At 45.0% G+C, this 243,793-nt stretch overlaps 2 protein-coding genes, 1 long non-coding RNA gene and 1 pseudogene across 7 annotated transcripts; 1 reads left to right on the forward strand and 3 right to left on the reverse strand.

Moving 5' to 3' along the window:
- Positions 1-33,493: 33,493 nt before the first annotated feature.
- Positions 33,494-61,288, reverse strand: LOC106573789 (plasmanylethanolamine desaturase-like; annotated as a pseudogene).
- A 7,981-nt stretch (positions 61,289-69,269) lies between these two features.
- LOC106573705 (zinc finger protein 423) lies at positions 69,270-207,031 on the reverse strand. Of its 3 annotated transcripts, XM_014148998.2 has the most exons (9): positions 206,068-207,031; positions 182,739-182,801; positions 171,808-172,014; positions 134,934-138,382; positions 134,136-134,220; positions 124,638-124,658; positions 86,477-86,608; positions 83,406-83,521; positions 69,270-70,072 (listed from the first exon to the last, which is right to left on the reverse strand). In XM_014148998.2, the coding sequence occupies exons 1-9, from the start codon at positions 206,105-206,107 to the stop codon at positions 70,043-70,045; spliced, it is 4,143 nt and encodes a 1,380-aa protein (XP_014004473.1). In that variant the 5' UTR covers positions 206,108-207,031; the 3' UTR covers positions 69,270-70,042. The 3 variants fall into 3 exon arrangements, with proteins under 3 accessions (XP_014004473.1, XP_014004474.1, XP_045553133.1); XM_014148999.2 differs by lacking the exon at positions 124,638-124,658 and having other exon boundaries at positions 206,068-207,030; XM_045697177.1 differs by lacking the exons at positions 182,739-182,801; positions 206,068-207,031 and adding an exon at positions 174,844-175,019.
- Positions 207,032-219,118: 12,087 nt separating this feature from the next.
- Positions 219,119-222,163, forward strand: LOC106573704 (uncharacterized). Its single transcript, XR_006759737.1, has 2 exons — positions 219,119-219,697; positions 221,997-222,163. It is a non-coding gene; the product is annotated as an uncharacterized lncRNA (long non-coding RNA).
- Positions 222,164-224,633: 2,470 nt separating this feature from the next.
- LOC106573703 (nuclear receptor coactivator 5) lies at positions 224,634-242,673 on the reverse strand. 3 transcript variants are annotated; one of them, XM_014148995.2, is made up of 9 exons: positions 242,378-242,672; positions 237,929-238,015; positions 236,129-236,199; positions 235,918-236,038; positions 231,924-232,123; positions 228,716-228,994; positions 228,122-228,283; positions 227,703-227,981; positions 224,634-226,033 (listed from the first exon to the last, which is right to left on the reverse strand). In XM_014148995.2, the coding sequence occupies exons 1-9, from the start codon at positions 242,428-242,430 to the stop codon at positions 225,996-225,998; spliced, it is 1,290 nt and encodes a 429-aa protein (XP_014004470.2). In that variant the 5' UTR covers positions 242,431-242,672; the 3' UTR covers positions 224,634-225,995. The 3 variants fall into 3 exon arrangements, with proteins under 3 accessions (XP_014004470.2, XP_014004471.2, XP_014004472.2); XM_014148996.2 differs by having other exon boundaries at positions 237,929-238,012; positions 242,378-242,671; XM_014148997.2 differs by lacking the exon at positions 237,929-238,015 and having other exon boundaries at positions 242,378-242,673.
- Positions 242,674-243,793: the final 1,120 nt, after the last annotated feature.

Below are 243,793 nucleotides of genomic sequence, written 5' to 3' on the forward strand. Positions count from 1 at the left end.
TTTTAAGAATGTGAAATGTCAGAATAATCGTAGAGAGAATGATTTATTTCAGCTTTTATGTCTTTCATCACATTACCAGTGGGTCAGATGTGTACATACACTCAATTAGTATTTGGTAGCATTGCTTTTAAATTGTTTATCTTGGGTAAAATGTTTTGGGTAGCCTTCAACAACCTTCCCAAAATAAGTTGGGTGAATTTTGGCCCATTCCCCCTGACAGAGCTGGTGTAGCTGAGTCAGGTTTGTAGGCCTCCTTGCTCGCACACACTTTTTCAGTTCTCCCCACAAATGTTCTGTAGGATTGAGGTCAGGGCTTTGTGATGCCCACTCCAATACCTTGACTTTGTTGTCCTTACGCCATTTTGCCACAACTTTGGAAGTATGCTTGGGGTCATTGTCCATTTGGAAGACCCATTTGCGACCAAGCTTTAACTTCCTGAGTGATGTCTTGAGATGTTGCTTCAATACATCCTCATCATTTTCCTACCTCATGATGCGATCTATTTTGTGAAGTGCACCAGTCCCTCCTGCAGGAAAGCACCCCCACAACATGATGCTGCCACCCCCGTGCTTCACGGTTGGGGTGGTGTTCTTCGGCTTCCAAGCCTCACCCTTTTTCCTCCAAACATAACGATGGTCATTATGGCCAAACAGTTCTAGTTTTGTTTCATCAGACCAGAGGACATTTCTCCAAAAGTACGATCTTTGTTCCCATGTGCAGTTGCAAACCGTAGTCTGGCTTTTTTATGGCGGTTTTGGAGCAGTGGCTTCTTCCTTGCTGAGCGGCCTTTCTGGTTATGTTGATATAGGACTCGTTTTACTGTGGATATAGATACTTTTTTACCTGTTTCCTCCAGCATCTTCACAAGGTCCTTTGCTGTTGTTCTGGGATTGATTTGCACTTTTCGCACCAAAGTACGTTAATCTCTAGGAGACAGAATGCATCTCCTTCCTGAGCGGTATGACGGCTGCATGGTCCCATGGTGTTTATACTTGTGTACTATTGGTTGTACAGATGAACATGGTACCTTCAGGCATTTGGAAATTGCTCCCAAGGATAAACCAGACTTGTGGAGGTCTACAATTTTTTTTCTGAGGTCTTGGCTGATTTCTTTTGATTTTCCCATGATGTCAAGCAAAGGGGCACTGAGTTTGAAGGTAGGCCTTGAAATACATCCAACAGGTACACCTCCAATTGACTCAAAGGATGTCAATTAGCCTATCAGAAGCTTCTAAAGCCATGACATCATTTTCTGGAATATTCCAAGCTGTTTAAAGGCACAGTCAACTTAGTTTATGTAAACTTCTGACCCACTGGAATTGTGATACAGTGAGTTATCAGTGAAATAATCTGTCTGTAAACAATTGTTGTAAAAATTACTTGTGTCATGCACAAAGTAGATGCTGTAACCGACTTGACAAAACTATAGTTTGTTAACAAGAAATTTGTGGAGTGTTTGTAAAACGAGTTTTAATGACTCCAACCTAAGTGTATGTAAACTTCCGACTTCAACTGTATATCTCTTAAAGTTATGTATAACATCCCCAAGTGTAAAATAGTAAATAATGGTTACTTCTCAGAAATTATTGAACTGTCAAGAAGAGTAAAACAAGGCTGTCTGCTGTCTACATACCTTTTTATGGCCATCAAAATGATTGTTGTTAAAATCAGATCCAACAAGAACATCAATGGGTTATACATTTCAGGGATTAAATACAAAAGTATATATGGTACATACAACAATCTCAGCTCTGCAGGTTTTGCTGCAAAGACAAAATCATTTGATCATTTGTTCTGGTTTTGCCCCCATGTAGCCTGTTTATGGTCAGAGGTTCAGGAGTCTATATCGGAGATGTCTGAGTGCTATCTATCCAAAATGTAATGTGTATAAAGAAACAATATATTTGTTATGTGAACGCTGTGTATAAAAGTACCATGTATGTAAAATGTCTACAGTATGTAACATAAAAGCTGTAAAAACAAACATTTAAAACAAAGTTACTTTGTCCTCCGAAGAGGGGGGGTGGTGAATGGGCCAATAATAAAAAAAAAATATAATGAATCACAGGGCTCAACACTGGACTGCCCAAGGGCAAGCATTTGTTAGTTCGTCCATCACTCCAGTGAAAGGAAAGGGAAAGGGGGATGCCTAGTCAGTTGTACAACTGAATGCATACAACTGAAATGTGTCATTCGCATTTAACCCAACCCCTCTGAATCGGAGAGGTGTGGGGGGGGCTGCCATTATCAACATCCACGTCGTCGGCGTCCGGGGAAAAGTGGGTTAACTGCCTTGTTCAGGGGCTGAACAACAGATTTTTTTTATCCCACCTTTAATCCCGCCCCACCAGCCTACATCCAACTGAGAATTTTTTTTCACTGAAACCCAAAGGTGCCAAGACTTGAGAAAATGAGAGTGAAAATTTGACAAAGATGTGACTATTGTTGGTTGACAATTTGATGCTTTCAAATGTACTTTTTGAATGTTTATATTTTTTGATTCAGACATTTTTCTTTTTGATCTGCTGCAATGATGTTCTGCACGCCCAAAGTCACACTTGCAAGCTGTCAAGTTTTGCCTGTCCACCTGCTCTCTCGACTGGCCTGTCCGCATGCTCTCTTGACCACATTCTGCGCTCCCGACTGGTCTGTGCACTCTTGACACTCATCTGCTCGCAGGACCCATCCTCCTCTCTCTCAACTCAGTGTTTGTTTGCTGAATGATGTTTCATCTTGCTCGACAGCTCCATTTAACGTGCAATGGACTACAGAGCCTCATAAAGGTGCAGTGGGGGTGTCGCAGTGACAGACTAGCCAGTCATGAGCGTCAGGATTCCTGTGAAATTTGTCAGAGAGGAGTGAAGTGGAGTGAGGTGCTAAAGAGCTGCCACAGTTTCACACGCCACACCGGTTAAGCAAGATAAGGACACAAATTGACTGGAGACCAGGGCCCAGATTCCCAAAACCTTCTTAAGAAACAATTTCTCCTTAACTGCAATTTTTTCCTTAACTATAGACTTATGAAGAAACATATGTAAAGTTGCTATTCTTCAAAAAGTTCTTTAAGCAAAAAGTTAAGAAGGAATTAGTTATTGGATTTCTTCTTGGAAATGTTATTAATTCCAAGATAGCATAAACCTTGTATTGAACTCAGGGCAGTGAGAGAATAAGATAATGAAAGCAATTTAGCATGTTTAATTCACTCAAAAACTTCATCTTAAAGTTTCAGTATTGATTATTTTAAACCCAAGAACATGTTTTAGAACAGTAATCTCCGTAAGAAATATGCTAACATGATTGCTAGCTAGATACAGTATAGCTAGATTGGTTGTCTAGTAGCAATCATCTTAAGTAGATATTTAGGAAGTTAGTAGGAAGATATTTGAGAAGTTCTTAAGAAAATTATGAAATATTAATATATTGTTGAGAAATTGCATTAATCTTATGAATCTCTTCTTTTTTCTTAAGAAGCTTCTTAAGTTTTTGCATAAGAAGTGTTTTGTGAATCTGGGCCCTGTTCTGTCTGTGGATGAGAGAGGATCATGCATAAGCCTGTCTGTCTGTATCTCTGTGTGTAAAATGAGCCTGTCTACATTGACACACTAGATCTATTTACAGCACATGAAGACATTTAGGGTCATTATTCAAAAATCACCATAGGGACAAACTCATGCAGCAAATTAAATAGCAGTAGAAAATGCAAGAAATGGGTGGGCCCACTGACTCAGAATTCTAACACAGAAAAGGGTTCACGTCACATGGTGCCTTGCAGGCAAAATAATATACAGTAAATTGAATTATGTTGAGTTAGCTCTTGTCTTAATTAAAAATTTGCTCATTATTTATAGACAGGTTTTTGGAGAGGGCTGCGAGATTAACTTAATCAGCGTATCATCGTGTCCAGCAATTTGCAGGAAATAATCTAATCAGGTATATGTAAAGCACTACAAATGTAATTCAGCAAATCACATTAGATCATCATCACAGGCGAACTGACGGTGGTTTGTCAGGAATATAGTTTGTGTCCTGTAGGTGCTGTGATTATGTGATATAGCAGGGGTTGGCATATGGCTGGCTGATTGGGAACTTGAAGTACACAGCACAAGGGTAAGAGGAAAGGGGGGCAGGCAGGGCCAAGAAGGGTTACACAGGGTCACCCATCCACTAGTCTAGAAGAATACTCATCTTTATGCAGAAGCACCAGGATATCCCTTAATGCCACAAGGGTTCCACAGGTCTGAGAGAGAGAGAGAGAGAGAGAGAGAGAGGAGAACTCTCTAGGATTCAGTGGGCCTGCATCTTATTCAAATAGTTTTTCTAGGAAGTTTTTATTACATAGAATCTCTGTAACCAGGAGAGCCTTGGTCCCAGAGCGCAGCCGAGTCAACCGTTTTTGTCTAGGAAGTCTCAAATGGCCTTGAATGGTCTAATTGCTATGGGCTATACATATTTTTGGTGTAGGCCTATCACATACGTATTTTACTTCAGATATGAAATATGTTCGTAAAGGACCTGATTGCCCCTGGCCTCTTGTTCATGCTGGTGTTGAAGCACGCAGCCTGGTGAGCCTCTAAATCCCTACTCCCAGATACTATCAATATTGCATGCAGCGATACAGGACTTGCTTGTTGTCTCTTAAAGGGACAGGGACAAAATGTCTACTGTTGAACTACACACATACAGTAAGCAGGTAACATAATCAATTTACCGGAAATTATCCATGCTACTGTGTCGAATTATTTCAAAACATGTCAAAAGGGTACATTTAGAGAAACATTCTGCATATCTGTGTCCTTTCTTTAAGGAAATAGGTCACAATATCAGATTGATTATAATGGTCATATCTCTGGTATGTCTTGAATCATATGGGAATTGACCCCAATTTCATTAATATGATTGAAATACTACGGTGCCTTCGGAAAGTATTCAGACCCATTGACTTTTTCCACATTTTGTTACGTTACAGCCTTATTCTAAAATGTATTAAAACCTTTTTTCCCTCATCAATTTACACACAATACCCAATAATGCCAAAGCCAAAACAGGTTTTTTGAATGTTTGCAAATGTATTAAAAAAATTAAAAAAATAAAAGAATAAACATTTTTTATTTATTTTATAAATCACATTTACATACTTATTCAGATCCTTTACTCAGTACTTTCTTGAAGCACCATTGGCAGCGATTATAGCATCAAGTCTTCTGGGGTATCACGCTACAAGCTTGGCACACCTTTATTTGGGGAGTTTCTTCCATTCTTTTCTGCAGATCCTCTCATGCCCTGTCATGTTGGATGGGGACCGTTGCTGCACAGCTATTTTCAGATCTCTCCAGAGATGTTCGAACGGGTTCAAGTCCGGGCCCTGGCTGGGCCACTCAAGGACATTCAGAGACCTGTGTTGTCTTGGCTGTGTGATTAGAGTCGTTGTCCTGTTGGACGTTCAACCTTTGCCCCAGTCTGAGCGCTCTGGAGCAGGTCACCTCCCTGACCAAGGCCCTTCTCCCCCGATTGCTCAGTTTGGCTGTGTGGACAGCTCTAGGAAGAGTCTTGGTGGTTCCAAACTTCTTCTATTTAAGAATGATGGAGGCCACTGTGTTCTTGGGGACCTTCAATGCTGCAGACATTTTTTGGTACCCTTCCCCAGATATGTGCCTCGACACAATCCTGTCTCGGAGCTCAACGGACAATTCCTTCGACCTCATGGCTTGGTTTTTGCTCTGACATGAACTGTGTGGGACCTGTGGGACCTTATGTAGACAGGTGTGTGCCTTCATGTCCAATCAATTGAATTTACCGCAGGTGGACTCCAATCAAGTTGTAGAAACATCTCAAGGATGATCAATGGAAACAGGATACACCTGAGCTCAATTTCAAGGTATTTCTTGTTCATTTTTAATACAATTGCAAAAATATCTAAAAACCTGTTTTCGCTTTATTTGGCAAGGAAGCAATCCTGGATAAAATTAACAAACTTACAAGAGGTATAGATGTAGGAGGACTATCCGTACCAAACTTTAATTGTATTTCCAGGCACTAGCATTTTGCCCCATCCTAAATTGGTTGCGACATGATTCGTCCTCCCCAAGGCTGAGTATAGAGAGAAATATGGTGTCTCCTATTGCCTGTAAGAGGTGGTTTTTACTGATATATTCCTTAATTTAAAAAAAATCTAAACTATGCTTTGGTCCTATTATAGCTCGCACGATTTCTATTTGGTGCAAAATTACACGACTCCAGCCGACGCTTGGCATTGCGCATGGTGATCTTAGGCTTGTGTGCGTCTGCTCGGCCATGGAAATCCATTTCATGAAGCTCAGACGAACAGTTATTGTACTGACGTTGCTTCCCGAGAGCAGTCTTGAACTCGGTAGTGAGTGTTGCAACCGAGGACAGGTGGTCCTGTTCTGTGAGCTTGTGTGGCCTACCACTTCGCGACTGAGCCACTGCTGTTCATAGGCATTTCACTGAGCTCTTCAGTAAGGCCTTTCTACTGCCAATGTTTGTCTATGGAGATTGCATGGCTGTGTGCTTTATTTTCTGTAACTGTCAGCAACGGGTGTGGCTGAAATAGCCAAATCCACTAATTTGAAGGGGTGTCCACATACTTTTGTATATATAGTGTACTTTATGTTCGTATTCTTATCATTTTATTTCTTATTGTTGTTGCATTGTTGAGAAGGAACCTGCAAGCAAGCATTTCATTGGACAATGTACACCATGCGTATCCCGTACATATTGCTAATAAAACTTGACATTTTAAACTTTAACTAACCTTTCCCCTCATTGCTATACATCAAATTATAGTTTCACAGTCTACATGCTTTATCTCAGTAGACTATACACTAACCTCAATAATCCAAACATCACCTGTACAATCATTCTCTATTACACCCAAGTTTCAAATCATAATAAATCCCATAACCCAATCTTAATCATGTCGTAGAAGAGGAGCATATACCCTGGACCCTCTCCAAGTCTATAAGATTAGTTTCCCTTTCTCTGCCTCTCTCCAGTTAAGTAAAGAGGAGGTTGGGTAGTCCACTTAAATTAGAAGAGGGGGGTGATTCTGAAATAACAATTTAGAGCAGCAGAAGACTCTTCAGTGGGCTTTTCATTTCATGGTTTACTGTGTCTCCAGTGCAGCTATACTGCCTAGTGAACAATAAGCCTCTTCAACTAGCATTAAAACAGTCAAGTATTCACTTCACCAAAACCCTAGTTGCCTTTAGTATTGTGATGAGAGCTACCACATGGGCACACACAGACACAACTATACACACAAACAAACATATACACACACACACACACACATTGCTGAGTCTTGTGAAAGTGCTGTTCTGGTCTTTTGTTGCAGAGGCAGGCCCCTCCCTTCCCATCCCTGTGTAACGTGTGTAATAATGTTTTTTATTTAGTTACAGCAGCGGAAGGGCCACCCTGAGATGGCTAGATTAAATATTGTGTGTCAGAGGAGAGGAGGAAATAGCATTGTACTGTCAGGAGAGGGGAGGTGAAAAATAACCTGTCATCACTTTCTGCCTTTTTCAATGCTCTCTTTCCTCTCTTCATTTTTGAGGTTTCTGAGGACAGAGTGAGAGACTAAGACGTTCGGTAATGGAAAGAGACAGTGAGAAGCAGAGGGAGGGAGGGAGTAGAGGAACACAAGGGTTGGAAAGGTGAGGCGAATGAGAGTGGGAGTGAGTGTGGACATTTATAAGAAGATGTGTCAGAGACGCGAGAAACACAAAGATATCATTGGCAGTGTTTGATGGAATATATACTTTAAGACAACACGGATGGGTGTAACTAAATGCACGCACGCACACAAACCCCCACAAACACACAGACACACACTCCTGACAGCTTTGACAAGGAGTAGTGTGCAATGTTTAATAAATTCTCCATGTAAAATGCAGAATATTTTGATATCTGCCACAAGTGTCACAGCCAAATCAAGACTCCTCATGAGATAGTAATAGAATACATGTTAGTACTCTGCTCTGAGTGGCATCTGATCTGATGCTTTAAGACGCCATGTTGTCCGTTTCCCACACAGTGCAGCCATCAGTGTACTAGGGGGAAAACAAATGCCTCATAAATATACATGGTTGTTTCTCTAGTATGAACAAACAAGGAAGCATCCCTGCTAACAATTCTAGGGAGAGAGAACGTTTTTGTAATGTTACCCATAATGCTCCCCTGATGTTTGAGTGTCCAGTCTTCCATAAGTTAGGGGAACATTCTATCTACGTTAGTAAAAACCTTCTGAAAACCTTTTTAGAATGTTTTGGTGTTAAAGTTAGGAGAACATTCCCTTAATGTCAAGCAGAACTCATCTAGAACGTGGTTACAATGTTCTCAGAATATACAACATTAATGTTCTAGATGGTTTTATGGGATGTTGCAGGAACATTTGCGTCTGGTTTGTTAAGGGTTAGGAGAATATTCCATCAACGTTCCACCAAACATGCACAGAGCATTGTTGCCATGTTCTCAGAATATACAATATTAACGTTCTAGACACATTAAATGAGAACGTTACAAGAACATTCTTGTGTCCACTTTTCTGTGAGTTAGGAGAATATTCCATCAGCGTCCCACCAAACATACACAGAACATGACTGCCATGTTTTCAGAATATAAGATATTAATGGTGAACAACTGATCCATTCACAGCTCTTTTTGTCTGTTTGGAAGTTTAGAAATACTCGTTGCTTTCTATGTACATATTTGACACACTTGGACACAAATGATTACGTTGTGCATGTTCATTTATACAGTAATTATTATGCAACATGTCCTCACCTGGGATTTGAACTCACAACCTCCTGGTTCACAGTATTCAGATCTTCCTGCAATTTGACTATTCTCTCATCATTGATTTGATTGACTTATTTTAACAATTAAAGGGCTTTTCTGTATAGTTGTATAACGTTCGTGAGGCATATTAAGTTTTCCGACGACACGACAGTGGTAGGCCTGATCACCGATGATGATGAGACAGCCTATAGGGAGGAGGTCAGAGACTTGGCAGTGTGGTGCCAGGACAACAACCTCTCCCTCAACGTCAGCAAGACAAAGGAGTTGTTCGTGGACTACAGGAAACGGAGGGCCGTGCACGACCGCATTCACATCGACGGGGCTGTAATGGAGCGGGTCGAGAGCTTCAAGTTCCTCGGTGTCCACATAACTAAGGACCTATCATGGTCCACACACACCAACATAGTCATGAAGAAGGCACGACAAGGCATCTACCCCCTCAGGAGGCTGAAAAGATTTTGCATGGGTCCTCAGATCCTCAAAATGTTTTACAGCTGCACCATTAAGAGCACCTTGACTGACTGCATCACCGCTTGGTATGGCAACTGCTTGGCATCCTACTGCAAGGCGCTGCAGAGGGTAGTGCCTATGGCCCAGTACATAACTGGGGCTGAGCTCCCTGCCATCCAGGACCTCTATACCGGGTGGTGTCAGAGGAAAGCCCTAAAAATTGTCAAAGGCTCCTTACACCCAAGTCATTGACTGTTTTCTCTGCTACCACACGACAAGCGGTACCAATGAACCAAGTCTGGAACCAACAGGACCCAGAACAGCTTCTACACCCAAGCCATAAAAAGTTTGTTTCTTGCACTAACGTTTTTCACATACACTGCTGCTACTGTTAATTATATGTCACTTTAGTCCTATATAGTTATATGTACATACACTACATGACCAAAAGTACGTGGACACCTGCAGGAGCATTGGCAGAATTTTGAAAAAAAAACTACCGGGCCCCTAACATAGAAATCAGAATATTTCAGATTAAAATAACATACTGAACAATATGTGTTATTAAATGGACTAACTATAAGCTTCTGCTGCTTTATACTACAATTGTGCAGATTCTAGTTTCCACCTTCATCCTTTGCCTATATAAACAGTATTGCAAAGAATGTTGGTTCCTAATGTTAACAAAAGCTGTCTCTGTCATGAGATGTTTATGATGCTTTATTATAAATAACTACACAATTGGTGACATATTTTTTTATATATGGTATTGTAGTCAGTTTTAATGAAGAAATTACTAATGATTCATGTTTCAGATTAAATCATGTATTACCAATTCTTCTAAACAAGGCTAACCCTCTCTGCCCTATGCATCATTCCTAAATATATGCCTAAATAACATAACCAAAATAAAAAAATGTCCTGAACTATGTGGACTGCAGGCATAAATGTGGTACTTACAGAGAACAAGCATCTGTGAAACTGCAACTGTAGTGTCAAGACATTATGTGAGCATTCCTGAGTAAGTTCAATAGGAAATAAACCATAGCAGAAAATACAGAATTTTGCCCATCCCCGGGCAGGCTTGGGTAGAACAGGTTAAGGCATTTGTCCTTGTGTTTGTTCCCTGTAAACAAAACTCAAAGGTTACACTGCACCAAGAGCCCAGAGTCAAGCGTTCTTGTGAGCAAACTCATTTATAATGTGTTTAAAGTTACATTTTATAGCTAACTGGTTTTCAATTGAAAGGATGGCAAGGCTGTTCAACCTGTCTTGGCACATTGTAGATCTTAGATAGTTCTTTATAAGTTTCAGCTTACTGAAGGCACATTCACCTCTAGCAACTGTTACAGGCATGGTACAGAAGATTCGCAGTGCAATGCACACCTCTCAAAAAATGCTCTGTAGCTGCATCTTGTGGATGGCATTTAGGAGCTCTACAGGAGAAAGACCATCTGAAAAAGTGGCACCATATATCGTCTTTAGATGTCGCACTTCATTTTCCATCTGTGAGATCTTTGGAGTACTTGTTTCTCAATTTGTGGCAAGATACAGAAATGTGGTTTTCAGTCATTTTCCTAAATGAAAGTATTGTTGAAAACTCCTCGCATATAGCTGCAACCGTGTGGAACCCCATGTCCAAATGACTGATTATACTATCCAGAGCCACATCAAACACTGTGTTGTGAAATCCACTGTCTGACTTCTGTTCATCTGCTATGTCATCTTCAGTCTCATTAGGGAAACATTTATTTTTTTCTGGCGGCTCCTCTGTTCACTGTGAAACTGAGTAGTTACACCCATTTCGTTTGCAACCATGGAGGCTTCTGCCAGAAGAGCGTCCCATTTATTACAAAGAGCCTGTATTTCTTCCTGTAGTGTCTCAATGTGAGCTGCTTCAGTGTCCAGAGAAATATTTCCTGACTGAAGAATTAGGCTTCTATTCTCAATACACTGCTAAACTTTTACCCAGAAAGTGAGCAGGAAGATTGCCTTGAAAGACATGAAGTAGCTTTTCAGACCTTTTGCCTCAGATGTGGCTTTGTTTGTCAGGCTTCAGGTAGCAAGAAGCATGTCTAGGGCCTTGATGATAGATGGTAAATGAGTTGCTACTGGATGGACCGCAGCAATACGCGCACTCCATCGCGTGTCTGAAAGGCAGTTAAGACAGCAGCCAGTCTTTTCCTTGAGAATGGTCCATCGCTCTGGGCTGGCATTTAACAGATTGTAAAGACGATTCACACAGCCAAAAAAGGTTGATACTTCTAGGCATGACTGAGCTGCATGTACACCCACAAGATTAAGAGTATGGGAGGCACAAGGTGAATATGTGGCCAGTGGATTATTTTGCAGTATGTGTGCTTGATCTCCCTTCACTTTCCCTGACATATTTTCACCATTATCATAGCCTTGACCACAGCAATCTGCTATGTCAATACCATGCCCTTCCAATGCTCTCAAAATAATTTCAGAAATGTCACTGCCTGTCTTTCTAGCAAAGTCTTTAAGTTCAAGAACATTTTCAATTATTTCCCATTCACCTGTTCCCTGAACTTTATCTTTGTGTACATATCTCACCAATAATACATTTTGCTCAGTATGGGAAATGTCTGGATTTGCATCACATATAACCGAGTAATAGATTGCATCTTCTCTTTCATAAAGTATTGTTTTCAAAACCCTTTGACCACATATTCCTATGAACTTGGCTCACAGGGCTGAGGTAATGATTCAGTTGTGCTCCTTTCTTTTTGTTCCTGACTTTCTGTAAGTGCTCACGTAATAGCGGGTCATAATTTGACAACAGTTCAAGTAAGCCTAGGCAATGTCCATTATGCACATCCTCAAGATTGAGTGATTTCCCCCGGAATGGCAGATTCCTAGATGCTAAGTACAGTGTCACATCCACAATCCTTTCCAGAAGTGCTCTGTTTTTATACATTTCTGACTGGATTTGTTTGTCTGTCCATACCTGTAGCTGTTGTTACGGTATGCTGCAGATTATTCCATTTCCACTCACAGTTCTTGTGAGACACACCATCCTCATGCTCTGGTAGTTTGTCATACATTCTCCGCCATTTCACTGGGGATATCTTATAGCCATTCTTACTATTCAGAGACCTGGGTGATGGTTTACTTTGATCATTAGAAAAAATAACACATGGAATGTAATATACTGCTCAAAAAAATAAAGGGAACACTTAAACAACACATCCTAGCTCTGAATGAAAGAAATAATCTTATTAAATACTTTTTTCTTTACATAGTTGAATGTGCTGACAACAAAATCACACAAAAATAATAAATGGAAATCCAATTTATCAACCCATGGAGGTCTGGATTTGGAGTCACACTCAAAATTAAAGTGGAAAACCACACTACAGGCTGATCCAACTTTGATGTAATGTCCTTAAAACAAGTCAAAATGAGGCTCAGTTGTGTGTGTCGCCTCCACGTGCCTGTATGATCTCCCTACAATGCCTGGGCATGCTCCTGATGAGGTGGCGGATGGTCTCCTGAGGGATCTCCTCCCAGACCTGGACTAAAGCATCCGCCAACTCCTGGACAGTCTGTGGTGCAACGTGGCGTTGGTGGATGGAGCGAGACATGATGTCCCAGATGTGCTCAATTGGATTCAGGTCTGGGGAATGGGCGGGCCAGTCCATAGCATCAATGCCTTCCTCTTGCAGGAACTGCTGACACACTCCAGCCACATGAGGTCTAGCATTGTCTTGCATTAGGAGGAACCCAGGGCCAACCGCACCAGCATATGGTCTCACAAGGGGTCTGAGGATCTCATCTCGGTACCTAATGGCAGTCAGGCTACCTCTGGCGAGCACATGGAGGGCTGTGCTGCCCCCCAAAGAAATGCCACCCCACACCATGACTGACCCACTGCCAAACCGGTCATGCTGGAGGATGTTGAAGGCAGCAGAACGTTCTCCACGGCGTCTCCAGACTCTGTCACGTCTGTTATGTGCTCAGTGTGAACCTGCTTTCATCTGTGAAGAGCACAGGGCGCCAGTGGCGAATTTGCCAATCTTGGTGTTCTCTGGCAAATGCCAAACGTCCTGCACGGTGTTGGGCTGTAAGCACAACCCCCACCTGTGGACGTCGGGCCCTCATACCACCCTCATGGAGTCTGTTTCTGACCGTTTGAGCAGACACATGCACATTTGTGGCCTGCTGGAGGTCATTTTGCAGGGCTCTGGCAGTGCTTCTTCTGCTCCTCCTTGCACAAAGGCGGAGGTAGCGGTCCTGCTGCTGGGTTGTTGCCCTCCTACGGCCTCCTCCACGTCTCCTGATGTACTGGCCTGTCTCCTGGTAGCGCCTCCATGCTCTGGACACTACGCTGACAGACACAGCAAACCTTTTTGCCACAGCTCGCATTGATGTGCCATCCTGGATGAGCTGCACTATCTGAGCCACTTGTGTGGGTTGTAGACTCCGTCTCATGCTACCACTAGAGTGAAAGCACCGGCAGCATTCAAAAGTGACCAAAACATCAGGCAGGAAGCATAGGAACTGAGAAGTGGTCTGTGGTCCCCACCTGCAGAACCACTCCTTTATTGGGGGTGTCTTGCTAATTGCCTATAATTTCCACTTGTTGTCTATTCCATTTGCACAACAACATGTGAAATTTATTGTCAATCAGTGTTGTGTGATTGTGTGATTGACTTGGAGTTACATTGTGTTGTTTAAGTGTTCCCTTTATTTTTTTGAGCAGTGTATAATGCCTTCACACTTACTATAAATAAACCAGTCTCTCTGCACCTTTTCTCTTCTGTTTGTTGACTTACTGTACTGTAAATAGTTGGGCAATGGCTTGCCTTCTGAGTCTGTGGGCATGATTTTATACAGTTCTGTCTCATCATCACACCTGTTGGCGGGTCTGCGAACAATAGCTTCTCTTTCATGTTCTTGTACTTTCTCTGGCCACAGTGCTGGATCATCTAAAACCTTATCTTCCTCACTTCGAATCTGTCCATACTCTTCCTTTCCCTTATTACTTGCTTGTTCAATCTCTTCTATCAGTCCTTCACTGGCGCTGCTGTACTCTTTAAATCCTCTTCCTCCTTCCTGCTTTCCTCTGCATCAGAGTCTGTCTGACAGCTTTCTGCTGAGATTCTGCCTACCTGAGGCACTCTAGGCACTAGGAAGTGAGTAAAAAAAGGGAATTTTAGTGTTTTAATGTTCGCTCCTTCAAAGGTTACCGTACTATAAATATACTACAGAAAGAAAAAACGTTTTAATAGTATACATATCAAATAGAATACGTATTCAAGTGTGTCTAAGTCATCGTGTGCCTAACTTTACAATTTAAAAATGGTCTAGTTATTCTGCTGCTGCTACAAAACAGCTTCCTCACCTCCAATGTCCTCTGTTTCAACTTCTTGTAGTAGACACACGTTGGGATCTTTGTCTACAGCAGTAGTAGTAGTAGTAGTAGCATCTACAGTATGGATAGGTAGGCTACATGTTAGGTTTTTATTTAAGTCTAGCTAGCTAATAAATATCACGCAAATATTGGGGAATACAGTTATAATAATATCTAAATAATAGCTAATTAGCTAGCCATAGCTGGTAGTGGTAGCTCATCATCATCATGTTAATAATTACTGCTCTGACCGAGCCGAGTGAGTCCACGGTAGGCAACTACCTGTAACTAGCAAGCTATCAAGCTAGCTATATTGGCGAGCAAGGCTACTCAGTTCGGAAGGCCATCTACACTGACTTACCACTGAAATCCTTCTCCTCGTTTTTTTTTGTGGGAAAAAAACGTCTTGAGTAATTTTTTGCCCAGAATTTTGCTGTATCTGTCTCTGTTTCCATTCTTTCCTTTTCTGGAAACCCGATTTCAGTGGTATTTTTTTTCTCCAACTTGATGGTTGGGTAGAGATGCCTGATCTGATTATGGTTATACGTTTTAATTTTCATCACAGATTGTTTTGTCTGACATTTTTAAAATGATAAACAAGTGATTTTCTAAACATTTAGGGGCCCCTACCAGGTTAGGGCCCTATGAATCATTCATGTTTTCCCCCCTTAATGACGCCCTTGGGCACCTGCTCGTCGAACATCTCATTCCAAAATCATGGGCATTAATATGGAGTTGGTCCCCCCTTTGCTCCTATATCAGCCTCCACTTTCCAGGGAAGGCTTTCCACTAGATGTTGGAATATTGCTGCAGGGACTTGCTTCCATTCAGCCACAAGGGCATTAGTGAGGTTGGGCACTGATGTTGGGCGATTAGGCCTGTCTTGCAGTCGGCATTCCAATTCATCCCAAAGGTGTTCGATGGGGTTGAGGTCAGGGCTTTGTGTAGGCCAGTCAAGTTCTTCCACACCGATCTCGACAAACCATTTCTGTATGGAACTCACTTTGTGTCATGCTGAAACAGGACATTTTTATTTAACCTTTATTTAACTAGGCAAGTCAGTTAAGAACAAATTCTTATTTACAATGACGACCTAGCCCGCCCAAACCCTTCCCTAACCCGGACGACGCTGGGCCAATTGTGCGCCGCCCTATGAGACTCCCAATCACAGACGGTTGTGATACAGCCCAAGATCAAACCAGGGTCTGTAGTGATGCCTCTAGCACTGAGATGCAGTACCTTAGACCGCTGCGCCACTCGGGAGCCATAAAAAGGGCCTTCCCCAAACTTTTTTCACAAAGTTGAAAGCACAGAATCGTCTGGAATTACGATTTCCCTTCACTGGAACTAAGGGGCTTAGCCCGAACCATGAAAAACATCTCCAGACCATTATTCTTCCTCCACTAACTTTACTATGGATTCGGGCAGGTAGCGTTCTCCTGGCATCCGCCAAACACAGATTTGTCCGTTGGACTGCCAGATGGGGAAGCATGATTCATCACTCCAGAGAATGCGTTTCCACTTGGCAGCGAGCTTTACATCACTCCAGCCGACGCTTGGCACTACGCATGGTGATCCTAGCCTTGTGTGCGGCTTCTCCGCCATGGAAACCCATTTTATTAAGCTCCCTACGAATAGTTCTTGTGCTTACGTTGCTTCCAGAGGCAGTTTGGAACTCGGTAGTGAGTGCTGCAACCGAGGACAGGCGATCTTTACGTGCTACGAGCTTCAGCGATCCAGATCTGTGAGGTTGTGTGGCCTACCACTTCGCTGCTGAGCCGTTGTTGCTCCTAGACCTTTCCCCTTCACAATAACAGCACTTACAGTTGATCGGAGCAGCTCTAGCAGGGCAGAAATTTGACGGAACTGACTTGTTGGAAAGGTGGCATCCTATAATGGTGCCATGCTGAAAGTCACTGAGCTCTTCAAAGCATGTGGCACATTTATTTTTATTTGATAACCTTTTCTAATGATACTCCTGAATTACTACTATCAAGTTGTTTCAGATCTACACAAGTGCCTAGAGAGGAGGGTTTAGGGTTTCTTCTGGACAGGGCCTAACTATACTCACCCAATAAGCACATGCCTTAGAAATATCCTTTATTGGGACAGTGGTTAGGGAGTTCATCATTGGTACTGGTGGACTGGGTTTGAGACTAAGGGAGTTGCCCTACTCTCACATTAAAACAGGTTAATACTGTATGCCCCACCAACATTAGACAACTATAAAGAACGCCCTTCAATTGCTGAAATAAGGAAATAAAATCAATGATGAGAGTATAGTCTGATTAACTGATACCTGACACGTACATGGTGGAGTAGCAGGAAGATCGGAGTACTGAGAACCAATAGGTTGTGTGTTCAAATCCCAGGTGAGGACATGTTGAATAATAACTATTATGAAAATGTACAATGCAATCATTTATGTCAAATAAAACATTAATGTCTTATATTCTGAGAACATGGCAACCATGTTCTGTGTACGTTTGGTGGGACGTTGATGGAATATTCTCCTAACCCACAGAAAACTGGACACATTAATGTGTTTGGCACATTCCCATGAAACATGTTTAGAACATTAATATCTTACTGTATGTTCTGAGAACTTGGCAACCGTGTTCTGTGTATGTTTCGTGGGACGTTGATGGAATATTCACGTTACCCACAGAAAATTGGACACATGAATGTTCTTGTCACGTTCCCATGAAACGTGTCTAGAACGTTAATATCTTAAGTTCTGAGAAATTGGTAACCACATTCTGGGTAATTCTATTTGACATTAAAGGAATGGTCTCTTGGAAACATTCCTTGCACATCACGGGAACATTCCTATGAAAACGTTAGTTAATGACCTAATGAGACTCTTATTAAGGGAATGTTCTCTAAAGTTGTGAGAACTTTTTTTGTTACCTGGGATAACAGTGCCATATCCGATTATATATTGTTATAATTGAAATGACTAAATCCACAATGAAAATAAAAACACATATTCTAGCGGAAGCACGTTGAATGGTAGAGTAGCCTATATAACTTTAAGGGCACAAGGTGAGACCCAGATGCAGACACAGGAGGCAGATGGCTAGAGCCCAAGATGTTTATTAACAATCCAAAAGGGGTAGGCAAGAGAATGGTCATGGACAGGCAAAAGGTCAAAACCAGTTCAGAGTTCTAGAGGTACAGAATGGCCAGCAGGCTCGAGGTCAGGGCAGGCAGAATGGTCAGGCAGGCAGGAATGGAGTCCAGAAAAACAGGCAAAGGTCAAAACCGGGAGGACTAGTAAAAGAGAATAGAAAAGTAGGCGCATGGAAAAAACACGCTGGTTGACTTGAAGACATACAAGATCAACTGGCACAGAGAGACAGGAAACACAGGGATATATACACCGGGATAATAAGCGACACCTGGAGGGGGTGGAGACAATCACAAGGACAGGTGAAACAGATCAGGGCGTGACAATAATAGCATACTGTAAGTATTATGTGTGGAAGGGGTACATAGTAGGAGAGGAGTTCTTTACTCTGTAGTGGAGCATGATTTATCAGTGGAAAAGAGGCAGATTGTTGGCACTCCTTTGAAGTTACTGTAGATGTGAATTATTAACCACACAAACCCTCAAAGCACACGTCTGAGAGGGAAAACACAACCACAGTGTCTGGGGATAATTATCAAATCCAATGCGTGTGTGAGTGAGGGTGTGTTTGGATGCATTTTTCTGGGTGAATGTGCACTGCTGTGCTCTGTGCTGTGTGGTTTACTCTGCAGTTTACTCCACATGTGGTATCCTTAAAAACCTATCGTTTTTCTCGGATCTCTGGAGCAAAGTAAGAATAACTGCACCGTGCTCAGTAGTGACAAAACAGGATATTCTCACTTTACTCCAGAGATCCAAGAAAAACTATAGGTATTTAAGGATACCACATGTGGAGTGATGATGATTGTGTTTGCGTTAGCACATGTATTTGTCTGTGTGTGTGTGTGCGTGTGCGTGTGTGTGCGTGTGTGTGTGTGCGTGCTTGTGTGAGTGTGCAGAGGCGAGCTGGGTCTTGGACATCCTCAGTAAACAGAGGAGAAGTGAAGTGTTGACGTTGAGGATCAATAGCTGGAATCCCAGTGAGGGGAGGCAGGCCAATCCTCTCCTGTAATAACAGGCCCATAGTGAGTCACTGTCTCCTCACTCTCCTCCCTCACTATTACCTCCATGTCACTCACTCTGACGAGCAACTGTCATCTCCACTGTCACCTGAACAGGCCCTGCGGGCCAGGATACACAGGCACACATAAGTTAGACTCTATGGATGCATGCACAAGTGTACACATGAAAACGCACACATGCATACATTACATGCCAAATGCTCTGTTTTGTGCATGCACACATGCACTGACTGGCCAAAGCAATCTGAGGGACATTAGAAACCAAACTCTTGGTGTTCCTCTCTCTCTGTCCCCATCCAACTGTCCTCCTGTCCCTCTGACCTGAGGTTTCTGTGCTCTGATGGACCACTGGTCTAGGCCGGTGTCAGTGTGGACCACTGGTCTAGGCCGGTATCAGTGTGGACCACTGGTCTAGGCCGGTGTCAGTGTGGACCACTGGTCTAGGCCGGTATCAGTGTGGACCACTGGTCTAGGCCGGTGTCAGTGTGGACCACTGGTCTAGGCCGGTATCAGTGTGGACCACTGGTCTAGGCCGGTGTCAGTGTGGACCACTGGTCTAGGCCGGTGTCAGTGTGGACCACTGGTCTAGGCCGGTATCAGTGTGGACCACTGGTCTAGGCCGGTGTCAGTGTGGACCACTGGTCTAGGCCGGTGTCAGTGTGGACCACTGGTCTAGGCCGGTATCAGTGTGGACCACTGGTCTAGGCCGGTGTCAGTGTGGACCACTGGTCTAGGCCGGTGTCAGTGTGGACCACTGGTCTAGGCCGGTGTCAGTGTGGACCACTGATCTAGGCCGGTATCAGTGTGGACCACTGGTCTAGGCCGGTGTCAGTGTGGACCACTGGTCTAGGCCGGTATCAGTGTGGACCACTGGTCTAGGCCGGTATCAGTGTGGACCACTGGTCTAGGCTGGTATCAGTGTGGACCACTGGTCTAGGCCGGTGTCAGTGTGGACCACTGATCTAGGCCGGTATCAGTGTGGACCACTGGTCTAGGCCGGTATCAGTGTGGACCACTGGTCTAGGCCGGTGTCAGTGTGGACCACTGATCTAGGCTGGTATCAGTGTGAACCACTGGTCTAGGCCGGTGTCAGTGTGGACCACTGGTCTAGGCTGGTATCAGTGTGCTTGTCTTATTTCTGTAGCTCTAGTCATTGGGAATCAGCTCATGTTATCTGATGACGGTAGAAGGTTAAACTTTAGGGGTCATTAGGTCTCAATATTCCAGCACGATCACTGAGCCAAGTCAACCCAACACAGATAAAGCAATCAGGGCTGACCTGAAACAAACCATGAAATCACTTTTGGGGCAAATGAAAACATCACAGCTATTTAAAAGCACAACTGAGAGCTCCAACTCTATTAGCTTTCCAGTGCGGGTCACTACTCACCACTGGACAGATGGACAGATGACGGGGACAGGTCAGCAGAGAAACAGAGAGAGAGAGATATGTGGGACAGAGGGGAAGAGATGAGAGAGAGAGAAATGCCCATATTCTGACCTGACATTGATTGATTCTTCCCAACTACTTCTCTCTCAGTAGCTGTCCCCTCAAAAGGCTCAGCTATCGCCATTCCTTAGTTTTTTGTGTGACACATCAGCTGAAAGGAGAAGATAGGGAAGAAGTGAAACCTCCAGTCACATTAGGAAGTAGCATGTGTTTGAACCTTTACCTCCCTCTGTCATGACACATACAAAGCACAGCCAGCTCTCATCTGGACAGTGACATTTGCCCTGGTTACAATTTCTCTGTCTCAGTGAGGATGTGTATGGTCTGTGTGGTTGTATCGCACACACATGCATGCACGCACACACCCGTTCGCCCTCCCCCACACACAACACACATGACACATAGCACTCAGACACAACACCTGGGATTATGAACATACTGTATAATCCAGACCTGGAGGATCAGAGAAACAAACAACAGGGAAATGGGAGGTTTCTGGGGGCAAGGAAACATACAACAGGGAAATTAGAGGTTTCTGGGGGCAAGGAAACATACAACAGGGAAATTAGAGGTTTCTGCACACCTCTTCCAGAGCAGAGAAATCAATCTCCTCTCCCTCTCCCTCTCTCTGTCTTGGTGGCCCACTGTGCAGACAGTAAGAGGCAGTATGGTGCTACTGGAGAAAGGTCACTGATGACAGGTCTTCAGCATTGCTGTCAGAGCATCCAGCAGACAGGCAGAAAAACACAATGCCCTGAACACTGAGACAGAGACAGACAGACAGGCTACCTGCCTGGGCCTTAATGCATCACTGACTGCCTGACTGAATGACACTCACACACACAACACACACACAAGCACGCATGCATGCACACACACACACACATTTCCACAAACAATGTTGATAGACAGGCCAAAGTATCACAGTAGCAATCTGAGGGCAAGGAGTAAATCTATAGTCACTACCATAGAGAATGAGGACTCAAGTGCCCCAAAACCTGTTTTAGCATTGCCAGCCAGCCTGATTCCTAGAAATAAACTTCGAATTAGGTCCTGAGAACATTGATGTATGCCTTCTTCGGCACTCACCCCAAAAAATAGACATTCTGAAGAAAATGGTCATCGCAGTAATGCACCTGGGACGACAGGAGCAAGCCTTCAGGGGGCACTACGAGTCAGCAACAAGCCTAAACATTGCTATGTGGATGACTTTCAACTACTTTTCTCCTTCCCCCCTTCTGACACTCAGGTGGCGACACGCAACTCTGCATGCCTGGGAGCTTGGATGTCGGCCCACCACCAACCTAGACAAGACGGAGATTCTCTTCCTCCCGTGTAGGACCTGCCCCGCTCAAAGACCTCTCCATCACGGTTGACAACTACACAGTGTTGCCCTCCCAGAGTGTAAAGAACCTTTGTGTGACCCTGGACAACACCTTGTCATTCTCTGCAAACATCAAAGCACTGACTCGCTCCTGCAGGTTCATGCTTTACAACATCTGTAGAGTACGACCCTACCTCACACAGGAAGCTGCACAGGTCTTAATCCAGGCACTTGTTATCTCCTATCTATACGACTGCAACTCGCTGTTTGCTGGGCTTTCCGCTTGTGGCATCAAACCCCTGCAACTTATCCAGAACGCTGCAGCCAGCTTGGTTTTCCATCTTCCCAAGTTCTCCCCATGTCACCCCGCTCTTCTGCACAATCTACTGGCTTCCAGTCTGGCTTCCAGTTCAGGCTATGCTCAAACCCTACACCCCAACCCGAGCACTCTGTTCTGCCACCTCTGGTCTCTTGGCCCTCACGCTCAGCTCAGTCCAAGCTATTTTCTGTCCTGGCACCCAATGGTGGAACCAGCTTTCCCTTTAAGCTAGGACAGAGTCCCTGCCCATCTTCCGAAAGCACCTGAAACCTTACCTCTTCAAATAGTATCTTTTATAATCCCCCTCCTCACCCCCCCCGCCCCCCAAAAACCTTCCTGAACCAACACTTTAACTTGACCCCCCCCTTTCTAGCTTTGATGAGGAAGAGTGTACTTACTATGCCTGTGATATGTGGTTGTCCCACCTAGCTATCTTAAGATGAATGCACTAACTGCAAGTTGCTCTGGATAAGAGCGTCTGCTAAATGACTAAAATGCAAAATGTAAATGTAATTTTGTGGAACTTGTCAATGCATTTGTGGAATTCGATACTGCCATTGCTGAACGAACACCTTGGGACATGCACCGTATTTACTGGTATGTCAAACACCACAAAGAATGACATCATTCAGAGCATCTTCACTGGGAAAAAACTGGTTGAATCAACATTGTTTTCACATTATTTATATTAAAAAAGTAAATGTGATGATGTTGAATCAATGTGGAAATCTGATTGGATTTACAAAAATTCATCAACCAAAGGGAATTTCATATTTTTTTCACCCAACCTTTAACCTAAATCCAATGTCATGTTGATTTGTTTTTCTGATTTCACGTTGAATTCAAGTTAGTTGACAACTCAACCAAATGTAAATACAAATGTGACGGTGAACTGACGTCTGTGCCCAGTGGGTCGCAAAGTGAGATTGACAGTGAGATCAGTTCAGCCCCTTTCTTAGCAGTCCAGGTGGATGACACCACAGATACATATACTGCAAATGTCAGTTATCAATCATAACTCCCTATATCAACGATAAAGGTGTTGTGATAAACTTCTGGGGTTTTCTGATGTAAGCGCAGAGAGAAACGTAGAGGTGATCCCTGCTGTTGTAATGCAAACTATCGGGAAATACAACCCAGCAGCCAAACTCATCTGCCAGACTTACGATGGGGCAAGCTGCATGAGTGGGCAGCGAGGTGGGATTCAGACGCTCATGAAAACGCACTGTCAATATGCCCTGTTGATTGTTAAGCCAACAAACTAAACTTAGTTTTAGCACAGGGGACAAGCAAGATTCAAGACGCACAGTTTTTTTGCATCCATTTACAGTTTTCCATTTTTTTATCTGGTCATGCAAAAAGACAGCCATGCTTATTGAGATTGACAATGCCATTCAGGTGCTGGGAGGTTGTCCCACTCGTTGGAACTTCAAAAGTAGAGCAGGGCTCTGAAACAGAAACTGTTTATGTTCATTTATGGACACATTTTTGGCCCTAAAGAGGACATTTCGTGACTTAAGACATCCATGTGTACGGCTTGATAGTACACTGAATGCATTGAAAGCTTTCAGAAGTGACACTGTCCAGACTGTTGGAAGGGAAGATGACCGAAGGAAAAGATGGCTGGGATGGCTATGAGCGCTGACTCAATCACTGGGACAACGCTGACGTCCCAGGCCCCCTTGACAGATAACGATGACTGTATTACAAAATACATTGACTTTCTCATTTAACCTCTAAATGGCACACATACACAATCCATGTCCAAATTGTCTCAAGGCTTAAAAATAATTCTTAACCTGTCTCCTCCTTGTCATGATTGAAGTGGATTTAACAAGTGACGTCAATAAGGGATCATAGCCTTCACCTGGTTTCACCTGGTCAGTCTATGTCATGGAAGAGCAGGTGTTCCTAATGTTTTGTATAATCAGTCTATACTGCACAGGTCTATTCAAAGTTGCATATATTATTGTGATGAGTCAGTGTGAATGTGCTCGTTGAGATGTTGCCTCTGCCAGAGAGGCGCTGTCCAGCTGGTGGTGCTGGCAAATAGCGGAGGCGGGAGGCTGCTCTCTCCGTTAACTCTCCGTGGTCCTGAATCAATAGTTAGAGTGTGCTGTTTTAATGCACATCTTGGGGTTACCACAGGTTAACATCCGTAATCTGGGGGCTTCTCCCTATAGTTAGTCTGCAACATGTCAAAGTTGAAACATTTTTAGTAAGGATGTTATTACAACTTGAGCAAGCTGATGGAGAAATTAACTTTGCCAACTAACTTCACCTTGCATTTGACCATGCTGTGTAGGTCATGTAACTAACTGTTTGTTACATGCAATATTTTCTTTGTGGACTTAAACAGGACAGATGTTGCTCTCCGGTTTTATCAAATCAAATTCCATTTTATTGTGCCGAATACAACAGGTGTAGAGTTTACAGTGAAATGCTTACTTACGAGCCCTTTCCCAACAATATACAGTACAAGAAGTACCGGTACCGAGTCAATATGCAGGGGTACGAGTTAGCTGAGGTAATTTGGACATGGTAGGGGTAAAAGTGGCAGTTGGGATAGATAATAAACAGAGTAGCAGCAGTATATGTGAAAGTGTGTCTGTGTGTGAGTGTGTGTGTATATGTGGCGTCAATATGCATGTGTGTGTGTGTGTGTGTTTTGTGTGTGTGAGCGTGTGTAAGTTGGAGAGTCAGTGTAGTATACAGTACCAGTCAAAAGTTTGGAAGCACTTACTCATTCAAGGGTTTTTGTAAATCAGGGAGTTCTGTTCATGCCCCGTGGCATGCCCTGGGTGAAATGGGTTAGTGTTGATTGCATTAGTTTTGGCAAGCTGCCTCAGTTTTGGAACTGAGCCAGGTGCCACGTTTTGGCTGACTGCGATGTCAGGTGACATACAGTGAGGGAAAAGTATTTGATCCCCTGCTGATTTTGTACGTTTGCCCACTGACAGAGAAATGATCAGTCTATAATTTTAATGGTAGGTTTATTTGAACAGTGAGAGACAGAATAACAGCAAAAAAATCCAGAAAAACGCATGTCAAAAATGTTATAAAATGATTTGCATTTTAATGAGGGAAATAAGTATTTGACCACTCTGCAAAACATGACTTAGTACTTGGTGGCAAAACCCTTGTTGGCAATCACAGAGGTCAGACGTTTCTTGTAGTTGGCCACCAGGTTTGCACACATCTGGAGGGATTTTGTCCCACTCCTCTTTGCAGATCTTCTCCACGTCATTAAGGTTTCGAGGCTGACGTTTGGCAACTCGAACCTTCAGCTCCCTCCTCAGATTTTCTATGGGATTAATGTCTGGAGACTGGCTAGGCCACTCCAGGACCTTAATGTGCTTCTTCTTGAGCCACTCCTTTGTTGCCTTGGCCGTGTGTTTTGGGTCATTGTCATGCTGGAATACCCATCCATGACCCATTTTCAATGCCTGGCTGAGGGAAGGAGGTTCTCACCCAAGATTTCACGGTACATGGCCCCGTCCATCATCCCTTTGATGCGGTGAAGTTGTCCTGTCCCCTTAGCAGAAAAACACCGCCAAAGCATAATGTTTCCACCTCCATGTTTGACAGTGGAGATGGTGTTCTTGGGGTCATAGGCGGCATTTCTGCTCCTCCAAACACGGCGAGTTGAGTTGATGCCAAAGAGCTACATTTTGGTCTCATCTGACCACAACACTTTCACCCAGTTGTCTTCTGAATCATTCAGATGTTCATTGGCAAACTTCAGACGGTCATGTATGTGTGCTTTCTTGAGCAGGGGGACCTTGCGGGCGCTGCAGGATTTCAGTCCTTCACGGCGTAGTGTGTTATCAATTGTTTTCTTGGTGACTATGGTCCCAGCTGCCTTGAGATCATTGACAAGATCCTCCCGTGTAGTTCTAGGCTGATTCCTCACCATTCTCATGATCATTGCAACTCCACGAGGTGAGATCTTGTATGGAGCCCCAGGCCGAGGGAGATTGACAGTTCTTTTGTGTTTCTTCCATTTGCGAATAATTGCACCAACTGTTGTCACCTTCTCACCAAGCTGCTTGGCGATGGTCTTGTAGCCCATTCCAGCCTTGTGTAGGTCTACAATCTTGTACCTGACATCCTTGGAGAGCTCTTTGGTCTTGGCCATGGTGGAGAGTTTGGAATTTGATTGATTGCTTCTGTAGACAGGTATCTTTTATACAGGTAACAAACTGAGATTAGGAGCACTCCCTTTAAGAGTGTGCTCCTAATCTCAGCTCGTTACCTGTATAAAAGACACCTGGGAGCCAGAAATCTTTCTGATTGAGAGGGGGTCAAATACTTATTTCCCTCATTAAAATGCAAATCAATTTATAACATTTTTGACATGCGTTTTTCTGGATTTTTTTGTTGTTATTCTGTCTCTCACTGTTTAAATAAACCTACCATTAAAATTATAGACTGATCATTTCTTTGTCAGTGGGCAAACGTACAAAATCAGCAGGGGATCAAATACTTTTTTCCCTCACTGTAGGTTAAGCATGTGGAGTAATGAGTAATGAGCAAGATTCAGTGTTGTCCCATGCAAAAGTGATGGCTTTTGATAAAAAAAAGCTTAATCTGCCTTTCCAATGAAAACTAGTTTGAAAATTCGAACACATTTTTTATGGAAAAGAGATGTATGTATGTTTCTGAACGATGTATCTTGCTGCCTTGTTGACGTCGTGACTGGGTGGCGCAGATTACTGTTCCATTACTGCTCCTCCCTCACAGATTCTCCCGATCACATCACGGGCCGTAGTCCCATGCACTTGATAGAACTCAATGACCCTGGGAAAGCCAGTCTCGAGCGAGTCATGTATATACTGCCACCTTGTGGAAGTGGTGCACACTGATTGATATGAAACTGCCATGTCCACCTGTATAATAGAGGGACTGTAGCTTGCCGGTTGGGGCCCAAGATCTTTGTTGTGACTCAGCAGACTACATATGTACAGACTGTCAGTGTGACACTGTCTGTACTGTCTGTCTGTCACCACTCTACTGCAGCCCTCTAACTGCTAGGGAAAAGGGGATAAGGGACTCACTGACTGAAATCTACTCACCATAGCACTGGGCGGGTTATTGAGTTACCTCTAAATCAGGATTACATTTACATATCAACATAAAATCAATGACTATATCTTACAGTTCAAAGGTGGTAGGTAGCTAGGCCAAAACACATCTGCTTTGTAGTCTTCAAGCCCCCTGCATGCTCTCCATTTAAGTTAATTTGCTGGTCTACTGAAGTGTTGTGGCACTGCAGGGATGCAGACCAGGCACATCTCCCAAATAGCTCCCCAGAGAGATGCTGTGGAGCTGAAAGCAGCCTGTACCTCCAAATAAGAAAATATGGACATGAATAAATATGGATGTATGAACCGGACGAAACAAGGAAATATGAGCAGAAGAGGGAGGAATAGGAGAAAGGGGGGAGGGAGATGAAGATGAAGTATTGTAGAGGAGTACATGTGGCCTTGATGGCCCAGGTAGAGCGCATTGTTGTGTGTCTCCAGAGGTGCTGGGCTGATGAGAGGAGGAATGTGCTGTCACCTTACTCAGGGCCTGTCATCTGTCTTTCTCCTTTCTCACTGTTCCCTAGTGCTCAGCATGGAATACAGCAAGACACACACACACAGTTCAAACACAGATAAAGCAGAGAAAAAGAGAGAGAAATGATGTGAGCTCCCTTAAGACATTGGAGATGACAGAGGCCCCTGACCATGAGCTCATCAGAGCATGCCCATGACGACATCATCAACCTCAGACATTGCAGCTCTAGTTACAGCAGCTCCTCTCGCTCAGTTACGTGTGACGGCAGGCAGGCAGGCAGGCAGGCAGGCAGGCAGGCAGGCAGGCAGGCAGGCAGGCAGGCAGGCAGGCAGGCAGGCAGGCAGGCAGGCAGGCAGGCAGGCAGCTGAACACAAGACAAGACAGACAACATGCTGCCAGCGGTGGGCTAGCTGGATTAGTGTAGGCAGGGAGGGGACCTGCAGCTAGCTGCTGTCTGCTGTGTGTCTGTCCCTGGCTGTCCCTGTGTTGGAGCTGATAAGAGCCAGCGCCAGGGGGCACAGCCACCCAATCGGACTGAGATTTACCACATCCCTTAACACCACTGACAACAAACAGCAGCTCTATGACACATTATCAATTCCTGGCATCAATCTAAAAACATTCAATACCAACATTTATTTGGATTCAAAGCTTTGAAGCATGGAAACTTAATTTCAAAGGTTGGTGGCTTTTGGAAGTGAGTTTTAGGGAGTGAGGGTAGCTAAATTGACAAGCAAAGTGCTAAGTATGTGGTGTAAGTGTTTACAAAGGCTTTGCATGCTGAAACCAATATGCTGGTTGTCTGTCTGTCTGTCTGTCTGTCTGTCTGTCTGTCTGTCTGTCTGTCTGTCTGTCTGTCTGTCTGTCTGTCTGTCTGTCTGTCTGTCTGTCTGTCTGTCTGTCTGTCTGTCTGTCTGTCTGTCTGTCTGTCTCAAAAAGGTCAGCCTCCTGTGGCAGTCTAATGACACCGACACCTGTAGGGATGTGTGTGATCATGTGACTGTCACACTGTCACTGAGTGTTGAAGTTGATCAAAGGCCTCTAACAATGTTGGGAGAGGAGAACAGACATTGCTCTCTGATCTATGCCATACCCCCCTTCCCTCTTTTCCCGTTCTCCCCTCCCCCTGTCCACACCCGATACAGCAGTCCCCCTTCCCATCTGGAGTGATGTGTTTAGCATCCAGAGGCCTGCAGTTAAAGTCCATTGGATTGATATTCCTATTGTCTGCTAGCCGACCCTGCAGACCTGAATCTGCGTTATTGCCTCCAGATCAACTCCATTCCTCTCCAACTCCCCTGCTGCTGAGGACAGGCTGACCTTAGTTTGCAGATCAGGGATCAATACCAGGACAAACACGCTGGTTAAGACAAGGCAGCGCTAAGCCAACATACTCTGTGTCCCGACCCCTGACTAGCAAATTAAAACCAAATCACTTCGGAGCCCCAGAGACCTGTCAGCAGCACGGCAGTGCGGTCGCCCAGTGTCTCAGCTTGGCCGACTGGACCTCTGAATAGGAAACTTAATCATGCTTTGATTAGACACATAATCAGGCCTTGAGCTCAGGTGCAGCGGGTACACTGAGTTAATCAATCCCACACACTCACTCACTTTCTTACTCACTCACTACACTGTTAGAAAAAAGGGTTCCAAAAGGGTTCTTCGGCTGTCCCCATAGGAGAACCCTTTTTGGTTTTGAGGTAGAACCCTTTTTGGTTCCAGATAGAACTATTTTGGGTTCCATGTAGAACCCTCTGGGGAAAGGGCTCTACCTGGAACCAAAGAGGGTTCCTCAAAGGGTTCTCCCATGGGGACTGCCAAATAACCCTTTTAAGTTCTAGATGGCACCTTTTTTTCTAAGAGTGTACCTCACACTGTCAGAACACATCTACTGCCACATCTACCCAACCCACACCCAACCCACACCCACCCACCACATAGTTCTGTGGAAAACCAAATGTGTGTTCCACAGTGAATGACAGATAAGAGAGGCTGAGGCCCACACAGAGATGGATAAACACATAGAGACCCAGAGCACTGCTTCCACCCACCAGCCTGTCCTCTCTTGCTCTCTCTCTCTGTCTTTCTCTCTGTCTCTCTGTCTCTCTTTCTCTCTGTCTCTCTCTTTATCTCCGTCTCTCTCTCTCTCTCTCTCGCTCTCTGTACTGTGGATTCATATTCAGCCCCATCAGTAGCACAGACTGCCAGTGCAAAGAGCAAATAACAGCCACAGTGTATTCAAATGCACTGTCCAGTCTGGGCCAAAGTTAAGGTGCAACACTGCCATCTAATGGACTGGAGGGGAGTGTCAGGCCATTTTAGCATAACTCTGGCTTAATCCCAAATTCCGCCCTTCCCCTCGGTGCTCACCCCTTCATTTGCGCATTCACGTGCACCTTCACCACTTGCACAAGTGGGGTCTGATTAGCCCCTCCGGTAGGCACTTCGTCTTAGCCTGCAACATTGACGGCTTCATAGCGAAGTGAAATCCCATAAGGCACCGCATTATTTTGGAGTTTGTGCAGTTTCACACAAAATAATGGAAAGGCGTGCCTAATTATATGACACGTGTGTTTGTTTATGTCTGATGTCAAGACTTGACACATGTAAAAGATGAAATGAAATGTGGAACTGTTACTGAGGTTTTGTAAAATGACAGGGGGGATTTGTTCATTTGAATGTAATGCTTGTTTTATTATTTCAAAGTGGAACATGAATTGCCTCATTCAAGTCATTAGTGTGTCCTGAAGTCAACACTCTCTGGAAGTCACCCTCTGAGTTTTGTAAACTACATGTGACAACAGAGGGACCTCTGAGAAAGTTGGTAGGGGCGAGGCGGTGGTTTGGGATCCCCCTCCCCCCTGCTCCAAACACACACACTGACACCCCCCTCTGTGTGATTTGCATTCCCATAGTGTCCCTCCCTTTGTGTGAGTGATGTGACAGGTCCCCAAATCCCTATGTCAGCAATTCATCTCTGGGTCTCCCGATACCCCCTGCTCCCTGCCTCCACGCCTGGCTGCACCGGTATCTGTGTACCACTGACCCCCTTGCCCACACCAACATCAATATGCCAACGAGGAACACACAAACACCAACCATCACAGACTCCAGCAGTACTGTACTGTCTCTCTGAAACACTCAGTCTTTCTGCTGGTGTCTCCCTGTATGCCTTAATCATTTACTTTCTCTGTTTCCTTAATCACTTCAGCTGAGAAGCAGATATATATCACTGTAGATAGAGTGAGATAGACAGCGTGCTTCTGACAAGTGTGACCAAGTCCACTGGTTAATCAATATGTGTCAGAGGGAGGATATCTTACTTGTACAGTATGTGTCTCTGTCATTTGAAGAAGCTGAACCAGGCCCTCAGCAGCATGGAGAGTCTCCACAAGAGCTGCTGGCTACGGAAGGAGAGGAGGGTCAAACAGAACCTAAGGAGGCTAGCTAGTGTTTCTCCTACTTTCAGAAGCCAAACATTATTCCAGGTAATATGACGTGTGGTAATATACTGTGAGTAGTCAAGACTTAAATGTTCATGAGACTGAGTATGATGGTTTGGAGCATCTCCTCCAGAGGCCTAGTGATGACAGCAGGGTACTGCTCCCCGCCTACCCCCCATCCCATGCCAGCCAAGATGACTGCTCCTCCTGCTCCCTCAACAGCCCTCTGTTCAGGACTCCCCAGAGCACTTCTGCCCCCTCCCCATGACCCAGCCACAGAGGTTAGTACACTGAAGTACCTGTGTCTGTAGAACGAAACACTAAGCAGGAGAGACAGGACCAACGCAACCTCACACTACACCCCCTGGAGGCCCTGCGCTGCAGGTGTACACAAATCCTACACAAAATACTTTATACAGCAGCCTTCAGGCTATACCAAAATATTGAATTCAATCACTGATAAAGTGGTGGGAATATATATTTTAAGCTGTCTGGCACTGATTACAGTGCAACAGTTGCATTTTGTAATGACTGCTGCAGTACATCATGCTACGTGTGTGTGTGTGTGTGTGTGTGTGTGTGTGTGTGTGTGTGTGTGTGTGTGTGTGTCTGTCTGAGAGCAACATCCAGACTGCTCCAGCAGTGTACGGACACAGGTAATCAGTATTGACATCCACCCTCATATGAAAGACTCTGCTATTGACATCAGCAAGCTATTCAAGGACTCTCCCCCTCCATGCCCTTTCACTGAAATGACATGAGATACAGACACAGACAGACACAAAACACATATACATGATAAATACATTTAGCCTCATAACTGTGATCTGTACTTTATCTTCAAAAACAAAATACTAGAAACGACTTATTTTTTGTGTGTGCTTTGTGTCTAAAATAAAAGGTAGCAAAATTAATTAACAAAAACATTCAGTCATGTCATGTAAAAAAAAACGTCAAACCTAACTTGTGCATGGCAAAATGACATCCGAATGTGCAATGTTTTCATGAGGCCACTAGAGGGAGCTGGTGAAGCAGCAGAGTGGGTTTAGTACCACCTGACTGTCTGTAACCTACTTCATGAATTATCCTAACCTGCTGTATAAATGATCCTAACCTGCTACGAAAAGTACATTTTTACAAAAGCTGTATTGCATCTAGAAAGCCTGTCTGGATGGTTGATCTACTGAAATAATCACAACCTACAGAAGACAGAGAACGTGTTCGGAACCATGTATCACATAAGATGAAGCATATTCAAGGAATTACAACCTGTTTACTCAAGAGATTATGAATGATTACAACAACACTTTTGTCCCTCTGGCTTTAGGCTCTATCCTATCGTCCTGGAATTTTGATGTTTTATACATTTTGGCATGACCCAGCAACAATCAGCAGTTGAAACAACAAAACAGACTCCTTGCCACTGTTTCTGTAAAAAGCTGAGGGATGGCGCTAGAGAAATCTCAAATTCACAGACAGAACTATGGATGCAAGTACTGACCATCCATGACATCAAACTTATAGTTTGTACCATGTTTTGAGGCTATGTATTGTTTACATTTACTTTGTTTACAAACATTGGAGTAAACATAGTGGGTAAACACAGTGGGTAAGTAGGTAAAGTGCAGATATTGACCTTTTGACAGTAGAAAGTATTTCTTTATATTCTACTATATGAATAGACTGCAAATGTTTGATGATCCTCTACAGTGATTTCTTCTCCTATCTGAACATGTGAGTAGGGAAGAACAATGAACAATTAACAAATTCCATTAAATCAAACAAACAAAAGCCATCAATTAAAGGCCAAGACGTGAAGACGGTAAGCAATTTGGTTGTTTCGCCCCAAGTATAGAGCAATATAATGGCCTTCTTTCATCAAGCTGAACTTGGATCCAGATCTGACAGCCTCACTCTCTGTGTCATGTAAGACAATGCCTGAGAAGGCAACATGGTTTGTTCCTTGGAGAGCCCATCCTCCAGAAACCTCTTACACTGACACAATAAAACTAAAGCTCATTGGTTAAGAGACGTAAGAAGATGCAAGCCCATTGGATGGAATGGATGAGCAGTTGACAGTAATGGGTTCAGAAGTAGGACACAAAACCCAGTTTTCATCTCAAAAGCCAACCCCTAGTCTGCCACTGGACCTTTTATTGCAAATAGAATCTTTAAAACTGTTGACTGCTTCTCTTGCAACACAAAAAAAAGCAAATAGCACACAAAAGTAAAGAACGGATGGATCTTGCAAAGATATAGAAGGCCACATTACCAGTGTCATTGCTGAAGTGCTGTGCTCTGACGAAGAAGTATGTAGGCGTGTTATAGTATAAGGGGTAAAGGGAGAGAGATGGAGGAAGAGGGTGAAAAGCAGAAAAACACACCCCACCATCAGTCTGCCAGCCCCAAACCCCCACCCCACTGTCCTGCTGATACAGAGAGATGCTGTGTTGACGTGCTCGTCGGAACTCTGAAATGTCCCACTTGCTAACTGGTTGTAGTTATAGACATGCTGTATACAACCAGTTAGCAAGTCAGAATTTTCAGAGTTTCCTAGTTGCGACTAGCACGTGTACATGGCAAGAGTGCCAGAGCCCTTCAATCCATTTCCTTGGTCCATTCCATGTCATCACTCCGAGGCTTGTGACCCGTCATTCTCTCTATCAACCTCTCCATCCTCCGCCAGAAGCTCATCTTGTCCAGAGGGTAGTTTGACCACCCTGAGAGAGAGGGGGATGGAATAAAAATAAAAAGAGAGAGTGAGGGGAATGGGAATAGGAAGAAATACATGAGGCACGTTAACAGGAAGACATCAAATGAAACATGCACACATCCCACACACAGCACTGTTCTCCAGGTAGCAGCGGTAGTAGATACATCAGCTCTCAGAGGATCTCTGCTGCCAGGGGAGAGGAAAGAGATCTGGCTTTGGCACCAGAGTAGTGCACACACTTACAGTTATAAATATGTACTGTATCTCCACGCACCATACATCACACAAGGACTGCTGAACTCAAATACCTCCCCTTCACCATCCACCCTTATCCATGCTATAGAATCGGACACCCACTCCCAGGAGGGTTGTACATCAAAGATGTTTTAGTATTACACATACACAGGAAGTAAGGGAGCGAACGCAGGTGGTCGTACATGCACAAAAACACATGTACAGTGCATTCGTAAAGTATTCAGACCCCTTGACTTAAAAAAAATAATAATTACATAGCAGCATTATTCTAAAATGAATCAACGAAAAAAATCCTCATCAATCTACACACAATACCACATAACGACAAAGCAAAAACAGGTTTTTAGATTTTTTTGCACATTTTATTACAAATAACAAATGGAAATATCACATTTACCTAAGCATTCAGACTCTTTACTCAGTACTTATTTGAAGCACCTTTGGCAGCGATTACAGCCTCAAGTCTTCTTGGGTATGATGCTGCAAGCTTGACACACCTGTATTTGGGTAGTTTCTACCATTCTGCTCTGCAGATCCTCTCTACCTCTGTCAGGTTGGATGGGGAGCGTTTCTGCACAGCTATTTTCAGGTCTCTCCAGAGATGTTAGATCAGGTTCAAGTCCAGGCTTTGGCTGGGCCACTTGAGGTCATTCAGAGACTTGTCCCGATTCCACTCCTGCGTTGTCTTGGCTGTGTGCTTAGGGTCGTTGTCCTGTTGGAAGGTGAACCTTCGCCCCAGTCTGAACTCAAAGACACACACACACACACATTACTACTTTATTTCTATCCACAAAGATACTAGACATATTGGAGGAATTGCACATAACCATATCTATACAGTATTTATAAAGAAATACACATACACATTAAGGCATTCCGTATGTATAAGCACTGTGCATACTCACATTAAATATAGGTGTACAATACATACAGGTATCAGCCGAAATAAGTTAAACACTTGAGCAAATGACAGATACAAAGTATATTGAAAGCAGGTGCTTCCACACAGGTGAGTTTCCTGAGTTAATTATTTTGGCTATCATGGCTAGAAGATATCTCAGACCTTGAAAGAGGGGTCTGAAAGAAGCACAGAGGGTTTAACGTGTGTGTGTGTCTCAGCCACCAGATCTCAACCCAATTGAACACTAATGGGCAGAGATAGGCAGTATTTATGTTATGTGTTTCAATTACTTCTCTTATTTTGTCATTTGTATTACACTCCAATGTATTTTGTAACAAGATACCGAAAGCCCTATTAGGACACTACGTTGGTGTTTCCTTTATTTTGGCAGTTACCTGTACATCCACATGCTGCGAGTGCTTACAGTGTGTGCATGCATTTGTTTACGTAGGTCGGTACACCCACAGAGCAGAGTGTGTTGTGTTGTGGCTACAGTGTGTCTGCAGTCCCCCTGTCCCTCAGGTGACACCCTCTCTGCAGGAGGAGAGCAGCTCTGCTTGTTTGTTTGATTTCTGCTCTCTGTCCTGCTCCCTCTCTCTCCCCATGCAGGCCTATTTGTTAGCACTGACAGCAGGTTAGCATTAAATATACATGGATATTTCCAGCCACTGGCACACACAAAGGCAGGCGGCGGGCTCCGGGGACACAGGCAGGGAGGGTGGAGGACTGGGGACAGAGCTGTGGAGCTCCCCTGTGACCGCTTCCTTCTCCACTCTACTCATCACAGCCCCCCACTAAGGTTAGGGACCAGGAAAAGGAGGGAGGGTCAGAAACACAGTGCACACACACACACACACACACACACACACACACACACACACACACACACACACACACACACACACACACACACACACACACACACACCCCGTCTGCACACTCACGCACATCTGGTGCCCATAGGGGAACAGGGTGACACACAAGTAACCTCTCTCCAGTGCACCCTCTCAGACACACACTGAATACTCAATGTGATCTCTTACTGGGGCCTAATGCCAGCACACACACACACACACACACACACACACACACACACACACACGGATTCTCTTTCCAAGTTATTTATATTGTATCAGCCATCTTGGACGGACCTTTCAATGGAAGATACTATTTGAATTCTTTTTGATGTGATTTATTTTTCTATAATCATGGCTGTTAGCTCAGCTGTGGTTGGTACATTGTCATATACACCTGTATGTTTTTTTATAGCAGTAGGTCTCAGGGGGATAGCTTACCATCCTACATCCCACTGCTGGCTTGCTTCTGAAGCTAAGCAGGGTTGGTCTTGGTCAGTCCCTGGATGGGAGATCAGATGGTGCTGGAAGTGATGTTAGTGGGCCAGTAGGAGGCACTCTTTCCTCTGGTCTAGAAAGAAAACTACAGTGGGGGGAAAAAGTATTTGATCCCTTGCTGATTTTGTACGTTTGCCCACTTACAAAGAAATGATCAGTCTATAATTTGAATGGTAGGTTTATTTGAACAGTGAGAGAAAGAATAACAACAAAAGAATCCAGAAAAACGCATGTCAAAAATGTTATAAATTGATTTGCATTTTAATACAAAGAGTAGTGTATAGTACCTCTTAGGTAATATACAGGGTAGTGTATGGTACCTCTTAGGTAATATACAGGGTAGTGTATAGTACCTCTTAGGTAAAATACAGGGTAGTGTATGGTACCTCTTAGGTAATATACAGGGTAGTGTATGGTAACTCTTAGGTAATATACAGGGTAGTGTATGGTACCTCTTAGGTAATATACAGGGTAGTGCATGGTACCTCTTAGGTAATATACAGAGTAGTGTATAGTACCTCTTAGGATATACAGGGTAGTGTATGGTACCTCTTAGGTAATATACAGGGTAGTGTATGGTACCTCTTAGGTAATATACAGGGTAGTGTATGGTACCTCTTAGGTACTATACAGGGTAGTGTTGGTAACTCTTAGGTAATATACAGGGTAGTGTATGGTACCTCTTTGGTAATATACAGGGTAGTGCATGGTACCTCTTAGGTAATATACAAGTTGTTTATAGTACCTCTTTGGTAATATACAGGGTAGTGTATGGTACCTCTTAGGTAATATACAGGGTAGTGTATGGTACCTCTTAAGTAATATACAGGGTAGTGTATGGTACCTCTTAGGTAAAATACAGGGTAGTGTATGGTACCTCTTAGGTAAAATACAGGGTAGTGTATGGTACCTCTTAGGTAATATACAGAGTAGTGTATGGTACCTCTTAGGTAAAATACAGGGTAGTGTATGGTACCTCTTAGGTTATATACAGAGTAGTGTATAATGCCTCTTAGGTTATATACAGGGTAGTGTATAGTACCTCGTAGGTAATATACAGAGTAGTGTATAATACCTCTTAGGTTATATACAGAGTAGTGTATAATGCCTCTTAGGTTATATACAGGGTAGTGTATAATACCTCTTAGGTAATATACAGGGTAGTGTATAATACCTCTTAGATAATATATAGAGTAGTGTATAGTACCTGAAGTGATAGCAGTGGTATACATCAGCACAATAGCTTAAAGTACCTGTTGTGATGCAGTAGTAGGTCTCGTGATTGGACACATGGTGGATGCGGTGGTGTTTCCGGGGTAACACCAGGTGACAGTCCTGCAGCAGCATCACCCAGCGGGGAAGACCAAAGTAGGAGTGAGACCACTTATGGATCTGATTGGTCAATGTGACAGACTGCCAGCGCAAACACATAGCACTCCCAAGGGTAGGTCTCTGCTAGGGCATCTGAGAGACAGAGAGAGAGAGAGAGAGAGAGAGAGAGAGAGAGAGAGAGAGAGAAAGGGGGAGAGATAGAGATGAAGAGAGAACGCAAGGGAGCGAGCGAGAGAGAGAGAGAGAGAGAGAGCGAGAGAGACAGAGGGGAAGAGAGAAAGAGAGAGAGGGAGAGAAATAGAGGTGAGGAGAGAGAGATGAAGAGAGAACAAGGGAGCGAGATAGATAGAGAGAAAGAGAAAGAGGGAAGAGAGGCAGTTGTTATTCAGAGAGATAAATGTGACTTTCATTGTAAATGACAAGGTAGTTTCAATGTTTTCCAGTATATGTCTGAAGCATCTTTACTTCCCGTCAGTGAGTAAAAACCAACTTTACACTATTTAAGGTATTCACTTGCAAGTATGAAACAGTACAGCATTAAGAGCATACAGTATTTTGGAGAACCAGTGTTGGTGAGATGAGGAATTGACTAGACAACCTGTGGTCTGGTTTCTGTTTGGCTCCACTCTCACGCTAGTGTCACTTACGTGTTCCTCCATGTTCCCCTCTCCACTCTCACCCTGAACCCCTGACCCTCAGCGAGCAACAGACATGACAGGTGTGGATGTCACCGTCACCCCGCCAGGCTTCGCTGCCCTTCGCTCTCCGCCCTGTCTCCTCTTAATGTGACACAGCTCATGACAAGGTCAGTGATCTCTGGTTTGCTCCGAGCCACCCTGAAGCCCTGACATCATGTCTCTGGTAAAATGCATCCCCCTGTCATGGCCTGAGAGTGCCCGTGTCTCTCTGTCTACAGCTTCTCTCCATGTTATCACACACACATCATTTATGGATGAGACCTTGTTCAGATTGTAATGCACATGTGTATGTCTGTGTGTGTGTGTTTGTGTGTGTCTATCCCCTCTCTCACCTGGCTGGTATGTCAGGAACTTGTAGGCCATATGTGCCAGAGGCAGTATTGTGAGAGAGGGGATAGACACCATTGGTCTCTATGAAGTTGTGTCGCGTGATGGCTGTGGGGTCAATGTGGTGTTCCCGGAAAGGACGGATGAATGGCAGGGGAAAAGAAAACAATGTAGAAGAGGAGGCAGTTAGAGGAGGAATATCATTATGATAATTGAATGATAATGTCTCTCCACACAAGACTCTTGACCACCTTTACTCCACACACAGAAACGCATACAAGTACCTCCCTCTCCCTCCCTTTGGCAAATCAGACCATAACTCTATCCTCCTGATTCATGCTTACAAACAAAAACTCAAACAGGATGTACCAGTGACACACTCAATACGAAAGTGGTCTTACGAAGCGGATGCTAAACTACAGGACGGTTTTACTAGCACAGAATATGTTCCGGGATTCATCCAATAACATTGAGGAGTTTACCACATCAGTCATCGGCTTTATTTATGAAGTGCATTGACAAAGTCGTCCCCACTGTGACTGTAAGTACCCCAACCAGAAGCCATGGATTACAGACAACATCCGCACTGAGTTAAAGTGTAGAGCTGCCACTTTCAAGGATAGGGACATTAATCTGGACGCTTATGAAAACTCCCGCTACAACCTCTGACGTGCCATCAAATAAGGAATGCATCAATACAGGACTAAGATCGACTCCTACTACGCCGGCTCTGACACTCGACGATATGGAAGAGCTTGTAAACTATCACAGATTACAGAGGGAAACCCAGCCTGTGAGGGAAACCCAGTGTCGCTTCAAGGAAAGCAACACTGAACCATGCATGAGAGCACCAGCTGTTCCGGTGTGAGTAAGAACTTTAAACAGGTTAACATTCACAAGGCCGTGGGGACAGACAGAATACTAGGACGTGTGCCAGGGAATACCAGGTGCTGACCAGCTGGCAAGTGTCTTCACTTACATTTTCAACCTATCTTTGACCTGGTCTGTAGCTCAGGAACCTGGGACTGAACACCTACCTCTGCAACTGGATTCTGAACTTCCTGACGAACCGCCCCCAGGTGGTGAGGGTATGCAACAACACATCTGCTACGCAGACCATGTTTACCCACGACTGGGTGGCCGCACACGACTCCAACGCCATCATCAAGTTTGCTGACGACACGACGGTGATGATGATGAGGCAGCCTGTAGGTAGGAGGTCAGAGACCTGGCAGTGTGGTGCCAGGACAGCAACCTTTCCCTCATTGTCAGCAAAACAAAAGAGCTGACTGTGGACTACAGGAAACAGAGGGGTGAGCATGCCCCCATCCACATTGATGGGGCTATAGTGGAGTGAATCGAGAGCTTCAAGTTCCTCGGTGTCCACATCCCTAAGGAATTGTTCCACACACACACACACACACAGTTGTGAAGAGGGCACGTCAGCACCTCTTCCCCCTCAGGAACACACACACACATATATTATGTAAGTCGATCATGGGTGTGCTATAGTTGGGAATGGGATTTTCTACATAGGTCTCAACCCTGCAGCAAGACATGCATGATAACCTGTGTTCCACCTCCAAAAGGGTTAGAGGTTGGAGTTGGTCTCACAGTTTAACTCATGATCCATGGCCCTATAGAGGAGCGTACATGATAGCCAGAGGAGAAAGCTCTCCATCACACAACACATTAAAGAACAGATAGATAACCTGCTATAAAACCGCACAGCCCCACGCTCTGATCCAGCATCATAATAAACCTTCGAACAGCGGTGCTCGTCATTCACAACCCGCCCGCGCTGAGACAGACACCTGCCTGTGACGGCGCGGGTGTCACAAATGAAAGGGACTGAGCGAGAGAATCGCATAATCACAAAGAGAAAATACACAAGGAAGGTAATTTATTTGCCATATAAAAAGAGGAATCGTTTGACGCTACATTACCATCGCGTGTCACTGATGGTAAAAAGTCATTATCCTGTGTTTGTGGGCAGAACTCAATCACATGTATATCTGAGGACGCATGGAGATGCTCTGCTGGAGCAAGGGAAACTATCTGTTTATATTTGGACAATCATCTTCCTTTCAGTTCCTCTAGTTCCCTTCTCCCGGTCTGTCAGCTAGATTAAAGGAGCACTAAGCCCCAGACGGCACACAGAGCGGGTGTGTGGACTCCTCTGCACACTGCAGCCACCCCAAGCCACATCTACACTAATCCCACATCGTTTAACGGCCTGCCTTGTCCGCCTTTCTTTAATCAAGAGTCACATCTACCATCGTCCTGGCAAACCCGCCATCGAAAGGACATTTCCTCTCCCCTCACCCTCGACTACGGACTGAACAGGTTTAAGATGTTCAATTAGAGTTTTCTCCTCTAATTACTGTCAATAATAATTCTCCCTCAAGTGAACTTCTTCTGTTTGAACCTCGGTACAAAATGGCGTATCTATCTGCTAAGTGTATCCTTTAATCTGCTGGTTAAGGGTCTTAAAACACTCCTTTCAAGATGTCTGTCAGTTACCCCGCTCTTTTTGAAGCCTGATCGTCCCAAGGTGACAAATCCTAATTATCCTAGACAGCAATAGGATTGACAGCGAGTAGCAGCCATGTTGCAGAGTCAGATCAGTAACCGCTGCACAGCGGGGCGGCAGGCTGGGCTGCTCTGAAGCTCCGACCAGACAGGCTGCTGATGAAAGAAGAGCAGGCAGCAGGCCCCTTGACTGGAGCCACAGGGGGCAGGCACGCTGCTCTGGTACAGTAGAATGGCCCCCTCACCAGGGCACAAGTATGTATGAAGGATATACTACAGAGGAGAACACAAAGCATTTGTTGCAGTACAGTAACATACAGCAGCCAACATGTAGGCCGCTGTCCAACATTTTGGCTATTTCCCAATCCCTTTTTGTTTCAGTGAACCCTTTCAACACCCAGGATCCAGGTGTTCAGAATGTACAGTACCAGTCAAAATGTCACGAATCCCACCGAAGGTGGCTCCCCTGCCTGCTCGGGCGGTGCTCGGCGGTCGTCGTCGCCGGCCTACTAGCCGCCGCTGATCCCTTTTTCCTTTTCTGTTAGTAATGTCTTATTGGTTGCACCTGTTCCTTATTGAGTGTCTTGATTTGTGTTTATTTAAGCCTGCTTAGCCCACCCAGGTTTGTGCGGGATTATTTTCTGTCAGTGTGCTTTTTTTGGATGTGCTGGCTATTCGCCGTAATTTATCTTTCCGGACTGTGTGCCCGTTGTTTCTGGGTTCGTCATTTTGTTCACGCACCTGTTGTGTTTACATTTTACATATTAGTCATTTAGCAGACGCTCTTATCCAGCGCGACTTACAAATTGGTGCATTCACCTATAATATCCAGTGGAACAACCACTTTACAATAGTGCATCTAAATCTTTTAAGGGGGGGGTTAGAAGGATTACTTTATCCTATCCCAGGTATTCCTTGAAGAGGTGGGGTTTCAGGTGTCTCCGGAAGGTGGTGATTGACTCCGCTGTCCTGGCGTCGTGTTGGCGTTGACCGTTTTCTGTACCGGGAAAAAATTAATTCATTTTTCCTTACCTTTGCTCTCTGCGCCTGACTCCTACCACCACTCCTAGCAATTCGTGACACAAAAGTTTGGACACACCTACTCATTCAAGATTTTCTTATTTTTTTTTACTATTTTCTGCATTGTAGAATAACAGTGAAGACACGAAAACTGTGAAATAACACATATGGAATCATGTAGTAACCAAAAAAGTGTTAAACAAATTAAAATATATTTTATATTTGAGATTCTTCAAAGTAGCCACCCTTTGCCTTGATGACAGCTTTGCACACTCTTGGCATTCTCTCAACCAGCTTCACCTGGAATCCTTTTCCAACAGTCTTAAAGGAGTTCCCACATATGCTGAGCACTTGTTGGCTTCTTTTCCTTCACTCTGCGGTCCAACTCATCCCAAACCATCTCAACTGGGTTGAGGTCAGGTGATTGTGGAGGCCAGGTCATCTGATGCAGCACTCCATCATTCTCCTTCTTGGTGAAATAGCCCTTACACAGCCTGGAGGTATGTTGGGTCATTGTCCTGTTGAAAAGAAAATGTGTTATTTCACAGTTTTCATGTCTTCACTATTATTCTACAATGTAGAAAATTCAAAAAAATAAAGAAAAAGCCTTGAATAAGTAGGTGTGTCCAAACTTTTGACTGGTACTGTATATTATTTTACAATATTTTTGGATATTCCTAGTGACTATGATCCACGTGTAGTCTAATGTGGTACTGTCTCAGTACTACACCTGACGTCACCACACAACTGTGCATGGGTCATAGAAATTGTAAGTCTGAATGCAGTCCAAATACTGAGTCAGATACTGAGTCAGATACTGAGTTAGATACTGAGGAAAATACTGAGGCAAATACTGAGTCAGATACTGAGGCAAATACTGAGTCAGATACTGAGTCAAATACTGAGTCGGATACTGAGTCGGATACATACTGAGTCGGATACTGAGTCGGATACTGAGTCGGATACTGAGTCGGATACTGAGTCAGATACCGAGTCAAATACTGAGTCAGATACCATACTTCAGATGATGTATTATGCATAACAGAAGTCATTGTGAAGATCACTGATGTTATGACACATATTGATACACAATCCCACCTGACCCCCTCCCTTCCTCACCATCGACTCCCCCTGACCCCTAATCCCTGACAACAGAACAATACGCCTCATCATCAGCAGAAATACACACAGACCCAGCGATTCATCACCTCAAAGATTATCACATCCACCAGCTGCCCTTTTAATTGGACAGGATGAGAGTGGCCTTTTCTCTAATTGGATGAAGGTAGCATGACCAAGTTGTGCTTATGCATAAATATGGAGCCCAGATGCTGTAACCCAGGTCCCACAGAGGTGGGCAAAGTGTGGGGGGTGGCCTGGTGTGGCTGTGGTGCTGGCTGACGGTGTCCAGGCAGTGAGCGTATGTCCTGGGGGAGAGAATGACATTTTGCTTGGGGTAACCATGGGAGCATAAACCACTACAGACCAATAAAGCCCAGTGCTACTATATTAGTAATAACCCTGGATGGCTGTGCCCTTCACACGACTGGGATGTAGGTGGGACAGGACTGAGGGAGAGTGGCTGGATGTGGCCTGCTCAGCACAGGAGCAGGACAGTGGGTGTACTGGGTGTTCTGGGTGTACTGGGTGGTGGATTGCAAAACCACAGAGTAGCGCTGGCGCGGTTATGGATGAAGACCGTCGTGAAATAAAATAACCACCATAACCGTTTTAATTTATCTACTTTAAAAATGTTCAAGTAGACCTATTTTACCCAAAAGCAGCAAAGTTAAAGTAAGCCTGGTTTACATCTAACGGACAATATAAGGAGAGACAAGAGGACGCAAAACTCATTTAGTTTTTTTGGAACGAACAGCTGACTGACGACGGGAAGGCTGGGCATTCAAAAAAGATTACACATTATGTGTGGTTGAGTCCGTTTCCGCAGTAACATGGACTCTTTACAACGTGATGAAAGTTTGTTGCTCCTTGTTTCAGCAAGGTGATGTAGCAAACAAGATTTAAACAAAAAGTATGCTATTAGAACGATTATAACAGACAAATAACCGTCATCCAAAACGTCACAGTCCTAAGCAGAGGTATACAGACAGTGTGGGTGTGACTTCACTGATATAACTCGTTGGGGAATGGGATGATATTAGGTTTAGCCTCTGTTTTGCCTAACAATCTCTCATATGACTGATATGTAGTCATTTGGAATACTTCTCAAAGGAGTCAAAGGATGAGTCTGAGGTCTGGAAAGGACCTTGAACTCTGAACCCTGTCCCTTACCTTCCCAAAGACCGGGATGTCCACAGAGCTCTAGGTGTCTGCTCCCCAGTGCACCATACCAGAGGCAAAGTCTGCCATCCCTATCCCTATTACTGGAGTGGGGAGCATGGAGGAGAGGAGGAAACAGAAGACACAAATCTTTTACCATTATATCGGACAGATTTTTTTGGGGAGACATCCTGTAACTTCAGACTATTTCAAGGTCATTACAAACATTCAACTGAAAATGTTTGAGGATAATTTACGGATGGGAAATATGATTTTGTAGATGTGCACAGTGGTGAAGTTGAGGAGGAGGAAGGAGAGGTTGATGATGAAGAGAGAGACTCACAGAACCACACTGATCCACTCCTGCAGTCGCTTGCCTGAGGAAAACAGCAAATCACACAATATGAGTCACACAGTTACAAAGACACAGGTAAAGTAATAAAGCTACTGTACATTTGCACTTTCCTCTGTACTGTACAATAGTGCTGAGGACTACATTCTGAAGAGAGTGTAGAGTAACCCGTCCTGTGATCTTCTGTGTTAATGAGCAGAGTGAGGTCAGCCCTGGTACCAGGAGAACGTCCACTCTCAGCTCTGTAAGGCCATTGGGTCAAACGCTAGGGGCGTCGCCACATCTGTGGGTGTCCGTCACAGTGTGTGTGCGTCCCATCAACCACAATGTTAAGCGGTAATCGGTTCGATGAAGACAAGTGTATGCCGAGACTGGGGTCGTGACCCCTCATGTGCGGAGCACTGCTGACACAGCTCTAAACTCACAGGTCAGCTGTGACAGCGGAAAGAGAGACGGTGGGCCGGACATGGGCGGGCGGGAGGACCACCGTCTCGCCACTCTGCCCCAGCAGGCACAGAGCCGATTAGAGGGCTAGTGAATAATTCAGCAGGCTACGGAGCGGTGCGGAGCTGCTTAAGTTAGAGCCAGCCACTACTGTACTGTACTGTACTGTACCTCATCACCACATCCACTGAGACTAACCTGATCCCCTCTGCTTCCCCCTCTCCTACTCACTCTACCTCTCAATTCTGATTTCCCTTCTTTTCTTTCTTTTAACCTTTGTATCTCTCTGTCCATATCTCTTTCTCTCCTCCCAATTCAGCTCTTCTTCTTTTTTTCTTTCTATCTCCCTTTCTGCAGATGCAAGGCGTCATGTGCCACAGTGAAGTCAAGCCATCTGAAAGTTTAATGACATTAGATTTTTCCAACGGAGTAGATTGGAGGGCCAGGAGGTTATGGGGTATTGATGAAAGTTTTAATAGGGTCTCTCAGGCCCAACTAAAGCAAGTTAACCAACCATTCCAATACACCTCCCTCTCATAAGACATAGAACTGGTCCTCAATCATCACAGGAGAGTTCACACACAACCCTTCACCTGTGTACTGCCGCCCTCATCTCTCACACAGCACCTGTTTATGCTGTACTAGCCTAGCCATGTAGTGTTGATTGAGGAGACTGGAGTGATCTTAGCTGTTATGAGCTGCTTTAAATGAAACGGATTAATCAAGTGAGAAGCATCCAGGTGTGTATGCTCTGTTTGGCAGCGAGGCCAGGTGTGCTGTGGCCAGCTGTGGAGGACAGGTGTGGGGCAGCAGAGTCTCCTGCAGAGGAATGACCTCAGAGACTGACAGGCCTCTACCACTTAGTGACTGTCTGACTTCACTTCTTACTAGCCACTGATACAAACACACTCTGGAATGCTAACAAAAATCCTTTCAAAGGTCTGTAATTCTTGCAGAGTGTGATTCAAAATGTAAGAGATGCTACCTTTTATCAAGGGGGGGGGGGTGTAACCTAATAATACAGAACATAAATCACTGAGTACCTCTTTGATTGCAGTGACCCATGAAAACTCTACGTAACAGAAACTTTGGCCTCAGACTATGTTTAGACATAGCATTTACAGCAAGGTTAACTGTTACACCATCGTTTTGTTGTCTCCTCACTAAATATGACACCATTTCTACCACTCTGTCAAAACACAGGAGAGACAGACACCAGAGATTCACTACACAAAAATTCACTCTCAAGCACACTTTCATACCAACACAAGCAATCACACACCCCCTAACTACACACACACACAAACACACACACACACACACACACACACACAGGGTTGCGCAGTGGGGCCGCTGTCAGGTGATCTGCGTCAGTCCTTGGATCCTCCTGCTCCCTGGTGAGAGGAGAAACTAGGCCAGGCCTCGACAGAGCAACTGCGCGCAGCCAGAAACACAGTCCCCCTGTCCATAGGACCAGAGTGGTGTGCTCATTAATACAGTCCTGACAACAACACGCTCCCTGGCAACCCCTCTACCATCGCTCACACCAGCAGCCCCCGACTCTGCACGCTCGCATGGAATTAACCTGGGAGGGGCGGAAGATGAGGAAAGGGGGGGTGCTAATAGGCTGAAATTAATCAACGACGCCTGATTCGGCGCAGAGGGACGGCGCCAGCGCCAAACAACACCCTGTGAATGCTAATGGCCTTCTCCTCTCTCCCTCGCTCCATCTCACCCGTTTACCTCCCGCTCCGCTTTCCAGTGCAGCAGCAGAACGGGCCCCATCTCTCCTGCCATAGTGACGCATCACACAGACATAGGAAGTGATTTCTAAGCATCTCAACTCAAGGAATTTTGCACTATGAGTAGCTTGTGACATGGATCTCTGTGCAATGATGTTTTGGGAGATACATGAACCAGGAAACCAGGTTTGATATAATTCTTCCTGATACGTGGGTCTAATTGAGTGTGGTTGGGATCTGCCTCTTCCAGGAAAGGCCCTCCGATTACATGGCCTAGTCTGCTGTACAGATGCCTTCAGTTAATCTGCAAGCATGTACCATGCCATTGTGTGAATATTGTGCAGAGCCCGAATTACTTATCAAAGTAGTTAACATCTTGCTTGTCCTGTGTAAGTAATAGTCCTGTGTAAATAGATTCATGATTTGCATGCTTTATGTACAGCACTTCAAAGCTTGCCCAGTATTCCGCCTCTATCTGGTCTGGACAAAAGGATATTTTCTTCCCTCTCGCCTGACCGTGTTGTCCCAAATGCTGAAGCCTTGTGTTCTCAGAACAGAGTCCCTTTGAAAGACAGCCTCTCACCTCCTCCAGAGTCACAGACAAAAACTAACTGACACACCCAGAATGGCTGCCTTTCACAGCACAAAGACAGAATCTGTGGTGCCAACATATCATGACAGCATCATTCTCTCTCTCTCCCTATCTCTCCCCCACACACACACACACACACACACACACACACACACACACACACACACACACACACACACACACACACACACACACAAATGCACGCACACATGCACACACACACACACAGACACAAACGCAAACATGCACACACACGCACACACACACACAAACGCAAGTTCGCACATACACATTCACAATACAATTACAAACATTTATTCATAGTAATTACTAAAACATTACACATACAATAGTGTAGATAGATGCATAATTCTCTTTATGAATAGACACCTCTCTGCTATTCTTTCTTGCTCTCTGTCTCTCTGTCCCTTGGCCAGTTCTCTGTAGGCCTATCTTCAGATGGGACTTTGGGAGGGGTGGAGGGGGATGTAGTAAAAGTGGGTCACATGCTTAGAGTGGGAGAGACTGAGAGAAGCAGAGAAAGAGAAAAAGAGTGAGGTAGAATTCCCCTGATCAGGACCAACAGATCAGTCACAGGCCTCGTTCCTTTCATCTGTTCTCAGTGGACGTCTGATCCTGGGACACGAAACACACACACACACACACACACACACACACACACACACACACACACACACACACACACACACACACACACACACACACACACACACACACACACACACACACACATACACGAACACACAACACACCAGATACACACACACACACACACACACACACACACACACACACACACGAACACACACACACACAACATACACTCACACAAACACACACACACACACACACACACACACACACACACACACACACACATATACACACACACACATATACACACACACACACACACACACACACACACGAACACACAACATACACTCACACAAACACACACACACACACATATATACACACACACACACACACACACCACATACACACACTAAGCACCAAACACAGAGAATCCAATCCTGCCAGACAAACTTAATACATACATTACCCCATGGACAGAACTGCAACAAAGAAATGAATGGGACAAATGAGACAGATTCAATGACTGCACACCAACACAATGGAACGAAACCAATGAATGAAACAAACACCAATGAACGAACATACACGTGCACACGCACACACACATACACACGGCCGAAGTGAGCGGTATCTAGGCCTGGCTCCAGGCTCCATCCTCTTTCCCCCACGGACATGGAGAGAAAGGAGGATGGACAGATCCCGTTGTGTGTGGGGGATGTCGACAGATCCTGATGAGGGCTGCAGATGAGTAGGATGCCCAAGAGATACAATACCATGTAGCACACACACACACACACACACACACACACACACACACACACACACACACACAAACACACACACACACACACACACACACACACACACACACACACACACACACACACACACACACACACACACACACACACACACACACACACACACACACAGAAACAGAAACACAGACAGTACACACACACAGTACACACACACACACACACACAATACACACACACAGACACACACACACACACACACAGTACACACATAAACACAGACAGTACACACACACACACAGTACACACACACACACACACACACACACACACACACACACACACACACACACACACACACACACACACAGTGCACACACAGTACACATGCACATACATTCATATTGCTAAATGGAAAGTGTGCTCTATACTATTTTCAGATCGTTTGGCTCTGGATGAGAGGAATTTGAAAATAATTCTCTATTGCTCCTCACTTGAACGATGAGCTCTATAGAGAAGGTCTTTAAGACTGCATTTACATTAACTAAATTCTATGAGTTATCTGAGTAGACTGAGCTAAAGAATTCTAACATTCCCAACCCATTTCCAAGTTCAGCTGCATACTGATTGAGTTACTCCTGGGGAGGGAAATATTCTATTTAATAACAGTAATTAGACCAGTTTCCCACTGCCTCCATCCTTACTATAGCAAAGTCACCAGACGATACAGAGGACCGAAGGAGAGTTCTATCAAATATTAATAACAGGCTTTGCCCTAATGTATTTGGCAGAACCTGTGTGTGTGTGTGTGTGTGTGTGTGTGTGTGTGTGTGTGTGTGTGTGTGTGTGTGTGTGTGTGTGTGTGTGTGTGTGTGTGTGTGTGTGTTTGCGACTGTGCATTCAGCCTAATGTATTTAGCTGCCCTGGTGTGTGTATAATTGAGGAGCTCAGCAGGGGCAATGGCAGGTAGCCTATTTCTTATCCTCTTTGCTCTCTCTCTCTCTCTCTCTCTCTCTCTCTCTCTCTCTCTCTCTCTCTCTCTCTCTCTCTCTCTCTCTCTCTCTCTCTCTCTGCTTATATATTCCTGTCTCTCGGCCTCCCTCTATCTCTCCCACCACAAGTCCACTTGGCTTTTACAGCAGCCAGTGCACATGCAGGAAGGCGTGTGTAGTCAGGTTTACAGTAGCACACAGCCTCTAACAAATGGCCTGGTCTTGTTTAATGCATGTCTCCTGTCTTCTTCCGACTGCCTGAAACCGTTGGTCCACAGGCACAGAGTTCGGGTGAGTCACGGCCAGCGGACTGAAATCCGCTTTCATGACCTTGCGGTCAGGAGTCCAGAGTCATTCGACACCTGGGGTGGGGTCAGCCTGACAGAGTGTGTCTGGTGAGGGGCTTCAATAATTCAGCAGCTCTGCCAGAGTAAAGCAGGTTCATCTCTCTAATGGAGGTGATGGAGGTGGAGAGAGGAGCTCCAGGTAAGGATGAGCTCTGCTCACAGACAGGGGGCAGCACTGGGCTAGTGGGGTCTGCCTCATTCAGTCTGCGGTTCCACATGGCTGGGCTGGGTAAGGTTATGTGATGCTGGGCTGGGCTGAACTGGGCTGTGGTAGGACGGTGTTAAATTATGTGTTGCTATGGAGGTGTGCTACAGTAGGCCATTGTAAGATTCTGTGTCGCTGGGCTGAGCTAGATCAGTGTAAAGTTCTGTGTTTCTGGGCTGGGCCGGTGTTTGAGTGTAAGGTTCTGTATTGATGGGCTGGGTTGGGCTAGTGTAAGGTTCTGTGTTCCTGGGCTGGACAGGGTTGGGCTAGTGTAAGGTTCTGTATAGCTGGGCTTGACTGGGTTGGACTAGTGTAAGGTTCTGTGTTCCTGGGCTGGGTTGGGTTGGGCTAGTGTAAGGTTCTGTATTGCTGGGCTGGGTTGGGCTAGTGTAAGGTTCTGTGTTCCTGGGCTAGACAGGGTTGGACTAGTGTAAGGTTCTGTATTGCTGGGCTGGACTGGGTTGGGCTAGTGTAAGGTTCTGTATTGCTGGGCTGGGTTGGGCTAGTGTAAGGTTCTGTGTTCCTGGGCTGGACTGGGTTGGACTAGTGTAAGGTTCTGTGTTCCTGGGCTGGGTTGGGTTGGGCTAGTGTAAGGTTCTGTATTGCTGGGCTGGACTGGGTTGGGCTAGTGTAAGGTTCTGTATTGCTGGGCTGGACAGGGTTGGACTAGTGTAAGGTTCTGTATTGCTGGGCTGGGTTGGGCTAGTGTAAGGTTCTGTGTTCCTGGGCTGGACTGGGTTGGACTAGTGTAAGGTTCTGTATTGCTGGGCTGGACTGGGTTGGGCTAGTGTAAGGTTCTGTATTGCTGGGCTGGGCTGGGTTGGGCTAGTGTAAGGTTCTGTATTGCTGGGCTGGACTGGGTTGGGCTTGTGTAAGGTTCTGTGTGTCAGGTTGGCAGGGTGCTAGGTTCAGTCAGACTGACGTGGGAGGGCAGTGTCTGGTGTAATGCCGTAGAGCAGCCTGTGAGTTGTGACTCCTGAGCTGCAACACAAACCCATGGCCCTGTGCCAGCTATGGAGAGGCACTGGATAACAGACTCTCTGTCCTCACCCTCCACAGCTCTATACTACACTACCTCCCTTTTTCTGTCTCACAGCTGTCTGTAAGTTTTAAGTCCAAGTATTTTTTTTCTAAAGGTTTATAATAAGTGTGCATGTGCTTCTCTAATAGAGCTCTTCGCTACTGTAGAAAGAGCTCTTGTATTTTATCTTTTTGAAATCCAAGTCACCTCAGGTCACCTTCATAAATCCTTGATGAGAGACATTTCTGATGTTGTTTTGGTAACAAAGTCAAGACCAGACTTGTTACGAAAATGGTCTGTTGACCATAAGACTACTTTTCTTCACTGTCTCGGGCCGGCTGGACCTTCCTCCAATGTCCAGAGGTCAACTGCATGCTGACAAGCTGTCCTCCAGGACAGTAAGCTGATATGAGATTTACTCACCTTTACAGAAGGTCAGTTCAGAGATAGCTACGTGGTTACTGTACTTAATGTGTCCATCTAACAAACTGTTCTTCTAACTGTCTGTTACACTAAAACATGTGAGGGATAAGAATAGGCAGGTATACATAAAACAAGACTTTTGTCTCAATGTATTGAGTGTCTGTTTGACATAATTGAGCACTAAATATAGACAAGCTACATGAGTGGATGACTGAATAAAACCATGGTGATACCCACTCATGAGGTTGACTGTGTTAGTAATCCCAGAACGACCAACAGCTGTCCTAACCCCATCAGTCCCGAGACCCCAGTTAAAATCTGCTTTTCATTTATCTGGCTTTCGTTTATCCGCATGTCCATCCCTTATATTTAGCCTCACATTGAAGTGTTCGGATATTCCATTTTCTTTTCCGGACAACCAGGGATACAAGTAGAACACAAAACTAGTTGACATAAACAGTTGCGTTCATGAGTTTTATTGACAAACGTCAATAAGAAAAGACGGTCCGCCAAAGCACAAACGTGATCAAAATGAATGTATATGAATGCTGTAAGTACAGAAATGGTTCGCTCAGTGCGACAGGAATATCCAACGAGTCAGTGACAACTGTGGAGTTTGTGACAGCAACTATGTGAGCTTATTACAGTATTATGATATTTCCTATGATCTTCTATGTAGAACAACCCTTTACCTAACGAGTCTTGTGTAGCTTGTGAGGTCATACAGCAAAACATGCGTCTCAGCTTTATATAGATAGCTTTTAATAGTTTGTAGCTTTTTGTATAAAAAAACCTCACCCTTGTCTCACAAACACCACTCTAGCTCAGCCCCAGTCAATCACACAGACTAAGCTACAGATGCAGAAGGAATAGACGAATCCAATGGTACAACCCAGAAGTCTGTAGCTCAAACACATTATGTTTCAAAGGGGTTAGAAGTCCAAAACCCACCACTGTTACGGTGGGACTCATTGGGCTAATCATGTGAACCTGACTCAATCCATTGTGTAACTGCAGAGCATCCTTCTATCTAACCTCCTTTGTGTTTTTTTATTTTTTATTGAACCTTTATTTAACTAGGCAAGTCAGTTAAGAACAAATTCTTATTTTACAATGACAGCCTACCCCGGCTAAACACTCCCCTAACCCGGACAACGCTCAGCCAATTGTGCGCCGCCCTATGGGACTCCCGATCACAGCCGGTTGTGATACAGCCTGGGATCGAACCAGGGTCTGTAGTGACGCCTCTAGCACTGAAATGCAGTGCGTTAGACCGCTGCACCACTCGGGAGCCCGTGTGAAATATGTGCAGTGGCTAGTTGGTCAGTCTATCTGATGGTAACCACACCTTTAGTATCTATAAATGGAAGAAGTTGAATAAGTGAGCCACAGGAACAGGCCTGAGACGTGGACAAGGGAAAAGATTACTATCACAGTCTAGACCACTTACAGCCAGGGAAACTAGATCTTGAGGGGGAGAATTACATGCTAACGGCTCAGATTTTTCATTTAAAATGTATGCCAAACAAAAAACATTGATTTCAAAGTTTAACATACCATAAAACTCGATGTACAATTACTACTTTTAACAATTTACATGGACATTTGTTCAAAAACACATTTACTGGAAGAACTGTGCAGATGCAAGGCTTGGTAACAGAATTTCAGTAAAATCTCCCTCAGTTTTTTATGTCTAAGTTTTACAAAAACTCTTAAATATCTGCTCTGAATTAAGATTCAGTGATGTCTGCAGAAAGAATGGGATATCAGCGTCACGTTCGTCAAAATGAGTAGACCAAGGCGCAGCGTGCGTAGAGTTCCACATGTTTTAATAAATGAAAGACACCAAAAACAATACAGAACAAACAAAACGTGACGTAAATGCAGTATACACAGGCACTACACAAACGCAAGATCCCACAATCACAGGTGGGAAAAAGGGCTGCCTAAGTATGATCCCCAATCACAGACAACGATAAACAGCTGCCTCTGATTGGGAACCATACTAGGCCAACAAAGAAATAGAAACGTAGATATGCCCACCCAAGTCACACCATGACCTAACAAAATAGAGAATAAAAAAGGCTCTCTAAGGTCAGAGCGTGACAATCAGCTATGACGTGACACCTTGAGTATTAAAACGTCTATTTTGGTTATTGGATTTACACCCTGTAAGCCTGAATCTAATTAGAATAAAAATGTGTCTGTTTTTTTACAGTATCCAATTGGTAGTTACAGTCTTGTCTCATCGCAGCAACTCCAGTACAGACTCTGGCAAAGGTCGAGAGCCGTGCATCCTCCGAAACACAACCCAACCAAGCCGCACTGCTTCTTGACACAATGCCCACTTAACCCCGGAAGCCAGCCACACCAATGTGTCAGAGGAAACACTGTACATGGGGCACCCAACCCACCACAGAAGTCACTAGTGCACAATGGGACAGGGACATCCCTGCCAACCAAACCCTCCCCTAACCCAGACAATGCTGGGCCAATTGTGCACCACCCCATGTGTCTCCAATTGTGCACCACCCCATGTGTCTCCTGGTCACAGCCAGCTGCAACAGAGCCTGGACTTGAACCCAGAAACTCTAGTAGCACAGCTACAATAGCATCACATTGCAGTGCCTTAGACCACCGCACCACTCGGGAGGCCCTAAAATGCATCCGTTTAAGCTAGAGATATCTTTTTCTGCATTGGATGCGTCTCAATCCACCACATCCGACGATATCACATTTCCGCATATGTGGTGAAAGGTGACAGAACTAGAGCGATGTTTGTCAAAACATGAGACATCCCGAAAATCGGTCTTTTCACAAAACGTTCTGTAGTGTTTGAACGGTTTGGCTGACAAACTAATTTGAGATGTGACTCTCACGAACACGATGGTGTTCTCCGTTTTGCTCTACAACCCCCACAAGCATCTTGGGACTCTTCTGAATTCAGTACAGCCGATCTGCCAACTTCTGTTTGGGCTACCAGTTGAAAACATTTATGGAAGTATATGGAGACTGTTTAGTGCCAAAAATAAGAGGTTATATAGACTGAACAAAAATATAAACACAACATGTAAAGTGTTGGTCCCATGTTTCATGAGCTGAAATAAAATATCTCAGAAATGTTCCATAAACACAAGAAGCTTATTTCACTCAGATTTTTTGCACACATTTGTTTACATCCCTTTTAGTGAGCATTTCTCTATTGCCAAGATAATCTATCCCCCTGACAGCTGTGGCATATTAAGAATCTGATTAAACAGAATGATCATTACACAGGTGCACCTTGTACTGGGGATAATAAAAGGCCACTCTAAAATGTACAGTTTTGTCACACAACACAATGCCACAGATGTCTCAAGTTTTGAGGGAGTGTGTAATTGGCATGCTAACTGCTGGAATGTCCACCAGAGCTGTTGCCAGATAACAACCGCAGACCACGTGTATGGAGTCGTATGGGCGAGCGGTTTGCTGATGTCAACGTTGTGAACAGAGTGCCCCATGGTGGCGGTGGGGTTATGGTACGGGCAAGCATAAGCTACTAACAGCTAACACAGTTGAATTTTATCGATGGCAATTTGAATGCACAGAAATACCGTGACGAGATTCTGAGGCCCATTGTGAGGCCCATTTTTATTTAAGGTATCTGTGACCAACAGATGCATATCTGTATCCCCAGTCATGTGAAATCCATAGAATAGGGCCTAATGAGTTGATTTCAATTTATTGATTTCCATATATGAACTGCCTCACCAGAAGTATATGGACACCTGCTCATTGAACATCTCATTTCAAAATCATGGGTATTAACATGGAGTTGGTCTCCCCTTTACTGCTCTAACAGCCTCCACTCTTCTGGGAAGGCTTTCCACTAGATGTTGGAACATTGATGCGGGGACATGCTTCCATTCATCCACAAGAGCATTAGTGAGGTCGGGCACTGATGTTGGGTGATTAGGCCTGGCTTGCAGTCGTTATTCCAATTCATTCCAAAGGTGTTCGATGAGGTTGAGGTCAGGGCCCTGTGCTGGCCAGTCAAGGTCTTCCACACTGATCTCGACAAACCATTTCTGTATGGGCCTCATTTAGTGCATGTCATGCTGAAACAGGAAAGGGCCTTCCCCAAACTGGTGCCAGGAAGTTGGAAGCACAGAATCATCTAGAATGTCATTGTATGCTGTAGCGTTAAGATTTTCCTTCACTGGAACTAAAGGGCCTAGCCTGAACCATGAAAAACAGCCCCAGACCATTATTCCTCCTCCACCAAACTTTACATTTGGCACTATGCAATCAGGCAGGTAATGTTCTCCTGGCATCCACCAAACCCAGATTGGTCTGTTGGACTGCCAGATGGTGAAGCGTGATTCATCACTCCAGAGAACGCATTTCCACTGCTCAAGAGTCCACGTACTTGTGTAAATAAACTGCGTGCACAATTATTAGGCAAGTGAGTATTCTGATCTTATCATTGTTTCTATTCACATTTTCCAACTCCAAACCATATAAACTTGAATGCTTATTGGATTTACTCTTTTTCAGGTGATATGTATTTGTGTAATGAGGGAGGGTGTGGGGAAAGTGAATAACACTTTATATCAAGGTGTGCATAATTATTAGGCAGCCTCATTACCTCAGGTAAAATGGGCCAAAAAAGAAATGTAACTGACACTGAAAAGCCAAAAATGTAAAATGCCTTTCAGATGGATGCGACACTCTTTAAATAGCTAAACTATTGAGGTGTGACCACCGGACATTCAAACATTTTGTTGCGAATAGTCAACTGGGGCGCAAAAAACGCATGGGGAAGAAAAGGTGCAAATGAACTGCAAAAGACTTGAGAAGAATTCAACGTCAATCTACCAGGAACCCATTATCCTCCAGTGGCACCGTATTACAGAACTGCAACCTACCTGGAGTGTTCAGAAGTACAAGGTGTCAAGTGCTCAGAGACATGGCCAAGGTCAAGAAGACTGAAACAAGACCACCACTGAATAAGATTCACAAGTTGAAGCGTCAAGATTGGGCAAAGAAAAACCTGAAGACAGATTTTTCAAAGGTTTTATGGACAGCTGAAATGAAAGTGACTCTTGATGGACCAAATGGATGGGCCCGTGGCTGGATCAGTAATGGACACAGGACATCACTTTGAGTCAGGTGCCAGCAAGGTGAAGGAGGGGTACTGGTATGGGCTGCTATCATTGAGGATGAGGTAGTTGGACCTTTTCGGGTTGAAGATGGACTGAAACTAAACTCCCAAACCTACTGCCAGTTTCTGGAAGATTCTTTCGTCAAACAGTGTTACAGGAAGAAGTCCTCAGCATTCTAGAAGGCCATGATCTTTATGCAGGACAATGCTCCATCACATGCATCCAAGTAATCCACTGCTTGGCTAGCCAGCAAGGGCCTCAAAGATGCCTGAATAATGACCTGGCCCCCTTCCTCACCTGACTTAAATCCTATTGAGAACTTGTGGGCCCTTCTCAAACGTGAGATTTACAGTGATGGAAGACAATACACCTTTTTGAACAGCATTTGTGAGGCTGTGGTTGCTGCTTCAGCGAAAATTGATCGTGAACAGATCAAAAAACTGACAGACTCCATGGATGGAAGGCTCATGGCAGTTATTGAAAATAAGGGTGGCTATATTGGTCACTGAATATTTTTGAAAGGCCAAAAATGTTATATAATTCTCATTTTGTGTTACTTATCTGTTACACTTACTCAAAAAATTGAGAATAAACAAGTGAGTTGAGAGAAATTATTTTTGTAATTTAGTTGCCTAATAATTCTGCACACTAATAGTTGCCTAATAATTCTACACACTTATATATTTCCCTGAGAAAGACAAAACTCACTTTTCCTTTGTTAAACATTCAGGTTTGAGGTTCAATAACATTTTGGATTGACTGAGAGCATTGTGTTTGTTCAACAATAAAATTAATCCAGAGGAACACAATTTGCCTAATAATTGTGCACGCAGTGTATAGTGTAGGACAGACACTTCAGAACAAACTTCCTTTAGATTTTTTGGGGGGGACTATCTGTTGTTCTATGTAGTGCATCTGTTATTCAATGCATTTGTATGAGCTAATAGCAGTAAGGCCCAAAATATTTTTTAAATATATGTTTTCATACTTCAAGAGGTCTTAAAACTCAAAATCAAATAGCTAAATTATCCTTGGTATGACCTTGTTAAAACAATTCCATATAGCTTAGACAGGGCTTACACTGTTATGGGAGCTCTGCCCCCAAACAATACCAAATGTATTTGGTCCGGACCAAATCTGAACCAATCATAGACGTCTATGTTTCACAAGTTTGGGCATCAAATTACAGCCCAGTAGAGCTCAGTAGAGTAGAGCTCAGTACAGTACAGCAGAGTACAGTAATGTAGAGTACAGTACGGTAGAGTATAGTTCAGTACAGTAGTGTACAGTACAGTACATTTCAGTACAATCATCTTTATTTAATATTGATTCATTATTGAAATAATGAGACCGTCAGCCCACCAGTCTTGTCTGACTGTTACAGATGATGCACAGTTTTTATATAGCTGATACCAAGATTGCTTAGTCAGTAATTTCTAACCTTCCCATAAGCCACCTTGGTTATCTACACAGGATGGTTTTTACTTAGTTTTCCAGATGCCAGGAAGATGAGACAATGAGGCATTGTTCTCAACTCTTCCAGGCTCTCTATCTCGAGTCACACACACCACATCTTGTCTATAGAATGCTAGCTTTTAGGTTTTATCACCAACACAAATCAATTGTCAGCTTCAAGCTATCTCTAGTAGAACCCATGTCCTCAACACCCAGACTAGCTGCAGGGTGCTAGAGTGGAGACCATAAAACACAGCATTAGCAGGACAGAAATATCTTACTGTTCGTTAAGTAAATAATTGTTACATATCCAACAACAAAGGTTGAATACATAATGTTTCCCTCACAATAGTGCAGTACAGAGTAGAATATAGTACATTATAGTTGACTCAACTCTAGTGTGCTCTTCTGGGCCTCCCGAGTGGTGCAGCGGTCTAAGGCACTGATTGGTGCTAGAGGTGTCACTACAGATCCAGGTTTGATCCTGGGCTGTGTTACAGCCGGCCGTGACCAGCAGACTTATGAAGCGGCGCACAATTGGCCCAGTGTCATCTGGGTTAGAAGAGGGTTTGGCCAACTGGGATGTCCTTGTCCCATCATGCTCTAGCAACTCCTTGTGGTGGCCAGGCGCATGCACACTGGCTTTGGTCGCCAGCTGTACAGCGTTTCCTCTGACACAATGGTGTGGCTGGCTTCCTGGTTAAGCAAACAGTGTGTCAAGAAGCAGTGTGGCTTGGTGGGGTCGTGTTTTGGAGGATGCATGGCTCTCGACCTTCGCCTCTCCCGAATCCGGATGGGACAAGACTGTAACTACCAATTGAGGGAAAAAAGGAGTAATAAATAATAAACAAAAAACCTCTATTGTACTGAACTATACTCCTCTTTACTGTACTGTGTGAACCCAACTGTGGGCTATGACGGAATTTCGAGTTTTAACCACCTAATAATTAATCAATACATTTGATATCAGTAAAACCACTATAACTATTTGATAGGTCTATTTTTTAAGATTGAAAGTTGGTGAAAAATGCCCTAATTTCCATTCATATATAGACTCTTAGCTTTCATTTAACACCCAATTGAACATGTTCCTATGAATTTCACATGTTGGTGCTCATTGGTCCTTTTACATGGAAATGACCAGGAATAATGTGAGAACACACACACATACACTTGAAGGCAGTGCCCTTGTGTCCAGACCAAGACGGCTGGAGAAAGTAATCAGGAAAACAGAAATGATACGAAAATCCTGTTTACTTACTGGAGAATCCGTAAAGTGGGATAAAAAGCTCAAAGAGCAGTCAGCCGTGCATGACAAACAGACAAATGGCAGAGAGATACGTCCAGCTGTTTGCCTGTCCTGGAGTTGCTCTAATGAGCCTTAGCCTCCATTGAGCCGACCAAAGAATCATCAGTCCCTTCCTGTCGCTAAGCCTCAACATGTCCACAAACACAGCCCTCTCATTCCAACCACTTTTCGCCTATACCTCAACACATCTGCTAGGTCTACTGCCATGGACCACAAACCTCAGACATACCTCTCCTCCTACTGTCCCAGTCTCTCTCTAACTCTGTCTCTCTGGAACACTGTATATGGCTCACTCACCCACCCAACCATTGAGTGACTTGGATAATTGATGTATTATTTATTTTTATTTAACTAGGCAAGTCAGTTAAGAACAAATACTTATTTACAATGACGGCCTACCCCAGCCAAACCCAGACAACGCTGGGCCAATTGTGCGCTGCCCTATGGGACTCCCAATCACAGCTGGTTGTGATACCACTTGGAATTGAACCAGGGTCTGTAGTGACTCCTCTAGCACTGAGATGCAGTGCCTTAGAGCGCTGCGCCACTTGGGAGCCTGGAGCCCAAATCTCTGGATCCTAAATGCATGGACAATCCTCTGAATAATTATTCATAATCATGGACTCAAAGAGTCAAACATGCAACTCTGGTTTTACAAGATCATGTCCCTTTCATCACTGTGCTGTAACAGTAACAGCAGTCTACCCTGAGACCTGTCAGTCCATTAACGCTACAGATGGATACAGTATTAATGGGGGATTGGAGATGGCCTTGCATTTTCTTTAGGCCAGACGTGAAGCTGGTTCTCAGTTTATAACTCGTCTCTTACTCTGCTTAGTATAGAAATGTGAGACAGCATTACTGAGAGAGGGAAGTGGAAATCTATTAGTGTGTGATATTAGACCACACATTGGCCTGGGAGTAACAAACAACCACATCTCAGTACCCTACATCATTGCAGGTGTTCACAAGAACATTGATTCCATTCCATGATATCCTTTAGTTTAAAAATAACTTGCATTAATTACTACATTAACTTATTAACCATGCACTCATCACTCCATCCCTCTATACACACTTATACAGTACAGTAATGAATAATATTTGCCAGTAGCAGCAGCATATGTCTACAATACTTTGTGTATTGCTTGACAATAGACAAACACACTCAGGAAAATGGCTGGCTATTCCTTCTATGACAAAAAGGTATTACCCTTTTACCCAATACTTAAACATTGTTATGGCTAGGCTACTTCATCTGTACAATAACAGGTATTTATGTCATCCCTCACAGCCTATTACAGCTTTGGTGCATCATCAGTAGCTAGGTGCACGTGGTCAGTTGACAGTCCTAATCTTAGTGAGGTTTAGTGTCTACTCAGCTCATTGTCTTACCAGGAGAGTACAGTTTGGCAAGTTGTTGGGCCCCGGGGCGTGCTGCGGTCCCCAGAGAGACGCCATGCTGCGGGCAGCCGCGCCGCGCTCAATCCTGTTAGGATCCTCTTCTTCCATAGACCGATGTTGGATCTCTCTCTCTGACAGTAGTACTGCTGCTTCCAACTCAAACCTCCCTTCCATTCCCCCGGTTTCAACTAAAATGCTTAAATCATGTTTTTTTGTTGTTGTTGTTTTTGAACAAAGCCAGTTATTTGGTTGCTAGTGAATGTTTATGTCAGTGTGGTGGAGTGATGCTTTCGGCACTGGAGCTAACCAATAAAACCTGGAACTACGCCTCTGACACACAGACCTATACATTACATTTAAGTCATTTAGCAGATGCTCTTATCCAGAGCGACTTACAAATTGGTGCATTCACCTTATGATATCCAGTGGAACAACCACTTTACAATAGTGCATCTAAATCTTTTAAGGGGGGGGGGGTTAGAAGGATTACTTTATCCTATCCTAGGTATTCCTTAAAGAGGTGGGGTTTCAGGTGTCTCCGGAAGGTGGTGATTGACTCCGCTGTCCTGGCGTCGTGAGGGAGCTTGTTCCACCATTGGGGTGCCAGAGCAGCGAACAGTTTTGACTGGGCTGAGCGGGAACTGTGCTTCCTCAGAGGTAGGGGGCCAGCAGGCCAGAGGTGGATGAACGCAGTGCCCTTGTTTGGGTGTAGGGCCTGATCAGAGCCTGAAGGTATGGAGGTGCCGTTCCCTTCACAGCTCCGTAGGCAATCACCATGGTCTTGTAGCGGATGCGAGCTTCAACTGGAAGCCAGTGGAGAGAGCGGAGGAGCGGGGTGACGTGAGAGAACTTGGGAAGGTTGAACACCAGACGGGCTGCGGCGTTCTGGATGAGTTGTAGGGGTTTAATGGCACAGGCAGGGAGCCCAGCCAACAGCGAGTTGCAGTAATCCAGACGGGAGATGACAAGTGCCTGGATTAGGACCTGCGCCGCTTCCTGTGTGAGGCAGGGTCGTACTCTGCGAATGTTGTAGAGCATGAACCTACAGGATCGGGTCACCGCCTTGATGTTAGTGGAGAACGACAGGGTGTTGTCCAGGATCACGCCAAGGTTCTTAGCACTCTGGGAGGAGGACACAAGGGAGTTGTCAACCGTGATGGTTGACATACAACGATGATATACAACGGCAGCTACTGCTTTCGTTTCGTCAGATTGATCCAACTGTTTATTTCATTCTTCAAAGACAACAAACAGCATAGTGTTTCTATAAATATCATACAACTGGCGAGTTTTAGAGTGGCGCTTTCATGTTCTGCTAATTATTAAAACGAGTTTTTTAAAGCCGATTTATGCTTGATCTGGCCCGGAGGCTCTGCACAGAGGGTGTGACTCAACTGTGGAGCCTCTGGAGGCTTGCATAGGCCAAATCAAGCTCCATACCGCATCGCTTTGCACCTCTCAAATGTTGTAGCAATGTGGAGGGCTCCTTATAGAACTCGTTAGCTTGTGGACCTAAAACATGGAAAGGAGTTACCTCTGGTTCGTTAAACCATCCCTATGGGAAAAATGAATTGGGAATGAATAGGGTTTTGGAATAAACCCTGAAAATAAGGTCTGAGGTTAACGCAGGCTTAGGAGATCTTATATGTTTTGTTCTATGAGATAATATCAGTCAGTTAATATGTGTCACGGTTGTCGTAGGATGAAGCAGACCAAAGTGCAGTGATTATCGTTCCACATATTTTATTGAACTGTGAAACTATGCAATATATACAAAATAAACTGAATAAACAAAAAACAATGACGAAGAGTTAACACGTACTCAAACACTATCTCCCACAAACCCAGGTGGGAAAAACACCTACTTAAGTATGATCTCCAATTAGAGACAACGATGACCAGCTGCCTCTAATTGGAGATCATCCCAAACAAAACCCAACATAGAAATACAAAAACTAGAACATAACAACATAGAAAATCTAAACTAGAAAAAAAAACTGTCACGCCCTGACCTACAGTGAGGGGAAAAAGTATTTGATCCCCTGCTGATTTTGTTCGTTTGCCCACTGACAAAGAAATGACCAGTCTATAATTGTAACGGAAGGTTTATTTGAACAGTGAGAGACAGAATAACAACAAAAAAATCCAGAAAAAAGCATATCAAAAATGTTATAAATTGATTTGCATTTTAATGAGGGAAATAACTATTTGACCCCTCTGCAAAACATGACTTAGTACTTGGTGGCAAAACCCTTGTTGGCAATCACAGAGGTCAGACATTTCTTGTAGTTGGCCACCAGGTTTGCACACATCTCAGGAGGGATTTTGTCCCACTCCTCTTTGCAGATGTTCTCCAAGTTATTAAGGTTTTGAGGCTGACGTTTGGAAACTCGAACCTTCAGCTCCCTCCACAGATTTTCTACGGGATTAAGGTCTGGAGACTGTCTAGGCCACTCCAGGACCTTAATGTGCTTCTTCTTGAGCCACTCCTTTGTTTCCTTGGCCGTGTGTTTTGGGTTATTGTCATGCTGGAATACCCATCCACGACCCATTTTCAATGCCCTGGCTGAGGGAAGGAGGTTCTCACCCAAGGTTTGACGGTACATGGCCCCGTCCATCGTCCCTTTGATGCGGTGAAGTTGTCCTGTCCCCTTAGCAGAAAAACACCCCCAAAGCATAATGTTTCCACCTCCATGTTTGACGGTGGGGATGGTGTTCTTGGGGTCATAGGCAGCATTCCTCCTCCTCCAAACACGGCGAGTTGAGTTGATGCCAAAGAGCTCCATTTTGGTCTCATCTGACCACAACACTTTCACCCAGTTGTCCTCTGAATCATTCAGATGTTCATTGGCAAACTTCAGACGGGCATGTATATGTGCTTTCTTGAGCAGGGGGACCTTGCGGGTGCTGCAGGATTTCAGTCCTTCATGGCATAGTGTGTTACCAATTGTTTTCTTGGTGACTATGGTCCCAGCTGCTTTGAGATCATTGACAAGATCCTCCAGTGTAGTTCTGGTCTGATTCCTCACCGTTCTCATGATCATTGCAACTCCACGAGGTGAGATCTTGCATGGAGCCCCAGGCCGAGGGAGATTGACAGTTCTTTTGTGTTTCTTCCATTTGCGAATAATCACACCAACTGTTGTCACCTTCTCACCAAGCTGCTTGGCGATGGTCTTGTAGCCCATTCCAGCCTTGTGTAGGTCTACAATCTTGTCCCTGACATCCTTGGAGAGCTCATGGGTCTTGGCTATGGTGGAGAGTTTGGAATCTGATTGATTGATTGCGTCTGTGGACAAGTGTCTTTTATACAGGTAACAAGCTGAGATTAGGAGCACTCCCTTTAAGAGTGTGCTCCTAATCTCAGCTCGTTACCTGTATAAAAGACACCTGGGAGCCAGAAATCTTTCTGATTGAGAGGGGGTCAAATACTTATTTCCCTCATTAAAATGCAAATCAATTTATAACATTTTTGACATGCGTTTTTCTGGATTTTTTTGTTGTTATTCTGTCTCTCACTGTTCAACTAAACCTACCATTAAAATTATAGACCGATCATTTCTTTGTCAGTGGGCAAACGTACAAAATCAGCAGGGAATCAAATACTTTTTTCCCTGTCCTGAATAAACACAAACTCACTTCCTTGACAACTTCTTTCACAACAGCTCTGTTCTGCTCTGCAAAGTGCAAGAATGCCCTGACTTCTGCAGAGGTTGCGTCACAGTAAATTCTGTACGGCCAATACAGGACCGGACTGACCATAAATCGTCTTTTAGCCTCTGCCAAGTTCCCAACAACTAGATGTTCTGGTTTTCAGGGGAAATGGAACGATAGCCTGTGATGCGACTTCCGCTTTTGGACATTAACAAGGTGACACACCATCTTAACACTTCCTCCACATTTACTGGGTTGGTTGAACAGTGCAGAAGATAATCTCCCCCCAAAGTTTTTTTTCTTCTCGTCAAGGCCAATATGTAGGGGTTCTAGTTTCTAAGGTTTCTTTTACTCCTGCTATTTTAGGTTACTCCTTGCTTGACAGTTCGTAGGGAGAGTCAACAGTTCTTATATTAAAAAAGGTCTAAAACAAAACGATAGCTAATATTGTTTATGGAAACTACTTAAATAGGTAGAACAAATATAATGTCTTTCCTCTGAGAATGACAAAACCACTGCCATAAATACCTGGCATCAGAGCGAACGCCTCTGAGTGTCTAGATCTCACACTTTCCTGTCCTTTAACACTTTGAAAATGCTGCTGTAAAATATTGAGGATCCCTAACGTCCTGGCGCGACAGTGTGCCATGGTTTGAGCTGATACACGCTGTGGTGCGATGCCATTGACGCGCTCTCACCCGCTGGCACAGATCCAACAGTGCAGGACAAAAACAAGACCTGTTGCTATTTCAGAAACTTTAATGATTCAAATTTGACACTGTATAGTCTCTATTTCTTTACATAGCTTATTCAATTAAATTGTATGCCATGTTTTTAAAGCAAAGCTGGTTGGAATGGTTAGTAGACTATTCTTCTTTCCTGTAACCTTAATTACACTGATGATTCCTCTCCTCAGCATCTGGCTTTCTCATGCAGAATTGTTGAAATGCAATGTTACAAATTTTATATTGTTTCCTTAATTTCAATATCTCAATTTCTCACTTAGGTTTAATGAACAAAAAGGACAACATGATAGCGATAACTTTCTGTTGGCTAATTCTGACAAAGTGACAAAAAATTGCCTAAATCAGAGATGGGCAACTTGTGGCTCGCTACCCCCTTTTGTAGGCCCATGGATCAATCCCCCCCACCCACACCAAAACAAAAAAACTCAGTTGGGGTCTCAGTTTAATGTTGAGAGTTACAATAATAGAATACACAAGGTGAAGTTTTGAAATGTGGTTGTGCATCAGCGCTTTTTCTTTTGTCATGTCAGTCACTGACAGTCACTCAATTAGCCCATGTCAGCTACATGCTTTTCGATTGGTAAGTTAGTCTAGCGGCCAACAATATTTTCGCGTAGGGCCCCCAAAAGGCTAGGGGTATGGATGTGGGTACACAGACCCACAAGCCACTGCGGCCCTTCATGATGAGTTCCTATTTTTTGTGGCCCCCACCCCCATCAAAGTTGCCCATCCCTGGCCTAAATATTGTTTCCAATTGCACCGGTTGTGTGTGCTGGCAGGAGCCCCAATGTCTTCTGCTGACCTCTCAGGGCCCAATGAACCATACCATCACGCAGTCTATCAAATATTATTACGCATAGGCCGATTGTTTATAACCTGCTATAACCATTGCATTGTCTTTATGATACATATTTTCTAACATCTACCAAATATACATTCTGATTATAATTAATTTTGGGCTCAAAATATAGCCTTTTGAATTGTAAAACGAAAATAGTAAATTATTAAAACATTTCCCTTAATTTCTCAAGGAAAGTTGGACAATATTAAAAGATACACATGCATTTGTCAGTTGTAGCCTAGTTAAAATAAGTAATATGGCAAGTTGACTCCCTCCCATAAACGAAGAAGTTCAACTGCTCCCAGGGCACTGTGGTATGTCAATGCGTTCCGATGACTGATTTCTGGGAACGGTACCGACCTTCTGTCCAGAAGAACCATGAGATTCAACGGCTGAACCAGCTGCTTAAACACATGGATGCAATTAAAGCAGAAGGCCGTATGGTCGTCAAACCAATAGTCTATTATTGATAGAGAGGAGAGGTTTATATGGCTGTTTTTAGATGATGTGAAAGTATATTTCGCTCGGTTATATTTAGTATAATCCAGATGTCAATGTCATATATTGAAAATAAGTTTGTCTGATATGATAAACAATAAATGTTGTAGGATATAGGGAAATATGATATTACATGTATTATAGATAAGTCCATTCAATCATCAGTGAATGATTTGTGGAGTAAATATTTTTATCCTGCTATACTAGGCATTTCGTTTCCACTTTCAGATTAAATGTTTTATAAATAGTATATACATTGTTGCAGTTATATAAATTATATTAGGCCCTACATAATTATGTAAAAGTGGGGGGGAAAATCATAAACAAGATCCACAATCAGTTTATGATCATGTCCCCAAACATCTCTTTTCCCTAAATGTTCTGAGTAACAGAAGTCATGTCTTTGCATATTACATTTCATAGATGTATTATGATCAATTTTCAGATAGAAAAATATCTCCCTTGAAGAGTCACTGATGCAGCCTGATCTCATAGACTAGACGTAACATAGTAAATATAAATTCAAGACACTAAAATTAGGATGATATGTTATATGTTAATTCAGGCAAAACAAAAGTAGGGTGGTTGGTCGGGGTGGATGGGTAGGCATGTTAGCAACGCAAATGTTGCGTGTTTGAATCTCATCACGAACAACTTTTGTCACGTCCTGGCCAGTATAAGGGTTAATTGTTATTGTAGTTTGGTCAGGACGTGGCAGAGGGTATTTGGTTTATGTGGTTCGGGGTGATGGTTTTTCTAAAAAGGGCATTTGATTTATGTATTCCGGGGTTTTTGGGCACTGTTCCTTGTTTATGTAATTCTATGTTTAGTCTAGGTAATCTATTTCTATGTTGAGTTAATTGGGGTGGACTTCCAATTGAAGGCAGCTGTGTGGTGTTGCCTTTGATTGGAAGTCCTATATTAGTTGGGTGTGTTTGTCTGTGTATTTGTGGGAGATTGCGTCTTGTTTTGCTGAGTGAGCCTTTCAAGACTGTTTCGTAGTTCGTTTTGTTTTGGTGTGTTCATTCTGAGTTAATAAATGTCAAGATGAGCGTACACATACCTGCTGCGTTTTGGTCCTCCATTACCAACGACAACCGTGACAACTTTTGCATTTTAGCTAATTAGCAAATTTGAAACTACTTACTACTTTTGAGCTACTCTGCAACAACTTTGCATGTTAGCTAACCTTAACCCCTAGCTAACTTTAGCATTAGCCACCTAGCAAACATTAGCCACAACAAATTGGATTTTGTAACATATCATACATTTAGCAAATTCATAAAGTATTGTAGGAATTGCAATTCATAACATATCGTACAAATTGTAATTTGTGATATATCATACGTATTGGCTAGGCTACCTGGGGATGCAGGTAGCCTAGTGGTTAGAGCGTTGGGCCAGTAACCGAAAGGTTGCTAGATCAAATCCCTGAGCTGCCAAGGTAAAAATCAGTTGTTCTCCCCCTGAACAAAGTAGTTAACCCACTGTTCCTAGGAGGTCATTGTGAATTTGAATTTGTTCTTAACAGAATTGCCTAGTTAAATAAAGGTTACAAAAAAAAATCTAATTTGCAACATACATGAAATGGACAGATATCCACAAATGAATACATAACATATCTTACTAATTGGAGTGGTTTAGGTTTACTATGTTATGTCTGGACAAGTGAAGGGATGCAAAATGCTACTGACATTTTTCAGGTGGGGAGAGAGGGTGGAGGCGGCTTCTCTTGAAGCACTGGGCATCTTATGACATGCATTATCTGAATTAGGCCCAGAGAATTATACCTAAGGAGGAATGGCTTCTATGGAGGAACTTTAATTGTCTGAGCTTCTGAGAGTTGACTTAACATTGGACCAAAGAAGCACTAGAATTAAAAACACATCTTACCTTTTTGTAGTTAATAAAACCTATGTGAACTATAATATCCTTAGCTAGCATTTAAAAAGTTCATTCATTCTTCTCTAATAAAAACAAATATTAAAATTATAAATTGCTCCCAATGTCTGAATGATGCTTGAATTGTCTTCAGTAGGCTACAGTAACTTACGCTTCGGAGGGGGAGGGGCAGGTAGCCTACACACACACGCACACCCACTGGCAAAGATTTCCATCTGGCAGTCAGACGCTGGAATATATGTTTCTGAGTGACAGAGTGAGGGATTGCATAGCAGTCAGTTATTAACCGGTTCCCATGCTTTTAAAATAATGGAACAGTAAAGACCTCTTTCGTTCCCGGTTCTGATTCTGTTCCTCTAATATTTTCATTATTTTATGGTTTTCAGTTCTGTTCCCTGAAGCGGTTCCAACCCCTGGCTTACATTGAAAGCTGCTGTAGTGAAGGTATGTTATTCTCTCCTGGTTGCCACTGGTTTTCATTAGAAAAACAAGACTCACACCACACACACACACATTCCTTTTCTTCATGATTTATTAGCATTTTTTTGACTGTACTAGTTATTGCAATCTGGTTAATTCACATTTAAAAAGCAGACATCATCCAGTTGCACTGAAATTGATGATATTCATTTTTACAATAACCATTAGGTCCATAGACTGGAAAATCCAGTCAAACCATTATGTTTTTCTTAACTTTATTTTGTTTGTCTTTTTATTTTGTAATTACAAAAAAGAAAATATATAACAATAATCATAAAAAGGAGGAAAACTCAGAAATATTACGACAAACAATCACAACACAGCACGAGTACCTATTTACTGCAAGAAATAAAAAGGTACAATAACGAAAGAGTAAAAACATATGCAAAAAAATTTGAAAAGAATTGGCACCTATGAAGTTTGATACAAGAAGCAACAGAGGACAAGGTAAATGATGCATTTCTAGAGACTAAAATCAGAGACTAAGGGCATTTCTTTTTTTGTACAATTTTTTCTTTTGTTAAAAAAAAACGCACAACCGGGTAGCAGGGACAATAAAAAATACTGCACGTACAATACCTTTTCTCTCCATCTCCTTTTTTTTATATCCTTTTCTTTTTTAATAGCATATCCCATTAATATTCATTCCCCACTGCTCGTAATAGCTGTGCCTGGTGGCGGAATCGTTAGAGTTTTACATGTGAGTAGCAAATGACACTTTGATTGGCTGTGATGTTGAAATGGTCCTCCCCCACCGGGCCTGGGTCGGGGTTCTGGGCTGAGCCAGGAGTCCTGCCGGGCCTAGTCTCACTGCGCGTGCTGGCTCAGTGTGTGGTTCTGGAAGGGAAGAGAGGAGAACACATGAGGAGAGAAATAATAAGCTACGTGCCCACACCTCCAAGCCCCCACAGCCACCTACCCCACCATCCCTACACCTCTCTTTATACACAACAGTCATGTCTGTCTGTCCATCGGAGGACCCTAGCCTCCTGTAACACGGACTACCTGCTCTACCCACACACACCCATTATACATCATATATCGAGCTGCAGATAAACCCAAACGTCATATTATATTCATTGTGTCTTTGCTTTGCGGTCTTCATTATCCATGGCAACATGAAACAATGATTTGTTTATTCAGATTTATGAGGCTCGCATCCCTTTTGATATTCTTATAAATATTTGAAAACACCATATCAATACCTTATGAGGCCCACATTCCAACAGCACTTGAGCGCAACACATGAATTCCTAATAACGCACAAAACACCTTTATCAAAATTACATCCACGACACCACCATCAACAACTGCAGGAGCCTGGTTTCTCTGCACACCTCAACCAGAGGGTATATAACTTCAGACCAGATAGATGTGAAGAGTTAAACTATCAATCACAGCAGATATGGGGCTCCCAGAGGCCTGTGTGTTAGGGAGATTTCTGGTAGGCTGGCTGGTTCGTCTGCGCTCTCCCCGGGACCATAAACCCAATTCCCAGGGAAAGCTCAGCAATCATCCCCCTCTTCCCGCTAAAAGCTGCTTTCCAAGATTAATCTCTCACAGATAGGCCCATATTTCTGTGCACCACTATGAAAAAAGAAAAAGGGGAAAAATCGGAAGGATTAAACATGGTTTTCCGTTGATAAATACTTATTCTTTGGGCCTTATCTTGGTGCGCATATTTTGCACACGACTGTTGGCAGAGCCAGGCTGCACTAGTTCAGCAGAGAAGGCCAAGCGCCCGGGTCTTAAAGCCCTAGACTGGCTGATTGCAGCCATTCAGGGACAGTCTTTCTTTTCCTCTTTCTGTCTCTCGCTCATTCTCTCCATCTCCCTCTTTTCCTGCACCCCTCCCCCGCGTATGTGAGTGGGAACGAGCACAGAGGGCTCTTCAGCGAGGAGCCGTCTCTCACTGGGAGCCACTGACCCCATTATGAGAGCAAACCACTTCTCTCTCTCTCTGATCCACAACACCTGCAGTTCTACACCCCTCCAGCAGAGGTCAGGATTGGCTCACCATCTGCCTGTTTCTCCTGTTACTCAGGCCAAAGCAGACCAAAGCAGAGCTCCAGCCAGAACGGAGGCAGAACATTTTTACAGAAAACAGAATATTAGATCTTGATTTCATCATCATCATGTATAGGCACATGTCAGTTTCATGTGTGCTTGCTTTGAGTCAACTGTCTCCTTATGTGACAGAAAATAGCATTTTTGGGACGTAGCCTTGCCCCATCTTTGTGCATGAATGTGTTTGTGTGTGTCTGCGTGTATGTGTGTGTTAGAGAGGGAGAGAGAGAGGGAGTGTGTGTGCGTGCATGTTTTCCCCCAGGTTTCCAGGGTTTTGTTGGTGTGTATTGATTTGCAGAAAGAGGGGATTGAGAGGCAGTGGCTGCTCCCTGAGTCCCTGGGGTCCTGGGTTACACCAGCACTGCAGCGGCCTGATGGAAACAGCACAGACAGGGGGAGGAGAGGAGAGGAGGAGCCACACAAACACCCTCACCTACACTGCTGCACATTCCACAGGATGGATACACCGTTTCCCATACAACTCAAACTAGAAGAGAACCCACATACACACACACAAACACACACACACTAGAGCCTGCAATACTGGGTTGGTGTAATGGAAAAGTAGCTCTTGTTAAATGTGTTAATCAGTGTGAACACACACAGACAGTCATACACACTGTGATGCTAGTCTCAGCTCTCTTCATTTCAGAGCGTCGTCAGGGGCTGGGGTATTGATCAAGCCGTAGGCGATCGATGGTGCGAATGGTGTGTGTCTCTGAATCTGATAATGACTCTCAGTGTGACATCAGTCCTATGTAGCTGTAATTGATATATTCTCCAGGATGAGGAGATCGAGGGCTCTGCTCTCACTCTTTAAGCAGGAGGAGACTGGAGACTGAGACCACAAACACACCCTGTCATCGGCCAGAGAACACACACTTCACCCCAATACCTGACAAACACCATTACTATTACACCCCTACAACCTGAAGAACTAGCAAAGAGTTGATCCTGAAACAACCTCCTCCTCCCATCAGACTGCACAACATCAATGGCTAACAACTTCACATTACAAATATCTACATAGCAAACATCACATTTCAACTCCCTCACTGCCAAGACAAAGACATCAAGTCGACAAGATAACCACTGTACTAACAAAGGTAGAACATCACTGACAGTGTTAGTCCTTTGTATTGTACCATCAAACTAAACGGATAGAGCATGCTTGCATGTCACAGTGTAGCAGGGGGACACTGTGTGATGGATGGAACAGCGCCCCTCTACACAGGGAGGCTGTGCAATGGGCAGAACAGCCCCTCACTGCTCAGTCAATATCTAGGCTGTCATTGTTTTCCTAAACTGGTTATAAAAGAGAGGCTAAATCCTGCCGAGCTGTGGGCTCATGGGAAATATGGCCCAGTCGCATTACTAATGCAGAGACTGTGAGACTGCTGCACACACTGGGGGGAGGAAGAGGGAGGAGGGAAAGGGGAGAGCAGAGGGGGAGAGAGAGGGGAGGCAGGAGATAAAGATAAAGGAAAATGAAATCTACGTTTCCAACATACGCGCTTTATTAACTGCGTTACAACGCGCGAGGACCTAGACAGGGCTGCCATCATGTCACTTTCAATCAGGCGTCTGAGGCGCCGCCGCAGGGCCCCCTGGCCCCCCGGCACCTCACGGCTCCAGGCTCTGTGGCATCCTCTGGGGAGCAGGCAGGGGTGGTGAGACTTAAACATGTCAGTTCACCAGGAATCCTCTAACAAACACAGTCCTCTGGGGAGCAGGCAGGGGTGGTGAGACTCAAACATGTCAGTTCACCAGGAATCCTCTAACAAACACAGTCCTCTGGGGAGCAGGCAGGGGTGGTGAGACTTAAACATGTCAGTTCACCAGGAATCCTCTAACAAACACAGTCCTCTGGGGAGCAGGCAGGGGTGGTGAGACTCAAACATGTCAGTTCACCAGGAATCCTCTAACAAACACAGTCCTCTGGGGAGCAGGCAGGGGTGGTGAGACTTAAACATGTCAGTTCACCAGGAATCCTCTAACAAACACAGTCCTCTGGGGAGCAGGCAGGGGTGGTGAGACTCAAACATGTCAGTTCACCAGGAATCCTCTAACAAACACAGTCCTCTGGGGAGCAGGCAGGGGTGGTGAGACTTAAACATGTCAGTTCACCAGGAATCCTTTAACAAACACAGTCCTCTGGGGAGCAGGTAGGGGTGGTGAGACTTAAACATGTCAGTTCACCAGGAATCCTCTAACAAACACAGTCCTCTGGGGAGCAGGCAGGGGTGGTGAGACTTAAACATGTCAGTTCACCAGGAATCCTCTAACAAACACAGTCCTCTGCTCTGCACATCAATGTACTAGAACAACAACTTTCACACATTTCTTTTTGCTTTTGCAGAATAGCAGCAGCCATAACTGACGTGCCCACTATTTGGGAACACTTGAACAGCTAGGGCGTTAAATCTTGTCTGTGGTGATATAACATACCGACATGATCTACTGTAGTAGCATCGCTAAGCAAGTCTAGCATACTCTGATTAGCCTATATGGCCCGATCTCAAACAGCCACAGGAAGAGGAAATACTGCTTTCGGCGCTAGCCTGTCCCTCTCTGCTCTGCTCTGTTTTTAACACAAAATGAAAAATCACCTTTGCCGCCTGGTTCACTTTAGTGTGGCTTATTTTTAGACCGTTGACAGTCTTCCAAGGGCCGGAGACTAACAGATGGGCTGTCTTAAAGCTTCATATGTTCCCAGGTTTTCACCTCCGAGAGACAGGAAACTCACTGGGGAGTGAGCTACAAATAACAACCCCCCCCCCAACCCCACCACCCCACCAAATAAATGTGCCCGTTCTCCAGCCATGTCCTGTTTCGCCATGCTCCCGCCGGCCCCCACCCTATCACCCAAGAGGGACTTCCCCTCCCCTGTTGCTAACATCCAAAAGACTCACACACACACACAAATCCATAGAACTGGCTAGCCATAACACACAACCGCACAGAAACACACTAACCTGGTTAGACTTATTTAAACATAACACACACTCACTGAAATGGCTGTAGATATACAGTATTACAGGTCCTGTCCTGATACAGCTGGTGTAACTAATGAATCCCTCCTTGGGCTTACAGCTATGGGGTTCAGTCCCTCATCTTCCCTCAATAACACACCTACCAAGACATCCTGTTCGAACTATAGAATGGGACACAAGGGGGTGTAAGTATATCCTGTGGAATATAACATGGGGTTAGCAATATACAATATGATATAAAAAATGTGCACATACTACGCACGTGCACACCCAGAGAGAGAACAGAGAGGGGGCCTGTGGCACAGCAGTGAGATCCGTACAGACTCTATGGGGCGTAGAGGAGTGTTGAGTGCCAGATGAGCTCAGGGGCCCCAGACGGACTGTGCCATGGGTGACAGAGTACAGAGAGACATGCAGCGCTGCTCTCCCATTCGCTCTTCCGGGCCTGATCACCAGAGCACACTCCCATTCCCTTTCCGTGTCACTGTCATAACACACCCAATCCCCACAGGTCCCCGGGGACCCCGCTTATTTGATTACAATGCACCCTAAACAAAAAAACAAAAAAGCTAAGAGCAGCGAACAAAGCATATAGGTGAGGGGAGGGGTTTGATGTAGTCGGCTGCGTTTTGTTTTGTGGTGTCACAACAAAATGACCACCCAGAGGGAAGAGAGAGAGAGAGAGGGAAATGGAGAGAGAGACAGGAGTAGAGCGAAAGAGAAAGGGATGGGAATATTCAAGAGGAGGTTTGATGGTGTGACTGTGAGCTTCTCTCCCTAGTAGAGCTGTCAGTGGTGTGTGATTTATAGTGTGTTTGTGTCAGCCTCCAGCTGCTGAATGGAGAACATCAGGGTGTAAAAGACCCCATCCTGTGTGTTCTCTATGATGGAGAGAGAGACAGAGGAAAAGAGAGAGAATGAGAGACAGACAGAGACCCCACATACAGTATCACCTCCATGTCGTTACCACGCCCTCAGTGTGGTGAGTGATGTGATGTATGACGTTGATCTAGTGATCGAGCCACATCTCTACTGTGGTTAATCAGATCACAGTGCAACCACGTCTCTACACTGTTTAGTGCCAGGAGAACCCACTCAGGGACAATACCCCAGCTCATACGTCACTGTCAAAGCCATGACAGTTCCGGTCCTGTTTTGGCAACGAGTGGAAACACACCACGCAGCGCTTGTCCTGTACCGCAACAACACATCTCAGTTGTACATTATACCTCAATGACCTGGACTAACCTGTGTATATAGCCTCATTACTAACCTGTACCCCCGCACATTGACTCTGTACCACTACCACATGTATATAGCCTCATTACTAACCTGTACCCCCGCACATTGACTCTGTACCACTACCACATGTATATAGCCTCATTACTAACCTGTACCCCCGCACATTGACTCTGTACCACTACCACATGTATATAGCCTCATTACTAACCTGTACCCCCGCACATTGACTCTGTACCACTACCACATGTATATAGCCTCATTACTAACCTGTACCACCGCACATTGACTCTGTACCACTACCACATGTATATAGCCTCATTACTAACCTGTACCCCCGCACATTGCCTCTGTACCACTACCACATGTATATAGCCTCATTACTAACCTGTACCCCCGCACATTGATTCTGTACCACTACCACATGTATATAGCCTCATTACTAACCTGTACCCCCGCACATTGACTCTGTACCACTACCACATGTATATAGCCTCATTACTAACCTGTACCCCCGCACATTGACTCTGTACCACTACCACATGTATATAGCCTCATTACTAACCTGTATCCCCGCACATTGACTCTGTACCACTACCACATGTATATAGCCTCATTACTAACCTGTACCCCCGCACATTGACTCTGTACCACTACCACATGTATATAGCCTCATTACTAACCTGTACCCCCGCACATTGACTCTGTACCACTACCACATGTATATAGCCTCATTACTAACCTGTACCCCGCACATTGATTCTGTACCACTACCACATGTATATAGCCTCATTACTAACCTGTACCCCCGCACATTGACTCTGTACCACTACCACATGTATATAGCCTCATTACTAACCTGTACCCCCGCACATTGACTCTGTACCACTACCACATGTATATAGCCTCATTACTAACCTGTATCCCCGCACATTGACTCTGTACCACTACCACATGTATATAGCCTCATTACTAACCTGTACCCCGCACATTGACTCTGTACCACTACCATATGTATATAGCCTCATTACTAACCTGTACCCCCGCACATTGACTCTGTACCACTACCACATGTATATAGCCTCATTACTAACCTGTACCCCCGCACATTGACTCTGTACCACTACCACATGTATATAGCCTCATTACTAACCTGTACCCCCGCACATTGATTCTGTACCACTACCACATGTATATAGCCTCATTACTAACCTGTACCCCCGCACATTGACTCTGTACCACTACCACATGTATATAGCCTCATTACTAACCTGTACCCCCGCACATTGACTCTGTACCACTACCACATGTATATAGCCTCATTACTAACCTGTACCCCGCACATTGACTCTGTACCACTACCACATGTATATAGCCTCATTACTAACCTGTACCCCCGCACATTGACTCTGTACCACTACCACATGTATATAGCCTCATTACTAACCTGTACCCCCGCACATTGACTCTGTACCACTACCACATGTATATAGCCTCATTACTAACCTGTACCCCCGCACATTGACTCTGTACCACTACCACATGTATATAGCCTCATTACTAACCTGTACCCCCGCACATTGACTCTGTACCACTACCACATGTAAAATCCTCGTTATTGTTATTTTATTTTTGCTCTTTTATTTTTTATTTTAGTTTATTTAGTAAACATTTTTTTTAACTCTTATTTTTCTTCAAACTGCATTGTTGGTTAAGGGCTTGTAAGTAAGCATTTAATTGTAAGGTCTACACCTGTTGTATTCGGTGCATGTGACAAATTAAATTTGATTTGATTTTGAACTGTTATATCTGACTAGGGACGATGCTTTGCTCTGTGGAGGCAGACATACTGAAACAGAGAGGGTCCAGGAATAGAGAACTGCCCCCCTTCCCTTCCTCTCTCTCTCCATCTCTCTCTCTCTCTCTCTTTCTTTCCTTCCCCTCTCTCTCTTTCCTTCCCCTCTCCCTCCATCTCCCTCCATGTCTCTCTCCAGCTCTCTGTGTTTGATAGTATACATGTAATGGAATGCAACAGACAGGTAAAGGGAAAGGATGGAGAGTGAAGAACAGAGAAATAGAAGAGCTGACTCTATCCCTGTGGATCTTTCCTCCTCTTTCTCCCAGACACCTCATCTCTCTGAGAGTCAGGGCAGCCATGGCCTCCCTCCCTCTCTCTTCATTCCTCTTCATTCCACACTGTCACTTAAGGAGGGTTTTTTCCCGAGGGGAAGGTTTGTGACAGAATCTCAATGGGGAATGTGTGTGGGTATTATACAGGGTGTCATTGCCCCTTTCAGAGACTTGTAGGAAATAACATGCACACACACACAACATGGTAAGATGACAGGATGTGAATGTCTTGATTTTCTCAGAAGATTAGCTCACCCCATGTAGAGCGTTTTTCATTTGAATTCACCACACTCAAATTTGTCTGAGTTTCTTTCGCAGTGCAGGATGAGAATGAAAACAAAACACAGAAAAACAGGTAAACAACTTAAACATGTCCTGGGGCTGAGGTAGTGAGGGACGATAGTATGTTCTACGCTCCATCTCCTCAGAAGTTGATACATTTGCTATGCTATACACAAAGACTGAACCAACATCCTGGTTCTCATCTCAAGTGTTGTTTTTGTACAATATGTTTATCGAGCTGTGAAAGACTATACCATTGATACCGTGACCACAGCTTCACACCGCTGCCTGACAACTAGAGCCGTGTAGGCTACCACAGTGGACCATAGTGTTCTGTGGTGCAGCTCAGACAGACCCAGGTATGCCAAGTCAGACAGCTGTATGCATCCTGTATGTGGTGCATGCAGTCCCCAGACTGCAGCGCTCTGAGCTGGCCCATAATTTTGCAGGAGGTTTTGGGAAGGGGCGGGGGGCTGGGGTGGGGAGGTCTGCAGAGAGATCTCTTGGTCCCCATTCTAATAACATGGAGCGCCACTCTGCACAGCGGGGACACAACCAGAGACTGTCACTGGGACACCTAGATCAAATCCTGCCTCCACACTGTGGCACGCCATAATGAGCAAACTAAGAACTCCCCAGTAACACACACACACGCACACACACACGCACACACACACACACACACACACACACACACACACACAAATACATCCATAGTACAGACACACACTACAATATTCACACACCGTAGCATAGCTAGAGCAGAGAACATAGACAAGGACTAACTAAGGAAATACCTTTGCTAACGTGAATGTACATGAGGCGAACAAAGACACTGCTCAGTGCACTACTTGTCCAATCAGAAACAGCAGACACAGATCACACACTGTATGTTAGTGGTTTGCCTCCATGGCTGCGTTTACACAGGCAGCCCAATATGGATCTTTCTTAGTGCTTACGGCCCAGTACATCAATGGGGCTAAGCTGCCTGCCATCCAGGAACTATACACCAGGCCGTGTCAGAGGAAGGCCCTAAAAATTGTCAAAGACCCCAGCCACCCCAGTCATAGACTGTTCTCTTTACTACCGCATGGCAAGCGGTACCGGAGTGCCAAGTCTAGGACAAAAAGGCTTCTCAACAGTTTCTACCCCCAAGCCATAAGACTCCTGAACAGGTAATCAAATGGCTACCCGGACTATTTGCATTGTGTGCCCCCCCAACCCCTATTTTTACACTGCTGCTACTCTGTTTATCATATATGCATAGCCACTTTAACTATACATTCATGTACATACTACCTCAATTGGGCCGACCAACCAATGCTCCCGCACATTGGCTAACCAGGCTATCTGCATTGTGTCCCACCACCCGCCAACCCCTATTTTACACTACTGCTACTCTCTGTTCATCATATACGCATAGTCACTTTGACCATATCTACATGTACATACTACCTCAATCAGCCTGACTAACCGGTGTCTGTATGTAGCCTCGCTACTTTTATAGCCTCGCTACTGTATATAGCCCGTCTTTTTACTGTTGTTTTATTTCTTTACTTACCTATTGTTCACCTAACACTTTTTTTGCACTATTGGTAAGAGCCTGTAAGTAAGCATTTCACTGTAAGGTCTACCTACACCTGTTGTATTTGGCGCACGTGACAAATAAACTTTGATTTGATTTAATTGGTCTTTGACCAATCAGATCAGCTCTGAAAATGATCTGATGTGAAAAGATCCGAATTGGACTGCCTGTGTACACGCTGCAGCCCATGTTCCCGGCACTCTGTATCTCTGCTCTAAGACCCAAACCCCAGCTCCTACAGTACTGTCATAGCAGCATAGCTTTGGATGAGAATGCGCTGCCCTCAAATATTCAATACTTTCTGGATGTAGAGGGAGGGAGGAGGAGGAATCAAAAAACAAACATGCCGAAGGACAGAGACCCCTCCCCTCCTCTCATTCCAAACTGCTGACTGGAGTTAAATATTTACTAGTGCTAAAGGAAATAGTGTACACACATGCCAACAGAGGGGGAGCGCTGGGTGGAGCGCTGGGTGGGCCCCCCCCCACACTCCTCCCTCGAGGGTTAAATTAAATAGTGTAAAGATCAGCCATGCTGTCAGCGAATGACAGCAGACCATGGAGGGGTGAGGGTTGGTGAGTGTGTGGGGGGGGGGGCTCTGAGATACCTGGGGGAGACAAACAACAACACACAAAAAACAGCCAAGTCTCTGAAGTTTCCAGTAAAGGAATCCAGATCCGGCAGGCTGGGTCTAACAGCGCTGATCAGGGGCGAAGCATCACTTATTTACCAGCTTACGTCTGCACTATTTATGGGGCATTGGGGAGAGGCACAGATGAGAAGAGACGAGAGGAGCTGAGATGGGCTAAAATATGAATGGGGGCTAGTACATATGGGACAAGGAGAGAGAGAAAGCGAGAGAGAGAGGGGGCATGAGAGAGAGTTTTGAAAAGTGAGGAGCGTGGAGTAGGTGGCCATGAGGGAGAAGGGATGATGCAGTGACGTGTCCCCACACAGGCCCAAGGGACAGCTGGAAGATTAACGGAGGGTGGCCCTGCCTGGGCCCTCAGAGGGCTGGGGTAGGGAGCCCCGAGCAGGGCACAGCCCAGACAGGTCAGCCAGCCTCCTCCATCCTCCATCCATTCAGACCTCATTAACACAAACACCCAAACAACCAGTCCCACCACTAACCTCCACGACCAGCCCAGTTCATCTCCGCACTCAGACCACTGCATATCCCCAACTGTTCCTCCTGGGGCAAAGGACAGGGGTGGGCTGGGGAGCTTGTGGGAGGGAAGGGAGAGGCAATGTCCAAACATGGAACAGGGCCAGTAAAAGTGAAGGATACACACTCAAGCCCATCAGAGGATGCTGCTGTGGCCATGTGAGTGTGGCGTTCCTATATCTTGGTGATGAAGCGAGTGGTCCTACCTAGATGAGCTCAGAGAGGAACATCACCTCTTTTAGACAGCGTGACCCGGTCAGGAGGGAGAGGTGTGGCCATACAGGATGGAATGAATGGAGGAAAAATGGAGGAGTGTGGAAAGGTGGAGAGACGCGAGACGGGGCCATGCCACACTGTGCGATCAGTTGGTGTTTATCTCTCGGTCGCCCGGCATCGGAGTGAGGCAGACAGTGACCGACAGGGTTCAGCGCTCCTCCTGCTGCTAAATGGACTGACTGGCCATATGCCCACCCCCGTCAGCCCTACATCACTGTCACATCAGGGTGGGGGGGCCGGGTCCGGGGCTAGGGGGGAGAGGGCTCTGTGGGCTGGTCAGGAGATCTAGGTTACAGCCCCAAAATGGAGCCATGGATATTATTTGTCCATTATGCTCACAGGCAGCTCACTCCTAGGGCTAGCATACCCACCCACTCCTCTACCAACCACCAGAGTGGAGAGGGAGGGAGAAAACATGAGGAAAAGAGGGAGGGAGAAAACATGAGGAAAAGAGGGAGAGAGGGAGGGTTTGTCGTAGTAGTAGGCTGATAGCTCAGGATGATGGATCCAGCCAGGGGCAGGGCAGAATAACACTGACCCCAGCTGCCCACTGGACCCACTCTGGAGTGAGTTATACAGAGCTTGGCCCTCCACGATCTGTCTGGACCCTAATGACCCGACCCAGCCAGAACCCTGCCAGGATAGGGTGGGTGGAGAGAGGGAGGGAGGAGTGGACGGATGGAGGAAAGAAAACCTGATGGAGGGGAGGGGTGGCTAGATCCGCATGTCTTTGCGTCTGCTTGTACATGTACAGTGTGTCAGCATCTTTAGTGGTTAAACAGATAGTGTGTATAAGTATATGTAGGTGTGGTTGTACAACAGGTAGTACACAATATATACAAAAGTATGTGGACACCCCTTCAAATGAATGGATTCGGCTATTTCAGCCATACACTTTGCTGACAGGTGTATAAAATCGAGCACACAGCCATGCAATCTCCATAGGAACACATTGGCAGTAGAATTGCCCGTACTAAAGAGCTCAGAGACGTTCAACGTGGAACCATCATAGGATGACACCTTTCCAACAAGTCAGTTTGTCCAATTTCTGCCCCGGTCAACTGTTACTGTGAAGTGGAAACGTCTAGAAGCAACAATGGCTCAGCCGCGAAATGGTAGGCCACACAAGCTCACAGAACGGGACCGCCGAGTGCTGAAGCGCCTAGGTTGCAACAATCACTACCGAGTTCCAAACTGCCTCTAGAAGCAATGTCAGCACAATAACTGTTTGTCTGGAGATTCATGAAATGGGTTTCCATGGCCGAGCAGTCGCACACAAGCTTAAGTTCACCATGCGCAATGCCAAGTGTCAGCTGGAGGGGAGTAAAGGTCACCACCATTGAACTCTGGAGCAGTGGAAACGCGTTCTCTGGAGTGATGAATCACGCCACACCATCTGGCAGTCTGACGGACGAATCTGGGTTTGGCAGGTGCCAGGAGAATGCTGCCTGCCCAAATGCATAATGCCAAATGTAAAGTTTGGTGGAGGAATAATGGTCTGGGGCTGTTTTACATGGTTTGGGCTAGGCCCCTTAGTTCCAGGTAAGGGAAATCTTAACGCTACAGCATACAGTGACATTCTAGACTATTCTGTGCTTCCAACTTTGTGGCAACAGTTTGGGGAAGGCCCTTTCCTGTTTCATCATGACAATGTCCCCGTGCACAAAGCGAGGTCCATACAAAAATGATTTGTTGAGAAGAACTTGACTGGCCAGCACAGACCTCAACCGCATCCAACAACTTTGTGATGAATTGGAACGCCGACTGCGAGCCAGGCCTAAACGCCCAACATCAGTGCCCAACTTCACTAATGCTCTTGTGGCTGAATGGAAGCAAGTCCCCGCAGCAATGTTCCAGCATCCAGCGGAAAACCTTCCCAGAAGAGTGGAGGCTTTATAGCAGCAAAGGGGGGACCAACTCCATATTAATGGCCATGATTTTGGAATGAGATGTTCGACGAGCAGGTGTCCACATACTTTTGGTCGTGTATGTAGTAGCGGTAGCCCAGCTAAATGATGGCCTCTCACTATGCTAATCAAATGGATTCCTGTAAGAGTATGTGTGCACCAGAGAGCCCAGCAGGAGAGCTGATTGATTAGCAATAGACTGGACTCTAACCGTTACTGTCCATAAGAAAGCTGATGAGTTTCTTATTAATTATCAATCATACCACAGAACACATTTAACTATACCCTGTCATAACAGCCTGTTTAACACTGGAATTGAATCCTGGTAGTGAAGTCCATAAACTGAGGTGGACAAAAATATTGGTTTATCAAAAATTCTGCTAAGATACTCAGGAGTCCATTAGAAGCAATTAATATTGAAGTCATATCTTATGATTTAGATTATATTGGCCAGCAAAAGATGCTGTATGGTGCTTAGAGATGCCATCACTCTCTGTTGTTTTGAAATGAGTGTTAGTGTACTGACCTGGAGCTCAGTCTGGAAGAAGAACTTCTGTGGACACTGGGAGCAGTCGTAGATCTTGTCCTCCTGACCGTGGACGGCAAAGATGTGCTGCTGCAGCTTATTGGCCTGGACAAAGGCTGGGGGAGGGGAGAAGGAGGAGGATAGGTTAGATGATTTGTCAGACTGATGATAAGTTATGCTAACCAGAGAACTAGGTTATTGAATACAATTTTGCGAGGGAAAAGGGAAAGGTTTCAAGTCTCGCTCTCCCTGATAGCAAATACTGAGGCTAGAGACAAAGTCATACTAGTTCAACTAAAACAACAACCTCAACAGCGTCAATACAAATAAAGAGAAAAGGACCCCTCTCACATGAGCATTAGTGGACGAAGCGCCATCAGAGCCACTACGGGGATGAGAGGAGAGATGGAGAGATGGGGGAGACAGCATGCAGACCACACTATCCCCTACAAACCTTGTGATATTTATCAATAAATTATCCTCCATTCCTGTTTTTTAATTTTCGCTCCTGTGTTTTTTTTCTTCTGTTATGTTTCAGTAAACTTAAGTTTGCTGTGTGTGTGGAAAGACTGAATTATTAACCCTCCCCAAAGGAGCAGCACCCCCTAACTTATTCATAACCCGCACAGGAATAGAGTTAAACTTTAAAAGAGTGCTGTGTACCTGTGGGGGAATGGGGGGACACATCTACTGAGAGGAACAGAGAGAGAGAGAGAGAGAGAAGGGCGGCTGCTACATGGTCTGAGCTTACAGTAAGTCTTCTGATGCAGACAGACAAACAGAAACCAACAGACAAACAGACATAAACAGGTAGATTCTTAGACAGACAGCGAGGGATTGGGATGTCCAATTACTAGAGAAATACTACAAACAGACAAAAAAATACAGAAAGACAAACAGAAAGATGACAATGGATAAAGATGGAAACAAAATGGCATCTCAGCTGCAGTCAACCATATCTGTATTTAGTGGAAATAATGATTTCTGATTGTTAGAGGGGAGCCAGAGGTCCAATGTGACTTTCAGCCTGCTGCCTGTAGAGCCTGGCTGCTTAGCTCTGAGGACACGTACAGCCGGCCCCTAAACCGTCCGGACGGCCACAGAGGATTAGCCGCCCTCCTCTTTCAAACTGCTCTTTATTCTCTGACCTCTCAGGACCTTTCTGATCTGGGGCACAGCAGACACAGGGGACCACGGCCAAGCCTGAAGGACCTTGAGCCGTTCTGTTCGACCTGCTAGTCTCGGCTAGTCTCGGTGTTACACCTGTCCAGCCCTGTGACTGTGCATGTGCCATTATTAAGCTGATTGTGGCTTTGCTAGTCTCTGTGCTACGCCTGGCCGGCCCTGGCCCTGTGCATTACTCTGTGGCTGTGCCTGTGACTGAATAGAGCGGACTGTGTGAGTCTCAGCCACTCAGGGGGGACGTCTCACCAGGTTGCACCGTGGGTAAATCAGCTCTAATTAACGTTCCCATCAGCACGGCAGGACTCTTGAAGGACCGGAGTTCTCCTACTCAGAAGCACAGAGTTGACCTCTGTGGACTGGCTCTGCTCGGTCAGCGGCAGCTTGGGTATTTGTCATAATATTTTCACTATCTCGCACCCTGATTCTGATGTGTGGAGTGAGTTTTTTTCTATCTTGGCTAATTCTTTACTGTATGGATTTACAGTTGAAGTTTACATACACATTAGCCAGATACATTTAAACTCAGTTTTTCACAATTCCTGACATTTAATCCAAGTAAAAATTCCCCCTGTCTTAGGTCAGTTAGGATCACCACTTTATGTTAAGAATGTGAAATGTCAGAATAATAGTAGAGAGTGATTTATTTCAGATTTTATGTCTTTCATCACATTCCCAGTGGGTCAGACATTTACATACACTCAATTAGTATTTGGTAGCATTGCCTTTAAATTGTTTAACTTTGGTCAAACTTTTCGGGTAGACTTCCACAAGCTTCCCACAATAAGTTGGGTGAATTTTGGCCCATTCCTCCTGACAGAGCTGATGTAACTGAGTCACGTTTGTAGGCCTCCTTGCACGCACACGCTTTTTCAGTTCTGCCCACAAATTTTATATGGGATTGAAGTCAAGGCTTTGTGATGGCCACTCAAATACCTTGACTTTGTTGTCCTTAAGCCATTTTGCCACAACTTTGGAAGTATGCTTGGGGTCATTGTCCATTTGGAAGACCCATTTGCGACCAAGCTTTAACTTTTCAGGTTATGTCGATCTAGGACTCGTTTTACTGTGGATATAGATACTTTTGTACCTGTTTCCTCCAGCATCTTCACAAGGTCCTTTGCTGTTGTTCTGGGATTGATTTGCACTTTTCGCACCAAAGTAAGTTATTCTCTAGGAGAAAGAACACATCTCCTTCCTGAGCGGTATGACGGCTGCGTGGTCCCATGGTGTTTATACTTGCGTACTATTGTTTGTACAGATGAACGTGGTACCATCAGGCATTTGGAAATTGCTCCCAAGGATGAACCAGAGTTGTGGAGGTCTACAATTTCTTTCTGAGGTCTTGGCTGATTTCTTTAGATTTTCCCATGATGTCAAGCAACGAGGCACTGAGTTTGAAGGTAGGCCTTGAAATACATCCACAGGTACACCTCCAATTGACTCAAGTGATGTCAATTAGCCTATCAGAAGCTTCTAAAGCGATGACATCCTTTTCTGTAATTTTCCAAGCTGTTTAAAGGCACAGTCAACTTAGTGTATGAACTTCTAACCCACTGGAATTGTGATACAGGAGGATACAGGTGATACAGGAGGAGGACTGTATTTTACCACAGGAGGGGGTAGAGGCTGGAAGGTATGGAGAGACAGTGGGAGATGGAGGAGTAGAGAAGGAGAGGGTGGAAAGGTGAAGAATGTAACAGGGTCCGTGTATTAGCATCTCTGCTATTCTATGGGTGAGATGTTATTATATGTATGTGAAAGGGCAGCAATGTGTTGGGGCCTGCGGCTCGAGTGGACCATGTGTTCAAATTGTCTCTGTTTGTGTATGTTAATATCGGTCAGACACTGAAGCACCTTGACTGCCCTCCACCTGCCCCCCCACCCACCTGTGAAGCAGACGGGACACTTGAAGGTGCCGCCCATGCCCTCGAAGCTGTGCTCGATCAGGTGACACAGGAGCTTGGCCGGAGAGTCAAACATCTGGTTACACAGCTTGCACTCGTGATTGATGCCTTCCTCTGTAAAAGAAGAACACACCATACAACAAGGAGGGTCAGAGGGTGAAGGCGGGGGAAACACATTATACACATACATTATTATCAAACACACACATACACACACACACAATTAAAAGCGTCAGCTCATGTACAGGTAAGTGTGTGTACTAAAGTATAGCGGTTCAATTCCATCACTGCCTTTCTCCCATGTGCCAGTTCATTCTGCAACATATAGCAAAGCTCCAACACTTGCCTTGGCCACAGTGTCCCTGACACAGAGCCCAGAGAGGGAGACATGTCCAGTCTGAATCCTACTGAGAAAGGGATGTCCGTCCCTCCTTCCCTCTTTCCCTCCATCCGCTCATCTCTCCCTCTCTCTCGCTCTCTCTCTCTCAGGTCCAGATCTGGCCTATGTGACCAGCCCGCTCCCCCCTCCCCTTCTCCCAGTGCCTCTTCTCTCCCGGCCGGTAATTGCCTGCCACCCCCAGTGGTCTGGGCTATGTGCCCTCCCCCTGCTCGCCGCTCTATTTTAAGCCTGCATGAATGACATCAGCGGCCCCCTCCGCCGTGGGACAGATGAAAGGTGGGCGTTGGGTCCTGGCTGGGCGCCTCCGCTCCTGTCTTATCGGCCGAGCGCCACACAGGACCGAGCCGCGCCCGTCCCCGTGCCATCAGATTACCTCCACTGCGCCCCAATCGCAGCCTCTCGCCAAGCCCCGAACCATGGAAGACACCGCTGCCGGTCCCTGTCCCCCCTCAAGGCAACCTCCCAGTCTACCCCGCTGTCCCACCGCAGACAGCGTCCCCCATGCCCCGAGGTGTCCCGCTGCTCAGCAACAGTGGCACGCAGAGTTAATAAAGTCTTCAATCAAACATCCATAACACCCCCCTGACCTCCCCACCTCACCCCACCAACACCCCCATACCAAAACCACATCCACTGACTCCAATCTCCTCTCCGTCTCAAAGGCCTGCACAAGGGTGCCTTAATCCCTGTCTGAATGGCTACGGGAAGGAGGGGGGTGTGTGGCTGGGTGCGGATGGGGCTTAGGGGGATTGGCTAGGATACTCCTTTGGTCTGCCCCTCCCCGCTGCTGCTTCCTCAAAGACATCACGTTTGGGTGGGATGCCTTTCTGTCCCAAACCACACTGAGATGGTGGTTGATTACCATTTAAAATATTAAATTGTGGCAAGATTGAAGCAGCAGGTGAATCTTCCCATGAACCCAGAGACACACAGAGAGAGAGAGAATAAACCCTACAGCGATAACAGCACCATCTGACCCATAGAATACTAATCTACAAACATCAACTGACAATAGATCTAGCATACTGCATACGGGTCCAAAAGTGAAAAATAAGGTGAAATGAGGGTTATGTATGAGTTAAACATTGGGAGAATTCTGGCAAACTATATATATATATGAGTGAGTGAGTGAGTGAGTGAGTGAGTGAGTGAGTGAGTGAGTGAGTGAGTGAGTGAGTGAGTGAGTGAGTGAGTGAGTGAGTGAGTGAGTGAGTGAGTGAGTGAGTGAGAGATATCTGAGCTCAATACAGAGAGCAGGGGGATAATTGGGCTGTCCGCCAGGCCAAGGGCGCAGAGCGAGGGGGCCTAGAGCGTTTGTATGTGTGGGTCCTATGAAAGTGTTGTATTTTCTATACAAATACAGTTGTTTTGATCAGTGAGTGAGGAGTCCACTCTGTCTGTCCTCCCTTTCAGCGCACAGAGGGAGGGCTGGTGGGCTGAGCTCTATCAGACACAAAGCGGGCTGGGTCGGGCGAGCTGTGTGTGTGGGGGGGGGGGGACCATGGCGAGATGACAGGACCCTGGAACGTCCTGCCGGCCAGCTTTGTGTCTGAGAGAGCATTTGATCCGTGAGGCAGCCTCACAGCCACATAGCTCCTACTCTGGGAGGCCCGTGCTGGGGCAGGGAGGGAGAGCAGAGGTTTGGTGAAGGTGAGACCTGGGAGTTTCACTAAACTAGCACACAAAGCCAAACTGTACTCAACTTGTACAGAGTTTAGAGCATACTAATTACGCTATGACATATTAAGAGTACATACTGTCCTGCTATACAAATCACTGATGCAGACTACCATGAATAAACATAATCCCTATTAGTGTGTCACCTCTTTTCTTTTCTCAATACATGACCATTACAATTACAATGATGGATTGATTAATCACAAGTAAGAGGTTGCGGACTTGGCCTGTTAGATGAGTGTATGGATGTTTTGTACTAGCAGCCCATAGAAGAGTCATTAGTATGGCAGCAGAGAGAGGTTAAATAGCTACAACACATCTCATCCTTTAAAGGCCTCACTTCAGCTATCTGCACCACAGATCAGACACGGAGAACAGGAAAAAAGAGAAGGGCAAACAGACTGATCTGTTAAGAGGCTTGATCGGTATGCAGAGTGAAGAAAGGGAGAGAAAGTGAGAGAGGGAGGAAGACAGTGAGAAAAAGGGAATATTTAACTGATTGAGAGGGGAAAACCTTCCCCACCTCCTAAGGTATGCACAATCTTAATTGAGAAACAGCATGATGCCGTCAAACATACGTAGAATTACTGATGAGGGCTTGCCAGGACACTAATGGGAAAAAGAGAGAGGGAGAGAGAGAAAGCAAGGAGGAGAGAGACAGTGTGAGAGAAAGCAGGGGGACGCGAGAGTGAGGAAGAAGAAAGTGATGCGGGACAAAGAAAATCGGTACAATTACATAACGGGATATTATTTCTGATGATATATCATATCGCTTTGACAATATCGCAATATTATTTTTGCGCTAGTTGGCTGTACCTGCACCAAAACGGCAGTATTTTTCCTTCATAGGTTGTTCTCCATCTTCTTTTTAAATAGGGAGCCAATTTGTTTCCAGGACTTATTTCCATGACTGATCAAAACTCGTTTTCTCACGGCTCTCGTCCCTCCGCAGCAGACATATGGTGAGCAATATGTTTGGAACACTGAATCTTGAGAATCGCAATACATATCATATTGGCATCTAAGTATCGTGCTGATATTGTATTGTGAGGTCCATGGCAATTCCCAGCCCTAGAAGAAAGAGAGGGATGCACTGAAAGAAAGCAGGTAAAGGATTACAGTCTAAGGTGGATGGAGAGATGGAGGGCCTTGCAGTGATGGAGTGGAAAGATGTGAAGTGAAGGAAATAAAAAAACTATTTATGTATTATTCCTAAACTGTTATTCCACCGACTGAACAGAAGTCTTATCCTGTACAAACACTGCTGCGGTACGGTGGGGCGGCTGCCTCTGTTGCTGCTTAGCCAATGTGCTTCCAGCTAATTGACCAGGGGGAGTCAGGTGGAGCCCTCGCTCGCAGCCCTCCCCGGGGACAGCCCTGTCTATACAGGCGCACCCTTCCTCCCACTCCAGCTACCCTCCCCTCCCCCACAACCCCCTGCAGCGTGCACTGGCACATAAATGAGCTCCTTGGTTGTGAGCTGGGCTTCCCCAGGGCCCCGGCCCCCTCCCCTCGCCTTGCGGCCTAAAGCCTGGCCTGGCGATTGATGGCAGGGATGGCGGGAGAGATACAAGGGGAGAGCAGAGTGAGGGGGGGTGGGAGGACTGTGTGGTTGAGGGGGCAAAAGGGGGTGGAGGTGCTGGGCTCCTCTAGGGGGCCAGCTCAAGGTGTGTTGCCATGGAAACACACAGAGAGAGGAGGGAGAAATTGAGGCATACTGAGCTTGACCCATGGTAGTGGGGGCGGCAATGTGGGCCAGAGTACACACACACACACACACACACACACACACACACACACACACACACACACACACCCTGCTGCAGAGCTGGAGGCGTCCCAAGAGCTCTCCACCTCTACATATACACACAGCAGCACACACACACATCCACAAATACACAAATAAACATGTAAACACACACACACACACAGCTGCAATGCTGAGATGAACCCTGGAGCTCCTAACACCCACACATACACAGACTTTCACTCGCCTTCACTCAATCTCTCTCTGACACAAACTCTCTGTATGCCACTTCTCTATCATAGCTATTCACTACTCTTCATCCACCAGTTTACTGACTCTGCCTGGGACCATCCTTCTCTCCCTTCAACTCCCTCTTTCTTTCCTTTCCTCTCCTTCTCCTGCTCTCCTGGCCACGGCCCTGGTTCACACGTTTCCTATTATCTGCAGTAAATATTTCCGGAGCGCGCTCTCCGTCGGCCAAGCGTGATGGAGTCTCCGGCTCCAGATATTTTTGGCAGACGAGGACGGCATATGGAGCTGACCAGCTTGGAATCTCCTATCAGATTACATAACAGTAGGATGCTGGATCTCTCCACCCCGTAGAAACCGACCTTCATGCAAACACACAAACAAACTGTCCTTCCAAAGCACACTAGACACTCGTCATTCCATTTCCCCCCTTCTCCCCAACTCCCTCCATCACAGTCATTTCTATAAAAACACCCATCTACTCTTTCCTGACATACAGTTGAAGTCAGAAGTTTACATACACTTAGGCTGGAGTCATTAAAACTCGTTTTTCAACCACTCAATTTCTTGTTAACAAACTATAGAAAAAAGATTGTAGACCTCCACAAGTCTGCTTCGTACTTGGGAGCAATTTCCAAATGCCTGAAGGTAACACGTTCATCTGTACCAACAATAGTAGGCAAGTATAAACACCATGGGACCACGCAGCCGTCATTTTATTGTTCATAAATGTGGTGGGTACTCTCTTCGTTCGCAATACTTTATCCTGCTAACTGTTCCAAATGTCCGAACTGAATTTGGTAAAAGAGATTTTATGTACTCTGCACCATCGTCTTGGAACGCCTTACAAAATACTTTTAAACTGGAAGAACTTGTACCGATTGGTATTTTTAAATCACTGATGAATGATCTTGAGACTGATTCCCTGACCTGTCAATGTTTTTAATTTGCTGTTTTTGATTTTGTTATACTCTTGTGAATTCTATGGTTTTTACTAGATTAATTGTAGTTTTTCATGTTGTTTGTCTGTAATTTTTGTAATGACTTGGCGCTGCCTATCTTGGCCAGGACGCTCTTGAAAATGAGATTTTAAATCTCACTGAGCCCTTCCTGGTTAAATAAAGGTTAAATAAATTAAAAATACCCCTCAGAAAGGAGACGCATTCTGTCTCCTAGAGATGAATGTACTTTGGTGCGAAAAGTGCAAATCAATCGCAGAACAACAGCAAAGGACCTTGTGAAGATGCTGGAGGAAACAGGTACAAAAGTATATATGTCCACAGTAAAACGAGTCAACATAACCTGAAAGGCCGCTCAGCAAGGAAGAAGCCACTGTTCCAAAACCGCCATAAAAAAGACAGACTACGGTTTGCAACTGCGCATGGGGGCAAAGATTGCACTTTTGGAGAAATGTCCTCTGGTCTGATGAAACAAAAATAGAACTGTTTGGCCATAATGACCATCCTTATGTTTGGAGAAAAAAGGGGGAGGCTTGCAAGCCGAAAAACACCGTCCCAACCGTGAAGCACGGGGGTGGCAGCATCATGGTGTTGGGGTGCTTGCTGCAGGAGGGACTGGTGCACTTCACAAAATAGATGGCATCATGAAGTAGGAAAATGATGTGGATCTCAAGACATCTGTCAGGAAGTTAAAACTTGGTTGCAAATGGGTCTTCCAAATGGACAATGACCCCAAGCATACTTTCAAAGTTGTGGCAAAATGGCTTAAGAACAACAAAGTCAAGGTATTTGAGTGGCCATCACAAAGCCCTGACCTCAATCCCATATAAAATTTGTGGGCAGAACTGAAAAAGCGTGTGCGTGCAAGGAGGCCTACAAACGTGACTCAGTTACATCAGCTCTGTCAGGAGGAATGGGCCAAAATGTACCCAAATTATTGTGGGAAGCTTGTGGAAGGCTACCCGAAACATTTGACCAAAGTTAAACAATTTAAAGGCAATGCTACCAAATACTAATTGAGTGTATGTAAACTTCTGACCCACTGGGAATGTGATGAAAGACATAAAAGCTGAAATAAATCATTCTCTCTAATATTATTCTGACATTTCACATTCTTAAAATAAAATGGTGATCCTAACTGACCTAAAACAGGGAATTTTTACTCGGATTAAATATCAGGAATTGTGAAAAACGGCGTTTAAATGTATTTGGCTAAGGTGTATGTAAACTTTCGACTTCAACTGTACTTTATGTGGGCTTTTGACCTAAGGACTGGTGTCCACTGACCAGCCTTCAGGTCTGATTACCAAGGTTCTCCGTTCTTATTGGGTCTGTTGACACACTGCAAGGTCAATGGCCTAAATTGGCCACTCTGAACTGCAGGAGCCATGATGAAGCCATGGTACTCAGTGGTAGAAAAAGTACCCAATTGTCATACTTGAATAAAAGTATAGATACCTTAATAGAAAGTTACTCAAGTAAAAGTGAAAGTCACCCAGTAAAATACTACTTGAGTAAAAATCTAAAAGTATTTGGTTTTCAATATACTTAAGTATCAAAAGTAAATGTAATTGCTAAAATATACGTAAATATCAAAAGTAGAAGTAAAAGTATAAAAACATTTTTTTAAATCCTTATATTAAGCAAAGCAATTTTCTTATTTTAAAAATGTACGGATAGCCAGGGGCACATTCCAACACTCAGACATTATTTACAAAATATGCATTGGTGTTTAGTGAGTCCGCCAGACCACAGACAGTAGGGATGACCACGTGTTCTCTTGATAAGTGTGTGAATTTCACAATTTTCCGGTCCTGCTAAGCATTCAAAATGTAACAAATACTTTGGTTGCCAGGGAAAATGTATGGAGTTAAATTACAATATTTTCTTTAGGAATGAAGTGAAGTAAAAGTTATCAAAAATATAAATAGTAAAGTACAGTACAGATACCCCAAAAACGACTTAAGTAGTACTTTAAAGTATTTATACTTAACTACATTACACCACTGACGGTACTAAGGCCTCTGGGACTGGAATCCCTCATCTCAAAGACCACCCTTATATCTGACAAGGTCCTCCGTAATCCTTCTAGTCCTATTCTACTGAACTACCTCACAACAACTCCCCACCTTCCACCAATCACATTTCCTCCCTCCTCCACAACACCTGGGCTCCACCAAATCAGGGTTAGGCAGTAGGCCCGCGCCCCCGCCCAGCAGCCCTGTCTGGCCCTGGCCGCCCGCTGTCCATCCAGGCCTCTCTCACTGGGAGAGCTGCTTCTCATTTCCTCCACACACACGCAGATAAAGAGGCAGCACACAGAGACACAGGCAGGGGCCCCCCAGCCAACACCAGAGAAATGGGAAATAATCAACGACATAAGCTTGCATGTGCTGCGTGTCCTCGGCTTACACCTAGCAGCCTATATGCAGATGGAAACAAGATGTTTATGTTTAGGCATCTTGAGTACACTCTATAATAATGACAGCCATATGCAAAGGAAATCAAAAAGGAAATTATATGTGCATTTAAATCTCAGGGTCAAAAAATAAATATCTCGGAGCTTGGTTAAAGCGAGAGTAAAAATATGGATTATATGTCATTTTCATACGCCAAACTTACACACACACACACACACACACACACACACACACACACACACACACACACACACACACACACACACACACACACACACACACACACACACACACACACACACACACACACACACACACACACACACACACACACACACACAGACACACCAGATGGATTGTGAGAGGGAGAGTGTGAGGGAGTATAATGTATGCATGGTATTTGTGTTTTGAATGTTAATGGAATGCTCTAAAGTGCCCATGTGGGAATAGCTGTAATCAGTGCACCAATAAAACCACCACATGATAAGTCTTTATAAGTGGCAGTCATTCCCAGGGCCTCCATTTACTTCAAGTGTTGCTCTACATCTTCCCTCCTCTACCTCTCACTGACTCCATCCATATGTTTCCATATGCCTCTATTTTACAGCCCACATTAGCAGGCCCTGTGCTGTCCATAAAGGTTGCCGATAGGCCACATTACGAGACACTCACACACAGGCCCTACAAAACACCTCAGTAATAATGAAAGGTTCTATGTGGGGACATATGTTCTAATTGACATTAACCGACTATTGTCACTCTCTTCAGTGGAAGGCATTGCATTGTGAGTCTGTGGTAGTTCCCACAAGAGCAACTCATACATCATCACCACCCATCCAACTAGGTTACCAAGCACTTCTGTTCTGTATCTAGGGCTAATCACCACGGCAACAGCAATTGACTGTAACCTGTAATCAAGGCTGGTGTGAATAATGGGTTCTTCTGATCGGCATCTGTGTGACTGGAGCTTTCTCTGGGCCTTGCTGACAAACACAGCTGTTTCTGAGATTGAGGGACAAGGTTTTCAGCACAGCTCTGTGCCAGAACACTGCAAAGCCATTACTAATAATCTGTAATAAGAAGACAATTACTAAACCAAGTAAACTAAGCCAAATATGATGGTTATTTTGATCACTGATATTGGTCATGCAAAATGCACTACGGCCTAACATACAACCGCTGACCACAAGGTGAAACACAGCACTTATTCCATGCCCAATACATAACTTTTAATAGGTGCAAACACACACACACACACACACACACACACACACACACACACACCCCCAGATTGCTAATTGAGGCGATTGAAGATCATGTAGATAATGAAGATAGTGTAATTAGGTGTGTTGTAAATGGAGGTCTAGGCTGCTGCATGGCTGCTGCTGGCCTGTGTTTCTGGACAGCCCTGGTCTGATAGAGCCTTATTGAATCTGAGGCCTGGCGCTGTGGGCTGCTGGAGCAGCAAGGCACCTGGCCGGACTCACAACCCAACCTCACAGACTGGTCATCAACCTTCACAAGACACAGGGGCTCTCCACTACCCTCACTAGCTGCCAGAGATAGTCAGTAGTAGTACAGTAATGCAAACACACTTGCACAAAGAGACAGACCAGGGGAAGGACGTGAGAGGAGACTCTGTGTTGGAACACTGTTGATCATTAACGCAGTGGTGGTTCACCATCATTACACTGAAGACAGGCAGGACGGCCTGATCTGAAAGAATGTTTCCCTGTACTGACAGGGCCTTCAACACAACAGAGCACACAACACAGCCAACAATGTCACTGTATGTGTGTGTGTACTGGGGTGTGTGCGTCCACGTTTGAGCTTCTCTGTGCTTTTATGTGTGAATATCTCATCCTACCCTGCTGTGGTATATCTGTGTGTGTGTGTGTGTGTGTTCATCTGTATACATGTGTGTATGCATGTGAATGTCTAATCCTACGCCCCTGGGTGCACTGGGGGGTTTATCCACGGTACAACTCCCAAATGCATCTAAAAAGCCAATCTCCACGAACCATTCCACAACAATTACTCATTGTCATCTCTTCCCTAAGGGAGAGGGCAGATTCCTGGGACTTCATTTCCTGTCCCCCAGCCCAACTGCCCCCCTCTCTCAGCTGTGAGAGAAAATAATCACAAACAACAACCCCAGCAGCAGCAGATTTCAGCGATCATACAGATATGCAAAACATCCCACCCTACTTTGTAGCTAGGGATCGGCAGCCAGGGTCGTGTGGGCCTGCTGCCCTGCTCTTCCCATTGTGTTGTTCCTTTTTCATTAGAACACCAACCCAGTCTTTGGTCGGCTGGTTGAGAATTATCCGGACGCCAAGGAGGGGGAGAAAAAAATATGAGGAAGCAGCAGGATGCTAATAATGCACCTCCAGTTGTTCAAGTGAACCTGCAAATGTGCCCATCTGTAGAGAGACAGAGAGAGAGAGGAGAGAGAGGAGAGCAAGAGAGAGAGCGGAGAGAGGAGAGAGAGACTCAGGGCTGTGCTAAGGGCCCCCACGCCCTTCCCTTGAGGCATCTTTCGTACTCCTCTGGAACTCATCCTCCCAGAATTCCTCACTCTACATTGGGCCTCTCTCTGCTAGAATGCCGCATTGACTTTTACAGTAGCATAGTCCTCATTGTCCCTGTATGCGCCACTAATATGCCACTCTGTTCCTGGTTGCCTCTCTGTGGATGGGGCATGGGTCAGAGAAAGAGACTGCACAAAGAGGAAGTGCCATGGGCCCTCCAGCCTCCTGTATCCCCCCCCCCCCCCAGCCCCACCCCCTGCTGCTACCACCACATTGAAATACAAACAAATAAATAACTTCCCCATTCATTATTCCGAGGCAGGAATCAAATATACATATGTTGGGAGATTTGTTTGTGAGTAAGTGTAGGGCAGTAGAGGCTTTTAAAAGGGCCTCATCGTGACGAGAATTCACAAATGATGCTGGGATTCCCCACTGATACAGGACGAGATAATTAAAGCCTAACTAGCTTCAGTGTGGAGCGGGGGAGGACAGAACAGAACAAAGGCCATCACTCTGCAGAGATATTGCAACCTCTGTCTGCAGAATCCACACACGGGCCACAGAATGAGACTGCACCAGTGATGCACACACAGCTTACTACCCAGCCCCCCAGCATGCCTCGCCAGGCGCTGTGTACTAACGGCACCACTTAGCCGCCAGACAGGGCCTCCTAATCCAATGCCAGGGCTGTTTGAAGGTTAGCAGGGGTAAAGCAACACACTAATATTAATATCATTGTGTGAAGGATGGGAGTTATTAAAGATGACTGGGCATGTGTGGAGGGAGGCCTCTCCCTGGGGCTGACACCAAACAAGATGTTCAAAGACCCGCAGTCAAAATAAATCAATATTAATGCACACACATCCACAACAAAGGACGAGATGTCAGCAACCCTGTTTAGAGGACGCTTTTTCATCTTAACTTTGCCCCCTCTCTCTCCCCATAGAAGGAGGAGGCGGCTGTTTATCCCCCTAAGCACGCTCATCTGTCCCAGCTAGGAGGCCCTCAGTCAAATCAAAGGCTCTCCTGTCAGGGCAAATGTGGTCTATCACCTACACACTGTGGCTGATGCCAGGTAGAGGTAGGGAGGTCATGGGCGGAGAGGTTCCCATCCTCCTCATACTTCCTTCCTCCACTTTCCTCTGTTCTACTGGGTCTGTCTGGGTCTGTCTTCACAGCTGCACAGTGACTGCAGACAGGGAGAGAGGAGAGTAAGTGGGCTGGAAAATGGCAGAGGGGATTTGGAGTCTTTTAATTGTGACTGAGGGAATCAGTGTCACTGGCAACAAATCCCATCTGAAAGCCTCCATCCTGTTCTGTTGGATTCTGGGACTTTGGACTGGAGTGACAGAAGCTCCTTGAAAAATGACTGGATTACAGTTACCATAGTGCACCTACAGAAGCTGCTCACTTGACCTTCTGATGACCTGGCCCGGGTATCCTGGAAGGATATTGACCTCATCCCTTCAGTAGAGGATGCCTGGTTATTTTTTTTAAATGCCTTCCTCACCATCTTAAATAAGCATGCCCTATTCAAGAAATTTAGAACCAGGAACAGATATAGCCCTTGGTTCTCTCAAGACCTGACTGCCCTTAACCAACACAAAAACATCCTGTGGTGTTCTGCATTAGCATCGAACAGCCCCGTGATATGCAACTTTTCAGGGAAGTTAGAAACCAATATACACAGGCAGTTAGAAAAGCAAAGGCTAGCTTTTTCAAGCAGAAATTTGCTTCCTGCAACACAAACTTAAAAAAGTTCTGGGACACTGTAAAGTCCTTGGAGAATAAGAGCACCTCCTCCCAGCTGCCCACTGCACTGAGGATAGGAAACTCTGTCACCACCGATAAATCCACTATAATTGAGAATTTCAATAAGCATTTTTCTACGGCTGGCCATGCTTTCCACCTGGCTACCCCTACCCCGGTCAACAGCACTGCACCCCCCACAGCAACACGCCCAAGCCTTCCCCTTTTCTCCTTCTCCCAAATTTAGTCAGCTGATGTTCTGAAAGAGCTGCAAAATCTGGACCCCTACAAATCAGCCGGGCTAGACAATCTGGACCCTTTCTTTCTAAAGTTATCTGCTGAAATTGTTGCAACCCCTATTACTAGCCTGTTCAACATCTCTTTCGTGTCATCTGAGATTCCCTAAGATTGGAAAGCAGCTGCGGTCATCCCCCTCTTCAAAGGGGGGGACACTCTTGACCCAAACTGCTACAGACCTATATCTATCCTACCCTGCCTTTCTAAAGTCTTCGAAAGCCAAGTCAACAAACAGATTACCGACCATTTCGAATCCCACCGCACCTTCTCCGCTATGCAATCTGGTTTCAGAGCTGGTCATGGGTGCACCTCAGCCACACTCAAGGTCCTAAACGCTATCTTAACCGCCATCGATAAGAAACAATACTGTGCAGCTGTATTCATTGACCTGGCCAAGGCTTTCGACTCTGTCAATCACCACATCCTCATCGGTAGACTCAATAGCCTTGGTTTCTCAAATGATTGCCTCGCCTGGTCCACCAACTACTTCTCTGATAGAGTTCAGTGTGTCAAATCGGAGGGCCTGTTGTCCGGGCCTCTGGCAGTCTCTATGGGGGTACCACAGGGTTCAATCCTTGGGCCTACTCTTTTCTCTGTATACATCAATGATGTCGCTCTTGCTGCTGGTGAGTCTCTGATCCATCTCTATGCAGATGACACCATTCTGTATACTTCTGGCCCTTCTTTGGACACTGTGTTAACTACCCTCCAGACGAGCTTCAATGCCATACAACTCTCCTTCCGTGGCCTCTAACTGCTCTTAAATACAAGTAAAACTAAATGCATGCTCTTCAACCGATCACTGCCTGCACCTGCCCGCCCGTCCAGCATCACTACTCTGGACGGTTCTGACTTAGAATATGTGGACAACTACAAATACCTAGGTGTCTGATTAGACCGTAAACTCTCCTTCCAGACTCACATCAAACATCTCCAATTCAAAGTTAAATCTAGAATTTGCTTCCTATTTCGCAACAAAGCATCTTTCACTCATGCTGCCAAACATACCCTCGTAAAACTGACCATCTTACCGATCCTCGACTTCGGCGACGTCATTTACAAAATAGTCTCCAATACCCTACTTAATAAATTGGATGTAGTCTATCACAGTGCCATCCGTTTTGTCACTAAAGCCCCATATACTACCCACCACTGCGACCTGTACGCTCTCGTTGGCTGGACCTCGCTTCATACTCGTCGCCAAACCCACTGGCTCCAGGTCATCTACAAGACCCTGCTAGGTAAAGTTCCCCCTTATCTCAGCTCGCTGGTCACCATAGCAGCACCCACCTGTAGTACGCGCTCCAGCAGGTATATCTCTCTGGTCACCCCCAAAGCCAATTCCTCCTTCGGCTGCCTCTCCTTCCAGTTCTCTGCAGCCAATGACTGGAACGAACTACAAAAATCTCTGAAACTGGAAACACTTATCTCCCTCACTAGCTTTAAGCACCAGCTGTCAGAGCAGCTCACAGATTACTGCACCTCTACATAGCCCATCTATAATTTAGCCCAAACAACTACCTCTTCCCCTACTGTATTTATTTATTTATTTTGCTCCTTTGCACCCCATTATTTCTATTTCTACTTTGCACTTTCTTCCACTGCAAATCTACAATTCCAGTGTTTTACTTGCTATATTGTATTTACTTCGCCACCATGGCCTTTTTTGCCTTTACCTCCCTTATCTCACCTCATTTGCTCACTTTGTATATAGACTTATTTTTCTACTATATTATTGACTGTAGGTTTGTTTTACTCCATGTGTAACTGTGTTGTTGTATGTGTCAAACTGCTTTGCTTTATCTTGGCCAGGTCGCAATTGTAAATGAGAACTTGTTCTCAACTTGCCTACCTGGTTAAATAAAGGTGAAATAAAAAATAAAATAAATAAAAAAAAGTGAAGAGTTGAACAACTTGACTGGTACAGACACAACCGTGACAGAAAGGACCTGTATAAAAATACGTCTTTGGTGTGTCTGTCCAACAGTGTGTGCATTTCACAAATGACACACATTAACATACATTACACACACATGACCACAAACACATTATGCACAGACAACAGCTGGAGCTGCAGTTAACGTGAGGGCAGAGAGAGAGCCTGTTCATCCATCCCAGTGTGTATGATTACTCTTTAAACGCCATCGGATGGTTCAACAATTGTCACGGCTGAGTTCAGAACATGTCGTTGCTTTGTTCTTTGTCTCTCTCCCCTGCCTCTCAGTCCCTCGTCAAAATAACATCTGTTTGCATCATACAGACACCTGACAGGCAGCTGATGTCACCCTCCTGCTCCACTGCCCAAAAAGGGAGTTTTGTGTGTGTGTGTGTGTCAGAGCACATCTGGGTACAGAGCACTCATCCTCATCCAGATGTGTGTTTCCATGCTTTGCAGCCTAACGCCCACCTGGACACCGTCAGCAGCCAGACACAACGAGGGGGGAACAACCCCCCCCCCCCCTAAAACAACAACAAAATACTCAACACACAATTAACCAAATACATGGGAGAGGAGCTTTGTATTTCATGGACGGTGAACATAAGAAATAGATTGCGTGTGTTTGTGTGTGTGCATGGGTTGGTGAGGTGGTGGTTTTCTGCAAGGTGTGTGCTGATTGCAGGACGTTGATGGGACACAGATCTCTTCCTCTCAATTCAATTAAAAGGGCTTTATTAGCATGGGAAACATATGTTTAGATTACCAAAGCAAGTGAAATAGTTCAAACAAAAGTTAAATAAACAATTAGAAATTAACAGTAATATTACACTCACAAAAGTTTTTAAATAATAGAGACATTTCAAATGTTCTATAATGCCAGGTACAGTGTTGTAACACTGTGAAAATAGTTGAAGTACAAAAGGGAAGATAAATAAACATAATATGTTTACAATGGTGTTTGTGCTTCACTGGTTGCCCTTTTCAGGTCAGAAATATTGCTGCTGTGACGGCACACTGTTATTTCACCTAATATATATGGGAGTTTATCAAAACCTGATATTATTTGTGGGTTGGTCTTGGTAATCTGAGGGAAAAATGTGTCTCTAATATGGTCATACATTTGGCAGGAGGTTTGCAGTTTAGTTTCCATCTCTCCCTCTTTCTCGCTTGCTCTCTCTCTCGCTCTCTCGCTATGCAATGTTGGGTGAGGTGAAGTGGGACTCAAGAGGAGGGACGGTTGGCCTGCCTGTTCTCCTCTCCAATCCCCCACACACAGCAGCCCCGGCCTAATCCCCCATGATACACCAGGGCACTTCCAGAACCACAAAGACCCATGCTGCAGCTAGGGGCTAGCACACATACAGACATCCAGATGCTGAAGGTAATTAACTTACCTATCTGTGTGTGTTTGTGTGTATGTGTGTTTGTGTGTGTGCATGAGATTTCAGTATCTCACTATCTTGCAGGAAACAAAAGCATAATAGGCTTCCTTTAGTACACACACACCTACTGGTGAACAGAGATTGCAGGCAGCCCTTGCAGAGTGCGAGAGTGAGATCAGGGATGGATACCTGCTGTGGCACAGAGGAGGCAGTTCTGGGCTAGGCTATGCCCAGGGTCTTAATGACTTAATTGAGGTAATTATTTGGATAAGAAGTCCAATCACCTGGTTCTTTTGCTGAAGGTCCTCATCAGGATCTAATTAAAGAGCTGGTCCCAGTATGAGCCCTCACTGCCAACCAGGCCTGATGCGTCAGAACAGAACACAGGCTTAGGACTAATGTATAACACAGGGTAGGTAAACCAAAGGCAACTCAGGGACTGACTGTCTCTTCCTCTTCACCTCTCCGTAACCTCTGCTTCTTCCTGTCCTCTCTATCTACACTCTCATTTCCCTCCCGCTGTCAATCTCCCATTCACTCACTCCATCTGCACTCCCTCATTCATTACTCTCTCAATCACGCTCTCCTCTCTCTCTCTCTCTCTCTCCTCCCTCTCTGTCTCTCCTCCCTCTCTGTCTCTCCTCCCTCTCTCTCTCCTCTCTCTCTCTGTCTCCCCTGCCTCTCTCTCTGTGTCTCTCTCTCCTCCCTCTCTGTCTCTCCTCCCTCTCTCTCTGTCTCTCTCTCCTCCCTCTCTCTCTCTGTCTCTCCTCTCTCTCTGTCTCTCTCCCTGTCTCAATTCCTCTATGTATGCCTTTCTCTCTCCAGCTCCATACTTCTTCCCTTCCCTCTTTATGCACCTCCCTCCCTCCCTCCCGGCAGTGGGGCCAGGGTGCATGTGGAGAGGAGGCTCTCCTCTCCTGTAGGAGCTCTGCTGTGCTGGTTTAATTGCGACAGCACCCTCATGAGCCAGCAGAGCACAGGGCACGTCAACACCTCCACAGAGTGCTCAAGGGTATCCAGCGGGGGTGCAGAGTCCCCCCCCCTCTCCCATCCTTGGTTCCACCCCCCAACCCGAATCCTGAAACAGGCGCCCAGAGAGCGCCCGTCAAGAGCTCACTCCTCACATCTCATTAATCAGCTGCCAACATCAAACAGCAACTCTCCCCACTTCCCAGGGGCCGCCGGCCCGCCCGCCCGCCTGCCTCCCTCCCTGCCTGCCTGCCTGCCTCCCTGTCTCCCTCCCTGTCTCCCTCCCTGCCTAGCTTGCACAGGCTGTTGTGTGTTGGCAGCTATGTTGTGTCTCTTGTGTAATGTGTTGTGTTTGCTATGTAGTTGTAAGTTATATAATTGTGTCTGTTGTATGTGTATGGTCAATTGTATATTGTGAGTGTCATGAGTACGTAGTGTCCATTGTGTTGTGTCTAACATATTGTGCCTGCAGCATGGATGTGTTGTGCCATTTGTCTCATGATATTTTTTACTGTGCATAATCAGACTGCAAAATATGTCTGTGTGTATGAAGAACTGTGAATATTGATCTTAGCATGATTTATTAAAACATATTGTACCCCCGCACACTGACTCAGTACTGGTTCCCCCTGTATATAGCCTTGTTATTGTTATTCTTGTTGTGTTACTTTTTATTATGACTTTTTACTTTAGTCTACTTGGTAAATATGTTCTTCTTCTTGAACTACACTGTTGGTTAAGGGCTTGTAGGTAAGCATTTCACTGTAAAGTCTACACTTGTTGTATTCGACGCATGTGGCAAATAAAGTTTGATTTGATATTGATCATCTTTTGTGCCACTGAAATCCGACTCCACTGACAGCAACCTGACACAATTACCACCCACTCAATGAAGCCCATTAACTCACTCCCACATGGGAATCCACACACATGATCACACAGAGAGACCCACACAGACAGTGGTATACATGAGTCTATCACTCAAATGCTCCTTGTGTGATGAATAGCTAGGAATGCACTTCCTTAATGACGACAACACATTCTCCCCCTCACTCCATCTATTATGAACGGGCCGGGACAAAAGCAGGGGTGATTACACAGCGTATAAACGTTCTATTGTAGGAGTGGACCCTCACGTCACATCAGCACAAACCAGTTTTACCGGACAGGTGCCCTTCAGACCAGGAACCCTGGTTGACCCCACTGGCCAGAAGAAGTCCCTTTTGAAGTGCCACGTTTAACCAGCAGGGCCGGGATATGGCCCCAATCAGCCTTCTATATCACGTATTCTAAACAAACCAGAAAAGTCCAAGCTGGAATGCTTTTTGCTCCAGTACACGACAGGGGAATAAAGTCCAGATCCACATACCTCCTCTTGAACACAGAAAGTGTCAAACTTTTTCTATGAAAATAGGCCTACTCATTCAACAATGGACCAAGATGTCATCTAAAACACCTTTCCTAACAGCTAATCAAACATGGAGGACTCATCAAATGTTGGGGTTAGTGTAAAGTATGCTGTGTGATATTATTTAGTTTTGCCTATACTATTACAAGGTATAATATGCTTATTACAAATAGCCATACAACATGTAACCTAACCAAGGCATGTTGGTACTTACGGACTGCAAGCATCATTTCATTCCCTATTTGACAGTTTTTGTGAGTGTTCAGTACATGAAGAACATGCTATGGACAGTTATGGATCAATCCCTCATTTCTCCAATTGGCACAAACATGCCAACCTTAGGCGAGGGGATGCTTGGATGACTCTCTACCCCTTTTCGTGCTTGAACCAATAGGCAGGGTCGGATGGTTTGGCGGGAAATTTTGAACACTCCCCTCAGATGGAGGGAATAAAAGAACTGAAGTAGGTTTCCCACCGCAGTTCCAGTGAATGGATGAACCACCCAAGGACTTATTCTTGCGAGTTGTCCTTTTTCCATTGAAGCCGAGCCAAGGATTCCGGAACACCAACTCGCATCCAACTGATCCCGTCTAGATCTCAGTCATCGATGGCGAAAGCTAAAATTCCTTGCCAAACCCTGTTCTGCCTTGCACAGCCGAGGACTACCCGGTGTCAGCGCACATCGCAGAGTCTTCAGCCTCCTAGGACTCCGATCTCTGAGCTTGCGTGAAGCCGGCTCACCATCAGATAGTGCAGCAGCAAAGTCATCTGACCAACGACACCCATTCCATCTATTGAGAGTAACTAAAATCAAATCACATGTTATTAGTCACATGCACCGAATACAGTGAAATTCTTACTTACGAGCCCCTAACCAACAATGCAGTTAAAAAAGAATAAGAATAAGAAATAAAAGTAACAAGTAATTAAAGAGCAGCAGTAAAATAACAATAGCGAGACTATATACGGGGGTACCGCTACAGGGTCAATGTGCGGGGGCACAGGTTAGTTGAGGTAATATGTACATCTAGGTAGAGTTATTAAAGTGACTTTGCATAAATGATAACAACAGAGAGTAGTAGTGGTGTAAATAGTTTGGGTGGCCATTTCATTAGATGTTCAGGAGTCTTATGGCTTGGGGTAGAAGCTGTTTAGAAGCCTCTTGGGCCTAGATTTGGCGCTCCGGTAACGCTTGCCGTGCGGAAGCAGAGAGAACAGTGTATGACTAGGGTAGCTGGAGTCTTTGACAATTTTTAGGGCCTTCTTCTGACACCGCCTGGTATAGAGGTCCTGGATGGCAGGAAGCTTGGCCCCAGTGATGTACTGGGTCGTACGCACTACCCTCTGCAGTGCCTTGCGGTCAGAGACTGAGCAGTTGCCATACCAGCCAGTGACGCAACCAGTCAGGATGCTCTCGATGGTGCAGCTGTAGAACCTTTCGAGGATCTAAGGACCCATGCCAAATCTTTTCAGTCTCCTGAGGGAGAATAGGTTTAGTCGTGCCCTCGTCACGACTGTCTTGGTGTGCTTGGACCATGTTAGTTTGTTGGTGATGTGGACACCAAGGAACTTGAAGCTCTCAACCTGCTCCACTACAGCCCCGTCGATGAGAACTACACAGTTAATTGCCTTTTTCTCTCTCTTGCATTGGCATGATGTGTAATGTGTAGCTTTTTAGGTTGACGTTAAATAACCGCATAACTTTAACATTAGAACGGAACACCTTTGAAGTTGCTTCCTCCATTCACAATTCATAGACCATACTCTTTGGCAGTATGCACCCGCGTGATCTGTTAAGTATAGTCTTGAGTGTATCCAAATTGAGAATATCATCTTCAAACAACTTGCTGGTAAACAACCTACTGAATGAATCATTTCCTACTGTATTGATCATATGCCATTATCATTCATCCTGTAACCATTGATTCATCTGACTTTTTTTTATTATTGACATTTTTGTATTTGACCTGTTGTTGTGTGTTTCTCTGATACAAAACAAGCTGTAGAAAACAGTACGTGTTCACAAATCTGATATTAGGCTCATCAGGTATACCTTCAGATAAATCAATTATTGCTATTTTTGTCTTCTAGTGTCTTTGTTAAGATAACACATGCATAAGGTCTTCCTAGAATACTATTTTGTCCAATAATGGATTGGTTCCCCAATTCATAACACATATGAATTATCCTTATATATACATTCATCATTTATAGTAATAACTTGACCAATATCCCCTACGCCATCAGCGTTGGGGTAACGTTCTGCCCCACTCCCCAGCTGCAGCCCATTAGAGGGGGAATTCATTCATAAAATAGAGACATAGTAGAGACGGAGTGAGGAGATGGAGTGATAGCGTAGGGAGGAGAGGAGGAAGAGATGGTGAGAACGCGTGAGAAAAAGGCAGGGAGAAAGGAGGACAGGGAGGGAGAGAGAAAGGGGAAGAGGGAGGAAAAGAGCAAACTGAAAGCCCACTCTCACACACAAGGGTCCCAGTAAGCGAGGGGCCATGCCGTCTCAGTATCATCACTGGGCCGCATGGTGCTGGGAGACCTCATTAACAGGTATAGCTCTTGGGCATACAGAGAAGGTGTTAATAAATACACACTAAACAGAGGAGACTCTTCAGCACTAACCCACCTGTGTCTGTGTGTCAGTACTGATTCCCTCCACAGAAGTCTGATATCTAGGCCTAGCCAATGTGTTACTTACTTGCAAATAACTAAAATTCTTACAAATGTTAGATTAGTTAAGATTTCTAACATAAATGGTTTGCTTTTATGGGGATATTAATGAAACAAACAATAACTATTTCTTAGTATTGGGTACATTAGCATCATCCCCTACTGGAGCCAGTCAGTGGTCCAGAAGCCTATCAACTCCTCTCCCAGTCAGCACATTGTCCTGAGACAGACTGAGACCGAGTTTGGAGTGGACAGGGTTTTCCTGGCAGCCCAGCAAGGTCTGTTCCCTGACGTACAGCCATGCCGCAGCAGCGGTGGCCACACTGCCTGAGCCTGCCTCCCTCCCTCACTCCCTCCATGTAGCACAGGAAGAGAAGAGAAGAGCTGGTCTGGCTTCCTGTGGAGCCATGGCGGTAATGGCAACCAGACGCCCAACACAGTGAGAGGCCTGCTTGCCAGCGCAGAGGAAGTACCAGCGCCACCCGTAACCCGATCTCTGCCCACAGCTGTCCAAACACCAGGGGGAGAGAGGGAGCGAGAGAGACAGAGAAAGAGGGAGGGAGGAAGGGGTGAGGGTTGAGGGAGGGGGCCCCTGGGGGCCTGGAGCAGGCTGGCGTGCCCCACAGTGAGGGGTACATTCTTTCAGCTCCTCTCTATTCACTCCCACCCCCTCTCCCCTGGCACTCCCCCCCGTCCTCCTCCTCATGCCAAAGTCTGCTCCAGGAGATGGGCCAATCAGGGGGGCATCTGGGAGCTGGGGTGGGGTATGGAGGAACACAGTGTGTGTATACGTGTGTGAGCCTGTGCTCATGTGTGTTTATCCATTTCTGATTGCGGGGGGCTCTGCTCTAATCTGGCCTCTGTAGATTGTGCGGGTACGTGTGTGTGCCCATGTGAGCGAGGTTGTGTGTGTGTGTGTTTATCCCTCTGTGTTTGTGGGGAGCTGAGCTCTAATCTGGCTCCTGTATGCCTGTGTCAGTGTGTGCTCTCTGCTCACTCTCCTGGGGATGGTGACAGTAAAGTCTCTTTAATCCCTGCCAGCCCCGGCTCTACAACACACCTCCCACAGCATGCTAATAAGGCCCTACACACACATCCACACATGCACACACATCTCAAATCCACATCCACGCACCAGCCAGGGGAGCACTGCCTGTCACACCTGAGCTAATCCATAAGTACCTCACAGTGGGAGAGTGGGTATTTTTCACCTGCTCTGGTACTACGAGGGAAAGGAGGGGACAAACACTTTCAGCCCTCCAGGGTCAGGGTGCCCTCTGCCCCCCTACTTCAACACCTACACAGAGGTAGAGCCTGATGAAAATAACCCCACACCATCAAAGACATCCTTCTCCTCTATGATCAGGCCTCGGGCCTGTGCTTCACTGTCTGCCACAGTTTGCCTGCTTCCCAAAGTTATATAGGGTTACTGGGGTAATAGCCGTACACTGGAACAGCTTCCCGACCATGGCGGTACAGATATCCTGATAGGCTGAGGTCTCAGACATGTGGATAGGGCCTGGGCCTGGGCTTGCCACACTACACTGGCTCATACCCAGTATCACCACAGTACAGGAGACACACACACTCAAAATACATTAGACAGGCCTATCACAAAAAGATAGATCTCTCCTTCTCATCCTTTCACTCTGCTCCTCTTTCTTCTCTTCCCCCATCTCTCCATAGCTAAGCGCACTACACTTCCCTGAGACAGACAGACATACAGACTCAGCCCAGAGCTGAGAGAGCATTTTCAAATGAACAGAGCAAAAGAGATAAATAAATCCTAATAACCCTCCCCCCTCAAAAACACAAAAAGCAGCCTGTGCTGCTTCTGGATTAAAGCAGAAAGGGTTGGGGGGTACGGGGGTGGAGGAGGAGGGGGTGGACAGGAGGAGGGCTCATGAAGAAACCAAGCGGGAAGTCACATCTAAGCCCCAACACTCCTCCAAACACTCCTCCGAAGAGAGGGATTTACTCTCCCAGGGAGGTAGAGAGATGGAGGGAAGCTGGAGAAGAAGAGAGGCAGGAGTCGAAAACAGCATTGGGAGAGAGAGAGAGAGATAAGGGATTGAGATAAAATGGATGCCATTAAAAAAAAGAAGGAAGCCGTGGACAACAGGAGTCATATTTGGCAGATAGTATGAACTGCTCGCCATTCTCTAGATTGGGTTAGGGTCTTAGGAAGGTTAGACCACTTGCTCTAGGTCAATATTTATCTGAGGCAGGAATTAATCGACAGAAACTGTCTGCACTGTTACCAAGCACACATATTAGAGTGCCAGCCTTTCAACCACAGGAGTGGAGCTCTAGAATGTTTTAAACAGTGGAATGGAAATCTAGAATATGTTAAACCAGAGGAATGGAGCTCTAGAATGATTTAACCAGAGGAATTAAGCTCTGGAATGATTTAACCAGAGGAATGGAGCTCTAGAATGGCTTAAACCAGAGGAATGGAGCTCTAGAATGTTTAAAAACAGAAGAATGAAACTCTAGAATGTCTTCAACCAGAGGAATTGACCTCTAGCATGTATTAAACCAGAGGAATTGACTTCTAGCATGTCTTAAACCAGAGGAATTGACCTCTAGCATGTCTTAAACCAGAGGAATTGACCTCTAGCATGTCTTAAACCAGAGGAATTGACCTCTAGCATGTCTTAAACCAGAGGAATGGAGCTGTAGCATGCCTCCACAGTGGATGAGATCAACAGAATAGGGATGTGGGTTGAATGGCTTAAATCCACCATATTCTGGAGCAACCATGTCTGTGTGCCGCCAAATTAATGTCCTCTTCTCCTCCCCTTCCCCTCCTTCCCTTAGTAGGGCTGTATGCCCACACTGGTGAGCAGCGTGTCGTCCCACCCCCCCACCCTCTCCCTCCCAGCTGGACAGAGCCTTTTCCTACAAATCAAAAGGCTCTCTTGTCAGCCCTTCGATTGGTCTGGCTGTCCTGCCGAGCAGCGTGCAGAGACCAGGAGAGGAGGGGCCACAGCGTGGCAGGGCCAACTGAGTCCAGGGTGGCCGGACAGGACGACCCCCATTCATCCATAGGACAGGACTCTGGCACCGCCCGCATGCTTTCATCAGGATCTGAGATGCCGAAACACAGACACACACACACACACAATACAATCACACACCCCATGCACACGCACAAAGACACACAAGTGTGCACAAGCACACGCACACGCACACACACACACACACACACACACACACACACACACACACACACACACACACACACACACACAACCTCCCCTCACCACACAGCATCAACAGAAGGAGGGTACTCTCACCAGGGTTAGTATTCTAGTGGTGCTGCAGTTTTAGAATAGGCTAGAGACATGTGCATGGTTTGTTTATGAGCCGAGCTCCTGTGTCATTGTTCTGTTTTCATGGGTGAGGGCATGTGTGCGTGACAGAAGTCCCACCTGCCCAGCCCACAGAGCCCCACTGACTCCAGCCTCCTCAGCAAGCCCCAGTCCCCCATGCCCAGCCCACAGAGCCCCACTGACTCCAGCCTCCTCAGCAAGCCCCAGTCCCCCATGCCCAGCCCACAGAACCCCACTGACTCCAGCCTCCTCAGCAAGCCCCAGTCCCCCATGCCCAGCCCACAGAGCCCCACTGACTCCAGCCTCCTCAGCAAGCCCCAGTCCCCCATGCCCAGCCCACAGAGCCCCACTGACTCCAGCCTCCTCAGCAAACCCGTCTCCCATGCCCAGCCCACAGAGCCCCACTGATTCCAGCCTCCTCAGCAAGCCCCAGTCCCCCATGACATGAGCCTGTCAGTGTGTGTGCGCCTGTATGTCAATGTACAAGAGAATACTTCACACACAAAAACAAAACCAAATCTGACAAGACAATATGATGTGAGCAGCATCTGTTTGCTATGCGTCACACTCGTTGCATTTGGCTGATCTCGCTGCTGTTCCTCCCTCCAGTCTGGCCTCTGTGGATCACTGTTGTACCACTGAGCTGTGACGAAGGCTGGGTTCAACACTGACCACTGGACCTTAGTGACAGACTGGAGAGGTATTGTGGAGAGCCTGTTAACTCTAAATCAACCATTTCCCCGGGGTTTAAGCCACATTGCCATTGTAAAGCATGCGGTAAAACACAGAACAACAGCACAAGACATTCTCCTCTCCTAAATTCCACCTGCACCCTAACACGCACCCACACACACACATTCAACCCCACCCTCCTCACATATGCCCCATGATCCTCCGTAAACAAACGACTAGCCACCCACTACCCTTCCAACCCTCCAGAGGCCTGCCCCTCTGTAGCCCAAATCTAGGGGTGGCGGCTTGGTTCTTTGGGGCCTGGCCATTCTGTGCTCCCGAGGCTGCTGGGAAAGTTTGGCCTGGGTGACAGCTGTGTTGGGCCCCTCCCGGCTCCTGGCCCTGGCCCGGTGGGGGCGCCGATGTACTTCATTCGGGGCCCAGGAGCCGCTTTTAATCTACCAGCGGGGCTCTGCAGCTGCTGTAAGTTAGCCCAAAAGAGTCTGCCCGTGCACTCAACTCCCAGTAACCCTTTCAGCACTGCCTGCCCGCACCCCACGCGCTCCCTCTCCTCTTTCACCCGCTCCTTCTCTTTTCTTGGTGCCGATTCTGTCTTTCTCCTCCGCTATTCATGTTTCCGCCTTCCATTTTCCTACAGAACGTCCGCCAATGCAACATGGCCACCGCACCAGACCACAAGTCTGCCAGCTACTAATAAGATCAAAGCTGATTCTAACCCAGGACATTTTCACGGTTGGTTTATTATGGTCATTTCCCCGCTTCCTCTGTGACCAGAATGGACCCCTGTATGTGATCAGACAGGAGAGATCAGTGGTAGAATGTCAGATATAGAGGACCCCCCTGGTCACCCCCCTCCCTGTCTCCTGTTCCTGACACCCACCAGGGCCACAGCCAACTGCTGACCACTGCACCCCACTACACCTCGTTAAAATTCCAGGTCAAATCACCCACTAACAAGGTCAACTGAGAGGGGCGGGACAAGGAGAAACAAGAAAGAGAGCGAAAAAGAGGTAGAGAGAGAGCGGGAGAAGTGGCAATGCTGTGCTCTGTCTTTCCTAAAATGGCGGTGTCTGTTGGCAGCGGCCCGGCACAGCAGAGTTTAATTCAGCCCTTTATGACTCCCACGGCTCTTCCCAAACTGCCCAGCTGTCACTCACAGATTGGGGAGTCCATCACTTGCCCAGTCCACTTAAACATTACATGCATACACACACATTCACTACCATGCACATACACACACATGCACTACCATGCACACACACGTATGCACTGCACACATACGCACACATACGCACACAGACCTTTGCATAGGGAGCAGTGGCGGCCCTCATTGCCCCACGTGGATCCTCGGCAGACCCCTCTTGCCACGTCGTTCCCAGCCTCAAACTCAATTAGTAAATGAGTTCCACATGACTGGGTGATAAACAGTGACTAGGGAACAGATAAACACACACCCGACAGTCCATTAAGATCCAGCTAGCTCCTCCTCCTTGCTCGGTGTTACCCTGCTGGGTTTACACCTTCCCCCTCCACCAGAGACAAAAAGACACCAAACTCTGAGGCATTGCCTGCTACTGCACACCGTCTACTCTTTCCCTTTCTCTCCTGACACTTTTTTCTTCTGAAACTTGGTGTTGTTCATTCTTCCCAGGAACCCAATTAATTAAACGGGAGAAGGAGAGCGAGCGGCATGGAGGGAGATAAAGAGAACAAGACAAAAGGAAAAAAAAAGATGCAGAAAAATACATTAGTGCGCCCAAACCTTCTCCTCTCTGGGCTCTCTCGCATGAAATAAATGAAGCGTTATGGCCTCGGCAACGCTGCTGCTAATAGGCAGACCACAGGCAGCCGGGTGTGTGTGGGGCAGTCACTGAGGTAAAATCACTGGATGGCAGGATACAATAACAGGAGGAAACTTTAAAATGATGCACTGTAAAATCTGTGTTCAACAGCTCGTCAAGTGCCATCACGTTCTACAATTCTTCACACACAGGATCTGTCAAACACACAGAGACACTCTGCTGCACTGGCTGGAAGTAGTCTTTCATGGTCTCTGAGCATAAACACACACACACACAGACGCACACCCACTAGCACACGGGCACGCACACTCACACACACGAACAGTGGCGGGGAGGGGGTGAGGGTATTTTGACAAGGTCTCAGGATTGAACAGTTTGTGATAACAGTGGTTAAAGCACTTAAGCTGCCGTAATTAGTGGGAGCTCCGTGGTGACAGAAGATCCGCATTTATCTGGCGTTTCACAAGCCAGCGTGAGAGGGATAAACAGCAGAGACTAACAGCTCGGCAACAACACCAAGCTTTTATACTGACGAGGTTCAACACAGACACACAAACGTACATACACTATCTCACGGACACGCATATTACAACTCACATACGAAATACACACAATGAAGTTCTTTACAAGCCAGAGCAGCAGAACTGGGTAACAGGCCTGGTTTGGGTTAATTGGATTAGATCAGAGGGGCTAACTGGTTTAGGCTATAGAGACCAAACCTTATCCTTTAACTTGCTCTTGTTTATGCACACTATAGTGCACTACATCCTCTAAGGCTGGTCATACAATACGACTTCAGTTGGAAACTATTATTATGCTAATAACGATGGTCTGCTGAGGACACACAACGCAAGATCAGGATTCTGAATCTTCTTGTTTCTGCGGCAACAACATAAATTCATTAATCAAGTCCTTCAGCTTGTTCTTTTTTGAGAAGGGGTTATTTTTGCAAAATCCTTTACTAATGATGTGCTAAAGCTCACCTCTAATCACAAAATCACTAGAGGGCAGAGGCGCGATACATTCTACAGTTCTGTGTGTGGAAAGTAGATGTGATCAGAGGGGAACAGACACCCCCCACCCAGCCCAATCAGCACCCATCCTGGCCATGTCGAGCCAGGCGCTTCATTAGCAGGTAAACGTCCTAATCGTCACATTAGAGCTGAGAATGAGAGGAGAACTGAGAAGGAGAAGGAAGCGAGTGAGAGGAGGGAGGAAGAGGGGAGAGCAGAGGCCATTAGCGTTTCAGCACCTCAGTGCTCCGTAGAGGTGAGGAGACCAGACTCTCAAAATGTGAAAAAGACACCCCATCACTAACCCCCTTACACCACATCTCTGCCCCTCACCACAGCTATCACTGCCCCTCACCACACCACCCTACACCTCTATCACCTCGGCATCACTCCAGTCCCGCTAGTTCATTTCCTGCCTCCTCTAGCACTGCCCCTACAGGCCACTGCCCCTACAGGCCACTGCCCACAGACAGACACAGCAGATATATCCACATTACATTAATGAACAGCATCCATCATCATGCATCTGGCCAAAACATATTGAGCTCATAAACACAACACAAAAAGCCTAAAAATGACAAATACCCCCATTCTACCCATAAGCCAGTGCTGTTGGAATCCCGGCCCGCATCCCCACCCCCACCCCCTTCCCACAACCCCCTGCTGCTGTAATTAGAGGTGTCCTTGACTGTAAGATGAACAGCTTTCCACACTCATGGACCCTTCCACTTCAACAGCTCTGCTCCAAAGACCACCCATTGTTTCCACACACACACATGCACGCACACACACACACACACGTGTCAATTGTAAGGTATAGTTTTGGCGCCCACAGATGAGCTCTGTCCAGGTCTGATTGGGGGTGCTAATGCCTGGGTGAGTGTGTTAGGAGGACACACTGGTATCTAACAACTGGTATTATTAGCTTTTCTATGTGTGACTGTGGCTGTGTATGAGCACATCCAGGCTAACGTGATAAATGTAACAACTCCTTCACAATCACACCTAAACTCTGTCACTTTCTTTTTGTCTTACTTTAGTATCTTGCGTCGGTATTAGTTGGCCAATACCAATCCCTGCTCTGTCAATAAACCTAACATACAACAATTTGGCCAAGTATGTCACACATACAGCACTGTCACTGGCTCAACCTGTGACCCATTTGAACCAGTGTTTGCTCTCCTGTCTGTCTGTCTGTCTGTCTGTCTGTCTGTCTGTCTGTCTGTCTGTCTGTCTGTCTGTCTGTCTGTCTGTCTGTCTGTCTGTCTGTCTGTCTGTCTGTCTGTCTGTCTGTCTGTCTGTCTGTCTTTTTTGTGGACAGAAAGTGTGTGATCCAGCTTGGTCTGTCTCTTTGTGTCCGTCTTGATCCTACCTGTCTGTGCTGTGCTCTCAGCCCTGCTCAGTGCGTGTTCTGTCCAGGTGCTGGGACTGCTGTGTTCCCCGGACAGGGCCTCCGAGAGCCCCTGGCTCCCCTCTGCCATGCATTAACGAGCAGTGCACACGCAGGCCATATCGATCCAGGGGAGAGGGCGGGGGTGGGCAGGCGCTCTGCTGCCCGTTAGCCAGCCACACAGGACCAAGGCCTCAGGGCATGAGCCCCAGCGCCTTCAATCAAACCCTCCATCCCTCTCTCTCTCTCTCTCATCTGCATACAAGCCCTCTGAGCCGGGCCCCCACACACATACTAAAGAGAAGAGCAACCTCCTTCTCACACAGAAAATAACACTTAACCCTGTAGCTTCAGAGTGCCTTCACGGTCCACCAGGGTTGACACTACCTCTAACAACAGAGGCATGCCTTAAATTTAAGGGGCCCTAGTTTTTGTTAAATGTGTTGTTGAGCGGCCCACTCAATCCAGCCCTGTGTCCTCCAGAGATGGAAACAGTCTCTCTCTCTCTCTCTCTCTCTCTCTTTCATCAGATTAATTACAGCAGGAGTGCTCTTAACATCTGGTCGAGTGTCAGGCCTATCGGGGAGCGTGCTCCGTCGCCTCTCAGAGGGGCCAAAGTGTGGGATAAAATAAGAACAGTGGTGGGCGTCTGGAGCAGCGTGTCTGTGTGACATGGGCAGGATGAGAGTCTAGAACAGTGGTTCCCAAACTGTGGGGTGCGCGGGTCGGCAGGAGAGGCGCAGGGTAATAGTAGAATGTACAAGGTGCAATTTTTTAATTGGGTAGTGCATCATCCGTTTCTCTTGTCATGTCAGTCATTGCATACCTCAGAGAGCTATTTATAACTAGTCAGAAATGTCCAGAAAGTATTTTTTTTTGTATTTTTTTTTTTAGCCCATATAGGGTGGGCTGAACGATGAGTTCCCTCTGGAGCTGTGTGGGAGTGAGAGGCTAGGTGAGCATGTGTGCTGCTATGTGTGTATACAGTCAGTGTACGGTATGTGTAAGATATGAAGAATGTATGTGTGTGAGAGAAGGTGCCTTTGTTCTTGTTTGCCCACGTTTGTGTGTGTATTCGTATTATGACATCCTGCATTTATGAGTTAGAAGGCTCCGGACCTTGTCTGTAGGGTTGTGGGGGGGGGGTGTAGTGAGCTGCAGGTATACAGGGCGAGAAGAGAGCTGAAGTTAGGGCGTGGGCTGCCAGCTTTATGTTTTCTGTAATTAAAACAGCATTAAGCTATTTATTTCCTCTCCCCGTGCGGAGCTGATTGGGCATGAGGGAATGTGGGACTCGCAAAGCAGAGAAGAAGCACAATTACACGCCATCAGCAGACAACATTAACTCGCTAATAGGAACACGGCAATAAAACTTTATTATTATGGGGGAAGATTATTGCAGGGTCTAAGCTAACATTTATAATACTTAGCGATGAGCATCGCGTGGGGCGGAAAGACAAAGGGGGAAGGCTCAAGGAGGGGGGCTGGGGGGGGGCAATAGGAGGTCTAGCGCTCAGCCCCATAGAGAGAGGTCTCGCTTGCATTAGCCCTGTCTGTCTCAGGACCTCCATTATCCTCAGCTCTGATGCGTTGCAGTGGGCAGGACATACCTTAGCCCACCCCTCCAGGGCTGTCACACTACTGGCACAGGAAGAGGGGGTGAAACCCCCAGCCCCCCCAGGGAAATGCGTCATTGTCTTAGTTGTGGCCTCAGTGGGTAGTGAGCTATCTGAAATAGCTTAAGACTCAATGAAAACACAAAGACTCATTAAAAGTCATGATTACAGAAGTCAATATTAGTACAACCTGAACATCAGATCAGGTCAAACTGAACTAATATCAGCGACAAACTAAAAATACCAACATGTAACACCAACACAATTACAGAGTGCAGATTGCAGGGGGAAAAAGTGAGGGAATAAATTGCGGAAGGAAGTGAGTTTGCATGAGTAATCAAGAGAGAAGGAGGGGGGGTAGGTTCAAAATGTAGAGAAATAGTGGTAGTTGCTAGGTCCTTCATCCTCCTCTGCCCTGGGGGGAGAGAGAGAGAGAGAGAGAGAGAGAGAGAGAGAGAGAGAGAGAGAGAGAGCGAGAGAGAGAGAGAGAGAGAGAGAGAGAGAGAGAGAGCGGCCTCCCCTCTTTTAGCATTCAGTTCACGTCGGGAGGATAAATTATTCACGCCCGTGGAGACGGCCGCCACATGGTGTAATGAGAAGGACATGCATTGATACCAAATATTGCTGTTGGGAAACTATCGATCTGAAAGCTATTTGTCCAAAGTTTAGTGTGGAACCGAAGGCTGTCAGCGTGTTTTAATGTGACTGACGGACCAACCGACAGACCCCTGCCTCCCTCACTCAGTCCCTCACTCTCCCTCTCTTCTCTCTCCCGCCAAATCCCCTCAGTCTCGCAGAGAAAATGTATATTTATTTGTTCAAGAGGGTTGAACAAATAAATACTAAATGTGTAAACCAGACAATGTTGCAAGACACTTCGACACCTCATCTTTAACCCTTGAGATCTCATGTTCAAGATGATCAGGGCTGGATAGAGTAGTCTGAAAACCATCCACCACTCTGATCCACACTAAACTGGACTAAACCTATAGTAACACTGACAATATATTACACCACTGTTCACATCAGTGATCTAGACATGAAATGTCTGTTCAGCCTGCTCTCTACCTCACACACAGTGTCTCGGGCAGGGAGATCAATTTCACATTTCCTGCAGTTGTACCATCATGTGTGAATCACCCTGTGCTTAGATTGGCATGTCTAAGAGGAAGTCTGTGAGTCCAGTGGGTCTATGAGGGTCTTTAGAAGGGGTTTATGGTTCCTCCATGGTCCACCTATTAGGGAAAATCGGAATAATACCGCCCAGAGCCAACACATACACATGTATGCGCACATGCACGCAAACACACAAACACACAGTAACACAAACTGATTTAACTCCCTTGCCATGGCTTTACTTCTGCTAGTGGGCAGAATTGCTGTGGACCAGGCGTCGTCATAGCTTGACTGAAAACAGAGGTCTGCAAGAACTCACAGAGAGAAAAAGGAACACTCCCATGCCCCCTAGCCTTCAAACTGCCCTCTCTGTTCTCGCCATAGTGACCCCCCACATAAATCCCCTGCACCCCCTAATTCCCCTCTCCTCACCTCCCCCGTCTCTCCTGTCTCCTGCAGCAGTAATAGATGAAGATACTGCTGTTTGGGAGGGTGCAGGGGAAACCCTCACTGGGATACGTACTGGCTGTCAGGGGGGTTCTAGCTGGAGGGAGAGGGTACATCTGTGAAACTACATATAGCTGTAAGAAGACACATCGCTCAGTAAAGAGTTCTGCTGGTAAACCTAGCGTAACCACTCAAACACATGTTTAGAACTAACCCGGAAGACTTTCCGGCACAGTCTACTCTAAGTCTCTACACATGACCTCATGCACTGCAATGTAGTCAGCCACAGCTGGTGTGTGTGACGGCCCAGGCAAGGAGCAGAATTAGTGCTCTCAGGTCTCAGCTCAGTCAGGAGATGCTAATGACCCTGCACTTACCGCCAGCGACACCTTTCCCCTCCTGAAGCCTCCCAGCCCCAGACAGCACTGCTATTACTGCCTCACTATGCACTAGGCCTGCCGAACACAGCACTACAATTACAATATCAGGGATACACACAGGTCTGCTGAAGTAAAGGGGAGGGAACAAAATGAAATACTGATCCGACATGCAGTCTAGAGACTAAAATAGATGTGAACTATGACAACTGGGTAAGATCATAACTGTACTAACTCAGTATGGAGCTCTGAGCGCAGACAGCCTCTAATCTCAACTCTCAAACACCATGGTAAGAAATCATTCTGTTACAGGCGAAAAAACAACCTCAAACTAAGTCACACAGACGGCCCTAACACACCCAGCTTCATGCCCCGCAATGTGCATCACACACACACCCACACACATTGGGGGCACCATAGCATCTCCACAGGTGCAGGTCTCTAATGAAACCCCAGTTGTGACGGTATGGAGGCGTCACTTGCTCCAACGGGATAATTACGCCACTCCCTGGCAGCTGAGTTTGGCAGATGTATGGGAGGCAGCACGCGGCGCCGAGCGCACCATAACGAGCACCGGGGAGCGGAGGTGGGATTCGGCAAGACCCCACCATCCGCCATTAACAGGTTGGCACCGTCACAAATGAGTGTTTTTCACGAGAGCCCGGGAAGGCTGTGAAATTCCAATGAATTCGTGAGCTATGTCGCAACACAGTGTTGGGAGAGAGAGAGAGAGAGATGAAAGGGAGACGAGAGAAAGAAAACCAAAACCAGGGAGGAAACGGAGGAAGACGAAGGGGAAGAGGGGGAAAGGTTCACGCCGCCATGGCGGGATTTGTCACCTCTCTCAGCACAGGGAGCCCAGAGCAATGCACTCTGGGAAATTATTGAATCAGAATGCATTGATTTTTGCTGGGGAGAAGAAAGCATTGGAAGACAAAAAAAGCCTTGAAAAACAGTCGTGGTTGAGAATTAGGGAGGAGATTGTAGGATACCTTTTTATTATTATAGGGAGCAGAATCGAGAGAACACCATTTTACACAACTGTTTGAGAGGGAGAAGATAAGAACGGAATATTATTGCTTCAGCATTTCTCCTCTGCCCTCTCTTCCTTTCATTTCAGTCTCTTCCTGTCATCATACTTTGTAATCAGGAAAACAGCCAAGATAAACCTTGCACACCTCACTGCTAAAACCGCTCAGTGTGTGTGTGTACAGAACCTGCCTGGGTGTATCCAATGTCTTCATACGATGTGTACTACAACCAGCCTTACTACCCTGCCACTGACAGCACAGCAACATTAGATCAGTGAAATGCAGTGTGTCTAGTCCATATCCACCCAGAGCTGTATTCTGTACACATGATCCTATTTTGATCTGCTTCCATTTTCCACCACCCTCCACATCAGCAGCAGCTGCATCATTTAATGGTCATTTGTAAACGCCGTCAACAGCAATCAGTGATCACTAATCACTAATGAACCAACACTGTGTCTTATTACAGCCTGAATCACAACCATGAATCAGTGCGCTACTCACTACAAACAAAAGAATGGGTGCCTCACTCTCCCACATGCACCCACTTCTCCCTGTCTCTCCATCCCTCTCTCTCTCTCTGATGCTAAACGATTTCAAGGTGACCCTGGCTGAATTGAGGCAAGTGTTTTCCTCGCGCTGCTCCAGTCTGGTCCCAGTAATTAACACCAGCGCCTAATGAAGTCCAGCTGCTCACCGCGCATGCCAAAAACCGGAAGAGCCCCTGTCAGGCAGCTATCACTCTCCTCACACCCCCACCCCTCTCCTCTCTTCTCTCTATCCTCCCATCCCTGTGTTTGTCCCTTATCCCTCTCTCCATCAACCCCGTCCTCAACCTCTCCCTGGCTTTGGAAGGTCAGCCTCCCCCCGTCAGTGGCCTCCCCCCTGTCAGTGGCCTAGTGGACATCTCTGCCCTCCCTCCACCTCTTCACCATCAAAAACACTTCTCATGCAGTCCTCCACTACTTTCCACCTCTTCTCCCTCACTCCCTCTCACTGCCAAATTCCCTTCATTCCCCACCGTCCAACTGATCCCTCTTCATCTCCCTCTTTCCATCTCTCCCTCTATCTTCCTGCCAACTCCCACTTCTCTCTCTCCATCTCTCCATTGCCCTAATAATCTCTTTCACACTCTTTCCATCTTCCCTGCTTCTGTCTGTTTTTACTCCAGTTAGACCAATTAAAGCATAATGTAACCACAAAGTTGCCACACCTTCTTCATTTGAATTCGGGAGTAATTATATTACATGGGGTGTAATAATATACAGTAAAATAAAAAAGTTTGTAACAAATATTTTCCCTAAAAAGTGAAACCCCAGAAAACCCATGGTAGCTTGAGTCTTAAATCACATCAGGTTGCCAGCTGTACCTTTTCCCTCCTGATGCATCCCGACTCCCCTCTCCTATTTAACCGTGTGATGCTCACTAAAACCCTGTATCAAAGCTGCATGTATCGGTCAGCCTGTCACCTTTCTGGGAGCCACGCTTTGCATCCTGGGAGTGGGGCTTTGAACACAGAGGACGAGCACCTGCCTCTCCCACCCAGACATACACACACACAAACGTACACAAACACAGAGGCACATACGGAGAAGCTAATAGCAGGCGGGGGGCCTGTGCTGTGCCGCGCTGGGATCTCCACCCCCGGCCCTCAGCAGCTAAAAGGAAGGGGGCGTTCGGGAAACTTTCCCCCAATCATCTCTAGCTGACATTCTGCTTGATCTGGAGAGAGATGAGCTGTGACATCCTCTCATGCCTCCCACCTGGAGCCCCGCTGACGTATCAGACTCATATCACCTCCGACAGACAGGAGATGCTAATTAGAAACTTAGCATTTTATCTGACTTCATCAGAAAGAATGATCTAAAAGCCAATCTGCACATCTTCCATTTTAAATGAACTATGAGATAGCAGGTCATTAGGAGCCTTAACAGAGACCATTGGAGAACCCTGGAGGTCAAAGATCAACTGATTTATTCTCTGTTGATTAACTTGTCTCTATTACTCTCCTCCCCGTCCATGACTACCTCATCCCTTCCTCCATCTCTCCTCCCTCCATCTCTCAATCTCTCCTCCCTCCATCTCTCCTATGCACTCTGTCCTCCGCTGTGAGCTCACACACTCAGGTCAATGTGATTTATTATGGTGTGTGATGCTCTGCTCCCCTGCACCCTCCCCACACCCCCCGCACCGCCTCTCACCACTGTACCCCGCACCTTCCTCACCAGCTGCGACAGATGCCGCCGTCACTCGAGAAAATAAATTCAGAATACTTAACGAATTAAGCAAGGAGCTAATTGTGGCTGGCCCGTGTTTATCATGCGCAGAAAGGCAAGCGGCTTGTTTGTCTTTTAACAATTACCAGACAAAGCAGGGAGAGGAGGCAGGGAGGGGGAGGAGGGAGTTTAATTGTCCCATTCTCCCCAGCAGCTGGCTCAGCCACACCTGGGCGGGTGTGAGAGCCGGGCGGGGCGAGGGGGGAGAGAAGGGCAGGTGCACCTCTGACATCACTAAAACAAGCACAGGCCGACTTAAGGTATGAGACGCAAATACACTCTCTACTACTGTATAACACAGACATCAAGGGCTGGCATTAGTGGTTGTAGACACAAATTACATTTACCTTTGTATAAATAACACACGGAAAAATGGATTACATGTAGCCCCTCTTTTAATTTCTCATCATTATTCTCATGCACCCCCCCCCCCCACACACACAATGTGCCAATTTTCCATTCTGTTCCCACACGTTTTGGAGGAGCTCCCCCTGAGCAGTTCTCTTATAGATCTCCAAACAGCTTGTAATTACTTTTAATAGACAGCATAAGAAGCAAATCAAGCGCAAACGTGGAAAAATGAGCTCTCAGGGGGATCAAGCAGCACTCAGCCTTGCAAACAAACACTTCACCAACATCTGAGCAATTTCTGCTCTTGCTTTTTTTAAACTTTCAAACATGTCATTCTCAGTGGGGGTAACTAGAGGAACGCAGAAGAGAGCGGCAGAGAAAGAGAGGGAGAAAGAGAGGGAGAAAGAAAGGGAGAAAGAGAGAATGACAGGAATACAATGGCCGTAAAGTATTTACTGTTATTGGGTTAGTTGCTACCTAGATTCTGTGGGAGGCTCTCTGACTCATAAGCACTTCAGTCTGGCTGGCAACCTACGACCATGTGCACACCTGTGTTCCTGTGCATGTAAACATCGCAACAACATTACTTAATGTTGTCTGTAAGATGAGAGGTCAGCTGACATTCTGCTAAACAATCGACTCCCCTCATATCCAATCACAATGAAGCAGTCAAGAAGGTCCTTAAAGGAGAAATACCAAATATACATGCCCTCCTCTCTCCCTTCATCATCCACCCCCCTCCCTTCATCCTCCCCTACTCCATGATTCCCTCCCTCCCTGATACCCTCTCTCCCCTCCATCCTCCCTCCCCTCTGGTGTTCTGGCTGGCTGGCTCCAGGTGGTGAGGGATATGCATGAGGGGCCTGTCATCTGTTCCCATGTTCATAGCATCACCACAGTGTGTTACTGTGTGTTCAGTGGAGACCAGTAGACAACCAACATCCTCCAACACACCTCATTAACACTATCACATTCTACAGTCAAGGGAAGGACAGATATAGAGGCCTATTTGAGATGGTGACTATTTGAATGAGGATCATGGATCATACAATAATTATTTAACCTTACTCATGAGCAATGGTGTAATGAGCCTGGACTGAAGGCAGAGAGCGGCTTTCATCTGTCAAAAACACTGCCCTATGGCTATCAGGCTAGCACACGGCACACACACACACTCATGCACACAGTGGAGTGAGCCATCATCCACATTATCCACATCCATGGACTCCTAAAGCTTCTTGTGTGCTGCCTCATTAAGTCTTCAGTGACACAGAGCCCACACCAGGTCTCTCTCACCAGTCTCTCTCCCTCGCTCTCTCTTCACCACACACACACACACACACACACACACACACACACACACACACACACACACACACACACACACACACACACACACACACACACACACACACACACACACACACACACACACACACACTACAAGGAGATTGCTCAAGCACTGCCCAACTGCAGCACAGACAGACATCACTAGAGGCAGATAGCTGGGTTGTCACAGGAAGAGAACAGAGTACAGGTCTGGCCTCAGTATAAAGGGTTAGTCTCATGATGTCTCTAAAGGATAGATAGTACCTTAAACATCACTCATGCATTAAGGCTAACATATGACTTAAAGTTCAAGACAGCAGGACTATAGTTGGGAGCATTGACCTGATAGTAGGGGCGGATTTACCAGTGAGAGGTCAGGTCTGAGCAAGAGGAGGAGAGGAGTAATAACATGACTACACTACTGTATTGTGAGATCACTTCTGGGTTAAAGGGATCAGCCGGGATGCCTTTCCGCCACTCTGCTCATCTGGGTTCATGCTCAGGGCGCTAGCTCGCTAAGTTCATTGAAATGAATAAGTGAGAATCATGAATGAGATGCATCATTAGCTGGGCTCCCCCGAGGGCACTTAGATTCAGGTGATTGGCTGTGCCCTGGGCCTGGCTGAGAGGGAGAGGTTCATCATGCATACACAGCCATCATCAGGGGTGGGGGGTGGACATTTATGTTGGTGTGCAAATAATATGAGAGGGTTTGCATTGAGAGTGGGGCTATAGCTCCTCTTTACACGGTTGCAGTGCAAATGAAGCATTCTGCTATTTTGGATTTTGAGTATTTTACAATATTATCTATTGGGTGCATCATGCAGTGTCCTGCCCTGTAGCCCTATTTAGCCATATGGGCCGGTCCCCCTCCCCACTCTTTCCCAGTGCTCAACAGGCAGTGAGGCAGGTCTCCATTCACACAGCTTGGTATGGAGAGAGAAGGGGGACAAACCTTGCAGCTGGGCAGGTTCTCCTACAGGCGTCCGACAGGCAAGGTGGGTGGAAAGAGAAGGCAAGGTGACAGTTAGTCAGTAGGTCCATGATTAGATGGGGGTTAGGGGGTTCATACATGGGGGGTTATGGTGGGGCAGCAGCTACCATACCATGCACCTGATACTCTCTCTTTATCCAGACCCGGACTGATGCTCATCCTTCAATATCAAACCAACTCACTCTACTCTGTCGTCACAAGACCAAGATTCAAATCACAATTCATGTCCACCAGGAAATAAATATGACGGAAATACCAATGAAGAAACTGTGTCATAAGACTAAAGTGCTCAACTGACACGGTTGTATTTCCAGACTTAGTTTAGGCCTTGATGAGGGGAGAAACAGTCTGACTCCAGTAGATGCTTTAATAGATGTATCTATTACACTGCTCTCTTCCACGGGTACAGTTACTGGAGTGGGGAAGAGAGAGACACCCAGCCTTGAGATGGAAGGAGGGGGAGAGAGAGGGGACGGGGGTAGAGGGAGAGAGAAAGAAAGAGGTGGCGAGAGCGAAAGGTGGGAGGTGGAGTGAGAGCGAGTTGGAGAGAGAGCGAGATAGAGGGCTGAATGGGGGGGGGGAGAGAGTACAGCTCAATCTACTAATAAAAGCAGATGAAAGTGAGGTTAAACACAATATGCTAATTGAAATGTGTTGGCTGATTAAGGGCGATTGAGAGGAGAGTGGGCGTGCTGTGAGTTCTGGGCGCCGGTGATTAGTGAGGCATTAGTGTCTGCATGCTTTTCCTCAGGATGTGTTGGAGAGCAGAGCCGCGTGTGTCGGTGTGAGTGAGTGTGTGAGTGAGTAAGTGAGTAAGTGTGTGAGTGTGTGAGTGAGTGAGTGAGTGAGTGAGTGTAATGTGTACTGTTCATTTTTATTGTTTATTTCACTTTTGTATGTTATCTACTTCACTTGCTTTGGCAATGTTAACATATGTTTCCCATACCAATAAAGCCCCTTGAATTGAATTGAATTGAAATTGAATTCAAAGTGTGAGAGAGAGAGAGAGAGAGAGAGAGAGAGAGAAGGGGTGGGGGTGAGGTAATGCGTGTGCATGTGTGGTGAAATGAGTAAGCTCCTCAGTTCTCCCATCTCAGCCTGTCCTGAAGTGTGTGAGCCCACACACACTCAGAGCAGCACATGCATCCACACGCACAAAATGGTGCTTGCATATTCTGACCAAATACCAGTAGTAGTAGCAGCAGTTGTACCGCACAAATATTTGTATCAGCTACCATGAGTATTTTTAGAAGAGAAAGATTTAAAAATATAGCTGGGTATCGACAACCACAATCTGTATCTCTTTACTTTGTTTATTGCTGTAGGTTGGGTTGCTAAGGCAGTCTTTGCCTGCTTAGAATTCCCTTTTCTGTCTTTTCTCTCTCCCTCACTTCTCTCCTCTCTTTGTGTGTTGGGGTCTCTCAGGAGGACCACACTGGCATTTTTTTTTCACAGGCTTTATTGTTTTCCACTGTGCAGCTGCAAACCATGGAGGAGCCCCCTGCAGGTGTGAGTGGTAAGGCTGTCCCCCCCCCTCTTCCCTCTGCCTCCCTTCTCTGTCCCCCCCCCGACTCCCCCACCCCTGTCAGCAGGGGAGGCCGACGTGCAGGGCCAGTTGCACCACTGAGCCCTGCCAAACCAGGGCTAAAATTACGCTCTGAATGCATAGAGCACTGTGATTAACCACACAGGTGGGATCCCCAGCCTAGGGCCCTGGGGGGTGGCCCCACTGTGGTGCACAGTACCCCCCCAACCTCACACCCCGCTACGGCACGGCTAGCCTATAAATAGGGAAGATGCAGAACCACTGAACTGTATCCAGTTTCTTAGAACAGTCCTTCCATCCCTATTCCCCTGTCACTATGAGGAAAACAAGATTGCGTCGACACTGCTGTGAGAGTTTTTGTCTCAAATGTGAAGGCTTTACCACATCATACACATCAATGTAAGACTTATGTCATAACAAAAATAATGTGAATAAGGCATTTTACAAATTATCTCAATAGTAATTTTGTCAAGACTAATTAATAGCTAGGTTGCTAAGTGACTAACGCTAACGTTAGCTAGGTGGCTAAAGTTAGCTAGGCTAGAGGTTAGGGTTTAGGGGTTAGGATTAAGGTTAGGTTAAAGGGTTAACATTAGGGGAAGGGTTAGCTAACATGCTAAGTAGTTGCAAATGGGCTAAAAAGTAGTAAGTAGTTGCAAAATTTCTAATGAGCAAAAATGAGATTCGAACACGCAACTTTTGGGTTGCTAGACATTTGTGTTACACCCCCCCCCCTTTTGTTTTTGAAAGTAACCCTTTGTCTTACGTGGCCATATCAAACATAACATTTCCTACTTATTTCATAGTCCCATATTTTAGTTTACTATGTTACGTCTAGTTTATAAGACCAGCCTGTGATATCCCTCCATCTGGGAAAAGGAAATGAAAATGATCTGGCCCTCTGACACTCTCTCTCCCTGGGAAATGAGAGGCTCTGGTCCACCACTCCTATTGTTCAGCATGTGGCCCTGGAAGGGGTGGACTATTATTATTGTGATTATTTCCATCTTTGCGCAGGCACGGAGACATGGGGATCAGTCACAGCCCACACGGCAGGCATGGCGCAGAGCTTTACAACACAATAGCAGAACACTGGGGTGTCTCTACAGGCAGGTTATCACCCCGGGCCAAAATGTCTCCTCTCTCTCCTCTTCTCTGTGTGAGAAATGGGATTTCGTGTGGCTGGCTGTTTAAATATGGGAGTGTGTAGATAATTATCATGGGTGGAGAGTGTACACAAATGTAGTGGCTGGTGGGTTTTAGCGTGGACATGTGTATACTCATCAAAAAAGTATAAACAGATCTTGTCAAATGAATTACTTCCTTTCAAGGAACCCATCAAGTTATTTAGTCCTATTATGAAACATTGTATTAAAACGAAAATAATATCTTACATTAACGATCAAATACACTGTTGAAGAGGATTACAGTATTAAGGAATTATTGTATTAGAATATTTATGTTGAAACGATTAAGAGGAAAAGGCACACGTTTTTAAGAACAGACAGCAGTTTCCCTCTCTCTCAGTCAGTTTCCATCTGTTCATCCCATTACAGCTGATGTAGTCTGACAGGGGTTTTAGGAGGCCATGGGTACACTACACTCTACTTTGCCCAATGTGCAGTTAGAGCAGCTTTGGAGGACTCTATCACATTACTGGATTAGATTATACAGTTGGAAGTCTCTCAGCCTCCCTTCAAATCACCTGTCCTCCAGGACAGAGTAAAACACTGGCACTGCCATGAGGATGCTGCTGTATAATCACATTCCAGTCTAACCTCACAGTGGAGAGACGCTTGACAGGTCAATGACTTGGATACTGAGTGACAGGCTGACAGGCCAATCTGATAGGGAAGATCTTTAACAAGGGGAGTGAGGCTGCAACGAAAGTAAACAGGTTTATCTATCTATCTGTGTGTGTGTGTGTGTGTGTGTGTGTGTGTGTGTGTGTGTGTGTGTGTGTGTGTGTGTGTGTGTGTGTGTGTGTGTGTGTGTGTGTGTATACTGTATGTGTGTGTCAAGTATGTGTGTGTATCATGATAATTCTGGTAGCGTAATCACACGTGACACTGCGTGACACTGTCTGAGCAGTGTTGCTAAGCAATTTCCTCTCCACCCAGGCACACAGCAGTGGTATGTCTACATTAAATAATCAGATCAGTTCAATCAACAGGCAGCAGGAGAAATAAACCCACATTCCTCCAGGCCCACTGCCTCCTGGAGAACACCGCTCGCATGGCGTTTGCCTGGCGCACCGCTCTGATTAATTAACACCAGGTTGGTACACCCCCTCTCTCCAGCTTGATTAAGCTCTCTTCCAGCAGAACGTGCCTGTTTCTCCACTTCTCCCAGTCTCATCGATTATCATCCGCACTCGAGCTTGGCTAGCAACACAAAAATAAAACCACAGCTAGAGAGGATGCATGAATAACAAGCCATCTGAGGAAATCATCAACTTCAGCTAAATACACATCAGTTTATCTAGACACACCTGTACCTCTTCATCCTTCCCTAGCTGTGTCCCACTCTCACCACATACTGTTAAAAGGTAGAAATATTTTGGGAGTTTGTGCACATCTTCAAAGCTAAGCAAGTGTGTGTGTGTGTGTGTGTTTGTGTGTGTGTGTGCCTGCCCATCCACACGCTCTGTGGGGTGGAAGTGTATGAGAAAAGAGGAAAAGTGACAATTGGGAAGTCAAACATAGATCCTACACACACGCGTGGGGTGGGGTAGGCTCACACAGGAAGGGGCTGGGAGCAGCCAGCATTCAGCAGATGTTGGAGTGTTCAGGATGTAAACTGAATGAGATGCAGTGTCACCTCCTTGTTAATGATCATTCCTAGACAAAGCTGTGAGGGGGAGAGCAGTGGTATGATCATACCTTCACAAACATCACTGTGGATAACAGGGCCAGGTGGGTGGGTGTGTGGGGTGTCTCTCTGCACATCCTCACTGTGCAAATGTGAAGAGCGCAGGGAACATACAAAGGGGAGGGGAAGTGTGTGTGTGTGTTTACAAGTTAGTTTATTTCAGGTTTCTCAGTTACATCAGGGGGTTACATTGCTATGAGGGGCTGAAATAGCATAAATGACAAAAGACACCCACCAAAGTGCACCCACAACACACACACCTCTACCACACACAGACCTGTGATGGCAGACGAACATCAATAACATTTATGGAAATGGAAGGTGAGTGTCAGAACACCTGCGAAGTATCGGAGAGGAAAAAATCAAGTGGACATGATTACCCCAGCTGACAAATGGTTAGACAAAAGGGCAGGCCACATCGCTGGTGCTTTATCATTAGTGATGTGGCGTAAAGAAAACACACTGACTGGAGTCATCTTGTTTTATATCCATCTCTCCTAAACAGCCTCTCTGCCACAATGGGGATAAAGACAGTATCCATCACCTTACAAACTGTGAACAATGGATTAGAATGAAGAATGTGTTCACTGTTGCTACTCTTCTAGTGAGCAAACTGATTTAAAATATAAAAATGGTGCAAAAGGCAAAGTCCCCACATGTTTTAGGAGGTTGGAAATGCGTTGATGGTCCAATGCAGCTGTTTTCATCTCAATATCAAATAATTTCTGGATAACAATTAAGTACCTTACTGTGACTGTTCTCAATTAAAAGGGTAAAAAGAAATAAACTAAAATAGCTTCTTAGCAAAATTCTTGCTTGAGAAATTGCTCTTTGCTAAGACTGTCTGGTAGTGGTCTAAGTGGGGAGGGGAAAACTGAAAACGTGTTATTGGCAGAGAGATTAGGAACTCTTTCTTATTGGTCTATTAACTAATTTACCACCTGGTGATGTCTCAAGGTAGACCAAAACTACATCCCACCACAACAGGATGACATTTCAGGCAGTCTTTTCAAACAGCTCTTACACTAAAAGGGCATTATCATCATTATTACAATGTTGCAGTATTATTACAACCTCAGAGTGTAAATATATATAAAACACAGCTCAGAGTGGAAATAAATATAAAAGACAGCAAAATCACATTTTTTACTTTACTGGGGCTTTAAACGCGTGAGAACTAATACTTGTGCATTCTGAAGGGTTTCTATAAGGAGAAATGTGGAGAGTAAATATCAAAGCTCAGGGATAACCTCAGCAGTCATATATCAAACCTGACAGATAGTGTAGCTTTTTAATGATTGTTTCGTAATCTGCCCAAGAAAGAGAGTAGCGAGAGGGACAGCAGAAAACTCTCCTCTGTGATCTCTTCAATTTTCTCACCAAAGACGCCTCACCAGATAAAGGTTAAGACACTGCTCTTTTTTACTGCTGAAAAGACGTCATCCATCTTTGAAGAGGGGTTAGAAAGAAATAATAAAATAATAACAGTACTTAAAATAATCTTCCTCAATTCCATAATTAATCTTCTCCAGCTTTTCTAACAATTATGATGTTAATTAACCCAAAATTCCCTCCATGGCGGCTGAGAGAGAGAGCCAAGCATTTAAAAGCGCTCCCCCTGCCCCTCTTCCAGCCGCCCCATCACCCCATCATGGTACAGTCTTTTAGGGGGAGAGAACTCTGAAAGGAGAGGATTTTCAGGGTGGAGGGGTGGTGGAGATGGAGATGAGAGAGAGCATGGGAACATGGATGGGTCTTCAACCCTCATCAGAGAACGGAGAGAAAATTAACACAGGGTGAGGCTGGGGAAGGAGGAACGGAGGAAATTAAGTCAACAGTGGAAGTGAGCGAAAAATAAATAAAGAAAACTGGGCTGGTGAATGAATCCAGTGGAGAATGTCTCTGTTCCCAGCCAGACTCTGGGCTGGTGCAGGCAGTAGGCCTGTATACTATAGCTGTGGTTATGTTCTGTACCAGCCCTCTCTCTCAAGACACAACTACTGCAGGACTCGGGAGGACCCACGCACTGAAAATACATCAACCGGCACAACTCTGGTATCAGCTGTCAGGCCTGGAGAAGGCTGGGGAGTCGCTGCGGCTCCCAGCGTTCTGCCGTTTGTTCTCTCAAATTACTCACAGGCCAAGCTCGTTAATCTACACTATATTACGCTGCTGCAGCAATTATTACTTCACAGAATAACAACACAGAGGAAGCCCGTAAAAAACTACAGAGGAACTTTTCAGTTAAACGCACATCCCAGCAAACCGGGAACATTCTCAGAACATTAGCTAAGATTCCCATTAAATTCTAGTTAATGTTTTATCTAACATTAGGATGATAACATCCTTAGAATGTTCTCCTAACAGTCACTAAATGTTGTGAACAACATCTGTAACAACCACCACAGAATATTCCCCAAAAGATCTCATTAGGTTTCCAGATAATGTAATAATCAGTAATGTTACCAGTAATGTTTTCCCAGCAAACCAAAATTGGTTCTGTGAAAGTTCCCAGAACATTCGTTAGGTTGTGGCAAATGTTCTCATAACACAAAAACTGTCCAGTCATGCTGATGATTATACAATGTTTGTATAAAACGTTCCCCTCATGTTACAAGAATGTTCCCAGAACACATTTTGTCTGTTCTTTAAAAAGTTTCCCAGAATGTTTCATTAGGTTGTGGGAACAGTGTGGGGACATTACAAAAAATATGTTCCCAAAACACAAAGAACTGTCCAGTTGTGAGGATGATTCTTCAATGTTTCTTTTAAGGTGCAAAAAACATTTACCTGATGTTACAAGAACATTCCCAGCACATATTCTGTCTGTTCTTTAAAGGCTCACAGAATGTTTCTTTATGTTGTGGGAACATTGTGGGCCTATGACAAGAGATAGGTTCCTAAAAAAGAAAAATTGTCTAGTTGTGCTGACATTGAGTTAACGCTTGTATCTGGGTGCAAAAAACATTCCTTTGATGTTGCAAGAATGTTGACAGAACCCCCTTTCTGAGTTCTTTAAAGGTTCCCAGAACATTTATTTCAGTTGTGGGAACAGTGTGAATACATTACCAGATACAAGAGATAGGTTTCCAAAACACAAAATATTCTCAGTTGTGATGACATTCATACAATGTTTAAGTTAGGTTGCACAGGACATTCCCTTAATGATATTCACAAAGGTTGCACAAAACATTCCCACAATGTTGCATAATGTTAAATAATTATCAAATAAGTCCGTTTTTATGACATTCATAGCATATTGGTTTTAGATTCAACATACAATAAAATATACTGTTATATGTACAACAGCATGTGAAGAGGATGGGGACATTTTAATAACTCAGAAAGTGTGTTTTATGTCCTGATTGACCACATTAGACTGAAAGAAATACCTCAATACTACAGCTATCCCTTGGTGGCACAGTGGTTTAATGATCAAACTGCAAAGCTGAAGATTGCAGGTTCAATCCCACATATTCTTTGTAAAATAAAAATAAAATATTTTGAGGCTAAGATATAATCTACTAAGAGAGCATGTCTTCACTTTGTCCAGATTTATGAATCCAGTCAGAAATGCAGAATATAGACCAACTGTAAAAAATTTAACTGTGTAAAAATGGACTGTTCAACTTTTAAAAACGCAGACGATATAATTCCTACTTTGAGACTCTTGATATGGTCCCCCCTCTTATTTGTAATGATCTGAAAAGATCCTGTATCAGCACTCATAGTCTTGGATACCTTGTAAATATGGGCCTAGAAGTATGCAGCATATAAAGAGGATGGGGGAAGTGATGGTGAATAACCCAGTTCCTGTATTTCCCTGTGTTAGTTATGTATAAGAAGGCTAAAAAGGATAAGGAAAGGGGGATACCTAGTCAGTCTTCCGCATTTAACCCAACCCAGCGTGGAATTCCTGATGTACTTATTTTTATTTTATTTAACCTTTATTTAACCGATTGACCATACCGACATTGCTATATACTGAAAAAAGAACATGTAAGAGATGTAAGAGACCTGGCTTGGGAACCAAACATTGCAGGTTCAAACTCCACATGTGCAGACTGTCAACATATGAAGTGTAAAAAATATGGATGTGTGTGTATGATTAAATGCTGTTTGAATGTCCTATGAAGGAAATTAAAATGCCACCATCTTCAAATGCAAATTGCTGGTGAGAAACATAATGGGGATGCATTATGCTTTAAGGAGCTATACATTCTAATGCTGAGAATGTTGTGGTAATATTAGGTCAATCTTAAATATAACATTTTCTAAATGTTCTTGAAATGTTCTGAGGACCTCCAAGACAAGGTAAAATGTATATTGCGTGAACATCATTGGAATAATATGTTAAACCTAAAACAAATATGCTATGAACGTCATACAAACAGACTTATTTGGAAATTGTGGAACATTGTGGGAATGTTCTGTGCAACCTATGTAAATATCAAAAGAACAACTCCAATAACTGAATTAAATGTTCTGGGAACCTTTAAAGAATTTAGACTAGGTGTTGTGTCAACATTCTTACAACATTATAGGAATTTCCTGTGGAACGTAACAAAAACATTATCTGAATGTCAGCACAACTGGGCAGTTTTAATGTTTTGGGAATCTGCCTATTGTCATAGAACATTTTCCACAACCTAACACATTTTCTTACAGGAACAATTAGGGTAAGTGGCTTGCTCAGACAGATTTTTCACCTAGTCGGCTCAGGGATTTGAACCAGCAACCTTTTAATTACTGGCCCAACGCTCTTAACTGCTAGGCTACCTGCCACCCAATCAGACCTGCAACTGCGGCCTCAGCTGTGCAGTCAAGTGTTAAACAATGGAACAGCTGTCGAGAGCGGCGGCAGCTTCAGAAATAGAGCTGTTCATTTCACCGGTCTGTCTCACACCTGTGTGCTGTGCAGGCCGGGGAGAGAGAGGGCGAGGGCTAGGCCAAAGAGAAGGCTGTGCAGCCAGAGAGGAAACGCAAAGAAGAGACGGGCACAAAGATAAACACACACACAGGAAATGATGAGGCTGACTCACCGATCATGTGATTGGCGACGTGGATCTGGATCTCTCGCTCTGTCTCGAAGGTCATTTGGCATTTGATGCACTGGTACGTCTTCTTCTACAATGCAACAGACAGGTAGACAACATTTTTAAAGAGGTTATCAAATGACTTTTTCATTCACAGCCGGCGCGTGCACACACACACGCTCTCCTGATACAACAATAATGTACTGGTGGGGAGAGGGGGGGTTCTGAGGTTTCTCCTTGCTGTTGCATTGAGCTGAAACAAAGGTACAGGTAAAGATTGAGCATCCCTGGGACCTCACTGTCAATATCTAGTAGAGCGAACAGGCCGTACAATGCCTCAGCTGGGCTGAGCTGCAGGGACCACTAGGGCCCACTGAAACGCAGCCATGAATTCACACATCTAACTGAGCACGACTTCTTACTGACACGCTACCCACTGGGAACAGACACACTGCTAGAAAATACTGCTAAAATATTAGGGATTTTAAAAAGTGGGAACAACATTTCAGATCACTCAAAAAGCATTAGGAATGACTGAATAATATGAATTCGCTTTGAAGTTTTAATCAATTCACTAGATGTTTCTAAATGAAGGGCCATTTAACTTTTTGTTGAATTGGTAATGTGTTCTATTTCTTTTATACCGCAGAGGACAATGTTGGGTATTCACTATGTGATTGATGTATCAATTACTAAATTAAACCTCAGTTACCTTAACCTTGGAATTTTCACATATTGTTTGTAGATTTGAATATAAATCAGTATGCTGAGCCATAGTGGAGAATATGGTGAGAGTGTTCTTACTTTAGGGACAGGGGAGGCATCCGTCACCTTCTTGGCCCCACTGGTCTCCGGGCTCATCTCGGGGTGGTCCACCTGAACATGGCTCTCTAGGTCCTCCAGGGTCTCAAACTTCACAGCACACTCGGGGCATCGCAGCCCCGGCGCAACCTTCTCTCCCCCAGCCTCCTGGGGCGTGGTGCCCCCGCTGGGAGACTGGCCGTTGGTAGCCCGGCTCATACAGCCAGCACACAGCCCATAGGGCAGCCCGTTCACATCCAGCTTCACCAGCTCCTGCTTGTTCTTGAACTCCTTGAGGCACAGGGCACACTTGTAGTGCTTGTGTTGCTGCAGCTGGCCGTTGGGGGAGGAGGAGGCCGATCCACCCCCGCCCCCACTGCCCCCACCGGACGAGAGCTTCTGCATGTGGAAGGTGCCGTGGATCTTGAGCTCCAGGGTGGAGGTGACCGTCTGCATGCACACCACACAGCGGAAGCCCGTCAGAGAGTTCCTCAAGTCTGGGTGCATCTGGCAGTGCTCTATGAAGTCTTCCTCGCTCTGCAGGGGCATCTTACAGATGCGGCACGTGCCCGTGTCCAGGCTTTTGCTGTGGGTGACCTTGTGTTCGGTGAGCGTGAGCAGGGAGGGGAAGCGCTCTCCACAGATGGGGCACATGTAGTGCTTGGCTGGGCCACGATGGGTCTGGGCATGCTCCCTCAGACCATTCTCTGAAAAAAAGGTCCGTGAGCACACGTTGCACTTGTGGTTGCCCTTGATGAAGTCGGCCTTCTTCTTGCGGGTGCCGGCGTCGTCGTCCCCGGGCTGGATGTTGTGGTCCCTCAGCCGATGGTTCTGCAGAAGACTCTCCATGGTGTAGGCCGCCCCACAGATGTCACAGGCGTACATGGGCTCTGAGTTGTCCAGCTCTTCCTCGCCTCCGCTGACCTCGTGGCTGTTGGCTACGTCCTGGCTGGCATTCTTTAGCAGCATGCTCTGCAGGTCAGCCTGCTCCGTGGTCACTGTCGATCTTTCGCCTCCTCCCCCACGTTTGGAGCTCTGGGTCACCCCGTTGGGTGTACCATTCTGGCTGCCCACATTCCCAGTGCCATTGCCCCCGTCGAAGACACAGTGCTTCTCCCTCAGATGCCTCTCCAGCAGCACAATAGCATGGAAGGCCTTGCCACAGAAGCGGCAGTTGAACTTCTTACTGTGGGTGGTGATGTGGCACTGCAGTTCCACCTCTGTGCCGAACGTCTCCCCACAGAATATGCACTTGCGGGCCTTGCCGGCGACCGCAGGGCCGGTGGGGTGTCCCAGGTGGCTGTGCTTGACATGCAGCTGGAGGTCACTCTCCTTCCGGAAGTCCCAGGCGCAGGCCGTGCAGCGGAACATCTTCTTCTCATTGCTGTGCTTGACAGCCAGGTGGACCTGGATGGACACCTTGGAGTCAAACACCTCCTGGCATAGCGTACAGTGGTACAGCACAAAGGTGTGCATGTCCAGCAGGTGCTTCTGCAGGTCGTCTACAGAGGAGAACTGCTTATCACAACTCTCACACACGTACTGTGTGGACGTGGTGGTGTAGTGGACCGTCAGGTGCTGCAGCAGAGACTCCTGGGAGTCAAAGTCCTCTTTGTTGCACTGCGGGCAGGACTGCCTCCTCAGCAGCATCTCCAGGTGGGACTTGAGATGGGCCTGGAAGCTCTCAAAGCTGCTAAAGTGTAGGTCACACTGGTTGCAGGGGTAGTCTCCATTGGACCCTGCCAGGGTAGAGTCCCCAGCCAGCCTATGGCGTTTGGGGGAGGAGATTTCCACATCAGACGAGGCGGGGCTAAGGTCAGCCACCTTGGCTTGCCGCTTGTTATTGGCCAGTGGGATGTTCTTGTGGTTCTCCTTGATGTGCTTGGTGAGCTTGAGCAGGGAGCCAAAGATGGGTGAGTTGGTGCAGTATGGACAGGAGTAGACCTCCATGAAGGACTGGGAGGGCTGCAGGACGGGGGACTCCATCTTGGGAACCCCTCCTCCGCTGCAGTGGGTCTGCTGGATGTGCTCTGTGAGAGAGGACTCTGTGAGGAAACCCATGGAGCACTGGTTGCAGAAGAAGGCGTGGTTGCCCTCCAGGGTGGTGGAGCCTGCAACCATTCCTCCAGGCAGGCAGTGGGACATGCGGATGTGCTCTTGCAGGGTGTTGATATCTGCAAACATGTCTGGGCAGTAGTTGCAGTGGAAGGCCGACACGTTGGTGAACTGGAGCAGGGGGAAGGCTGCTGCAGCGCCCCCGCTGCTTCGGTGGGCTTTGCGGACGTGCTCGTTGAGGTTGTAAAGCGTGGGCAGGGTGTCCAGACACAGCTGGCAGGTGTGGTTCTGCTGGGGCTTGTCTGCATGGATGGTCTTCAGATGGATCTCCAGCACGGCCAGGCTGTTGAAGTCTCTCTTGGAGCAGTAGGGGCAGCTGTAGGTCACCTTGGCCATCCAGTGACCCCCATCGTCGTGGTCAGAGTTGGGGGCCAGCTTGCGGCGGCTCTGGGTGGGCTTCAGGGTGGAGTCAGGGGTGGAACCCCTCTCCAGAGAGGCACTGGAGTCTGGGGTGGCGCTGCTCATGGATGCCACGCTGCCCAGCACTGGGTCAGGGCTGGCACTGTGGTTACTGGAGTCGGGCTGCCGGTGGCTGTCCAGGTGGCAATAGACGTCCTCCACAGAGGGGAACTGCTCCGAGCACACAGGGCACTTGTGTTTACGGTTGGCGTGGGACCTTTCGATGTGGGAGAGCAGCGGGCCCTCGTCGCTGAAGATCTCAGGGCAGTGGATGCACTGCAGGTCAACTCGATCAGACAGCTGGGGGTGGCGGGTCACTACATGCTTCTCCAGCTCGTCTGTCTGGCTGAAGGTCTCCTCACAGTAGTCACACATGTATGGGTCCTGGTCCATCTCCCCTCCACTGCCTGCATTACTGCCACGTTTCCCCCCTTCCTTTTCAGCACGCAGGGCAAGGTGCTCCTTGTTCTTCCTGTGAGCCTGCATGTGGCTCTGCAGAGAGGACGTGGAGGAGAAGCCTCTCTTGCACACGCTGCACTTAAAGGGCTTGCTGGAACTGTGGGTCTTCAGGTGGATCTTGAGATGGTCACTGCGGGAGAAAGCCGCCTCACATTCCTGGCAGCTGTACTTCTTGTCTCCGGTGTGGAGCTTGACGTGGCGGTCGCGGCTGCGCTTGTGCTTGAACAGGCGGCTGCAGAAGGTGCACTTGAAGGGCAGCTTGTCGCTGTGGATCTGCTCGTGGCGCTTCAGGTAGCTGAGGCGGCTGAAGGACTTGTCGCAAAACTGGCAGGGGTAGGGTAGCCCCGCGCCCCCTTCTTCCTCCCCTGTGCCCATGCCCAGATCGCAGCAGCCATCCCCCAGCATCTGTGACGGCGATGCCACGTCTTTGCTGGAGGGAGAGGACGCTACCCAGGAGAGCCCAGGGTCATCATCACCATCTGCAATGCAAAACACAGACAAAATTCAAATGTTAGAGAGGACAAGAAAAAAAATCTAAATAGAAGCTAAGAATTAAAGACATGTATTCCCACAGGATTGAAGAAATAAGGACAAAGTGTATTTTCTCTCTCTTTATAATCCCTTAGAAAACATCCCTCACTCCCCTCTAGAATTACATCTGCCTCATCATATTTTCATTATAGGGACCAGATTGAAATTCCAAAAACCTATTAGAAGACACTCAAATAATGAGGATATTCTTATATGACAAAGTGAATGAAATAAAACATGGGATTATGCATGCTTTTCTCCAGTTTAGTTCAGACAAAAGTCTATTAATGCATACATAATATAAATACACACAAAGCAGATCATATAGTCATTCTGCCCTGCTTTGTGCATTCTGAGGGGGCCTGACAGCCCACACGTCATCTATTTAGCATCTAAACTAGAGTAGAGAAGAAGAGAGGAGAGGAAAGGAGGGGATGGGAGAGGAGAGGAAAATCCTCATGATTTATTGAGCAGGAATGCTGCGAGCCTGGATCCCACGGTGGCTCAGACAAACCCAGAATTCTCCAGCTCAGCCTGTTTGTTTGCTTTATTTGACTGCGTTTTACACTTTGCTCTAAATGGATGAATAGAGAAGCCTCTGGTATTCCTCATCACACATAACCAAATGTTTACAATAAGTACACAGCCTCCCCCTTTCCCCTATCCACACATACTACGTCTTATCAAACCTTCCTTTGGAAACGAGTCTGTAGCTGGATGGCAGGTGACTCAATCTCATTTGTATTTTGGCACGACCACTCTCAAATAAATGACTTCTCAATGTTATTATGTAACAAAACAAAAGGCATAATGTTGCTGCAAAGAATATTTAAATATTGACAACAACAAAATATTCTGAGAGAGAATAGCCTAACCTTGAAAGCACTTGGTATAGACTTCTCCCTGTAAGCAACTATGAGTATGCCCCCTCCCACCACCCCTCCTACAGTATGTGTTATACAAAGGTGTGCACAGCATATTTGGTGGAAAATAAATTCCTGTGATGAATCGATGCACTTGAAAATGTAGGTGGTGTGCGGAGCAAATAAAACTCCACAGGGGTTTGTGGGTACGATTTTTATAAAAACATGAATTATGAATTTAGCTTGGAGCAAGGAAAGAATCCTCTGCTGTAAAAGACTATAAAATAGAGATATCACATGGACCATCAAGGCAACAGGAGAGAGATGACATCCAGCAGCCAATATCAGGAGAGAGGAATATTACAGGATTAGAAAATTACAAATTAAGAAATGAGCATGAACGAGAAGAAAGAGGAAGGACAGAGATAGTGAATCAAAATATTTTAAGAGTATTTGTTCAGGAGACACTAACGATTACTGAAATTGGTTTATTTCTTTCCTACACCCCATACCAGGAGCACACTGCTTTGTTGAGTACCTACATCTAAACACAAATGTTATTTTTGAGCCCAGAAGTATAGTAACTGGAATTGCTTGAATAAAGATCCAAGTACCGCCGCCTGCACTGTGTGTGTGATGTATTTATATGTGTGTGTCGGAGTGATGGAAGGGGGAACCACTCTTTTTCTCAGATTACAGTTAAGGCCTGTACACCGCTGTCTCCACAGCTGGTGTGTCTGGACAAGCCCCTCCCTACTGTAGCCATTCCCCCAGTCCTTCTCTAATGTCTTTGTGTCCGTGTCAGAATAAGAGTCATCCTGTCACAAGTTAAACCCTGGCAACACAGGAGAGAGAGGCCCTCGGCGGCCCCAAGAAAGAGAGGGGAAGAAAAGCCCAAAGGGCCTTAACTGAGGTGATTTCTTTGGCTACACAATGAAAGTGTGGCCCCTGACAGGCTGGTCTCTGATGTGAGCCGAGTGGAGGTGAGAGAGCAGAGGGGAGAGCCGCTCACGACTGACAGGTACGCCGTCCTGCTGAGCCCCAGCCATGTACTGCCCCACAGCACACCACATACAAAGGAACACTTGCTTGAGCATGAAGAAGTCGAAGGGGAAAAAAGATAACTAAGAAGTAGGGGAGGAGGAGGGAGAAAGAATGGTGAGGGAAGAAGAAAAAAATCCTGGCACATTTGGTCATTCAGGCAAATTATAAATCTATTAATGCTAATGCAATCCCTCTGACTGAGACAGAATGTGAGAAATCACTTTTGAGAAAGAAGGAGATTATAGTCATTAAATAGCCTTAATCCTCAGAAGTGTGGCTGTCGGAAAATGGAAGATCACATGGCTTTTAGAGGGCTTTTGTCATCCGTCCGCCGGGGGACTTGGCAAGAGCACTAAACAGGGTAAGAAACGTCTATGAAAAGTTAAATTAGAAAAGAAAGCGAAAAGAAAGAGGGGGAAAGGCGAGGGGGAAGCCGAGAGAAAAGCGAGAAAAGACTGGAATGGGCACGCAAACACACGTTGCTCGCATGTCTCCTCGCTCCAGCGTTCCCGAGGCAGCCCTGACAGTTTCTCCATCTTTATCTCACTCTCCATGTCCGTTCCCCACTCCGTCCACCACGTCTTTCATGTTGTGACTCATTACTGAATTAACAGGCTGCATTCATGGCTGCCCCTGGCGCTGGCCTTCACCTCTGCTGCTCTGGCCCATGTGGAAGGGTGGGGCCTGGCAGGGAGGAGGGAAGGGCCTGGCAGATGGAGACACTCTTAGAGGAAGAGCGGCCATCCCACCTCCAACTAGGGCCCAGTAATTGGAACCGGCCGAAGAAAACACATGGCCAAAGAAGAAGGCCCAAACTCATCTCTACCCGAGCCTGAGCAGAGTGGTGGTGGATGGAGCATGGATAGCCACTTTGGTGTGAGGTTCAAGAGGAGGCCCCATGCCGCACCACCCCCCACCACCATGATCCATCCAGGCTGGGCCGGCCTGATGACGCCTGTCCCCCTCTAATAGGCTGGCCAGCCAGCCGGCATGCAGAGGCCAGAGCGTGGAGGAAACACGGTAATGAAGACGCGCCCAGCCTGGCGTCCCCAGTCTCTCGCCCGCTCTTCCCATCATCAGACACGAGGACAAAGGTCGGTCTCCCCATGCCAACCCAGAGTGCCTGCTTTTGTGGTTTCTCCTCTGAAGAGTAGAAACACAGCCTCAGATAGTAGCCAGGCTGTTCATTAGAGCAGGACACCTCCAGGAGACAAGTACTGATGATGACATAAGCTCCCTCTGCTGCCACATGATGTCTACAACACTGGCAGACAGACTGACTTACTAATTCCTTCCTTCATGTCCATCAATGGTTACAACCAGCTTTCAAGACACCAAAACAATGTGATCATTAATAATCTGTTATCAACTGTAATGCCACTAAACCTGTTCCATATGCATATGGAGATAATCTGCAGTGTCAATGTGCTCCCTCGGGTGGAAAACAAGAGCAAACAGCCAGCTTGACTGGGCTGACATCATCTCTCTGTTAAGACTTGAATAGAAGCAGGGGTCTGTTTCTAGGAGTTTAGAGAAAACAGCAGTCTGGAACTCATGCCTTGGAGAACTGTGGTGTCTCTATTATATGCACTTTACATCTTGTCAACAACACACAATATGGTTTGGACCAGGACAAAAACAAAGGGGTAACCATTATCTATGGCAACCATTATCTATGGCAACCATTATCTATGGCTAATCAATCGTAACGAAGAGTAAAACTGAAGGCTCTTGGTTGCTATAGCCCTCCAGGAGGTCAGAGAGTGAGACCACATGAGTCAGGGAACAGAACTGGATTATGCTGGTCCAGCTAAGTAGTGAGCAACTTCTAGAACAGTTTACAGCAGGGATAATCAACTATATAGATTCAGCCGCGGGTAGATTTTTTCTTGAGTGGATGGTCAGAATTACAAATCATTTGTAGACTGCCAATTGACCGCAAGAATCCCAAACAGATATAATATTTGACTAAAACATAATAATTTCAAACCTTGCTTACATTTGTATACGATCACATACACTGACTGTACAAAACATTAAGAACACATTCCTAATATTGAGTTGCCGTCCCCCCTCATACCCTTAGAACAGCCTGAATTCTTCGTTGGGGCATAGACTCTACAAGGTGTTGAAAGCATTCCGCAGGGTTGCTGGCCCATGTTGACCCCAATGCTTCCCACAGTTGTGCCAAGTTGGCTGGATGTGCTTTGGGTAGTGGACCATTCTTGATACACACGGGAAACTGTTGAGCATCAAAATCCCAGCAGCGTTGCAGTTCTTGACGCAAACTGGTGCGCCTCTCAACCTCGTTCAAAGGCAGTTCAATCTTTTGTCTTGCCCATTCACCCTCTGAATGGCACACATACACAATCCATGTCTAAAAGCTTAAAAATCCTTCCTTAACCTGTCACGTCCCCTTCATCAACACTGATGAAATGTGGATTAAACGAGTGACATCAATAAAGGATCATAGCCTTCATCTGGATTCACCTGGTTAGTCTATGTCATGTGTTTTCTACACCCAGTGTATATCTCCCTATTATGCATGGCAATACATTGGAACAGATTTCCAAATTCAAATCACTTGTCAAAAAAACTAAAAACAAAAAGAAACACAGGCCACCCTGGTTGACAGTATATGTGTGTTTATTATACATGTTCACCTCGTTCCATTCCCCTGCCCTCCACTCACACCCCTCCTTCTCTCTAACTAACATTTCCACCTTTCAGTCTGGCTCCCTGCCCAAACTTCCACCTTTCCCACCAAGCCCCCTGCCTGGCTTCCAACCCCATCCCCTTGGCCCCCTTCCCATGGCCCCAGGCAGCAGAGACACACCGTAGGGGGCAGAAAAACAACTTCCACCCAGGTCTCTGACATGGCAGCGCAGCACGCAGGCCTGACAAGCCTGGAGCAACGGACAGACCGACAGGGGGAACAGAGCTTTCAAGAGGAGAACCTCTCTCCACTTTTCATCTCCCTGTTCCCTCTGTCCTTTCTTCTCACCTCTCCTCCTCTCCATTCTTCCTCACTCTCAGTAGCAATCCATCCTTTCCTTTTACTAATTATCTCCTCTTTTTAGGTGTAAAATTCTCAACCTAAACCCTGTGTTATACTATGTTATAACTCATTCCTTACTCCTCAGTGAGCAGTCATCACAAGACAATGATTTCTGAGAGGAGACTCAGGGGTTCTGGAGCCATTTTGTGTTGTTAGTGACCATCAAGATGAGTGCTGTGTTAAAACCTGTTTACTCTCTAAATAAAAACCACACACACACACTTAACTCCCTGGTCTGTCTCTAGATGTCCCCAGTCAACTGCTGTCCACATGGGAGCCAATCTGTCAGGGACCTGAGTACTGGAGGACACACACACACACACACACACACACACACACACACACACACACACACACACACACACACACACACACACACACACACACACACACACACACAGGGTGATGTCAGAGTGGAGGCAGTCTGTCAGGGGCCTGAGTCCTGGAGGACACACAGACACAGACACACACACACACACAGGGTGGGTGATGTCAGAGTGGAGGCAGTCTGTCAGGGGCCTGAGTCCTGGAGGACACACTCACACGCTGCCCAAAGCTCATATGGAGCATTTGGCGCCAAAAAGTGCCCAAGCAGCCGGCCACATTCCCAGGGCAGAAGGTGAGGGGCAGGGGGCATTGGGGTGAGGGGGGCATGGGGCGGCAACAGCTGACAGGCCTCTCCTCTCCGTCCCAGAGACATCCAGGTGACAGGAGGGGAACTGGGACAAACATGGGAGGTTGACCCCTATATGAGACATTGGGTCCTATAAAGACAACTTGGAGCCACAGATCCTTCTCCATCGTCCATTGCATGTAGGGGGATATCTACACAACTAGAGGAAACTAGAACACAACCTCAAATAGTGATAGAAGAATGTATTGTGAATGTAAATAAGAAAGAAAAAGAAAGAAAGAAAGAAAGACAGACAGAACGAAAGAAGAGCGAAAGAAAGAACGAAAGAATAGGAGAGTTGGCGTGCAGCAGAGAGGGACCATGGCTGGATAAGATGTGTTTGACTCCAGTCTTCCTCAGTCTGTGAGAGCTGCAGGAGCCAGCACTGTTAAACAGCTGCACATTAATTACATGTGAAGTGTACCAAAACAAGCCTTGCTACAGAGGCTATGTGGAGGAAGACGGCTGGCATCTGGTTCCTCTTTCTCCCGCTTTTCCTCTACTCTATCATGCACTCTATACCTCTACTCTCTCTCTCCCTCTCCCCGTGCCCCTCTCTCTCGCTCCCTCTCCCTTGCCTGTGTCGCTGAGAGCCGTCTCTTTCCCTGGGCTTTAGGCAGATCCCACTGAAGCGTTTTCTCCATCCTTCAGCCCTCAACCTATCCTCTTGGATCAAACACATCCATTCTCTCACAGCTTGCCAGGTCCTCTCGTTGCACGAACCCCTCTTCCCTCTCTCCTAACTATACTCCAGAGCTTTTCAATAGGTTGTGACTCAGGTCTTATGGTGTTGTTCTGTGCTGTCACTAAGGTGTATGCTTTTTCTAGATTTTCTAGCTTAGAGCTCTGCTGTTCTCTCCTTTCACCATCATTCAACGGAGCTCAATCAACTAAACATCATTGTTAAAAATAGCTGGCATTGCCGGCGGCAGGTTCAGAATAGGAGGAGTTTAGTGGAGGGGTTAGTGTGTGTACTCAGAAAGAGGGGCCTTGGGATAGAGGAGTTACCAGGAGACATTACTTATGTAATGTCACTCCTACTATCTATCTGTGGTATGACAGACATGTCCACTCCGTCATCTAACGAGAGACATATGGCCCCTTAGTAAACACTCATGGAACATGCTACAAACAACACTTTACCGACAGTCCAGGCCTGGCAAAAAACACCCAAACAAAATCTGCTGACAAGACCACCTATAGTCTGTCTGGTAGAATACAGGTCAGTGGATGGAGCCAAAGGGCTCCCATATACTGTATAGGGCCACAACCATGGACCCATATATCCACTGAATGAGATGGGGAAATTCTGGGAGATATTACACTATTAAATATTGGCTGTCGAATAACAGACTTGTAAACAAAATGTCCTCATGTTTGTGGGAGTTTACAAGCAGGCTACACTCCTCTGTACCTCCACCAGTGGAGCCGAGCTAGTTGTCATTCTGCCAGTTTTTCTGTTCCTCTGAGGTTACCTCATGTTTGTAGCCCCCCAAACCCCAACCTTGTGTAGTACGGTATGTAAATAAGTCCTGCAGGCAGCTGGAGCTGAGCAGAAGCAGTAGACTGAGTTCTGTGGTTTCAGATTGGGGGACGGAGGCAGAGAGGCAGGCAGCTGCCTGGGCTGAGCTGAGAAATGGGGTTTAGGGCTGATGCTCCTGGGAGGCGCGGGCCCAGGGGGCCCCCAGCACAGGCAGAGAGAGGCGGGTACCTCCTGCCCACTGCAACACCATGGGAGCCCCCGGCACCCCTGGGGAGGTGCGGCACTGAGAGGAACACCTGCACCTGCCATTAGTGACACACTGAGGGAGTAGAGCACAGACGGTGAGCGGGACCCACGCACACACTGGTAGATACACACACAGACGCACGGACACACACAGGCACCTACTGCACACACAGCGAGATACAAACACAGGCACACACAGAGACACACACAGCGAGCGATAGAGGGAAGGAGCAGGTGAAGGAGACACCTGGACGGCCCTGGTATTGTGACTGTGCACGGTGAACAAGGACAGGATAATCACCATTGTATTAATCTCTCTCTCCCCAGGGTGACACCAGTGCACCCAGCTGGGGTTCAAGGACAGAGAGAGAGCTCCACCTCAACACTGTCATTACACCACCTCAACCTGTCACACAGACAGAGAGGACAGAGAGAGAGCTCCACCTCAACACTGTCATTACACCACCTCTACCTGTCACACAGACAGAGAGGACAGAGGGGGCGAAGATGTAGAGGAGTAGAGAAATAGATTGTATAGAGAGATGTAGAACTGTGCAGCACAATCATTTCCTTACACAAATATTGAGATGTTTCTGTAGTTTCTGCCTTTATCAGAGTATCTCCTCTCCTGGAGGGTAGTGGGACAGCTGATTGGAGTAAAGCCATGTCCAGGAGCTGTGTGTCTTCCACACACACTTTGTACACATCAGAAAATAAGCCCAGTCACCTGTCAAAATACACTTGCAATACTCTCCACTCATTTCCCGTCCAATGGAACTAGTACACCACCTCAATTCAACTGCAATTATGGTTTAGAGATGTGTACTGAATATTCCAAGGTAGTACTGCCTAGCAGTAGCTAACAATACTGGTGTGATTGAGCTGCCTATGGACTGTGTGTATATACACACTTGCAATTAACTGACCAGAATGGCTATATCAAATACACAGGGTGGTGAATCAATGGGCCATTATTGTAGCTTGGTCATTACCTTACAAACAAGCACAATGCCTGTCCCTGCCTCCACCCACACAGCCACAGCCAGGACAGGCCTGGCAAGGCAGGATCAATGCCCGGCAGGACATGCCTCTGACAGAGCTACAAACAGACAACAGGTGGGGTTTCGTGTTTACTGCATGTCCACTTTCAGAATTGCATTATTATTTTCTACCTGACAGTTCCTGGCACTCACCAAGCTATCTCTTCTACACACATACACTCATCATGCATTTGCCTCATAATTGTTTACTATTCAAACGAGAGATGGGACCTTTGAACGAGGGACAAGGTGGTATTAGAACTAGGAGGGGTATGTGTCTGGGAGTCAGTCAGGGCCGGCCCAACCAGGGGATGGTTATTAGCTTTGTGGGTCCGCTTCACATTTTCACACAACAGCAGACCTAAGAGAGGAGCTTTCTCCTTTTGACTACAAGGTTGAGAGAAAAAAGTCTAGATCAAGTTCAATGTGGTCGTCAACAAAAAAGGGTCCAACTTTAAAACAAAATGGGTGGAAAAAATTATTATATTTGTGTATTAAACAGCGCAGATACGCACAGTGTCTGCATCTAAGGGGGCACGGACAGGGAGGAGCCACAGAGAAAAGAAACAGAGGACGAGACAAAAGTAGAGCTAGTGGGAAAAAAATATCTGCTCGACATGAAACAGATCAAAGAGAGAGGCTGGGAGAATGAGAGGCCAGGGGGTCCTGTAATTACGGCCTACATCCGCCAAACCATGGGCGAGAGAGAGGGAGGTTGGGGGTTCCCAAAAACCCCCACAAACAGTGCCAGATCTCATCCTGGCCCCCCTCCTCTTCCCCCTGCCCGCCAGCGAGGCCCCAATCCACGCAGGGGTCCTCCCACTGACCTGCAGGGGGAGGGCTGTCCACTGTGACTGCCCCACAGAGAGAGAAAAAACTTTTGTTGGGAACTTCTGGCATCGCCCCAGGGGCTGTTCTCTGAGAAGGAGAAATCAAGCTGACCTTCACATGCACGCAAACACACATGCACACATGCATGCACACAGACAGACATGCACGCAACAAAACGCACACAAGAACATTGACAAAACCACACATAAAATATCAACACAAAACCATAATGCTTACACACACACTCATACACACAGACACACAGGTTCATGCACATACACACAAACGCGCGAGCACACAAAAACAGTTGGGTTTTGGGGATGCATGGCGGGAGGAATAGATCAATGGTGACCCCTGGCTGGTTTGACTCCACAGCAGAAAAAAGGATTGCAGAGGAACCAGACAAAAAGTACAGCACCATCCTGACTCCAAACGCCTTACCACATCAACTTTTTAATAAAGCACAAGAACAGAAAATTGTTCATGTTATAAAAAAAGCCAGTGCGGCTTTTGACTCATTGTGCCTTCCTGCCTTTCTATGGACTCCTCACCCCCCTGCCTACCCAGCTTTCTGATGCTGCCTGCCCTTGGCATTGTAATGACAGCTAACCTGTCCGGCCGCCCGTCAGACTGTCAAGACTCAAGGTACAGTAGACCACAGCACGTCTCAAAGACACCACACACTCACCAGGTCTTGCAGTAACATACACCCACTTATACCACACTAAAACACACACCCACCTGAGCTATAATAATATATACGGGTAGTGCTTTTACACAATGTAGAAACATTCCACAAATTAGTTTAGAATTTCAATGACAGGTTTTTGTATCTACATTTTTGCTTTTTATAATAAACAAAATGTCTTTACATGGTTGAATATTCATTTCTAGAGAATAACATGTGCTTCAATAGTAGCCAGTTTACTCCTACCACAGCCATTAAACTCTGTTTTAAAGTCACCGCTGGCCTCATGGTGAAATCCCTGACAGGTTTACTTCCTCTTTGTAGCAACTGGGTGTATTGATACACCATCCAAAGTGTAATTAATAACTTCACCCTTCTCAAAGGAATATATATATAGTTTTTTACCCATCTACCAATAGGTGCCCTTCTTTGCAAAGCATTGGAAAACCTGTCTGGTCTTTGTGGTTGAATCTGTGTTTGAAATTCAATGCTCAACCTTACAGATAATTGTATGTGTGGTATATATTCTGGTGCTCCTACATTTTAAGTTGGGATAACCAGTGAAACCAATTATATATTTTTAAAAGCCTTGTATATACCCACCTAAGATACACCCACCTAGACCACACTAAAACACCCACTCACCTGAGCTATAATAATAATAATAATAAATAATAATACACCCACCTAGACCACACTAAAACACCCACCCACCTGAGCTATAATAATAATAATAATAAATAATAATACACCCACCTAGACCACATTAAAACACCCACCCACCTGAGCTATAATAATAATAATAATAATACACCCACCTAGACCACACTAAAACACCCACCCACCTGAGCTATTATAATAATAATACACCCACCTAGACCACACTAAAACACCCACCCACCTGAGCTATAATAATAATAATAATAATAATAATAATAATACACCCACCTAGACCACATTAAAACACCCACCCACCTGAGCTATAATAATAATAATAATAATACACCCACCTAGACCACACTAAAACACCCACCCACCTGAGCTATTATAATAATAATAATAATAATAATAATAATACACCCACCTAGACCACACTAAAACACCCACCCACCTGAGCTATAAAAATAATAATAATAATAATAATACACCCGCCTAGACTACACTAAAACACCCACCCACCTGAGCTATTATAATAATAATAATAATACACCCACCTAGACCACACTAAAACACCCACCCACCTGAGCTATAATAATAATAATAATAATAATAATAATAATACACCCACCTAGACCACACTAAAACACCCACCCACCTGAGCTATTATAATAATAATAATAATAATAATAATAATACACCCACCTAGACCACACTAAAACACCCACCCACCTGAGCTATAATAATAATAATACACCCACCTAGACCACACTAAAACACCCACCCACCTGAGCTATAATAATAATAATACACCCACCTAGACCACACTAAAACACCCACCCACCTGCTATAATAATAATAATAATAATAATAACAATAATAATACACCCACCTGGGCTACAGTACCACATGACCACCTGGGCTCAGCAAAATACCTGAATTACTGGCGCCAGTAGGTTAATGCAGTAATATTGAATTCCATTTGGGTTAAATGGGGAAGACACATTTCAGTTGAATGCACTCAGTCGTACAACTGACTAGGTATCCCCGTTTCCCTTTCCCTTTCAGAATCATAGAGACTCTATAGCCATTGGCTGGCAGGACGGGAAAATGTTATTCCATTTCCTTATTTTATTAAAAGGGTTTGACTGATTGATTCTAATCTAATATATGATCACTCAACATCACCAGCAAGAATAAGGACAGGGAAAGACAGGCGCTGCCAAACTCATATAAATGTACCTGGATGCATACCTGTCTGTTTGCTACACCTGTTAGAGTACCGCCACCTGTTAGAAATCTCGCCTTTTACCCACCACCACCCCTCCACCATCTCTCCTCTCTGACACTCAGCTCCACGGCAGGCAAGACTAAAAGCACATGCCTGCCCCAAAATTAAATTAATATGAAAATGAAATTAAATCAAACCCCCTAGTGTTTTATTACTTACTAGTGTTTCGTGCCATTACTGAAAATGTATTACAAAAAAATCTATAATTAAAGACGTGGGTATTATTACATCTAGAAAAAAAACATTTCCTCTTGCCTTATTTAATGTGGGTTTTCTTGTTGATCCTCTCTCTGCTCTGACATTGATACCTAAGAGTTATGAAGGGACTACGGGGTCAGGCCTGGGGTAAGAGTTGGGGAAGGGGGGTGAAGGTAAGATGTTATGTTGGGTTTTACTATAGCATTAATGCTAGCTAGCTACTACTACTCACCCGAACTAGACACAACAGTACAATGCAACTCTGTGTCCCACAGAGACGCCTCCACCATCACTACTACAGAGATGCAAAAGGGAAAGCTACTAAAGTTCAGACATTTCTACAGTGGTTGCTCCACTAAAGGTTTTGTGATTATGCTGCGGTACTTAGAGGTAATTTGTGGTTTAGTATGGTACCCTGCGTCACCACTTCATTGCTCCAGACCAACGCAAGGGGGAGTTAGAGCACTGACTATGCTTTTGGGTCCTACTGTGTCTCTAACTGACAATGAATGGGAGACATAATCTTAAATAGAAACTGATAATTGTGTAGTACTGTAGGCCACTCCCAACCGGTCACATGTACAGCGCCTGAGTGGCGCAACAGTCTAAGACACAGCATAGCAGTGCAAGCTCTGTTGCTACAGATGCTGGTTCAATACCTGTGCCGGCCTCGACTGGGAGACCCATGAGATGACTGTAGGTTTTTGGTTTCTCTTCCTCTAAAACAGAAATGAATAATTCTAAATAACAAACTGGCTTTATTTACAAATAGGTAACAATGTCTCACCCCATGTTCAAAAATGGCCTTTTCTCACTAATTTTACATTATAATCACCAAAATATTGTTATTTTTTTAAACAAAGCAATTATTATTATTAATTTAGAATTATATAAAAGCCCTTTGGATATTTTCACAGATATATTATTAACCCTGTTATTAGCAGGACAGTAAATATTGGTCATATTGGTCATGGCTCCTGAGTGACGCACAATGGGACTGCCTTGTAGTTCTCCAGCTGTATCCACTGAAAGCGCGCGAGGTAAAGAGCACGAGGGCAGGGGGCACGGGATGGGCCGCGGAGCCGCGCACAGAAGACAAACCTAGCCCATGGGGAACGGAGGAGGGGGTGGACCCCCACCCCGCCACACTGATTAGCACAGAGCAACACTTTAAGGGGCATTGCACTAATAATGGCGCTGACTAGGGAAACGTTCCCGCTGTTCTAACAGGTAGCTGGACAATAGACTTGCCTAGATGGAGAGTTGGGGGAGAACTCTATCATCAAATGTATTTCTAAGTTAAGTTCTAAGTTAAGTATTATTATTATTATGTATCACATCCAACTGAGATTGGGAGTCCCATAGGGCAGCGTACAATTGGCCCAGCATTTCTCTCCCTCTAAAAACAGAAACAAATATTTTGGCTTTTACAAATATTATTTGAGCCTTTATTCAGATTACAATTGCTCACTTTTGTTTTCTTGAAAATGAAATAACCTCCAAAATATTGTTATATATTATCAAGTTGACGGCGCAGTCATATACAGTCAGAAGTATACATACACCTTAGCCAAATACATTTTTCACAATTCCTGACATTTAATCCTAGGAACAATTCCCTGTTTTAGGTCAGTTAGGATCACCACTTTATTTTAAGAATGTGAAATGTCAGAATAATAGTAGAGAGAATGATTTATTTAAGATTTTATTTCTTTCATCACATTCCCAGTGGGTCAGAAGTTTACATACACTCAATTAGTATTTGGTAGCATGGCCTTTAAATTGTTTAACTTGGGTCAAACGTTTTGGGTATCCTTCCACAAGCTTCCCACAATAAGTTGGGTGAATTTGGCCCATTCATCCTGACAGAGCTTGTGTAACTGAGTCAATTATGTAGGCCTCCTTGCTCGCACACGCTTTTTCAGTTCTGCCCACAAATTTTTTATAGGATTGAGGTCAGGGCTTTGTGATGGCCACTCCAATAACTTGACTTTGTTGTCCTTAAGCCATTTTGCCACAACTTTGAAAGTATGCTTGGGGTTATTGTCCATTTGGAAGACCCATTTGCGACCAAGCTTTAACTTCCTGACTGATGTCTTGAGATGTTGCTTCAATATATCCATATACTGTTCTTATCTCATGATGCCATCTATTTTGTGAAGTGCACCAGTCCCTCCTACAGCAAAGCACCCTCACAACATGATGCTGCCACCCCCGTGCTTCACGGTTGGGATGGTATTCTTCGGCTCTCAAGCATCCCCCTTTTTCCTCTAAACATAACGATGGTCATTATGGCCAAACAGTTCTATTTTTGTTTCATCAGACCAGAGGACATTTCTCCAAAAAGTACGATCTTTGTCCCCATGTGCAGTTGCAAACCGTAGTCTGGCTTTTTTATGACGGTTTTGGAGCAGTAGCTTCTTCCTTGCTGAGCGGCCTTTCAGGTTATGTTGATCTAGGACTCGTTTTACTGTGGATATAGATACTTTTGTACCCGTTTCCTCCAGCATCTTCACAAGGTCCTTTGCTGTTGTTCTGGGATTGATTTGCACTTTTCGCACCAAAGTCCATTCATCTCTAGGAGACAGAACGCGTCTCCTTCCTGAACTGTATGACGGCTGCGTGGTCCCGTGGTGTTTATACTTGCGTACTATTGTTTGTGGTGTTTGGAAATTGCTCCCAAGGATGAACCAGACTTGTGGAGGTCTACAATTGTTTTCTGAGGTCTTGGCTGATTTCTTTTCATTTCCTCATGATGTCAAGCAAAGAGGCACTTCGTTTGAATTTAGGCCTTTAAATACATCCACAGGTACACCTCCAATTGACTCAAATGATGTCAATTAGCCTATCAGAAACTTCTAATACCATGACATAATTTTCTGGAATTTTCCAAGCTGTTTAAAGGCACAGTCAACTTAGTGTACGTAAACTTCTGACCCACTGGAATTGTGATACAAAATTACTTGTGTCATGCACAAAGTAGATGTCCTAACCGACTTGCCAAAACTATAGTTTGTTAACAAGAAATTTGTGGAGTGGTTGAAAAACAAGTTTTAATGACTCCAACCTAAGTGTATGTAAACTTCCGACTTCAACTGTAGCCGGCACCTACATAAAGCTGAGTGACTCACTCAATGCAAAATGCATTGCTACAGATACCTCTGCTGGCTGCCACCGGGAGATCCATGAGGTGGCTTTTGGTTTTAATTTACAATCCCACAATCCTCTATATGTAATTATTGGCGGAGAGTCACGTCATATTTTTCCATATACTGTAGGCCTTCCAGTAGGTGACATGAGTCTCACTAGTGTTGAGTTATGTGCTGTAAAAAGTGGTGTAGGTCTTATTTATTTAAAGAGCATATTGAAGAAATAGGATTTGAAGCAATAGCCTACAACTATTTTAGCACTGTTTCGAGCTGCTCTGAGACAAGCATGGGGACTGGTCTTGATAAATCAATGACATTTTTATTTTGACTGAAACTCCATTTGGGTATTGGTTAGACAAAATTATGGTGTAGAAATGTTATGCTTGTAGTGTAACCTTTATTTAACTAGGCAAGTCAATTAAGAACACATTCTTATTTACAAGGACAGCCAACTCCTTCCTCCCAGTCGGGGAATTGAACCTCGGTCTTCCGCGTGGCCACGCAAAACACAGGAATTCTTTAGCTAAACAGCCCAGTACCGTGTAGGCTACTCCCGACGGTCACACTGTACAGCGCCATATTTTCCGTTCCATCCTAACGGACACCCAGAGGGTTTTTCGTTTTTCTTGGACTATAAACACCATAATATAAGTAAAATGAATCCCAAACTCTAAAAGTAATAAAGAATGTAAACAAGATGTAAACAAGATGCAGTGTTTTTATTTACAGTAGTGATGGACAGCTGGTGGCATTTTTAAAACAGGTTTTCTAACACTTGTAGCCCGATTAGCAGGACAATAGACTCTTCATAGCCCTGCTACACTATTCAACAGCCAGTGAAATAGCCCGGCGCAAAATACAAAACAGCAAAAATATCATAATTTCAATTTCTCAAACATACGACTATTTTACACCATTTTAAAGATACACTTCTCCTTAATGTAACCACATTGTCCGATTTCAAAAAGGCTTTACAGCGAAAGCAAAACATTAGATTATGTTAGGAGAGTACATAGACAAAAATAACCACACAGCCATTTTCCAAGCAAGGATATATGTCACAAAAACCCAAAACACAGCTAAATGAAGCACTAACCTTTGACGATCTTCATCAGATGACACTCCTAGGACATCATGTTACACAATACATGTATGTTTTGTTCGATAAAGTTCATATTTATATCCAAAAACAGCATTTTACATTGGCGCGTGATGTTCAGAAAATGTATTCCCACCAAAACTCCCGGTGAATGACCACATCAATTTACAAAAATACTCATCATAAACGTTGACAAAATACATAACAATTATTTCAAGAATTATAGATACAGTACTCCTTTATGCAACCACTGTGTCAGATTTTAAAATAGCTTTTCGGCGAAAGCACATTTTTCAATATTCTGAGTACATAGCTCGCCATCAAAGCAAGCTATGTAGATAGACACCCGCCTAGTTCTGGGGTCCCCTAAACTCAGAATTAGTATTATAAATATTCTCTTACCTTTGCTGATCTTCGCCAGAATGCACTCCCAGGACGGCTACTTCCACAAGAAATGTTGTTTTTGTTCGAAATAATCCATATTTATGTCCAAATATCTTCATTTTGTTTGTGCGTACAGAGCACTATCCAAAGGCATAACGCGCGAGCGCAGTACCAGAAACGAAAAGTCAAAATGTTCCATTACCGTTCTTAGAAGCATGTCAAACGTTGTTTAAAATCAATCTTTATGGTATTTTTAACGTAAAAATGCGATAATATTCCAACCGGACAATAGCGTATTCATTCAAGAAGAAAAAGAAGGAGCGGCGCACTCACGGGATCACGCATTACCAATCCCTTTGTCCCCAGGCAGTCCACTGATTGATTGAACTCCTATTCTCTGCCCGGTTACAGGAGACGGATGAAAAAAACTTTCTGAAGGCTTTTGACAGCCAATGGAAGCGTTAGGAAGTGCAACGTGACCCCACAGACAGTGTAGTTTCGATAGGGATTAGAAAGAAGAACTACAATTCTCAGATCTACCACTTCCTGGTTGAATTTCTCTCAGGTTTTTGCCTGCCATACGGGTTCTGTTATACTCACAGACACCATTCAAACTGTTTTCTATCCAAATCTACTAATAATATGCATATTCTAGTTTCTGGGCCAGAGTAGTAACCAGTTTAATTTGACTACGTTTTTCATGAGGCCGTGAAAATACTGCCCCCTATACTTTAAGAAGTTAAGTATCGAATACATTGCAGGTAGGGGGATGTTCACACTTATATCACCTTGCCCAGAGAAGTTAAGTACTTTGAAGTGTTCCATTTCTAACTCAAAACAGTGGTACAGTATTTCTTCATCAACATCTTTATGCTTCGTTAATAAAATGATGATAAGTATACTCTTTCAAAATGGATCCATAACAAATTACTATGGGAATAAATATCACTGCAATATAGAAATATTGGAACAAAGTTTTCTCATGAAGATAAACAAATTGTTGCTTATTAGAAAATACTCTTTCAAACACACACGGTCACGTTGTACAGCGCCATTATGGCTATTAGCAGGTAGCTGGACAATAGACTTGCCTAGGAGGAGGGTAGGGGGAGAATTATATCGTCAAATGTATTTCTAAGTTAGGTTCTAAGTTAAGTATTATTATTATGTATCACATCCAACTGTGATTGGGAGTCCCATAGGGCGGCGCACAATTGGCCCAGCGTTTCTCTCCCTCTAAAAACAGAAATAAATGTTTTGGTCTTCACAAATATTATTTTGGCTTCTATTCAGATTACAATCACTCACTTTCATTTTTTTGAAAAACGAAATAACCTCCAAAATATTGTTATATATTATTAAGTTGATGGCACAGTCATATACCCACAGTCAAAATAAATAAGTACCAACATTCCTTCTGATTAGTCTTTAATAAAGAAAGGTTTTGGTTATCCTGGCCTGGGTACCATGTACAGTATTATAATAGCCCATTATGGGCTATTAGCAGGACAATATACCTTTACCAACACATCTCTGTATTTTGATACTTTGTGGATGGGGCCTCCTGAGTGGCGCAGTGCAAAATGCGTTGCTCCAGATACCCGTGCCGGCCGCCACCGGGAGACCCATGAGGTGGCTTTTGGTTTTAATTTAGAATCCTCCAATCCTCTACATGTAATTATTGGCAGAGAGTCACGTCATATTTTTCCATATACTTTAGACCTACCGTAGGCGACATGAGTCTCACTAGTGTTGAGTAACGTGCTGTTAAAAGTGGTGTATTGAAGAGCATATTGAAGTTCCATCCTAATGGAAACCCAGAGGGTTTTCGTTATTCTTGGAATAGAAACACCGTAATATTAATCAAATGAATTAAGCAAGTACCAGTCAAAAGTTGACACACCTACTCATTCTATGGTTTTCTTTATTTTTACTATTTTCTACATTGTAGAATAATAGTGAAGACATCACAACTATGAAATAACACATATGGAATCAGTTAAGAACAAATTCTTATTTACAAGGGCAGTGTAATGAACACGAGGGAGACAGAGAGCTGGTTTCAAGTGCAGAGCGCAGCAGGTGTTTAATGAAAGGAACCTTAGGAGGAGGCAGGTAGCTGGGTCCAAGGGCAGGCAGAAGGTCATACACGGTAGGTCTATCATAAATGGGCGGCGAGAAGGACGGGAAAAAACAGAGCTCCGAAAAAGTGTGTTTCAAAAACAAACAATACCTCACAGTGATGGGGTGCAAGGAACTGAACTAAATAGTGTGGGATGATGACATGCAGGTGTGTGAACAGGTGATTAGAATTCCAGTGATTGGGATCTGGAAAGTGGGCTGTGTTCCGGGGATCTAAGTGTTTGGGAGTGTGAGTTGGACGCAGACGTTATAGACAGCCAACTCATTCCTCCCCATCGGGGAATTGAACCCCGCTCTCCCACGTGCCCACACGACACAGGGATTCTTTAGCTAAATAGCCCAGCACAGTAGCCTACTCCCGACTGTCACGTTGTACAGCGCCATATTTTCCGTTCCATCCTGACGGAAACCCAGAGGGTTTTTCGTTTTCTTGGAGTAGAAACACCATAATATTAATCAAATGAATTAAGCAAGTACCCTCAAAAGTTTGGACACACCTACTCATTCCAGGGTTTTTCTTTATTTTTTACTATTTTCTCCATTGTAGAATAACAGTGAATACATCACAACTATGAAATAACACATGGAATCAGGTAAGAACAAATTCTTATTTACAAGGACAGCCTACTCCTTCCTCCCCGTCGGGGAATTGAACCGTGGTCTCTCACGTGCCCGCATGACACGGGGATTCTTTAGCTATATAGTGGAGCACTGTAGCCTACTCCCGACCGTCACGTTGTACAGCGCCCTATTTACCATTAAAATTTTCTTGGAATAGAAACACAAACACCATAATATTAATCAAATTAATTAAGCTAAATTTCTTATAATCAAATGTTATAAATTCTCTAGTACAGCCACTATTGAAGGCTATCAAATGTTTCTCAAAGAAGCCCCCTGGTGGTCAAACTAGAAATAACTAGTATTAATGGTACCAGTGGTTGGCACTTAAATAGCGTGCCATAGAATTCTGCGGCACCACGCAAGCTGTGCTGCAGTATGCTGCAACTTTTAAAGGACGAACCACTGTACATGACCAGTGAGAGGGAGCACATCCAGTATGCACTGGTGAGTGAATTAGACTAAACCAAATGAAAGACAGTAAGCCTTTGTATGGAGTGACGTCTTCTTTCTGCTTCATGTTGCCTGCTTCAAAAAGCAGGCCTCTCCTCTCCAGGTGGACTTGCCAAACCAGGACAACAATACAGAGACCCAAGAATGGACGATGGCCGACTGTAAAGAGGATAACAAACCAGTGACTGAACTCTAACCTCCAGTTTGCTGTGATGTGATTGGACTAATACTATTTTGACTATCTGAACAAGCTGTGCTTCAGCCTCCTCCTCTCCTCACCCAACACACACATCACCCCACACCGCTGGTCTCTACACTCCCTCTAGCTTTCCTTAACTTTTTCACACAGTGGCATTGTGCTGGAGGATTATTAGTGTTCTCCCCATGCCTCCGATCCATACCGACCCTTATCAGCCCCTCACCAGTCAGTCCCAAGCCCCTCACAGCTGTCAGCCCCCCCCCCGCCTCTCCACCCAGCCTCCCCCTCCATTTTATCTGCTCACTCACAGGCCGCACAGTTTGGCGGGGGGGGGAGCAAGTCTCTCTCCAAAGCCACCCCCCCACATCAACAGCAGCACCACCACCCCAGCCCTCCCTGCCTTCCCTGGGAACAGCACATGGAAACAGGCCCACATTGCTGTGCCGCGTCCTGGGGGAATTCATTACTCAAGTAGGGGGCTCCCACCAGTGAGCCAGAGTGCAGGCCCGCCACGTCCCCACCGCGCTCCACTGGAGCTGCTCTCATTAAAAAAAAGAAGGAAAAAAAGAAAGAGAAAGAAGAATGAAAGAAAGGAAAGAGACTTCTTGCCTCTGAAAAGACGACGACACAGCAAGACTAATAACGTGACCGCTTTTTTGGGGAGTTGTTGTTGTGTGTTTTGTTGTGTATTTGAAGGCTTGTCTGATTCTATCCCCCGCGGTTCTGCTTACTTATTTAGGAGTATGTTTTCTATCATATTTGAAAATGAAAAGCAGATTTAAATATTTCAAAACATCTCTGTGCGTGGGATGTGGGGAAGAGGGAATAGAGGGAGGATTCTCTTGGTCCTTAACCCCAATTCTGAGCTCAGTGCCTGGCCCCACAGTGATCCTCACCCCTTACCCTGTACCACCTCCCTGGAGAGGCTCCAATGTCACAACCACTGACAAATCAATGCTCACTCACCTAGAAACATTTTGTTCTTTCCCCTAGAAAAAAACTCCACTCATAGCCCACACCATAGCCAACCCCTCTCTACTTCACCCTGGGTGGAAGGACCCCCACAACATCACCCCTCACCCCGTCATCTCCAGTGACTGCCAAAGAGCAGCGAATTCCAATCAGGCACTAAGCAGGCCGGCTATTGCCAGGGACAAAGGACAGGGAGAGGAGCAGTGTGGAGAAGGGCTGGGGGGAGGGAGGGGGAGGAGGGGAAACAAAGGCTGCTCCAGGCACCCAGGGGAGCAGCCAGTCACATGCTGACGTCAGGGGGTGAGGTGGGGGTAAGTGGGTGTATGAGAGAGGCTGCCAGAGGCTGGTCCAGGCCCCCAGGGGAGCCCTTCATACAGGAAGAACTGGAGAACAGAGCCTCCCCCAACCCCCATCCAACCTCCTCTGTAGCTGGCTGCTCTCACCACCCTCACTGTAGTGTCGTCCGTTGTCTCCACTAGTGCTGCTTCCTAAATATACTATGCTGTCCACTCTGCCATCTCCCGGCATATCACAGTGGATCTTTTTCCTCTCTCTCAGTGTCGTTCCACTTCCTAGTGCAGTGCCCCAACATTATGGCAGCTGAGTGGTCTAGCCTGACCCAAACACGAACCGCCTGTCTCACGATTAAAACATCCCATTTACTGCCAGCCTACAGCCTCAGATTCCATCCACACACACACGCACGCACACAACCCCAAAGCCGCCCTCTTACAGATTCACAACAGTCCACTCTAAAAAGCACATAAAAGTGGCCAAACTGTCTGACAGAGAGCTGTATAAATCAACATAATGTGCAGAGTGTATGAGTGTGTGTGTGCATGCATGCGTGTGTGTGTCTCGTTGGGGGCGTTAGATTGAGAGAGAGAGAGAGAGAGAGAGAGAGAGAGAGAGAGAGAGAGAGAGAGAGAGAGAGAGAGAGAGAGAGAGAGAGAGAGAGAGAGAGAGGGAGGGAGAGAGAGAGAGATTACATAGATCCACAAAGAATTCGAAAACAAACCCAATTTTGATAAACTCCCATATCTACTGGGTGAAATACCACAGTGTGCCGTCACAGCAGAAAGATTTGTGACCTGTTGCCACAAGAAAAGGTCAACCAGTGAAGAAAAAACACCATTGTAAATACAACCCATATTTATTTTCCCTTTTGTACTTTAACTATTTGCACATGATTACAACACTGTATATAGATATAATATGACGTTTGAAATGTCTTTATTCTTTTGGAACTTCTGTGAGTGTAATGTTTACTGTTCATTTTTATTGTTTATTTCACTTTTGTTTATTATCTACTTCACTTGCTTTGGCAATGTTAAGATATGTTTCCCATGCCAATAAAGCCCCTTGAATTGAATTGAGAGAGATGGTGTGTGTCTGCCTCTAGTTAATGGTTTTGCAGTAAAGGGGCATATCTCTGGTCTTTGAAAGGACTGTGGAGCAGACAGCCTTGCTCTCTCTGTCACTCTTCGTGTGGGCCTCTCAGGGGCATTGCTTTTCCTTGACATTTCACTTGACAAAGGCGAGCCACACCTGTGCACAGGGTTAAAACTATTATAACAGCTTTCCCCCCTGGCACACTGGCCTTTGCCCTGGTGTGTGTGTGTATATCTCAAATCAAATCAAATTTTATTAGTCACATGCGCCGAATACAACAGGTCACCTTACAGTGAAATGCTTACTTACGAGCTCCTAACCAACAATGCAGATAAGAATAAGAGATAAAAGTAACAAGTAATTAAAGAGCAGCAGTAAAACAATATGTGTGCAAATATGTGTGGACGATTGTGTATGTGTGTGTGTGTGAATATGTGTGGACGATTGTATATGTGTGTGTGTGTGCGAGTTAACGTGCTGGTGTGTCTTCAGCAGTGTGTTTGAAAGAGTATTTACTGTAGATATGTGTGAGGCTGTGTGCTGTTAATGACCCAGATGTTTTTTTGCAGTTTGTGCCATTATAATTTGAGGTCCTGGGTAAAGAAAATACACACAGAAACCAGCCATGTCAATTCCAACAGGGGAGGAACAGTGACACAAGGCAGGAGAAAATGCTTCCATACAGGGATCCATCTCAGGCCACTACAGGACAGATAAGAGAGGGATAGAGGGATGAGGGGGCCAGGTTTTGGGACAGACTCAACAGGGTGAGAGGAGGGAGAGATGAGGGGAGGTGGGAGTGGGGCATGTTTTGGGACTGACTCAACAGGGTGAGAGGAGGGGAGGTTGGAGTGGGGCATGTTTTGGGACAGACTCAACAGGGTGAGAGGAGGGAGAGATGAGGGGAGATGGGAGGGAGGGGGCCAGGTTCTGAGACAGACTCAACAGGGTGAGAGGAGGGAGAGATGAGGGGAGGTGGGAGGGAGGGGGCCAGGTTCTGAGACAGACTCAACAGGGTGAGAGGAGGGAGAGATGAGGGGAGATGGGAGGGAGGGGGCCAGGTTCTGGGACAGACTCAACAGGGTGAGAGGAGGGAGAGATGAGGGGAGGTGGGAGGGAGGGGGCCAGGTTTTGGGACAGACTCAACAGGGTGAGAGGAGGGAGAGATGAGGGGAGGTGGGAGGGAGGGGGGCAGGTTTTGGGACAGACTCAACAGGGTGAGAGGAGGGAGAGATGAGGGGAGGTGGGAGGGAGGGGGGCAGGTTTTGGGACAGACTCAACAGGGTGAGAGGAGGGAGAGATGAGGGGAGGTGGGAGGGAGGGGGGCAGGTTCTGGGACAGACTCAACAGGGTGAGAGGAGGGAGAGATGAGGGGAGGTGGGAGGGAGGGGGGCAGGTTTTGGGACAGACTCAACAGGGTGAGAGGAGGGAGAGATGAGGGGAGGTGGGAGGGAGGGGGGCAGGTTTTGGGACAGACTCAACAGGGTGAGAGGAGGGAGAGATGAGGGGAGGTGGGAGGGAGGGGGGCAGGTTTTGGGACAGACTCAACAGGGTGAGAGGAGGGAGAGATGAGGGGAGGTGGGAGGGAGGGGGGCAGGTTCTGGGACAGACTCAACAGGGTGAGAGGAGGGAGAGATGAGGGGAGGTGGGAGGGAGGGGGGCAGGTTCTGGGACAGACTCAACAGGGTGTATGAGACAGGGGGTGGGGGGGCGTCTCGACAGGGGTACTAGATTCCAAGGAAACAGTCTGTATCTCATTATCCTGGCTCCCTGTGAGGGGCCTGGTGACGGCTCCGTTCTGCCCCCCTCTAGGTCACAGGGTTAGCACGGCCCACAGGGGTCAACTCTCCCACAAACACCTCAACCCCACTAATCACCACCAACCAGACACACACTACTATCTACACAACTAGGGGACAAAAACACCTGACCCAATGTATATTTACATATTAGGCCTCCAAACACACATTCACTGCAGTGAACAACGACAAATAAATAATAGGCCCTAATTTAAGAGGTAAACACCCATTCTCTTCCTGAAATCCTCAGCTATTGTGAATACCTGTTGCTATGACAGCCTACAGTAAATTACTGACAACAAACCCAATCATCTAGTCCCATAGTCTGAACATTGAACCAGCGTGTTAAATAAAGAGTAAACTACACTGAATTGAAACATAACGATATATTGGCTTCAAACACATAGTAAATTACAATGTCTTGTACATGTATATTTTCATAAGCTGCATGAGTAAATATTTAATAAATATACACTAAAACCCTGTAGTACAGGAAAACAAATGAATGTATGGAAACACGCTACCCCCACACACACACTCTCCTAAGACCCTGAAAAAAAAAACGGTATTCCACCAGATTTAGGCTTTTCTGGGCACACACAGACAACAAATATTTACTATCTGCTCTTTAGACTGCAAGCTGAACACGACGGCACACAAGGAGAGAGAAGGGGAAAAGAGAGGGACAGCAAACAGGCTGAATACAAGGAGGTTAGCGCCAACACACACACACACACTTTTTGTGTCCTTTGGCAAACTCTTATTTTTTACTCTTGCATGAAGTACAAAAAAATTAAGAGAGGAGAAGAGAAGGAAAGGGAAGAGAAAACGTCCCCACAGAGTTTTTCTCCCTTCCTGGTGCGAGCGCGGGCCCCCGCTGAACCCCTGTGTAATTTCCAGTCCCTCAGAATTCAGGTATTAATAAAAGGCCCCATGGGGAACTGCACACAATATAACCCTACAATTTCAGGCATTATGAAAGGACGCCCCCAGGGGTCTTTGGCTCAAATTTCTGAAATGCAGGCATTGTAAAAAAGGCACTCCAGGGGAGTTCCCCCCCTCAATAGAAATCTGCTGAATTCAAAGCATTTTCGGAGCCCTGGTGGGAGCCATTACTCCCTCTGGAAGCTTTTTTTTTTTTTTTTATATATATATAATTTTTTTTACAAAACATGTGTTGCTGACATGTTGACAGATTGCTCAGTGAAGTGTTTAGGTGCATGCACAAGCCGGGTCTCTTCAGAGACAGAGCACCGCACTCTGCCAGAAAAGCTCTCAGCGCCCGCGCCCAAAACTGGTACCATCCATATTTTATAACAGGGAGAGGAAAGTAGGCTGGGGAGAGAGAGAAAGAGAAAGAGAAAGGGAAGAAGAACGAGAGAGGGACGGAACGATAGAAAAGAGGAATAGAAAAAAACAAAGGGAGAACGCGAGAGGGGAACAAGGAATAGAGAAAGAGAGGGGGGAATAGAGGGAGTGAGAACTGAAAAATGAACCCTGTGATGAAAAATGACTTCCAGTGTGCTTCACAACATCCCTCCTTCGTCTCACCCCCTTCTCCCTCTCGCCCTCTCTCCCTCCCCCTGCATGCTGTGCCCCCCTTCCATTCCCCCAATTCCCCTCTCTTATGGAGGCAGATCTCTTGCTCTCCCTGGAAAACCTGAGTTTACAACCAGCTGTGACTGCATTTGTATCTGTGCCAAGGGCTTAGTGGAGGAATCTTCAGGCCACCCTCGGTCTCCGAGCAGAGAGAGGGAGGGACGGAGCGAGCGAGGGAGGAAGAAGGAGACATGGGGAGAGAGATAAAGAGAAAGCAGCCATACCCACCTAACACCAGTAAGATACCCACAGTCCAACGCATTTACTCTGTCAAACACACTCAAAATAGCGTTTACTCAATAGATAGAAACAGACAAAACCACTCACATAAAAACCCCACACATACAGTACAAACACTTGTGTGTACACACACACATACGCACGCAGACACATGAACACGCACAGTATAGACAGAAAGGAGCCGTCTGGCGATTCTGGCTCAGGTTGCAGGACTCTCATCCCAACCTCCTCTCACTATTCTCTCTCTGTTTCAACCTCTCCTTCTGTATCTCTCCCTCCCCCCTCCCTCCCCCTCGCTCTTCTCTCTCTCCCTCCCTTCTCTCGCTCTCCCTCCCTCTCTTTCTATCCTTTTCTTTCGCTCTCTCGCCTTCCCTTTCTCTCCCTCCCTCTCAGTGGAGGAAAGTGATCTGTGGCTTTAATAAGAGCCCTGGCCTCACAGGATTCAGCTGCCGCCGTGACGACAGGCAGGAGATCGGGGCTGCTGGGGGCGGCTGGGGGCTGCTAGGGGGTGGGGGAGGACGGAAATGTATTCATGGCTTGGGGAACCTGGGGTGAGGGGGGCTGGGGGGCACCCTAGGGATGCCCAATCACCCAGGGGCCCCCGCCTCAAAAAAACACACTCTAGCCTCTTCATTCTCCTAACCCTCCTCTTTTTCAAGAAAGATTTCCTGGCAGGCTGGGGGCTCCAACACTATGCCCTCGTACTGAGGAGAGAGCACAGCTGCACCCAGAGAGATAGAAAGAGGTAGAGTAAAATAGAGAGAGACGGGGGAAAATGTTTATATGATCTTAAGAAGGAAGAGAGAGAGGTAGAGTAAAATAGAGAGAGAGATAAAGTGAGCAGTAGTGAGTGTCATATTCCAGTCTGTCTCATTACCAGGGTCATGGGTGACCGTACCAGGCAGACACAGGGCCAGAGCTCGACTTAAATATCCCAACACCCTGTACCAAACAAATACAGCCTGCGCTAGCACTTTCATTAGTCTTATGTCGTAGAATGCATGCATGTCACGCATTTGTATGTATGAGACTGAATGCGTATCTGTGTGAGAGGAAACTATACATCAACTGCAGTGTTGTTAGAAGGATGCTGAAAGAAAGTGTCATTCACCCACTCTCCACTTCCCCCTCTCTGTCTTCCTCCCTTGCTATTTCTGAGGTGAAAGATAGTGTGTGCAGTGCAGTGCTTTTCTCCCTGTCGAGTCTGTAGCCCCCCTCTCACACACACACATACAGAGACCCATATACACACAGGCTCCCCCCCTCCTTGTCTGTGCTCCTAGCAGCTCCTCTCCGTCTCCTGAAGGTGGGTTAATTAGTGCTCACCTCCTATTTGTATTTGACAGGCCTAGGCAACACCCCCTCTCCTGACTGACAGCTCTTTCACCCACCCACAGAGCACCACTGTTCAGCATCAGCAGCCCTGTCACTGCCTGCCTCGAAACTCTCGCTTGCTCGCTTGCCTGTTCTCTCCCTCTACTATTCTCTCCCACTCTCCCTCTATTCCTCACACTGTGCTTCCTTCAACATGCCTTAGTCTCCGGTTTAGTCATTCAAACACAGCCTACATTATGTAGAACTCATATGATACACGTCCATTACTGTTTGTCTCAGGATTGATTTTGCAGTCACAGATGGAAATGTGATGGAGGTCAGGTGTGAAAAGGTTGTGAGCTGATGCATTCAGTTCAGGCATGACGCTCAGCTGCAGTCCAGAGATCACCCTGGACACTTCTGTGTGTGTGTGTCAATGTGCCAACTCTCTACCCCCCACTTGCCCGCTGCTATGCCACATGGGTTGAAGAGAGGAGTGTGTTTGTGATGGGAGAGGGGAGGGGAGGGGGAAGTCTGCTATATATAAACCAGCCAAACTAAACGGAGGATGGCTGCATAGGGCCCCACAGAAGAGAGCGGAGGAGGTGGTGGTACTGGCCGGAGGGAGAGGGGAGTCTGAATGGCCCCATTGGCTCAAACTTGTCCACTGGTTCTGTGATGGTGCCTATGGTGTCTTAACCCCAGGGCCCCTCCTGACCCCCACCGCCCCCTCCCGGGCACTCGGCTCCAGCCCAGGCCTGACAGGCTGTGGGGAGGCAGGGGGCTGAGGGGAGGCAGGGGGCTGAGGGGAGGCAGGGGGCTGAGGGGCAGGGGGCGGGGTCAGCTGTGCAGAGCCGCAGGGGAGAAAGGGGATGCAGAGGGAGGTGAGGGGTTCTCACAGCCAGAGCCAAACCTTGGCCGGTCGCTGGGCAGCGGAGCGGAGCACCGAATGTTCTCCATTTGATCTCAAGGTTTTTTCAACCGCTCCTCAGGGAGCCAGTGCTCCAGATTTCTCCTCCTGTTGACTCTCCCCAGACTCTTCCTACACTATCTGTCTCTCTGACACACACACACACACACACACACACACACACACACACACACACACACACACGTCAGACAGAATTAGAAATAGACAACAACAATACAATTTCAACTACAGATAACATTAAACACCAAAAACATGGCATAGGCCTATGTCTTGTGGCAAGGAAATAAAGACATACTCTCTAACACATAAACACATACACACTGTCCTTCTGCTTCCACTCAGCTAAAACAAACATGGCCGTTCCAGAACAATCAACAGCAGCAGGAGGAAAGAGGTACTGCAGTGTGTTTTACTCTATAAACGCCCAGCCCAGGACTGGACTGGAGTGGCTTGGTGGCCAGTCTGCTCAGAGCAGCTCACAGTCTGGCTGCTCACAGGGCTTCTGTACACTGGGTGGCCTATTGGTCATAAAAACATTTCAGGGGTGAAAACTAAAACAAAATCTAATGTGGCCTGTTGGGACTTTTATTAGCAGAAAAATATCTGGCTGTAGAGCGAGAGCAAGAGAGCGAGCGAGAGGGGGGCCAGAGCAAAGGAGACCATTACCCCATTAGGGCTGAGAGGGTGGAGGGGGCAGGCAGGAAAACAACGTGTTGAAAAGGGGTTTTGGGTGAGTTGAGAGGCGCATGGCGCAGCGTTCTGGTGCGGACGGGTGGGCGGGTGAGAGGCAGGCGCAGGGCGGGCGGTGGAGGGAGCAGAGCAGGCCTTCGGCTCGACAGGCTGTCCAAACAAAGCTCCGGCCCACCAGGCCCCTACCAACACAGCTGCACTGCCCCCTGATACAAAGACACAGTCTAGAGTTACTGCTTCTCTCTGATATGCCCAGACAGGTCTGTGTGGACTGTGGCGCAAGACCCACACGCAGCACACAGGGGGATATTATAGGATTCCAGGTGAAATTCACCAGTCACACTGGCTTATGTCAGCTGTGGAATGGAATTACTCCATCACATTCTGCCTGTGGTCAGTCCCCTTGCAGTCAATATGGCCTCCCAGACCCACATGTGATCAGAGTAATATCAAATTAATGGAGCCACGTTATGAGCCTGATGCTGTGAGGCTGAATTATCTGGTACTCGTCTAAACACCTGGGACCCATCCTCTAGTCTACTGTCATCCCCACAAGATGGCCTCCCAGCTCTGACTACCACCCATACCAAGATGGCCTCCCAGCTCTGACTACCACCCATTCCAAGATAGCCTCCCAGCTTTGACTACCACCCATACCAAGATGGCCTCCCAGCTCTGACGACCACCCATACCAAGATGGCCTCCCAGCTCTGACTACCACCCATACCAAGATGGCCTCCCAGCTCTGACGACCACCCATACCAAGATGGCCTCCCAGCTCTGACGACCACCCATACCAAGATGGCCTCGCAGCTCTGACGACCACCCATACCAAGATGGCCTCCCAGCTCTGACGACCACCCATACCAAGATGGCCTCCGATTCTGTTGTTCCCTAATCAAGTGAGCATGTTGGAGCACACACACACACACACACACACACACACACACACACACACACACACACACACACACACACACACACACACACACACACACACACACACACACACACACACAGCGGTGGCCTGTGTTCATCCCCAACAGATAGAGGGAGGCAGCATCCTGTGCCACAGTCCCCCACAAGGCAGGTTCCCAGGAGTGCCACAGTGAACTTAAAAGGATTCGTCAGTGAATGTTTTTTAATTTACTGATCTTTTCAATAATAATAATAAAGCTGAGGTCCGGGGGGAAATGCCATCCCCCCCAGTCCAAGCCTGGGATTATTCTGCAATCTCCAGCACTCACTCCCTGGGGACCGTATGTTTTATCATTTCATTTCATTTGGTTCTTTTCCTCCACTCTTTCTCAGCTCAGCAACATGTAGTTCTCCCTCGTCTGAGCTGAAATCACATCTCCCGGCCTTCAATCTGACAGGCAGAGGGATGGAGGAAGGAGAGGGAGGGAGTCGTCAAAGAGGAACATCAGTGTGAGACGCATCTTCTGGGTCATCCTCTGTCTATCAGCATTAGAGTAGACACCATGTAAATGCACAGTATCTAATGTCCAGGCAACCCTTGGGTCACATACACCTTCCCTCCTCCCCACTGTGTTACAGTTCAGGCAATGCTCCTTCTCCCTGTCTGGAAGCCCCTAGCCCCCACCCTGACTCCCCCATCAAAACACACACACACACAGACACACAGACACACAGACACACACACACACACACACACACACACACACACACACACACAGTCTTGTACAACTAACCTTGTGGGGACACAGAATTCCGTCCCATTCAAAATCCTATTTTCCCTAACCCCGAACCCAACCCTAACCTGAAAACCTAACCTTAAACCTATTTCTAACCCTAATTCTAACCTTAACACTAAATCCCCTAGAAATAGCATTTGACCTTTTTGGGACAAACAAAATGCCCCAAGTTGGTCATATTTTTGTTTGTTTGCTATTCTTGTGGGGACATAAACACATCCACACACACACACACACACACACACACACACACACACACACACACACACACACACACACACACACACACACACACACACACACACACACACACACACACACACACACACACACACACACACAAAGGGCTGTTGTGTTAGGAGCTTGAGTGGCTCTGTCGATCGTTTTTGCACTCGTTAAGGAGCAGGCCTTGATTAATCTGCTAGGAAACAGATGCCCCTGCAGGGCGCCTTTGAGCCTTTCATTAATTACACTGCTCCTAATAATGCCTATTGTGTGCGTGTGTGCCCTGTATTAGCTTTAAACAAGTCTGTCCCTTAGGAACAATAACAACACTGGCATTAGTGGCGTATGACTACAGCCAACAGCAATAAGAGTCCGGAGAGGTGGGGGCGGCCCTTAGCCACTTAGAACCAATCATGTGGCTGGACTTTAAGTGAAATCAATATAAACGTGGTCGCATGTCACAGTCGTTTAGTCTCAGACTTCAGAGTACTGGAAATTTGTAATGGAATGAAACTGAGACGGGTCCAAAAGGTAAGACTGGATATACATAGTAAAACAACCTCAACCCAGTCAGACAGTCATCTCAGGACACAGACACAGGTTGGATTTATATTCCATCTACCATGGTAATGTTTATGTATACACACACCTTCTTATTCTGAAAACTGCAGGCATCTAGCTACCTGTGATGGGAGCAGTGTTTCCGCTGCATTCATTTAGCTGTGGTGCATCGCCACGACAAAATCATTGCCATCACTGCAATTAAAATATATAACTATAATAACTATATAATAAAATAAATCATAGTATTTGTACCTAACTTACTTTGGATAATCTGTCTGGGTACAACACTGTTGTAAAGGTTATTTAGCTCTTTGTGCCACATTTGGCAGCCAAACCGAGCCTAGCTGTTAAGAGCGTTGGGCCAGGAACCAAAATGTTGCTGGTATGAATCCCCGAGCCGGCAAGGTGGAAAAATCTGCCGTTCTACCCTTGAGCAAGAAGTTAACCCCTAACATCTGCTCCCCAAGCGCCAACGATTTGGATGTCAATTAAGGCAGCCCCATGCACTGCTCTGATTCAGAGGAGTTGGGTTAAATGCAGAAGATACATTTAGGTTGAACTGATTAGGTATCCCCTTTTCCCCGTGCACTGTCCTTGAGACAGCATGCCAGGCACTGGTACGGAATACACATTTGGAACTTCGTCACTCCTCCTCCTCAGCCCTCACCGAGTTAAGTCTCACCCCCCCTGCAGTTTCACTCCTCCTCCTCAGCTCTCACCGAGTTAAGTCTCATCCCCCTGCAGTTTCATGAGGTCAGTATTTTTTGTGGAAAACTGCTAACGTCTAGCAATTCTACAATTTGTTCAATGGGGCAGAGAGAACAAAATTGCAGTTTTATAGCTAACCTCATACTATTCTACACATTTTGCCATGAGACAGAGAAAATGTTGCTGTTTTAAAGCTAATTTCCGTAGCAAGAGAGTTCACCTAGTGTTTACTGTACATATTTCCTACCATTCAACAATATAATAACTGTGCATGTTTCATGTTTTTTGTGGGCCTCAGAAAAAGCAGTGGCTGCTTTCGTAACAGCTAACTGGGATCCTAATAAAATACCAAATGACTATGGGAAAAGGGTTATTTGATAGTCTACTGTTTAAATACTGCACAAGGTATTGGATTGATTGAATTGAAAAGTTGAATTGACCTGAGCTCCATGTCCCATAAGCACCCTGTGTTTGTAGATGTAATCCACCCTGTGTTTATAGATGTAACCCACCCTGTGTTTGTAGATGTAACCCACCCTGTGTTTGTAGATGTAACCCACCCTGTGTTTGTAGATGTAACCCACCCTGTGTTTGTAGATGTAGCCCACCCTGTGTTTGTAGATGTAACCCACCCTGTGTTTGTAGATGTAACCCACCCTGTGTTTGTAGATGTAACCCACCCTGTGTTTGTAGATGTAACCCATCTTACCTGCAGGGTGGTGGATTTATTTCAATGTTTGTATAATGTCTTACCTGCAGGGTGGTGGATTTATTTCAATGTTTGTATAATGTCTTACCTGCAGGGTGGTGGATTTATTTCAATGTTTGTATAATGTCTTACCTGCAGGGCGGTGGATTTATTTCAATGTTTGTATAATGTCTTACCTGCAGGGCGGTGGATTTATTTCAATGTTTGTATAATGTCTTACCTGCAGGGCGGTGGATTTATTTCAATGTTTGTATAATGTCTTACCTGCAGGGCGGTGGATTTATTTCAACGTTTGTATAATGTCTTACCTGCAGGGCGGTGGATTTATTTCAATGTTTGTATAATGTCTTACCTGCAGGGCGGTGGATTTATTTCAATGTTTGTATAATGTCTTACCTGCGGGGCAGTGGTTGGTGCGGTGGTCAGTCAGCTCGGCCAGACACTCAAAGTCCTGCTGGCAGTTATCGCAGGTGAAGATGGACTCATCGTCCAGGTCATCGTCCCCAATGCGATCGTCATGGCTGGTGACACTATGGTCGCCGTCCTCCAGGGCTGCACGCTGCTCCTTCCTCTCCGCCTCTCGGTCTGCTACAGCAGGGACATCTAGGACAACAACGCAGAGAGAGAGAGACACTGAGTATCAGCATGGAACACAGACAGCTGGAACTACTGATCTACTGCAGAACCATCTGAGATAATAGAATCAGATTAGTTTTTGATTGAGTCAATTTGTACCAGGAATTGACCCGGACAAACATTATTTCAGGTCCATCTCATACTAAAGATGTCCTTGCTCACATTATCTGTGTGTGCGCTTTCTAATAGAGGGTCTATGTGAGGTGGCATCTGAAGGAGGTATGAGGACTCAGGACTCTGGAGGGACAAGACTCATGACAGCCTTAATGCCCACCTCATGGCATACAATGAGGACTGAGGAGGACCAGTGGTAAAATCTGCCTCCGCAATCCTTCCTCCACCATTGTGGCTCCATTTTCACACCATATTATCACATTAAACGCTCTGTTCCAAAAGGACTGCACTGAAGACTGAGGAGGGAGGGAGAAAGGGATGGGGAGAGGGATGTTGGGAGAGAAAGAGAGCGAGAGAGGGATTGAGAGAAAGAAAGAGGGGAACATGAGTACAGAAGAGGAGGGAGGTAAAGGGAAAGAGGGAGTGAGTGTGGTTTTGCTGGCTGGCTCCCTAAGGCTCCACATCCTCTCTAATCATGGTGGACTTGTGCAATCAGAGGAGAGTAGGAGGAGACCATTCCTGCGCTCCACAGCTCTGATCAGCTCTAATTTGGCAGTGCCCACTGCCCAGCACTCTGCCCGCCACTCTGCTTCTGGTAATGGGCTCTGACCCACGGGTGGGTTAGGCCTGGCCCCAGCCAACTGCAGCCCCACACTGAAGCCCCACAGCACAGCCTAGGTGTTAGGTAGGTGGTGTTGGGGAGAGAGAGAGATGTGGGGGTCTGGTCTGGATCAAATAGATAGATACTGGCTGTGGAGGTGTTCCAATTCCACACTCGTCCTCTCGGGGAGAGGTGTGGAGGGTGGATGGAGGGATAGATGGGCGTTTAGGGGGGAGAGGAGGGGGAGGGAGGGTTACGGCCATCTGTCCAGTGGTGAAAGCACCGTCTGGACAGGGAGGAGAGTGCCCCTAACTGACGCTACACAGACACTGTCCTACACTGCTGTTACAAAGACACAGGCGCCTTACACACAGACTACACATCTAGACATAACATACCCACATGTTCATTGACATGCGCCTTAAATAAACAATATTTCATACTAGCAGTCAAACACATGCAAATTAATTCACAATCAAACAATAAAAACACAAACACAAACACAAACACACAAACCCTCATTCGCCCAGGTGCCCTCACGCCAGAGGTATGGCTACTGTCAACTCCAGTACATGCCAGCACAACCTGCTACCATGACAACAAGGGAGGAGCCAGACGGGATCTTGCTTTGCCCCTTCTCCTTCCCTCTACTCCACAGGGCTCAGGGAGATGGATGGGGCTCGGCAGGAGGAAGAGGAGAGGATGAGAGTGCCTGGCACGGCTGGGAGGGTGTTTGGTGTAGGGGGGCGCCCCATGCCATCCAGCACGCCCTCCCCAGCCCCCCGTCACCCCCGCTCTGCAGCATCCCCCCTCCCCTCCAGTAAGTGTTTCCAATCTCTGAGGGAGGAGGGGGTCTCAGGAGGGGGTCCGGCGCACACTTCATTTAGAGGCCTGCTACACAGTGCTGCTGCCTCCGTCATTAGGCCTCCCTGGATGTGCCTGCTACTGGGGAAGATTGATATGGCTGTGGCGCGCGCCCCAGCTGTAACCACTGCAGCTCCAGCAGTGGCCCTGATAAACGCAGAGCACACTATTTATCTGGAGGGAGGAGAGAAGACGAGAGGGAGGCTGGGGGGAGCAGGTGGGGGAATTTTGTGGTGGTGGTGTGTGTGTGTGTACATGTACATGTGTGTGTGTATGTCGCTGCGGGATAATGGTCCTGATTGGAGGAGATTCGTTTTCAGAAGAGGTGACATACCAGTTGCCGTAAACAAAGAGGTGGTTTCTCTACCTGGTTTAGACCACACCACTGGAATATGAGTCACACTACAGACACAGACGCAAAGACAAACTTTGGCACCAGGAATATACAGAGTAGCTATAGTCTAACGTTATCATCCATACAGCAACACTGCCCTCAGAGGCAAAGACAAAATATACACTACATAATCACCCAACCACAGTCAGCATGCACATGCTTACAGCCACACACGTACACACAAAGAACTAGATGTGCCGTAATGTGTGCTGAGGTCATTACTAATAAGGCTCTGCAGAGTCGTTTGAGAGTGTTTTCAAACATAATTCAATTTGAGGGGAGGAAACCGAAATGAAATGAGGGCTTACGTTGGAAGTGGTGTCCAAGGGAATGAATGATTTCTAAAGGGCCATTCAGAAGAACAAGGCCTCTTTATGCCCCCAGGTATATTCTTAGAGCCCATATTTCTCACCCAGAAAGCTTACTTTCTTCCTACCCGTCTGATAGGCTGGAGAGCTAAATATGCACAGCGCTCTGTCAATATTTTATGCAACGACAGCACTGCTAAGGTTCAGTCTTCCTCTGAAACTAATAAACAGCAGTGTTCCTAGATTTCATGTAGCAAACAAAAATTGCATGCATGTGTAAGGTCAATAACACTCTTAGAAAAATAGGTGCTATCTAGAACCTAAAAGGGTTCTTCGGTTATCCCCATAGGAGAACCCTTTGAAGAACCATTTCTGGTTCCATGTAGAACCCTTTTGGTTCAAGGTAGAAACTTTTTGGGTTCCATGTAGAAACCCTTTCCAGAGAGGGTTCTACATGGAACCCAAAAGGGTTCTACCTGGAACCAAAAATGGTTCAAAACAACAAAAACACCTACCTGATAACTCATTGGTGGTCTCATGAAGATAGTTTCAGCTGACCCCATTACCTTCTTCCATACTCCTCTCTCTATTCCTCTCTCTATTCCTCTCTCTATTCCTCTCCCTCTACTTTTGCTTGCATATGTTAGTTTTATCACTAATTTATAGTCCACTCCTAGCTGCACCCCCTCCCCAGTCTCCCGTCCAGAGCAGGAACACTTAATGAGGGCCTGGGGCTCCCAGAGGTGTGGGGGGGCGTTGGGGGAGCATTAGGGACACAGGCAGGATCTGTGTGGCGGGCAGCAACAGTCCCAGCAGCACACGTCACGTCTCCCTGTGCCAGCTGGAGCTCCGGTCCCCCACTCTGCAGAGTGCCATTATCTCTGAGTCACAGACTGTCCCCACGCCAAGAGGCCGACCAAAACAGACACAAACGCATACTCCCTCACAAAAACACATACTATCACACACTCACAAGCACAGTCAAATAAACACACACATGCACGCATGCACACGCACACACACACAGACACACCGCAGGTAGCGTGTTGGGCCAGTAACCAAACGGTTTCTAGTTCGAATCCCAGAGCTGACAATGTGAAAAATCTGCCAATGTGCCCTTGAGCACCACACTTGTTCCAGGGTCGCCGTTGATAATGGCAGACGCAGGCTCTGACCCCACTCTCTGAGGGTCTCAGGGAGAGTGGGATACCCCAAAAAACACATTTCCATTTCACACTACATGTGGGAAATAGGACAAATATAAGCACCCACGAAATTATTGTAAAATTATAAACACATTAAGATATTCACAAAACGTGCACCCAAACACACACATCCACAAATACACACTTGCAAAAAAATCTATATGTGTGTGCATGTGTGTTTATGAGAGGGAGGATGGTGTCTAATGCTTGCAGATAATGCCCCTCTCTCGCTCTCTCTCTCCCTCTAACAGACATGTTTGTGTGGGGTAATTAGATGAAGAGAAGTGAATTAACAGAATCCATAGAGCAGTGGTGTTGCCGAGGAGAGCCCCGCCTTGCTGGGACCCGCTAATTACCGCTCGTTAGGTTGATATGTTTTTTTGTCCCCCTGTTTTAACGGTGCAAAGCTCCAACATGAGATCTGGGAAATAATTAGGTGCTGAGCGATGTGGGCTTAATGGACACCGCCAGGCATGCGACGGAGGAGACACCACAAGACAAAAGCAACGGCAATGACCAAGAGTGTCTTTCGGTCTTCATTTTCTCTCCCCATCTCTTTCACTCCAACACTAGAGTCCAGCTATCACCATCCTAGAGTTACAATGAGGGGGTGAATTAGTGGGCATGTAAAGCAATCTATTCTCACTACTTTAGGAAAAAAAACAACTCAAATATAAGTCAAATGGTTGGGAATTTTTCATAGATGCTCCCTCCCCTCCACTCAACCTGCTCAGAACCAAAACCAACAGTGCCTTTTGAATTTTGACATTTAAAGTGAAAGGTGTTACGATCCCCCTGGCTAGATCCAGCCCCAGCCTTCTGCTCTGCCCTGACCTCTGGAGGCAGTCTCCTATTACTCACACAGTACAGTGGGCACGCAACGGAAGTACTATAATACACAGAGGGAGAACACAGGCAAACAGCAAACGGAAGGGGAATACACAGTCATTTTAATGGAGTCCTCAGTGACCCAGAGCGAGCGAGAAACTGTATGGGCCTAGCGGTTTTAGCACAGAACCCCCTCCTGAGTCAGATCTACATGTTGGAGCGTTGCTATGAGCCAAGACGGAGGCCTGTTTGGGACACGATCGCCCTGAGAGAGACATAGATCTGCAGGACACCTGGCCCTGGGTCAGCCAAACATTGCCGGAACACCACCACACTGCCATCCCTATCCAGCCTGCAGCCTGGGAGCTGGAAAAATACGAGCTCCAAGTTCCACCAGTCCAGTGTTTTTATAAAAAACAACTAGAGTACAAGGCTGCCTTTCAACTCTCTACAGCACACACACACTTATACACACCTTCAAACCAACCGGAGGCAGCCAAGTGAAGTATAACATGGATTGGCTGCAAATAGCTCTAGCTGGAGTATGTTTGAGAGGAGATTCAGAAGGAACGCTCCACTTTACTGAGAGCATGAGTCAGGAAGGCTACAGCGGATAGATGGCAACAATGGATAGATATTATGGGATATACTGAATAAAGTTTGAGGTGCATACCATTGTATTTACTCTGCCTGGTCAATTCTTTCACTATTTCCTGAGTGAAAACAACATGTTTTTGTTAGGGACATTCAGTGTGCCCAAGGCAAGTGACTCTCACCTTAAAGGAAAACACATAACACCTTGTGCACTTTAAAAAGCGACCTCTAATCGCTGTGGAAGGTTTACTGGGTTTACAGCATGAGAAAAGTTCATTTGTACAGTGTTGTATGGATCTGTAAACCTCCTGAACTGGCCTATAGGCTTCACGTACGCTGTCAGGTGCATACAGTATGGGTACTAACAAAAGGTCACTGAGCAGGTGCAGCTGGATGCGGCCGCATTGCCTCTGTCTCTCTGGGGAGCCCTCTCCTTCTCCCAGTAAACAGGGGGACCTATTTAAAGCAGGCCTCTCTCCACAGCTCCACTGTCCTCTGGCAACTGTGTTTTCACAATAAGGGTGCCCCCCAGGGAGCCAGCAGAGGCTGTGTACCAGGCTCAGATTGTGTTTCTATCCAAACCCCCACCCCCCCCAGAGAGGCAGGGAGGCAGGGGAGCACAGCACCCAACACCATCGCCTTCACCCAGAGAGGATGATGAAAACCAACAGGCGTCATGGAAGGAAGAGAGCAAATTAAATCACACAAACAGCCTGACAGCTGCTCACCAATGCCATCACCTGTTCCAGCCTGTGGCTTCGCGCACGCACGCACGCACGCACGCACACACACACACACACACACTAGCACGTACCTCCACTTCACACATAAAAACCATAGTGTTCCTATAGCGATGACACCATACTGTTCCTATAGCGATGACACCATACTGTTCCCATAGCGATGACACCATACTGTTCCTATAGCGATGGCACCATACTGTTCCTATAGCGATGACACCATAGTGTTCCTGTAGCGATGACACCATAGTTTTCCTGTAGCGATGACACCATAGTGTTCCTGTAGCGATGACACCATAGTGTTCCTGTAGCGATGACACCATACTGTTCCTATAGCGATGACACCATACTGTTCCTATAGCGATGACACCATAGTTTTCCTGTAGCGATGACACCATAGTGTTCCTGTAGCGAAGACACCATAGTGTTCCTGTAGCGAAGACACCATACTGTTCCTATAGTGATGACACCATAGTGTTCCTATAGCGATGACACCATACTGTTCCTATAGCGATGACACCATAGTGTTCCTGTAGCGATGACACCATAGTGTTCCTGTAGCGATGACACCATAGTGTTCCTGTAGCGATGACACCATACTGTTCCTATAGCGATGGCACCATACTGTTCCTATAGCGATGACACCATAGTGTTTCTGTAGCGATGACACCATACTGTTCCTATAGCGATGACACCATAGTGTTTCTGTAGCGATGACACCATAGTGTTCCTATAGCGATGACACCATAGTGTTTCTGTAGCGATGACACCATAGTGTTCCTATGGCGATGACACCATACTGTTCCTATAGCGATGACACCATAGTGTTTCTGTAGCGATGACACCATAGTGTTCCTATAGCGATGACACCATACTGTTCCTATAGCGATGGCACCATACTGTTCCTATAGCGATGACACCATAGTGTTTCTGTAGCGATGACACCATACTGTTCCTATAGCGATGACACCATAGTGTTCCTGTAGCGATGACACCATAGTGTTCCTATGGCGATGACACCATAGTGTTCCTGTAGCGATGACACCATACTGTTCCTGTAGCGATGACACCATACTGTTCCTATAGCGATGACACCATACTGTTCCTATAGCGATGGCACCATACTGTTCCTATAGCGATGACACCATAGTGTTTCTGTAGCGATGACACCATAGTGTTTCTGTAGCGATGACACCATAGTGTTTCTGTAGCGATGACACCATAGTGTTCTATAGCGATGACACCATAGTGTTCCTATAGCGATGGCACCATACTGTTCCTGTAGCGATGACACCATACTGTTCCTGTAGCGATGACACCATACTGTTCCTGTAGCGATGACACCATACTGTTCCTATAGCGATGACACCATAGTGTTCCTATAGCGATGACACCATAGTGTTCCTATAGCGATGACACCATAGTGTTCCTATAGCGATGACACCATAGTGTTCCTGTAGCGTTGACACCATAGTGTTCCTGTAGCGTTGACACCATACCGTTCCTATAGCGATGACACCATACCGTTCCTGTAGCGATGACACCATAGTGTTTCTGTAGCGATGACACCATACTGTTCCTGTAGCGATGACACCATAGTGTTCCTGTAGCGATGACACCATCCTGTAGCGATGACACCATACTGTTCCTATAGCGATGACACCATACTGTTCCTATAGCGATGACACCATAGTGTTCCTATAGCGATGACACCATAGTGTTCCTATAGCGATGACACCATACCGTTCCTATAGCGATGACACCATACCGTTCCTGTAGCGATGACACCATAGTGTTTCTGTAGCGATGACACCATACTGTTCCTATAGCGATGACACCATAGTGTTCCTGTAGCGATGACACCATCCTGTAGCGATGACACCATACCGTTCCTATAGCGATGACACCATAGTGTTTCTGTAGCGATGACACCATACTGTTCCTATAGCGATGACACCATAGTGTTCCTGTAGCGATGACACCATCCTGTAGCGATGACACCATAGTGTTTCTGTAGCGATGACACCATACTGTTCCTATAGCGATGACACCATAGTGTTCCTGTAGCGATGACACCATAGTGTTTCTGTAGCGATGACACCATACTGTTCCTATAGCGATGACACCATAGTGTTTCTGTAGCGATGACACCATACTGTGGAGGTTCAATAGTGAGGTCACAGACAACACCCACAGCCCAATGGTGTAATCAATAGACAGTACAGTATGAATATAGGCAGAAACTGCTTCTCCAATAGAAAATCCCTGATCACACTTGTAAGCGATGTAATGGAGACGTTGGCTAGCTGAGCTCATGCGCAGAAACCCGTCATTGGGTCTAACGGTCGTCTTGCGTTGAACTGCGCCTGTGCAGGCCGCCAAATCAAAGGCCCTCCTTCCATATAAATATGTTTTTGACGAGGTTGGAGTAATAACATGTTTAACTACGAATCTAGGTTGTGCCTTTAGATTTCTTGAAAATGTACAATTAAGGAAGAACTTTTCACATCTCTCAATGACTTCCCAAATCCCGGCCTGGTCTGTTTCCAAGCGTTCCCAGAAGTCTCATGATGTTGCGCCGCTCGAACTCTGTGGTGTAATGGCAGGGCCGGGAAAAACAGCCCTTCTCATTGGTGTCGCTGATGCAACACCCAGCCAATGGCTGAAGGAGAATAAAATCAAATTCAGCTCCATTACAGTCCCTTATCGGCCCTATGCTCAGGGATATGAGATGCCTTTTTCCACCCTGTTCACCCTGAATCACAGTCCACATGGACAGGGTGCAGTGTGTTTGTTTGATTGTGTATGTAAGGGGAGGTCATAGAGAAACCTTTGCCTCACTAAATTCAGCCTAGAAGACAGCCAGTAGAATGTGCGTAACCCTGCTGTTTCCTATCTGTGTGTGTGTGAAATCTAAGCACACACAGCGAGGCAGGACTGGCTTTCCAACAGGAAGCCTGCAAAACAAGGCTGAACTTCACAGCTCCGGTGGCTCTTATTAAAAACATCACCACTAACGGCCCCTCCTCCTTCTCCTCCCTCTCCTCAACCCACAGAAATGACAAACGTCTGTATCCCTCTCCAAAAACTCACCCTCTGTCCCCCTTTCCCTCCCTCCCTCTCACTCCATCTCACTCATCCTCTCCCTGCTTTCCTCTCCACCCCCTCCCTCCAGTGTCAAACCTGGCTCGTTTTCTGCATTTTCTCCTTTTCTCCCCTCTGGGCCAGAGAGGGACGGGTTGTTTTTCTCTCTCAGGGAGGCTGGGGTGGAGGGATGGATGTGGAGGGGGGGGCAGGCACCTCCGGCCAATACCCCTGTGGGACGGACCAAAGGGACCTTTGGATGTCCTTAGGGGTACGCAGGCAGGGGGGGTGGGGCTGTTTGGCTCTTCCCTGGGTCTCCCCCTCAGCCTCCCCCTGCTGCTCTTTCCAAACTCAACACACATTTTCCAGAGAAGGGGGAAAAGATTTGAATTTAATACCAAGAAAAGCCTGGCAGTGTCCTTGTCGACATCATCTCCTAGGGAATAAAGGGAAGGAAGATGTTTTATCTTTTTAAATAAGAAATGGCGAGCAGCCCCCCTGAGCCTGAACACAGGAGCACAAACACACACAGGAGAGAAGTGATAGAGAAAAGAGAGAGAACGACAGAGAAAGAAAATTGAAATGTCTATTATTTTTGAACTTTTGTGAGTGTAATGTTTACTGTGAATTTTTTGGGGTTTATTTTACTTTTGGTTATTATCTATTTCACTTGCTTTGGCAATGTAAACATGTGTTTCCCATGCCAATAAAGCCCTTAAATTGAATTAAGATTGAAAGGACAGACAGACAGACGGACGGACGGACAGGACAGGACAGGACATCCAGACAGATAATGTGTGTGTAGGGAAGAGGTGAAGAGAAGTAGCAGGGAGGAAGAGAGCAGAGCTAGAGTGAGAGCACTGGGACTCCCCTTCCTGCTGTATCTCACACACACAGCACTTTCCAGCCACCCAGGACCTCAGTCAGCACCCCCGCAGCAGCAACAACCCCTGCCCCCTGAGGGGGGTTAGCATAGGGCTGGGGTCTGGGGGGTAGGGGGCACGTCATCACACCCCAGGGCCTCACTTTCCATTTCCCCTCCCAGAAGAACTGACAGTGTGAGGGAGGGCAGAGAGAGAGAGAGAGAGAGAGAGAGAGAGAGAGAGAGAGAGAGAGAGAGAGAGAGAGAGAGAGAGAGAGAGAGAGAGACAGAGAGAGAGAGAGAGAGAGAGAGAGAGAGAGAGAGAGAGAGAGAGAGAGAGAGAACCGTTTAGATATAGAACATCTACAATTAGACAAGTACTATTCCCCTCTATAATGTTACATTGCAGGCTTATTCAGACTAGAGTAGGGCCAACATGTCACCATCACCAAAAGCAGCCACCATCCTCATACAGTGTTCTGTAAAATGGAACCATTTATCTGTGGCATTATCTCCAGGTAGGCCCTGATACAGCCATACCAATGACTCCATGTAGGGTGCTATTGTGGATCTGCACTGCATGTCAAACCATTGAAGTGGGCGCCATGCTTTAACCAAAGGGACCCTTAAATTAAATTCAACAAAATGATCTTGATTGTATTCACCATGAGGCTATTTGGGCCCATCATGGACCCATCTTACTGCTGTGCTGTAGGCCCTATGTGAATAGCTGGAGAGAGGAGGCTGGGAGGAGGGAGGACAGGGACGTTGATTCAGTGCAACTACTTTACCACCAAAACCTCAAACAGGATGTGAGACCAGTGGAGCGCCAGAGCCCTGCATGCCAGGTCTGGACATCAGCCTCCTGAGTCTTGTGAAAAGATCTCTCCCTCGCTCCATACCTCCCTCTTTCATTCCCCTCTCCCTGCGCTCCCTCCCAGCAGAACATTATGGGCCATGTGGAATTGATATTATAGATTCCTATTCAGTGGGTTGTATGGTGAGAGAGTTGGAATGTGACATACAGAATAGAATCTAATCCGTGTGGCGGACCTGACAGCTGCCTGGCTGCACACTTCCAATAACAAAGCGGATACCTGTTTGGGCGGACGATGAATCCCAGTTCCCTGCAAACTCTGACGACTCTCCTTCTTCCACCGCTACAGAGAGAGAGAGAGAGAGGGAGAGAGAGAGAGGATGCTTAGAAATACATACAGTATCTGTAGGATTAAATCCTTTTGTTATTTGGTTTATCTGACTCCACATATGACCATGCCTTAAAAGCACAAAGGTAGACATCAAAGTAAGTGTTCAAATCATTCATTAGCTGGGTGGTTGGGTGGGAGAAAACATCAAAGCTCCCGTCTGTCTATCTACCCTGAGGTGGCTGTGTGCCTGTAAATGCGCTCTCTGTGTTTTGTTTTTGTGTACTAATTTCAGAAGTGATATATACTGTATGTAACAACAACAACCAGATTAGAACAGGGACGTGTGATGAAGGTTTTCCTGGGCACTGCAGAGGAAGGAAGCTCCGCTGGCACACAAACAGGAAATGACAGTAGTCAGGACACAATGAGGACTTCCTCCCTCCCTCCCTCCTCCTCAGAGGTGGTCAGAGTGGACTCCTCACCTCCTCACCAGACCTGTTAACACTGTATTTCATATTCCCCTACAAAGCTACGGGCAACAGTCTCAGTTTTCCTTTCTACAAACATCCCATGTTCATTTCATGAGTGCGATCCAGAGATCCAGTGCTGGGACCAGTGTGTAGGCCAGAAGGCCCAGTCCAGACTCCAAATTCCGAGAGGGCTGACCTTGTTGCTGATGGCCTAGAGCTAAAACCCAGCAGGCTTCCAAACCCCGGGAAGACCGGGGTCAAGTCTGCTCCATAACATCTCTCTCCATCGCTCCCATCCTCTCTATTTCTCATTCTCTTCCCTGAGGTAGCCAGGGCTCTGTTCAAGCTGAAGCGCTGCCATTTGGCAGCTCACTCTCTCGACAGTGTCTTTCAGTAGTACCTTTTCACCATTAATGGAGTATTCCCATAGTACAGGAGACTCAGAGGCCATATTTCTATTTTTCCATCCTAGGTTAGAGAGTTACCTGTCTGGGTGTTTCTGAGGAGAGATAACTCTTCAGGCATGTTTGTGGGAAACTATGGGCTGGATCAGGATCATGGTCCCATTAGGACTGTGGTATGAGCCCACCCTGCTCTTAGATCCTCCTAGAGGACTGTTACTGAGCTCGAGGTGTTTTCAGAAAGTATATAATTTGTCAAGCCATCCAATACCAACGACTGTAGAAGTCTAGAGAAAGTTGACCTGAGGTCTTCTTTAAATAGGTCTAGCCTGCAGTGGAATGGTTAATTCCTGAAGACACTGCTTTCCCAGTGGAGGAAGAAAAACGCTAAATTACACCCAATCAGGGCTCCACTCATCTTCCATTTAGCGCTTCATTAGAGGGGGAATAGTGGAGTGTAGTCAGGCAGAGAGGAGAGCAGAGCAGGGTAGAGGAGAGAAGGTGGGATGGTGCTTTATAGAAACACAACTACCCAGTACTACTGTGCTCAGTTAACCTGCAGGCAACAGCACACAACAACCCCGTACACGCACACAACTCTCCACACAGCTCCCAAGCTAAAACAAGTGAAGCTCGGAGCACTACCAGACCCCAGCCTCCCACACAGAGCTACAGTGTACTGGGAGTAATACAGAAAACTATCCATCTCTGATGGGAACCGGACAGGATCCTTAACCACTTTAAAACCTCAATTAGATTGTGGAGATAACACAGACATGTATTGATCGGTCTGGGCTTTCTTGGAATTATTTCTCTCTAAATGTTGCCATATTTTTTTTTTTACCTTATTGAGAATGCATAAATCAGTCCTTAGGAGGAGTTCAGAGGAAATGCAGATACTCACACTAAATAGGGTATCAGTCTACTCAATACCCAAGATATTTTTACAAGCTTGTCATACAACCAAACAGCCATACACTCAGTCTTGTTGCTATGGAGAGGCAGGGTAAGGGAGTGGTAGGGAGGGGTGCAGGGTAAGGCCAGTTCTGGGGCTTGGCCCCACAGATGTGGACCACAGGACGGGATACGTTTCCCGGAGCGATGGGTCCTGGGCGAGACCAACCCCACACTCCCAGAAACACATTCTGAAAAGAGCCAGTGGAGGATAGAGACAGACCTCACACCACGATCACCAGGCAGCCAAACAAAGCAAGAGAAACAGACAGAAAAAGAAGGGGGACGATAAAGAAAACGGTCATTAGAAAGAGATAAAAACACCATTCTAATAAAAGCATATTCATGATTTAACTGTGGGGAAATGCTCGTCTTCATTAGCAGAGCGGATATATTTATTTATTTCCAGATTTCCTCCTCCTGCCTGCGTCCCATGTGTACCGAGTAGGGATGCACGATATATCGGTGAACATATCGGAATCGGCCGATATTAGCCAAAATTGCCCGATGTCTAGTTTAACGCCAATGTGCAAAATCAATGTCAAAGCTGACGTGCATACTTATGTAACGTAGGTACATGGTGTAATGATGCCACATAAAATGTAGAGCTACATGTGCAACACAGCATTTCTAACCTAGCCCACAATGTCTGCTGTGTGGATTGAGCAGTCAACAAGTTGAGCAGTCATTTGACAGAGTAAGAACATTTCAGCGAGACAACTAAGGCGAAATCCATTAACGCCAAGATAATAAAATGAATTACCCTTGACAACCAACCGTTCTATGTCGTTGGTGATGTTGGCTTTCGCAGACTGGTCGAGCACCAGTACACACTACCAAGTGCGCTATTTATGTTGCCCTACCGGAGTTACACAGTAATAGCGTAACTGTGTCACTGCTAACACGCGTTAAATAAGCTTGTAATTTGACACGTCAAATAACACAATTCTATTATAGAATGTTGTGTTCTGAATTTGCACGTGCAAGCCAAGTGCCACCACTACTATCAGTAGTACTGTCAAAGCAGTACAAAAAAGTATGCAAACAAGCAAACAAGTGGCCACGAATGATGTGTTTACAATACCACGTTGGTAATAAAGCATTATTTGTTCGACCACAACTTCTGGGGTAGCTAGCTTTAGCTTGGTACCTAGCTAGCACCAATACAACCAGCCAGAAAACAATGACCAGTAGGACCTGCAGTCATTTTCATTATTCTTAGCAATGATTTAGGAATCCTTGTGAGTAAGTATTAGCTAGGTAGCCACTTGTTGTTCGCCTATTGAAATTGAACTTCAGTTTATGAAAATAAATAGATAGCCAGCTACTTAACCCTGTCACCCAAAGCTAACGTTATAAGCAGCCAGCTAGGTTCTTCTAGCTAGTGAGGCTCGACCGCCCTGGGTTATGTGTTGTGAAGCTAGCCACAATACGGATTAGGCACAATAGTGGAATTTGCGGTTTGCCTTCAAAATAAAACTACCTCTTTGAAAATGATGCAGAAGGTTACAATTGGTGGAATAATGCCATTTTTAGACCAGATAATGTTAAACAAGGTTGAAGGTTAAACAAGGTATTAGTCTACTCGGTGACACCCACAGAACCCAACTGTGAAGAGTTTACCAAATAATAACGTTGTAGTTCTTATCGCGGGACTGTGACTGTGTGAAATCACCCCCCCCCCCCCCAGTCAGCCTATTGTGTGTATTGACATGCATTTTGCACTGTACAGTTTTACCTAATAATTGGCAATCAATGAAATGGGGTATCAGTCTATTCAATCCCCAATATATTTTTTCCCAACGTCCTCAGAGTTATCAGACTCCAAAACATCCACGCAGTATTGGTTTTCCTCTGAAATAGTGTTCAATACACATAGGTTGACAATAAATGTGGCTCAATTCACAGTTGTTTCAGCGTCCCGCAATAAAAGCTACAACACTAATGTTCTCTGGGTGTCATGGAGTAGACTGATACCCCATGTCATTGATCCACAATCCATAGGTAAGACTGTACAGTAAAATAAGTATGCCACAATGCAATTCTAAAGTATAATACATCCAGGGTGATTTCAACAGATTTTTGTCAAATTAACAAATGATTGTCTTTCGTTGATTTTATAGAACATTCCAACCTCGTTTAGCATGACTTATTCAATTATGGCATAATTCTACTATTTGTATTCATTTGCATCACTGTCAATGACATACTTTTATTTTGAAGGCTAACCGCAAAGTCCACTATTGTGGCTAATACTTATTGTGGCTAGCTTCACATAGATGGGTCTGACCACCATAAATCAAATAAGAACTGTCTTATAAATTAGGGTTATTTTAGATGATGACACCTAGCTATATAGTTAGCTAGCTAACTACATAGCTACTGAAACAGATTATGTCGTTTTACTATCTTTTTGGGGAAGAACATTGTTTGCATCCATGAGCTAGCTAGATTTTTTTTAATGACTAGCACTGTAGGTGCACGAGACAACTTTACCAGCATCATAGCATACGTATCGATGTATCGTTGTGTCATATAAAATACAAGTGATAGTGTAATCAATGTCTAATAACTACGTAAAAAATGTATGAACGCGTTAAATTATTATGGACGTGTAGTCATATTCAGGTCCTGATTGGTCAACAAGCTTATTTGACAAGTCAGATAGTGTTGTTTGACGCGTTTCTTTTTTGACATACAAAGACCCAAACAGCGTTCCATAGAAATCCTGGTTGTGAATGAAACGACTGAACAAATGAACAATGAAACAGCACAGCAAGTAAATGAAATAAAAAGGTTTTGATAATGTTTTGCTGGTAATGGGGACATACGTAAATTCCAACAAAATAACTTTTTGGTCAGTGTGGTGTGTGTGTGTGTAACCGTTATTTAACTAGGCAAGTCAGTTAAGAACAAATTCTTATTTACAATGACGGCCTACCCCGGCCAAACCCGAACGACACTGGGCCAATTGTGCGCCGCCCTATGGGACTCCCAATCACGGCCGGATTTGATACAGCCTGGATTCAAACCAGGGACTGTAGTGATGCCTCTTGCACTGAGATGCAGTGCCTTAGACCGCTGCGTCCATGTGTGTGTTAACTATTTAACTGTACTAGAATGCTTAAAAGGCTGCTAAAATGTTTAATATCGGTTATCGGTATCGTTTTTTTTGGCAAGGAAAATATTGGATATCGGTATCGGCCAAAAATGTCATATCGGTGCATCTCTAGTACCGAGCACTGTTCGTGAGAACCCTGAAGCCAGCGGCAGGTAGAGAGAGTGGGAGAATAGTGGAGGGGGAGACTGCTAGACAGAGGCAGAGAGAGAATGTAAGGCAGGGGAAGTATATACAGACTACTTTATACAGTAGGTCCCTCCCCTGATTTTAAATTCCCTCAGAAACACTGTGACATCATTAACCTACAGTAAAACAGCCCTGTGAGAGGAACGGGTGGTTTATTGACTCCAGCATGTTTCAATTGGTTACCTTGGATACCCTCGGTTTCCTACGCACACTGACCAGCCTTTGCCAAAACACACATCGAGGCTGTGAGAGAAATGGGAAACTGATACCTATAACTCAACAACCAGAAACTCACCACTGAGGTGTGGTTTAGCCCCTCTTTCACCAACTGGGACCATTTCCACAAACCATAACCTAAGTTCTAGATTGGGTGTACCCAATATTGGTATAGGCTGATGAGAACTTCCTACCAGGTTCCTTCCAGACTGTTCCACTACAACAGTCCGCTCCCCTCTCTAAACACCTGTATGTTGAATGTTAAGCTGAGTATGTGAGGCAGGTACAGATGGGTTAACGAGCTTCTAGCTCCCAAAGAGCGCACATTGTGTTTAGCAACATTGCTGGGGCAGGCTCCTCTCCCTCCTGATCTCGTTAAACTTTTATTTAAGAGGGAGGAAAAAAACACAGATCCCCCATGGGTCACACACAAACACACAAACCCAATCCTTGATACAATTTATTTCTAGATTATTGAAATTCCTCTTCTGTTAATTGCTGCTGTGGTGGTTGGAGCGCGTGCTGCTATTTGCGTTTCTGGGCCCTATTAAGCAGTGTTAAGCTGCAACATTATGTAGCTATGGTAGCGTTGCTGTCGGCAACACAGAAATCAGAGTAGCAGCGCATAGCGCGAGGGTAGAGATCAAATGAGTCACTCTCCACGACATCACAAACAGCAAGCGTGAATTTACCCGACAAGACCATGTACCCATGGGGGAGGGGTGCTGTGTTCTAATTGTGCTTTTTCTAAATGACAGCTTCTATTTTACCAAGGAATGGTACGTGTGCACCTCCACACAAAGCAAACAGGGTGCAAGGGACCTCAGGGCACACACCCAGACCTCCCTATCAGACAAAGAACCTACCACAGCCTGTTCATACAACCCCAAACACACACACTAGCAGAGAAACACACAACTGTGCTCCTGTCTACCCAGGGGAGGGCCTTTCATTAACAAAGAGACTGCAGGTAAGGCAGCCTCAGTCTGCAGCCTTATCCTTCTGTTAGCACACTGCAGAATACGCTGCTATAGTGCTAGACACAGACAGAAAGACAGGATGGAGAGAGAAAAAAGGCTGCTATATTATGCAGATCGGATAATGAACAATCTAACAGTAAGTGTGTGAGCTATATGAGAGAGCGCTGCAGACCTAACCAGAGAGAGAGCGCAGCAGAAAGAGAGATTGATGGAGAGAAAGAGAGCACTGGAGAGAGAGTGGTAGAGGGAGAGAGAGAGCAAGTGGTCTCACCTGGGCCCAGCTCCACTGCAGCCGTCTGCAGGAGAGGTAGACACAGAATACCTAATGTGTTGCTCCCCTGGCCAGGAGAGGAGGGCCGCACAGCCCTGCTGCTGGCCCCCGGCCATTCTGTCTGATTGTCTTCTACACTTAAGGGATAAAACCCTGCTCTCCCCCTCTCCCACTGGAAGCCATTAGCAGCCCCCCTATTTGCAGATGTGTGTGTGTTGTACAGAGCATGTGTGAGTGTATGAATGTCAATGCATCTGATAGTGTGTGTGAGTATACAGGCCTGTGTGTGTGAATGTGTGTACCAGAGTATGTGTATGCGTGTTTCTTTAAGAACAAAACTGCGCGCAACACCTTGGGAGCCTACCCGACAGGAAGCAGGAGTTTGTTGTGGCCCAGAGCAGAGCCCTGCTAGAGCCTCCGTCAGATCCCTTCATTAACATGGACGCTCACTGGATTCACAGGCCCACCACCCAGGCCCTGCACCACCTTACCACAGCACGTACCCACCACACTACACAGCATCGCAACAAGCAGCTAAGGCGCAGTCCGCAGCCACACACAATCAGGCCTCTTGTCCACAGAGCTACACACACCATTTGTAATCCCCACCACATAAGGTGGAGCTCCATCTCTATAAATGTGTAAAACAGACAGAGAGAAAAAGAGAGTGCCTCCCTCCTCATCCTCCTCATCCTCCTCATCCTCCTCATAATACAGAAACATGAAAGTTCTCTCTGTTCTCTTCTAAAAGCATTTGGGTGTTCTCTTCAACTCACATACCAGGTCAGACTGGTAGAATGCAACCTGAACAAACCCATGACAGACAGAACACTAATGTCTAAGGACTGCCTGACTATTTAGTGTGGCTGATTACTGTCCTTTTTACTAATGGTGCACTTGTGTCTTCTCAAACCTAATGGTCCTGTACGACTGGTCCTCACACACGGCACTGAGCTATAGATATAGTTTTTCCATAGACATAGCAGAGGGAAAGACGGCAGGGTTGGGTTTCAAGATAATTAATAAAAGATAAAAGCCTGGCTTGTTCTGCATGGCTTAATGGCTTTTAATAGCTGGGAGAATAATGTGGACATGCACAGTGCAGTCTGCATGTGATGGACCAAACCCCCCTAGGGAGCAAGCAATGCTACTGACTGTACACATCTGCTTACACACACAGCCCTGCTCACCTGATCTGACACACACACACACACACACACACACACACACACACACACACACACACACACACACACACACACACACACACAGCCCTGCTCACCTGATCTGACACACACACACACACACACACACACACACACACACACACACACACACACACACACACACACACACACACACACACACACACACACACACACACACACACACACACACACACACACACAGCTCTGCTCACCTAATCTGACACACACAGCCCTGCTCACCTAATCTGACACACACACACACACACACACACAGACCTGCTCACCTGACACACACACACACACAGCCCTGATCACCTGATCTGACACACACACAAGGACCTGCTCACCTGACACACAAACACACACACAGCTCTGCTCACCTAATCTGACACACACACACACACACACAGCCCTGCTCACCTAATCTGACACACACACACACACACACAGCCCTGCTCACCTGACACACACACACACACAGCCCTGATCACCTGATCTGACACACACACACAGACCTGCTCACCTGCTCACCTGACACACACACACACACACACACACACACACACACACACACACACACACACACACACACACACACACACACACACACACACACAGCCCTGCTCACCTGACACACACACACACACACAGCCCTGATCAGACACACACACACACAGACCTGCTCACCTGACACACACACACACAGCCCTGCTCACCTGACACACACACACACAGCCCTACTCACCTGACACACACACACAGCCTGCTCACCTGATCTGACACACACACACACACACACACAGCCCTGCTCACCTGATCTGACACACACACACACACACACAGCCCTGCTCACCTGACACACACACACACACACACACACACACACACACACACACACACACACACACAGCCCTGCTCACCTGATCTGACACACACACACACACACACACACACACAGCCCTGCTCACCTGACACACACACACACAGCCCTGCTCACCTGATCTGACACACACACACACACACACACACACACACACACACACACACACACACACACACACACACACACACACACACACACACACACACACACACACAGCCCTGCTCACCTGACACACACACACACACACACGCACACACACACACACACACACACACACACCCTTGCTCACCTGATCTGACACACACACATACACACACAGCCCTGCTCACCTGACACACACACACACACACACACAGCCCTGCTCACCTGACACACACACACACGCTCTCCCATTGTCCTACACACACATTCACTCATGAAACACTTATTCACTCTGCCTGTCTCACCCTCTCTCATCCTGTAACATACGTACACAGTTGGGGATTAGGGCTTGGTGCTAGACCGTGTTCACTCTTGCGGCTCACTGCATCGTGCGGAGACACACAAACACACACAACTGGAATAAAAAAGGATTCCTCTGCCAGTGAAGAGAGCTGAACATCATTGTAGTCTTGACTAGAAGGCCAGCAGCCACGGCAGACGAGTCTGCTTCCAGACGAACTGTCTGGCACGTTGTGACTTCCACAGGGAAAGACTAAACCAACTCACCACTAACAGAAAGACAACAACAATGAAGTCATAACTGAGAAAACATTCCATTCAAAACGAATATTTACAGAGCTAATGTCATGAATCACAGTGATGGGATAGTAGAGGGCAGCCCATGGCTGTTTGTGTTCCGTGTATCAGTTGGTAGAGCATGGCACTTGAAACGCCAGGGTTGTGGGTTCCATTCCCAGGGGGGAACAATATGAAAAAGTATGAAAATGAACACACTACTGTATAAGAGTGTCTGCTGAATGACTAAAACATAAATGTATGCAGCAGTCTATGGCTTAGTTTATAATTCAACCATTTGTTTTAGCTAGCATGCGTAAAACTTGAAAAAGCCATACATGCACATGAGTAAAAATCTGGAGGATAACACAGAATAAAGTCTGGGACTTATTTCCATTGTGGTCCTCTTGAAACAAGATGGCTAGACAAGATCCAACACGGTTGAACACAGTATGACAGCTTCACCAGAACGCATGCAGGGCCACATTGTCAGCCCTACCTTCTCCTTACTCCCCAAACCCCCATCAAATGGGCACAATGGCGGGGATGCCAATTCCCAGGGCGCTCCCCTGCGCAAGGGCGGGCTGAGAGAGGATCTCTCATTGGCTGGCTGTAGTGTCCCTCTGGTCTGTGGGGCACTGTGCCACCACTGACCAAGCGTGATGCCAATCTGCAGCCCAAGCCGTCCGGAGCTCTAACTTCAATGGCCTGTCCTCCAAGCCACCGCCATGGGACAGAGACAGAAGCTGATTAACCAAATTCTTTTATCAGTACTGAAACTGCTCTACAGCCCTAAAAACACAAACCATCACCACTGGCCAAAAAAACACAAATGGGTAAAGGGGGAAAACAGCAGAGAGCTTAGATAGCACAGAGAAAGAACACAAATCCTGACGGGGCCCACAGCTCTGTCTCTCTCACAGGGGGAGAGAGGACATTGCGGCTCCAAAATCCTGCTGAGCCGTCCAGCTGCTCCCCCCCTACCCCCCACTAGCCCCCCCTCTCGTACCCCTACACCCCCTCTCTACAGGAGCAAGGGTTTATGGGTCTACAGCCTGGAGAATGCCGGAGGACTGAAGGACAAGCAAGAATGGAAAGAGCTGTAGAGAGTGAGGAAGTGAGGATAGGGGTGGAAGAGCTGAGGATGGAAGTGTGGGTGGATGGCTAGTAGCAGCGGTTGTGGGGTTTTAGATTCTGTTTCCTCAGGCAGGTCTTGGCTGATGCCCTGGGGAGAACCTGGCTAGTTGGAGCCAAGCAGAGCTCTGAGAAGAGCAGGCCGTCTCCCTGGCTTGATCACTCACTCACTTTCTCTCTCTTGCCTGGAGCACGCAAGCAGCAGCACCCACGCCAAGACTCCGCCTTAGGCCCAGCTCTACAACTAGAGGAGCACTGGCAGAACCAACCCCAGACACAAATCACCAGATACAGGCCTATGTCTTTTCTTCTCAGAGAGAGTGAATGGAGAAGCAGAATGCCTACTACATTCCTCCTGAAAGTAGAGTTCCACAGCAGGACAGGATCCACCTGGTCTCTCAGCGGAGCTGAGCGGTGTCAGGTGTGGAAGGATCACTCTGTTCACTGGTTCAAACAGAGACAAACACACAAGTGCACTAAACACGCTCTGTTAGTACAGGGTCTGAAACCCGGTCATGTGGGAGCTGGGATACTGGTGACTCAGTGGAAGGGAGAAAAGGACTAAAGTCGAAATGGAAGAAGGTTTCCTTTAGATAGGCCCATTCTGTTGTTTCCACTCACAGGATAGGTCCCGTGTATTTATTTCTCTCACACACACACACATCCTCCTTGTACACGTCACACTCCTGGCTATGCTGTGATGTGTTTCTCGCTCTTGTCGTCAGCAGGCGTTTCCTGAGGAAAGCCCTGGTTGCAGTGTCAACTCTCCCCCTTCCTTTTGATTCTGCGCCCTCTGTGCCTGCCTGCACCATCTTTGTCTCAGGCAGCTAAGGAATCCACACACTCCTCCTTAGATACAGCGCCAAGAGCTTATCAGCCGACAACAAAGGCACCTCTCAACACCAAGAGAGAGCCACACTCAACTTTATATTTATACACACACACACACACACACACACACACACACACACACACACACACACACACACACACACACACACACACACACAGGCACCCTGACACGCACTCACACAAACACGTCTCCGTCATGTTAGGGAGCAGACAACAGAGAAGATTAAAGGGGCCTCTCAATCTTCAAATGTGTTTTTTTTCTCAACTGTCAGAGCAGAGGGCGAAATGGTTTCAATATACCTCCAGCATGTACATAAAACACCAGAGAGAGAGGAAGAGAGAATGAAGGAGGGAGGGAGAGGGGGTAGAAAAAAGGAATAGGAAAACGTGTGAAGACAAAAGCAGACATGATTAAATCACAAGGGCTGCCTCCCGCTGTCATTGAATGCGACACGGGTTCACAACAGAACCCACTGGGGGAGCGACGAAGTATTCACGTTCCAAACGCTACACTATGGTGCCATTAGAAGGGGACGGGACAGAGAAAGAGAGAATGCTGTCCCTGCCCCCCCACTAGCTCCCCATCCAAAAAGGCAGCATTTGACTGGTGACCTAGGAGGAGGAAGGCCTCTCTGGATTAGAGACCCTCATGAGACCCTCCAGGAATAGATGTGCTGCACAGAGTTACACCAACACCAAACAATACTGTACCCTACTGCTCAGCCGCACCTACAGATAGAGAGACAGACGACACTCATAAAGACATGCACAGAGACAGGGAGAGACATTCACACAGAGACACACAGACATGCAGAGACATACAGACATACACAGACATGCAGAGACACACAGACATGCAGAGACACACAGACATGCAGAGACACACAGACATGCAGAGAAACACAGACATGCAGAGACACACAGACATGCAGAGAAACACAGACATGCAGAGAAACACAGACATGCAGAGAAACACAGACATGCAGAGAAACACAGACATGCGGAGACACACAGACATGCAGAGAGACAGACACATGCACTTATGGAGATACACACATTCACCGACCCCGAGATGCATACACACACACACAGAAACACACAATGACAATGGCATGAGACTCACAGAGGACCCGGGGCTGCTTGGGAGAGAGAGGCAGAATGGGGACCCTTAATTGCCTTATCCTGTAGTACAGGCTGGGGAGTGCTTTTTGACTTGAGATTCCAATTTCACGCTAAGGCATTATTTAGTTTGATACAGACTTGATTAGGCATTACAGCAGGCCCCATTCTGGAAGAGCTTTGTGGCGCTCATATCACTGGAGGACAGATTAACTCTGCAGTCACGCTCCTTCTGAGACCCGTTCGCCTCACACTCCTCACACAGCCTGCTGCCGGTGTGCATGCTTGGTGTGGCATGGGAAGGTTCCTCTTATCCCAAAACACAAACACATTCAACATTCACCAACACTAATCTCCTCAATCACTGCCACTAAGTATAGCCAGATAGACCATGCATAGAAATGGAAAGGCTTACAGGTGAAGTTGAGGTAAAGGTGCATGAAACTATGCAAACCCCTAATAACTACCAACTACTACTCTTCAGTAGCATTCTCTCAACCAGCTTCACGAGGTAGTCACCTGGAATGCATTTCAATTAACAGGTGTGCCTTGTACATTTGTGGAATTTCTTTCCTCCTTAATGCATTTGAGCCAATCAGTTGTGTTGTGACAAGGTAGGGGGTGGGGAGGGGTATACAGAAGATAGCCCTATTTGGTAAAAGATCAAGTCCATATTATGGCAAGAACAGCACAAATAAGCAAAGAGAAACGACAGTCCATCATTACTTTAAGACATGAAGGTCAGTCAAAACGGAACATTTTTGTCGAAAAAAACATCAAGCGCTATGATGAAAATGGCTCTCATGAGAACTGCCACAGGAAAGCAAGACCCAGATTTACCTCTGCTGCAAAGAATAAGATAACTGCACCTCAGATTGCAGCCCAAATAAATGCTTCACAGAGTTCAAGTAACAGACACATCTCAACATCAACTGTTCAGAGGAGACTGTGAATCAGGCCTTCATGGTCGAATTGCTGCAAAGTAACCACGACTAAAGGACACCAATAAGAAGAAGAGACTTGTGGAAATCTGTCCTTTGGTCTGATGAGTCCAAATTTGAGATTTTTGGAGAGTAGGTGAACGGATGATCTCCGCATGTGTGGTTCTCACCGTGAAGCATGAAGTAGGAGTTGTGATGGTGTGGGGGAGCGTTGCTGGTGACACTGTCTGTGATTTATTTAGAATTTAAGGCACACTTAACCAGCATGGCTACCATAGCATTCTGCAGGGATACGCCATCCTATCTGGTTTGCGATAAGTGGGACTATCATTTGTTTGTAATAGGAAAATGACCCAAAACACACCTCCAGGCTGTGTAAGGGCTATTTGACCAAGAAAGAGATTGATGGAGTGCTACATCAGATGACCTGGCCTCCACAATCACCCGACCTCAACCCAATTGAGATGGATTGGAAGGAGTTTGACCGCAGAGTGAAGGAAAAGCAGCCAACAAGTGCACAGCATATGTGGGAACTCCTTCAAGACTGTTGGAAAAGCATTCCAGGTGAAGCTGGTTGAGAGAATGCCAAGAGTGTGCAAAGCTGTCATCAAGGCAAAGGGTGGCTACTTTGAAGAATATCAAACATAAAAAATATTTTGATTTGTTTAACACTTTTTTTCGTTACTACATGATTCCATATGTGTTATTTCATAGTTCTGATGTCTTCACTATTAGTCTACAATGTAGAAAACAGTAAAAAATAAAGAAAAACCCTTGAATGAGTAGGTGTGTCCAAACTTTAGACTGGTACTGTATGTTTTGGGAAGAGGAGAGGATGGTCCCTGGACTGCCCATCAACACGGCTGGACCCGCAGGCTGAGACAGGCCTAAACTCTACATTTTTAAAGCAAAGATCCATCAACCAACACACAGGCCCCACAGTCCACAGCCCAGTCCTCTCACTCGGCTATCTCCTAGTCTCTTTCTGCAGACTCTCACTCTGTCTCTTAGCCCCTGTTTGATGGTGACATTAAGCATTTATTAGGGGAAAGAAAAACAAGCAAGAAAAAACAGATTTTAGAATGTTCTCCTCTTTTGACTCCTTCCTTCACACACCTTTGTGTAGTCTGAGTGATGGACTCAAAAGCCTCTGAGACACTGACAATACAAAGACAGCCCCAGAGTGGCACATTCTCAGATAGATAGTTCCAGTGCACAGTGCTAAACAGCCATCTCTTCATAGATGCTATGTGGTTGGCTCAATCAACATTAGACTACAACTAAACTTGCCCTCAAACACAAACATCTCTAGCTCTCCCCTGGATACCTCTCTCACACACATCTGCACCCCATTCTCCCACCCACTTCTTAACCTTAATTGGCCTGCAGTTACACATGGCCTTGAAGGTAGAATAACAAAGAGCTGTGACTCAGAGCTGTGAGCATAGGCCTCATCCTCATCTTCACACATAAACATATGGACTCAAGCCCTCCCTGTTTCCGGCCATCAACGCATCCATTCACACACACACTCTATTTCGAGACCTTCATTTAGATCATTTAATTTGACTTTCAATATTTGTCATATAACAGTACTGTTAGAAAATGTGTGAGAAAGGAGGGTGACATTGTGGGGGAGGGAAAGAGAGAGTGAACCTTTACACCATCGCTCTCTTTCTCATGGGAACACCATCTGTAAGTAGCTCACCATTCAACAATACATGTGTGTTAAGTGAAAATGCACCATAGACAAGACTGTAATAGGGAAATGAAAACATATCAGATGTACGCATGCTTTGTAAATGTAATTTACAATTGACTTGTGAAATTGAGAGCGACTGGTGAAATCGAGTGCGACTCGTTTCTTTCCCGCTCCTCACCCTGCTGTTTGCAAGGTGAATTCTTCTGGGCTCTGTAAGGGGTTCTCGCCTTTTGACTGAGGAACTGAATGAAAACAAATAAGAAAAACACGAGCATTCACAGAGGCCAGCATAAAGGAGGGCCACAATAAGGGATAATTCTATCTGAGCTTAAAACTTTTATGTGATGCAAGGTTCCAAGTGGGGACGAAGAGAAGCCGTATCACGGCACTATACTGCGAAACACAGAGAAAGAAGGTTCTTACTGTGATTAATGAGAAGCTGTATCACAGCACTATACTGCAAAACACAGAGAAAGAAGGTTCTTACTGTGATTAATGAGAAGCTGTATCACGGCACTATACTGCAAAACACAGAGAAAGAAGGTTCTTACTGTGATTAATGAGAAGCTGTATCACAGCACTCTAATGCAAAACAGAGCAGCGCTTTTCTCAAAACACAAATCTCCTTTGTAAATTCTATTAAAGCTCAAAAGACAAAGAAACCTCGTTCACCAGGCTTTTAACCATGACTTCAGGTTATACAATAACAAAGTCTATGGCATGGTGGAAGCAAGCATTGTCATGCTGGGGGATGCAAGCAGGTAGCATTGTCTTAAAAGCCAAGCAGCAGGACCAAGATAAATATTGGACCACTGAAAAACATTGAAAAGACTAGACTATGAAATGCTGTTCTGTTTTGTCTTCTTCCTGAATGTACTTTATGTTCAATGATTCAAAGAGCTACTTAATAACCCAACACAGCTAATATATACACACAGCCAAAGGCATTCAATCCATTGGAGTAATTTCTGTATGTTTTTAACTCAATGTGTTAAAAGGAGGAAAGTTTCCAGGCACAGTGGAATCAATAGGTTGAGCCGAAGGAAGCTATAGGAGGATTTTTCCTGCTGCGTGCGTGGGCACAGTCAGTCTCCCATCTCCGACCCAGGACTGTTCCAGATACCTGCCCCTGCAGCTCTTTGAGACCCAAACTAGCCCTGGAAAACACCCTGGAACCAGTCCGGATTCAGACAGGATGGAGGAGCAAGGGCCTGACCAGCAGGAGGCCTAGCTCCCCCTGGCCAGAGTTCAAGGCAGGCTGCAGGGGTCAACACAGGACCAAAGCTCTTCATTAGACTTCAACATCAGGCCTCCTCCTCTCCTCCCACCCTTTAATCATCAGAGCTGGGACGAGGAGCCTTCCGAGGGGGAGGCTGCCCAATAAATATATGCATCAGCCAGGTGTGGTGAAGGTGCTTAATTGCCCCCTTTGCTTATGTTTAATGTACAGCCTACGGAGACACCGTGGGGTCGAGGAGAAGCTGCCTAGAGAAAGCAGCATGAACACAGCCTCACTGACATCAGGGAGGGCCGAGGAGAGCAACCTGGTCTCAGAGCATTTCATGTTATTCTGTAAGTAAATCTGAGAAACAACATTTAGTATGATATACTACATTTTGTATGGTTACATAAGACAGATTGTTAATTAAGGCAAAAACTAAAAGGTTGGGATGGATGTGTGCAAGTATAACGCAAACATCTAGCAACCCAAAGGTTGCGAGTTCGAATCCAATCACGCACAACTTTAGCATTTTAGCTAATTAGCAACTTTTCAATTCCTTACTACTTTTTAGCTACTGCCCAACTACTTAGCATGTTAGATAACCCTTCACCTCACCCTAACCTTAACCCTTTTAACTCATCGTTCCTCTAACCACAACCTTAACCCTTTAATCTAACTCCTAAACTTAACCCTAACCCCTAGCCTGCTAACATTAGCTAGCTAGCTAGCTAACGTTAGCCACCTAGCTAGAATTTGTAACATATAATAGGTTTTTGCAAATTCGGAACATATTGTACGTTTTGCAAATTTGGAACATATGATACGAATTGTAATTCGTAACATGTCATACGAAATGTGTGATGAACATCCACAAATTAAAACATGCCATACTAAATAGAGTATCTCGGATTTACTTGCAGAATTATACAACATGCTCTGAGACCAGACTGAGGAAAGAAGAGAGGAGAGCAGCGGGGCAGCAAGGTGAGGAAGATTGGAAAGGATGAAAGGAGGAGGAGACAAAATAGGAAGAAAAACTGAACATGAAGACCTCTGCCTACACTGTTGGATCAGACAAACAGCAGTGTTCTGCTAGTGCTGATCTGGCTCTTGTAGCTGCCCTCCAGAAGGTTCATGGTTCTGGCCTTCTCTCTCTCTGAGGTCAGAGCAGAGCTGGGTCACAGCCCTCTCTCCACATTGGAGACACTGCACTGACATTTACACACAAAACCCATTACTACACTCACATACTCACTGGCTCACAAAGGGCTGCGCTTGACATATCCCATTTACAGAGCCTGCACAGTGCTCAGGCGTTTAGGCTGGTTAACTCTGGGTGTCTGCCACAGATCAGCCTGGTTCAACATCAAACAACAGGTGGGCCATTCCAAATGTCCTCAGGTTAACAAATGTCCTCAAGAACAGCTCACTACATTAAGCAAAATATTAAATCATATCTAATCTCACATTTGGCTTATAGGGTAGAGAGAGAATTGGACTTTGTGATGTCCTGGTCCTGTACACATAATTTGCACAGGAAGGAGAAGAAATGAAAAAAATATTTCTGAACGTATTGTTCCAACACATTTTAATCCGCCCACTGCAGCAGCACAATCAGAGTTTCAGAGCGAGGGAACTCAGAGAGGACAGACTCCACAGGGAGGTACTGGTGGGGGAGCTGTGGTTGGCAGGCCAGGGGTAGAGGGGGTCGGGGGGAGCAGAGGAGCAGGAACCAACCACACAAACAGAATTAATAACAGAAGTCACCCCGGCGTTGCTGGCTCTTTAGAAAGGAAGCACAGAGCGGAGAGGGTCCTGAGCCGGCGGCGGTTCCGGCCCAGTAAGTCCAGAGCGCTGATAAACCCTGATGCTAAGCCGGTACAATGGCACAGCCTACGACTGAGCCCGTCCATTAAGACAGATCCTTCCATACACACTAGCAGGCAGGCTGCTGATAAGGAATTGTCATTGGCAGACACACTGGCCACAAGGGAGCTCACCCTAACTGGGCACGCGCACATCTCCACACCAGTAGGGTCTGCTGTAGAGCAAGACCACACTACATTACAGGGAGGAAGGAAGGAGAATAAGCGATTGATTCTCAAGCAACGTTTATTGTAAATATCGGACCACTATAAGCAGGTTTATTCCATTTCCTATATCTAGGACTCTTATAAGTAGAGTGCACTGTACCTTTAGAAATATCCCCTTTCTCCTCTTGAAAAAGTGCAAAATGCATATAATATTGTGCAAACTAATAGGCTCTATATAAAAATAGACTACCGCTGTGGCTGAACAATGACCAATTACTTTTTTTGTCATATCAAAATACAAAGTACTAGACAAAATTGCTCTCCCTGCTGTGCAGTCAATGAACATTTTACAAAGGCTTAGAAAAATCTATTTTGAGGTTCACCTACCAATAACACAGGTCAACAGTCTTCTATACTTACAAACTGCAACAATTAATTGTAAAAGACATTACATGCATGCCTGCTTGCCTGCTGCCAGTTAACACGAACACACATAAAATAATAATATCATAATGTCAAAGTGACAGACCAGACTCTATCTATTATTCCCTCTCTTACACACAGACACACACGCACGTGCGCACACACACAGAATAAAGACAGGGAAGCAGGCTCTCGACACTCAATCAGCCCTGTGGTAATTCACTTCATTGTTTTAGAACAGCCTGTTGACCAATGAAACTTTGGCTATGCTGCCAAAAGCCCAGGTGACAATAAAAGAGCAATTGAATGTTGAAAACATATGGTCTCAGGGCGGCAGAGAGGGTAGAGGGACGTCAGGGATACGCTTCATGCACACACACTTAAAAATAAAAAAAAAGAAACTACATCAATCCAAAACAAAATATACAGCAGTAACACTTGCAATAAGATGCTAACCTGTGTATTATTATTATACAAATATTTACACACATGCAACAATTTCAAAGATTTTACTGAGTTAGAATTCATATGAAGAAATCAGTCAATTTAAATAAATTACTTAGGCCCTAATCTATGGATGTCACATGACTGGGAATACAGATATGCATTTGTTGGTCACAGATAAAGGTAGGGGCATGGATCAAAAAACCAGTCAGTGTCTGGTGTGACCACCATTTGCCTCATGCAACGCGACACATCTCCTTCGCATAGAGTTGATCAGGCTGTTGATCGTGGCTTGAGGAATGTTGTCCCAGTTCTCTTCAATGGCTGTGTGAAGTTTCTGGATATTGGTGGGAACTGGAACACGCTGTCGTACACGTCGATCCAGAGCATCCCATACATGCTCAATGGGTGACATGTCTGGTGAGTATGCAAGCCATGGAAGAACTGGGACATTTTCAGCTTCAAGGAATTGTGTACAGATCCTTGCGACATTGGGCCGTACATTATCATGCTGAAACATGAGGTGATGGCGGTGGATGAATGGCACGACAATGGGCCTCAGGATCTCAACATGGTATCTCTGTGCATTCAAATTGCCATCGATAAAATGCAATTGTGTTCGTTATCCGTAGCTTATACCTGTCCATACCATAACCCCACCACCATGGGGCACTCTGTTCACAACGTTGACATCAGCAAACTGCTCGACCACACGACGCCATACACATGTTCTGCGGTTGTGAGGCTGGTTGGACGTACTACCAAATTCTCTAAAACGACGATCGAGTCAACTTATGGTAGAGAAATTAACATTAAATTCTCTAGCAACAGTTCTGGTGGACATTCCTGCAGTCAGCATGCCAATTGCGCGCTCCCTCAAAACTTTGAGACATCTGTGGCATTGTGTTGTGTGACAATGCCAGCACAAGGTGCACCTCTGTAATGACCATGCTGTTTAATCAGCTTCTTGATATGCCACACCTGTCAGGTCAATGGATAATCTTGGCAAAGTAGAAATGCTCACTAACAGGGATGTAAACAAATTTGTGCACAAAGTTTGAGAGAAATAAGGTTTTTGTGCATATGGAACTTTTTCTCCCTAATTTTGATCTTGTCTCATTGCTGTAACTCCCCAACGGGCTCGGGAGGCGAAGTTCGAGTCATGAGTCCTCCGAAACATGACCCGCCAAACCGACAAGGAGTCGCTAGAGCGCGATGTGTCAAGTAAAGCCGCCCCGGCCAATCCCACCCCTAACCTGGATGACGCTGGGCCAATTGTGCGCCGCCCTATGGGACTCCCGATCACTGCTGGTTGTGATACAGCCCGGGATCAAACTCGGGTCTGTAGTGATGCCTCTGCCACTTGGGAGGCCCTGGAACATTTCTGGGATCTTTTATTTCAGCTCATGAAACATGGGACCAACACTTTACATGTTGCGTTTATATTTTTGTTCAGTATATTTGAGTACCAACATCATTGTTACATTGTGGTTATTTTGCTTTGTAATTGCATAGTAATGGACTTGAGCTTTTTTGTTATTACAAACTATGCAATAAAATAAGTCATTTTTCTTCTTGTATAATTAGAAACTCTCAACTATTGCTATGCAATTTAATTACGATTACTGAAGTGCAATGTCACATGTTAATACAATGTTGTTACTTAGGTAATTTAACTGTTACTACAAAGGTGTACAAGTAATTTAACAATATAACCATAATGTAGATTGAGACATAAATCAACTGCAACATTTAAGTATTATTATGGGCACACAAAATAATATCTAAACTACTGAATCCAGGGGAGACAGCCATTAAAGCCTTGGCCAGGTGAAGCTATCAATGGATTAAGATTTTTTAAATATTTCACTGCAATTTAGAAAAATGTTGAATTGATAGCTTGTGAAAACAGAGTAGTGCTGGTGGAATTTGATGTGGAATGAGGTGGAAAAGCACAAGGGAGGTGGAGTGGAAATTATGCCTTTAGCCTTGGATCCCTAATCTCTCAGCTAGTCTTAGACAAGCCTTGTTCCAACATCTCTTTCTCCCACATCACAGGTTAAAGGTCCAATTTCATTTGATTGACCGTAAACAACATCGCGGAAAAGAAATAAGTGCTCTCTCCCTCCCTTCCTCTGCACTCATTCCCGCTTAATGTCCTGTAAATGAAGAGGATTTATTAATGTGTAATTATCACTACATAATGCATGAAATACTCATGGGGATGGGGGAGATATGAAGCAGAAATGCCCCGGCCAGGCACTCTACGCAAAGACACACATTAAAAAGGGATTAATCGGGATAAATAATATTTTGATAAGAACCGCTCGCTCCCCTCTTTCCTCCATCCCTCCCCATTAGTAAAAGAGCCAATCATAGATATTAATGCAACCTCAATTAGCCATCTACAATTAGAATAGAAAATCCCCCCCAACAAAAACCACTGATAAAAACAAGGATTGGTGGTTTCCACAATCCTTTTTTCATCATAGACGTCTGACTGTCTGTGTGTAGCAAACTAGGAATAAATAAGATTCTCAATGTTTTGTTTCTGCTTTGGCATCGACAGGCACTCTTTGGAGTTGAGTGAGCGAGCAGGTGAGAGACAACGGGACATGAAAAACACAAATAATCCCTGGTGCATGCCTTGAACCACTCTGCTGCTCACTCATCATTTGAGAACATGCCAGGCCGTGGGAAAGGTGTTGTGGGGTGATAGCAACAGAACACATCTTAGTTACACATAGAGCTGCTGTGCATCACTGACTAAGCAAAAGCTTTGTTTATTCAAAGCCACAAGCTGAAGCTGCTCAACACACAGGATACAAAACAGTACAAAGACTAGCCTTCTTTACCCTGCAGGGAAATTGGGATTACTTTCAGACGTGGAATATGTACTTGTAATCATTGTACTTCATCAATATAAGAAATTGTTAAAATAATCAAGTGATCTCTTTCCCACATTCAGCTTACATGATCTTTTTTTTCATGCTTTGAAACAGTGGATCCTTAGTACAGACACCACAGGCATCCTGAGAGGTCATGACACCAAGCTCTGGTGACTCAGAACCAGACCAACCACTGTGGTCATCAACACAGCTTCAACTTGCCATTAGTCTTGGTGAACCAGTCACTAGATTTACAGAGTGCATACATTAAAACATATAATAATTTAAACAATGTAGGCCTTCTAATCTTTCCACCATAACCATTGCATATTGTTGCCATCAATTAGATAGAACAAAATGACTAATTGGGGGAGGGGTAACCTAATAATTCTGGACCACATGGCCACCCCATTGCCCATCTGGTTTCCATAGGCTGTGTTTACACAGACAGCTCAATTCGGATATTTTGCCAATAATTGACCATTCAGATCAGATCTTTTGGCAATGTTGGGCAAAAAAATATTTTTTGGGCTGCCTGTGTAAACGCAGCCAGAGGCAAAACGAGCCAAATGCCCAACTTAACTTTTACTAGAAAATACGGATCACCAAGAAAATGGTCTATCAAGTAAAACACAAACCAATGTGCCCATGCTTTAATCATGGTGATGGAAAAACAACGTGCAAGATGTGGGCATGCATTGGCAGCAAACGGGTCACGTGGCACGGGTGACAATAATTACGCACACATCAACAATACTGGTGAGCAGTAGCTAATGAAACAAACACGTTGCAGTCTAGTCGGGTATTGAATGTGGTCCCAATTTACAATCGATTAAGTAATTAGCTGATCAGGGAACGCCTGAGTGACTATTGTAACACTACAGAGAGTAGTCTATGTTGGACCAGGTAAATGCACTATGATTTATTTTACTTTAAGTTGCGTAGGCTTTGTTTGGCAAAATATATATAATAAAGACTACACAGTGACGATATTTAAATCTTTGAATTTCACAGTATTCGCCAAATGATGCCATGAAATATTCTTATTGGTTTTGCGTCTACTCGTGAGTTTGTCTCCAGTCTCTCCATAAAATAAAATGTCAAAACACTTACCTTTTACGGAACGCGGTTTAGCCTGTTTTCGTCTAGACATCTCTGGGCTGATAGTATTTTCTTCTAATGTAGATCTCTAATGCTTTGCGAATACAGTCATACAGATGGATACTTTAGCTGGCGTTTTTCACTTCTTTGCCTGTTGCAATGCGGCAACTTCAGACTCTGATAGTAGCCTATAATCCAGTTAAAATGAGGTAGGTACAATTAAGAGCTGTGGAGAGGCGCATTGCCCGGATACTCCAGCAATTTAACTTCTTCAGCTGGACTCAACCTGTAGAATTAACGTAACAACTTGTCTTTCTTTCTGGGTCCGTAGCGACAATATGTATCTTTTGTCCCTTTATGTTCGTTGGCGACAGCGCGACTATATCCGTAGAGTTTGAAGAGACAGCCAAAGCCAAATGACAGCGGTGCGATGCGGTAACACCTGATCGGCAGTTAGAAAGGTGCCAGACACTACGTCCAAATAATGTGATTACCTGACTACACAATTCTAGAATTCTGTTCAAACAAGCTTTACGTTTTTTATTTTTCCTCCTGTGCTTCTTGAGGTTGTTCTCGGAACTAAGTCTTTCTCCCTGATCTTGCGAACAGCGAACCTCCCTCCTCCGTCCGTCCGTTATTTTTCAGAAGGTGACATGGGCAATGCAACCTTACCCAGCATTTTCTCCATTGGGGATTTGTTCAAATATCTCCCCTTTTAATTTAATTCATAAACCCAGTGAAATGTTTGCGGTCGCTAGCCTCTTTCTCCCTTTTTCTTTGTCCTGACTCTGGTCTTCCCTCCGCCTCCCGATCCGACTACTGGCGGGGCTGCAGCGCAGACACACATAATAAAGCCAGGCTTGGCTGGAAATGTAGCTGTGTCCCAGCAGGAGGATGTGAGAGTAGGGTCCCGGCGGGGGAGCGCTCTGATCCCGCTGGGAGCACTGCACAGCCTGGGTTGAGCAGACAGAGCGAGCCAACAGCACCAAACCATGGTCAGCCATGGAAACTACAGCTTAACTTTGAGCACAGATTGGGGCCAAAACACGGAGTTTAGAGGAACTCTGCAGAGCGCATGAAAAATACGGACTGGATTTGGTTTTAGTCCTTTAAATCTAAATGTTTGCCTGTGATGTTGAAATGCCTTTTCTAAAAGTAGGTGGTCGTGAAACGTATCCGTTTCTTTCCATGCATAATTTCTATATTTATTATAAATTAGCCTGTCATCAATATTGGCTGTTATTTTGCCGTGCTTAACAGTGCGTTATAGCTTTTTAACGCACCTTAATACAAAGTCTGTAACTTCATTATTCGGAATTATTTTAAATGTGAGGTGTGTTTCTGTGTTGTTTTTTCAAGGGGGTCTGGGCCCTCACCAATGGCTGTATGAATGGGCAAAGTCATCGATCACGTGACACCATTCATTCCTATGTGAAGAACCCATGAGTGTGTGAGAGCGGTAAACCCAACGAAGCCGACTGTAGACGAAAGTCGGTCAGTGATATCGGGGGTGGGTCGTCTGCAACAGCAGAAAGTCGGACACTGTAGTGCCTTCAAACTCAACTTTGGACCTCGCAGCCAGCTCCACCTCATTTTTTCATTGTTCCCTTCTAATCGGGCAATTTTGGGGGGGGATTTAACCAGACAAGTCAGTTAAGAACAAATTTTTATTTACAATGACGTCCTACACCTGCCAAACCCTATGGAACTCTCAATCCCAGCCGGTTGAGATACAGCCTGGGTGTCTGTAGTGAGCCTCAAGCACTGAGATGCAGTACCTTAGACCACTGTGCCACTCGGGAGCCCATTTAGACCTGGAACACCAGGTGGGTGCAATGAATTATCAGGTAGAAAACCATCCAGCTCTGGACCTCGTAGGGTAAGAATTGAATACCCCTGCTGTAGTGGTTTTCCGTCAACATAGCTGCTATTGTTTATAAAATGTTGTCTGTGTAAATGTTGAAATAAACTGCCATATCACACACTCACAAACTGGAAACATAGCGTGTACAATTCATTGGTCAGAGAGTCAGGGGTCTCAAATGTTCACACTGATGGTGAAAACGTGGAGAAATGTTGGGTTTACGTGTGTTAGAACCTTCCTAGAAGTCACAGAGGATGCACAGATGGACTTGGTCCTACTTTAAATTATGTTCAGCTTATAAAGGCTTCATAAACACTACATAAATGTGTTACAAATCATCTATAACTATGTCATGCTTTATAGAAGGTTAATAAATGTGGCATAACTGTGTGACATAACCACCGATGTCAAATATGACACACCTGTGTATTATAAAGGGTGGCATAAGCACCTCTTAATAAAGGCCTTATAAATCATATTAAATTGAGGCTTCACAAAGCATTTATAACCCTGCCATGCATCTTGGTAGAGCATTGCAATGCCAGGATATTGGGTTTGATTCCCGGGATCACCCATACGTAGAAATGTATTCATGCATGACTCTTTACCAATCCATATTTCTCAGGCAAAAAGTAAAACCTTAAAGAAAAGAACATTAACGCTATAGACCATATGACTGGACAGGAAATAGAAAGCATCAACTGGATGTTAAATGTGTTTCCCGTCAGGTATTTTAACTGTCTGTATTGTCTACTTGTTGAATGTTTGTGGTTGTTTGTAATGTCTTGTTAATTGGTGTTGGACCCCAGGAAGATTAGCTAGCGTTACAGCGTTAGCTAATGGGGATCTTAATAAAAAGGACAAATTACTGTAAGTCGCTTTGGATAAAGGTGTCTGCTACATGTTATACAGTGTCTTTGGAAAGTATTCAGACCCCTTGACTTTTTCCAAATTGTGTTACGTTACAGCCTTATTCTAAAATGGATTAAAAAATAAATAAATTGCAATCTACACACAATACCCCTTAATAACAAACAGAAAACTGTATTTTATACATTTTTGCACATTTATTACAAATAAAAAACATACATTATTTACATAAGTATTCAGACCCTTTGCTATGAGACTCAAAATTGAGCTCAGGTGCATCCTGTTTCCATTGATCATCCTTGAGATGTTTCTACAACTTCATTGTAGTCCACCTGTGGTAAATTCAATTGATTGGACATGATTTGGAAAGGCACACACTTGTCTATATAAGGTCCCACAGTTGACAGTGCATGTCAAGGCAAAAACCAAACCGTGAGGTCAAAGGAATTGTCCGTAGAGCTCCGAGACAGGATTGTGTTGAGGCACAGATCTGGGTAAGGTTACCAAACCAGTTATGCAGCATTGAAGGTCGCCAAGAACCCATTGGCCTCCATCATTCTTAAATTGAAGAAGTTTGGAACCACAAAGACTCTTCCTAGAGCTGACCGCCTGGCTAAACGGAGAAATCGGGGGAGTTGGGGAGGTGACCAACAACCCAATGGTCACTCTGACAGAGCTCTAGAGTTCATCTGCGTAGATGGGAGAACCTTCCAGAAGGACAACCATCTCTGCAGCACTCCACCAATCAGGCCTTTATGGTAGAGTGGCCAGACGGAAAAGGGTTCACGGGCTCCAGAGTGGCGCAGCGGTCAAAGACACTGCATCTCAGTGTCTCAGGACTACAGTCCCTGGTTCAATTCCAGGCTGTATCACATCCAGTCGTGTTTGGGAGTCCCATAGGGGGGTGCACAGCGTCTTCTGGGTTTGGTTCACCTGTCCTTGTGATTGTCTCCACCCCCTCCAGGTGTCGCTTATTATCCCCGCTGTATACATCCCTGTGTTTCCTGTCTCTCTGTGCCAGTTCATCTTGTTTGCCAAGTCAACCAGCGTTTTTCCTTGCTCCTATTTTTCCCAGTCTCTGTTTGTTTTTAGTCCTCCTCGTTTCGACCCTTGCCTGTCCTGACTCCGAACCCGCCTGCCTGACAACTCTGCCTGTTCTGACTACCAGCCTGCCTGTCCCCTTGTACTGTTTTGGACTCGGATCTGATTTCTGACCCCTGCCTGGCCTGACCTCGATACTGCCTATCGTCAAGTACTGTTTGGACTCTGACCTGGTTTATGAACTCTCACCTGTCACCGACCTGCCTTTGCCTACTCCCTTTGTTATAATAAATATCAGAGCTCTACCATCTGCCTCCTGTGTCTGCATTTGGGTCTTGCCTTGTGCCCTTATAGTGCTGCAGGACGACACACACTTTAAAGTGCAGTCATTAACAGGGTTGCTCTGCCTTTTTAAAATGCATTCTTTTTCCTGATTTTTTTCCCCCAAATTCCATTTTCTTGGTTGTGTTTTTACAGGTTTTGGATTTCCACCAGCTCTTCTGGTTTGCAAATGTTTTTTCACTTTTTTTTTTAGAAAACGAAATAAAAATGTCTGTGCTCACAACAATGCTTAAAACTACATTAGGTGATGACTTTTGAGGTCTGGGAAAAATCTATCAAACTTAGAGTTTTTTTATGAAGTTGCCCTTTAATTCAGTGAGCATGCCCTGCACTGTTTGGTTAGCGGGTTTTCTGTAGTGCAGGAAGTACACGTGATGTGATTCGGCCGCCAATGGAATGGGTGCAGTAAAAGGCCAGCAACACTCCCTAATATTCAGAGTCCCATGAAATGACACTATATATACACATTCTACAGACCCTACTGAATATTCCCTACAATTCTTTTACTGCTGCACCCAGAATAGTTCTTGCTCTAAGCAAATCTGTATTTCATATACAGTGATTCACATTGAGGGTATTTATTTGACCTTGGAACATGTTCTAAAACCCTAATTTAATGTAAATGTCACTTAAATATAAACAAATATGAATCATTGTTAATTATTATTCATATATCATGAATGGTTGATACTTTTCTACTATTACGTGGGGGATTTTTATTTTGAAAGTGTTTGAAATTGCGTGTTGCTGACAAGATCCTGATCCTGTGTTGAGTTGGAAAATTAAATACCCCACTTGTGCTGTCACTGGACAGCGAAACACAAGTTATCCTTTATTTATTTTAATTTAAATGAGTCTGTAGTAGTTATGTGTTGAGTTAGATTACACACTGTAGCTACCTCAATCGTTATCTGAAATTATTTAGGTGACTTCACAGCAATTGCTAGTTAGCCGAAATGCAGGCTCAGCTAAATACAAATCTCCCTACATACAGCAATGTTGACCATTTTCCCATTTAGATTTTCTGGCGCAGCATAGAAATGCCCTTATCCAGATGGTATAACAAAGGCATTTCCTAACTTTCTTTGATGTTACTTTTAAGGTTGGAACCAACATGCAGTACCTCCAGTGGGAAGAGAGGCAAGAGCCATTCATCCACCAGCTCAGGGACAAGCTACACTATTCACAGCCCTGTGTAATGTTCAACGTAATTGTATTGCTGTACTTTTTGAAACTTAATGTATTTGTATTGTTTGAAAAATGTACAAATAAAAGGAAATGTATTTAATGACTTAAATTATGTTTATTTGTTTTAGCTGTTAGTGATAATTACCTAAGTGTTAATACATTTGTGTTTAGATCATTAAGCCTTTATATGTATGTGTTATGAATGACCAAAGCGGTCTGACTTTAAATACAGCATCATGTGATATAGTCTTCATGGATGTGTTATGAATGACCGAAGGTGTCTCACTTAAAACTAAGTATTACAGGACACGACATAGTGTTAATAAAGATGTTATTAACGTTCTGCTTAAGCCGTCTTCCACACTTCAAGGTTCTCATGATCCACAGGTTACTGTAGGCTATGAGAGGTATGTAAATCGGTTGATGGACCTACAAAGCTTGCATTTGTGTGTGTGCGTATATGTGTGTCAAGCAAGTTGATTTGGAGTAGTCCAACCTGAGACTACCGCACCAGGTATTCCTCTTCTGATCCAATGAAGGAGACCAGAGCTTGATTACAACCTGTTACAATGGTGCCAACAGTTTGTGGCTGATCTTTCAGCTGGGAAGTGGGTGAATGTGTCAAACACCTGACTGGGCCCAGCACGGCGCCCTATGGCTTGTATTTGTTGTGTTTGTGTTCGTGTACTGAAGAAAAAAAAAACAATTTCAATGTCTTTAGGTTGGGGGCTTTCATCAAGGCAAGTGTTTCTTGGTGTAACGTCATCCCCAGGCTATTCCACACACAGCACATATAAGCCTGGAATATCAACCATTCAAAGTTGGCCTTAGTCGGCGTGAGCATAGAATTCTATACGGACAGATCAAAATTTACTGATAAATAATGTTTACATCCATAAATAACTGTAGTGACCATGTGTTTATAAACGTGGATATCGACTTTGCCACTTCAGCATGCTTTTCTGGCACAGTCAATGCCATGCAAGGCTACGGGCGAGGGTTCGCCGGCCACCACAGACGAGCTCACTCTCCCTGCCTGTACGATCAGAGCCGGCTGCAGACAATGATCAGCTAGGAGGAAATCAGATTTTCTATATTTTTATGCCGTATTTATAATTTTATAAAATATATGCAACAGGTTTCTGTGCCAATGCACCACACAACCAATAAACAAAGCATAGACTTTGTGTCACGTCCTGACCAGTATAAGGGTTATTTGTTATTGTAGTTTGGTCAGGACGTGGCAGAGGGTATTTGTTTTATGTGGTTCGGGGTGGTGGTTTATTTAGTAGGGCGTTTGATTTATTATTTCCGGGTTTTGGTTTATGTTCTATGTTGTATATTTCTATGTGTAGGTTAATGGGGGGTTGGACTCTCAATTGGAGGCAGGTGCTTTCTCGTTGCCTCTGATTGAGAGTCCTATATATGGGTAATTGTTTGGTTTAGTGTTTGTGGGAGATTGTCTCTTGTTTTGCATGTCTATGCCTGACAAGACTGTTTTGTTGATCGGTCGTTCTTTATTTTGGTGTTTTCTTGGTTTAAAATAAACTACAAGATGAGCATCCACATTCCTGCAGCGTTTTGGTCCTCCATTCCAGACGACAACCGTTACACTTTGGGCACTTCAATATCATGGTTTGCAATTTCAACACCACAATAAATACACTATGTAAATCTCGACAAACAGAAATAACAAAAATATATATGTAACATGCAAAAATGTCAAGAATTTACTGAGTTACAGTAGGACTTATCTCTGGATTTCATGACTAGGCAGGGGCGCAGCCATGGGTGGGCCTGGGAGGGCATAGGACTACTCACAGCCAGGTCCAGCCAATCAGAATAAGTTTTTCCCCACAAAGAAGAATCTCAAATATAGGTGAGGAGGATTATTTAAGACACTGTTTGAACCACAAACGTTTATAAACTTTAGGGTAATATCAAAAGTAAGTAAAGCCATTGTTTATAGGGAAAACACGAGCAGAAGAGTAATTAAGAGTAAGTATGAGCAGAAAAGTAAATAAAGCCATTGTTTGTAGGGAAAATACGAGCAGAAGAGCAAATGTAAACAAGGGAAAAAATGCACTACCCTCCCCTGCGCTGCCAAATAAACACACAACACTCCTGAAGCAAAAAAAAGATTGACAACCCTCCCCTATTTTGGACCACCCCTACCCTCAGTACATTTCGATCTGTCCCTTAATGAGTAAAGTATTTGTCACCATCACTACTTAGCACAGTCAAAAAGTCATAATTATTTCTAAACCCTGACCATTTCCACAATTTATCATCTTAAAATTTGACCACGTAGACACTTCTCATAAATGCCTACAGACAAGTGTCATTGGGGCTTTTCCTGCACTCACTCTAGCGTTCTTCTAAGACTACCTCTAGCCTTCTAAGACTATGGTCCTTTCTTCATTTTTATGTCTAGTTTAATTGGTTTTATTATTTTTAGACAAATTCATTTAAATTGACTTACTGAAATTCAGTAAACGTGTCCCTCAGAGGTTCGCAGATCAGGTAACTTCCCCTGAGCAGATCACAGTAAAAGTCTGGTCTGGGCAGGTCCACGTCATCTTTGATCAGACGGGAATTTCCCTTACACCTTCACATGGAATGCGCCACCGGTGTTCTCTCGCACACCTTCACTGGGATGCTCCACCGGTGTTCTCTCGCAGACCTTCACTGGGATGCTCCACCGGTGTTCTCTCGCAGACCTCCACAGGTGTTCTCTCGCAGACCTTCACTGGGATGCTCCACAGGTGTTCTCTCGCAGACCACTGGGATGCTCCACCGGTGTTCTCTCGCAGACCTTCACTGGGATGCTCCACCGGTGTTCTCTCGCAGACCTTCACTGGGATGCTCCACCGGTGTTCTCTCGCAGACCTTCACTGGGATGCTCCACAGGTGTTCTCTCGCAGACCTCCACAGGTGTTCTCTCGCAGACCTTCACTGGGATGCTCCACAGGTGTTCTCTCGCAGACCACTGGGATGCTCCACCGGTGTTCTCTCGCAGACCTTCACTGGGATGCTCCACCGGTGGAATCACTGATCCTGTTCCATGACACCAATATTGAAGTGGATATTCAACACCAGGGACACCTGAAGTCAATTTAAATGAATTACTCTTTATTATCAGCTAACTGGAGGTTACAACAAACACACGTACAAAGTACAAGTCTGCCACAAGCTCCGCCAGGGCGGTCTCTTCAGTCCTCTTATGTACTGCTCTGCAAAAAAGCTACATAGGCATCGTTCATAGGGTTGGTTCCTGCAGCTGACTGGCTGTTATCGCGCAGGCTCAGTTTCCCAAGAAACTGAGCAATGTCTTCTATCTTTACGTCCCGATCATATCCTGGGCATTCTGCCAATTGGTCTGAGGAGGAGGTCACAGTCACCTGCATGAACCAAGATAGAGGGAGAAAAGATGCATATTGTGTACAATTCAAGGCTCTCTCTTCAGACAATAACATTTTCCCTTACAAGCTACTCCAGGAAGTGATGTTGAAGGCTAGCTCAGTGCTGCTCCCTCTCACTGAGTAACTCAAGGTAAAGTCCCACCGGGTTACTGCAGGCTGCCATTAGCAACTAAATTATCCTTAAAATTCTTCTTTGTGCAATTTTACAACAATCTGTTGAAGGACACATCTGGTGTATTCAAAGTAATTATTCGCCACATGATTGTCTTCTAAACTATTTTTTATTTACACAAAGATTCACCACGAAGATTGCAATTTTTCCATTCACTAAAAAAAATATATAATGGGGGATCCTATTTTCTGCTAACAATGCCGGCAATACCGCAGTCGGCCTTGAACTTCAGTGGCTTCAATAAGAGAGGGGGCAGTCGTTCTCCCGTGGCCATCACAGTAAACCCTCGGAAATGTCCTATTACAGAGCCATATGTTTTCAGCACTAAAGGAAATCATAATGTCAGGATTTATTTCTTGGGGCAAGCTGCTGAACCCTCATCTAACCATAATTCGATTTGAGTAGCCTATAAAGGCTACTTACAGTTCAGACTAGGTCTACAATCTGTGTATTTGTCCCATACAGAAAAAGGACATGTTGCCAATAAGAGACAGAAAAATATTTTAAATCACATGGTGCTTTGTTCTTTTCTCTCCTGTGCAGTGCTCTTTGACCGAGCTAGAGCTGCCCGGGCGTTGTCATGGATAACTTGGTGGGCTCCCAGTCTTGACCAGCGGGGTGTCCCGCAGATTGAGCCTCACCCCCCGTCGTGAGACGGAGCGGCCTTTAAAATTGACCCCCCGTCGAGGTGGGGGCCCCTCTTGTCTCGTCTGAACTCCCCCTGAAATGAGCGCACGCCTGGAGACCGCTTTTTAAAGCGCTTGTGGCGTCCCAGAGAGAGGCCGCTGGCACGCAGGGGTGAAAGCTCTCCGCAGTGGTCCCTTATTCTCAGATAAATACAAAGGAAGAAAATAGCCCACATTACAAGCTCCTTAAGGTCAAGGACAGCCGAGACATGAATGGTTTCAAAAAGTCTTATTGTTGAATCACATAGCAAGCGATTACACCCTCTGTCATCTTCGTTCGGATTTGCTTTTATAGAGCATATACCACCTTTGATTAAGGCAAATATACATGTGGTTGAAATGAATTAAGACAATATCTGGTCTACCAGTAACAAGGCAGGGACATATGAATATCCTGCTTGTCATTTTGATTTCCCACTACCCTGGGCTATGGAGGAACATCAGGCAAATATGAGCACCCACAAAATGATTCATTATTATAGAAGAGAAATGTAATTTGTGTAGTTATATACAGTGCCTTCAGAAAGTAAAAGGGGTGTGAATACTTTTTCCAAATTGTTTTGTGTTACAGCTTGAATATAAAACTGATTAAATTGAGAGTTTGTGTCACTGATCTACACACAATACCCCATAATGTCAAAGTGGAATTTTGTTAGTAGTAATGTTTTGAAATTAATAAAAAAATGAAAAGCTGAAATGTGTTAGGTCAATAAGTATTCAACCCCTTCAACCCCTAAATAAGTTCAGGAGTATAAATGTGCTTAACAAATCGCATAATTAGTTGCATGAACTCATTCCGTGTTCAATAATAGAGGTAAACTTGGTTTTTGAATGACTACCCCATCTTTGTACCCCACACATACAATTATCTGTAAAGGTCCCCAAGCACAGATTCAACCACACATACCAGGGAGTTTTTTCAATGCCTCACAAAGAAGGGCACCGATTGGTAGATCTGTAAAAATTAAAAAAAGACGCTGAATATTCCTTTCAGCACGGTGAATTTATTAATTACACTTTGGATGATGTATCAATACACCCAGTAACTACAAAGATACAGGTGTCCTTCCTAACTCAGTTGCCAGAGAGGAAGGTAACTGCTCAGGGATTTCACCATGAGGCCAATGGTGATTTTAAAACAGATACAGAGTTTAACAGTTGTGATATGAGAAAACTGAGGATGGATCAACAACATTGTAGTTACTCCACAATACTAGCCTAAATAACAGTGAAAAGAAGGAAGGCTGTATAGAATACAAATATTTGAAAACATGCATCCTGTTTACAAAAAGGCACCTGAGCATTAATGCAAAAAATATGGAAAATCAATTAACTTCTTGTCCTGAATACAAAGTGAAAACACATCACATAACTGAGTACCACTCTTCATATTTTCAAGCATGGTGGAAGCTGCATCATGTTATGTGTATGCTTGTAACCAAAACTAAGGAGATGATTGTGGACTACAGGAAAAGGAGGACCGAGCACACCCCCATTCTCATCGACGGGGCTGTAGTGGAGCAGGTTGAGAGCTTCAAGTTCCTTGGTGTCCTTGGCGTCCTTGGTGTCCACATCAACAACAAACTAGAATGATCCAAACACACCAAGACAGTCGTGAAGAGGGCACGACAAAGCCTATTCCCCCCCAGGAAACTAAAAAGATTTGGCATGGGATCCTGAGATCCTCAAAAGGTTCTACGCTGCAACATCGAGAGCATCCTGACTGGTTGCATCACTGCCTGGTACGGAAAGTGCTCAGCCTCTGACCGCAAGGCACTACAGAGAGTAGTGTGTACAGCCCAGTACATCACTGGGGCTAAGCTGCCTGCCATCCAGGACCTCTACACCAGGCGTTGTCAGAGGAAGGCCCTAAAAATTGTCAAAGACCCCAGCCACCAGTCAGACTGTTCTCTCTACTACCGCATCGCAAGCGGTACCGGAGTGCCAAGTCTAGGACAAAAAGGCTTCTCAACAGTTTCTACCCCCAAGCCATAAGACTCCTGAACAGGTAATCAAATGGCTACCTGGACTATTTGCATTGTGTGCCCCCCCAACCCCTCTTTTTACACTGCTGCTACTCTCTTTTTATCATATATGCATAGTCACTTTAACTATGCATTCATGTACATACTACCTCAATCAGCCTGACTAACCGGTGTCTGTATGTAGCCTCGCTACTTTTATAGCCTCACTACTGTACATAGCCTGTCTTTTTACTGTTGTTTTACCTACCTATTGTTCACCTAATACCGTTTTTGCACTATTGGTTAGAGCCTGTAAGTAAGCATTTCACTGTAAGGTCTACACCTGTTGTATTCGGCACCCATGACAAATAAACTTTGATTTGATTGATTTGTCATCGTTAAGGACTGGGGAATGGAGGACTGGGGAATGGAGCTAAGCACAGGCAAAATCCTAGAGGGAAACCTGGTTCAGTCTACTTTCCACCAGACACTGGGAGATGAATTCACCTTTCAGAAGGACAATAACCTAAAACACAAGGCCAAATCTACACTGGAATTGCTTACCAAGAAGACAGTGAATGTGGCCGAGTTACAGTTTTGACTTAAATCGGCCTGAAAGTCTATAGCAAGACCTGAAAATGATTGTCTAGCAATGATCCACAACCAATTTGACAGTGCTTGAAGAATTTACAAAAGAATAATGGGCAAATGTTGTACATTCCAGGTGTGGAAAGCTCAGAGGCTAACCCCGAAAGACTCACATCTGTAATCATGCCGAAGGTGCTTCTACAAAATACTGACTCAGGGGTGTGAATACTTATGTAAATGAGATATTTCTGAATATAATTTTCAATACATTTGCTAACATTTCTAAAAACATGTTTCACTTTTGTGTGTAGATAGATGGGTGGGGGAAAATAGTTATCATTTTGAATTCAGGCTGTAACACAACAAAATGTGGAATAAGTCAAGGGGTATGAATACTTTCTGAAAGCACTGTACCTAGTGCTGTTCTGTTTAACTGATATTGTGTTAGAAAACCAGTCTGATTTGGAGACATCTATTCTACATGGTTAATTCATGTATATTAGGCCTACATTGATTTAGAACAGCATGTGAGATGTGACTCCAATGTGCATTTGATTTAATCAAATTTACAATATAGACACATGTAGGCATACATTTATTTAGAACAGGGGTTCTCAAACGTTTCTGTCCCAGGACCCCATTTTGATATCTGAAAAATCACATGACCCCAACCATGTGAAAAAAAATAGATGTATTAACGGCCAATGTTAACTTTTTAAGTTGAGGCTATCTATGGCAGTCAATTGAAACATTTTTATCAGTATTTCTGATTGTCTTCTCAACTCACCATCACATACTTTTAATGTGGGGCTATGACAGTCAATTGCAAATTAGTCTGACATAATGTCTCTTATCTCATCACCACTAATGGGATGGGTGTGGCTTGATGCATGTCGCGTCGGAGATTCTCAATGTCAGGGGGCGTGTTCAACAGTGCGCACCTCACCTATCGCATCAAATCTGGATCGATATTTGGTTTTAATGCAAATGAGGGCATTAAAACCAGCTTTACACAGATATAAGCTGGCGAAGGGTACCATGAGTTTTATGGTGCTTTCAAGACAACTGGGAACTCTGAAAAATACAACGTCAAATCATGACCTCAGTGATCTTCAGGTCGGAAAGTCAGAGCTCTAGAAAGAGGCCCGAGTTCCCGACTTGGAATTCCGAGTTGGATGACCGTTCAAAACGATTTTTCCCAGTTGGAGCTTATTTTTTTCCTGAGTTCCCAGTTATCTTGAACTCACTTTAGTCGGAAGTCTGATTCCAAGTTCCCAGTTGTTTTAAACGTAGCAATAATGCTCAGAGGGAGACAGCATGGTTTCACTTCGAGTCAGGAACAAAAACTCCGTGGTGACACATGAATGTGTTGTCTGCAGAATTCGGTCACATGATCTACAGCTCAATCAGCTGTTCGATTTCACTTACTGGCATGTCAACTGAGCAAGGATCCCAGACAAACGGATTGGGAAGTAGGTCCTCAAGTGTTCTTCCAAGTGTTGGAGGTGAGCAGTCATCACTCGTGTGGGAAATTTACTGATACTGTTTTCTGTTTGAAACATGCACTGCCGAGGGAAGGGGGCATTGTTAGCTTTTGAAAGACTCTCCAATAAGAATTCTTTCCTCTGAATCCACTGATACGGTCACTCATCTGTATAATGTTTTTGTATTTCCCCTGCATGGTTGCGTACAGTTTGTTCAGTTTCCCAAATATGTCTGTTACGTAGGCAAGGATAGACTTTTTCCTTTCATTACACAGAAAGTCAACCAAGTAAAAAAAATATATATATCCATTGTGAATGACAACAGTTCCTCTCTCAATGCGATACATCTTTCCAACACTCCCCCTCGAAAAACACCAAGCCTCAGTGTGAAATAGAACTTTGTCAAGCTCTGATCCCATATCTCAACATACAGTAGTTCTGAAAACAGGCATGCGCGCAGTGGATGTGATATGATGTAGTTTACAGTCAAAGTTACCTGCTGCAGTACATCTCCGAGTTCTGTGGTTAGCACTTTTGCCACCAGTTGCTCTTGGTTTATCCATTATAGCTCAGTGGTTGTATCATACAATGCGTCCATATGGCAGAAGGAGACATTCATAACTAGAGTGCAGAGGCCCATCCATGCAAAAGCCCACCATTCGATCCCATGGAATCGGTTTGTCGTCAATATAGCCACGCAGCACACTGAACATCCCCTGTGCAGTTTCATGCTCGGGAATCATGAGACAGAACAATATGTCCGTGAATAGCATCACCTGACATGTATAGCGAACAAAAGCCAATGCATGGGCAGCTATCGTCCATTTGAAGAGCATAAGCTGGGGAGTTTTGGAATCGTTCAGTCAGTTTCCTCTTGATTGCTAGCAATAGCATAAACTCTTTGTTTAACAGTGTTATCTGACAAAAGTTTTGATGTGAGTTTCTTTGCATCTGCCTCCCCACACATTGTTTTCACCATATCAATTGCGGACGGTAATATAAAAGTATCTGTAATAGTATGTCGTTTCATAGCGTAGCCAGCCTAGCCATTCACCTTGGGAATGATTCAAGTGCTGCCTTTTCCCATGATTTTAAGGGCGCTCTCTGATTGAAATCTAAAAGATATAGTTAAATCATTTTCATTTAGATTAAGGTTAACCACATTACAATGCTATTGAGAGACGATATATATATATATATATATAATCATATTTTTTTGTATATATTCTTTCCTTCAGGATTTTAGAAATTCTCCCACAACCCCATTTTCGTATCAAGGCGATCCTTAGTTTGAGAACTGCTGATTTAGAACAACATGTGTATTTTATTCAATCACAGTTACAATACAGACATCACTGTGTTTGTTCCTTGATTTGAAATGTTGTTTGATTATTGGTAACACATTTAATGATGACACATTAGGATGTGTCATAGGATGTGTCACACAAATCATAGACAACCCAGTTGATGGAAACAGCATACACTCACTCACTCAGGCCTTATATTCTTTGTGTAGTAGACTATCTGCCTAGTGAAGCCACAGAAAGGCCTGCTAAAGACTCCCTCATTGTACTGTCACAAGCCTGGAGAGTTCATGTTATATTTATGTTGCCTACAGCGGATTCTCTGTTCTGTTCTGTTCAGCTGCACTCTTGCCAGCTCTGCTACGTCCACCCTCCACAGACAATGTTACATCTCATTGGTTATGCCCTAGATAAGCTATTTTTATAGGAAATAATTAGACATAACTGATTTAAATACTGCAAAGCCACACTCTTTTGTCTCGTTAGCGTGGTGTGTGTGGATCATGAGCACAAAGGTGAGAGCATAGAAAACATTTGCCTCTAGTATCTTTTTAATAAATATGCATGGGAAAATAAACATTTGTTTACCAATATTTAATGTAATTTTTTTGGTCTATTAGGATTCATCCCTCTCCTCTGACTGTGTTAAACTCTAGCCAAATGTGCAGAGAGGCATTTGTGTTATACCATTGTTCAGGTTCCCTAGCAGTTTGGAGGGTTTGCAGGAGTGATTTCAGCTGCTCTACATGAGCAGGCCACTATGGACCAGAGCACAATAATGGTAATGATGATGAGGGGAGATTGGCAGAGGAGGGGGGTGGAGAGGGGTCCTGGTTGATGGGATAGTCATGCATCCATGTACTGTACATCAATTATGTAATAACTGTTTTCCTCATCTTTCCCGCCCACCTAGAATATTTAATTAAATCCTTGACTTCTGTATTAATACACATTAAATGGAATTTCTGCTTCCCATACTGTGTTATGTGTTTTTGGCGTATGTTTACCTTATGCAGGGGCCAAGCAGCCAGTGAAAAGGGAAGAGGAGGCAGTGGCAAGGATGACAGCACTCCAGCAAAAATTATTTTCTGATGAGCTGCAACACTCCCACGACATCAGCTCTCTGTAGGGAGTCGTCTCCTAATTTCCTCCATCCATAATAAAAAGAGCTACATTAAACATTGCCATTAGTGCCAGCAATTTGTTTTATTCTCAACAGAAAGAAATGTTATCTGTGGCGGACAAACTTAACCCAATTAAAGCCCATTGTGCAGAGGGGCCTGATGCTGAGGAACGAAGGAACAGAGGCACAGCCAAGCCAACCAAAAACCTAAAGAAAAAAAGAGAACGAGGAGCGTGTTTTTGCCAAATACACAGTGGAGAAAAAGAGATGTCTTGAATGGATGGAAACACTAAATACATAGCCTCTCATCTCTCTTTACTGTGTCAGAGTGGGTGACTAATATCATGCATACACTACATACATGCAGACTTACAGCACACGTTTCCCCTCAATATTAAATACCATTAAACAAAATGTACCTACAGAACTGTGCTCAATCAGAATCTAGAGGCTTTCTTATAGACCCTTATGTCACATTCAATTTGTAATTTTTTTATTATTTCACCTTTATTTAACCAGGTAGGCAAGTTGAGAACAAGTTCTCATTTACAACTGCGACCTGGCCAAGATAAAGCAAAGCAGTTCGACACATAACAACACAGAGATACACATGGAGTAAAACAAACACAGTCGATAATAGAATAGAAAAATAAGTCTATATACAATGTGAGCAAATGAGGTGAGATAAGGGAGGTAAAGGCAATAAATAGGCCATGGTGGCGAAGTAAATACAATATAGCAATTAAAACACTGGAATGGTAGATTTTACACTAGATGAGTGTGCAAAATAGAAATACTGGGGTACAAAGGAGCAAAATAAATAAATATAGTAGGAGAAGTGGTAGTTGTTTGGGCTATTTATAGATGGGCTATGTACAGGTGCAGTGATCTGTGAGCTGCTCTGACAGCTGGTGCTTAAAGCTAGTGAGGGAGATAAGTGTTTCCAGTTTCAGAGATTTTTGTAGTTCGTTCCAGTCATTGGCAGCAGAGAACTGGAAGGAGAGGCGGCCAAAGGAGGACTTGGCTTTGGGGGTGACAAGTGAGATATACCTGCTGGAACGCGTGCAACGTGTGGGTGCAGCTATGGTGACCAACGAGCTGAGAGAAGGCGGGACTTTACCTAGCAGGGTCTTTGTTGAATGATGAGAATGGGGCATTCAATCTAGACACACAAAGCCACCTACCCCAAATCACTCAACCCCACCCATAGATACCCACACATTGAAGTGTTAATTGTTGTGATAACACCTTCCAATAACGGGTCTAATTATCAACATGTTTGGCTGTTAGAGTGCTTACCTGGCAGTCATCTGTGGCGATGGGGAGGGGGTCAGAGCTGGAGGATCCTAATGAAGATCTCATTCTCAGCAGCACACACAGGCACAGTTTGGGGTTAAGGTAATTTAGAAACAAGTCCCATTAAAAGCCAACTGCAGATCAGATCCTGTGAATTCTGACACAGTGGTGCCAGGAATAGTCATAGTGATACATTTTGATTGATATCCAATTGTGAAGCTAACACAGAAGTAGAAAGTAAACGTATAAGGCTTTATGGGAGGGCGATGTTGCTGTGCATCTAAGTTTTCTCAACGTGATTACTTACTGTACATAGGCTACATGTGCAAAGACATGGGTAAGAAGTTTTAGGTTTGTGTGCAAAAAGATTGACAGATCAACCGTTTGAATACAATCTGTCTGATTATCCACGTTTCAGTCTAGCCATTCATCTGATTTATAGGATGTTGTTTTTCCCTTCTCCCACAAAGCTCCAATCAACATTTCTCAGCTGGTGAAATGAAGCATAAACAGTTCTCCATTACTTTGAGAGTCGATGGATTCTTCACAGCTGCAGCCGAGGGCCTGTGATCAGGAGTTGGAGACAAAAACAACTGGAGAACATGCCTGACCACACACATCCACCCACTCACAGTGACTGTATGCCACACTCACTCCTAAACAGAACACTACATCACAATCACCTAACACAACCACATACTAACACAACTTAACCATGATCGTATTAATTGGATTCATTCCGACATTTCAAAAGATAAATGTGTACCGTTTGACATTTTACTGCATTGTTAGGAGTTAGTAACATAAGCATTTGGCTGCATCCACTAAGTCTTATATTGTGTACATGACCAATAAACTTTGATGTGTCCATCCTGTAAGACACACACACTGTCAAAGGACAAAACAAACAGGATAGATATTTGATTTTCACTTTACAAGCATTGTACAACCGACAATGTACTGGAAATACATATACTGTCTGAATCTTAGCCAACAATGTCTTTCTTTCTCAGCACTGTTGTAGGATATCAGCCTTTTCTCTGAAAATAAAGTTATGATTCAAACTTTGAATAGAGCCACCACTACTGTTATTAGATAATCTATTGCGTATGCCCACATGGAAAACTCAATGGTGTACACGTTGACATGAAGCACAATATGAAATGGATGAAAATAGAATTCAAGAGGAATTGATGTCATTTTCAAAAAATCTGGCACCTTTGTCTCAGAACACTTTCAGTAACAAGATTATTTCCTTTAATCTTAATCAATTCAGGGTGGTGCTTCGTTCGCTTAAACTGATACAGAATAAGAAATCACTAAGGAAACAAAGTCATGCAAAACATTAGGCTTGTGGCAAAAACAATGAAAACATAACTGACTTCCGATTCAAATATATTGATTGAAGCCTTTCAATGTCAGAATACAAAACACATTTGATATTGGCGATGCAGTGGTTTCAAAGATAATGATAGTTGAATGGATCTATAGCACCATCTAGTGATAGAAGTACTACAAATTGTCTGATTTTACATCAGACCACTGCCAAGGTTGGCTTAGATGCACACAGTATCTCATCCATGTTTGATATAGTACTGTGTATGTAAAAAAAACATCACAATAACTTCTTAATTTTCATGGGCACATTATACTGAGGGTTCCCAATACGAAACAGCTGCCAGAAACTGTTAAGTCACACCTTTTATACTGTCCTAAACACTGGGTGATGATTGGTGCAAAAACATTTATTTGATAATGGGAGATAACACAGAAAAAGGAACAGCTACAATTGAATGTTTTATTCTAATAAAACACGTAGATAATATTTTAAAAATAGAGCCTAAGAAACTGAGTTCCGTTCTTGTTAATTAGCTAATTTTACTCCAGTATCATTACCAATTTACTTAGTTAACAAAATAAATATTGAAGTTGATAACCACATGCTCAGACCTGCTCCTGAACATATCACCTTCATATTTATCACGAGATTGAAATGTAATTATATTTGTCACATGTGCCAAATAGAAACAGGTGCAGACGTTTACCATGAATTGCTTATTATGTTCTTAAATTGATAGCATACTGGCATAATATCCTCCTAGGACAAATCTGGGATCCAAAGACAGATCATTGAGTGTGATGAGATGATTGCAAAAGATATGAGATTGATTAGCCTTTAATCTATTGTTTATTATAATATTTGATAGCCAATTTTCAGATAAAAACTAAAAACAGATAAATGAAACAAAAAAAACTAAGAATCTGAGAATGCAATAAAAATTAAAAAAAAGTCATTTGTTCTGACTTGGCTCCTGAACATTGTTGTGGGTCAACTCAAACACTCATAAAAATTGAGCTCTGAACTCCCAAATAGTCAAATAAAACCAACATTCCATTTCAGCTTGCTAAACTATGGATGCAGAGACTATCTATACAGGGCTCTGAGATGAGGAGTGGTAGTGTGGGGTCCTGAGAGAGCAGCAGCAGGGCACTGAGCTGAAGGAGATCCCACTCCTCAGGCCAGTATGACAGTGTTTCCTGATCAGCTCTAATGCTTTCTACTGTCTGTCCATGGTGGTCTAGAGGTGTTCTTCTCTCAGCGCCTGGGTGTGTTAGGGTGTGGAGGCAGACCACCTGATCAGACAGGAGACAGGAACATGATTGGATGAAATGTACAACAGTTTTGTGGATACTGACATGTTATAGAAATGTTACTGTTGTATTGTAGTGTAATGTGTTGCTGACCCCTGCCTAAACCGACAAGTGGGAAAACTCTAGAACAAACGTTGGCCGTGCAGTCAATAACGTGCTGGGTGTTGAAGAATAGTGACAATTCAACATGTAGAAGCATTGGGAAAAATAATGTCTGATGTTTTGTGGTCCGAGGCGATAGGACTGCCACCCGCTGCTTTTAACTTCTCTAGGGTAGGGGGCAGTATTTTGACATCCAGATGAAAGGCGTGCCCAAATTAAACTGCCTGCTACTCAGGCTCAGAAGGTAGGATATGCATATTATTAGTAGATCTGGATAGAAAACACTCAAGTTTCTAAAACTGTTTGAATGACGTCTGTGAGTATAACAGAACTCATATGGCAGGCAAAAACCTGAGAAAAATCCAACCAGGAAGTGTGGAAACCTGAGGTTTTTCAAGTGATTGCCTATACAGTGACTTAGGGTTCATTTTGCACTTCCTAAGGCTTCCACTAGATGTCAACAGTCTTTAGAACGTTGTTTCATGCTTCTACTGTGAATATGGAGCGAACAAGAGGGCCTGGAAGTTGATGTGTGAGAAAATGACATGAGCTCGTGACATTTTGCGCGCGCTTCCTGCATTTGGAGTAGTGGACTGAACGTGCAAACAAAAAGGAGGTATTTGGACATAAATGATGGACTTTATCGAACAAAACAAACATTTATTGTGGACCTGGGATTCCTGGGAGTGCATTCTGATGAAGATCAAAGGTAAGTGAATATTTATAATATTATTTCTGAGTTTTGTTGACTCCACAAAATGGCAGGTTTGGTTTCGTGTCTGAACGCTGTACTCAGATTATTGCAAAGTGTGATTTCGCTGTAAAGTTTTTGAAATCTGACACAGCGGTTGCATTAAGGAGAAGTGCATCTATAATTCTTTGAATAACAGTTTAATATTTTATCAATGTTTATGATGAGTATTTCTGTAAATTGATGTGCTCATTCACCGGAAGTTTTGGGAGGCAAAACATTTCTGAACATTACACGCCAATGTAAAAATGGGGTTTTTGGATATAAATATGAACTTTATTGAGCAAAACATACATGTATTGTGTAACATGAAGTCCTATGAGTGCCATCTGATGAAGATCAAAGGTTAGTGATTCATTTTAGCTGTATTTCTGGTTTTTGTGACGCCTCTCCTTGCTTGGAAAATGGCTGTGTGGTTTTTCTTGTATATGTGCTGACCTAACATAATCTAATGTTATGCTTTCGCCGTAAAGCCTTTTTGAAATCGGACAATGTGGATGGATTAACGAGAAGTGCATCTTTAAAATGGGATATAATAGTTGTATGTTTGAGAAATTTGAATTATGAGATTTTTGTTGTTTTGAATTTGCCGCCCTGCTGTTTCACTGGCTGTTGAATAGTGTGTCCCGCGGGTGGGACGCTAGCGTCCCACATACCCCAGAGAGGTTAAGTACACTCTGTTGCTCTGGTCCGTTTCCTCTTTAAGACACATTTAATGGAATAGGGCTCTTAGTGAGCCTAACCTAAGATGACACGTGAAGGCAATGAAATAGTAGAACAGTAAAGCATGTGACTAACCTGGACAGGGGAGCAGCCCAGGCTGTGGTCCCATGTGAAGGCTCTTCAGTGATGGTGGGGCTCCTCTGGGGCCGTGTGGGGTCATGGGGCCACTCTGTGGAAGACCACGGGGGGGAGGGGGCCCTCGGGGAAGAGGGGGGCCATGGTGGTGTGGGGGTCCTCGAGGTAGTGGACCGTGGGGGCCATGAGGGGGTGGGGGACCATGAGGGGGACGATGAGGTAGCCCCTGTCCCTGGTGCATGGACAGCAGTGGAGGGGGCTTGGTCTTGGGGTATGAGCCTAAGAAAACAGAGAGACTGTCAACACTTACAAGCATAGCCATAACAAGTGACTCATGAGTGATTGATTTTAACATTCCCATCTGATATCGATCCCATCTGCCCTGCAGAACATTTCTATTTTCGAGAATGGTAACTCACCTGGAGTCATGAGGGGGGTGGCAGGGTGCTCTCCCATCCCAGGGGGTGGCTCTCTGCCATGAGGGCCTGAGGGGGTGGGTAGCAGCGGTGGAGGTTTCCCTAAACCAGGAGGCAACATCTTCTTCCTCTCAGGCCGGGGGCCATCACCAGTCTCAGACGTGGCTGGGAAAGAGACAAAACATTAGAACCCTTTACAGGAGTGTATAACATCCTAAAAATAGATGAATTACAACTCAGCATTGTCACTTTAGTATCTAAGAATCCTGTATTTCCGTTAACAAATTGCAATGTATGGTGTAGTTAGAGACAAAATGTATTGCAGCGACACTGTGCGGTCCCTTTTAAACTTCACGTTTCAGACATCGAGACATGTGGCCGAGGCGTTCTTAAATGTTTAACGATCTCTTAAATAATTATGAATAGATCCACCATTGAGCACAAAAACACTTGTTACAGAATATTTTACATAGAAATAACATCACACATAGAAACAATCACTAATTATTAGAAAATAAGGAGATCTCATTCACTGTCCTAAATAAAAAGCTTGTACTGCGCATAAAGACTATGGACACTATGGTTGTATGGCTGCACCTTGCAGATGGTCCTGGCGGTTGCGAAGATACTCCGCGATGGTGCTCAGCTCCTCGGGGTACAGGTGGACTCCCTCGGCCAGGAAGAAGAGCAGCTGGCGGGTGTCAGAGGGCACAGCATGCCTCTCCACTTTCTCTCTCTCCAGGTAGTCATCCACCAGCTCGGCCGCCCGCTCCCCTGTTTCTGCAGAGTCCTTCTGCTGCGTCCGCTCCCCAAGCCCACGGCCATATTCCGCCATCACAAAGTCCATGGCATGGTCCTTGGGCATGTTGCGGTGGACTAGTAGAGGGGTTTGAAGGTTAAAATTTAAGACATTATAAGTTAATCATAAAGGAGGTCTTGCTCTGATATGTCCCACTTCTTTCATACAAGTTTATTTTGATATGGGGTTTTACTTTGGGATGGAGTGAAAATGCAATACCATGTGTGTTCAAAACAGTTCATATCGCAATAATATGTAATAAATTAACACATTTTAAACAATGTTTTTAATACATGTACTTTGAATACTGATATTATATATTTGATAAGGTGAATGTTACTTTGATGAACCGCAAATATGTATTTTTTGTTATGTTGTATGCATAAAAGTTGAAGAAAAAAAAAAAAGGTTAGTTATCCATTTGTGCATAAATACTAACTACACAGTATCATTTCACTATACAGATTTTGCATAACATGCAATATCGCTTCAAGGATAACATTTTAAGTGGATTAAGGAAAGGCAACTTTGAGGATTATTTGAGTTCAGTTCCAAAGAACATTTTTTATATTATATAGGTCCATAACCACACGTGCTGAACAGGAAAAAGTAAATATTTTCCAAATATTAAATAACAGTACAATAACAATTATTTTACTTATTAAATAGTATTTGTTGATAATATTAAAAAAAATTCAAGCATATGGCCTGTTCATGATTTAGCTGTTATGATTTAGATACTACCATTATTGATATAAATGCCTTAGGCTATATATATTTACATTATTTATCCACCTAGTAATAGCCCTACATGTCTAGGATAGGTCATATTAAAGTAATACATCAATGAGACAAACATTTTTTGAACATCATTTGAAGCTGTAAAGTTGCTTGTTCACTGGTATGTGGACGGTCTGGCCACCCTCAATGTATACAAACAGCTTCTTCCTGTTGCATGATTGGTTCTCGTTCTCAGAGGTACGAACAACAATAGAATAGTGCTTCTTTTACAAATAAATAAATAGTACTCATTTCTTTCAGGTATTTTTAAGTCTTATTCCCCCAAAATCAAAATGATTTAAGTGAAAATGCCAGAGAAGCCGTGGTTTGGAGGATATATTGGCATGGGTATTAGGCCTGATATAAAATGCTGCATAGTACACCTTTAAGAAGCTATTCAATAGTAGTTTAAAAATACATTAAATGTTACAAAAATATAAATAATACAATGTAAAAATGTCCTAATCTGCTAGTTTGACATTTCCTGAGGATTTATATCAAGCAATTAATACTTTTTCTAGTGTAACTGATATGTGCATACAGTACCAGTCAAAAGTTTGAACACACCTACTCATTCAAGGGTTTCTTTATTTTTACTATTTTCTACATTGTATAATAATAGTTAAGACATCAAAACTATGAAACAATATAGTAACCAACAAAGTGTTAAACAAATCAAAATATATTTTATATTTGAGATTCTTCAAAGTAGCCATCCTTTGCCTTGATAAAAGCGTTGCACACTCTTGGCATTCTCTCAACCAGCTGCACCTGGAATGCTTTTCCAACAGTCTTGAAGGAGTTCCCACATATGCTGAGCACTTGTTGGCTGTTTTTCCTTCACTCTGTGGTCCACCTTATCCCAAACCATCTCAATTGGGTTGAGGTTGGGTGATTGTGGAGGCCAGGTCATCTGATGCAGCACTCCAAGGTCAGTCAATCGTGCCTTGAATTCTAAATAAATCACTGACAGTGTCACCAGCAAAGCACCGCCACATCACACCTCCTCCTCCACGCTTCAAGGTGGGAACCACACATGCAGATACCATCCGTTCACCTACTCTGCATATCACAAAGACATGGAGGTTGGAACCAAAAATCTCAAATTTGGACTCCAGACCAAAGGACAGATTTCCACCGGGCTAATGTCCACTGCTCGTGTTTCTTGGCCCAAGCAAGTCTCTTCTCCTTATTGGTGTCCTTTAGTAGTAGTGGTGGTGGTTTCTTTGCAGCAATTCAACCATGAAGGCCTGATTCACGCAGTCTCCTCTGAACAGTTGATGCTGAGATGTGTCTGTTACTTGAACTCTGTGAAGCATTTATTTGGGCTGCAATTTCTGAGGCTGGTAACTAATGAACTTATTCTCCGCAACAGAGGTAACTCTGGGTCTTCCTTTCCTGTGGCGGTCCTCATGAGAGAGTTATCATAGCGCTTGATGGTTTTTGCGACTGCACTCAAAACTTTCAAAGTTCTTGAAATATTCTGGATTGACTGACCTTCATGTCTTAAAGTAATGATGGACTGTCGTTTCTCTTTGCTTATTGGAGCTGTTTTTGCCATAATATGGACGTGGTGTTTTACCAAATAGGGCTATCTTCTGTATACCACCCCTACCTTGTCACAACACAACTGATTGGCTCAAACGCATTAAGGAGGAAAGAAATTCCATAAATTAACAAGGCACACCTGTTCATTGAAATTCATTCCCGGTGACTACCTCATGAAGCTGGTTGGAAGAATGCCAAACATGTGCAAAGCTGTCAAGGCAAAGGGTGGCTACTTTGAAGAATCTCATATATTTTGATTTGTTTCACACTTTTTTGGTTACCACATGATTCCATATGTTTTTCATAGTCGTCTTCACTATTATTATACAATGTAGAAAATAGTAAAATTTAAAAAAAAAACTTGAATGAGTAGGTGTGTCTAAACTTTTGATTGGTACTATATATATATATATATATATATATAAGTATTATGTCAAACCTAAATGAATATTAAGTGTAATGCGAGAGCCTCTGATGAGGGGGTGAAATGTGAACGGCTGAGGACTCAACTACAGAATGAAACTAAAATCACCATAGGCCTAATATTATATATCACCCTTAAAACTTATTTTAATATAGATAATTTATCAGGAGTGTTAGACTTGGTATTGTTGCTCTTTTAGAGATACATTTTGAATTGTTTAGTTAGAAGGGGCCAGGTGACTGTGGGGGACTTACTTTTGAGGGATTCTGAAAATATGATTACTGTGCACGAGGACAGAGCTACGTTAGTCTGTTCGACGAGAATACATAAGGGGGAACCGTCGGAGCGGACATCTTGTAGGGCCCGGGTCAGGCCCGACTCCGCCTGCAGGTAAATCATTTCCACCGAGAGGCCACGGTCCTGCAAACAGTGGCCTATAGATTTGGGGTAATCCCTTTGAAAGAAGAGAAGAAAGCTGGTTATTGACTTCTGCACACAAACGAGGGGTGCGCAGGCATGTCGTGTGAGAGGAGAGCAGCACCGCTGTGCTGTGGCAGCATGTCCAGGCCTGGCTTCAATCAACCACAAAGACACCTCAACTGAATCACAACTCTTATCAAGGTGTAGTTAAGTGACCAGTGAAGAGCAGGATAACCTGGTATATCCACTAGGCTTGGGCGGTACACCATATACCAGGGGTATTTGGAAAAAGCCATGTGATATCAATACATTTGAATATTTGTAGGTCGTTTTTTTGTTTGTTAATAACTGCAGTCAACTTGTACAATACCTTAGGAGATAAAGCAGAATGTGTTCATTTCACCTGTCACATTATGAAGCTTACCATACTTCCCCAGAATAGTTGATCCAGTCACGTGTTTGTTTGTAAATAGCACAACGGGAGCTAGTCAGTCCATAGCTTTCTATAATCGATGAGTCTGTTGTGCGGCACACGAGGTGAAGTTACACTTCTATGCAATTCACTACTAAATGTTTGCCATCAGATATCTTATAAAAAGCTTTCTGTCAGTAGTCAGAGCTCTGGATGAGTTCTGTACAGTTTCCGTTTCCCCCCCTGTGCTTCCTAATAACTTTTCTCCTGCGTTCTTCTCCCCTGTGCTCCGTGTACACATGCTGCTCTCCCTTCAGAAAAGCATGTATCACAACTTTGTTCATTTGCACAATGTATTTCGTTCACTTTTGCTTGTAAATGTCAACACTCACCGAAATTGACATTCTGTAGCTACGAGCTATGCTTGTATAACTTTGTGCTGGATTTGCAATTAGTTTGTTCATTTTTCGCTCGTTAGCATATAGCGAAAAGCGTCTTATGTGATTTCGCTATTAGTTTGTGCAAATTTTTAGTAGTCTGGTAATAGTGGCCCAATGGGCTTCTCTTGTGATTTTAGCACCCCCTTGTGTGCTATGCCGGTAATACCGTATATCACGGGATGAGAGAAGGGAAGGTATGGCGATATGAAAATCTGGATACCGCCCAAGCCTAATATCTATAGGCCTAATATTTAAAAATGTATGTGATAAGTTGATTAAATCCAGCCTGCGGTGAGTTCTTTATCTGTTGATGTGCATTTTGTATTTAAATATGCTTATAAACATCTTAAATCTACAGTATTGAAAGAGCATGAACAGTATTGACCAGTGACAATCTTCATTGAACCTACAGTCACTACTGTGTGTGTGAACATACAATATGTTGAGGAGGGTGGGACAGTGATGTCTCAAAGCCCACAACAGGTACACATCATAACACTTGTGATGAATGTTTAAAACTCTGCTTCATTAAAAACACTACTGTCAATTAACATGGCACTTATTCAATTTCTCCACAAAACAGCATCTTTTGGCACCAGTTTTTTGTTGGTAGGTCTTTTCTGCTCAGAGAAAGTATTAGCAATACGTTAAGGCAGGGGTGACCATTTCAAAACACGGAAGTTGAATGTGTCGTGTCCACAAGGACCAAGGTGAGCGTGAGTTAACAGTATAAAGATGTAAGTTGCATAGGTCATCCGGGTTTACATTATATAACACTGAGAAAACATAACTTTATAGCACAGAATGAAGAAAAGGAAAAAAGATCAGCAGATAGTGTTATTATTACTACACTGGGCATTTTTTGGTAGGCTATATTCAAATGTAAAATTGTTACATTATATGCGAGTGTTGCAATAACACTTTTGAGCAGGGAATTGAATAGGTTTGCTAGGGATAGTCATGGCAATTGTTTTATGGGGGGCATCCACTAATTTACAAATGACAGCAAATTCCGTCCTGTTACTACTATTTACAGGTGTAAGTAGCTACCAAAGCAGTGCTAAAGCAGGCTACTTACAGTATGAAATTAAAACCTAAAAAGTTAGCCTTTATTGTAACAGAACTTATTTTTGAAAAGGCAGAGTGAACCCATGAGGTCAATGGACCTTCAGTCTCTTAAATTGCTGCAAGAACTGGACGACAACTACATTTTCTTTAAAGATGGATAAAAGCTTAATTCTGTTTCATGAGTTTGATGGCTAACTCATCTATCCCATTTCATGAAATATATGAACGGGTGAATAGTAGAGTTAAATACACATGTATTACGTGACACATTTCAGACAAGTGTGTACAAAATTCGCTCGTCAGACCGATGATGATCAGGTTAAGAATTGAGAGTGCACTCTGAACAAAGCATTGCATGACTGTTTACAACAAAAAGTGATGTTCTCCATGAGGTGTTTTGTTTTCATAACACATTGTGTTACGTTTCTGTTGATTGTTCTGGAGTGTGTGTTGAATGTCTGGATTCATGTTTTTGATGGTTATGTCAAGAATCAACCAAATATGTATCTTCAACAAATCAAGTTGGCATATTATGGGATATCGAACAATCCCTAATTGAGTTATTAGTCAAGTTTAATTAACTGGGTGCAATTTGAACCAAAATCTGGCTTTACAGGAGATGTTGATATGTTGAATCTCCTTTTAGCCGAGGAAGATGCAACTTATATTTTTTAAGCAGAGACTGAATTTCTGCATGTGAAGAAACTAATTTATAAGTGATTGCAAGGAAAACAAACACAACTACAGATCTTGGGGGGGGGGGGGGTCTGATTCATAAACAGGGAGGCAGTTTTCTACAAGTTGATAAAAAATAAAATGTTCAGCCAACCTGGAGAGAAAGACATGAGTAGTATGGAAGTTTATGCAAGTGTGTAAGAAACAAACAAAAAAAAGAACAGTAGTAGCATTTGGCCTGTTTAGATAAGCTAAAACAATAGTTTTAAATGTACCTCAGTCAATCTTACAATTGACTTCAGTTTAGTTTTTCCAGGTTGTTGCCATTCATACGTACCGTAATTTCCGGACTATAAGCCGCAACTTTTTTCCCACGCTTTGAACCTCGCGGCTTAAACAATGACGCGGCTAATATATGGATTTTTGTGACGTGCTCAGTTTCTGTGTCGTGCTCAGTTTTTTGCCGGCATGAAGCTTTCATTAGACCATTGAAATTGCCGAACGGGTTAAGGTCAAACAACTTTTTTGTTTATTGTTTAGATTAAATCGAGCGCTCTCAAACTTCCCATCATTCTGATTACGGTAGTCATTTTGTCACCCTCATCATGGCAAAGACACGGAGAAATGCATATGATGCAGCTTTCAAGTTGAAGGCGATTGATCTGGCTGTTGGAAAAGGAAATAGAGCTGCTGCACGGGAACTTGGTCTTAATGAGTCGATGATAAGACGTTGGAAACAGCAGCTTGAGGAATTGACTCAGTGCAAAAAGACAACTAAAGCTTACTGCAAATTTTTTATTTTTTGTTACAAGCCGTGTTTCGTTAAAGCCTATTTATTTTTGTTACAAGCCGTGTTTCGTTAAAGCCTGTGTAAAGTTAATTTGTTTCAATGTACCGGTAGGCACCTGCGGCTTATAGACATGTGCGGCTTATTTATGTTCAAAATAATACTTGATATTTTTTTTTTATTCAGTGGGTGCGGGTTATATTCAGGTGCACTCAATAGTCCGGAAATTACAGTACGTCTTCTTGGCAATTACAGTTAAATTCCCACACAAGTCATCCCCATCAGGTGTAAGGGTATTTTCATTCCTTTTCACACACAACCACCACAGTTGCTGAATTCTCCATCCTCACTCCTGGAGTAACACACATACAAGGGCATAGAAAATATTGGCAAAAGAAATTCCAAAAAGCATGAATACCCTATTTTCTTAAAGGTGAGCTACTCACGTGCTCTGGTTGCTCACAGACAGAACCACACAGTCGGCAGGTGTCTTTTCCTGGAGTTGCTTATAGAACCGCTGGTAGAGTGCGCTACGTTTGTCAGCTGCATTGTAAACTTTGGGAGAAGCTTTGAAGGGAGAGAAGACATTTTCTAAACAGGTTGTTGGCAAATAAATTCATTTAGTTGACAGACCACATAAGAGAAATGTGATCTTACCATTTTGTTGATATCCTTCATAGTCCATGTTGTTACCGGAGTAGTCATGCTGTTGGTCCAACTCCTCGTAACTGAAAGTAACACAGACATTCATGCATGAAGTGGCTTTCACAATGGCAAAGACATATGCACCATATTAGTACAGGCCTACTGTATGACTTCAGAGATCAACATGTCATGCTGTGCTCTTTCAGTAAAAATAGCTCACCTGTAAAACATAAACCTCACTAGGCTTTGTAGCATTTGTTCACCCCTTCCTCCACACAGGTGTGCCTACTTTATTCTTCAGATGGAGCGGACATCATAACAAGTATTTGGCATTAGCAGATTATGGTACATATTCACAAACCATTTGATTGCATGTTTTGGCACGCCACCTCACCACACAGCATCATGACCCCTCAAACTAGCCTTTTTAGAATTCGAGAGTGAAATACTTACATACTAACATGCAGGCTCAGCATTCCCGAACTGTCCCATTACGATTCAGAATGTTGAAACAAACTTCATTTCAACTTACTTTACCGGATGTCTGACGATTTTGTCCCCATGTCGGAGGTAAATTGGATACAAAATATCCACAGGGAACTGTTATCAACCAGACCTTCAGTACGCTGGTCTGAATAGTTTGTATTTCCGGTTTTTATTTTCAATAATGATGCAATTCGCAGGTGACAAACACTTGCACAATATGGCCAATATTGCTAGAAAAGTGCTTTGGTCAACGACATTCGGATATTGTTTACATATTGTGCATCACATGCAATGCGTCAACAGACTGAAAATACAAGTGACAGAAACTACCGGCAGAGCTAAATGTAGGGTAAACAACACTATCCTGTGGATACCATAACTCCACCTGCCGCCAGAAGGACCAACAGCACGCACAACTGGTAATGTAAGTGTAAATAGAATTTATTCAACATTCTGCTTGTAGAGACTATCGTGTCTTTTCCCCCCCCCCCCAGAGACTTCTTTCAGACTGATAGCCGCGGAGTAACCATGTTAACAGTCTGATGTTTCGGCAACCATCAAACTAGCCAACTAACACTCCACAATTTATGATGGAGTTGAGTGGCAACTAGTGTGGATGGATTGGAGCTCCGACATCAGATAAAACTAAGTTAATAAAAATAGAAAATAGCCTGCATTTACACGTCCTGTAGAGTTGAGTTTAGTTTGCTACCCTCAAAACCTGCCATGAACATTTATCAACAGCCAATCAAGGAATGTTGGCAGACCAGCTAGCTAACAATTTTGAAAACTAGCTAGCTAGCTAGCTAGCTAGCTTAGGGTGCGTTCGTAAATTCACTCTGGCTATCTAATCTGATTTCAGAGCACTCTTATCTGAGTCTGCCAGAGCGCAGAATAACTGATCAATTTACAAACGCACAACACCTGTGAAATATGACCGGTGTTAGTAAAAGTCAGAAAAAAAAAACAGAATTAAATTGTTGCTAGCAGCACAGTTACAGTCACCAACGCTCTAGTTAACATGAAAACAGCCTAACCAGCTTGGCTAGGGCGAGTAAAATGGTCAGAGTGAGCTGTTCTCTCATTTGTGTCTGAATGTAGTTAGCTTGGGTGCTTGACTGCCGTTGTGAGGTCAGAAAACTCGGATCAACCCTACTACTGTCAGAGTAGTCGAGTGTGCACTGGGAACACTCCGAGAGTGAAACACTCAATTTACAAAACGGACAATCTGACAACATTCTGAATTTACAAAACGCCCAGAGCGTACTCTAGCACTCCAGAGTAAAATTTACAAAGCCACCCTTTGTTAGCTGTAATGTTAACTACCTCTCAGAATCCTTGTGGTCGTCGGTCCTGTCTTCTCTCACGGGGTATGGTGCTGGTCTTCGAAAAGGCCGAAGAGGTTTAACACTGCTGAAGGAGATTTACAGTTAGCCAGCTATTAGCATCACAGCCATAAGTATGTGAGCGGAGCAAGGAACGGAGATTGACCCATTTGACTGTAGCGCAGAGCGAGTTTCCCCCCAAAGGCTGGAGCATCGGACTTCTCGCCGCTCCAGTACTGTTCACTTCACAAGCTCAGGGCATGCCTGGCCCAGCATGCATTTGTAGGCCACTTGTGTGCCGTTACAGCCCCTTGCTTTAGCTACTGTCACGGAGTTCGCTAAATATATTCATAAAGAAACTGATAAAACACACAGGTGCAAAATCAAGGTGACTTAGAAAGATCAGGAGGACCAAGAGCGGGAGTGCGGTGATGTAGTGTCAACAACTAAAGAATCATTGTGGAATCTGAAAAGACATATCCCGAAAGCATGATGTGAACTATGTGCACATGCTAAGATAAAAATAAAAGGTGGGTAGCTGGCTGTGTCATTGTAGCAAAGTACTTATAAATAAAAAAAATGTGATCTCTTTAAAGTTTAGCTCATTTTCATTCTATTATCTATACAATAGGCAATCATTGATTTTAGACCCAATAGGCCTGACATATTACCTCTTTCAATGAGCTTTGCGTTTTGACAGGGTCATTTTGCAAAAAAAACTAAACAAAAAACACTTTAGGCCCAGTTATAAAAAATAAATAAAAAAAACCTCTCCATCCCTGCCCAGCAAGAGTGGCCCGAGGGGTGTTTAGCATCCCCAGTGGCTCTACAAGCGCAAAGAGTATTCTCCGCTGCTGGCATGCTCACCAGGCACCATTGCATGAGCCTGAAGCCATAGACGCTGGGCAAACTCGTGTTTCTAAAAGTGAATTCAAAGGCACTGTAGACAGCCGAGTTAGGCATTTTTCATTACAATTCTCTTTAAATTCTACTTATACAACGGTGGGTCTAATCCTGAATGCTGATTGGTTAAAACTGCATTCCAGCCGGTGTCTATTCCACAAGTAACCACTAGCTAAATCTGACGTTAAAATTCCTATTTACTCTGTTCCATTTGACTGCGCAATCCACTGTCTCATCAGCCCAGCCTCTCCACTATAAAACATCTAGACATTGTCGCATTTCTTTAGACTAACATTTAGTTTTCAACAGCAGAGATTTGTCCCATGTGTACCGAGTAGGGATGTACGATATATCGGTGAACATATCAGAATCGGCCAAAATTAGCAAAAAATGCCAACATCGGTATCGGCCGATGTCTAGTTTAACGCCCCAATGTCAAAGCTGACGTGTATACCTATATAACGTAGGTACATGACGTATTGACACCACGTAAAATTTTGCGCTATACATGCAACACAGCATTCCTAAACTAGCCCATAATCTCTGCTGTGTGGATATAGCAGTCACTTGAAAGAATAACAACATTTTCAGCGAGACAACACAAAGGCGAAATCCATTAAAGCCAAGATAATGGAATTCATTGCCCTTGAATCAACCGCTCTCTGTCGTTGGCTTTCGCCGACTGGTCGAGCACTGGTACACACTACCATGTGGGCTACTTTTCAGACGTTGCCCTACCGGAGTTACACAGTAATAGCGTCATTGCCATTAGCTTCATGACATACATACTAGGGAACGCTGTCTGGGTCTTTGCGTGTCAAAAAAAGATACAGTAGCACTGTCAAAGCTGTACAAAAAAAAGTCTGAAAACATGTAAACACAGGCCACGAACGACATGTTTACAATACTGCGTTGGTAATAAAGCATCATTTGTTCAACCACAACTTCTGGGGTAGCTAGCTTTAGCTTGGTACCAAGCTAGCACCAATACAACCAGCCAGAAAACAATGACCAGTAGAACCTGCAGTCATTTTCATTATTCTTAGCAATGATTTAGGAATCCTTGTGAGTAAGTATTAGCTAGGTAGCCACTTGTTGTTCGCCTATTGAAATTCAGTTCATGAAAATAAATAGCTAGTCAGCAACTTAACCCTGTTGCCCAAAGCTAACATTATAAGCAGCCAGCTAGCTTCATCTGGCTAGTGAGGCTCAATGGCACCAGCTTATGGGTTGTGAAAATAGCCACAATAAGGATTAGGCACAATAGTGGAATTTGCGGTTGCCTTCAAAATAAAAGTACCTCTTTGAAAGTGATGCAGAAGGTTACAATTGGTGGAATCATGCCATATTTAGACTAGATAATGTTAAAGAAGGTTGGAATGTGAAGCAATGAAATGGGATATTAGTCTACTCGGTGACACCCACAGAACAACTGTGAAGAGTTTACGTAAATATTAGCGTTGTAGTTCTTATCGCGGGACTGTGACATCACCACCCCAGTCAGCCTATTGTGTGTATTGACATTCATTTTGCACTGTACAGCTTTACCTAAGAATTGGGAATCAATGAAATGGGGTATCAGTCTATTCAATCCCCAATATATTTTTTTCCCCAACGTCCTCAGACTCCAAAACATCCACGCAGTATTGGTTTTCCTTGGGAATAGTGTTCAATACACATAGGTTGACAATAAATGTGGCTCAATTCACAGTTGTTTCAGCGTCCCGCAATAAAAGCTACAACACTAATGTTCTCTGGGTGTCATGGAGTAGACTGATACCCCATGTCATTGATCCACAATCCATAGGTAAGACTGTACAGTAAAATAAGTATGCCACAATGCAATTCTAAAGTATAATACATCCAGGGTGATTTCAACAGATTTTTGTCAAATGAACAAATTATTGTCTTTTGTTGATTTTATATAACATTCCAAACTCGTTTAGCATGACTTATTCGATTATGGCATAATTCTACTATTTGTATTCATTTGCATCACTGTCAATGACATACTTTTATTTTGAAGGCTAACTGCAAAGTCCACTATTGTGGCTAATACTTATTGTGGCTAGCTTCTAAGAACTGTCTTATAAATTAGGGTTATTTTAGATGATGACACCTAGCTATATAGTTAACTAGCTAACTATAGCTACTGAAACATAGTAAAATATAATATATTTTTTGGGAAGAACATTGTTTGCATCCATGAGCTTGCTAGCTTTTAAATATATATATATATATGTTTTTTTTTTTTTAATGGCCAGCACTGTAGGTGCGCGAGACAACTGTACCAGCACTATAATATTCATATCGACGAATCGTTGTGACATATGAAACACCAGTGATAGTGCAATCAATGTGTACAAAATTACGAACGCGTTAAATTATGTGACGTGCAGTCATATGGAGGTCCTGATTGGTCAACAAGCTTATTTGACACACCAAATAGTGTTATTTGACGTGTATCTTTTTGACACACAAAGACCCAAATGGTGTTCCATAACCGAAACGATAGGACGAACCAGTTGGCTTGATTGTAACCCTAGATGTGTGTCGGGACTATATCGTGGAAGGATGAAATAACGTTTAATATAAATATGTCAATCATTATTTGAATATGTTGGTAACCCGTTGTATAAAAGTGATAATGCCCTCGAAACCGGTGTTTGGAGGAAATATTGGCAGTTTGCCGGCCGGCCCTCGAACCAACATATCCTCCAAACACCGGATTCTCTAGCATTATCACTTAAGTCAACGCTTATAAACACAATTTAGAATATAATACAACAACATTTAGAATATAATAATTTAATACAACAAAATGTTGTTTAAATGCTGAGCGCTTAATGTTCCTGCCAGTCTAGTGTGTCGAACTCGCAAATGCATACATTTATTTCTGTGTAGACTATAGCCTTGAAAAAAATATAATTAAATAGGCTAATATAGCCTAAATAAATCGTTTTTGTTCCTTCTTAGGCTACCTGTCTGGTTTGCGACTTATTTAGAATGTTTATATACTGTTTAACATGACATGTACATTAGCTAGCCTATTTGAAATGATCAACGCTTCTAAGTCACCTTTTCATGTTTATTAAAATACCTTTTCATTGAAATCATATCGGTTGGTTTCAATACTACCAAATGGTAGGTCCAGGTAGCCACACAAATAGATGGGGGGGGGTTGGTTAAATTGTGATTTAAATTATAAGAGCGAATTTGGCGCGGCAATATTTTTTCCCTCTGTGCAAGAGCAGTTTTTAGCAGTGTCGTTGGAGAGGACGTGGAGCGCCGGAGGAAAACGATTTCCGACCGCTCAACTCCGCTCACATACTCTGAACACCTAACGTTAGCCATTCCTTTGTGAATAACTGCGGTAGCTAGCTAGGCTAACAACGTTACACACCCACCCACCCACAATACAATAGTTATCCGGTTAATTGGCTAGCTAGTTAGGCTCCAGATATGACTTCTGCCATAGCTAGTTTCATATCTAGCTCATTAGCTATCTAAATGAGGCTGACTGAAGCTACGCTAGCTAGCCACTTACCCTCCATTTGGGTTGGGTTGAGGCCGTCTGCCGCCTGGTGCCCACGACGACATTGCACTTTCGTCAAGTGGGGATACCTCTAAATAAACCGTGAAAAATAATAAGTATTTGGCCAAACAGACGAATGATGGCTTGCTAGCTAACAGTGCGCCCTAACGTAGCAGGCGTAAAATAACCAGGCCGTATTTGAAAGGATCAAAACCGCAATGTATCATGTGGTACATTCGGACTAATCTACAAATAATAATGAATCGTTATTTATAACGCAAAGTGATTTATAAATCAGTCAATTGGCAGTCGTGTTGATGCTCTCGAACACAGCCACAGGCTTCTTCTTTAAATTTCAATTGGCAAATCGCAACCAACTGAAAGGTGCATACATCGCCACCTACTGCACTGGAGTGTGAGACCGGTCACGGCCTCATACAGTGAGGGGAAAAAGTATTTGATCCCCTGCTGATTTTGTACGTTTGCCCACTGACAAAGAAATTATCAGTCTATAATTTTAATGGTAGTTTTATTTGAACAGTGAGAGACAGAATAACAACAAAAAAATCCAGAAAAACGCATGTCAAAAATGTTTTCCCTTCACTGTATGTCATCTAGCCCTGTGTTGCCCGCCTACTGATCTGGAGTGTGAATTCTTTACACTTTGTGACACAAAAAGGGAAGGAAAAAGGACTGGAAAAGGCTCCTGGGCTCCCTAGTGGCGCAGTGGTCTAAGGCACTGCATCTCAGTGCAAGAGGTGTCACTACAGTCCCTGGTTTGAATCCAGGCTGTAACACATCTGGCTGTGATTGGGAGTCTCATAGGTCAGCGCAGAATTGGCCCAGCGTCGTCTGGGTTTGGCCGGGGTAGGCTGTCATTGTAAATAAGAATTTGTTCTTAACTGACGTGTCTAGTTAAATAAAGGTTAAATAAAAACATATACATATATATGTATTAAAAAGGTAAGAAACCTTCACCTACCAACTAACATACACCCATTAAAACCTCACCACTATTCCACTACTTGGCCCTATCGGATCCTCAACCTGCCATTCTCTCCCTGGACACTTCTGATCTCCAGCACTATGCACCATGGATACCACTACAGTTAACACACAACTTTATCCACCGATACGACACATTCCTTTGTCTCATGCCCTCCTGCACACTTCTCACATCTAGGAACTTCCCTCCTACACACTATTGCAACATGACCATAAGCTTGGCACCTATAATACCGTAATCGGTTCGGGACAAAAGCTCTCACAGGATAACTGACACATCGTAACTTCACTTTGTCAGATAAAGACTCTGCATCCAAACTCAGCAGGACAGACAGCATCTTCTCTGTTTCACCACGCTCTCCACCGAGTCTGCGTCGCACCAAATGGCGGGCGTCTCAGACACTGGGAATCAGTCAGAGAGAA

The sequence above is a fragment of the Salmo salar genome, chromosome ssa16 (genome assembly GCF_905237065.1).
Source record: "Salmo salar chromosome ssa16, Ssal_v3.1, whole genome shotgun sequence".
In the NCBI taxonomy this organism is placed as follows: Eukaryota; Metazoa; Chordata; class Actinopteri; order Salmoniformes; family Salmonidae; genus Salmo; species Salmo salar.

What these genes read in the sequence shown, in the direction of transcription:
- LOC106573705 (XM_014148998.2), bottom strand. Translation starts at nt 206,107, where the DNA reads ATGTCTAGACGAAAACAGGCTAAACCGCGTTCCGTAAAAG. An exon ending in TAAACCGCGTTCCGTAAAAG is followed by an intron (nt 182,802 to 206,067) that starts GTAAGTGTTTTG and finishes CTCTCTCTGTAG; the next exon opens with CGGTGGAAGAAGGAGAGTCG. An exon ending in AGAACCTGCCCAGCTGCAAG is followed by an intron (nt 86,609 to 124,637) that starts GTTTGTCCCCCT and finishes CTTCTTTTACAG; the next exon opens with AGGAAGGCATCAATCACGAG.
- LOC106573703 (XM_014148995.2), bottom strand. Translation starts at nt 242,430, where the DNA reads ATGTCGTCGTGGGCACCAGGCGGCAGACGGCCTCAACCCAACCCAAAT. An exon ending in TGAAGGATATCAACAAAATG is followed by an intron (nt 236,039 to 236,128) that starts GTAAGATCACAT and finishes CTCCCTTCAAAG; the next exon opens with CTTCTCCCAAAGTTTACAAT. An exon ending in TGGGCTGCTCCCCTGTCCAG is followed by an intron (nt 226,034 to 227,702) that starts GTTAGTCACATG and finishes CTGTCTGATCAG; the next exon opens with GTGGTCTGCCTCCACACCCT.